The sequence below is a fragment of the Notamacropus eugenii genome, chromosome 5, assembly GCF_028372415.1.
Source record: "Notamacropus eugenii isolate mMacEug1 chromosome 5, mMacEug1.pri_v2, whole genome shotgun sequence".
Classification (NCBI taxonomy): domain Eukaryota; kingdom Metazoa; phylum Chordata; class Mammalia; order Diprotodontia; family Macropodidae; genus Notamacropus; species Notamacropus eugenii.
In genome coordinates, this window is record NC_092876.1 from 414547381 (window position 1) to 414785784 (window position 238404).

Below are 238404 nucleotides of genomic sequence, written 5' to 3' on the forward strand. Positions count from 1 at the left end.
CTGATATCTGGCGCTCAGCGGCTCTCACCGGCTCGGTTTGGCTTGTCTCCTGCTCCGATGGTTTCGCCCGCCACTCTCGGGCTTCTCAGGTCCCTTCCGCCCTGCTGCGCTGACCGTGCTGTGCTGTGCGCTGGGGGCTTACCCCCGCGGAACAGATCCTTCCCGTGGACCTTCCAGTCTAACCTGGGCTCCGAATCCGTCAAAGTCTGTCACCCACTGGATTCCACACCTCCAAAGTTTGGTCAGATTCTCCTTTCAGAGATATCCAGAGGAGTTTGTCCAGGAGCTTAGGTGAGTCGTTGCTTTCACTCGCATTCAAAGATCTAGACAAGCACACATTTGAATCTCAGCTTTGTGAAAAAAATGCTTCATTCCAGTTCTTGCTTTATGAGAGTGGTGTTCCCTAAGGCTCCACTTTAGGGCAAGATATGTGTCTGATAAATCTAACAACTATTTGCTCTTTCCCACCTTATTTTAGCCTTAGTGTAGAATTTTAACTCTTTGCTTTTTTAAAAAAAAAGTTTTTGATTTTTTTTTTTGTTTGTTTCTTATATCACCCTAGTATCCTCTAGTATTCTGTGGATAGAGGGAAAAAAAAAGGCAGTACAGCAGTCTGAAAACATGTGCAGTTTAAGTGCAGTGTATAAGACCTGTGGACCTCCCACTTCCACAAAGGGATAGGCTGGAGGGTATCTTCTAATATCTTTTCATTTGACCTTCATAATTTTGTTATATTTGCTTTTTAATTTTTTGCTGTGTCATTCTTTCCATTGGCATTGCTGTAGTTACATGTGTATATTGTTTTCTTAGCTCTGCTTATTTCACTCCACGTCAGTTCATACAGATCTTTCCATGCTTCTCTATATTCATCACACACACTCAGTCCTTTCTATTCCCCTACCTCTTTTCCCTTACCACCTTTTATGTTGTAATCCCCCAAAGAAAGCATTCATCCAGGGAAGGTATCTCCAGATTCCATGCATAATCTCCTCAGCCTCTTCACTTTTGCCTTTACAAAATTTCCACCTTTACTCTTTCTTCTTGTGTACATTTAGAAAGAAGTCTCTTACTGGTCTTTTTGTTGTCACTCTGTTGCATTTACCCTTTTCTTGCATTTCTGTTGTTTGGGGTGATGGAAGAAGCAGGTAATCTCTTCAGTGTTTTTTTTTTTCCAAAAAAATGTTTCAAACTCTTTATTGTTGAACATTCACTTTTTTTCTATGTGGTTAAGCTCACATTTTCAGGATAGGTCACCCTGGGCTGCATACATTCTGAGTTTCATTGCACTTTTGAAACACATTATTCCTTTTTCTGGCCGGTTCGGAATGGTCTTATGTTATTCAGATGTCCTTTCCTTTTGTTGAACTTACGAAGCTTCTACTGATGAACTTATTATTTCTGAATTGAACTGTTAAATTTAGCCACTATATGTCTTGGAGCTGGCAGCCTTGTTGATTTTTTTTCCTGGAGTAGATGTGGGAATTCTTTCCATTGGAATTTCATTTTCTATGTTTAAAAGTTCTAAGGAGTTGCGTTTTATAATGTCTTTCATTATGTTAAGTTTTTTGTCCTGTTATGTTCTTTGGGGAGATTTGTGATTCTTAGATTGATTCTGTACATCCTGTCTTTTGAGCTCAGTTTTAAAAAAGTCTTTTTTTTTTTTTTTTTTGCTTTTCCTAGGTTGTTCTTCACTTCTGTGTATTTGCATTCCTATCTATTGTTCTTTCTTTTGGTTCTTTGATGAAGCTTGGCAATGGAGGTTTCGGTTTTTCTATTCTGTTTATTATTTTTGCTGTGGAAGGCATAAATTTTGTTCTAATTCTCATTTCTCTTTTCAGTCACTCAGGAGCAACATTTTGTAATCCCATGTTCTGTGCCTCATTAAGTGGTGGGACATTTTCCTTTTTTTTCAGTATGTATTCAAAGCTGCCTGAGCTCATTTACTAGATCTGGAGGCAATATTTCCTTCTGTTCTTACTGTTTTTCCTGGCGAGTTATCTTTATGTTCAAGGTCTTTGAATTTTCTTCTTCCTGAAATCTTTGATATTTTCAGTCTTTTCCTCTCCTATACTACTTCACTTGGTGATTTCATCAAGCTCCCATCAATTTAATTACCATCTCTATGCTGGTGACTCAGATTTACTTGTTCTGCCACAAACTCTTTGCTGACTCTCAGGCTTACATCTCCAGCTGCTTTTTAGGCATCTCAAACTGTATGTCCAGTAGACGTCTTAAACTCAACATGGCCAAAATGGCACTCATTGTCTTTCACCCTGAATCCTCCCCTTCAACCCCCTACCTCCTACCTTTCTCTGATACTGTAGAGGGCAATACCATTCTCCCAGTCCTTCAGGCTCACAACCTAGGAATCATCTAGGTTTCCTATCTCTCACCTCCCATATCCAATCTGCTACCATGGCTTGTTGATTTCACCTTTACAACATCTCTATAAAATGTGGATTGAGTATAGAGAACATAGCATAGAATAAATATTATTTCACTATATGCTGGATTTTTCATGTACCTTGAAGGGTATTTGAACTAAAATATTTTCTGTTTTCTTTAAAAAAAAATGAACCTTCCTGTGATTTTGTCAGTGTAAGAACACCATACTGACTCTTCTATTAATAAAGAAGAAAATCCATTTTGGAACCATTTTCCTCTCAAAATATTCATGTTTGGTGAGTGTTTTTTGAAAACTAGTACTCAATTAATGATGCAAGATTATAAAATTCATATCTAGAAAGGTAAAATGACTATATGTGTGAAAAAATTTAGAACTATGGGTAATGAATTTACAAAATGATATTTTTTTGTGTGTGTAACGTGAGCCCCAGACTGTGTTAATATGAGACTCTTTTCATGGAATTCTTTGCCTCATCCCACCTTGAATGGAGTAGCCCCTTAAGGATTAAGAGGCTCTTTAGTCTCTTCTGGTTCTTTAGTCTCAAAGACCACTTGTAGCTTCCAGCATTAAGGGAGAAAATGCAGGGAATGCCAACCCTTTTTCAGGTTTTTGAAGGGAGAAAAAGACTCCTTGAAGAAGCTGAATGTTTAAATCTCAAACCTATTTTACCATCACATCTACATCCTTTCCAAAACAGATAGTTAGTTGCTACTTTAAAGGTGAGGTACATTTTGTTTTCTAGAGTTTGAAAGTTTCATTGTCCTGAAAGCGTACAGAGAACAAATTAAAATATTTTTGTGTATCTTATTAGTCATAAAGAACCTGCCTTCATGAGATACTTAATCTTTCCTTTCACAATATGCACAGTATGTTCTAAGTATGTTTGAAGGAATACACCCAGGACATTGTATTTTTAAACTTAAATTTATAGGTTGATTTTCCTAATAAAGGCCAGCATGCAGAGTTCTGAATTCAGTGGGTGTATAGTCATTGTTTGTTCACTGACATAGCTGGGAGTTTCTGTTATTCCAAATAAGTGAATGGCAAAACAGCTGAAAGAAACTAACCAAGTTTAGGCTAGGTAACTAGTGACAATGCTCTGATGATACCTGATTGGGAAAAAAATCCTTTTCTTTTTATTTTCACTTGTAAAAGCATGTGTAACAACATACGGCAAAAGAGAAGATTCACAAGACATGAACATACATTAATTTTTAAAACTTTTGGGAATGATTGGTATCTATATTAACCATTAGATATAAGCAGATATAAATATATATGAACCATTAAATGTGTGTACCTCATAACTTTATAATAAGGAGATGTAAATGTGCTGAAAGTAAGCATAAGAATTTTTGGAGAAAAATTTATTAAATTTTTATCTTATTAAAAATCATCTATTATTAAAAATTCCTTTGCCAGTAACTTGTAGACAATGATTTCATCTTTCTTCCTTAAATGATCTTGTTTTTCTTTATTCTCTTCTTTCTGGTGGCAAGTAAGGATACTTGTAAAGGATTATCTTCCCTTATTTCTTAACCTTTTCTGTAATGTGATGGTTGAGCACCAGTTCCATTTCCTTCATTATAGCTTTGAAATGGAGATACTAGAAGAACTGGAAAATGTCGAGTGTCATTTGATCTGGCAAATCTTCATCCTGCCCTTTATGAATCCGGTCTTGCTTGCAGTTAAGCCTCTTAATGTGTCTGAAGAGTTGATCACATTCTGATGGAAAGAAAAGAACCCGTTCTACTCTTTGCATTACTTCCTTTGACCACCCTGTCATTTCTGCCTAGGGAAACAACATGGCAAACAAGTTGCAAACACTTTGACTTCCATTACAAAATGAAATACATTTTAAATTTACTCACATTTGGAATCCACAAGGCTTCAAAAATGTAAAGCTGTTGCATTTCTAAAACTTTTTTTCTAAAACAAAACCTGATTGATATTTTTCCTTTCTGAAAAAAAAATTAAAATAGTATATTTCCTCAAAAAATATTTCTGGTTGCAGTAAGAAAGACAAGGTTGAAATAAAAATGAGATAATTAGACATACAGATCAGCATTGTGAAAGATGAATGAAATGATGTTTTAAACAGAAGTTAAATATTTTTTTAGGAAGTATAGTGTATGAATCTGAATCTAAGCTGCCATTTCTGTGATTCAAGCTATAAGTAATGAGTCCTATAATATAGTATTCTCTTTGGTGAGTCTACTTTTGTTCATCTCCTAACACAGTAAATGGCATGAATAAAGCAGATAGGAATGTGCCAACTAGTTATTTGTTCTTTGATCACAAAAATGAATATATTTTAAAATATACAAGGAAAACTTGAATGATTTTACAAGAATTCATCAGTAGGGATAGCATTATCTACTTTTGAATCTCCCTTTTCCATCCTCTGTTTTCAGGCCTATTCATTTATAGTGGTAGTCACATAGTAAGTACTCAATAAGTACCATTTTTTGGTTTATTTTGGAGTAGGAGACTTCAGCTTCAGTGTTTTGTTACTTTTATAAAGAAAACTCAGATAACACTTTATCTCTATTCTCATGTTAATGTAAATTGAATTCAAATTCTCCTGATAAATTGGATTGAATTGATACCATTTGGTGATAGTAATTGATTCTCATCAAGAAGTCTTCCCAAATACTAAGTTCCTTTGGCTTTTGAAATACAATTCCCAAACTTATTTCCTAGTGATGCCCTACACTACTATTTAAATCCTTTATTATTTATTTTTCTTCTGACTTGTTTCTCCCTCATTTCTCCAATTATATTGTAAGCTTACTTAGAGAGAGAGGATTTTCTTATATTTTTCTGCATCTCTTGCATTTAGTAAGCATGAAATTAATATTTATGAGCAGTGTGAAAACTACAAATAATTTCAGGGATCCAAATATAAATTATTGTCTTAGTCAGTATGCAGTTTTCTAAGCCAATAGAAAACTACCATCTTACTTAATTCTACCAACTATTTTAATACAGGAAGAAAAGAAGGCATGCCTTTTGGGATTCAGATTGAAAAAAGTGACAGCTTTCTGGAACCTTCTCCACTGAGCTTTAAAAATTTAATAAATCTCTGAATTTATGAAAAATAATAAGTTCTTTACACTGATATGAGAATGTGAGAATTACTATATTTCCTTTTGCCCCTTAGATCAAATAACAGGTTTGTAATTTTGTTGTGGTAAACTGAATATTATTTTGTTAATTAGTCAGTAATCTGCTCCCAAAAGATCATTCAATAGATGATTTTTACCTTATGCAAAAAACATAAAATTCTAAAGATGTCATCAAAACGTTGACATTGAAGTAGCCTATGTGTGGATTCTGAATTTTAAGTTTCCATCATCATTATGATAAATATTTCAAAGTTGTTTTTCCACCAGAGAAATGGTTATAACTCCCAACCTTATGATATGGCTTAGAACTTAAGATATTTCATCTTTCGTTAGTTCATCTGAAATAATTCCTCACCATATGCTTCCTCTGTGGGGAAAAAAACCAAAACTTGTAAAAGTTTGTATGGTTTTTTCAGTTTAAATGAGGCTATTAAAGGCTATTAAAGCTACAAGGGAAGCAAGAAATGTACACTGATTTTTTTTTTTCTGGGGGGTGGGTGGTGTAGCTGAGAAGGGCAGGAGAGCTGTAGGGTAATAGATGACAAGGATGGTAGCTTTTTATATGAGGATACGAACAAAAGGGTTGAAACAGCTGCTGTGTGCTACCTAAAGGGTAGCAACTATTAGCACAATTTTTGATACTGAGGGATAAGTTGAGATTAGATAAAGTAAAAATTTTCAGACCTAGTCAGAATAAGTTTGATGCTTCCTCTAGCACTGCTCAGCAGCATTTGTATAAGAACAGAGAAGGAGACTGGAAAGAATATGGACGCAAGAGACCGAAGATGAATGGGAAAATGTGGCACTCATTCTACTAAAAGAATAGTTGCAGGAGTGTGGATGTTCAAAATGAGTGAAGGCTGACAGGGAACACAAAGGGTGACAAAAGGGTTTTAAAGCTAAAAGGAGAAAATGGAGGATAGATTAAGGGAAAAAACTGCTGATTGGGGAAGATGGGAGAATGGTAATTGACAGCAGAAAGAAGCAGAAATCTTAAGTTACCATTTTGATTTTGTTTTCTCTGCCAAAAAGAGCAATTTTGGACTAAAAGAACCGAATACAAATAGGAAGTTTGTGCCTAAGATAAGAAAGCAGGATTTTAGCTGTTCTTAATATATTTAAGTCATCTGAGGCAGATCATCCATATTCTCCCATGCTGTAAGATCTGAAGCAGTGTAAATGACAATTGAATGTTAAGGAGAGTAGAAGTGGAATTGGAGGAAAGCAAAAGTTCCATTTTTCTGAAGAGGGGAAGAATGAAGTTTATGGATTCCAGCTACTGAGCTTGACAAAATATATTTTTAAAAGAGATGGTTAGTGGATATCTAGAAAAGGAAGCAGTAATCAAAGAACCAGGAGGAAAAGGATGCATTAATCAAAAAAACCAAGAAACATACCAATCTGATTTTCTTTTTTGACAGAACTATGAAGCTAGTTGATTAGGGGAATAATTTAGATATAGCTAGATTTTAGGAAAGCATTTGATGATAAAATTTGTCATAATATGAAATCCAGCTTCAATAGCCTGTACCACAGAGACATTAGACATTGTATATCTTTAGGAAGGTCACAGAAAATCAGGAGAAGAAAAGGGATCTTGGAATTGAGAATTAACTGCAATTGGAGAAAGCATCTGTGAGGTCCTTTGAACTACATTCTGAGGGAAAGGGTTCTGAAGAGATGTTGGTTGGATATTGACAACTGGCCAGTAGAGATGGAGATTTTCACTTGTTTTGGAGTAACACCAACTGGGACACTGGCACACACAAAAAAGTGGCAAGAATGGTCTGGAGTTGAGATCAGATCAAATTAACAGATATAGCAGTTGGGGCAGTTGGTAAAAGATTTTCAGTTTTCTGGTTTTCCCAGTGATAGAGAAGTTGTTTAGAGAAGTTGTTAACCAGAGTTTGAATCCTGTTTTTTTTTTCCTAACAACCCTCTTCAAAATGGATATAAAACTAATTAAAGGTGAGAGTGAGAGGAATTGACAGGATCAAGACAGCAAGTGATTAATTGTGGGAACTGACTGAACCACACTGACTCCATCTTGTGACTCAATTCTGGGGCTAGCTCAGTTCCCTTTCTGTTCAGTTATGGCTCTAGTCCATTGTCCATCTTGTGAGAAAATTTTATGCAATTGTAGGAATTGGGAGAAAACCTTATCGCATTATTTGAACCTAGTCTTGTGTGTCTGGGAAACTGGAACACCTTTTCCTTAACCAATGACCTGGGTTGTTAGGCCAACCAGAAATCCAGTCAGACCCAAAGATTGATGCAAGGTCTTTTCTCACAATTGCATATCTCAAGCTACTTACATGTCGTCTGAAAACTGGTCCCATACTGATCCATAAGTTATTGTTTCCATGTTCCCTTGATTGTTTACAGAAACTTTGAATTCAGGGAATCGCACCTATTCACTCTCCTCCTCCCAACTTGGAACATCCCTAATTTTTCCTCCAGTTAGGAATCAGATTACCTAACTGTTGCTTTGTTTCCTTTTAATTAATTGGCCTTATTTGATTACTTGTTTTTATTGTATAAAAAGTCTGTCTACTCCTGCATTTGGAATCCAGCCTTAAGCTGAGTCCTGATTTGTTAGGCAAATGGTATGTATGCAATATGCCTGGTTCTGATTTGTTAGGCAATTGAGATGGACTGCTTAATAAATCAATAACCTTGGGAAATCAAACATTTGTTTTCCTCAGTCATTATATCTTTCACCTCCCCCAAGAGAAAGAGGTAAGTTTGGCTGTAAATCCAGTATCAGTCTACTGTACCTCATTTGAACATCTATTTCCATTTCACGTTATTTGATAATGTTTAAGTATTCGGCCAATGGTAGTTGATTTTGTCTAAGCTTATAAATTTTGAGTTAAAGGGTGAGAGATGGAAAGTAGGTCCATGGGAGGAAATTACCCTAAGATTTATTTTTTTTAGGGTGAGGGCTGACTGATGAAAAGGAGAATTTTGTAATTTGGGAAATTAATGGGGTAACTTCAAATTATACTCATAGATTGCCTTTTGAACACAGAGTAACAATTAGATGATGAGCCAGTGTCTTTGTCTTAAGAGGACTTGAGAAGAATGGTTCATGTCTTATATGCCCTCGTTCTCACTAGGGTCATGAAATGGAGCGTGAAGAAATGTGGGCTAGATAAAATATGATCTCGGTTATGTTTCAGAACTGATTGAATTACTACACTCAAGGAGAAGTCATTAGTGGTTTTATGTCATTTCAGAAGGAGGTTATTGTTTAAGTGTTTAAAACAGTGGCCTGGTTAGGCAATGGTAACTTAGTGTTGATAGCGTCATAAGATTTAAAACTAGAGGGTACAAATAGTATGCGATAGTATAAAGATTTTAGCCTAGGTTCTCTGATACTAGATTCAGTATTTTTTTTTTATGCCGCATTTCAAATAGTGGTTTTTTTGTATTTTATTTCCTTAATTTATTTTTTGTTACATTTTAAGTTTTGAACTGTCGCCCTCTCTCCCTCCCTACTCCTCACTAGAAAAGACATAATTTGATGCAGATTTATAAATATATGTAAAACCATGCTATGTATACTTCTGTTTATCAGTTCTTTCTCTGCAGGTGGATAGCTTCTTCCTTCCTAGGTCCTCTGTAGTTGATTTGAATATAATACTAAATATCTTGGTTATTCATAATTATTCTTCAAACAATGTTGCTTTTGCTGTATACAATGCCCTCTTGCTTCTGCTCATTTCACTTTTTACTATCTTATGCAAGTCATTCTATGTTTTTCTAAAATCAACTAGTTCCATCGTTTCTTATAGCACAGTAGTATTCTATCACAATCTTATACCACAACTTGTTCAACCATTCCCCAAATGATGTGCATCCCCTCAATTTCCAGTTCTTTGCCACCAGAAAGAGGGCTGCTATAACATTTTAGAACATGTAGATTCTTTTCCTTTACCCCTAATCATTGCCTTGGTAAATGGTATAACATATTGACCTATACCCAATTTTTACTAGACTTCAGTTTTTCCAACAATATATATATATATATATTTACCAAATAGTATATTATTATTCCCATAGGTTAAATCTTTACATTTTTCAAACACAAGGTTACTATAATCATTTGCTAGAGTATTTTATGTCTACTCTGTTCTGCTGCTCCACTTTTCTATTTTTTAGCCAGTACTGGATAGTTATGATAATTACTGCCTTATAATATAGTATATGATCTGCTAAACCTACTTCCTTTACATTTTTTTCCATTAATTCCTTTGATATTCTTGACCTTTTGGTCTTCTAAATGTTATTATTATTGTTTTCTGGTTCAATAAATTTTTTTTTTTGATAATTTAATTGGGATGGCATTGAATAAGTCGATTAGTTTAGAATAAATAGAACTGTCAATTTGTTATATTGACTCTGCCTACCCATGAACAATGAATATTTCTCCAATTATTTAAATCTGACTTCATCTGTATAAAAAGTATTTTATAATTATGTTCCTATAGTTTCTGGATTTATGTTCATATAGTTCTGGATTATAAAAATGTTTTATAATTATGTTCATACAGTTTCTGGATTTGCCTTGGCACTTATATTCCTGAATATTTTATACTCTCTCTCTCTATATATATATAATATATATATTTTTATATATAAAAATAATATTTTTATACTATTAAAATCCAATATTTTAAATTGGATATCTCTTCTTGTAGGATTTTGTTGGTAATATATAGAAATGCTGATGATTTATGTAGGTTTATTTTATATCCTGCTACCTTGCTAAAATTATTCATTGTTTCCACTGACTTTTTAGTTGAATCTTTTTCAAGTATATCATCATATTATCTGCAAAATACTTATATCACCTCATTGCTCAGTCTGATTCCTTCAATTTATTTTTCTTATTGATATTGGTAGTATTTCTAATACAGTGTTGAATGATACACTCTTAATCTTATTGGAAAAGCTTCTAGTTAGTCCCCATTAAAAATAATGCTTGCTGATGGTTTTAGGTAGATGCTTCTTACCACTTTAAGCAAAAATCCATTTATACCTGCTTTTAAGTGTTTTTAATAGGAATGAATGTTGTATTTTGTCAAAAGTTTTTTCCTCCATCAATATAACCATATGATTTTGTTACCTTTGTTATTGATACAATCAATTGTTACTAGTGTTTCTTATGTTAAACTATCTCTACATTCCTGGTATAAATCCAACTTGGTCACTATGTATAACCTTTGTGATACATTATTGAGTCTCCTGGCTAGTATTTTATTTAGGATTTTCGCATCCATATTCATTAAAGGAATTTTTCTATAATATTCTCTCTCTGCTTTTGCTCTTCTTGGTTTAGGTATCAGGACCACATTTGTTTCATAAAAGGAGTTTTGTGGGACTCCTACTTTGCCCATTACTCCACATAATTTATTTAATATTGGAATGAGTTGGTCTTTAAATGTTTGGTAGAATTCACTTGTAAATCCATCTGGTCCTGTTGCTTTTTGTTTTCTTTTAGGAAGTGCATTTGTGGACTGTTTAATTTTCTTTTTTATTTAGATATTCTTTTTCCTCTCCTGTTAATCCAGGCAGTTTGTATTTTTGTTAACATTATTCCATTTCACATAAATTATTAAATTTGTTGATGCATGATTGGGCAAGATAAGTCTTAATAATCCCTTTGACTTTAACTTCATTAGTGGTATATTCATCTTTTTCATTTTTAATACTAGACATTTGGTTTTCTCTCTTTTAAAAAATCATATTAATCAAGTTTGTTTATTTTATTGGGTTTTTTTTTGTAAAACCAACTTCTAGTTTTATTTATTAATTCAATGGTTTTTTTACATTTGAGTTTATTAATCTCATCTTTAATTTTTAAGATTTCCAATGTGGTGTTTAACTAGGGATTTTTAATCTGTTCTTTTTCTAGTTTTTTAATTGCATACCCAATACAATGGTCTGCTCTTTCTCTACTTTATTGATGTAAGCATGTAGAAAAATAAATTTTCCTCTAATTACGGCTTTTGCTGCACTCATTGGTTTTGATGTGTCGTTCCATTATTATCATTCTCTTTGATAAAATTATTTTTTGTTTCTATGACTTGTTCTTTAACCCATCATTCTTAATATTAGGTTATTTAGTCTCCAATCAATTTTTAATCTTTGTTTCCATAATTCATTAGTAAATGTAATTTTATTGCATTCATGACCTGAAAAGGGAGCATTTAAAATTTCTGCTTTTCTGCATTTAATTATCAAGTTTTTATGCCCTAATGTATAGTCAGTTTTTGTAAAGGTACCATGTACTTTTCCTTTTCCATTGTTCCTTTCTATTCCCTTTCAATTCTCTCCAGTTATCTATCATATCTACCTTATCTAAGATTCTGTTATCTCTTTGACCTCTTTATTGTTTATTTTTTGGTTAGATTTATCTAGTTCAGAGAGGGGAAGGTTGAAATCTCCCATGATTATAGTTTTGTTGTCAATTTTTTCATTTTTAATTAATTAATTTTAATTAATTTACCTTTTTAAAAATAATTTGGATGTTATAGCGTTTGGTGCATATAGTTTAGTATTGATATTACTTCATTATCTATGGTACTTTTTACTAAATGTAGTTTCCCTGTATATTTCTTAATTAAATTTATTTTAGTTTTAACTTTGAGATCATGATTCTACTCCTGCTGTTATTTTTATCAGCTGAAGCATAATAAATTCTACTCTAGCTCTTATTTTTATTCTGGGTATATCTCTCATTTTTCAATTTGTTTCTTGTAAACAACATATTGTCATACTCTTGGTTTTAATCCATTCTGCTATCCATTTCTGTTTTATGAGTGAGTTCATCCCATTCCATTCAAAGTTATAAGTACTAGATGTGCATTTTCTTCCATCCCATTTTTGTTACTGTTTATCATTCTCTTGCTTTTTTCTACCTTTTCCTTCTTCAAACATCTAACTGACTTCTAACCATTGCCTCCTTAATCCACACCCTTTCTTGTACACCTGTTCCTTAATTTGTCTACCCTTCTTAGAGTCCCTCCCTTATCCTCTTCCCTTACTCTCCTATTTCTTCATCTATACACTCTTCTAACCAGCCCTCACCTATTCTATCCCCTTGTCCTCATATTTCTCTAAGTTAGGGAGCCTTTTATATTCTTCTGGATGTACATGTCATCCCCCCTTTGACTCAATTCTGATGAGAATGAGGTTTTAGCTCTACCAACCCTCTACCCCCTTCTTCATTCCTCTGTTCTTCTATTCATGCCTCATTTGTATGACAGAATTGTTCCATTTTACCTCTCCCTACCTATTTTATTTTGTAGCATCATCCCATCATACTCAACTCAATCCAAACCTATCAGTTTCTTTTAAACTGCCCAAGTACTGATATCATTCTTTTTTTTTTTTTTTTTTTTTATTAAATTTATTTATTTAACTTTTAACATTCATTTTCACAAAATTTTGGGTTACAAATTTTCTCCCCTTTTATCCCCTCCCCCCCCAAACACCAAGCATTCTAATTGCCCCTATGACCAATCTGCTCTCTCTTCTATCATCTCTCTCTGCCCTTGTCTCCATCTTCTCTTTTGTCCTGTAGGGGCAGATAGCTTTCTATACCCCTTTACCTGTTTTTCTTATTTCCTAGTGGCAAGCACATTACTCGACAGTTGATCCTAACACTTTGAGTTCCAACTTCTCTTCCTCCCTCCCTCCCCACCCCTTCCCTTTGGAAGGCAAGCAATTCAATATAGGCCATATCTGTGTAGTTTTGCAAATGACTTCCATAATAGTTGTGTTGTATAGGACTAACTATATTTCCCTCCATCCTATCCTGTCCCCCATTACTTCTATTCTCTTTTGATCCTATCCCTCCCCATGAGTGTCGACCTCGAATTGCACTCTCCTCCTCATGCCCTGCCTTCTATCATCCCCCCCACCCTGCTTGTCCCCTTATCCCCCACTTTCCTGTATTGTGAGATAGGTTTTTCTACCGAAATGAGTGTGCACTTTATTCTTTTCTTTAGTGGAATGTGATGAGAGTAGACTTCATGTTTTTCTCTCACCTCCCCTCTTTATCCCTCCACTAATGAGTCTTTTGAGTGCCTCTTTTATGAGAGATAATTTGCCCCATTCAATTTCTCCCTTTCTCTTCCCAATATATTTCTCTCTCACTGCTTGATTTCATTTTGTTTTAAAGATATGATCCCAACCTATTCAATTCACTCTGTGCACTCTGTCTCTATGTATGTGAGCGTGTGTGCATGTGTAATCCCACCCAGTACCCAGATACTGAAATGTTTCAAGAGTTACAAATATTGTCTTTCCATGTAGGAATGTAAACAGTTCAGCTTTAGTAAGTCCCTTATGACTTCACTTTGCTGTTCACCTTTTCATGGTTCTCTTCATTCTTGTGTTTGAAAGTCAAATTTTCTTTTCAGCTCTGGTCTTTTCATCAAGAATACTTGAAAATCCTCTATTTCATTGAAAGACCATTTTTTCCCCTGAAGTATTATAGTCAGTTTTGCTGGGTAGGTGATTCTTGGTTTTAGTCCTAGTTCCTTTGACTTCTGGAATATACTGCTCCATGCCCTTCGATCCCTTAATGTAGAGGCTGCTAGATCTTGTGTTATCCTGATTGTATTTCCACAATACTTGAATTGTTTCTTTCTAGCTGCCTGCAGTATTTTCTCCTTGACCTGGGAACTCTGGAATTTGGCCACAATGTTCCTAGGAGTTTCTCTTTTTGGATCTCTTTCAGGCGGTGTTCTGTGGATTCCTTGAATATTTATTTTGCCCTCTGGTTCTAGAATCTCAGGGCAGTTTTCCTTAATAATTTCATGAAGGATGATGTCTAGGCTCTTCTTTTGATCATGGCTTTCAGGTAGTCCCATAATTTTTAAATTGTCTCTCCTGGATCTATTTTCCAGGTCTGTTGTTTTTCCAATGAGATATTTCACATTATCTTCCATTTTTCCATTCTTCTCTCTTTGTTCTGTGATTTCTTGGTTTTGCATAAAGTCATTAGCCTCCATCTGTGCCATTCTAATTTTGAGAGAACTGTTTTCTTCAGTGAGCTTTTGAATCTCCTTTTCCATTTGGCTAATTCTGCTTTTGAAAGCATTCTTCTCCTCATTGGCTTTTTGAACCTCTTTTGCCAATTGAGTTAGGCTAGTTTTTAAGGTGGTAATTTCTTCAACATTTTTTTGGGTCTCCCTTAGCAGGGAGCTGATCTGCTGTTCATGCTTTGACTTCATGTCTCTCATTTCTCTTCCCAGCTTTTCCTCTACCTCTCTAACTTGATTTTCAAAATTCTTTTTGAGCTCTTCCATGGCCTGAGCCCATTGGGTGGGCTGGGACACAGAAGCCTTGATTTCTGTGTCTTTGCCTGATGGTAAGCATTGTTCTTCCTCATCAGAAAGGAAGGGAGGAAATGCCTGTTCGCCAAGAAAGTAACCTTCTATAGTCTTATTTCTTTTCCCTTTTCTGGGCATTTTCCCAGCCAGTGACTTGACCTCTGAATATTTTCCTCACACCCACCTCACCTCCTGATCCTCCCAGCCCGTGTTTGTGGTCTGAGATTCAAATGCTGCTTCCAGCCTCAGGGCTTTTGGCGGGGGCAGGGCTGCTATTCAGTATGAGATTATGATCTGGTGCTGAGATCGGGGCAGGGCCACCTCTCAGGCTCAGTTCCCTCAGGGGGTTCATGGGCAGACCTTCCGCAATGGATTCAGGCTCCCGCCCGCTTGGGGAGCCCCTGTCTGCAGCCGCCTCTCAGCTTCTACCTCCCGGGGGGGGGGCCTGAATTATGGGGGCACCCCACTCCCCTCTCGACCCGCCAAAGAGACTCTCTCACCCACCCCTGTCACCTGTGGGTGGAGGGACTTGTGCGGCCGCTGGAGATCCCGTCCCTGAAGCCTGCTCGGATCTGTTTCTCTCGGTGCCGCAGCCGTGGCCGCAGCAGGTCTCGGCTGATCTTTGTGTCTGCAGCGCGACGGACCTTTTGCGAGAGGTTTGCAGATCCCTCTGTGGGTGGAGGGACCCGTGTGGCCGCTGGAGATCCTGTCTGTGAAGCCTGCTCGGATCTTTTCCTCTCGGTGCCGCGGCCGCGGCAGGGCTGCGCTCAGCTCCCAGTCCCGGCGCCCAGTCCGCAGCGCGAAGGACCCCCCGGCGAGAGGTTTGCAGGTCTCTCTGGAACAGAAATCTCCCTCGCTCCAATATTCCGTGGCCTCTGGGTGCGGAATTCGCCGTGAGTTACTTCCCTGTAGCCATTCTATGGGTTGTGGGTTCAGAGCTATGTGTATGTGCGTCTTTCTACTCCGCCATCTTGGCTCCGCCCCCCTACTGATATCATTCTTAAGAGTTACAGGTAACATTTTCTCATATGAGATGAAAACATTTTGATTTTATTAAATCCTTTATAATTTGTCTTAAATTTTATCTTCTTATGTTTCTCCTGAATCTAGTAGGTCAAATTTTCCATTCAGTTTTGATCTTCACAAATACCCACAAGACCTTTTGTTCATTAAATAGCCTTTTTTTTTCTCATTCAGAATTACACTCAATTTTGCTGTGTTATTCTTGGTTGCAAACCCACCTCCTTTGCTCTTCAGAATATCATGTTCTGTGCCCTTTGGTCTTTCAATGTAGAAGATGCTAAATCTTATGTTATCCAGGCTGTAGCTCCACAGTATTTTTTTTTCTAGCTGCTTATAGTATTTTCTCCTTGACCTGGCAGCTTTGAAACTTAGCTGTGATGGTCCTGTGAGTTTTCCTCTTGGGATCTCTTTCAGGTGATGATTGATGGATTTTTTTTCTATTTTCATTTTACCCTCTCGTTCTACAACTTCAGAACAATTTTCCTTAATAATTTTCTTGAAGTATGGTGTCTAGGCTTTGTTTTTAAATCATTTTTCAGTCAATGCAACAATTCTTATATTGTCTGTCTTCAATCTGTTCTCCAGTCTGTTCTTTTTCTAATGAGATGTTTCATATTTAATTCTGTTTTTTTGTTTTTTCTTATTATTTCTTGTTGCCGACTGAAGTCATTGGCTTCCTCTTACCCAATTGTAATTTTAAAGAATTATCTTCTTCCATAAGTTTTTGAATCTCTTTTTCTCTTTGGTTAGTTTTCTTTTCATAATTTTCTTGATTTTCTTGCATTACTCTTATTTTTCCCCTAATTTGTCCTCAACCTCTCCAATTTGATTTTTAAAGTCCTTTTAAAGATTTTCCAAAAACTCTTTTTGGGCTTGTGACTATTTGTCTTTTTTTCTTTGAGGCAGAAGTTGCTGTTTTAACTTGACTATCTTTTTCTGAGTTTGAACCCAGATCTTCTCAATCACCAAAGTAGCTATCTATGGTTGGATTCTTTCTCTTTTGCTTACTCTTTTTTTTTTTTACCAGCTTATTTCTTGTCTGTTAACTATGTGTTACAGTCAGACTCTAGTCCTAAGGTGTAGGGGATAATATCTCAGACTTTAGGTTTTTTTGTGCTGTTTTTTTCTGAGCACTGAGAGTTTGAGCTCAGGTACTCCTCTCTGCCCCTGAGCCATGACCAGGGCCCCCTACAATGCCATCACTGCAAATATCCTTGTTCCTTGCTCTCCCTTCTGCAGCCCCAAGCTTTATCTGCCCTGGAACCAAAACCAGGGACTCTGCTGCCCTTCAAGTGCCTAGAGCCAGCAGTGTCCCTGCCCCTCTGCTACTGAAGTCACTTCTCACCCACAGCCATAACCTGGGACAGGTCTGGTCAGCACACCTGAGCCCACCATCCAGAGCCAGCAGAGGGCCCTGCAATCAGCTGTCCAACCCCCACACTATCCATGAGGGTAAAATTCCTGGAGCTGAGGTTGCCACCCTTCCCCCAGAGCTTGTTATTGGTTGATTCAGTGGTATCTGGAGGCATATGCACTTCTGTCAGGGCAAACTACCACTCCAAGAAGTCAGGTCTTTCCTAATGTTCTCTCAAATTATCTCTGGCAAACAAATGCTTTACCCCTATTTTTAATGTTTTCTGCTGCTCAGAGTTCATTTTGAGGTGTTATTTTACATCATTTGTGAGGGAATTTAGGAGAGCCAGGTAATTTCCTGCCTTATTCCACCATCTTCCCAGAATTCCCTCCAAAAAGGAGGACAGTGTTGTGTTGTTTGTTAGCTAGATGAGAATTCAAGTGCATTTAACCTTGCTTATTTCCTATTTTAAGAATTACAACATGGACACATTACCAGTAGATTTGACCAGTAACTAAAGTCTAATATTGATACTGGCTATTAAGAGCGCTCCATTCCAAAAGCTGGGAAAGTTAGAATTCTTCTTCCATACTTGTTTTCTCCCATAAAGCAAAGATTCAATAAATAGGCTAAAAGAAGATTCTATTTAAAGGATCGGCTTTTTTTGTTGTTGTTCTGGATCTGCAATTTCATGTTAGATGTTTTGTATTTTATAGTCTACATTGTCCTAGTGGTACAGTGCACATCTGGATAGAGGACAAATTAGATGAAATTAAGAAACAAATTAAGAAACTTAAGCTTTGAAAAGAAATACATTATCTTCCAGTCATAGTTGAAAGATTTCAATCATACAAAAGATGCTGAATCTCTCTCTCCTCTCTCTCCCTCTCTCTCTCTCTCTCTCTCTCTCTCTCTCTCTCTCTCTCTCTCTCTCTCTCTCTCTCTCTCTCTCTCCCTCTCAATTTCCTCTCTGTCTGTCTGTCTGTCTCTCTCCTCATCCCCCCAAATCAGGAAAGCCATAAAGCCATGACTTGTTGAAGTGATAATTTTATCATTCTAAAGACAGAGAAAACATGAGCATTACTCTTTTTACATCTGCTTTTGATTCAAGAAGGAAAAACTGGTTACTGAAGTAGATGCAATAGGAATCTCGGAGTCAAAAAACTACCACAAAATTGGATTAATGAGAGAGAAAGAGAAGAAAGCTGGTGAAAATTTAACATTTGTTCTGGATTTGTTTTTGTTCAGTCATTTCTGAATCTTGTGACCCCATTTGGGGTTTTCTTGGCAAAGATACTGGAATGTTTTGCCAGTTCCTTCTCCAGTGGATTAAGGCAAACAGAGGTTCTGACTTGCCCAGGGTCACACATCTTATATCTGAGGTTGGCTTTGAATTCAGATCTTCTTGACTCCAGGCTCCGCACTTTTATCCACTGAGCCATCTAGCTCCCTCTATAATCCTATATCCGTGCCTATACCCCTATACCAATATCTCTATCTCTATACCAATTTACTTATATCTGTGTGTGAGTGTGTGTGTGTTGTCAAAGCACTTCTCCTTTTGTAAATAAACAAAACCTCTCTATTCCATTGCAGGGACAACACTAGACACACATGCCAGAGCCTGCTCTGATACTCTCTGACCACAGCAAGACCAAGCCTTGATATACACACTAGACAAAGATTTTCTTACAGTATATACCTATACCTTTATCCATCTTTGATATCTGTGTCTTGAATTTTAGGCTTCTACAAGAACTGGCAGGGAGGACATTTATTTGATGTTCCAAAGAGCACCATAAATTAGATATACTATTTAATGCTTCTCCACCTCTATAATCTGTACCTCCCTTTTGATTGGTAGTTCTACAAGAAATAAGTTTATTTTCATGCAGAAAAACAGACACAACATAAATCCTCCCCCCCCCAAAATTTGTCCTAATGGAATGTTAAGAACATAATAATGCACATGTAGAGACATAAAATGCAGACATCTAGTGCACCACATTCAAAGCCTATTAAAGGTGAGTTTCTGCCATTTTAAGATGTTCCAAACAATGTTCCAAATCCTCTGCAGTTCAATCTTTTTTGTGGGATATGGAAATTACAGTTACTGTTACTTGGAAGAATTAAATACTCTTTGTAGTTTATAAGCCTTGCAACCAATTTTCATTTGACACACCTTTTGTTTTACTGACTACACAGTACGGACTGAGGACTGTGGTGCAATCCCTTGTTCCTCTTGAATCAGTTTGCCACAGTCCAGTTCCATAGTGAAAGTGGTTCCGGAGGTGGAGTTGGATGGTTGAGTTTGTTTACACTGTTGTCCATAAAAGAAACCAAAAGCCTTGAGAGCAAAAGAAACAGGGAAATATAATAAAAATAAGTAAGCTAAAATAAAAATTAAATAAAAACACAAGCCAAAGAAAGCTGAAAATTATAGGAAGACGGACCAAAATTATAAATATATGCAGAATTTTATTTTTTGAAATAAGTTGAATAAATTAAAGCACCTCAAGAAAAAATGAAAGGTGACAACAATGTAGCATATACTTCCTTTTCATTAAAAATTCCTATAATAATATTCTCATTTAAGTAATATTACTGTTGCTCTGTTATTTCTGATAAAAATTACATCTTGAAGAGATATCAGATTATAGTAAATCCATAATATTCAATGTTCAAGAAAGACTTGCACTTAAAATTAGCCCAGCTTTTTAACTATTTCTATTATAAAAATATAGCCTTTTAGTCAATTGGGTTAGTAGTAACCTGTAAAATATTAGCTTAAGTTTTTAAAAGGTGATGTTCTGTTCTGCTTTTGAATTAAGTACTTTAAGGTAAGATTGCAACAATTTTAAGACTTTGCTCATTATGTATTTGATTCAGGATGAAAAAACTAGTAGGTTATCAAAAGCATGATAAGATCTTAAAATTTTTTAATAAAATATTTTTCAATATTAAATGACCATTTAAATCGTCTTTCATATTTTTATTAAAATTTACTATTTTCTCTTTATGAATTACATTCTTAAAAAATATCAATACCAGATAATAAAATAATGCCTTTACTTAGCATAAGCTTTATTACAGACAAATCACTATTCCTGCTCAATCTTCCTTCAACTTCTTTTATCTTTTTCCAGTTTTAAAAATTTATTTCTTTTTAGGTCTATGTATTAAGACCAAACAATTATTTGATAAATTAATGTACTTGGAATTTCTTTACACTTACGCAACTGCTAATCAAATTTAGAGAACAGGGTTTTTCTTTTTCTTTTTAATTAATAAATTTAATTAATAATTATTTTTAATGAATAAATACAGTTGAAGTTCTAGCTCTGTCTGTACAGTTAAACAAAAGAAGAGTTCTACATTGATTTTCCCTCCCAAGGACTTTCGTGGACATTTTGTATTTTTTTCAATGAAAAATAGTGCATTTCTTTAGAAAAAAAAGAATGCACACTCAACTGTCAACTACCCCACCCCAAGCAATAAATGACTTACTTGTTCAACATCACTGTTTTTCCTTGATTTATATATAAACTCTCCAATGGCTACAAATACAGAAAGGACAAGTCCAGCAACCAGCACAATAAAGATGCCACCAATGTTTTCTACTCCCAAAGCACTGGCTTCTTTGCTGTCCTCCTCAGGGCAGCCATTTCCCCGCCACCATTTTTCTTTCATCATGTGCAGTTTTCCTTCCTCTTGTAGTTGAAGGATAGCAATAGTAATTTTATCCCGGTAAGGAGAACCTGGAAAGTAAAGTCATTTGGGTGATGTAGGGTAGACCTATATATAGGGAAATAACATCATGCTTACTGAAGGTAAATGGATAATAAGGAACCAAAATACACTGGCAAAGGATTAGAAAAGTTAAAGGTAGAGTTTTAAATCTAGAAAGAACTACAAAGGGTGAGATGATAATTTGGTATGTTTATATGGAATAAGAAGTATCCAACCAAGAATATTATGTCATACTCTTGCATTCTTTTTTTAAATGAATCTTTTCCCATCCTAAATGGTTCCAGAATTTGATTGTACCTCCTTTGGGCTTTCAATTATATCTTAAGTTGGTACATGAATTTAAGGATAATTTTCCAAATTCAGAGATAACCCTCCTCTCCCCCTTTCCCAATTCCATTTGACTTGCAAACTTTACATGCGTCCTATCTAACCTCTCTCCCCCAATCATCACAATGACCTTTGGAAGTGCTTCTAGGTTGCTAATGAGAAAGCACAAGATTATATCTGTAGCATATATATTCAGAATTATCAAACTCTCATTATATGCAAACCAAAGTATTTCTGGTATTCCAGCCTCTATTTCCAAGAGCAAGGTCAGCTACATTTCCCCAGGGGAAAGGAAGTATCACTGAGGGGTTGGCCTGTCTGTAATATCAACTCAATCTTCCCCCATCACCCCATTCTGGTGTGATTCTCCCCATATGTTTCAGTATCAGCACCCCAAATTTGTTTAACTAATTAACATTAATTAGTTTTTACAGAGTGACTTTTACTTCAATCAATCAACATTTATTAAGCATATAAAGGTGCCAGGCACTGTGATAGATGCTGGGGGTGCAAAAAGAGACAAAAGACAGTCCCTACCCTCAAGTAGCTTATAATCTAATGGCTGGAGAGAGACAAGATGTGAGCAAGGCAAGCTATATGTAAGATAAAGAAGAAGTAAAGAGGGAAAGGATTCAAATTAAGAGGAACTGGGAGAGGCCTTCTATAGAAGGTAGGAGTTCAATTGTAACTTGTTCATCCTTTGTTTTTGAAGAGGATTGGTGACATAGGGTGATGACTTGAATGTGATTGACTTGCACATGAACTGGATTTAAGTGAGGCAGAGGTGCGCCCCTCATTCTCTCCCATCTTGCAAGTCCAGTGGCAGGACAAAAATCAACATGACTTCTGACAACCTGGGATTTATGGGTGACCTTGGCATCTTCAATGTCTGACCAAGTTCTGAAAGACATGGTAAGAACAAAACTACAAACAAATATGTAGCACCAGCACCATGGGGATATCCTCTCCCCTATTCTATTTCAGTCTCTGGGGCGAGTGGACTCAGACAATATAGCTTCTTCAAAGCACTGGTCCCACCCAGTTCACATACAGATGTGGCATTGTTGTCAGATGAGCCCTTGTCCCAACTGCTTCTGGGCTGGGTTCTAAAGGTCATGACTCATTTCCCAGGGGCTAGCTGCAAAACTTGGCATGGACTTAATTCTTGTACATTTTGAAACTCACAATGTCATAGTCTCCAGTCTCTCTAAAACAAAACAAAACTGTATTTTATTTTTCCCCTAATTACATGTAAAAAACAATTTTTAACATTCATTTTTCTTAAAGTTCCAAATTTCTTCCTTCCTTCCCTCTCCTGCCCCTCCTTGAGATGGTAAGCAATCTGATATAGGTTATACATGTGCAATCATGTAAAACATTTCCATCTGAGTCATTTTGTGGAAGAAAATTTGAATGAAAGAAAATGAAAATAGTATACTCCTGTCTGTATTCAGACACCATCAGTTCTTTCTCTTGAGGTGGATAGCACTTTTCATCATGAATCTCTGGGGATTGTCTTGGATCATTGTAGGGAGAAGCTAAGTCATTTACAGTTGTTCATTGTACAATATTGCTGTACAATAAGTCTGTCCAGGTTTTTCTTAAATCATCCTGTTCATCATTTCTTATAGCATAATAATATTCCATTATAATCATATACCACAGCTTGTTGAGCCATTCCCAAACTGATGGACATCCCCTCAATCTCCAATTCTTTGCTACCACAAAAGAAACTTATATACATACACACATTTGTACATACATATATATATATATGAATATATATATATATTTGTACAAATAGATTCTTTCTCCTTTTTAAAAAATCTCTTTGGAATACAGACCTATTTGTGGTATTGTGGAATCATAGGGTATGCAATTTGATAGCCCTTTGGTCATAGTTCCAAACTGCTCTCTAGAATAGTTGGATCAATTCCCAACTCCATCATCAGTTTCCCATTTAATGTCCCATTAGCATTAGTGTTCCAGTTTTCCCACATTCCCTCCAACATTTATCACATTCCTTTTTTTCCAATCTTTCTTAAAATGGAAAAAAAATGCCAAGGCAAAAAAGCCTTGAGGCCTGCATTCATGGGCCACATATCCACTAACATCACTAGACTTCCCTTCTCATTTGAGTGCTACAACATAGGAAGAAATCAATGCAAGAGATTAAAATGATTAATACCTTTTGAAGGCACCACCACTTCTGGCTATATAGCCACAGCCAATCCAGTAGCTCCTTTTCATCATGTGGTAAGTAGACTGGGATCAGTTACAGAATATCTACACATAGTCCAAAGTTTATCTAGTACCTTTTAATTACTCATCAACACAGCTATCCCATAATCAGGGTCCCTATTGTCTTCCCATTGGGAAACTGGAAAAATGAGCAAAGTTTTATTGGTGGTATGCAAAATGTATACTACTAAATTAGTATACAGATTTTTGGGGAGGGAATAGGGAAAAAAGTCATTAGTTATTTTCTTAAACAATTGTAAGAATTGTTCAGTGTATAAATCATTGCCACAATTATATGTATTACTAAATAAGCCAAACACTACAACTTTTTTATAATGTATAAACATTTTAACCTCCTACTTGCTTGAATTTGAGCTAGATATTTAACTTCTCGGGGTCTCAGATTTCTTCTCTTTAAAATTATGGTTTATCATTAGATTGGCTAAATTGACAAAAAAAGAAAATGCATGCTGATGGAAGGGCTGTGGTAAAAACTGTTACTTTAATACACTCAGGGGAGCTGTGAACTGGGCCACCATTCTGGAAAGCAATTTGGGACTATGGTCAAAAAACTGTTCAACTGTAAAACTGTGTAAAACTGAATTTCATCTGCCTTCTTAATGAGCCAAGAATCCCGCATCTCTCTAAGTTTCACTTGCACTCTACTTTTGATGAAGTTAAATGCTGCCTTCTTAGAGACAGGCAAATAACCTGCTGGTAAACCCTGTGAATTTCTCATTTTTCATCTAGCAGCTTGCAAATTTCCCCCTAATTTTCATCACATCAGTCCTAAGGTCTGTGAGTGTTCTGACCCATATCATTCAATGTGGTGCTTTACACCAAATCTCTGAAAACTGCCCATTCCTTTTCTGCTCCACTGTTGCCAACCACGTGTTGGCTCAGCTTTCCCTCCAGGTTGACAACAAACTGTTTACCCCACAGTAAAGCACTCTAATCTGTTGACATTCAGTATTCTGGTAGTCTTTTCTGGGGACCAGTGGTTTTGTTGAATGTCACCCATCACCTGTATCACTTTGTCACTCTTCCTGTCCCTTCTCCTTACAATGAAAACTTGGTTCCACTAAGTGTTATTGTGTTTAGGTAAATGGAAGTCGGAGCTGGTGATGAGAAAGTTATGAGATGCACAAGTCTTCAGTAGTAAGTGACCATTGCTGTTGCTATTTCTGACACCATTCCTCCGAAGGATTCCCTGCCATGTCGGATAGCCTATTCTGGCATTAAAGCCACCCAGAATTACAAGCTTGTCCTCTTTTGACACATAGATGATGAGTGTCTCCAAGTCTTCATAAAATTTTTTTTTGACCTCATCAAATTTCATCCTGGTGGGAGCATATGCACTGAGGATGGTGGTATGGCATTTTCCTGCAAGTGGCAATCACATTGTTACGAGTCTGTCATTTATCAATTGGGGCATGGCTTGTATTCTTACTTGACCTGACTTAACATGATTCACTTCTCTCAGTATTTTAGAAATGAGACCTTTGACAGCGACAATTATTTCCCAGCTTTCTGATTTCCTTCTAATTTTGGTTGTGTAGGTTTTGTTTGTACAAAACTAGAAGTATTTCATTTCTGGTTTCATGAACTCCGAAGTGCCTTTATCTGATTATGATCTGTCATTCCACTTCTCCCTCTGCCTGGTAGCCCCAAATCTGTTCTTTTCCCTCATCATGACCTACAATACTTTATTCTCTTAGACCCTAGGAGAGTTAAATGACCCCTTGACCAGTTCAACTCTGCCTTGCCCTCTTCTCTTGAGTCCCTTACCCTTTTTTCCTACCAAAGGTTTTGTCCCTCCAAATTCTAGTCTTGGATTCCTCCCATCATCCCTTGCCTTCACATCTACCCACATGCACCTGAATAAAACTGCAGAAAATCACAAAAACATACTGCCTAGGTCCACTAAAAGTTTATGCTATTTAATCTTAACTAGGTCCCTTAAAAAACCAAAGTACTCCTTTTACACTTCCCTAGTCAATTCACTATCTGACTCACCATGGTAGCTTTTCCATACCTTTACAATCCCACTTCAAGTCTCCCAAACCCCTCCCCTACTGTATAAGGAGAGAACTCACATGTTACCTTTCACTCAAAATACTGGAGCCATTCACAGATAGTTTCTCATCCTGCATCACTCAGATGCCTTGTGCTACTTTCTCTTCCTTCATTCCTGTTTTACATGAAATGGTTGTGTTTTCTTTTGAGCTACCACAATTCTGCTTTGCAAAGCAGAGGTACAAAGCAGAATTGTGGTAGCTGCAAGGAAACATGAGATGCACTAATTTAGAGGCATCTCCCTCCCAAATGATCATATGGATTATTTGTGCCTGACCTATGGTAGAACCTTCTGAGCTCATATCAGTACAAATAACCACAGCTATACACACTGTATATTGACCCGGACATCATTGTGTCATTTTGTTCCTTTTCAAGCACGAAGGAAATACACAAAAACACAAGAAAAGGTGACTTTTCTTCTTCCTAAAAGAAGCCTTCTACCTGAACAAGTGATCACATTCTATCCTTTTTTTTTTTTTTTTAGATTTCCCCACTATCATCTCCCCTCTCATTTATCTTCAATTTCCCCTTGTCTACAGGCTGTACAACTATATCCATGTGTCCCCCATTCTCAAAACCCCCTTCCTTCATCCATCCATTACTGATAGCTATCCTTCCATGCCTCTCTTCCATTTTATCGCCAAACTCCTTGACAAGGCCATCTACAATAGGTAGATTTCTCCATTTTCTCTCCTCTCACTCTCTTGGCAGACTGGCTTTCACCAAATAAAACCGCTCTCTCAAAAATGACTAATGATCTCTTAATTGCCACATTTAACGACCATTTCTCAATCCCCATCCTTCTTGCCCTCTCTGCAGCCTTTGATATTGTTATCAGCCTCTTCTCCTTAACAATAACTTCTCTCTAGGGTTGGTGACTCCTCCCTCCAGGTTTTCTTCCCAGCTATCTGATCACTCCTCAGTTTCCTTAACTAGATCTTCATTCATGGGTCCCCCAATGCTCTTTCCTAGGCTTCATTCTCTTCTTCTATATCATTTTACTTGATGAATATATCAGCCCCTGTGGTTTCAATGACCATCTCTACTCAGATGACTCTTAGCTCTGTGCAGTCCTGATCTTTCTCCCAACTTCACATCTCCAACTGTCTATTGGATAAATCAAGCTGAACACTTTGCAGATACCTTAAACTTAACATGTCTAAGACTGAACTCATTATCCTTTTCCCACTCTCCATCCTTCCCCTCTTCCTTATTTCCTTATTGCTGTCAGTATTACCATCCTCTCCATCATACAAGCTCTCAACCTAGGTGTCATTTTGACTCATTCTCTTTTATTCTATATATCCAATCAATTGTCAAGTCCTACCATTTCTACCTTGATCACATTTCTCATGTCTTTCTCTCCTATGACACTACAGCTGCCTTCGTTCAGGGTCTTCTCACTTCACAGCTAGAATATTTCAATAGTCTGCTGATTGTTCCCTCTGCTCCGATACAGCTTGGATTCAGCTAACAAATTGTTCTTCTTAAAGCATGTATCTAATCATATTACCATATTAAATAAACTCTCAGAACTGCCTGTTATCTTGAGAATCAGATATAAAATCCTGTGGTTGGCTTTTTAAGTCCTTTATAACCTAGCGCCTTCCTACTCTTTCATAGACTGCCTAGACAGGGAGTCTACCACTTCCTTCTCATCACATTGACAGTCTTCTCAGATTTAATTTCCATCTCCAGCTAAACCCCTTTCCTGCCTAATCTCCAACCTTTGGAAAAAAGAGATATTGTGAAATAGTGCTTCCCAGCTGTCCATCTATGCCCCACCATCCCATCTCATTTGCCCATTTTCAACCTCTGTGGAGAGGTTCATCCCTCACTCAGGCATGAACATTTTCATACTTGGTCATACCTTTCACACCCCAGTGGCCTTAAGAGTCATTCAAACTCCATTCCCCATTTCCCACCACCCAGTTCTTCATTCCCATTCCTCTCATCCCTCCTACCCAAACCTCTAATCAAATTCCACAGATCCCTTCCACGGTGTCCTTTGAATATCTGTTACATAGACAACAAACTTCCATTCATCTTAAATCTGTTCCTCTTCCACTCCTTTCATCTACTAGCTATAACTAAAATATGATCCTCCCCTATAACACTGTCTACCTGGCCATTCTTTGCAGTAATGGAGTCATCTGTATTCTTCTTGACAGTGTCTGGATGGGGGAGCTGGAATACTTCTTGCTACCCACTGCCACTTCCAGGTTGTCTTCCATCATTCAGTAACCTCTTTTCCTTTGAGATTCATGTTATTCATATCTACAACCCAATCAAAATCCTGAGAGCTGTTGTCTACAGACCCGCATATCACTCTTCTTCCTTTCTCAATGATCTTAGTTCCCGGCTCACACATTTTCTGTCCTTTCCAAATCCTGCCCTTATTCTAGGAGACTTTCACATTACATATTGATGCTCTTCCTGGTCCCTCAGCCTATTCCCTTCCCAAGAGCTTTTCATACACCCCACCTCAGCCACATGCAAAGATTTTTTTTTGCTTTGTCATCATCCACAAATGTACCACCTTTATATTTAAGAATTCTGAAATCCCCCTTGTGGATCACAATCTATCAGCCCTTCACTGCTCCCTCTTCTTTCCCTTACAAAACTTTGTCCACACTGTGACCTCCAATCCTTGATTTCTCAATTCTCTCCCAGGCCATGCCCTATCCACTTTCTCCTTTTTGATTATCTTGACCACTTGATGAACTAATTCAACTCTACATAGTGGTCTTCTTTTGAATCCCTATCGCCCTTATCATATCACTGAATATGCCCAGCAAAACCTCAGCTTTGGATCACTTCCAGCATTTATCATCTTCATCCCTACCCATGTGCTGCTGCTGTCCTTCTCTCTAAGTAACTACCTGGAAAGGCCTTAGCCTAAAAAGACCAGGGTCTCCCATTGCATCCTGGGCCATCTCGAGCCATCCTGATGAATATCTGGTCACTCGATCCAGATGGCTCAGGAGATTTGCATAGCCCTCCTTCACTCAAAAAAAGTCATGACTCTGATGCCATGGTCTTCTTAGAAAATGATGGATGAACACAACAACAACCTGTCCTGCTACTGATAGAGAAAAATCACACAGCTGTTCTAACTGGGTCCACTACAACTTTATGTTACACAACCTCTACTGGTCCCTCACTGCTATGAGGCAATACTATTATAGCTGAGAACTTTATCTTAAACTTTATAGAAAAAATTTAGTCCCTTCACCATGGACTTCTTTTTTTCTATCTTCCTCACTTTCTATATCTCAGGGGCTTTCTGCCATTTTTCCCCTCTTCACCCTGTTCCACATAATGGAATGGATTTACTCCTTACCAAAGTTAATCCGTCAACCTCCAAAAGATTGCCCCCTCTGACACCCCTACTCTTTTACTTATTTTCAGTCTTCCCCTCTTTATTGACTCATTCATTATTGCCTACAAACCTGTCCATGTCTCCCCTATCCTGGAAAAAAAGCCCCTTTTACTTGATCCTTCCATTTCCCTTATCATCCAGTTTTTCTTCTGTCCCTTGTAGCTATGCTTCTCAAAAAGGCTGTCTACACTAGGTGCATCTACATTCTCTCCTACCATATGCTTCTTAATCTTTTACCATCCAGCTTCTGACTTCCAGTATTCCACTGAAACCACTCTCTTCAAAGTTATTAATGATCTCTTAGAAAAGGCCAAGAAAAGGCCTTTTTTCTAATCTCATTCTTCACTTCACTTAGTGTTCTCATCGACTTCCATGAATTTAATTAGCATTTAATTTAATTAGCATGGATTTAATTTGCATAACTTGATTTAAATATGCTGATGATTCTCAAATCTACCTATTCTGCCCCAGATTTTCTGCTGAGCTCTAATCCCATATTTATTTCCAACTGCCTTTCTGATGTCTCAAACTGGATATCCAGTAGACATATTAAAATCAACATGTCCAAAATAGAACTCAATATATTTCTTCCTAAACCCTTCCCACTTCCTATTTCCCTTTTACTGTAAAGGGCAATACCATGCTCCCAGTCCCTCAAGCTCGCAACCTCGGAAGGACTCCTCATTGTCCCCCATATTCAATCAGCAATCTGTAATTAGGGAAAAAATAAAATATTTTTAAAAATAAAAAAGTGGATGTTGTATTTTGTCAGAAGCTTTACCTCACATGTTAATATAATCATGTGGTTTTGACTGCTATCAATATTATCTATTATGTTTATTGTCTCCGATAATGAGTTTGCCTTGCTTTCCTGGTACAGATTCTACCTAATTATAAGATGTATTCTCTTGGATATGTTACTATAGCCTCTTTGCTAATATTTTGCCAGTTTTCTTTCTATACATCTGGAGTACTAGCTCTGATACTTCCTGTGTGGCCATGGGTAATTCTAACTTTTGTCTGCCTCAGTTTCCTCAACTGTAAAAGGGTATAATAATAGCACTAAGCTAACAGGGTAGTTGTAAGTATCAAATGAGATCATTTTTGTCAAGTGCATAGCTGATTGTCTGCCACACAGCAAATGTTTAATAAATGCTTGTTTCCTTCCATTTTACTTCGGATTTCTCTTTCCATGTTTTAGGGATGAAGAACACCATAAAAGAATTTAGTAGAATTCTTTTTTCTCCTATTTTTAAAAAAGAATTTTTATAATACTGTATTTAATTGTTCCTTAGATAGTTGATAGGATTCACTAGTAAATTAATTTGCCTACTAGATAGTCCACAATAAGGAAGATCTGAGTTCAAATCCAGCTTCATACACTAGTGTCAGTATAACCTTATACTAATGTACCAGTATAACCCTGGAAAAGTCACTAAACCTCTGTTTGCCTCAGTTTCCTTATATGTATAATGAGGATAACACCTACCTTTCAGGGTAATTTCGAGCATCAAATGAGAAAATTGTTGTAAAGCACTTCTTACTCTTTCAATTTCTTTTTTTTTTTGCTTTTAATTTTAAGTTTTTAGAACTTCTATTTTTAGGGTTTAATTGAGGTTTTTAAAATTGATTGTTTAAGTGTCCTTTTTAGGGTTCCACCCAGTGCTTTTATTTGTTCTTTCTCTTTTTCTTGATGAATGTTTTTAGAGATATTAAGTTCCCCCTCTGGTGCATCTCAAGAGTTTTGTTATGTAGTCATGTCATTGTCATTTTCATTTCTGAAATTTTCTATTATTTATTTTATCTATCTTTGGACTTATAACTGGTTTTTTAGGATTAAGTTATTTAGTCTCTGATTTTTAACACTCTAGTCAATGACATTTAGTTTGGCAGAGATACTGGAATGGTTTCCTTCTCTAGCTCATTTTACAGATGAGGACCTAAGCTACTGATCCCTTGCCCAAGATCACCTGACTAGTAAGTGTTGCCCTATTCTATTTTTTATCAAGTTGTTTTCTTCAGTTAACTTTTGCATATCCTTTTCCATGTGCCCAATTATTCCTTTTAAGGAGTTATTTTCACCGGTTAGGTTTTGTTCTTCCTTTTCCATTTGTCCAATTGTCCTTTAAATTCTTCTGTGATTTTTTTTCATATTTTTAAACTCATTGGTCAATTTTTCTTCTATTTTTCTAATTTGGGTTTTAACATCCTTCCTGAGCTCTTCCAAGAAAGCTCTTTGTGCTTCAGATCAGTTCATATTCCCTTCTGAAGTTTCAGATGGGAGTACAGTCTCAATGCTGACCTCTTTGGTATTTGTGTTTTGGTCCTTGTCCCCATAGAAAGATTCTATGGTCTTTTCTTTTCTCCTTTGCTTCTTACTCATGATAATAGACATTTTCCTGGCTTTTAAAGTAGATTTCTGCATCTGTGGCACAGGGAGCTCTGTCCCACAGTTCTTGTACCTAAAACTTGAGGCTTTGTGTGTTGTGGCCTCTGGTTCTTTCAGCTAGAAGCTAAAATGCTGCAGCTTACCTGGTACTGAGATGGCTGGTGTTAGAAAGCAGAGGCCAGGTGAGGTCTTTTTGGATTTCCCCGAAGTTACCCTAGAGCTAGCTCGTTAAGCGTGGGGGAGGGGTGGTCTGGACGCTGCAGGTCTCCTCTGCTGAGCTACAGCATAGGCAAGCTCAGCTCTCTGTGCTAGTGTCTTCCCAATTCCCCTGGGGTACTAAGGCATGCCTGGGGTCCTGGTGCTGGCAGTTGCTGGCTTCAGTTCCTGGGGCTCAGGATCTTCTCTCAATTTGTTGAGATGGGGCTGTCTGGGACAGCTCTAATCCTTCACTGGTCCCCTTCAGCCACAGCAAGAGGAACCTTCCTTAGCAATCTTTCTGGCCTCATGGGCTAAGAGTCTGTATACCCCTTCTGTTGCTCCCACTATTCCAGGTTTTTTCCCGGGGAGATATTTACTGGGTTCATCAAGGTCATCAAGGAGAGGGAGATAGCAATTACCAATCACTCCACCGTCTTGGCTCCCAGACCTAGTAAGTGTTTAAAGCCAGATTTTAACTCAGGTCTTCTTGACTCCAAGTGTAAGTATTCCTTTTCCATGTTGTATCCTCCAGCAGATTAGACACTCTCTAATCTTCAATTTCTCCCTGTCTCCTGGCTATTTCCCTTCTACCTACAAATATGTCCATGTGTCCTTCATCTGCAAAAATCCTCACTTGATCTAGCTGTCCATACTGTTGTCCCATATCTCTCTGACCTTTTGTAGCTAACCTCCTGGAGAAAGTCATATATAATGGCTGCTTCCACTTCCATTCCTCTCCCTCTCTTAACTCTCTTGAGTCTTGCTTCACACTTCATCATTTGACCAAAACTGTTTTCTTCATATACTAGTGATCTTTTAATTTCCAATTATGGTGACCTTTTCTCACTCCTCTTCCTTCTTGACTTCTCTGTAGCTTTTAACACTTTTTACCACCCTCTTGGTTCCTGTTCTATATCTTGCCTGTTTTACTGCTGCTCAGTCTCCTTCTCATCCAAGTCATACCTGCTAATGGAGTCTTCTACCAAGTTCCATATTCTGGATCTTCTCTTTTCCCTAGATAAAATACTATTTCACTTGCTAATCTCACAAGTTCCCATGTACTCAATGATCATCTCTGTGCTGATGATTTTCATCTACTTATCAAGCCTTAACCTCTTTGCTGACCTCTAGTCTTCCATCTCCAGCTTGCAGTATAGATTTAGAATGGGATAGCTTGTAGACATTTTTTTAACATCACATATATTAACCTGAAGTCATTATCTTTCCCCCTAAATTCTCCCCTATTCTTAACTTTATTACCACTGAATGTACCACCCTCCTCCTCCTAGTCACCCAGATCGACAACCTAGATTTCATCAGTTCCTAACTTTCTCATCCCCTACTTGTTGGACCAATCTATTACCAAGGCACATTGATTTTACTTTCATTAAATCTTTCATATATAACTTAGTGTCTTCTCCGAAACTGTCTGGGATAGCCCTTCATTACCTCATACTTGAACTATTGCTTTGCCTCCAGATAGTCTTTCTGCTTCAAGTATCTTCCCACTCTGTTACTTCTTGCACTCAGCTGTTAAAGTGATATTATTAAAGTGCAAGTCATATGTGTGTATATATGTATGTGTGTGTATATATGTATATATGTATACATATATGTGTGGGTGTGTATATATATATCCCTCTTTCCTCAGCCACTAAGCTTCACTAGGCCCCTAGCACCTCAATGACCAAATAGAAAATCTTATTTTTTTTTACATTCAAAACCTTGCATAACCAGCCCCTCATCCCCCACACTTTCATTCTATCTTCCCTTCTCCCACATGCTCCATGACCAGTAACAGTGACCTTTTTAGTATTCCATGAAAAAGACACTCCTTTTCCAAACTTGATATTTTTACTGACTGTTTCCCATGTCTGGATTACTCTCCTTCCTCAATTCTGAATCCAGATTTCCAGAAGGCTTCAGATCTTAGTTAAATCTCTCCCTCTACAGGAACTCTTTTTCTGATTCCCACTTAATTCTAGTGCTTTACTCTTTTGATTTTTTTTCTATTTGATCCTGTATAAAGCTTGTTTGTATGCTATTTCCCCATTAGATTGTGAACATCTTGAGAGCAGGGATTTTGTCTTTTGCCTTTATTCATGCACAGTGCTTCACACATAATAGGTATTTAATAAGTGTTTATTAACCGAATATTCTAATCTGTATAAATCCTTGACTTCTGTTTGCTTGGATAAATGGACTTATTTCTAGTAGTCTTTTGTGTAATTAGCATTTAATGGCAAGGAAATCGAGCCTTTGGATTTAAGCTTTACACCTTACTCTATAATGGATATATTTAAATGAAAGTAGATAGGTTTAATTCTAATCCCACACCACCTTTCTGAGGAGACCAGACTAGACAACTTGGTGATATATTCTCCTGTTCCCCTCTAGGTTGAAGTCTTTCTTGAAGAAAAGTAGGTGAGATTCCTGAGTTATTTATCAAAGCCTGACCAGAAGCCAGAGTTAGAAAAAAACAAAACCTATAAGAGCAGCAGGCACACTTTAAACAAGGAATACTGGTTGAAGCTAGGTTAAAATATAAGGTACTTAATAATTCAGTTATGTTGACTAATTAAATAAGAGAGGGCAAAGAGAACTTACTCCTAAGTCACTTCTAGCTCCCTAACCGGAATGATGGCATTCAGTGCCAAAGTCATGTATCTTTACCATCTTACCAATAGGGGTTCCCACTCCATAACCTTTGGAATCAATGAGTCCTCCAATCTGAGTAAGGTTGCAGTTTCTCTGAGTCACATATTCAATGCTAGTGGACTCCATCAGTAGAGCGTAGTCGGTGGTGAGCACACGCTGGATGCCTTCATCATTGTTTTTTACCAAGGCTGTCTGTTGCCTACTGCTCATGAAAGCCCACATTTTCTCATAAGTGGATATCTTTGATTTCTGTAAGAAGAGAAAGAATGTAGCAGTGGAAAGATAAGAGAGAAAATATTCTGTACTTTTTCAGACTTATTCAAATAACACATAGTAGTCTCATCCTTTGTAAATGGGGACCCTAGGTACAAGGTAATGATTTTCAAACAGAGGAGTTGAGTAAGTGAGATTTATTTTTATTATTCTTTTATTTATAATTTATATTATTACTTTAATCTCCTTTTTCTACTTTGATTAGACAGAAGAAAAGATTCTAGAATTAAAACAGCACGCACTTAAGTGAAAGTGAGATACCATGATCCTCTGCAACAGCCTACTAACTGTTTCTTGACCAAGGATTGAGGGAATCTAACAAGGTCTGTTAAAAAATGTATTTGGCTTAGCATCTGATCAAAAGGGTTTTTAAATGGAAAAGGAAATGGTAAGCATAAACTGGTAATGTGTAATCACCCAGCTATATATCCTGAAGAGCAGTTATAAGAATAACACGATGCTGTGAAATTCCAATAAGTATTGTTCAATAAGTATTGTTTTGGAGTATAATTTCTGGTGTTTCTCAATTGTGAAGAATTTCAAACTAAGGAATAATATTCTTCTGGTGAAACTGAACTTTTTGGTGTGTCAAGACCCTAGGTTTGGGAGGACTTATGTCTAAAAGGAACACTTTGTGTTTTTTTTTCTCTTGTGCTGTTAGGGAAACATCTTGAGAAGTGAGGAAGGAGTAAATGAAAATGCTTTGTAGGATTTTGAGAACTCAGTGCCCTCATGGCAAAAGCATTGTCATTTTTGCTTGTCACTGAAAGAGAGAGTCGGATAGAGAGACAGAGACAGAGAGACATACAAGGAATGGCATAGAGACAGTTAGATGGTGCAGCCACTTCTACTGGTCAGGACTGTAAGTAGGGGCATAACTGAGAGAGATAAGCATTTGGGTACTTTTCTCTTTGGGAGGGTCAATAAAGGAAAGTATTCTGCATTTCCCTTCCCAATTATCCAGCCTTATTGCTCTCCAAAATTGTTGCCCAATATTGTTTATTCTCAAATGTTCCTGTTCTTTAAAGTGTGTTTTGTATCTTTAATTTGGTATTATTGATGGTTCAGATAAAATCATAGCTTACTTGGTTTAAGAGCATCTCTATTTGTGAACAGATATTTTGTTATATTGTTCATCCTTTAAGAAGGGAATCAATGATAGATATCACAGCGATGTCTTGACATGTGCATGAATTGGATTTAAGTCAAGCGAAGTTGCACAAAGTCATCAGCCTCACTTTCTTCCAGAGTCATCAAAGTCCAATGTCAAGACAAAAGTCAAGATGACTAGCAATGGCCCAATGTGCAGTGGATGATGTTGGCATCTTCAATGCCTGACCAAGTTCTAAGTACTCCATAGTGCCTGCTTCATGGCAACTGGAAATAATTGTTCTCCTCTACCCATTCTGCCAGGGTAAGTCTTCATATGCTTGGGGTGGATTTCCTCCTAACTCACCAATGGGTTTGAGACCTATCAGTTATCCTCAAGTTACCGTTAGCCCATCTGCTGAGACAGTTTTATTGGAGTGTGGCCACTGCACATGTTTCAGCTTCTCGGAGCCATGGGTGAGAGCTAGGTGAGAGGTGGACACCAAAACCTGAAAAGGGCTTAAGGCTTTCACACCAGAGGTGCCAGTCCTCCATGAACACTCCTCACACCCCGGAGGTTCAAAAAGATGAAAGCATTGTGGTTACCAAAGTATGAAAGTGATATAAGGTCAGAGGTTTGTGCCCTTTTATGAAAGAATCTTATTAATATTGATCTCATTTTTTACAAACTTTCTAAGTTAGGACAAACCTGAATTTGGTTCTCTTCCTATTAAAGGTTAAAGGAAATTGTTGGTTGTCTGATGAGGTGGGCAGAGAAACTGGTGCTGTTAAATCATCTGTTCTCTTCATTATGTTATGTCCCCATCTAAACATGCACATAGAAATCTAAGGGCATGGAGTTGAGAACAGGGACCAAAGAGGTCTTGCCTCATAAATGGACACATGGAGTAGAGAGGTAGGATGGCCTTGTGTACATTACAAGGGGTGGGGACTTTCTCTTCACCTTAAAGAAACCTCTACATCCTCACTTAGACCAGCTATAGAAGGCTCCAACCTACTTGTTGACTTTGGACTTTATGTGGTATTGGCCCTGTTCACCTCTAGTAGAGTGGCCTGAACCTCTGTCTTCTTTGTCCTCTTCCTGCTTTCACAGCTCATTCTGAGTGCTTGCAAATTTTTGGTGCTTCCAAAATGGTATGATCCAGGGAAAGGTCAGTTCACTGATTTACACTCTGCAAATTTGTGACCTGGTTTAGTCTTTTGGGTCATGTGTGTCTGGGTTACTTTAGATTGCTGAGGCACTCCATCACTGTTGGCATACTGGAAATTTCTGCAGGTTCTGGGCAACTGAACTACTGGTTCCTGCTTGGTTTTGGTCTTTTACCCCAATTTATTCCGTTGTAGGCTGATGTGCAGTACTAAAGGTTAGAAAGGAGTTCCTAGTTTACTCTTGGGCTCAGAGTCACACAGTCATGTACTTGTTCTTTGTTTCTTATGCAGGTAGGTCCTCTGTTCCCTTGTGTCTGGGACCACAACCAGGACTATCCTCTCCGCCCTGGAAATCTGATGCAGAACTGGGTAATGGGTGACAGAGCTGCTTGACGGCAGTCATTCCTGTACCCAGTACGAGTATAGGGGTCCTTGAAATCTCTTTCTGCCCAGGTGTTCAGTGCCTTTATCATCTTTGGATGATGGGCTACTCCCTGCCACTGTTTCTACAGACACAGCCAAATGCCATTTCCACTTGCTGCTGCTCTACTATGCTGCACTTTTGACCAGCTCCCACCCCAGTGTCTGCAGACCTCTCTATTTCTGTCTTCTTAAGCTGCCCTGAGCTGGAGAAATGACTCACTGTGACTCTTTGCTTTCCTTATGAGAATTTGATTTGACACATTTTCCACATTGTTGTGGATTAGAACGTGTTGGGAGAAGAAGACAAAAAATTCTGGTTCTCACTCTACCATCTTAAAGCCATCTTCTGTTCTATTTTTAAAGAATCTTTTAGGTGCAGTTTTCCATCTTCTCCTCTAGCACTCTTATTTCAGTTCTAATTTCAATTTTATTTCTTGCCTTTGAGACTGCCGTTCTTGTAATCCCTATGACAAAGCCAATTTTCCACCCCAGAAATTCTAATTGTATTGTTATGAAGTTAATATCTTTGTTTATATTTACCTCTTGAGTTTCTTTTAACCTATTCTATTTCTTCATTGTCTTTGGGGTATTTATCTGATTGCTTATATTTTCCTTTTGTATTATCACAGAGCTTGCAAGCCTTAGGTCCATTTACCAGGTCTTGTACTGGTTTCCTTGGTATATATCCTTTCCCAATCTCCTCTTGTCTCTGACCATCTTTTTACGTAGTTCCAGAGTCTATGCAAGAATTTACCTCAATTTTTTCCTTAAATTTTAAAAATTAAATCTTATTTTTTTAATGAACAAAATTTTTTTTCTACCTTCTACCTCACCATTAGGAGTTAGGGGAGGGGTGGAGAAAATTCCTGAAAGAAATGTGCATTATCAAGTAAAACAAATTCCCAAATTGACCATGCACAAAAATATTTATTATTGCATAATTCTGTTATTCTTGAACCCATCATCTCTGCTTACCTCTATTTTGCTTCATTTTTCTTCTTTATTGTTTCATTTGGGATCTTTTAAAGATATTTGCTGCCATGTTTCTACACAACATTTCTTATTGATATCCTTTACAGATATGTGAAATGAATTCTGTTGCCAACTGGTTAATGTGGGACAAAGGCCAGGAACACTGAGGCTTGATCACCTGACTGCTCTTCTGGGATGGGTGGAGAAAGGGTAGTGTTTTGGGAGAAATGCAGAGAATAAAGAAGAGAGCTTACAGGACTTTTGTTGGTCTGCTTCCTTCCCCTATGGAGTGGGTTGGGAGTGCAAGATCATTAACAGGCTCCTAGCAGATAGCTTAGGGAAAGGATTGAGGACTGTAAGTGTGAGCCATACAGCTTCTCTAGGGTGGACTATTCCAGGCTGGGCACATGTGTGAATAGGGAAGCTGAAGCCCATTTTCTTCTATGAGGTTTTGGTGAAGATTTTTAACTATCTTAAGTGCTTCATCTTTTCTCTTTTGATGTTAGTTGCTCCTCAATTTCATCTCTTAGTTTAGAGATGAATTATTTCTTATGATTGCCCTGTATTGATTTATAATATATTTTTTGCAGTATTTGGAGGTGACAGTATAACATTGACAAAAGGCAATATAAGACCCTTGATTATATGTGATAAGTTCTATTTCCAGTTTTGTTATGATAGCACCTAATAAAACTATGTATGTCAATCCATTTAATGTACAATTATGATTTTTCTGTGTTAGTGCCAGCACAATTTGCATGGAAACACTTCTATCAAGTAGGCAATTGATATTTCTCATTTGGTTCCCTTTTGACCTTACCTTGATATACAGTGTAAGATGTTGGTCTATGTCTAGTTTCTGCCAAATTGTTTTCTAGTTTTCACAGCAGTTTTTGTCAAATAGTGAGTTCTTAACCCAGAATTTGGAGTCTTTGGGTTTGTCAAACACTGGGTTACTATGGTCATTTACTACTGTGGCTTGTGTACCTAATCTATTCCACTAATCCATCACTCTGTTTCTTAGCCAGTACCAGATTATTTGGATGATTACCACTTTGTAATACAGTTTGCATTTTTTCATTAATTCCCTTAATATTCTTGACCTTCTGTTCTCCTAGATGAATTTTGTTATGATTTATTTTTAGCTCTATAAAATGATTTTTTGGTAATTTGTTTGGTATGACACTGAATAAGTAAATTGATTTGGGTAGAATTGTCATTATTATTATTATACTGACTCAATCTACCCATGAGCAATTGATATTTTTCCAATTGCTTAAATCTGACTTGTGTGAAAAATGTTTTGTAACTGTGTTCATGTAGTTCTTGGGTTTGTCTTGGTTTATAGACTCCCAAGTATTTATATTACTTACAGTTATTTTAAATGGAATTTCTCTTTTACTTTCTGTTGGACTTTGTTGGTAATACATAGAAATGCTGAGGGTTTATGTGGGTTTATTTTATATCCTGCTAATTTGATGAAGCTGTTAATTATTTCACGTAGTTTTTTAGTTGATTTGCTGGGATTCTCTAAATATACCATCATATCATCTGCAAAGAGTGATAGTTTTGTTTCCTCATTGCCTATTCTAATCCCTTCAATTTCTTTTTCTTCTCATTGCTATAGTTCAAATTTATAACATAATACTGAATAATAGTGGTGATAATGAATGTCTTTGCTTTACTCTGATCTTATTTGGAAGGTTTCTAGCTTATCCCCATTATAGACAATGCTTACTGATGGTTTTAGATACATGCATCTTATCATTTTAAGGAAAGCCTCATTTATTCCTGTGCTCTTTTGTGTTTTAAGAGAAATGGGTGCTGTATTTTGTCAAAAGCTTTTTTCTGCATCTGTTGAGATAATCATATGATTTATGTTGGTTTTGTTATGGATATACTCAATTATGCTGATAGTTTTCCTAATATTGAACCAGTGCTGCATTTCTGGTATAAATCCCACAGGTCAAAGTGTAGGGTCCTTGTGATTATTGCTATAATTCCCTTGCTAGTATTTGATTTAAAATTTTTGTGTCAATATTCATTAGGGAAATTGGTCAATAGTTTTCTTTCTCTGTTTTAGCTCTTCCTGCTTTAAGTATCAGCACCATACTTGTGCTGTAAAAGGAATTTGGTAGGACTCCTTCTTCACCTATTTTCCCAAATAGTTTTATATAGTATTGGAATTAATTTTTCTTTAAATGTTTGGTAGAATTCACTTGTAAACTCATCTGACCCTGAGGATTTTTTCTTAGGTAGTTTATTGATTGCATGTTCAATTTCTTTGTCTGAAATGGGTTGTTAAGTATTATATTTCCTCTTCTGTTAATCTGGAGAATTTGTATTTTCATAAATATTCATGGATTTCTTTTAGATTGTCAAATTTATTGGCTTATAACTGGGTAAAGTAATTCCTAATAATTGCTTTAATTTTGTCTTCATTAGTGGTGAATTCACCCTTTTCTTTTTTAATATTGGTAATCTGGTTTTCTTCTTTATTTTTAAAATCAAATTAACCAATGGTTTATCTGTCTTATTGGGTTTTTTCTTCCTCTTGTCCAATTCTAATTTTTAAGGAGTTCTTTTCTTTAGTTAGTTTTTTTTACTGTCTTTTCCATTTTGCCAATACTACTTTTTAGGAAGTTGTTTTCTTCAATAACTTTTTGAACATCTGTTTATATTTTTTGTGTTTACTTTATCAAGCTGCTGGTGCTTCCCCTCCCCTCATTCTCTTGTATCACTCTCATTTACCAATTTTTCTTCTACCTCTCTTATTTTTTTTCAACTCCTTGGAGACCAATTCACATTTTTCTTTAAGGATTTTCATGTAGGCATTTTGATATTGTTGTCTTCTGAATTTGTGTCATGATCTTCCCTGTCATCATAACAACTTTCTATGATCTGGTTCTTTTATCATTTTGGGGTCCCTACTTGCTTATGCTGGGTCATAGAGAGGGGTGCGGTGGGGGTTGAGCTAACTGCATGCAACAGAGTCATGGGCCCTGATCTGCCCTGGGGCTCAGGACCTCCCACTGGCTTACTGAGGCAGGATCTGCTGCTGGCTTGCTGGGAAAATTCCTGCCCTGGACTGCATTAACCTTTTACCCTAGTGAGACAGATCTTTCCTGCCAACCTTCCAAGTTTTCTTATACTATAAAATGTTTCACCCTGTCCCTTTGTTTAGCCTGCCAGTCTAGAATTTGTTTTGAGGCACTATTTTATAGTTGTTTGGAGATGCTTACTCTGTCATCTTGGCTCCTGAAAGTGCAACTTGTATATATTTGAGGCAGGATTTGGACATTACTTTCTAACTCCAACTCTGAAATTCTTGAATATTCTAATTTAGATTCCATAGGAATCAATTTAATTCACAAAAATAGCGTACTATATGTTCATCATTAGGATAATGTCAGAAAATCATAACTGAGTTCCAACCCATGGGTCACAGCTAACAACTGATTTAAAAAAAAAGATTAAATATCACTTTGTGATTCAAGGGAATGAAAAAAATTTGGAGTGACAGAATTGCCTTGTTAAAAACATGTAGAATGTTTTATCTCCTAGTGTCTAATGTGTGTACATGCATGCGCGCATTAATGTGTTCATGCGTTTTTCTTGTAGATCTATCCTTCTACCCATTCTTTGGAGAAGAGGACATAGGATGTACTTTATTATAGTCTTACCTTAAAGAAGGTCATTGTTGATCCATCTCGCACTGCCCCATATTCTATCTTTGTTTGCTTTGCCAAATCATCTGCTGTATCTATGGGGGACTCCATTCTCTCTACTGTTAAGAAGGCAGCCAGATTTGCAGTGTAGGATGAAATGATGATTAAGGTGAAAAACCACCAAATTCCTCCTACTATTCTTGTAGAAAGAGCTTTAGGCATTAGCTCTGAGCCTGTTATCATCAAAGTAAGAATATTAAATGAGGTCAAAAGAAAAACAAAAATTTACATTGTATCCTATCCTTGGGAGATCATGCTTTCACTGTGGAGAATTTTCAATTATCATTTGTGTTTTTTCTATAAACCTGTATTGATGGTATTAAACAATCATTTATATTGAAATTCTCTGTCTGAAATCCAAAGATTTCTAATTGTTTTCTAAAGATACAGTTTCAGTTGAAATCCTATTCCTTTATAATTTCATTAAAATGAATTTTATTATAGAAAATGTTTTTTAAAGTCTAGATATAGAGCAATTCCTTTTAGGTTTTTGCATGGAAATACAGTATTAAAACATTAAATATCAATTTTTTCAAGATGGAAAGCATCTGAGGGATTTTGTGGAGATTTTGCAGACTTTATTGTTTTATTATATTTTACAGACTTTAAGCCATTGCTCAGACTGAGTCCTTACAGTCTTAATGGAATAATTGTCAGAGGCCAAAAGCATGAAATTTATCAAAATTTTACTCTTCATAGGTAGACTGGAATTGATCAGGTTTAATTTAAAGTCACCCTGAATCTGTTCTTAGAGTCATTGTACTGTCATTCACTATGTCCATTGATGACAGGCATGAGAAGTGATTGACAAATGAAAAAAATATCAATAAATATTTTGTCTACTGGATGTGAGCAAATATGTTTGACTGAATTTTCCACTGAATTAACTGGATGTCGTAAAGATATATGTAGCTGCAATTTAAAAGAGTAAAGGACGAAATAGTCTAATATTTTAGGCAAAGAGGTTTCTACTTAAGTTTCACCCAGAAATAAGCACTCATAATCACCATGAAGATCAATGGATGTTCAAGGACCTTGATAAATTGATCAGAGCTCAGGGTTAAAAGACCTCTCAGACTTAAATAGGAAATACATTTTCTTCATGTTAGCAAGTATCTGTGTGTTTTATTTCACTTTGGATGGGACAGATAAATTTTATAATAGCGATTACTATGTAATTGTTCTTATTCTAGATCCAGGTAGGTATTTTAATCCAAATATAGAAAAGATTATGAGACATTTCCTAGAATAAGAATTTTTCACTTCAATCTTTAATCTTTTGGTTTTTTCAGGATTTGTTTTTCAGGGAAAACTGAGTGGTTAGATCTTTATTTGCCTACAATGGACAAATATTTATTTCAGATAATAGCTATATAACTGGTCCGTATAATTTAGTAAACATACTGTTATGTTGGGAGATGGGTTTTTTTAACACTATATATTCATACCCATGTCTATGATTGAATTGAAAAATTTCAATTTAGTTTGGAACATAAGATAAGGTAAATAAATGGAGCGAATGAGTAGCTACTGAAACATAAAGAACTGGTTATGAGTAAGATTATGTGTTAAAGTAATATTTTTATGGTTATAGCTGAAAGTCTTCTGGAAATGGAAAAAATTTAATTAACTTTAATTGAATTAATGCCACATTTTAACAAGATACTGAGTTTTGAAATCAGGTTATTTAATTCTCATTATTTCTCATCACAGGAATTTTCGAATTTTTGTCTTTAACTGATCTGATGTAAGCGGCACCATGACTTAGTCAAGAGAGAGCCAGTCACAGCCAGGAAGACCTGAGTTTAAGTCCCACCATAAACATATACTGGCTGTGTGACTGAGAAAAAGTTACTTAACTTCTCAGTGTTCTAGTCAAGTTCTTAAGACTATAAATTGCAGAGGAGGTGCCAACTTTCATTAGTAGGAGCAATTTCCTTGCCTAGGATTTACCTGTACCAATTTCCCTATCCCTCGCAGTGATTTGCTTAAATAAGTTAGACATTAACCATGAGCTCAGAACTTTGGATGAAAGAGTGTGCTTTGAACTATTATTAAGTGGAATATTATTTGTAAAAATCAAGGTTAAAAACAATCATTGCAGAAGTGTCCAATTTGCTTTCTACGGGCAGACATGACAGCCAATCCTGATCCAGACTTTGCTCATACAACATAGAAAAGAGAAAGTCTGATCACTAATTAATAATCAATCCCCCAAATGGCTTCCAGTTGAGCACAGCAATAAATATCTGTTGATAAAGAAGACTCCAACAGTAGAAGCAGATGATTGCCACCATTCCTCTTCTATTCACTCTCCACAATAGTTATGACAGGTGCACTCAACATATCACATATCCCAAGACTCATACTTGAAAATAAGTACTTTTAAAAATACTTTTAATCTTCTTAAAAAATAAGCAGAGTCTGGCTGGGGCTCACTGTCATGTACCCAAGGTAGTGGTAACTAGGAGGCACCACATCCCATGGTTTGCTGTGAATGATGATAAACTCCAAACAGATTGAACATTAAATAGAACATACTATAGGTATGCAATACCTAAGGTAGTCATCGTTATGTGCACATAGCTACCTGCTGTTGTAAAATCTGTTTCCCTTTGGCATTTGTTAAAATCTCACCTCAGACTTTTTGAAAGTAATTACGCTGTAGATAAATTTCCTAAAAACAAGTACAATGCACTAAAAATATCATAGTTGGAATTTCCAGAAAGTCAGGCTTGGTGTCTGGAATTATGAAACACCCAAATAAACAATACCTAACTGCATGCAGAACAATTTGTATTCTTTATTCAAATACTTGGGTTTTCAGCATTAGTGTATTGCATATTGTATGTATTTCTACATAGGAACACTGAGTCTAATGTATCCGCCAGTATGTGCCTCAGAGAGATTATTATACCAAGGTGCCTCTTGTGAAGGTCAACTCCTCTGCTTGTACCTTTGAATTCATCATCTTTCATATTCTTTAACAGATCACCCATACTGTTTCCGCTGATGATCTTCAATTTCTCTCTACTGTTTTCCTTCTCTGATGTCTACAAACACACCAAGTTTCCCCCATCTATAAAATATTCTGACTGGATCCTATCATCCCTTTTGGCTATAGCTTTCCTACCCTTTGCAGCTAAGTTCCTTGGGAATATAAGTCTATGTATACTTGCTTCCTCCATTTCCTCTCCTCTCACTCATGAATTCCCTGCAATCTGACTCCTAACCTTATCATTCAATTGAAACTGCTTTCTCAGAAGTTATCAATGATAACTGCTAAAAATTAGTGAATCTTTCTTGACCTGGATCAATTAATTGGACATGTATCAATTTTTCTTCCTGAATGTTCTCTCTCATCTGGGTTTTTCTGACTCCACTTTCTTGGTTGTCCTCTGTCTGATTACTCCTTTTCCTTCCTGGATCATCATTTGTTGTGACCATTAAGTGTGGCTGTCCCCTAAAGTTCTGTCTTGGGACTTCTTTGCTTTCTATATTCTTACTTATTAATCTCAGTAACATATATGTCTCTAGCATGAGTCTCTCCCCTGAACTATAGTCCTGTATTACCAATTGTCATTTCAAACTGGATGTCCCCTCAAACTCATTATGTTCAACATAGAACTCATTATCTTTCTTCAAAATGTTCCCCTCTTCCCAACTTCCCTACATTTCTCTCAGTCACCTAAGATTACAACCTACATGTCACCTTCAACTCTTTACTCTCTTGTCATGTATCCAATCTATTTTGCCTTTTATTACATCTCTCAAATGTACCCACTTCTCTCCTCTGATACTGCCACCACCCTGGTACAGGCTCTCGGGGGCAGCTAGGTGGTACAGTGGATAGAGCACCAGTGCAGGAGTGAGGAGGACCTGAGTTCAAATCTCACCTTAGACACTTGACACTCACTAGCTGTGTGACCTTGGGCAAGTCACTTAACCCCTGGGTCATCTCCAGTCATCCTGATGAATATCTGGTCACTGGATTCAGATGGCTCTGAGGAGAAGTGAGGCTGGTGACCTGCACAGCCTTCCCTCACTCAAAACAAAGTCAAGTGCAAATCATGTCATCATTTCTCTGATGACATGGTCTTCTTCGGCAATGAAGGATGAACAAACACACACAGGCTCTCATCACTTCACACCTCTGGGCTGATCTCCCTACTTAAGTCTCTTCTTACTCTAGTCCATTCTCCACTCAACTGCCAAACTAATCTTCCTAAAGCATGAGTCTGACCATGTCACCTCCTACTCAATAAACTCCAATGGTTCTCTGTCATCTCTAGGATCAAATAGAAAATACTCTGTCATTCAAAGCCAATTATAGTCTGTGCCTCTTAGCACCATTCCAGTCTTCTTACGTTTTATTACCTCTTCCCCACACATACTCTGTAATCCAGTGACATTGACCTCCTTGCTGTTCCTTGAACAAGTAAGTCCATCTCCCAAATCTGGGTATTTTCACTGACTGTCTCTCATGTCTGCAATGATCTCCTTCCTCATCTCTGCCTCTGGTCTTCCCTGGCTTCCTCCAAGTCTCAGATAAAATCCAAGTATTTCTCCATCCCCCTAATTCTAGTGCCTTCCCTCCATTGATTATTTCCAATTTCTCTCCTGTATCTACATATCTTGTGTGAACATAGTTGTTTGTATGTTGTCACAGTCATTACACTTTGAGCTCCTTGAGAACAGGGACTGTATATTATCTTTCTTTGTATCTCCAACATTTAGCACAGTAGGCACTTAATAAGTACTAGTGTTCCCCTTTCTTCACTGAGACACCCTTAATCAGCTCTTGCTTGATCTATTCCCATAGCTTTCTGTTAGGTCCCTGCCTCAATTTTCTCTCCATTCCAGTTCAACCTCTACATATTTGTCAGATTGATTTCCCTAAAGCATAGTTCTTTCCATGTTACTTCTCTACTCAATGAACTTCACTGAGTCCCTTTTATTTCTGGGATAAAAACAATTAAAATCCTTAGGAATTTTATGCCTTTTTCATAACTTGGTGCCCTCCTAATTTTTTTTAGTGCTTCTAAAATTTACTACACCCCTCCCCACTACATTCCAGCCATATTGGCCTAGTAACTATTGCTTGCCCATCAAATTCCATCTTCTGTCTCTGTGTATTTTCTGTCTCTTTGTATTTTATTTGTGTTTTTGGTATGAATTTACTTATAATAAATGTTCTAGGTAGAGGTGATGGAGTTTACCAACATAGAAGCTACTGAGCAGACTATGGGATGTGTGCAAAAATAATGGGTAACCGTGATACCTTGCTGCATGAGAGCTCCAACTCCAAACCAGAAACTATTTAGTAAAGTAAAATTGTTTTCCACCACATCTGAATCAGGATTGCATGGGTAGGGGTTATACCATTCATAGGGTGTAAACCTGTGGTAATTAACAGAAATAGTCTGTAAATATCAAAGTTTATACCAACAAATCTGCTAAACGATGCAGAAAATCCAAAGATTAGTGGTAAAAATAAATTCAGAATTTCAAAGTCAACATTTCCAAACTATAGTTTTGCTTGGTTCTGCAAATATTTTCGTGATTGCCCATTTTAAGACAAAGATTCCAGAGTCTCTGAACTTGGATTCTTCAGACCCATGCCTACTAATCAGTTTCCACCTTCTCATCCATTTCTCTAACTGCACAACTTGAATTATAGAGAAGGATTTTTCATAGGAGAATTGTGCATACAAGGATGCTATAGGAGCCGCTTTAAAGGAACATAGGTAATTTAGCGTTTCTTTTTCATTTTACTAGCCAGAAAGATTGCTGGTGGAAGAAGAAGAAGACTGGATGTTTGGGGGTTGTTGCCTTTGGAGAGCACAAGGGAAAATCATAAATCTGATTGTGAGGTCTAAAAGAGAGAGGAAATTTAGGCTTAGAAATCACTGGGATTAAATAAGTTTGTATGACATTAATTCTAGGCACCCTAAGTATACTCTCAAAGGAAACATACATTTTTGGATATTTTTTGAGCTTCCCATGCTTGACATTTTTATTTATTTTAATATGGTTGTACTTGTGGCAATTAAGCATTATAATAAATGTTTATACTAAACTGATTATCAAGTCTAGTTGGGAAGAAAATTTGCAGATAGTTAAGTGATAGAATAACAGACTATTAGATCTGAAATTAGGAAAACCTGACCTCAGATCCTACTTCAGACAATTACTTGCTGCGTGACCCAAAGCAAATCATTGAACTTTTCAGCTTCAGATTCATCTGTAAAGTGGGTATAATAATAGCACTTACCTCATAAAGTTTTGGGAGGACCAAATGAGATAACATACATAAAATGCTCTGTAAAACTTAAAGCATTCCTTCTACTAGATAACTGTGTGAACTTGATCAAATAATATAATTTCTCTGGGCCCTAGTTTCTTCATAAAGTGAGAGAATTGGTTATTCATCTATAAGAACAATCAAGAGTTTAAATGTACGTTCCTCTACTCCTTATCAAATGTCTTCTTACCCATTATTTCCAAAATATTGGAAATATTATTTCTTTCCTAATTTTTTTCAGTGATATCTATATCTTACGTAGATATAGATAGATATAGATGTATCACAGAAAATAAGTGGCAATTTCTCTGAAAGCAACATTAACATGCTGAAATGATGTACCTCCTATTAGAAGACTTTTTTTCCATATGGAAAATCCTGTCTTTCCAGGTTAGGGTTGTATTGTGTATTGGAATAATATTGAACATCTATAAATAAAATGAAAACATACTGAAAGGTCTCTGGTGTCCATTAGCAGTTATTAGTAGCATAAAACAAAACCAAAAAAAACAAAAAATTTTTTTGATATCTCCAAGGGATTAAGGTGAATAATAAAAGTGTAGAGCTGCTAGTCTCAAGAATTGGGCAGGTTGTTTGTTTTAATTAGAGACTATATTTAAATTCCTGGTCTATTTTATACTGTATCCTTTTATTGTATGTAAAAGAGCTAGAATAAGAGTTTTCTAGTTTGTCCTAGAATAGCAGTTATAACTTGCCTCAGTTCCCAGTAATTGCATGACAAAATATGTTCCTTCAGATCTTTAATAGATGACCAGACATTTTGATACTGTTTCAGCAAGGGACTTCTGTAACCAAAAAAATACTCACTTTATCTTTCCCCTTCTTCCTCCCTTGTCTCCAGCCCTCTCCACCTCCTTCCTGTCAATCACCTAGACATGGAAAGACTAAGGCATGAGAACTACACTAATGCCTTGAAGTGTCAGAAGAAAGGAGGACATTCTCCAGATATACAAGTAGGCCACTTTGTGCACTGATTGTAGATAATGGTCAAAACTGCACCAGATAGGCAAGCACTAGCACGGATGGGTTATGTTGGAATGAATATTCAGATCAATGAAATAACAAATCTATTTGTATATTTTCAGGAAGGTTTACAAAATATTACATTATGTCATGGACTGGACTATAGACTTGCTTATGGTCAGTGATGGAGGTAATCTTCAAACTACCAAAGAAAATAGTATTGAAGTCTGAGTTGTGCTATAAATATTAAGAAATAGTATTATGACATTAATATTTTTAGTCTCACTTGACTCAAAGACATAATCATAATCAATCTTCCTCTAATGCAAAGCAAACAACTTCAAGTAGGAATCTTGGTTCCTATAAACTAAGAAAGTCTCAGTCTCACTGCTGGTGACAGAACTGAGCATGGAAACGTCTTTCTTTCAAATAAGAGAATTATCTCTTTGCTTTAACTAGATTGAAAAGGAAATAGTTAAAGAAGAAATTATTGGTTTCAGTGAGTTATTCAATAGGCATTTGTTAATGGTTTATTATATACCAGTGAGATATTTTCTCCAAGGGTACACCAACATTACTATTATCATTGTTCTATTTGATAAATAAAATAAAAAAACCCCACTAAACTTGAACTATATATTTTTGTCTTTGTTATGGAACTCCTTTTTTTGGTTTTGTATATGTATATATATATGTATGTATGTGTGTATGTATATATATATATATAGATATAGATATAGATAGATATAGATATAGATATATATGGAAATTTATTGAATAAGAAATTTTGACTGTTTGGATCTCTCTCGTTTCAGCAATACTCTCCCTAAAAACTTTAGCTAAACTGCAGAGTACAGAGTTGTTTTTTTCCCCCACAAATGCCAGGCTGCTGTACAGGTTTGATGCTGTGACAATGAATATTGGGTTTTTTTTCCCAATTTAATTCAACTTTATTCAACAGTGTTGCTATTTGAAAAGTACAATGCTACATATTTTTTCCATTAAAAGCTATAAAGAACTTAAAATAATTCCATATTTACTTTATATACATCACCATAATTTATTTTGTTCCATTGTGTGGCTAATCTTCAAGTCTTTTAAGAATTTTCCTGGCATTGATCCTTATCAAGATCTATCCCCATATTTATCAAACACAAGTATATATCACAGTATTGTCAAAGAAAAATATTTATTTTGTATTAGAAGTTTGCTATTTTTCCACCAGCAAATCTGTTTTTAAAACTTCACACAAAGTGTTTGGCACATTTCAGTGCTGAAAAGGAGGAAAACAACCAAAAAAGAACATTTTCAATTCATTATGTAAAGATATCCAATTTTTATGTAACACGAAGATAAAGTAGTGATATTTTAATATAGAATCAAATATATATATACGAAGAATGAACTCTATTATAAGCCTAAAAACCCTTTAAAGTCCAATGTGTAAAGCGGAGACCTTAAACATAGAGCAAAATCTGGGAAAAAAGTAAACAAAAATAAGTCTTTTCTTGATGATGGCATAAAGATTCCATGCGTCTAGGCTTGGTAAATAAAACTTTATTATCATCTAAAATCTTCCTTTTTTACTTTTTTTGTAAGGAAATTTAAATCTAATACTTTTTATTTTTGCTAAAAATTTAACAGATTTCCATTTATGCCACTATTTTCTACTCTGTTAGACAATTCTTAACCAACTCTTCCCAGTTTTGTTATACAAATTTTTCAAAAAAGACTAAAATATGTTGATATTCACTCAATTAAGAAAATTTAGGACTAAGCTGGAATTACAATAAAATAAAGAGCTAAACTGTATAAGTAAAGAGAAAATGAAAAATCTTTCCATATTTGGATATCTGATGAGACTCTGGTGCCACTTTAAAATCCTAAATTGTGTTTAGCTCCAGGACACATGATTAGTGAACAGCCAACACATAAGCATGTTTAAGTTAAGTCCATCCTTGTTCGACTTACCTTGCAATCACAAAGAGGACACAGCTGACCCCAAGGCAGGCTAAGAGAACATACATCCAAATATCAGGAGACAGAGGATTGAGGAAGGAGAAGACACCAGGATTTGTGCCATTGGGTTTCCTGTATAAAATGCTAATGCCCAGTGTCATGAAAGGTTTGGAAAAGTCAATGACCTTCTCTCTCACATAGGTAATTGTGAGAGGAGCAACAGCCAGATCAGCTTTCTGGAAAAATAAATCATAAAAGGGGTTCATTTTCTCTGACATGGCATCTGAAATATGTATCATGTTTAAAGTACTCTTCCTGCACCCTGCCCCTAATTCCTACAAGTTCTTGAATGGGAAATTTATCATGAGGATTAATTTTAAAAGAAAAGAACCCCATCAATTTGAACTATACATACACATATACAAGAATGTGTTTAAATTCATATATAGACATAGAACAATTTACTAATGACCTGCTATCAGTATTTCTGACCAAATATACTTCTTTTCAATGGCTAGCACTGACTGCAAATGACAGATGGGGCCTTTAAAAGCTTATAAAATTCATGGAGATGAAATGACCATCAACATCCATGAGACTTCATTATGTAGCTATAAAAACCAGCACTGCCTCATCCTACTTGTGTATTCCTTTGGTTATTTGAAGGCATAGTTAAGTCTCCTTATTTCCCCTATCTCTTCTATCATATAAAAATATGATAAAATAACATAATAAAAAATATGAAAAATTTAAAAATAGCTCATGCTTACATAGAACTTTAAGGCTTACAGAAGTCCTGTATGTGTGTGTATGAATACAAAAGTGATATTTAGTTTATCTTACATGATCTATAAGTTCTTTGACCATCCCATTCCATTCTCCTTTGTCATTCTGGGCTCCATATTTACCATCAGGAACTAGTTTGACATCATAAGTGAAACCCAGAATACTGGACAACTCTTTAAGCAAATCCAGGCAGTACCCTTCAAATCTATTATTTCCATACAGAGGCTTGTCAGACTTTTTGAACATTACATAGGGTTCTTCCTGTATGAAAGTAAACAAATCACAAATAATACTTGGTCATATTTATATAACATTTTAATATTTATAAGGAAGACAATGCACTTATCCAAGTTCTATAAGCTTACTAGACATATAAAAATTCTCAAGTTTAAAAATTATCCACAATACAGGGAAAAATTAGCCAATTACAGTATATACTCATGCTCAATCAGCCTTCTCATTCAAAGTGATCTGGCTGTCTGGACACCTGGGCGCAGAGAAGATGGAGAAATGGATCACTTGCACGTATCAAACTGCAGCTTGCCTAGGCTAGTAGTAAATGGGAATCTCAGAGTAGGGAAGGCTAAGGATACGCTGGTAAATGTTCACAACCAGGTTTCAGAAACAAACACTGACAGTTTAATTTTAATACTGAAGTTTAATTTGCATTACTATGTCTAGACAATTAACAGAACAGCAAATCATGCCCAGTTGATAGTGGCTGCCAATTTCTGAGGTGTAAGTAAATGCTCACAAAGAAAATTTAATAATTGGGTCTCACAAGCTAGTTCAAGTTGACTCCAGCATGCCCCAGATTAAGGCGGAGCTGGAGGACCCTAGAGTAACTGAATGAGTCAGGATTAAAGTGGATAGGGCTATCCAAAGTTGTGTATCAGTAAGCACACCAGCATACACAGGGGGGCCTGCTGTCACAGGTTCTTTGATCTGCTTCTCTAAAAGGAAAGGCAACTTTTGAGGGGTTGACAATTTCTTTAATAAAGAACATGTATCATTCCTTTAATCAAGCACATATATAATTCTCCTAATTCAGGGGAGTCAACACCCTGAACTTCAGAGAAAATGCAGAGAAATCAAAGTTCAACAGACATGGCTTCCTCTGTCTGACCATCAACAGACAGGTTCAACTATCTGACTAGTTACCAGAGAGAGAAGCACCAATATTTGGGTTTTCAAAGTCAGGAGGCTGCTTAGTGGCTTCCCAGACTCTCATCTGGCACACAAACCTTCTTCCGAAAACTAAGCCCCAAAGTAAAACTGCACCTCAGAGTCTTTATGTACTTTTTAGAGCCAGAGGGCATCACATCCCTTGAGGGCCTTCCTACAAATCTTCCCAGGCTCAGCAATGGGTAGGAAAGATCTTCCTTAAGCACATTATTCAGAGGGATTATACTTCTTGGTATAAACAAAAACAGCAGAAGGTCCTACTTTGCTTGTCCTCTCAAGTTGAGACTGCCATGAACTCCCATTCCCTTCCCTAGCTTCTAATGTTTTCATCTGAAGACACGTATGTGTGTATATACATGGATGCATACACACATAAACACATTTACCTTTTGTTCCCCCAAGGAGAATGAGGAAAGGGACTTTTTAGTTTGTTTTGTCATTGTATATTCTTGTACTAGCCAATGCCTGAGCACACAGTAACTTATTAATAATTATAATAATAATAATAATAATATATAATATATAATAATAATAATAATAATATAATAATAATAATATATAATATATAATAATAATAATAATAATCAAATAATAACTTATTTGATTGTATTGGAAACTAGTAGATGACCAAAAGAGAGAAAATCTTCCCCTCACTCCCTTGCATTGGCACCTCAGGTTCTCTAGCTCCCCCCGTGCATCTGGATGAGATCACCTTTCCTGCTTTCTTTCTCCAAGTACAAACCTCCCTAGTTACAACTCTGTTGAAATCAGTTGATTATATTTTTTGAGACTCATGTATTTGATGCATAGACACAAGTCTGGATGTCCTCATAAAAAAAAATTCCATCTTATATCTGTACTTGTTCTGTGTATTCAGTCCTTCCTTACTTCCACCCCTTAGAATCCTTTGCACTGTTAGGGGCTCACCACAGATGCTATCCTCTTTTGAATGTCTTTCCTGATTTCCCAGTTGTTAGTGTTCTCCCTTTTAAAATATATAATGTGTGTATGTATGTGGGTATGTATATGTATACATATACACATATACTTTCCAATAGAATAAAAAATCCATGAAGTTAGGAGTTGGTTTGCTTTCGTCTTGGTTTCCTAGCACAGTACATAGTAGGCATGTAATATGTGCTTGATGCATTAGATTGAAATTATTGTGATGCCAGAGAATTACTACAACATGAATTTCTTCAGTAAAAGTATCCATAAAGAACTGAGTCTTGAAGGAAGCTAAATATTCAAAGTGGAGATGAGGAGAGAGAATATTCCGGGCATGGAGAGGAGCTTGTGTGAAGGCATTGAGAAGGGATAGTTTACACTTAATGATATTTAAAGGCTAACCATGTCAAGGTATGAGGTTATGTAATTAATGTATTGGTTAACTTGATGCTGACATTTTTTTCAAATAAGTTTTCCTGAAGTGAAAATTTCAGAAAAGGTTAAAATCTTCTCCTTCCTAACTCTCCTCCCCAAATAATTCTGGAATCCACAGGAATATGGTAAGAAAATATTTGTATCCAAAAACGTGTTTATAAAAAATACTTTCTAGCATCCTACAGATAGAAGGTGTTTCTTAAAAGTGAAGTAAATGAAAAAATTACTTGGGTTTTATTAGGCAGATGATAGCAGATGAGAACATGATTTTAATAAAGCAGACTTACCAGAATGGTAGTAACTATGAGAGTTCGATTAGCTAGTGAGTCAGTGATGTTAGTGGACTTCTCTTTATTGCTGTCAGTCATGTTAAGACCACTGTTAGAATTCCAGATTCCAATCTGCACAGAAAAGAGGAAATCAGTAGATACCGGCTATACATACTACTTTCAATCTCATGTTACACCTATGTGTAGTAGTCATTGGAAACAAAAAACAAAGTCCACAATGGGAACAATTAAAATAATAGGAATATGAAATAGAGAAAGGAGCCAAAGAATTTTAAATAAGATAATATATCAAAATTATGTCAGATGGTTTTATTGAAGTAACTTTAATACATCATTTTCAGAAACAATAGGCTACCTTTTTTAAATTTTGTTTTTCTTGGAATTTTTTTTTTTGGTCTGTGTTTTCTTTGACAACATGACTAATAAGGAAATATCTTTTGCATGACTACACATGTATAGCATATCAAAATGCTTCCTTTCACAATGAGGGGAAAGGGAAGAGAGAATTTGCAACTTGAAGTTTAAAAAAAACCAATGGTTTAAAATTTTTATATGTAATTGGAAAAATATTTTTAAAAAATAGTTACTGAATGAATGCATGTATGAATGAGTAAGAAAATGCTTTTTTAGAAAAGCTAGATAAAGGTAACAATAAAAAATGATATACTATGGCATTATACGTATAATTCTGAAAGCAAGCAATTGCGTATTAGATTATAGACATTAAGATAAAAGCAATTTTTTTCTAATTTTTTTTAAATCTTAAGAGAAAATCTTCGAGGTATTAGCTATTTGTTATACTTGACAAATACTTAAGTTAGTGATAAGACAAATCTTTGCCTTTTTCAATATCAAATAATAATAATTATGAAATATCACCAAAAGTGTACAAAAGAAGTGAAGGTAGAAAAATTATTTTAGACAATGTTTAGCTTTGAAAATTTAGCAAATGCAAAATTAATTTCTCTATTAAGTTTCTGTTTTTTATCCATCTTTCTTCTATATATCTTGATTTCTAAATATAAGTGAAAAAAATATCTTGTTCTATTGGATACCATTCCATTTTAAAATTATACTTCTGTTATTTTGTGATTCCTTAAAGTCTCATTTAGTTTTTCAGACCAACACCATGTGAAGTTTTTATTTAATAAATCTCTGTCACTTGTGAAGACTGAGAGAAAAAAATTCGTAAAACGGTACAAGTGAATAACTTGGACTTGCAATTTAATAAAAATTCTTGAGAAAATATTGTACCAAGCGAATTACCTTTTTTGTCCCTTCCTCCTTGAGACTGATAATGTCCAAATCAAAATCCTTCCTCAAGCCATCTGTTTTATTGAAGGTGATGCGTCCAGTCAAACCATCCAACTCTGCCTACAAGTAAACACAGTAAAGCATTTCTTCTAAACAATTTGTAATTATAAGACCATCAAAAACTCCTAAAAGGGTATAATTCTGATTTATCATACTGTTACAAATTATTTCATTGATAGTGGTCTAAGTAAAAAAAAAAAAGGCATTTCACCATTTTATTAATGTACATTTTCGTGTACTTGTGCATATCCACCCATTTTACCAGGGGAAGTCTTTACATGTTCAGAGTAGACACCCTCCCTAACTCACAGACAGGTTTCAGTCTTGTCAGTTACCCTCAAGCTGGGTTAGCCCAGTTTTATCTGGGTGTGGTTGCTGAACATGCGTCAGTTTCTTGGAGCCCTAGCTGAGATTGAGTGCCAGGTGGAGGTGGATGAGCAGCTGTGAAAAGGGCTCAGCAAGCCCTCATGTCAGAGTAGCTCTTCTTGAACACCCCATACACCCCTGGCATACTGGTGCTGGTAGACTCTCCTGATGTCACAAGTATACAACAACGAGATCAGCACAATGGCTCTGTAGATTTTTAGTTTGCTAGGCAGCCTAATACCTCTTCTCTCGCACATCTCCCTTCAGAGCCTCTCAAATGCTGAGCTAGTGTCAGTGAGTGTGTCATCCTCATCATCTATATGGACATCTCTTGAAAGCATATTGCCAAGGTAAGTGAACTTAGCCACAGCATTCAAAATTTCTCCATTTGCTGTAACTGATGGTTCCACATATGGATAGTGGCTGGTGATGAACCTCTGTTTTCTTAGTGTTAACTATTGGGCCAAAAGTAGCAGAAGCTGCAGAGAATAGATCCATACTCTGTTCCATCTCAGCCTCAGAGGCTGCATTGAGTGCACAAATATCTGTACACAAAAAGCCACACACCAACTCTCCCTCCATTTTAGTGCTTGCTCTCATAACACAACCCTGCTTCACTCCACTTGTGACTGGTAAAGAGAAAGAGTATCATCCATTATCCAGAATCTGCACAAGCATGGCATCATGAAACTGGCATACAATACTGATGGACTTTTCTGTTCTGCTCCTAGCAGAACACTATATCAGCCATTCCTTGGCCCTTTCTTTTTTTAAAAATTTATTTATTTTAGTTTCCGTTTCCTTTTTCATTTAGTTTTCATTTCCTTTCATTTTCATTTCCACATTCATTCCCACAAGATTTTGAGTTCCAAATTTTCTCCCTGTGTCTTCCCTCCCCCCACCCAAGACATGGTACATTCTGAATACCCTTTCCCCCAATCTGCCCTCCCTTCTATCAACCCCTCCCTTCCCTTCTCCCCATTTTCTCTGTTTTCTTGTAGGACAAGATAGATTTTTATACTCCATTACCTGTATTTCTTACTTCCCAGTTGCATGTAAAAACAATTCTCAACATTCATTCCCAAAACTTTGAGTTCCAACTTCTCTCACTTCCTCCCTCCCCACCCATCCCCACTTTGAAGATAAGCAATTCAGTATAGGCTATACATGTGTAGTTATGCAAAAGACTTGCACAAAAGTCATGCTGTGAAAGACTAACTATATTTCCCTCCATCCTGTCTTGTCCCCCATTTATTCTATTCTCTTTTTTGACCTTGTCTCTCCCCAAAAGTGTTTACTTCTAATTACCCCCTCCTTCCATTTGCCCTCCCTTCTATCATCCCCCCTCACCCCACTTATCCACTTCTCCCCTACTTTCCTGTAGTGTAAGATAGATTTTCATACCAAATTGAGTGTGCATGTTATTCCCTCCTTAAGCCAAGTGTGATGAGAGTAAGCTTCACTTTTTCCATCTCACCTCCCCCCTTTTCTCTCCATTGAAAAAGCTTTTTCTTGCCTCTTTTATGAGAGATAATTTTCCCCATTCCATTTCTCCCTTTTTCCTCCCAAAATATTCCTCTCTCATCCCTTAATTTTATTTTTTAGATATCATTCCTTCCTGTTCAACTCACCCTGTGCCCTCTGTCTATATGTATATAATCCCTCCAACTACCCAAATACTGAGAAAAGTCTCCAGAGTTATAAATATTATCTTTGCATGTAGGAATGTAAACAGTTCAACTTTAGTAAGCCCCTTATCATTTCTCTTTCCTGTTTACCTTTTCATGCTTCTCTTGATTCTTGTGTTTGAAAGTCAGATTTTCTATTCAGCTCTGGTCTTTTCATCAAAAATGCTTGAAAGTCCTCTATTTCATTGAATTACCATTTTTCCCCCTGAAGTATTATACTCAGTTTTGCTGAGTAGGTAATTCTTGGTTTTAAACCTAGTTCCTTTGACTTCCTGAATATCATATTCCAAGCCCTTTGATCCCTTAATGTAGAAGCTACTAGATCTTGTGTTATCCTGATTGTATTTCCACAATACTCAAATTGTTTCTTTCTAGCTGCTTGCAATATTTTCTTCTTGACCTGGGAATTCTGGAATCTTGCTACAATATTTCTAGGAGTTTTTCTCTTTGGATCTCAGGAGGTGATTGATGAATTCTTTCAATATTTATTTTAACCTCTGGTTCTAGAATATCAGGACAGTTTTCCTTGATAATTTCATGAAAGATGATATCTAGGCTCTTTTTTCATTGTGGCTTTCAGGCAGCCCCATAACTTTTAAATTGTCTCTCCTAGATCCATTTTCCAGGTCAATTGTTTTTCCAATGAGATATTTGGCATTGTCTTCTATTTTCTCATTCTTTTGGTTTTGTTTTGTAATTTCTTGATTTCTCATAAAGTCATTAACTTCCATCTGCTCCATTCTAATTTTTAAAGAACTATTTTCTGTAGTGCTTTTGAACCTTCTTTTCCATTTGGCTAATTCTGCTTTTTAAAGCATTCTTCTCCTCATTAGCTTTTTGGACCTCTTTTGCCATTTAAGTTAGTGTATTTTTAAAGGTGTTATTTTCTTCAGCATTTTGGGGGTCTTCTTTAGCAAGTTGTTAACTCGCTTTTCATGATTTTCTTGCATCACTCTCATTCCTCTTCCCAATTTTTCTTCTACCTCTCTTACTTGATTTTCAAAATCTTTTTTGAGCTCTTCCATGGCCTGAGACCATTGCAAATTTATTTTGGAGGTTTTGGATGAAGAAGCCTTGACTTCGATGTCTTCCTCTCATAATATGCTTTGTTATTCCTCATCCTAAAGGATGGAGGAAAATGCCTGTTCACCAAGAAAGTAACCTCCTACAGTCTTATTTTTTCCCTTTTCTGGGCATTTTCCCAGCCAGTTACTTGACTTTTGATTCCTTTGTCAAGGGGAGGGTATACTCTAGGGACCTGTAAGTTCTCAGTTCCTCCAAGGTGGAACAATCATGGCCACCATGATTGTGCCACCAGACACAGGCACAGTTTACTCCTCTCCTGGCCTGTGCTCTGGTCTGTGAGCAACCACAAACTTTTCTGCCCAGGATCTGCAAGTAGAGTTCCCTCTCCACAAGTGCCTCCAGCTCCACTATGCCCACGCTCTTTCTCACCCCAGGGCTGTCACTCAGGGCTGAGATCCAGATCAGTGGCTCAATTCCCCCAGAGTCTTTAGGCTGAGGGCTCCAAAAATGAATGCTGCTATTGCCTGGGCCTGGAGTTAGACCACATTCCCTTCTCACTCAGGTGAAAGAGCTTTCTGACTGACCTTTGAAGCTGTCTTTGGCATTTGTGAGGTGAGAGATCTTGGAACCACAGCTGTTGCCTGGGATTCTGCCTGCTCCAGTCCTATCCCTGTTGCACCACAGCCAAGGCTGGGCTGTGCTCCACTCTACACCTGTTGCAACAGACCTTTCCTGTTGGCCTTCCAGGCTGCCTTGGGCTGGAAATCTCTTTCACTCTGTCGTTTTGTGGCTTCTGCTGCTCTAGAATTTGTTTAGAGTCATTTTTTTACAGGTATTTTATGGACTTTTGGGTTAGAACTAAGAGTAGGTCCATCCTTCTACTCTGTCATCTTGGCTTCACACCTCCTTGGCCCTTTCTGAAGTCACACTGTCTGTCAAGTAGAAGACCATCTTCCAGGTAAAGGATTAGCCTATTAATATTAAGGCGGACTCTTAGTAGCAATGAGTAAGAGAGAGGCCATCTGTGACTGTCATAGGACAATCTATTTTCTTTACTTTTAAAGAGATAGTCAGTGGAGGCATCCTTGAACTCCTGAGGGATAACCTTCCTCTCACCATATAACCCAGAAGATTTGATTTAGCTTCTGTATGAGCAATGAACTCCCTGCCTTTTAAATTTTAGCTGGAACAGAATCAGAACAATCTAGTACTGGGTGGGAAATAGAGTGATAGATCAGTGGAACAGATTAGGTACAAATTACATTATAATAAATGGCCATAGTAATTTAGTGTATGATAAACCCAAAGATCCAAGCTTTTGAAATAATAACTTATTATTTGACAAAAATTGATGGAAAAACTGGAAAACAGTTTGGCAGAAACAAGGTATAGACCAACATTTTGCACTATATACCAAGATAAGATCAAAATGGGTACGTGATTTACACACAAAGAGTAATACCATAAGCAAATTAGGATAGCATGGAATAGTTTATCTGTCAGATTTATGGAGAAGGGAAGAATTTAGGACCAAAGAAGAAATTAAGAGCATTAAAAATATAAAATAGACCATTTAATTATATAAAATTAATTTTTTTGCACAAACAAAACCAGTGCAACCAAAATTATAAGGAAAGAAGAAAACTGGGGGAAATCTTCTCAACAGTTATCTCTGATAAAGGCCTCATTTCTCAAATATATAGAGAACTGAGTCAAGTTTATAAAAAATACAAGTCATTCCCCAACTGATAAATAGTCAAAGGATATGAACAGGCAATATTCAGACAAAGAAATCAAAACTATCTATAGTTATATGAAAAAGTGTTCTAAGTCACTATTAGTCATAGAAATGCAAATTAAAACAACTCTAGGGTACCACCTTAGAGTGGCTTAAATGACAAACAAGGAAGATGTTAGATGTTGGAAGGGATGTAGGAAAACTAGGACACTTATGCACTGTTAGTGGAGTTGTGAACTGATCCAACCATTCTGGAGAGCAATTTGGAACTTACCCAAAGGGCTATAAAACTACATACCCTTTGATCCAGCAATTCCATTGCTAGGTCTATATCCCAAAGACATCCAAAAAAAGGCAAAAAGAACCTATTTGTACAAAAATATTTATAGCAGCTGTTTTTGTGGTGGCTAAGAATTGGAAAACAAAGAGATGTCCATCAATTGAGGAGTGGCTAAACAAGCTGTAGTATGTGATTGTTATGGAATATTATTGTGCTGTAAGAAATGAATGACAAGCAGGATGATTTCACAAAAACCTGGAAAGACTTACATGAATAGATGCATAGTGAAGTGAACTGAACCAGAACATTGTACATAGTAATAACAATGTTGTTCAATGAATAATTGTGAATGGCTTAGATATTCTTAGCAATGCAATAATCCAAGACAAGTATAAATTCCTTTTCCTGCTGTTTTATCTATTTTATCCAATTTTATTATGAATTTAACACACACTTTTCATTTGGGCTATTACTTCTCCCCAGGCTTCTTGCCTCTTGATTGTTTTGCCCCTTCAATATCTCCTACCATAATACAAAGTGAGAGAAAAAAAAGCCCTCTTGCCCTGAGGGGTTCAGGGAAGACTCAACATCCCTGTAGCCTGTGGATGTCAAACTGACCCCAACTCTCCCCACTTCTCTGCAATCACTTTGGTAGAGGAGGTAACAAAGTAGCTACTACAGATGTATTTCTCATTAACACATCAACCATTAATGTTCAGTTAATCTTAATAAAAATATTTTTTTTAAATGCAAAGCAAAACCACAGAATTTACATTATACTGCACCCATATACCCCAATGTGAAGAGGGAGTATGTGCTTACATTTTCAGGGTATACACATAAGGAATAAATAAAGCAAACTGCATGTGACACATGTAGGTTGGCAACTAAGTTCTGCAACTATAGACGTCAATATCTTCTCTCTTCCAGGAGCTGTCCATAAAAGCTTCTTGATAAAGTAGCTCTCGTGTTGAACAGATGCTTTCTTAGCCAAGCTAAGCCGATCCAAGGTTTGCTTGAATAACAGCCCACTAAGAGCCATGTCTCAGACAGACGAATTGATCTTCTGCACGGCTCCTCTGATTTTCCACTTCTATGCTGTTTCTCAGTTCAGCTGAACTTACTCTTTGACAGGAACTGGAGCTTATATATCACTTCTATTTTCAGACTTTGCTGAAGACTTCAGTTTAAGTAACATTATGCCCTTTTAGGAAGAGATATTGATCTTTATCCTAAGTTGGCAATAGCCCTTCTAATGTTACTCTTTTGCAGGAATTTTCTTTTTCTTTCTTAGCAACAAATGACAACACAGAGGAAGTTTCTTTTGTCTTCTAATTTCATTAGCAAACATATTAGATAGTAGAGTGTTTTCTCTCTAGTCCTTCATATTCATCTTGGTAGCACAGATGATAGAAGATGCTCCATACCATAACAGTCCAAAGAGAGAATTATAGTCTCTTTTTTTATACAGTTATCAGTTCTGTTTCTTCACCTTTTTCTCTATAACCTATCTTGATTCAGAATCTGGGCCCTCCCTGCAAAAGACCTCACCTTAGCCCCTGACTAGTAACCAAACTCTCATCTTCCATCTTTAGTCAGGTAAATAACACTTGACCCACAGTCAGAGTGGTTCTCTTTTCCATACTTTCCCAGTTAGTAATCCAAAAGTTGCTTCAATATATCAGTTCTTCAGTAATGGAAGAATATTTTGATATTTCAGTGATGGAAGAATTGAAGAATTGGAGCAACTTTTGGATTACTAACTGGGAAAGTATGGAAATGAGAACCATTCTGACTATTCTAATTGGGATAAATGTTATTTACCTATGTTCTCTATTTATCCAGTGTCCTACAGTTTGTCATATTGTTACCATGCACTGTGTCACATGTAACTCAATAACTATTTCTCATAGATCCCTGAGGAAGATCTATGCTTTTAACAAGTGAACTTGTCAAGAAAAACTTAATTTAGTAACTGATTTTTTTCAGAAGCATACTAGTGCTTAAGACAAATGACATCCTTCTTATACACAGAAAAACTTCCTATGTATTTCTCTGCTGAAAAGTTCCAAAATATATGGATTTCTGGATTGTTCACCTTGCCCTAACACCTAGACTTCAATGACATCTGGATCACCAGAAATGTCCATCTCACAACAAAAATTAGGTTGGAATCAGAGTGACCTTGAAGATCTGGATGAAGGTTTAGAGAGCCTTGTGAAGACCAGATCGATTTATAAATTATCCAGAATTTTAGATCAGCCCTGTAGAAGGGAGAGTAAGATCATCTGCATAGGAGCTGCTCCAGAAACAAACTCTGAGGAGCAATTCTAAACCTGTCCATTTGAGAGTCTTCATGTACTCTTTAGGTTCCGTAAACAGAACTTACAGGGTATCTATGAATATCATTGCAGCTGTTATATTATTATTACTATATATTATATTATTACAGTATTGCATCCTACTATATACAATCAACACATGAAATAGGAGTCCCAGGGAATTTGTAAGTACAATGCAGGATGCAGTATAACTAATGTATTACCCACTACCCACTGACATCCTCTACTTGACTAGGTAGGTTTTAAAATAATGGCAATAGTTGTGATCTTTTTTGTACCTAAAATGAAACAAGGTAGTGGGAAGGAGGAACAGAGATAAAGTCCCACTGGAAAATTATTGGCTGCTTGTTTAAACATGTTTCAATAAATGACTACAACTGAACTGTACTCAGACTAACTCGTTGCTGTCATTTAAGGGTTTGCCTTTATAGGCAACATGTAGATTCATAGTGGAACAGAGCCAATGAATTTATGCAGCACAAAGTGAAGGAAAGACTAAAAGAATGATAAAGCCTCAAGAATTACCTCTTTGATCAAATTAATAAATCTGTGTCCAAAGCGCCATGGTTTATGTCGGTGACACTGCAGGGAGCTGATCGTCATCTGAGAAGCGTGGTGAGAGGCAATCGCAACTGCATACACAGCGTCATACATCAAGGCAGCTTCAGTCTGGAGGGAGAAAACACATGTGCTTTCATTCCCATATTTACCTATCTTTGCCCTCCTTATTGCCTCAGCCTTTTGATTTTTGAAGGCTCTTGTCACCTTATTCTTATAATACTTATTTTCACTAGTGTTTTTTGAAAGCAATGACTTTTAAATTTTTTTTTATCTCCAATCACAATGCATACTCTAGTACTCCAGCAAGTATTTACTTAATAAATGCTTCTTGACTGTTGTTACTCTGATACTACAACATAGTGGCGGTGGGGACTGTGAAAGGTTATTCCAGGAAAGTATAAGTTCTGGCAGGTTATATCCAACTGGAAAGGTATCACATACTGACCAAGTCTGCTGCTTAAGGACTAGCCGAGTAAAATTAAGTATGAAAATTTCATCACCAATAGGTCATGAGTTCTTTGGCTATGAAAACCCATGAAACAAAGAAAAATACAAGTATAATAAAAATAAAAGCATAACCTTCAACTTTGTGTGATCTTCTGTGTCCTTTGTGATGATGATATAGGGTCAGAAAACAGTACAAAAGTGCACATGGGCTAGATCATCTATTAAAACCATAGGTATTCTAAATGTGAAATCTCTGTATCAACATTGATGTTCTCATGATAAAGGATGTTATCATTAAATGGAAAGGAAGACTTGCAGTTTTTCTTTAGAGACAAATAAGTTACTGATTTGCTCTATAATTGGTTCAAAGGCAATAAGAAATATTATTCATGGGAAAACTGATGGCTTCATTTTATAGTTCTAATAAATAGCTTAAACAAGAAGGCTACTATATTATTGCAGCTCATGCACCAGCATCTATTGTAGAGGATAAAGATCCTCTAACAATGTATTTTGATACTTAGTTATTTCAGTGTCAAGATGGACAACCGGAGATTAATCAATCAACAATTTATAATGTACCAAGCTATAAACTAAACACTCTACTAGGTACTGGTGTCATAAAGGCAAATATGACATAGGCTATAACCACAGGAAGCTTAATTTCTGACTTTCCAAAAAAAAAAGTGAATATTGAGCTCCAGTTTAAAAAACAAGGGATCTGCATAATCTCAAAAGTATTTGTAGATCACTTAAAAGATATGTCGATCATGGGAAACCACCATTAAAAATGAATATTAAAAATTGCCCTTACATGTAATTGCAAAAAATACTATTCAAAATTTAAAAGGCGGGGCTCATGGGAATAAAGGAGGTACAGGATTATCTCTTTGGCATCTCTGTTCAAAGGGAATATCAAGAATACAGCTCCTGTCCATATGATGTACAACCAGGTCAAGCAGTATTACTACCAGAGTCCTGGATATATAAAACTACACACATACACACACACACACACACACACACACATTATCCATCCATTTCATCCTCTGTCCTCCCCTTTTCCTTTTATATTCAATCTTTCCTTGGACTTTTGAATGTAAAGACAATTTTTAACATTCTTTTTTTAAAAATAAAATTTTGAATCCCAATTTGCTCTCTCCCCTTTCCACTCCTTAAGATTTTATATAGATTACATATGTACAATCATGTAAAACATATTTCCATATTAGTCATGTTGTGAAAGAGGAAACAGAACAAAAGGAAAAAACCACAAACAGAATAAAGTGAAAATAGTGTGCTCCAATTTGCACTCAGACTCTCTCAGTTCTTTCTCTGGATATATAGATAATGAGCTCCTTTTATACATATATGTATATATGATATAGATATGTATGCATATATATGTGCATGTGTGCATGTGTGTGTAAGTGTAAAAGTAGTCATTTTTTTCTCTGTTTCTGATGTCTTTCCAATATTAGCCTAGTAACAGTATATATTTGGGCAAGAGTATGTGTAATTGAGTGACTTTTAAAGGCATAGTTCTAAATTACTTTCCTGTACTTTCCTCCTGTCTAGACCAATTCACAGCTGTTTTCCCTCTGTCCCTTCAAAAATTGTCATTTTAAAAATTATTTTTGTAAATTATAGATTTGAAGTGAAATTTCAGAGTTACTATAATTTGAATTTTTAAATGATTTGTGATTTTCATAATTTTTCTATCAATTTGCTAATAGATTGGATTTCTTCTCTTGAAAACTTCCTGGTCATATCCTTTGACTATTTCTCTATTGAGAAATGGGTCTCATTCTTATAAATTTGAATCAGCACCTTATATATTTTAGAAATGAGACCTTTATCAGAAAAACTTATGGCAGAGAGTTTTTTCCAGTTACTTGTTTTCCTTCTAAATTCATTGGATTTTCTTTTGTTTTGTTTTTTTGCAAAAACTTGAACATTTTATATAAATTGTTCATTTGATCTCCTATGATCATCCCTAATTCTTCATCATAAAGTTATACCCTGTCTGTAGATCTGAAAGGTAATTTTTTCGTTGCCCCTCTTAGTTGCTTATGATGTCACTTTCTAAGTATAAATCATGTACTCAACTCACATGGTTGGAGATGTTGGTATATGCCTAAAGTTTATTAGACTAATTTCCAGTTTCCCCAACAATTTCTGTTGCATTTTGTTGCATAGTGGAAATGTTTGGTTTTATTGAACATTAGAGGATACTGTGTCCTTTTTAAAATGTCTTGTATATAATCTGTTCTACTGACTGACACCTCTATTTTTTAATTAGTGCCAAACAGTTTTAATGATTATTACTTTGTAATATAGTTTGAGATCTGGCACTGCTAAACTTCTTTCTTTACCACTTGTTTGTTCGTTAATTCCCTTAAGGTTCTTGATCTTTTCATCATCCAGATAAATTACATTTTCATTTTTCTCTCTATCTAATAATACTTTGTTAGTTTGATTAATATGGCATCCAATAAGTAATATAATTTAGATAATATTGCAATTAATTAGATCTGTCTTTATGTCTACACAATGTTTTATAATTGCATTCACTTAGTTCCAAGGGTGTCATGGTATTATAAAATTATTTTGAATGGATTTTCTCTATCTCTTCTTGCTGAGTTTTGTTGGTAAAGTACAGAAATGCTGATGATTTACTAATCTCTCATAGTTGGTATGTACAAGAAAAAAGTTATGAAAAATTGGAGTAATACATATATATTATGAATATTATCATCTGAATGAATAAAGAAGGGTTTAAGTGTAGATTAATTTTATATTCTGTAATTTTGCTGGGTTTTGTTTCAGTTTATTAGTTATTATAACTAATTATTATTATAACTAGTTATTAGTTATTATAACTCCTTAAGAGTTATCCAAATAGACTGTAATATCATCTGCAAAAAAGCAGTACAGTAGTTTAGGTTCTTCTCTGCCTATGCTTGTTCCTTTGCTTCCTTTTTCTTGTTTTATTGATTTAGGTACCATTTCTAGCTCCAAGTTAAATAATGGTGACTATGGACATCCATGTTTGGAAAGATCTCTAACCTTTCTCCATTATGTAAAACATTTGTTCTCGGTCTTAAACAACTTTTGCTTACCTGTACTTTCTCATTTTTATTAACATAAATAAATATTGGATTTTATCCAAAGGCTTTTTTGGGGCATCTATTGATACCATCATATGAGATTTTAAAATTATCTTTAACTTTTTTTAATATGACCTATTTTGTTTGTTTAGACTATCAATCCAACTAAGTTATTATACTACGTAATTTTAAAAATATGCCGTGGCCTATTTGACAATATTTTATTTAAATTATTTTAGTCAAAGTTTGTTAAAGATATTAGTTTATAGTGTTCTTTCTCTCCTTTCTCATTTTTTTAGGTATCAAGACCATATATGTATCAATGAAAGACTTCAGAGGGGAGGATTCTAGCAAGATAACAGAGTAGGACAAAAAATACTGAGCTCTCTGAATTTCTCCCACAAACAAGATAAAATATTGCCTCAAAATGAACTTTTAGTTACAGAAATAATTAAAAGTTGAGTTAAAGCAGTTCATCCTTCTAAGACAACTTGGGGGGACCTCAGGAAGAACCTGACCTCTAGGGGGGAAGGTTTGCCCCAGTTGAAGTACAAACAAACACTTCCAGACAGACCCCACTGAATTAACAAGCCATAGGGACAGCTGGGTCTGGCTTCAGAAACTTTCACCTCAAGTCCAGTATGGGGGTTGGACAGCTGAGTAGGCGGAAGATTGAAAAGCCTTCTCCTGTTTCCAGACACCAGACCCAGGTGTGCTGATCAGACACAGTCCCAAGTTGAAGCTGTGGACAAGGAGAAGAAAGCTCCCACCCAATGAATGTGGTAGCAGAGGGGCAGAGACCCTGATGGCTGCAGGCACTTGCAGGAGAGCAGAGTCTGGTTTGGGCTCTAGGGCAGAGGGGAGAACTGAAGTTTGCAGCCAAGGTATAGACTTCAGGGAGCAAAAGCATTTGTGGTGATAACTTGGCTGGGGGCTCTAGCTGTGGCTCAGGGGTGAAGAAGAGTGCTTGAAGTTAGGCCCACAGACAGAACTCAGAAAACAACAGTACAGAAAAACCAGAAGTCTGATGTAACATCTCCCACACCTCAGGACTATAACCTGACAATAATAATAAGCTGCTAAAAAATGAGAAAGCAAAAGAGAAAGAACCTTCACTACAGATAGCTACCCTGGGGAATATATATCTGGGTTCATATCCAGAAGAAGATAATGAAATTTTAAAAGCCACTCCTACTTCTATGAAAAATGTCAAATGGTCATGAGCCCAAAAAAGAGTTCTTGGAAGAGCTTTAAAAGGACTTTAAAATCAAATTTAAAAGGTCAAGGAAAAATTAAGGAGAAAAATAAAGAAAATCATGAAAATAAAGTCAACCAATTGAAAAAAAGAGATCCAAAAATTTAAGCAAGAAAATAACCCCTTAAAAACTAGAATTGAGCAAGGGGAAGCTATTGATGTTATAAAATACCAAGAAATAATAAAATAAAATCAAAAGAATGAAAAAATAGAATACAATATGAAGCTCATTAGGAAAACAGTTTACCTGGACAAGAGATTGAGGGGAGAAAAATATAAGAATTGTTGGGCTGCCTAAAAGTTATTATTGTTAAAAAGAGTCTAGATATTATATTACAAGAAATCAGTAATGAAAATTGCCCTGAAGTTCCAGTATGAGAGGGTAAAATGAAAATAGAAAAAAAATCCATCCATCACCACCTGAAAGAGATCCTAAGATGAAAACTCACAGGAACGCCATAGCCAAGTTTTGAAGCTACCAGGTTAAGAAAAAATACTACAAGCAACAAGAAGGAAAAAAATTTAAATGTTGTGGAGCTACAGTTAGGATAACGTAAGATCTAGAAGTTTCTTATACAACAAAGTGGAATATAATCCTGAGTGGAAAAAAATGGATATTTGATGAATTGAAAGATTTTCAGGTATTTGTAACAAAATGATTAGAACTCAATGGAAAATTTGACATAAGATCTAGGAGAAACATAAGGTAAACATTAAGGACCAATTATAAGTGATTCAATAAGTCAAGCTATTTACTTGTATGGAAAAATGTCATCATTTTTCATGTTAACATTAAAAATGTTATTATTACTTGAGTAGTTTGAAAGAGCATAAATAGACAGAAGGGTTGGGATTGAGATAAGTATGATGGGATAATTTTTAAAAATAAAATTGGTCAGGGAGAAGTAAAATGGAGAAACTATCTCATACAAATGAGGTGTGAATGGAAGAACTATTACAGTGGAAGAAGGTGGGGGTGGAGGGCTGGTAGTGCTGGAACCTTATTCTCATCGCAATTGGGTTAAAGGGGGAATAACATATACATTTAGAAGAGTATGAAAGGTCTTCTAAATTTGGAGGGTGAAGGGATAGGATAAGGGAGGGACTTTTAGAAGGGGTGTAGATCAAGAAGTAGGGGGAGTAAGAGGGGAGAAGATAAGGAAGGGATTCTTAGAGGTATGGGTTGATTAAAGAATAGGAGGGTAAGGGGAGAGGATAAGAGAGGGCTTCTTTTAAAAGGTGCAAATTAGGGAGGTAGTGGTTAGAAGTAAATCAGATCTGTGAGAAGGGATAAGGTAAAAAGAGGTGAGGATAATAGAGAGGAAAAATAGGATAGAGGGATTATAACAGCTATTAATTATAACTTTGTGGATGGAATGAATGCACAAATAAATTATAAATGGATAGCAGAATGGACTAAAAGAATAGAATCTGACAATATGTTTTTTATAGGAAACACATTTTAAAATGAGAGATACACAAAGTTAATTTATAATATAATAATTTCTAATACACAGTGTGGAATTTATTATACTTCAGCTTAGGTAAAAGAAAACAAAAAAAGCAGGGGTAGCAACCATGATCTCAAAGTTAAAGCCAAAATAGATTTAATTAAAAGAGATAAACAGGGAAACCACATTATGATAAAAGAAAAATGAAGCAGTATCAATACTAAACCTATATTCACCAAATGTTATAGTATCTAAAATTTTAAAGGAAAAATTAAATGAAAGATATAGTAATACTATTAGAGTATAACCATCATATAACATTTAACTTCAATCTTTCCCTCTCAGAAATAGATAAATCTAACTAAAAATAAATGAGAAAGAAGTCAAGGAGATGAATAGAATTTTAAATAAGCTGGATGTGATACCTATCTTGAGAGAAATGAATGGGAATAGAAAGGAATACATCTTTTTCTCAGCTACATATGGTACCTTTACAAAAATTGACCATATACTGGATCATAAAAACTTTGTAGTTAAATGCAGAAAAGCAGAAATATTAAATGCATCCTTTTCAGATTACAATGCAATAAAATTATATTCAAAAAGGACCATGTATGCTTGTTTCCATCTGTAAAAATCAAACACAACTAATTGGAGACTAAACAATCTAATAGTAAAGAATGAGTGGATTAAAGAACAAATTATAGAAACAATCAATAATTTCATCAAAGAGAATGACAGTAATGAGACAGCATATCACAACCTATGGGATGCAACATTTCTCCTATTATTTAGATCAGTCGTTGTGTGAAGTTTTAAAAATCATATATATATATGTATATATATATGAAAATAATTTGTAAAGAGACTCTAATCTATACACGTGTCTATAGATACAAAGATTTATTAGTATCCCTACATGTGTCATGTTATTAGTTACAAAGTAAAAGAAGGGAAATTGTATTAATCTGAAGATTGCTCTTTTTAACTTTCTTTTAAATATGCCCTTGCTTTGATTCTTACTTCATCTTCACTTGAGCAACACACTCTCACTCTTATAACACTAACAGAAAGTTAAACAGAAATTTTAGCTGGATATAAATAATGATCTTTAAATACAACTTTAAAAGATACTATACTACTTTATTTTGTAACAAATGTGGGAAAATTCTTTCTCCTACATGCTTTAAGAAATAATACAGAATCTGTGAATCATCCCCTTTTTCAAAAAAGAAAACCTCTGAATAAATCTCTTTTTTGAAATATAGTCTTTGAAGAATTTTTAAAAGTTAACTGTGGTACTTACTGTCATCATGCCATTCAGTAGACCCAACTCTGGCTTGGGTAGAGCTTGCAATCTTTCCATTGACCACTTTTCAATAATGGATGAAACTTGAGGATTATCAATGTTAAGTAGCCGAAATCCAGTCATATTCACTCCACTGTATCTGTAGAGTTCCAGATCTAGTGCAAAGAAATCCTGCAGTATTTGACAGAACAGATAATGTAACACATGCACTGAGGAGACTCTAAATAACAATGATTTTTTTTATCTATTTGATTTTTTTTGTAAAGGTAAATTTCCAATCTTTATTCTCATTCCTTTGACAAACTCCAGAGAAATAAGCAGTTTTGATTTTTTTCTGATACTTTTACAATTATGACAAATCTGGGGAATCTATCTACATTCAATATGCCCTGCAGACTGCACAAAGTAAATTCCAAGACTTTATAACTTATAATTTTATATTATAAATATACTTTAACAAATAAATATATTATAAATTTAATATAAATATAACACAGTTTATAAAATGTTTTGTTTATAGGCTCCATTCTTGTATTCCTAAAATATTAGAATTTGGAGTGCTCATTTGTTGTGTCATGTTGTTTCAGCCCGGCGCTGTGCCACATAGCTGCCTCAATCCTTAATTGACCCCCCATGATGCCTCTTGCACTGTTATTGAGGAGTCATTTTCAGTTGTATCCCAATCATCATGACTCCATTTGGGGGGTTTTCTTGGCAAAGATAGTAGAGTGATTTGCCATTTCCTTCTCCAACTCATTTTACAGTTGAGGGAACTAAGCCAAACAAAGTTAAACAACTTGCCCAGGGTCACACAGCTAGTAAGTGTCTGAGGCTGGATTTGAACTCATGAAAATGAGTCTTCCTAGTTCCAAGCCAAGTGCTCTTTCCACTGTACCACCTAGCTGCCTTGGAGTGTCCATAGAGATCATCTCTTCCAGCTTCATTATTTCAGAGAGGAGCACACTGAAATCTAGAAATATAAAGTGATTTTCCCAAGGTCATTCAACTAGAGGTAGTAGTAGAGATAAAACTAGAACCCAAGTCTCCAGACTTAGAATGCAGTCCTCCTAGTACAACACGTTGCTTTGTTAAGAAAACTATAGGATTAACTGTGCATGTAAGTGATTGAAAAATTGATGAGTCCATAACTGATCATCAAAACACAAGAAAATGTGGATCTTGTATGTTTAAACACTACAATATGAAATTAATTTATGAAAAATAACCTCTGCCTGTACACCCAGGATGAAGATTTTTGCAAGGAATAAAAGCATAAGGTTATGTAAGAATATACACTATCACAATATCTTTACTTCCTTCTGAAGCAACTTGGAGAGAAAACTTAATCTACATATACTTCAGTTTATGAAATTTAAAGTAGAAACTAGGTTTTTTGTAAATTCAGTAATTTTATATTGTTACTTTTTTATGACAATTATAATAGCTTATATTTATATGTAATTTGTTACAGGGTTCTATATATATTTGTATATGTATATATATGTATATTTTTTTTTCTTAAGATCATAGGTTGCTAGATCTAGAAGCAAGTTTAGAGATTATCTAGCCCAACCACATTTTTCTGGTGAGGAAATTGATGGTCAGAGAAATCAAATGTCTTACCACTCAAAAAAAGCAGGACCAAGACTTGAACCTCAGTCTTCTAAATTCAAATCCAATCTCCACCCCCATCCCACCTGCTCACCATAGAGCTCTAAGCCTATAGTCAAAATGACTTATTCTCATGACTTCAGATATGGCTTTCAGACACCTCGGGCAAGTCACTTAACCCTGTTTGCCTCAGTTCCTCATCTGTAAAATGAGCTGGAGAAGGAAATGGCAAACCACTTGAGAATCTTTGCCAGGAAAAGCCCAAATGGAGTCACAAAGAGTCTAAGAGACTGTCATTTTATACTCTTCATTCATAGTTAGCTTATAATCTTTGTTCCAAATAATATATACTTCCATATTCACTAATCTTATTAATATTATTAATTTAGTAAAATTGAGCTCCTGATAATTTTTATAGCTATAAATAATGATTTTGACTATTGGGGTCCCATAAAAATATGTAATATTTTTATCATGTATTGTAATGTAATATATAAAATATATTATACATAGCATGTTTTATTATTATATAAATAATATTATAAATATTATATTAATTATATAGAATAACATAATACATTTTATTATTATATAAATATTATATGTAATATGTAAAAATATAACAAATATAATGCCTCCTGGATGGTATCTAAAGATCCCAAATAATCAAATACCCAGAGGTAAATTTCAGTTTTGACAGGCAATTTGGTTATTGTTATTTGGCATTGTTGCTGTGTCTTCTTCTCATCCTTTTTACATGATATTCAGATAAATGGTCCAGGGAAAAGTTGCTATCTCTATTATTATTTTTTATGTTTCAATATTCTTTAAACATCTGCACATATGGATAAAAGACTTCATACAATTTTTTAAAAAAGCTATTGGGACATAGTCTTACCTTCTGACGGTTCAAAGAAAGCGTTTTTAAAAAACAACTAAAGTGGCAAAGTGACATGTACCTCATCCTGTTCTTACATAGTTTTAATTTCTTCTACTACTATGTTTATAAAGGATAATGAATTTACGGTGTATAATTCTTTCTACTTCATTCTTTCTAGATATTTGGTAGCTGCTAAAGTTTTGTAAGCAGCAGTGATATATTGCAGGTTACATTGTGTAATCTTCATTAATCCCTAAATCCAGCCTCCTTCAGGTGAAACCTTCCTGTAATTTCTGGTGATAATGACTTGAGCACTGTTTAGTTTCCACAAACAATTATGCATCACTCAGTCATGCGTTTGATGTTTTTTGGATGTCATATTGTTGCTTGAGTTCATGCAGATGTTATCCATGGAAGGTCTTTTAACTGGATCCCAGCTCTTTTATAGTCTCTATCTAGAGGTATAATATTCTCAGTTGTATCTGATTTAACTTCTTGATGAAATGATATCTGCTTGTTCCAAAAGTATTTCTTTCAGTTTTTAATCTGTTTATCATAAGTTCTTAGAACACATGCCAATCTGCCTCCATTTTTTTTTGGGACACTGTGCTGGTGAATAGAGTGAATAGAGCACAGGATATTTGGTCAAGATAAGCTGCATTAATATCATGCCTCAGACACTTGCAATGAGCAATTCATTTAACCTTTATCATCACCATCTGGAAAATGACAATAATAGCACCCACTTTATAGGGTTGTTGTGAGGATTAAATCTGTTAACAAATGCAAAATGCTTTGCAGACTTTAAAGAGTATGTAAATGCTAGCTATTATTATTGCCATTATTTCTATTATATTGCCTTGGGGGTGATGAGTCCTGGATTGCACTAATATTGTGTAGGGTTTTGGTTAAGATACTTTCCAAATTTACTGTTGTCCAGTTTCATGTTCAGTATTGCTTTCACTCATTGATTCCCTTTGACTTCTGGATTCAAGCTCAAAGTCTTCAATCTCTACCTTGGAGCACATTGAGAACTTTATATCTGTCAGGTACCAATGATGTTTAAAAATTATTGGAGAAAGATGGAATAGTTTAATGTAGAGTGCTTGTGAAGCCATATAAATCACATCTAAATGTGATCAATAATATTTTGGTGCGATCTTTAACTTGGAAGCTATACTCAGTTCCATCTAGGAAATAAAATAATGACTTTGAGAAGAAGCAAAATTATAAGAGGTTAAACTGTGGTTTTATATAATTAATTCCATGTGAACTTGAAATACGGTGGCATCTTCAATCTATTTGATTCTGTTTTACTTATTTGCAGTAAGGGGTTAATTCATGAATGCAGAACTAAGTCAACAACTTTCTGATAATAAATTAACACAATATAAATATTATATTCTCAAGTTTATTATGAATTTGTATCATTTTATGATGATTTGGCTAGTTGATAATGGATATCAAATTTCTGATGTATGATTCTAGGCATTTGATTATGCCTTTGTAAGTATCTGATAGATCTTTAATTTTTTCAAATTAAAGTTTTCAGACATGTAACCTATTGCTTAATTATGTAATCTTCATCAATTAAATGTCTATTGGCAATAACCTGGGAAATATAATGACTATTCTCTATGTCTCCTTTCTCTGCCATAACTCCTCAAAGGTGTGTTAGAAATAGTAGGCTTTGCTATACCTTCTTGAGTCCTGGCTCTGAGACAGCTAATTCCTTTCATAGAAATTCCTTAAGAAGTGATGCAGTGTTTCACGCTTTTAAAAAAGTTATGAATCTCTGTATTTCTATAAACAAATCTTATTGACTTGACATTGTTTGACCTTTTTATTAGCATACTGTTGGTCAAGTTCATGTGAAATCACCCATTATGGATTTTTAGCTGTTGTATAACATGTTTCCCTAGACTTCATGCAGAAATAGGACATTTTCAGTTACATTTGATAAGTCCAGTGGTGTCTACTTGTGTTAGTCTTTACTTGTACTCTATGAAGTGAGTTCTGCTCTTTCCAAAATGATTTCTGTAAACTTTAAACCTGTTTGTTGTGTGTTCTGACACTGTGGAAAATGCTAATTATTTTGTAGCTCCTTTGAGGTGATGATTTTGTTTGGATACCTTCTGTAATTTATTGTAATTAATTTGACCTTGCCAAAAGCATATGTTAAGTCTGGCATTGCTTAAATGTTAATTGCTGTAAATGTTCCCAGTAAACTTCGACTTCAGGATTCTATTCAATCTCTTAACTCAATTTCCCCCCAATGGCTTTTTTCTTGTTGTGTCTTGCTAGAGAAGACCAAGTTATTTATATTGCTTTCAACCATTAGTTCAATTTGAACTCTGGATTCAAACTCCAAGCTTCCAGTGTCTGTTTTTTCATGGTGCATATTAACAATTCTACATTTACCAAGTCTAGATTACAGGTTGATGTCACTGGAGAAAGTTTTCATGAGATGAAATCCTTTTATGTGGAGTGATATAACTTGATGCTGTCTATGTATATTAAGAGATTAATAAGATGCTTTGGAATGACTCTCTCTTTAACTTGAAAGTTCTATTTAATGATAAAGGAGTTAATACCAGGAAGGACCATGTCAATATCATCATCATCATTATTATCTTGATCTAGTACTATGATTTCATCTTAATTGAGAACTACTACTGTTAGAACTGTCTCTTATGTAGATTCATGTTATTTCTGGCAGTGAGAAACTACATAACTTGGTCATGGTCACATTGTGTTGTGTTGTTTTCAAAGAGGACCATGACATCAGGGAAATGATGACATGACTTGCAGTTGACTTTGATTTAGTGATGGAAGGCTGTGCAAAGTCATCAGCCTCACTTTCTCCTGTAGAGCCATCTGGGTCCAGTGACCAGATATTCATCAGAATGACTGGAGATGGCCCACAATGCAATGGGAAACCCTGTCCCTTTTTGGCTAAGGTCTTTTCAGGCTCTCATTTTGAGTGAGGTAAAGCCCATTCAGTGAATGGGCCTCTTTAAGAAGTGAGTCAAAGGATGACCCTTTTAATTAAAAAAAATAATAAAACTGGGAGGGGAAGACTCTCAAGAATGCTGATCACAAGAGAAATAGTTACTATTGACATTCACTGTAAAGCAGGAGGGCCCAAAATATAGCCATTAAATGCTATTTGGGCAGGGACCTATTGTGGACCAATCTATGAGCTCCAGCTAGTATATGTCAGAAAAAAGACTTGAATCCAAGTGGTCTGGACTTTAATACCTGTCCTCTGCTCACTGTGCCTCATTTCATTCTTAAGTAGATAGAAAAATGAATACAGAGATAATCATGTTAATGTGCATATGATAGAAACTTTTAAAATATTTGAAAAACAAAAAACAGGTATGAATTTTCAAATTTGAGTTATAGTCATGTGTCTTATTTGTGTGTGGGGGGGAGTCTTTGCTTTATGAAGAGGGAGAATTGATTAAATGAGCTATCAGGAAAATAATGGCAACTTAATTTCTATTAAATTAAATGACTAAAACCATGCCCCATCCAAAATTTAGCTTATATATTATGGGAGGCACATATATACACATACATGTGTATGAGCACACACACACACGTATGTAATATGTATTTAATTATGTATGAACTATATTTTTCCTAATGAGGCAAAAATTTGAAGGATAAAGCATCATCTAGTCTGAGGAGGTTCTAATTAACCTATGGCTACTGCATTTTCAACTGACTACAATCTATAAAACAGCATCACATCAATGCAGACATATTGGTTCATGTTCCAGTATATGATGCTTATACTTTTATGTTAATTAATTATTAATGAACAATACAAATGAATAAAAATTGATGAATAAAAATTAATATAATTTTCATTTTAATCCCTTTCCAGGTTATACACAATGATATTGGTTTTAACAAATACTATTCAGCCACTACCAGATTTGGAAGACTTGAAGGAAATTAAAGCAAGTATTCTTTTTCAGTTCCCTGTCCTTAGACGATGCTAAGTTTATACAGAAGTTACTCTCTTTCTCTCGTATTATTAAATCTTCATTTTCCTGAGACATTCTTACCAGTGTTGTGAAAAAGTAGTGATAATATTCAGTCATCATACCCATGAAAAGAATCTGTAAAACACAAAACAATGTCAACAATTATTGAACATGCTTGGAACTTTGTGTCTCAGTTTTACTTTAATTTCAATCATGACAACTGGCAATCATGAAGGGGTCTTGAGAAGAAGGCTATTCCTCAGAGCAACCTCTTAGGAGAAATTTTCTCTGGTGAAATTTTCACTCGTGGAATCTATCCACTGAGGACTGTACCAGAGACCTGACTCATCCCTTGATCTCAACTCTTTTCATCCAAGGTTGGGGAAGTTGCAACTTTGATTATTTAATTTTAATATAATGTACTGTTGGTTATTAGAACAATTGTTTGGTAATAATTGGCAGCTGAAAACCCAGAAAGTCCCCCTAAGGGACAATCCCCTTAGAGAATTTTTTTCTCCAAAGGAGACTCAGCTCAGGCTAAGGAATGTTCAGAAGGCATGCACCAGTGGCATCCACTTGGAGAAGTCCTTAATAAGTCTGGAAACAAAGATACTTCCCATTCAAAGGGGTTGGGAAAGTCCAGTCCTTTTATTTTGTGAGGGAACTCTCTTTACAGAAATTCTAAGTACAAAATGGGATGCAGGGAGCCAAGGTAAGCCCCTTATTAGAGCTGTACTCCTTTAAGTAAATTTTCCTTAAGGGATGTTGGTGGGATTGGTAGGTGATTCTAGTCTGATGAAGGGACCAGAACTGATGAAGTGAGATAGATAGAGTTAGTTAAGCCAGCAGACACCTCTTAGGAAACTTGTCTACTTCCATTCCAGGAAGGTGAAAGGATAACAAAAGAAAGAGCTCCTTAATATTTACAAAATCCATCTAGGAAATAAATAGGTTGCAAATTTGATCGAACAAAGGCACTTTCATTTTTAAACTGTACACACTAATTTTTATTACATGAATTAGAAACGTTGTAATATGTGGTTCTGTATGATTTTTCTGGTGTGTACTTTGGCAGAGAGCTTAGAAGGGTGGAGTTTTAAAACAACTCTTCTAGCTAACAGAGACTTAACCCTCATAAATCTCTAGTGAGGAATAAGGAGGAAGACTTTGCCAGTAAATGATTTTTCTGGGTCTATCTTTTCATTTTATTTATGTTTGCAAGTCAAAGTAGATTTTTCCTGGGGCCTTATTAGCCAAAGGAAAAAGAGTAAAAACTTTTTCTTGAGAAGGAAGTCCTTCTCTACCTTCCAGCTTTGACTCGATTGAAAGGCAGACTCTTTGTCCTCTAGTCTACAGAGATTTGTGGCATCATAAACTATTTAGAGACTAAATTTGTTTCTGAAATGTAATTTCTGTACTCTAAATTTTCAAAATGTGGTTGGTATGTTTTTATAAATGCTAAAATGTTTTGGTGAATTTTGGGTTAACACTAAACTTAAGAATAAAACTGTGGGTATTACTTGAAAACAACACTTAGATCTTTTATCATTCTATTCCCTGAAAGTGAAAGATTTACTGTTTTAGTGCAAGGTAGAAGGTAATTTCACTGATAAGAGCAAAGGGAACCAAAGCTAGTTTGTAAATAGTATCAGTGAAATTCGAAAGTGAAAAAAAAAGCACAGGTTTTCAGTTTAAATTTATCTGGTGTTTAAGAACTGCCTATTAACTTTTTCCTGGTTCACAAAAATGAGAAAAGCTGGTGCATATAGTTAGATACTTGGAAGTTATACATATTAAAATTAAGTACAGATCAATTGAGAAAGAAAATTTTAAATTGTTGTTTGTTTTGAAATTAGAAATCTGGCAGTAAAACTATATTAGATTCCCCAGTTCAAGTATGAATCTTAAATTGAAGTAGATTTGGAATGACTTGCGAAGAGATGATGAGGCTCCTACCCATTTTATAACAGAATTTTTATAATAGAAACACAAAGCAAGATTTGGGGTTAGATCCAATCATGATCTCAGACAAAGTTAAAGCTAAAACTGATTTAATTAAGAGATAAATAGGGAAACTACACTGTGATAAAAGGCACCATAGATAACGAAGTAATATTAATGCCAAACTTTATGCACCAAATGCTATAGCATCCAATTTTTTAAAAGAAAAGTTAAATGTTATTACAGGTGGAAATAGATAGCAAAACAGTGGGAGACTTTAGCCTTCCTATCTCAGAACCAGATAAATCTAACCAAAAAATAAATAAGAAGTCAAGGAGATGAATCAAATCTTAGAAAAGCTAGATATGATGGCTATCTGGAAAGAATTGAATGGAATAGAAAGGAATGAAAATACTCAGCAGGACATGGTACCTAAAATCTTGATAGTTAAATGCAGAAAAATAAATGCATCTTATTTTCAGATGATAATGCAGTAAAAATTAATAAAAGACAATGGAAACAGATTAAAATTTAATTTGAGACTAAAAAAACCTAATTTTAAAGAATTAGTGAGTTAAAGAACAAAGTCATAAAAACAATAAATGGTTTTATTAAAGAGAATGGTAAAAATGAGACAACACACCAAAACCTATGGGATGCAGCAAAAGTAGTAATCAGAGGAAAATTTATATTTCTAAATGTTTGTATTGATAAAATAAGAAAGAGGGGACCAATGAATTGGTTATTTAGTTAAAAAAACTAGAAAAAGAACAAATTGGAAACACTAAAAATTAAAGGTGAAATTTATTAAACTGAATATAAGAAAATCATTTAATTAATCAATAAAACCAAGAATTGTCTTTATAAAAAATAGATAAAACATTGGTTAATATGAATGTTTTTAAAAAGAGAAGCAAACCAAATCCCCATTACTAAAAATGAAATGGGTGAATATACTCATGATGAAGATGAAATCAAAGCAATTAATAGGAGTTATTTTGCCCAATTATATGCCAATAAATTTAACAATTTAAGTGAAATGCCAGAAAACTTGCAAAAATATAAACTGCTTACATTAACAAAAGAGGAAATAAAATACCTAAATATACCCGTATTAGGAAAAGAAATTGGACAGGTCATAAAGGAACTTGTTAAGAAAAAAAACCCAGCAAGATCAGGTGGATTTGCAAGTGAATTCTACCAAACATTTAAAGATTGGCTAATTCCAATATTAAATAAATTATTTGGAATAATAGGCAAAGGAGTCTTAACAAACTCCTTTTATGAAACAAATGTGCAAAAACAGAAAGAAATAATTATAGACTAATTTCACTAATGAATTTGTATGTAAAAATCTTAAATAAAATGCTAGGTAGGAGACTACAATAATATATCACAAAGATTACACATTCTGAGCAATTGGGATTTATATCATGAATGCAGAGATTGTTTAACATTAGGAAAACTATTAACGTAACTGATTATGTCATTAACAAATATAGATATAGACCAACATCTTACACTGTATTCCAAGACAAGGTCAAAATGTGCACATGATTTAGACATAAAGGGTAAAACCATAGACAAATTAGAGGTGTGCAGAATAATTTATCTGTCAGATCTATGGATAAGTGAAGAATTTATGACCAAACAAGAGATAGAGAGCACTATAAGATGTAAAATGGATAATTTTGATGATATAAAATTAAAAAGGTTTTACAAAAACAAAACCAATGCAACCAAAATTAGAAGGAAATCAGAAAGCTAGGAAAAATTTTTACAGCAAGTGTCTCTCATACATGTTTCATTTCAAGTGATCCAACCATTCTGGAGAGCAATCTAAAGGCCTATAAAATTGTGTATACCCTTTGATCCAGCAATATCACTGCTAAGTCTATGTTCCAAAGACATCAAAAAAAGGAAAAGGGAAAGGAACTATTTGTACAAAAATATTTGTAGTAGCTCTTTTTGTGGTGCTAAGAACTGGAAATTGAAGGATTGCCCATCAATTGAGTAAAGGCTAAACAGGCTGTGGTATATGATTATGGTGGAATATTATTATGCAGTAAGAAATGATAAGCAGGATGATTTCAGAAAAACCTTTTGTACAGGACATCTTTGCAAAACCCTTCTAATTCTAGGGCCTTCCCCCTGTTATTTATTTCCTATTTGTCCTGTATATAGCCTATTTGTATATGTTTGTTGTTTCCCCCATTACACTGAGAGCTCTTTGAGGGCAGAGACAATCTTTTGCTTTTTTTTGTATGCTATTACTTAGTGCCAGTGCACATAGTAGGCACTTAATAAAGGATTATTGACTGACTAGTACTTTTAATCTATTATTGAATAAATGTATATATGGTATGATCTTCAAAAGCAATGATAAAAAGTCTTAAAGCATAGCTAACATATTAGATAAATTTAGAAAGGATAAATGTGAAGTCAATAAATCATCCTCACCAGCACAGGATAGGGGCAGGACAGTTACACTCTAACTACTGTACTTCTATACTAACAGTACTTCAACTACTATTGAAAAAAATCTGAAGGATTTTAGTGGATTGTAAATTCAGTATGGATCAACAGTGTAATGTGACAGCAAAACAAAACAAAACAAGTGAAAACGCGGGAAATTCCATTTTAGATGGTCCAGACATGATCCTAATCCCATTACATTTGTAACAATAGACACATATTCAGACCTCAAAGAGCTAAAAAACCCAATGCATAACTTGATAGATGGTTATCACAATTTATTAGAATGCCCCAATCTAGCTAGTTTCCTGGGCTCTTTTATGAACTGTATGAAATTCGAATCCCACATCCTTTTTGTCCTATAGGATCATTAGAGTTTGAATAGCTGAAACGTAGGAAGACAGGCATGAATTAATGCCTTATAAAAATAAGTAAGAGAACAATATACTTGACTAAAATATAGCAGAACTCAAACTGATTGCAATGACAAATTTTAGTCATGAAGGACAGATATACTTCCTCTTTCTATAAAGGAAGGGGCCTGGGGATTGGGAATGTTGTACGCACTGTCAAACCTGGTTACTCTTTTCAAGAAGATTTGCTTAGTTCTTTTGCATGATTTTGAGGAAAGATTCACTGGGGAAAAGGCTATATATAGTCAAATTACTGTGGTGCACTTTTAGAAGTACTTTGACCCACTTTAAAAAATAAATACATATCTAAAGAAAAATTAATAAAATAATTCCTTATCAGTAGAATTCAGAAATTTGTAATTTCTTTGTCACTCAACCCTCTTTTTACAAATATAGCCCTCCATAAAAAGACTTAAGATTTGGGGATAAGAATTCTTACTTTAATAAAAAAAATTTGTTGGGAAAACTAGAGAGCAGTATGGCAGAAACTGGTCATAGAACAATTTCTTACATGATTTACCAAGATATAAAGAGCGATGTTTAGAACATGGAACATATTACTTATCAGACTTATGGGTAGGTGCAAACTGTATAAATAAACAGGAGACAGAAAGGAAAGTTAGGTGTAAGATGAATAATTTCAATTATGTAAAATTAAAAAGATTTTATATAAATAAAACAAATGTAGCCAAGATCAGAAGGAAAGTAGAAAAGGGGGGGGGGTGGGATTTTATAGACAGTTTCTCAGATACAAGTCTTATATCTCAAATATGTAAAGAACTTTGTCAAATCTATAAGACTGTTTTGATTTCTTCATTGGAATTCTCCAATTGATAAATGGTCAAAGGAAATATGTGCAGGCAGTTTTCCAATGAAGAAATCAAAGCAATTTATAATCATATGAAAAAGAGCTCTAAAATCATTATTGATTAGAGAAATACAAATTAAAATAACCTTCAGATATCATTTTACACCTACCAGATTGGTTAAAATGATTGACAGGGAAAGTGACAATTTGGAGAACAATTTGGAATAATACTGGAAAGAGTCATTAAACTATATATACCCTTTGGCCCAGCAATACCACTATTAGGTCTATTTCCAAAGATGACTAGGGAAAAAGGAAAAGAACCTATATGTTCTAAAGTGTTTATAGCAGCCCTCTTTGTGGTAACAAAGAACTGGAAATTGCAGAGATGCCTATCAATTGGGGAAAGGCTAAACAAGTGGTGGTATATGATTGTGAGGAATACTGCTATGCTAAAAGAAAAGATAAGCTCAATGATCTCCAAAAAACATGGAAAGACCTGCATGAAATAATAAAGAGTGAAATAAGCAGACCCAAGAGAACACTGTATACAGTGACAACAATATTGTTTTAAGAACAACTTTGAGTGAAAATTTTATTTTGACTATTTCAAATACTCAAATTATCTATAAAGGATATATGAAGAAAGACACTTAACAGTATCCAGAGAAAGAAGTGATAAATAGAAGTATGTATAGAACAATTTTATGCGTGTGTGTATGTATTTGTGTCTAATAGTAGCTATCTCTGGATTGGCAGAGGGGTGGAAAGAAAAAAGGTGATTTACATGATACTTTTGTATATTTGAAAGGAATAGTAAGTTATGTCTAGCAGATTTGCAGTTTTATGTGCAATCATCTTTTTTATGGTTCTATGTTATGGAAATGCTTATTTTATTTCACAAGTTAAAAATAAAATAATTTTTTAAAAACCATAGCCCCAAATATTCCCTACTACATGCACAATGTGACTTATCAATAGACATATAATTCAGTAGAAGTCTACTGAACTTCCTTAGTTTCATTCCTCTTCACAATGTCTCTAATAACTGATATCTTCGATCAAATCTGTGTATAATTGGTAATCAATTAAAACTAGATAGCCTCTTTGAGAATGAGAAATGAATATTTCCCTCAAATCTGTACTTCCTTCATGCCCACCTTACCTGCTTAAGTATTTCAGCTGCCATTTCAAATGAACAATCAAATATCACATAGAACTCCTTTCCTTTCTTCATTTCCTTCAGCAAAGACTTGGCATCTTTATTCCCAGAGGGTAGTTGGCGGATTTTTATTTTAATGTTGTATTTGGAAGGAGCCTTGATCAGCTCTTGCAGGCGAATTAGACCTAGATAATGACATATAATCAGGCAACCAAAATTTTTGTTGAATGTTTACTACAATTTCATCAGTTGTGTCATTCTCAATATATGTCAGGCTGCCACTATTCAGATCTTATACTTTATGCTGCTGATCTTGTCAACTCTTTCTCTGGTGCTTTATGCAGAAATTTATTAACATCTTAATATGCTTACCTTGGAAGTATTATACTATTATCCTCATTTTATAGATGGAAATTGAGATTCATGGCAGTGATTGGAGTTGTTACACAGCCAGTAAGTATTGCAAACAATGAATAATGATTACATCTGATAAAGAAATGTAAACAGACTATATTTATTACTAATTGTTCTTTCTATAAGGTTCTTAGATACATTTACATTTCTATCCATGGCATCTACCTCCTGAAAAATATGCTTCTGTAGGATTCTCATTTCTTTTAGTACATACAGAAAAAAGCTAATACAGGAGATTGAAGGCATTTTTAAAAAAAAATTCCTTTTATTTTAGAAGAACTAATTATACCAAAACAAATTTAACATCCCCTACTTAGTTATATTCAAATATAAAAGCATAGATGTCAAAAAAGAAAACAGAAAAGAATAGGAAAGAGGCATAGTAAGTCAGAGGAAAGGAAGAAAGGACAACGGATATTCTTTACTTAGTCCATTTGTAAATTGTAACTAATTAATAATTATAGAATCGATAGCTGGGAGGTTTAGTGACTTGAGCAAGACCACTTATGTAATAAATAATAAAGATGGGATTTAAACTCAAGTCATCTGACTTGGAATCTAGTGCTCCTTCCACCACAAGATGCTGCCCTTTCTGACAACAAACTATCATCCACAAGACAGCTGAGAAAATGTAACGAATACTTATTTTGGTTAGATGCCATCTACTCATGTGGCCCCAAAGATAGAACTCAGGCAGGTCACAATTTCAGATGATTTTTAGGAAAAAAAATTATCTCTAGATTATACCAGTCTTCAAACTGAACATTTTGTATTTCTTAGAACAACTGAATTTCAAACATTGCATATAAGAAACACATTTTGTCTTTCATTTGAGAAATAGTGGAGTAAACTTTGAAAGCTCAGTCCTCATTCTTGTCACAATGAAACCAGGATATGTTGTGTCTTGGAGCAATTGGTATCCAGGATACATTTCGTGCATATTCTCAACTTCCACTTGTATAACATTTAATAATTTAAAAATACTCTCTTACCTCTCCATCCTCGCCATCTACTCTGCTTAAGTCTGCCTATACTTATCTATTCTTCTCTATTTTCTGTATTCCTCATAGAGTCAGAATTTCTGTGGTCCCCATTCTGGATTCTTCTCTCTAAGCAGTTTCTTTCACTTACCACAAACATTCTACTTTGTCATTGTGTGCCAGTCCCAGAAAATGTTAATTTCTGGAGTTGACCAGGAGGACATTGCCCCATGGCAGGATGCCCTCCCTATATTCTTGAATATGCAAACCATCACCGACTTATACCTTCCCCTTCATCACCTTCCTTCAATATGTTCCTAAATATCTCTTTCCTGGGTGTATCTCCTTTCACTTTCCCAGGCTCCAGTTGCCTTTAGGAGCTCCCGCACTTCCCAAGGTATGACAAGTGGTCTCTTAAAGCACTAAAACCCCCAAATACAAGATCCCCCGCTCCCTTCACAGAACATCTCTCTTCACCCAAAGAAGCACTCATTAGAGTTATCCTCTCCCATCAGCAAAACAAGGACTCTCTCTTCTCCTCCTTTACCCTGCCCTCTCACCCACTCCTCTTCAGGCTTTTCTGTCCTTGAGATACCACAGGAATCACCTCATTGCTAGCTCTTGACTTGATTGAGGCACATTACATATTCCCTTCTGTGTACCTTGTCCCCTTCCCTTTTCCATATACCTTCACATTTTATAAGTCAAAGAAGTCAGGAGGTAGAGACAAGGAGGAGAGCATTCTGGGTATATGGGTTAGTGAAAAGGCAAAGTCAGAAGATGGTGTGTAGTATGCAAGGAACGGCAAAATCTTGTCGCTGGATTGTAGAGAACTTGGAGGGGAGTAACTAACAGGCTACTGCAGTTGTCCAAGGGCAACGGCTTTATAAGAGCAGTGGAAAGTACAAATGGAAAAAAAAGGAGGGTATATAAAAGATATTGCAAATGTAGAAACTATAGGACTTAGCAAATAGGATAAGTGGGGAGAACAAGTAAGAATTGACAATGAAATCAAGATCATGAGCTTGGGTGAGGGGAGGATGGTGGCACTTTTGAAGTAACAGGGAAATTCAGAAGAGGAAGGAATTTGGGAAGAACATAATGAATTCTGATTTAGACATGGTAAATTTTAAGTTGTCTTGGGGACATCCAGTTTGAGATGTCTAACAGGCAGTGGGAGATGTGAGATTGGAGCTCAACAGAGAGATTATGTAAAAAGTTGTGAGAATCATGTGCAGAGAGATAATAATTGAATCAATGGGAGGCAATGACATCACCAACCCATATATCATAGAGGAAGAAAAGAGTCCAGGACAAAGTCTTGGGTAATCCCTATAATTATGGAGTATGACCTGGATGAAGATACAGTAAAAGAAAATGAGGAGAGGTTGTGGTAGGAGGAGAGTAAAGGAAGAGTAAACTTAGAGTCAGGTCACAAAAACTTAGAGTCAAGAGAGTGTCAAAGAGAAAAGAGTTATTGACAGTGTAAAAAGTTGAAAAAGAGGCCAAGAAGGATGAAGATTAAGAAAAAGTCACTAGATTTCTTGATTAAGAGACCATTCATAACTTTGGAGAGAACAGTTTCAATTGGATGATGAGGTCAGAAGTCAGGCCATAGAGAATGTAAAAGATAGCAAGAAGGGAGGAAGTGGAAATATCAATTTTAAAAGGCTTTCTCAAGTAGTTTAGCACAAAAGGGAGGAGGATTAGAGGGAGATATCTAGCTAGTATAGTTAGATTGGATAAGGATTTTGAAAATATTTTTAAGGAAGCTCTTGGCAAATGGCTTCATTTATTTCGGGTAAAGTCTGAGTCAATTTCCCAACTAGAAGCCTGTGGAGAGACTTGAGAAGTGATGAAAATATCTGAAAAAAAATGCTGTGATGAGGGCAATAGTGAATAAATTAGGGAGATATAAAAGCATTGTTTTGCTTCAATGAGGGCTCAGTTTATATTAGGTAATATAAATTTGTTGCAGACCTTGTCAGCATTTTTATGATTTTTTTCCAGTTCTATTCAGCAGCAATAAAGTATGAGCAAATGCAGTGGATATTAGGAGTAATCCAAGGTTGGGGCTTAGCAAGGGTTAACATGTAATAGAATAAGAGGGTAAAGGACTCAAATTCAGAGTACAGTGTAGAGTTCAACTAGTTCATCAAGGAGTTGAGATAAGGATAGAAAGAGAATGCAGCAAATGTGGACGTGATGCCCTGGGAAGGAATTGAGGGGGTAGAAGGATTTGAAGAGATTGTGAGGATGAAGAGCTGGGCTAGGGATTGTAAAATAGCATGAAAGGTAGAATGATGAAAGATTATTTTCTAATAATGGAATTTCTCAGTTCATTAATATTAAAATGGAACATTAGTGTATTACAGTAAGATCAAGGATGTCACCCTTATGTGTGACTGAGGTGAAGTGGAAGGATAAGTGATAGGAAATAAGTTAGTTGAGGAACTGGGAAGGTAGAGTTTTTGAGGGAATATTGATATATATGTTGAATTTTTCTAGTATGAAGGCAGGAGCTCAAATGAAGAGAAATTATGAGACCCTTAAAGAAGGAAGGAGAGTGTCCCAAAGCTCAGTAGATAAGACCTACTATAATCTTGAATGGGCAATAAATATAGATTAAACAAACCTCAAGGGAGGAAGGACTACAGAGAGATGGTGTTAAAGGGAGGGACTGGAGCAATGAGCAAGGACCATTCTGACTCACTTGAGAAAACTAGTGAGTTAGAGGAAATGAGTGAAATTATGACCTGAGCAGAAAAGGATGGCCAGAGAAGCTGGCTCATCAGCCAGGTTTGTCAACCATGAAGCAGGCATTCCAAATAATAAAGTAGAAGGATTGGGTAGAACTGGAGTGGGACATTGCTGGTGAAGAATTGAAATGGATGCAATTAAGGGAGCAGGTTAAAGGGATGAAGAGGATGAAGGGAGAAAGTCATTGAAATTGGCAATGAGATTGGTTTATAGAAAGACAACCAGGTGTTCAGAATTACTAGGATAGGCAAAATATGATAGGACAGGAGTATGCTAACCATTGAGGAATGAGTCCTATCAAAATATTAATGACTAAAGAGAAATTCATTGAGGAAGAGAGGTGATGAAACTAGACTGTTCAAGGCCCTTCTTTGATGTCCAACCCTATGATCCATGATAATATTGTGTCCTTCTAGTCTCAGGAAAAAGAGAAAGTAGAATATGAGGAAGTCCAGGAGCTGAGAGACAGGAGCTGACAATTTGGGCTGGGTCTGATCCAGAAATGGCCTCTAGAGCACTGTAGAAGGCCCTGGGGCAAAGAAAGAAGTCAGATTTAGAAGTACTGATGGGGTTAGGATCTCTGGGAAGTCTCGGAGGCAGAGAATTTGGCTGAAAGTGTTAAATGGTCTAAACAAATTCACACTACTACATAAAAGAGTAGATTTAGTTTTCAATTTTAATGTTTAACTTTAAGATAAATTATTTAAGTAGTTCTTTCTTGAAGATCTCTCTTCTAAATTTAACCTAATCATTTAGGGAATGGAATCTTCAGTCATTGTTATGATAATAAGAAACAAACAACTCATTTCTATAAACCTTGAAATAAAAGTAAAATAACAGGTGTCACCCAGAGGATGTTTGTTAACATCTCCCTGAATTTCAATGAAAAAGCAAACATTCTGAGGAGAAATGGCTAAAAACGACTAGGAAATATAGGAAATAATTTAGAAAATGTACCATCAGGCATATGATTATTTTACTGAAACTTCAGAATTTTAATACCAGGGACTTTGATATTATGAAATTGCCAGATAACATCCTGGCTAAGTGCCATACCTGTGTTGTCTTCATATACCACAGTCACAATTTTCCAGTTATAGTAGAGTATCAAGTCCAGGACAGCTCTACTGAAGGCAGCATAATCCGGATAGAGATTGATATAAAACATATCATTTTTATCCATGGTAGGATGTTTCCAGTGGGTCTGTATGTGAGGAACTTCAAGGGCATTGCAAATAGACTGTACAGCACTGACTGAAGAGATGTGGGATGGGCCGAACAGTGCGGCCACCCCAAGTGCAAGCTGGTCACATGCTGAGTGGGAAAGTAGAAGAGAAGAGAAATAAAGGAAAAGATGAGAAGGAAAAAGGAAGGAAGAGAAAAAGAATGAGGGATAAAGACAGAAAATTGTGGCTTATTTTTCTATCAAATTTCCTTATACATATAATTGCTTGGAATTTTTTCCTACTATGCTCTATAAAAAAGAAGTATGGCTAGCTTAGAATATGGAATGCTAGAGTATTTTTTTTTATTAATTTATTTGTTTTCAGTGTTCTACAATCACTTCCTTATGCCTTAGATTTTTCCTCTCCTTACCCCCATTCCCTTTTACCTCCCCACTCCCTCCCTGAGACAACATACAGTTTTATATAGGTTCTACACTTAGAGTATTTTTAAATATGTAATTGATCATTATAAAATCAAAGGATTTCAAATATATGTTAGCTGACATACTTCATTAACTTAAGATGGAGATCCCCTGCTTAGTACACTTTTGTCACTTCTGACAAGCCATTTGTTAGATGGGTGTCATATGAATTAGTTCTTGTCATATGTGGAGGAATAATAAAAGCCTTCATTTAAACACAAAGAAGAAAGGCACTCTAGATAAGGTAGCAAACTCCTTTTCCCCACAAAGGAGTTAACACTGGCAGATTTTGAACTAGAAAAGATATAAAGCATTCATAAAAGGCACTCAAGTTTTTTATAGTAATTACTAAGCAAAATGAATGTTTCATAAATTCATATTTTAGTATCATTGACTTAATAGAATTATAGTTTTGTGAAATTCCAACATTTATACTTATTAAAATACATGCAATCTAAGGAAATTTAAAATCAGAAAGTACTTAGAACCACTTGTAAAATGATAACAAAATAAAAATTAAATGACAAAAAAAGGAATTGAAGTATGACAAGGGTGGATATTGTCACCTTATTTATTTAACATATGCAAATTACATCACACAAGATGGCAGACTGGATGAATCAAAAGCCAGAATTAAGGTTGCTGGGAGAAATACCAACAATCTCAGACATGCAAATGATCCCACTCTGATGGCAGAAGGTGAAGAAGAATTAAGAAGCCTCTTGATGAGGGTGAAAGAGGAGAGTGGAAAAGCTGGCAAAAAGCTTAACATCAAAAAAACCCAAGAACTGTTCCCCTCACTTCCTGGCAAACAGAGAGAGAAGAAATGGATACAGTATCAGATTTTATATTCTTGGACTCAAAGATCACTGCAGAAAGTGACTGCTGCCATGATATTAAAAGATGAAAGCTATGGTAAATATAGACAGCGTACTAACAAACAAGAGACATTACCTTGCCAACAAAGGTCCATGTAGTCAAAGCTATCTTTTTTCCAGTAGCACTGTATGCCTACAAAAGATGTATTATAAGGAAGGCAGAGTGCCATAGAATTGATGCTTTCTAATTGTGATGTTGGAGAAGACTTTTGAGAGTCCCTGGGACAGCAAGGAGATCAAAACAGTCTATACTTAAGAAATTAATTCAGATTGGAATTAATTCAAACTGAAAGGTTAAATACAGAAGCTGAAGCCTAAATACTTTGGCCACATAATAGGGAGGACTCATTGTAAAAGACCCTGATATTGGGAAAGATTGAAGGCAAAAGGAAAAAGGGAAAGCAGAGGATGGGATAGGTAGACAGTGTCATTGGAACATGAGCTTGGACAGACTTCAAGAGATAATGGAGGATAGAAGGGCTTGGGGTGGTATGATCCAGGGGATCACAAAGAGTTGGACCCAACTGAATGTCTGCAAAACAACAACAAAACACTGTTGGTGGAGTTCTGAACTGGTCCAACCACTTCGGAGAGCAATTTGGAACTATGCCCAAAGAACTATAAAACTGTGCCTATCTTTTGACCCAGTAATACGAATACTGGGTCTATATCCCAAAGAGATTTTAAAAAGGGAAAAGGGCATATGTGTACAAAAATATTTGTGTGATGGCAAAGAATTGGAAACTGAGGGGGTGCCCATCAATTGGGGAATGTCTGAACAAGATATGGTATATGAATGTAATGGAATACTATTTTGCTACAAGAAATAATGAGCAGGATGCTTTCAGAAAAACCTGAAGAGACTTACATGACCTAATGCAAAGTGATGTGAGCTGAACCAGGAAAACACCATACACAATAACAGCAGTATTGTATAATGATCAACTCTGAATGACTTAGCTATTCTCAGAAATACAATGATCCAAGAAAATTCTGAAGGACTTATGATGAGAAATACTTTCTATCTCCACAGAAAGAACTGATGGAGTCTGAAAGCAGATTGAAGCATACATTTTTTTTACTTTATTTGTCATTTGATTTCTTTTGCAACATGACTGATATGGAAATATGTTTTGCATGACTGCACATGTAGAACTCATATCAAATTGCTTGCCTTCGCAATGAGGGAGAAGGGAAGGAAGGGAAAGAATATGGAACTCAAACTTAGAAAAAATGAATGTTAAAAATTGTTTTACATGTAATTGGGAAAATTTTTCAAGTAAGAAAGTGATGAAGAAAAAGTTAATAATAAAGGTTAAACTAATAATGCATGTGTGTATAATATTTGCCCATTTCCAAAGTGTAAATGTTCGCTCTGAAAAATTTCACAATTGGCTGACTCTCAGAGCTGATAGGAATCCCCCTAGTGAAGACCTATCCTTTTTAAGACTTGAGGAAATATGTTCCCTATGAAAAGAAGACTTTATAGTTTTTAAACACACACACACACACACACACACACACACACACACACGAGCCCATTGGTATGGGTCTTTCCTCTGGGTGGAGATGAAGATCTTGCCCTATGCTAAGTGTGGGGAGAAGTCTACATGGAAATTTCCTCTTGAGTGAGAGATCTAGAACATTCTCTTGGTTGAACTGAGTTGCCTCACTCCCAATGGGATTGTTCCTTCACTCTGTATTATTTGGTATAAGTTGGGCATATTGTCTCCTATGTATACCTTCGCTGATTTCTGTTTGGCCATGATTTGGATAAATGAGTTTCTTTGCCATTGCATGTGTGTTCAATGTGGAACGCGTATTTAGTAGGAAACAGGTGAAACCTTGAATATAGAGCTTGGGTTCTTCATTCCCTTCAAGGATACACAAAGATCAGAAACTATATTAAACATGATCATACCCCATAGCCTAATAATATTTAAGGGAGATGACAGATATAATTCTAGACCAGTGGTCCCTCTCTCAGAGGAAAGCAGAATGACCTCCAGCTCCAACTTCCTACTTTCCTTCTGGAAGGAATTAGTTTCCTTTGGAGAAAGCTGGGGGAGAAGAGGCTAGAGATGTCTATTTTGCCTCCTTTCAAGCCGTACAACACCATCCTCATGCTAAAGGGAGAGAAGGTGGGAGAAAAGAGACAGACCTTACCCTGCATCAGTCCTCACTATACAAGTAGCAATTGTTACATTTATTTTATATGTAAATGTATGTATGTGTGTGTATATGTAATATACACACATACATATATATGTACACATATATTTGAAATATATATTGACCTTATACTACCAAATATGCATTATCAAATATATTGGAAAGGCAGTTGTTAAGAATGTAACAGCTCCTTGCAGAGTGCAACCATATTATTGCCTTGGAGTGTCATAGTTTAGCTAACTAACGTCCTATGTACATATTCATATTTTTAAGCGCACTTGACAAGTCCAAAGGAATTAAGTAAATTAGATAAATCAGATACTTAAAATCTGCCTGGCTGGGGGCGGGGGGGGAGTGGCAGTGTTTAACACACTGAATTCAAAAATTTTCCTGATATTTAGGGAGAGAGAAAAAATTGAGGAGGCATCATTTGACCTGATATTTTCACAGCTTTAAAAAGTTATATCATGTGAACCATGTCGAGATTTGAGCATATGAGGATAATCATAACCTTTCACAAAGTTTTATTTGACTGCACTATAGAATTTTATCTTTATCCTCTGTGTGTACTTGTGAATAGTATTTATTCATTTCCAAATGATCACCCTGAAAATTTCACAATTGGCTGGCTGTCAATTAGAAATGACAGGAGTCCTTTTTCAAGAAATAGTTCAACACCTCAGGTCTGATATTTTTTATTTGCAATTGAGCTAATTAATTAGAAAGCTGTGGCAAGCAGAAATAGGAAGCATCAATTAGTTTAATAAATTCATCTATAATATGAAAAACTGAATTTTCTTGCAAAATATTCATATAGCACTATACTTTAAAATAGTGTATATACCAAGCAGACATACTACTAAATGAGGAACTTTAACGCACAAAAATATTTACCTCTTCTTGAGGCTTCAAAGCTATCAAAAAGATTAATTCTCTGGATATCATAAGTTAATGTGTTATTAAGTATAAGTGTTCGGTTTCTGTTAATATTGGTTACTGCAAACTTGAAAGCTAATTCTTCAACGTTAACTGGTTCATTTTCTGCAGTTTCAAAAATTCCTCCTGTAGAAGCAAAAGATAAATGAGAGACATTATTCACATTCTTTTGTTTGGGGGAGTTGTGAGACAGACATGAGAAAATAAAACTGAAAATCATAAGCAGTCAACTCACCAAAGGGTTAAAATTTGTTTTCTACGTCTTTTGGCAAGCAAGAATAAATAGTTCAATTTCTAAAATGCAGAAAGATATAGTATTTTGACAATGGAAAATGACAAGTTGCTTTTTTCCCCCACAAATAACATGCTTTATAGCTATTAAGTGACGATACAAGTTGAGGGGTGATGTCTCGTTTTTTTCATAGTGGCAATGAATAAAATATGACAAATAAAAACTAAGATTCAGAAAATCTCAATCACTACTTTAACTGTAAATGATGTCTTAAGATTTTTTTCCCCTCCTTTATTTTGAAATAGTCTATCAACAATTTGTGTTGAAGATTTTTCTTTTTTTTTATTTGATTCAAATAGAAATAATTTTTTCCTCTAACCCTTATGAGGGAGGGGGACTGAAAGGCCTAATAACCTTTTCCTGCTCTATAGTGAGAACCATATAAGGGCCTTGCCATCTGTTGTAGTAAGGTTATCAAGTAGTCAACACTGAAGAAATGTGCTCAGTTATTGCAATGTAGTAGACAAAAGCTGGATGCATTGTAAACTTGCTACCATAATTAAATAGAGCTGCTGGACAGTACAGCAGATAGAATAGCAGGCCTGGAGTCGGAGACCTGAGTTCAAATCTTGCTCCAGGCACTTACTAACTGTGTGGTCCTAGGCAAGTCACTTAACTCTGTTTGCCTTCAGTTCCTCTTCTGTAAAATGATCTGGAGAAGGAAATGGCAAATCACTCCAGAGAAAAGCAAATCACTGCCAAGAAAACCCCAAATGTGGTCACAAAAAGTCAAATATGAATGAAATGACTCAAGAAAAACAACAAAATAAATGGTGAACATTATTTAGTTTAATCTCAAACTGGAATATAGTATAAATACATCTGTGGAATACTCCAATGGGGGAAAATGACTGATAATATATCAAAAGTGATTTTTATACTGGGATTGGAGTGTATGTATAGTTACATTTATCTGTAGTTATTAGTTTTCCCAATTTTATAAGTGTGCCCTTTGTTTAATCCCCATTATTCTGTTTCTTAACTCAGAGAATTCAATTGTAAAAATTAAGTACCCACTTTATAAAGCAAAATTCAGCTCCATAAAAGTCTTATTCTCATGCATTATTGTAATATGAACATGAGTCGATCTCAAAAGCTATCAGAGCAGAGCACAAGGTTCTGTTAAAATGGAAAGATGTCAAGTATCATCCCTGTGACAAGCTGTGTTAGGCAGTTTGGAGAGACTAAGGACCAGTTGGCTGCCCATTAAGCGATGAAGTCTTTGGCCATGGTGATCCACGGAACAAAGACAAATACAAAATAACCTCCACTCCTGTATAGCCACCCCTCTGCTTCTACAGTGACAGTAGAAAAAAAAAAAAAAGATTGGGGGAAGCAGGTAGACTAAGAATCCTCCAAAAACAAAACAAAAAATTGTTTTGTTTTTACCTTATTTTTGCCATTATATTAATTGTTCTTGTGATTCTGTACACTTCACTCTACTCTGCATCATTTTATATAAATTTTCCTAGGTCTCCCTGAAACATCCCTTTTTTTCTACAGTACAGTAGTATTCCATCACATTTATATACAATAACTTCTCCAATTTATAGGCACCCATTCACAATTCACATTCTTGGCCACCTCAAAAAGAGCTATAAATATTTTTGTACAGTTTTGGTTAGAGTATGTTTTTTAGGATTGAGCATTCCTTTACTCTACCTCCCTCTAATTCCTTCTCCCCCTTTCCCCTTACTTCCTTGTTGAGTGAAATGTATTTCTATACTCACATATGTGTGGTCTTCTCTCCTTAGACAGGTTCATACGAGAGTGAGGTTCAAGCGTTAGCTGCTCCCTGCCCCCACCCAATCCTCCTTATTTGTATACTTGTATACACTTGCCCACCCTGATAATGTGAGGTAACTTTTCCTAACTTTCCTTCCCCCCCTCCACTTACTCCCCATTGTATTCCCTTTTTTCCCAGTGTACTCCCCTTTCTTTCCATTCTTCTCTTAGGATCATCAAAAGATAGCAGAACCACTCCCAGGACTTGTCTAATTAGACTCCTCAAATGACCCTTACTGATGATAGAATTTAGAGCAGATACATGTATCACCTCACTATATTTGAATTTAAGTAGTTTATCCTCATTTCCCTATGCTTGATATCCCAGATTTCTCCCTATTCTTATTTACGTATCTTTACTGCTTTATGTTTGTTTTAACTGCTATGTTTGAGCTTCAGACTTTCTACACAAACATGGTCTTTGCCCTCTGGTTCTTGGAGATCTAGGCAATTTTCTTTTTACTATTTTTTGAAATAGAATGTCTGAGTTTTTCTGTGAGCAATGAACCCCTCTGTCTTGTAAATCTCTGCTGGAATGGAATCAGTGCTTTGTCACATAAAAAAAGATTAATAGCATTCAAAACCTTTCCTTCAGTTGAATGTTTGGCTAGAGAAGGATTAACTTCAACATGAGATATATAGTCAATGACTTCAGGAATGGATGATGACAGTCTGTTGAGAACACTATGGAAGTGCTAAGTCCATCTCTCCAGGATCATATCCTTATCACGGATCAGTGTGGCTCCATCAGCACTGAGTAGTTGAGATGTACCATAGGTCTTTGACCCATACGTAACCTTCAGAGCATCACAGAAGTGCTTTGGGTTGTTCCTATCAGTTTAAGATAAAGTTTTAACTGCATTCTTACTGAGTCAAAAGTACTGCAACTCTCTAAACTTTTCTTGCACTTTACTTTTTATGGAATTGAATATAGCCTACTTAGAGTTGGAAGAACTATCCTGTTGGTAAACCCTTTGGAGTTCTCATTTTTCATTTAGTAGTTTCTGAATTTCTTCATCATTTTCATCAAACCAATTCTGATATTTGCATGTGTTCTGGCCCGAAACTCTGAATGCTGCTGATTCCTTTTCTACTGCACTGTTGCCAGTCATGGGTTGGCTCAGTTTTCCCTTCCAGTCAGCAATAAACTGTTCAGAATGGGAAAATCCTCTAATCTGTTGACATTGTCTTCTGGGAATCATTTTGCATTGGGACCATTGTTTCTCTTGAATGTGAATGTTTAACTTGGAGAGGATGTCTATGAGCAGTCCAGCACTCCACACCACACCACCTTTGTCACATACTGTCTCTTTTCCTCACAATGACATAGTCTGTTAAACCCAAACACAATAACATAGTCTATTAAACATCAGTGTTTGCTGTGAAGGCATATCCATGAAGTTTTATTGTTTAGGTAAATATTTGGAAGACAGTGTAGGTGATGGGGTCATGAAATGCCCAAGTCTTCAATAGCTGCTGTTGCTGTTTCTAATCCATTCCTTCCAAGGACTCCCTACCATGTCTGATAGTCTATGCCTACTCTAGCATTAAGGTCACCCAGAATTACAAACTTGTCCTCTTTCAGCACATCGATGATAAGGGTTTTTCTTATACCTCATCAGGGTTCATCATGGTGGGAGCATATGCAGTGATGATGGTAGTGTGGTACTTTCCTGCAAATGGTAATCTTATTGTTATGAGTGTAGTGTTTACTCCTTGTGGGAGAAAAGCTTCTTGAATAGATTAGACTTAACTGTGGAAGCTATGCCAGCTCCACCGCTCTCCACATCATGGAGCCCACTCTAGAAAAGTGTGTGCCCAGCTCTGACCTTGGCAAATCAGCATTCATTTATCAGTCTTGTTTCACTCAGTCCTGCTTTTTGAATATGATACTTTAGTTCTCTTACAACAAGAGCTTTTTGTCTTTCAGGTCTACTCGATTTTATGTTGTCTATAAGCATGAATACATGTACCAATGGCGAGTGGAATCATCTTTGCAAAGTTTTGTGCATTATTTTAAGTTTTGACCATAGGTTAGAATCTCTGTCTGCCACAGTAAGCAGACCATAGTTAGGCTGAGTGAAGCTGACAATTTTTAGGGTATGTTTTCTAGCCCTTTCCTTATGCCAAGAGGTGAACAGTACAGTCCTTTCCAATGGAGCAGCTGAATCCCATTGCTTCTTCAGTTCAGTGAGAAAACAACCTTATTGATTGTGTGCAGGGTTGTGACTACAGCTCTGCACCTGGTACTGCATCACTTGCTTGTTATCACAGGACTTTGAGGTAGGAGTAAAATAATGAAACAGTAAAATATAAAATGGTAAAATTGTCTTTTGATTCATGCATAAATTGGATATATGAGGCAGAGGTACATGAAGTCATGTCTTACTCTCTCTTCCAGAACCATCGAAGTCCAGTGGCAAGAAAATAGTCAAGCGGACTGACAATGGTCTGGGATGCATGGCATCTTTGATATCCAACCAAACTTTAAGTGTTCCACAGTATCTGCTTCAGCCACCTTCATGACCATTGTTCTCCTCACATTCCACTGGGGGAAGTGTGTACAACCTTGGAGTTGACACCCTCCATAACTCACCAATGGGTTTGAGGCCTGTCAGTTACCCTCAACCTCATTATGCCTGACCATTGCACATACTGAAGTTGTGGCTTCTAGGAGCCACCAGTGATAGTTGAGTGGCAGGTGGACACTAAAAGTGGAAAGCAGCCCTGAAAAAAGGGCTCAGCAGCCCTTAAAACAGCAGTACCAATCTTCCCTGAATTCCCTGTACTCCCCCATGTACAGTTAGTGTGACATACTAGAATAACATTGAGACACAAATTTATATTGTGAAACAGAGTACATATACAATCTATCAAGTTCCACCAAAAAAATGCAGACTGGCACCTATAAATACAGGTCACATCCACACCTACAAGTGGTTAAAGAGCATGATTCCTTTTGTGAAAGTATTATCAGTTATGTACTTCTCTGAAGCTGTGGAAAAATCCTTTTTTAGCCACCTATACAAACAAGCTGAAATTAAATATTTCAAAATTGCATCTCATTTGCACATATATTGAAATAAGATGCGCAATATGTACCTATAGATAGAGATAAAAACATTTGGAGAAGAAAACACTGTAGATCTTTTTCATCTTTCTAATAGCTAGAGATGAGAGAGAATAGAAGCTGACATAAGATAATCAATGTTTAAGCTCAATCATAAAGTTATAACTGTAGTCTACATTAACCAAAGTTCTTTCCAACCTAATTACTCCAAGCCTCATTGCTAGAACCAGATGTAATTTGGTAAAATTTACCAAAAAAGGTAAATTAAAATGTAATTTGGAAATATTTAATCAAATGTATGAAAATACAATAGAACATAGATAATAGCAATGTATGGTTATCTAAGTCAATATGCATCCTCAGGAATCTTTAGGTGTGGCTTAGAGGCTCCTGTTTCAGTTTGAGTTTGACATCATTGTTCTACAGGATGCTCTCCTTTTCTCAGTGACTTTAGTGAATGACTCATAATCTCTTCCCACATAAATTTCTGCCTCCTAATAGGAGATTTCAACATACATATTAATACTTTCTCAAACAACCTGCCCTCCCAGTCCCAAAACTAACTCATATTCCATATCCTACTCCACACTACCTCAGCTATACACAAGGGTAACAACCTTGATTTTACTATCATTCACTAGTGTTTCACTTAAATGTTCTTAAACTCAGGAATTCCATTATTAGATAATAATCTTTCATCAGTCTTTCACTCTGCCTTACAATCACTAACCTAGTTCTTCGTTACAGTGGCCTCCAGTCCTTCTATACCTCAATTTTTTCCCAAGGCATCATCCCTACATTGTCTATACCCTCCTTCCTTCCTATCTTGACCCCTTGGTGAACTAGTTCAACTTTGCAATTCACTCTACATTTGAATCCCTTGTCTTATCCCATTACCAATCATGCTTTGTCAAGCCTCTACCTTGGATTATTCTCAATATCCACTGCCTTTGTTCTTATTCTAATGTTGTCGAATAGAGCTGGAGAAAAACCACAAAACTGGGTGGACAAGGTCTACGATAAATTTAAATTACCTATTTTACACGGAGCCTTTACTTCAGAGAGACAATAGGTATACCTCCTTAATCTACTCACTACCACCCTAACTACAGCATCTTTTCCAGACATTTTAATTCCTTCTTCCATGGGACTCTGTGCCTTTCCTCACAACTGAGAATTTGACTGATGCTTCACTCAAAAAAATAAAGGCAATATTTTTTAAAAATCAAGGCTATTTGCCATGAGTCCTTCAAATATACTTTTTAAACTCAACTTGGCATAACCATCCTAGTTAGATATCTTCCTATATATCTCCTCCCTTTTGTGGCTAAACTCCTTAAGAAAGTCATTTTAAATGGATTTCTTCATTTCCTCCCATTTCTGCACTCTCTATAGCCTGGCTTCTGTCCTCATCATCCAAATGAAACTGCTCTTTCCAAAGTTACTAAGGGTCACTTAAGCCAACAAATTTAAAGACTTTTTTCTCAGTCTTTTTTTAAAACCCATTTTCAACCTTCTACACTGTTGATCCCCCTTTTGTGACTACTCTCCCTTGGTTCTCCTATCAGAACCTCTTCTTCTCATTCTCCTTTGCTGTATTTTCATCCAGGTCATACCCCATAAGTGTGGGGGCTCCCCAAGCCTTTGTCCTGGACTCTCTTCCCTTCTTTCTCTATGATATCCAGCTTGATGATCTCCTTAACTCCCATAGATTTAAATTTCTTCCCATTCCAGTCTATCCTCCACTTGGCTAGCACACTGATCTTTTACCTAGGATGGGGAACCTGCAGCCTCAAGACCACATGTGGTCTTCTAGGTCCTCAAGTGCAGCCCTTTGACTAAATCCAAACTTCACAGAACAAATCCCCTTAATAAAAGGATTTGTTCTATAAAACTTGGACTCGGTCAAAAGGTCTCACCCAAGGACCTAGAAGGCCACAGCTTCCTCACTCCTGTAAAAATATATGACCATATCACTGCATAAACTGCAGCGGCTCCCTATTACCTCCAGAATACAAATAGAAACTGCCTAGTCTGCCTGTTAATGGCCTTTACAGTCTTTTCTACATTTCTCTTCTACTCTGTAATCAAGCAACACTAACCTTCTTGCAGTTCCTTGCACACATCAATCCATCTCTTGAATCTATATCCCTTCACTGGCTGTCTCCTGTGCCTATAATTTTCTCCCTTCTCTTCTCCAAATCCGAGGTCCCCTTGGGTCTTTTAAATATTGGGTTAAATCTTACTTTGTGCAAAAGACTTTTTCAGATTCCTCTTAATGCTATTTCTTCCTCTCTGTGACTGCTTCCAATTTACCCTTTACAGTTTTCCAACAGAACATGAGCTCTATTAGGGCAGGTACTGTTCTTACCTTTCTTTGTACCCACAGTACTCAGTACAGTGCCTAGCAATTAAGTAATAAATGCTTCCTGACCTGTTAACTTTTCCCTCTCCTAAGGCAGCAATAGGTTCTTCCAGAAGACCCTTAAAGGGCCTCCTGCTCTGTGTTCTGCAATCAATCACTCAATCATTTGACCAGTGTTTATCAAGCACTTACCATGTTGGAGGCAGTTCTAAATGCTAGGGATAAGAAGAAAAAACAAAAACAGTCCCTACTTCCTTTCCCACAAAGAGATAACAAGAGAAATACAGAGTATGTAGAAGGTCACCTTAGAAAGATGGTACTAGTAACTGGAGTGGGGATGAGAGCACCAGGAAAGGCTTCCCAGAAGAAATGGAGTTTGAGCTTCATCTTACATGAAGCAAGGAACTCTAAGATTTGGAGACTAGGAGTTTGGGCATGGGGAATAAAAAGTCGTTGCAAAGACATGGCAACAGGAGCTGCAATACTGTGTTGGAAGAATGGATAAAAGTCAATATAGCTAGATCATAGAATGCATGGAATTGAATAGAAAGCAAGAAGATTGGAAACACAGGGATGTTTTAGGTTGAGAAGAGTGTTAAATATCAAATTAAAAAAGCTATATTTGATTGTGGAGCTAACAGGGAGACACTGGAACACATTGAGATAGTGCATGTTTGTGTGTGTGTGTGTGTGTGTGTGTGTGTGTGTGTTGGTCTGACCTACACTTTAGGAAGAATATTTTGACAGCTGAATATAAAAAAGATTGATTGAATTAGGGAGAGATTTGAGCTGGGAAGATCAATTATAAGAATACAACAACAGTTTAGGTGAGAATGATGAGGTCCTGATCCAGGGAGTTAGTTATATAAGTGGAAGGAAGACAATAGTTGAGAAACATGTTACAGAGAAAGAAATCACAAGATCTGACAAGTGATTAGATATTTGTGATGAGGAAGAGGGAGAATTTAAAGGGGGCACTGAAGTTGTAAGCCCCCAACAGTAATTGGGACATTCAGAAGAATGGAACTTGTGTGTGTCTGTGTGTGTGCATGCACATGTGCATGTATGTGTGTGTATATGTATGTATGTGTGTGTAACTGTAAATAATGGGTTCTGATGTGGAAATCTTCTGAGATGATAATACCTAGCATTTTTATAGAATTTCAACAGTTATAGTGCTCTCCAAATGTTATGTCATTTGATCTTTACACTACCCCCCACCCAAGGCAGATACTATTACTTTCCCTGTTTTGTCAATGAGGAAACTGAGGCTGAAAGAGTTCTAAGTGACTTGCCCAGGTCATGCAACTAGTCTGAGGAAGCATATGAAGTCAGTACTTCCTGAATCTAAGTCCAGCATTCTATTTGCTGTCAGCTAGCTCGAGGCATCAAATTTGAATTGTTAATCAGGCAGTTGGTGATGTAGCTCTGGAAAGAGACGAGGATGGAATAAAAAGCCTGAGAACCATCTGTATAGAGATAATAACTACTAAGATTTCCAAGTAAGAGACTATAGAGAAAAGGAAAGGGGATAAGGGACAGAGTCTTGGAAGACACCCAGAGTTGTTGGGGCTATCATGGATGAATACTGAGCAAAAGAGATTAAGAAAGGCTGTACAGACACATAGGAAGAGAAAAGAAACAGAAAAGAGTCATAAAACCACAGAGAGGAAAAAGTATGAGTTTCAAATGCTATCAGTAAGAATAATGAAAATAAAGAAGAGGCAATTAAATGTGGTAACTGAGATTACTGAAGATAACAATTTCAGTTGAATCACAAGGTTAGGAACTATATTACAAGCAAAAATGCTTGCTGTGTGACAGGCAACTATGCTAAATTTTGAGGATATACATACAAGCAAAAGAAAGATAATCTCTACCTGGAGGGAGCAGATTCCTTTTTCTCTTCTAGGTTATAATACACAATGAACACAGATAACCATTATGCAAATCCACGTATGATAAATAACAAGGAGAATTTCAGGCAAAGTATTATGAGAAACTGGAGGTCAATTTCACCTGATGGGTTGGTGGTCAGGCAAAGTGTGATGTAGGAAATAGTATTTGATTTGGTTCTGGAAATAATAAAGTACATCAACAGATTAGAAGGAAAATGGGAAGGAATATATTTGAGGGGCAGTAGGTTAGCAGAAGGAAAAAAAGTGTGGAGATGTAATTAAGGAGAAAAAGACTAGAGGACAGAAATTAGTCCAATTTGGCTGGAATATGGACTATATAAAGGAGAATTTTGTGACATAGAGTTGGGCAGTTTGGTTGTATCCAGGTTAGAAGAGATCTTGAATTTCAGGGTCAGGAGTTATGTTCTATTTAGTAGGCAAATGAGGACTTTCTAATCTAGAGGATTTTTAGTAGAGTTTTGACATAGTCTTGATATTTCCATCAGGGCAGCTAGGTGGTGCAGTGAATAGAGCACCAGTGCAGGAGTCAGGAGGACCTGAGTTCAAATCTCACCTCAGACATTTGACACTCACTAGCTGTGTGACCTTGGGCAAGTCACTTAACCCCAATTGCCTCTCATCCTGGGTCATCTCCAGTCATCCTGATGAATATCTGGTCACTGGATTCAGATGGCTCTGGAGGAGAAGTGAGACTGGTGACCTGCACAGCCCTCCCTCACTCAAAACAAAGTGCAAGTCATGTCATTATTTCTCTGATGGCATGGTCTTCTTCAGCAATGAAGGATGAACACACGATATTTCCGTTACCCACAGTTGTACCACTTCCACATCCATGAACTCTGAAATTCTTTTATCTTATCACAATCTATTGTTGTTCCACCTCCCTCTGAACCAGAAACCCTATTCTTCACCCACACACAATGCCTCCTTAATTAACTCATTATCCCACTCACCACAGAAGCTCTTCCAAATCTTTTCATCCCTCCTAAAATCTTCCATTGCCCAAGGAAACTATTGATAGGAACAGAATCTTCATATACACCAAAATATTTATGGCAGCACTTTTCTGGGTTTGCAAAGTAGAAACAAATTAGCTTGAGAAATGGCTGAACAAAAAGTAGTGCATAAATGTAATGCAATATTACTGTGCTGTAAAAAATAATGAATGGAATGGATTTAGAGATGTATAGAAAGTCTGTATAAACTGATGCAGAATGAAATAAGCAGAACCAAGAAGCTACATATTATAACCACAACAATATAAATTGAAAGAGTCATACACACACAAAAATCCAAAGTGAATGACTCAGAAAAATAATGTGAGAGGATAGCCCCAATCTCCCCTTTCATGAAGTTGGGAGGTCCAAAGGTGTTGCACATTGCATGTGTTTTTAGACTATTAAAATGTATTGGGCAGATTCTGGGAAGATGGTGGAGTAGGTTAGAAAATTCCAAGCTTTATCTTCCCCACAAATGAGATAATAATAGTTCACTCAGAGTGAACGTAGAATGGTAAAAATAAATAAGAGTAGGGGTAGAACAGTGATCCTCCTGGGACAATCAGAGAAGACCTGAAGAAAAATTCCAGAATGAGGTCTGGTCCCTGTGAAGAGTAAATACATCTAGGCTAGTCCACTTAAGCTACAAGTGGCAAGCTGCAGGATTAGCTGGGTTGGGAGGCTGCCTAGGTCCCAGTCACAGGAACTTTTACCCCCAGAACAGTGAGTAGAGTTGGGCATCTGATCCAGGGAACATCAAGGGAACCCCTACTGACAAGGAATGCCAGACCCACCTGTGCTATGGAGATACAGTGAGCAGCGAGAAGGAACCAGCACATGTCTAGTGAGTGCAAACACAGTGAGACAGGGACACCACAGGCACTTACAGGAGACTGGAGGTTTTGGTTTTGGCTCCAGGACAGAGAGGAGAACTGAAGGAGGATCTGAAGCCAAAGGTACTATTCCCCCATACCTCAGGGCTAGAGATGATTCAAAAATTAAGCTGCTACAAATAAAAAAAAATGAACAGGCAATGGAGAAAGAATCCAACCACAAAGAATTACTATGGGGATAGAGAAGACTAGAGTTCATCTTCAGAGGAGGATACTGAAGCAAAGAAACTCTCTTCTACTCCAAAGAATAATGTCAAAAGATCAACTACCTAAAAAAGAATTCATAAAAGAACTTTTAAAAGATTTTAAAGATCAAATGGGAGAGATTGAGAAAAAACTAGAAACAAAAAAAAAACCAATCCAAGAAAAACAAGAAGATTATGAAAAGAAAGTCAACCAATTAGAAAAGGAGATCCAGAATTTTAAAGAACAAAATGACTCCTTGAAAATCAGAATTGGGCAAGGGGAAGCTAGGGAAATTACAGGAGATCAAGAAATAATAAAACAAAATATAAAGAATGAAAAATGGAAGAGAATGTGAAGAAAAGCATTAAAAAAACTCACCTGATGTGGAGAATGTCAAGAAGAGAACGCATAAGAATATTCAGACTACTCAAAGACTATGATCAAAAAAAGAATCTTGATGCAATAATATAAGAAATAATTAAAGAAAATTCCCTGAGGCATTAGAACAAGAGGGGAAAGCAGAAATAGAAAAATTCACTAATCACCACCTGAAAGAGATCCTATAAGGAAAACCCACAGGAATATTATAGTCAAATTCCAAATTCCCCCAGCTCAAGGATAAAATATTACAAACAACAAGAAAAAAACAATTCAAATATGGTGGTGTCACAATTAGAATCACACAAGACCTAGCAGCAGTAACACTAAAAGACTGCAGGTCTTGGAACAATATATATTGAAGAGCAAAAGAACTTCAGTTCCAGATGAGAATATCATACCCAGCAAAGCTAAGCTTAATCCTGAATGAAAAAAAAATGGATTTAATGAATTGTAAGACTTTCAGGATTTTGTTAAAAAAAAAAAACCCACAGCAACCTAAATTTAATAGAAGATTTGACATACAGAGTCAAGAGGAAAATAAGGTACATATCAAAGACTAACTACAAGGAACACAATAAGGAAAGATTGTTTACCTTTTATATATGTAAAATGTATGGCTAAGCTTGTTATTAGTATTTGGGTAGTTCAGAAGAAAGATTGAAGTAGACCTGAGAATGATATGATTTTGAAAAGTAAAACCATTTAGGGACAACTAAAAAGAGTAATTATCTTATACAAATGAAGTCTGAGAGGAAGAACCAACACAGAGAAATTAGATGGAAGAGGAGAGCTTTTAGTTCTGGAAACCTACTTTCATTGGGAATTGGTTCAAGAAGAAACAATACATATACATCGAGAAGAGTATAAAAGTCTTCTAAATTCAGAAAGAAATAAAACACTAAGGGGACAGGAAGAAGGGAGAGGATAAGGGAATGATCTTCAGAGGGAGGATGAGGGAATAGGTTAAAAGGGAGTGTTTAAATTAATTGGAATGGGAGGATAAATGAGGGATCCTGGAAGGGGGAAGTGTTAGGTCAAGTAATAGAAGGGCAAGGTAGTGAGAAGAAATAAAGTAGAGGAGTCAGGAGGGATAGGAAATAAGAGATATACACAAATATAAAATAAAGATCAGGCATAGAATTTGTTAGGGAAAAAGGAGCAGTGCTGGTAATAATGATCTTGGACAAAGTTAAAGCTAAAATAGATTTAAACAAAAGAGAAAAATAGGGAAGCCTACACTGCATCAGCCATATTTATCAACATTGTTTTGGATTATTTAAAACAACTGGACAGTACGAGGTGGGAATATTGTTGTGGTATAGGAAATGATGAGTTGGTGGGCTTGGAAAAATATAGAAATGATGGAATCCTAATGAAGCTGCCCCCAGCCCCAATATTCTAATTTCCTTGTGGGTCCCACTGAACAGTGGGTATGTCCAGATTTAACCACAACAATCTGACTTTAACCACACCACAGGCTCCCAAACTCACAGCCACTTCCCCTACCTAGCCACTGTCACCCTCCAGCCTAATGCAATATCCTAACTTCCTCATATATGTCTCACTAGAACACAGATGTGTCCGTGAAGTCACATTTCTCACAGAAACAGCAGGCATGTCCATGTGATGGGATCCCAGCCATTGTCTCTACTTAGCCACTACCCCATACCCGTTTCTCATGTTTCCCACAGAATCAGCAGTTGGGTCCATGCACTCAACCACAACCACAACCATCTAGTCTCAGACAGGACCACAGTAGTCAGTCAATCAGAAAGCAGATCCACCAGGATGCTCAAGCAGGATGCAGACCCTAAAATAATAGAAAGGACTTTCTCTAAGTGGCACCTGTGGCCGTAATAGCAAAAGCTGTCCTTTAAGTGAACTTAAGACATAGATAGAGAGGCTTATTATGATATCATTATCATACATACATACCCCCCAAATGGGTTTTTCTGTATGCATTGTGGGTATCACATGCATAGTTCCAATGAGGCTGGGACCCCTCCCTCATTACCTAATCTTTTAACAAACCCCTCCTGCCTTTTTCATGTTCATAATTTCTGTTATATAATTGCATCCTTACCCTATAAAAATCCATCTTGCTTTCACTAAAATTACTGGTTCCTCTTGGAACCTAGCCCATTTCTGAGGGATATCAATCCTCAATAAGTGCCTATATTTGGAGTAGAGATGGTCTGACTCTGAATTCTTTGAGACAGTCCCACCATAACACGCAAATGAAACTGCAACAGAAAGACTCAGGCTTACGAAGCAAGAGGTTGTCCACCCTCAGAGAAATAGTATAAATAAGTATTGTATGGTCTTACATAGGTGCATATATGTGTTAAGTATATGTACGTACAGGTATATGTGTGTTTATATATGTATATCTTTGTGTGTATATGTCTGTATATGTAGGCATGCATATGTATGTGGTATGTGTATAGATCCACATATTCACACCTGCATATATACATATATATGTGTGTGTATGTATGTATGTATGTGTGTATATATATATATATACACACACACATTTAATTGTAGCCTTAGGGATGGAAGGGAGAAAAAAGAACAAAGTGAAAAGTGCGCAGCAGAGAACAAAAGAAAACTTACAAGGAAGCAGAGATGCACAGCTCTCACAGCTCTCACCGCAGCACGCAGTTTTATTACACAGGCTTTCTTGAAATGGAAGTTATTGCTGTGCTTTTGGAATCCTCTCTCACACTCTGCTGTGCACATGGCAATGCTGTTTTTCTTTTCTTCTTTTGTATTATTTTAGTTGTAGTATTTAAGCTTGTTTCTTTTTTCTGTTCTTTTGTACTTAAATTTAAAATTTAAAAATTACAAGTAAAAACGTATTGATTGAATGTGCTGATTTTGGGGCTCTTTTTTATCTTTTTTGTGTCTTTTAAAATATTCTGTTATATCAAATTGCTCTCTGAAAGAGAAGAGGGGGGATATTCAGTAAACTCTGGTGATATAACACATCAACAAAAACTTGTTTTTTAAGTTAAATGCTTATTGACTAACAACACAACAATACATGAGATTTTTTTTGTGAAGCAGTGCATTTTGTAGTACAGTTATTTTTTCTTTTTTTTTGGTCTCTTCTCCCTTTATTATAAGCTATTTGAGGGCAAGAATTGTGTCTTTTTCATTTTGGTGCCCAGAGTGCCTAGTACAGTATCTTGAATATAATAGATGCTTAACAATTGTTTGCTGAATTGATGTTTGTATAACTGAATTTTCTCCTCTTGTATCATAATACATTTCTCTGAGTCAAAAAACAAAATCTACTTCAGTAGTCCAGTCTATGTTCTAAGAGAAATATAGTTGGGGTGCTTATAATTTTAATTTTCCTGACAATTTTGAAACTGATACAATTCAATTCTTATTCATCTGTGGACTTCTAAATCTGGAAATATCTAATTCAAATCTTCTTTATTGAATCTTAAAGCTACAAGTGAAAACAGTCTGTTCTAACTTGTTCTCGGTTTTTTGGCAAGTGTTAAAATAAGTGCAAAGAGCTGTCTAAAGGTGAACTAAGCTGATTCTCCAACAGCATATGGGAGAAGTCTTTTTAAAGCACATATTAGTATATTCAGAAGACCACATTTTCACAGCAGTGTTATAAAAATACTTGATGAATTACTTTTGCTGTGTTGTGGAATCAGATGATGCAAAACCATACACTAATTCCTGTGCAAAATGGGGCTAGAATTAAAGAAGTTTCAGGAGGCTTTCCTAAGATTTGCCTCCTATTCTTGATTAAAGAGGGTATAATATTATGTTCATATATTTTTCTTTTTGTTTTCTTAAAGTCCATTTAGAGTGGAAATTCAACACATTCATTACATTTTCACATTGTTATATTTTTATCGGCTTAAACTAACTTCATTTCACAGACACTAAAACTGTCATTTCTTTCCATTCAAGTCAGAAAGCACAGTATATACAGTGCTAGACTGGGTTTGAATCACACCTCAGTCATTATCTGTGTGGTCCAGTATAAATCACTTAATCTTTCTAGCCTTAGTTTCTTCATGTATAAAATGGACACAATAGCCAATTTCACAGATTCATTATGAGGATCAAATGAGGCAGTACATGCTTTCAAAATGTTAGAACAATATATACGTTAGGTGTTAATTCCAGTAGCAAAGGTGTAGTATAGCAGAAGATACTTTGAATCCCATCACCCCTTTCTCCTCCTCACCTTCAGAATCCTTGGCAAGCCAGGGAGAAAAGGGCCTGGGAGGAATAACCAATAGTGACTAGCATTGGTGGTTTCATTCTCAAAGAGGACCAAAATGACATCACTATGCTAGGGTCAAGTTTCAGTGTGTCCAACTGTGACTGATCAGACCAACTAGCTCAGAATGCTCTACCACAGTTTGGGTACAAATAGTATGTGTGAACATTTGGAGTGGATTCTCTAAATCCACTTAAATTCTCTAAAAGCATTCTGTGTTTCCTTTGAACTGTTTCAATTTTGCTTTGCTCATAAAGCACAGCACCTTCTCTGATGTGGGCACACCATACTGAGCTGTCCTGTGCCAGTGTCTCCTATGTCACACGATCAATTCCAAAGTTCTTAAGAGAGACCTTGTCATTTTATCACTTTCTCTGACCACCATGTGAATGTTTCTCCTGTGTGAGTTCTCCATAAAATAGTCAGAAAGAATGTTTTTGATGTTGGGAACCCTGTCTGTTGATCTGTGTTAATTCCTCAGTCAGAAGCCTGTTTGTCTTTATGAAGGAATTGAGATGATGGCGCTGGTAATGTGTATAAATGTTGTTATGGCTCTGTTAAGCGTTGTTTTCCCAGAAACAGAAGCTACAGGCAGGAGCCCCTGGAGCCTGCTGTCAGGTAGAAGCAGGAAGAGTTTGGAGTGGAACAGTCCACGTGAGCTGAGACAAGGAGCAGACACAGAGAGCTTCTGCCCACCTGTGAACCCAGGGAAGAATTGGGAGTGGTCAGCCCACAGAGGAGGAACTGTGGGTTTGAAAGTCAGCCTCAAGTCAAGATGAGAGAGGGCTTCACTTGGACACTGTTATTGACCAAAGAGATTGTTCTTATGGTGACCTAGGGGTGGATGGTGTGGTATTTTCTGCTACCCCTTAAGGATGCATCATGCTAGGGAAGACCCTCACCTGGGACCCCCTGATTTGAGAATATAACAACATATACTATGTGCCATATGACATACTGAATGTTATGAGATACATACATATATTAGATGGTATGTTTCGCTTAAGGATGTTGTTATGAATGTTATGCTCTACTTTATTGAATAATAAACTTTAGTTTATTGCTGAATAAAGAGAGTTCATTATACCATGTGATCAGATCCTTAAAATCATTCACAGCAGCAGTCCTCAGGTGTGCTGCCGTGATCATTGTTACACATGTGAGCACCTGAGAGAAATGAACAAAATGGCAAATGTTGTTTTTAAGTACCAAGCACTAAGGGAAAATGTTTCTGTACTTTATTTATTTAACCACTGGTATGGCTTGCCCAGAGTCACACAGCTAGTAAGTGTTTGAAACTGGATTTGAACTCAGGTGCTGGGGAATTTTCTCTACTGTGAGGAATAGGATGTCTTGAAAGAGGTGCCTTGTGAAATTGAAAACAGATACCCAGTTTTGTTTTGTTTTATTAATTATTGGTGGAGAATTGTGTCTAATCAGAGTATCAGTATTTGTGGATCAAATTTGTACTTGATTGTATAGGCATCAGTGACAGAATTCTTAAGGGTTTTAACTTCCCTGTAGGCTGCAGCCTGACCTCCATGCCCACCTTCTGTGATCTTTTGCTAATGATGGCCGTGTTGGAGGTTGGGGATGAGTCAACCTTGCCATAGAATTCTTGCCCACCATATGACTTTCTAGAGGATGTTAACCAACTCTTTATTTTTCCCTGGCCATGGGTTTTGGAAACCCCCTTCTCTGAATCAAGCCAAATGTGGTCACCCCTGATCTTTGTGTTAAACTACTTACAGCCCTTTAGTCTGCATCTCTGGACCTTATATAACCAACTATAAAATAGTTTCTTTGCCTATCAAAGGGGTCTTTGGCTACTGAGAAGCCATTGACCTCAGTTATTGGCAATTGCTAGCCTTGCCAATAAATTAATCATGCTTGGAATTTGTGCCTCAGTTTCTCTTTATCACAGCAACCTGTCAGTGGGGATCCAGTGACCGTGGGTCAAAGATAGGAAGTCAAACTGAAAATAAAAACATGTTAAGGCATGCTAAGGAAAGTGCTGATAGCAACTATAACTTCCTAGGGTACAGATTTCCACAACATTCTGTGGCAACTTAGGATAAATAAAAAATACCATTCACAGGAGAGGGGAATCATTTAAGGGAGAAACAGGGATAGGGGGAGCAGTTTATAGCATAATATTTCCCATGCAACTTTCAGAGGTTATTATTGAAATGAAAAGACATTTAAGGGCAGAAGACACGGGGAAGAGACCGAATACTTTTACACTCATAAAATGGGTCCCTTTAGACAAAATTGAGGTAACCATTTAGACCAGACTGTAGCAGGCATCTTGTCAAAGATTTTTAATTGCTCAAATATTTTATTGTTGTTGTTTATTTCATAAAACAAAGTCACAGTTTTATTTATTAGTTCAATAACTTTTGATTTCAGTTTTATTAATCTTTGCTTTGATTATTAGGATTTCTATTTTAGGTTTTAGTTTGCAATTTTTCACTTGTTTCTCCAGATCATTTTAGTTGTGTGCCCAATTTGTTGATTTGTCCTTTCTCTCTTTTATGAAGGTAATCATTTAGAGATATACATTTTCTCGTAAGTAATACTTTGACTTCATCAGACAGATTTTGTTATGGTGTCTCATTATTTTTATCATTTTTAATGAAATTATTGATTGTATCTATAATCTGTCATTTGACTCTCATTCTTTTTTCTTTTTTAATTTAGTTTTATTTGTTTTTAGCTTTCAACACTCATTTCTATAATATTTTGAGTTCTAAATTTTCTTACAGGCAGTTTTTATGACAGTAGATCAAAATATCTGCTTTAACTGTGTCCTTACACAGTTTAATATACTATGTTTCTTTTTCAATAGAAGTTTAGGACTTTCTATTATGGACCACCAGATATTTGGGAAGAGGATCTCAATATTATTAGTCCATCAAAATGCTACAAAATTATTGAAGTCCCTATTATGAAGACAAAAATCTTCATAATTTCAGGTCCAGCACTCTACTCACTGCACCAGATCAGTGTGTGTAAGGCAAAGGGAAAGAAAGTACCAAAAAAAAGGTGCTAAAAATGGCGTATGCTTCAAAGAGGTTAAAATGAATGGAGACTGGAAAACAAAAGGCCCTTGGATTTATTGATGGAAGGTTTATATGGGAAGATTGGAGCCCTCATGGAAGGATTCTAAGGAAATGTGTGTTTCCCTTGGTAAACTGGATGGGGGAGGGATGGCAGGCAAGAACAGGGTTAGGAATTCTTCTTTTCCACACTCAACTCAATTTTGTCTCAAGGGTTTTTAGAACTAGATACACACACACTTGTATATATTGTATACATACACTATACATAATTTTGTGATTTAGTTGTTTTCAACCATATCTGACTCTTCATGACCCCATTTGAGGTTTTCTTGATAAAGGTCCTAGAGTGATTTGCCATATCTTTATCCAGCACATTTAACAGATGAGGAAACTGCAAATAGGGTGACTTGTCCAGGGTCACACAGCTGTAGGTGTCTGAGGCCAGATTTAAACTCAGGAAGATAAGTCGGTCAGATTCCAGGTCTGGCACTCTATCCACTGTGCAACTTTATGTTTCTAAAATAGTCCTTTATGACATCTCTTTTATTGTTTTCTTTCCAGTTCTTATATTGTTAATACTTCACATGTGCATGCATTATATATTCTATTATTATGTTTTATGTATATATAAAATTGTGAAGGGAAGAAACTATGTTTTATATTTCTCTGTATTCTGTGTAGCAACTAGCATATAGTTAACACTTAAGAAATATTTGTAGAATGAATATATTTCCATTGAAGTAACTGTGCATAGGCCACAGGTTATCCATAGAGAAGAGACATTTTCTAATGCATTTTATCATGGAAACAAGGAAGAACTGAGAGTTCTTAGGCATGACAAGAATTTTAAAAGTAGATTATGTTAGCTTTTGTACTGCTGGAGTAACCATTCACCAAAGAGAGAACTTGTAGCCACCAGATATTTGTACTATCTATTCTAGAAAAGAAATCTAAATTTTATAAGTTCACTTTATAACTTCTTCCCTCTCAACCCTGAACCTGATAAACAAAGTATATTTTTAAAGCATTTTTGCATTTTTAATTTGGACAATAAATTCAGACAGACAAATTAGCTGAATTTCTGAGCATTCCATAGTTGAAGAAAATTAAAATCCTCTCTGCTCAAACCTGAAGCAAAACTATTTTTATATAATGCTGCCAACTTAATTGGTATGTGGGATTGGCCAAGAGGGAATTAGTGGCACTAAGAGGTAAAATAATTAGCAAATATGGCTGTACCAGGACATTTCTAATTGTGTGTGTGTGTGTGTGTGTGTGTGTGTGTACTTTACTACTGTTTCAATATGCGTGACTGGTATGTGAGAGAACAGGACTAGTATATACTTTTGGGATCAGGGTCAAGGAGGAATTTTGTCAATGCCTCCCACTGCATACAGGATTTAATGGGACATGTGAGCATCCATCAGAGACATCATATACTAAACAGCCAGATTAGAGTCATTACAAGAACAGCAGAGGTTGGGAAGTGGGTCCATTGCCAATCTGGATATCACTATGGTGATGGCACATTGTACTGGGCATTAGACCATACTATTTCCCAGTTAAGGCAAAGCCCAACTGAGCTGCAAGCAACAGAGCACTCCGTCAACTGCCCCAGAGCATGTCTAGAGAACCCACCTCAAAACAAGTAACCACCCTCAAATGGCAAAATGGCTCTATCCCATCTCAGAGCGAGAAGTTTGCTAACCAAAAGCTGCTACATCACATATCTGACTGCGCAGGTCATATGTCTTCCGGAAACTATCTCAGGGACAAATCTATGACATCTTGGGAAAACAGACTCTCCGATCCAGTGATTTCTTGCATTCAGTCTGTAGATATACGATAGCGTAATAAGGGACTGCTTTTGGACAATTGTTCTGGCTGACTCTCTCCAGTCTTTGCATATTCCTTCACCAGTGCAGAGTCAGTGGTGCCTTGAGGTCTTTTACCCCTCTGAGGGATCTGTACATCCTGAAAAAATAGCACAGGCCCTCCTCCATTGGCAGGCTTCTTTTCCTGTGGGATGGTCTAGACAGTTTCCTGCCTGAGAGACTCTAGGGATCAAGGCATTGTATTGTTGGAAAATTCTTTGCTTTCTAACAGCACAAGGGAGATGAAATGGTCACTACCTAACTATGCTGAATTTGTATTTGTTTGAAAGAAAGATGAATTTGTTGTAATTCTGAGTTTCTTAACAAGGGTGAGGGAGAATCCTTATTTAGCCCCTGTGGGAAAGGCAAACATTTGATATAATTTGCATGGTGCACTTCTCAAGGAGGAGGAAGATGTTTTAGTGGGTGAATAGATGGTGGTATTGGGAGAGTCTTTGTATCAATTTAGACTACAGGACAAGTAGCATAGTAACGGCTTTTGACTCGTAGTCACTTTACTACAGATACAGAGTTGCTGCCTGTACTAAAAGTATCATCTGTGTTTGTGGTGATGTTCTTGGAGCTGTTCCTGATTGATGTAACCCTTTCTATCAGAAGAAGAATCTTTGCCTCTGCTGGAGGTATTGTCCCTGCTGGGCACCTCATGTTTGTTCCTGGTGTTGCTTGTTCATCATCACCCTCTGGTGTGAACTGCAAAGATCTGGTATCACCATGTGGACCAGATTGTAGAGTAAGAAGACTTGGTTCTTCTGTAGGAAGTAGGAAAAGACTGTCTTTTGTTCTTTTTCTCAGTTTTCACAATTTGGCCCCCCATCCATTTTTTTAACTTGTGCCTCCTTCACAATGAGTGGAGCTGTACTTTTTTTGTTGTTTTAACTTTTCCTTTTAATTCCTTCTATGTGAAGAGAATTGTCCAGAGAATGCCCTGTAAGTATTTATATGAGGTTTCAAACTCATGGTCCATGGACCACAAATGGACTGCAAAACTCCTAAATGCACCTCTAACCAGAGTAAAATGTAACCTGGAAATGTTTAACAAAATACATAAATATACAATTATTGTTCAGTCATTTTGGTTGTGTCCAACTCATTATGACTCCATTTGAGACTTTCTTGGCAAAGATACTGGAGCCATTTGCTTCTCCAGATCATTTGACAGATGAGGAAACTGAGGAAGACAGAGTTAAGTGACTTGCTTAAGGTTACACAACCAGGAAGTGTCTGAGGCCAGATTTGACTCAGGTCTTCCTGACTCCAAGTCTGGTACTCTATCCACTGTGCCACCTAGATGCCTCAAAATAGAATAAAAGATAGATACTGTTAATTTGTGATTTTCTAAGGCAATACTTGTCTCACAGGGCTCTGCTTCTATTTGCATTTGACATTTGAGATGAGTCCATTTGATACTAGAAGATCTGTAGGACCTTGCCACTGATTTTTAATAGGACCAATACCTAATAGCAGCCACCCCTTCCATAAAAGCCTCCTCTGTGACCCACAAAAACTCCCAATGCATGAATTAGCTTGCTATTTTTGCCTAAAATGCCACAAAGCCAGGACAAAATTGGTCTGGGGAAAGGGCACAGGGTGGCAAGGCCCAAGCTGTGTGTCACTGGATGTCGCTTCCTTGTAGTCTTTTGGTTGTATTGATATGGTAGCCAATGGACAGAGTTCTGAACCTGGACTGAAGAAAACCTGAGTTTAAATTCAGTCTTAGGGGGCAGAGCCAAGATAATAGAGTAGAAAGATGCATATACTCTAGCACTTCCCCCATAGGCCACAAAATACCTGTAAAAAATGACTCTCAATGAATTCTAGAGCAGCAGAGGCACAGAACAACAGAATGAAAGAGGTTTCCAGTCAATGGTAACCTGGAAGGCTCACAAGAAAGGTCTATCTCACAGGATGCTGAGTGAAGCCCAGCCCTGGCCATGTGGCACTGGGAGGGTCAGGACCTGAACAGACTTCCTGGGCAGAATTCCCAGCAGGGAGGGTCCCAGATCCCTCAACCCACAAGTGACAAAGAAAGCTCCAAAGGTCATTGTGAGAGGGCTTTCCCAGCTGGGCAAGAAGGGAATGGGGTTCCCCCAGCACTAGCCCCAGGGGGTGGCAGCAGCAAGAGGCAGGCAGCTATGTTGGCTGAGGAAGCAGCCTAGGTCCATTGTCCAGGCAGCTCAGCTTAAAGCCTCTGGGGGAACTGAGCAGATGATCTGAACCTCAGCCTTCAGAGGCAGCCCTGCCCCTACCCAAAACCCTGGGGACATTGAGAAGCTGATTTGAATATTAGCTTTGAGCAGGGTTGTGGGGAGAAGAGGAGCACTAGGACCCTCCTCTTGACAAAGGATTCAAAAGTCAAATAACTGGCTGGGAAAATGCCAAAAAAAGGGGGAAAAATGAGACCTTAGAAGGCTACTTTCTTGGTGAACAGGTGTCTCTTTCCATCCTTTCAGATGAGGAAGAACAAGGTATACTGTCATAGGAAGTCAAGGCCTCTGCCTCCAGTACCCCAAAATGAATATGAAATGGGTTCAGGCCATAGAAGAGCTTGAAAAGCAAGTCAACAGCCTGCTAAAAGAGAACCAAAAAAAATGCTGAGGAAAATAACGCCTTCAAAAAGAGGCTAACTCAATTGGAAAAAGAGGTCCAAAAAGCCAAGGAGAAGGAGGCTTTAAAAAGTAGAATTAGCCAAATGGAAAACAAGGTTCAAAAGCTTGCTGAACAAAATGGTTCTTTAAAAGAGAGAACTGAGTTCAGGGAAGCTAATGACTATGAGATAAACCAAGAAGTCAGAAAACAAAACCAAAAGTTTGAAAAAATAGAAGATAATGTAAAACATCTCACTAGAAAAGCAACTGACCTGGAAAATAGATCCAGGAGAGTCAATTTAAAAATTATGGGACTACCTGAAAGCCATATAAAAAAAAAGAACCTAGACATTATCTTACATGAAATTATTAAGGAAAACTGCCCTGATATTCTAGAACCAGAGGGCAAAATCAATGTTGAAAGAATCCACTGATCACCTCCTGAGATACTAAAAGGAAAACTTCTAGGAGAATTGTAGCCAAATTCCAGAGTTCGCATATCAAGGAGAAAATACTGCAAGCAGTTAGAAAGAAAGAATTCAAGTATTGTGGAAATACAATCAGGATAACAGAGGATCTGGCAGCTTCTACATTAAGGGACTGAAGGGCCTGGAATAGGATATTCCAGAAGTCAAAGGAACTGGGATTAAAACCAAGAATCACCTACCCAGTAAAACTGATTATTCAAGGGAATAAATAGTCATTCAATGATATAGAGGACTTTCAAGCATTCATGATGAAAAGACATGAACTGAATAGAAAATTTAACTTTCAAACACAAGAATCAAGAGAAGCATGAAAAAGTAAACAGGAAAGAGAAATCATAAAAGACTTTCTAAAGCTGAACTGTTTACATTTCTACATGGACAGATAATATTTGTAACTCTTGAGACTTTTCTTAGTATTTGGGTAGGTGGAGGGATCATACACACACACACACACACACACACACAGAGACAAAGAGTATAGGTTGAGTTGAATCAGAAGAGACGATATCCATAAAAAAATATAGATAATAAAATAAAAATTAAGGGGTGAGGAAGGAAAATACTGGGAGGAGAAAGGGAGAAATAGAATGGGGCAGGCTATAACTTATAAAAGAGATAAGAAAAATCCTATTCAATGGAGGAGAAAAGGTAGGAGGTGAGAGGGGAAAAGTGAAACTTACTCTCTTCACATGTGGCTTAAGGAGGGAATAACATGCTCACTAAATTTGATATGAACATCTGTCTTACCCTACAGGAAAGCAGAGGAGGAGGAATAGGGGTGAGGGGGATGATAGAAAGGAGGGCAAATGGGAGAAGGGAGTAGCTAGAGGTAAACACTTTTGGGAAAGGACAAGGTCAAATGAGAGAATAAAAAAAGCGGGGGGACAGGGTAGGATAGAGGACAATATAGTTAGTCTTACACAATATGGTGGTTATGGAAGTCTTTTGCAAAACGACACATATATAGCCGGTATTGAATTGCTTGCATTCTCAGTGGGGATGGGTAGGGAGAGAAGTTGGAACTCAAAGATTTAAGAACAGATGTTGAGAATTATTATTGCATATAACTGGGAAATAAAAAACACAGGTAATAGGGTATAGAAATTTGTCTTGCCCCACAAGAAAAGAGAGAAGATGGGGATAAGGGAAGGGTGGGGTGTGATAGAAGGGAGGGTACATTGAAGGAAGGGATAATCAGAACATAAGGTATTATGGGGAGGGGGGAGAGGAGAGATGGGCAGAAAAAGTGGAACTCAAAACTTTGTGGAAATGAATGTTGGAATCCAAAAATAAGTAAGTAAATAAATAAATTGATAAAAAAAAATCAGTCTTAGATATTTACCCTGTAACCCTAGATACTTAACTTGTTTGTCTCAGTTTCCTCTTCTAAAAAATATCCCAAGCTTGGGACAAAATGAGAAAATATTTGTAAAGTGCTTTGTAAACCTTAAAATGATATACAAATCCTAGCTATTTTTATTCCTAGTAACCTAATAGGGAATAAAACAACCAACTGGCCTATATGGGAATGGGTCCTTTCAGATTCAGTTGTGTAAGGCCAAGCAAAGTAGAATCTTTTGCTGTTTTTGTTTTACTAAAAGTGCCTCTAATTGAATAATGTGAATAAAGAAGATCTTCCCCACACATTGATGGGCCTGCCCATTGAGGGAAACTTGGTTAAGGGAGTTGTTTTATAGGAGGGTCCCAAGGACCCTTTGTTTTTTCTGTTGAGGCACAGGGTCCGAGGGTCATGCTGTCTGGCTCTGAAAAGTGTATAAATACTCTGAGGGTGAGGTTTTATTATGGGGCTTAATTTTTTGGAAGAAGGTTGGTGTGCCAGATGAGAGACTTTGGGAGCATCCTGTCCCCCCTTAGAAAACCCAGATGTCGGTGCTTCCTTCTCTGGTAACTATGGTCAGACAGTTGGACCTGTCTGTTGAATTGTGATGTATGTATTGATTATGGTCAGACAGAGGAAGCCATGTCTGTTGATCTTTGATTTCTCTGTATTTTTTGTGAAGTTCAGGGTTCTGACTTTTTCCCCTGAACTAACTGAATGATACATGTACTTGATTAAAATGATTATTAACCCTTCAAAAGTTGTCTTTCCTTTTAAAGAAGCAGATCAAAGAACCTGTCATGGCAGGCCTCCCATGTATGTTGGGGTGCTTACTGTGACAGGTGGGTGTTCCAAAATAATATGAGCAGATATATTTCAGTCTGAAGCTAAAGAGCTACATCTTCTTGAGCTACATGTTACTATATTCTTGTTGAATATCCTTTCTATGTTAAGTCTGGTAAACCATTTTTGTGAACCCTTCAATGATCTCTGAGTGCCTCATCTTATCCCAGCATCAAACTTGAAGTAATGGGATGCCAGCCCAAGTTAGGTCTACCCTCAATACCTGGCAGAAAGTCCTAAACCAGGAGCCTCAGTTAGAAAAATTAAATCATAAACTAAAAAGAGCTTTGGGAGAAAAAAATTACAAAGACAATAAATCGCTCTAAACACATCACATAAAACCTCACACAAGTAGCAAACATGCTGAAAAATTAGATGTTACAGATATAACTCAGTGACTCTAGTCCACAAAAAGAAATAGTAGAACAAAATCAAAAAAGGAAAGAAGATGGAAATTATCCATCAAAAAAATCTTACCTAAAAAAGCAGAAGGAAGAAAAATATTTTCAGCGTATCCAAGCTATAATATGGCCAGACTCCTACTTACTTTCCCTGGATTGGTTTGCTCACACTAACCTACATTCCCATGGGCAGGTCTGGGAATTACAGAAAACAAGCACCATTACATGGTTACAACTCAGGGCTCTGTCTCAAGAGCCCAGGTGTAACTACTTTGTGAGAGGGGTACAATGGTGCTATTTACCTCTTTAGGTCCTGAGCCCCCACAAGGACGCCTCCCATATACCACAAATCAGTGACTCTTTAATATAAAAGATTTGTTAAATGATAAAACAACAATAAGCATAACATTTATTCACCAGAGAGCAGTCGTACAACCAAGAATAATCAAAATAATAAAACAGCAGTAGGAATAAGCAGACCTCACAGTTGCTTTATAGGAGACAAAAACAAGAATAATCAAAATATCACAATTCAATAGTAAATCTGTACCATAATCTCCCATAAATCAATAAATCTTTATTAAGTGCCTACTGTGTGCCAGGTGCTGTGCTAAGGGCTAGAAATAGAAAAAGAGGCAAAAGGCATTCTCTACCACAAGGAATGTATTATCTAATAAGGGAGACAAGCTACAAATATATACAAAGCAAACTATATGTCAGTTAAATAGAAAATAATTAAGAAACTGAAGGCACTAGAGTTAATGGGATTGGAAAAGGCTTCCTGGAAAATAAGATTTTAGTTTGCACCTAAAGGAAGCAAAGGAAGTCAGTAGGCAGAGTTTAGGAAGGAGAGCATTCCAAACATTTACTGGGACAGCTAGTAAAAATGTCCAGACCCAAACAATAGAGTTTTTTGTTCGCAGAATAGGCAGGAGGCCAATATCACTGAATCGAAGAGTACATGGTAGGGAGTAAGGTATAAGAATACTGGAAAGCTATGAGCAAATACGGAATTATAAAAACCAGACAGAGAGGCACATGAATGGGGAAATATATGTGCTTGGGGCAACTCACAACTCTGTACTTAAGGGCTTGATGTTTTGGGTCCATACAGGAACAATCAACATCACATAGAACTCTGTTCACCCCTCTCTTGCTGAGCAAAGCTGCTTCTCTTCTGTCAAAACTAAAAACTCTCAAGAATGCCATAGCTGAAATCCAGAGCTCCCAGGTTGATGATGCCAGAATGCTACCGGAACTAAGGAGTTTAAATACCAAGGAACTCTAGTCAGGATCATATAAATCTTCAAAGCATCTACACTAAAGAAGAGAAAAACTTGAAATAAGATATTCCAAATGACAGAAGAATATTTTACCCTGTAAGTTTGAATATAATCCTACAATGCACAAACATACACAGAGTTTGGACCAGAAATGTATTACTCTCAATAATGAAACTGATGATGGTAGGTAACTATTAAAGAAAGAGGGTACAGTTTGGAAGCAAATTAAATGGTCACATCTAAAATAAACTTCAACTCTAAAGAGTAGGTCATAAAGAGACCCTCAAATGGAAATAAATGCTTGTTGACTGAAGAAAGCCAGTGAAAGAACTGATGTCTAAAGATGTAGAAAATGTGAAAAAAGAATGGATAGTGGAACAGAAGACAGTGGAGACTTCACTGTTTAGTGATGATCACATTCATCTTCCTTTGCACCTCCTTTCTTTGGTGAGAGGCAAATAAGGAGGACAACATAGGAAGAGAGATGGAGGAAAATTCACAATTTATAATCATATTTATGAATACAGATGGGATGAACTAACTGACAAAATGGAAATTATTCACAGATATCAATAAGTTGTTTATAAGAAACACCCTTGAGACATAAAGATTTACAAAGTGTTCAAGTGAAAAGCTTCAGTAAAATTTATTATGCATCAGGCATGTGGCAGGAATAGCAATCAGCACCTCAGAAACATCAAAAATAAAGACATGACCAAAAGAGATAAAGGGTGAAAACATATTGGATATAATATATCCTTTTAAAAGCATAGTAGGCAATCATGATTTCAGACAGGGCTACAGTAAAAAGATGTCAAAATACTATTAGGAGATACCCTGTTTTCCAGAGCAAAGGCTCAGTAAGAACTCAGCCACAGAAAAATCCCAGAATTGTTTCAAATCTTTATTGTAATTCTTTGACTAGCACAAGGTGTTCTCTGAGCTCAGACAAGCACTGGCTGTATCCATGTTCTGGCCACAAAACCCTGCTATGAATCAAACTTGTCTCATTGTTACTGTTGCTCCTCATGGTCAGGGCTACACTGTGTAGCCATTGGTATAAGCAATTGAGATATGCCCTGATTACCCTAGGTTCCCCCCGGGGGGTTGGGGGGGCACATGTGTCTGCTTCCCTCCCTGTTTGCAAGCCATTTTCCTCATTAACATTAAACTTCTGTTTGATTCCTCACTCTCCTGTCTGTAGGTTGTTTTGTTCAGCTCCAACCATTGACAGGTTAGAAGCTGGTTTGGTCTAGTTGCCAAAGACATGATTAAAACAGATAAACAGGAGATTACATTATAGCTCAAAGCACCATATATAATGAACTATTATCAGTATTTAACATGTGCAAAGCAGCATTGCATGTAAGTACTTAAAGGAAAGGTTAGATAAATTGCAGAGACAGATGGAAAAGTATAATAGTGAGGGACTTCAGTGTAATCCTTTTCAGACCTAGGCAAAACTAACAAAATGATATGCAAGAAGGAAGATAATGGTCCAAATAGAACTTTAGAAAAATTAGATGTGATAGAGCACTGGAAATGGGAACAGAAAGAATCTTAAATATTTCTCGGCTGTGTATGGCATCTTTACCTCCCAAAAAAGACCATGTATGGTAGCATGAAAACAGCAAAAATTGCAAAAAGAACTATAAAACTCATTGCTTACTTACTTACTCATCGCTTACTGACTATAATATGATAAAAACAAAATTAGAAAAGGATTAAAATTAATTATAGCATTGATGAATAAAAAAATAGAAAATTTCAGCAAGTAAAATGAAAATAGTGAAATAACCAAAAACAACTTATGGGATGAAGCAATCCTTAGGGGGAAATTAATATCTTTAAATTATTTAATCAAAGACAGAAATGACAAATCAATAATTTAGCCATAATTTTTTAAAAACTATAAAAGCAATAAATCTAAATTTCCTACAAAATGCTAAAGTAGAAATTCTGAAAATCAAAGAAGAAATTAAAATAACTGAAAGAAAAAAAGCAATTAAATTGAAAAAAAATAAAATGAAGGAACTATTATTTTATAAAAAGCTAATGAAATAGTTACCCAGTCTGATTTTGAAGAGAGATGAAGTAACTAGGTTTTTTTTTTTATATCAAGAGTTAAAAGGAAAAAGGGACAATTTAAGATAAAGGAAATTATCAAAAATTATTTTCCCCAATTATGTCAATAAAATTGAAACTTAGATGAAATGAATAAATATTTACAAAAAAAATGTGAAATACCCAGATTAACAGACAAGAATAAATTTAAATGACCTAATATCAGAAAAAGACATTGAAGAAGTCATAAAGAATCCACCTCCACTGGGCAGAGCCCAGATGAAAGAGAAAAGGCTCACTAGAACTCTCCTCAAAACCCCTCCAAACAATTTTAAATGCCTCAAGACAAGTTCTGGAGCAGCAGAACCCACAAAAAGATAGAGTGAAACAATTTTCCAATCCAAAACAACTTAAAAGGGTAGCAGGAAAGATCTTTTGCTTCTGGGTGAGGGTGGAGCACAGTCTAGTACAGGCTGCCTCCTAGCAAACCAGCAGTAGGCTTTGGGGGCTAACAAATCAGTGGCAGTGTTGGTAGTTTCTGGACCTCTCAGCCCACAGAAGGTAAGCTGGTCAGACAACTGGTCAGAAGGAGATTACAAGTATCACTTTGCTGCACTAGGAGCAGGATTATGTTGGGTTGCCCATACTTTGTTCTGGGTTGCAGTATTGGGATTCAGCACTAGCACAGCAGAGCTTGCAACTGCAAAGGAGCTGGGACTCAGTAAAGACTGAGTTTGGTCACTCGCAGACCAGAACACAGATCAGGATTTTCCTAGATCAGGGATGGGGAACCTGTGGCCTCAAGGCTACATGTGGCTCTCCAGATCCTCAAGTATGACTCTTTGACTGAATCCAGCTGCAGGTTCTCTGCCCCTGCCTAAATCATACCACTTTAGAAGAACTGAAAACTTACAGGTCCTCAGAATAATCTCTGAAAGCTGTTGCACAAAAAACCTGAAGCTTGAGACAGTTCCTCCTTCACTCTGGAAGCTGAGCCACATTTTAGCATAGAGTTAAAAGTCAAGAAATAGATGGGAAAATGAGCAAACAGCAGGAAAAGATCCTGACTATAGAAAGTTACTATGGTGACAAGGAAAATCAAAATACAAACTCAAGATAACAAACACAGTAAAGTAAAAATGCTATATCAAAAGTTTCAAAGAAAAATATGAATTGGTCTCAGGCCACGGAAGAGTTCAAAAAGGATTTTAAAAGTCAAATAAGAGAAGTGAAGAAAAACTGAGAAAAGAAATGAGAGTGATGCAAAAAAAAATTTGAAAAAAGAAGGCACAAATAATACTGACAAAAATAACGATTTAAAAAACAAAACAGGACAACTGGTAACAAAGGCACAAAAATCCAATGAAGAGAAGAATGCCTTGAAAAGAAGAATTGGCCAAATAGAAAAAGATACACAAAAATTCACTAAAGAGAAGACCTCCTTAAAAAGGGGGTGGAGGAATTCACTAAAGAAAATAATTTCTTAAAAATTAGAATTGAGCAAGTGGAACCTAATAACTTTATGAGATATCAAGAAACAAACAAAATCAAAAGAATGAAAAAAAGAAGACAATGTGAACTATCTCATTGGAAAAACAACTGGTCTAGAAAATAGATCCATGAGGGATGATTATTGGACTACTTCAAAGCCATGATCAAAAAAAGAGCCTAGACATCATCATCCAAGAATGCCCTGATATTCTAGAACCAGAGGTAAATTGAAAGAATCTAGCAATCATCTCCTAAAAGAGGAAATGAGAACTCCCAGGAATATTATAGCCAAATTCTAGAGCTCTTAGATCAAGGAAAAAGTATTGCAAGCAGCCAAAAAGAAACAATTTGAAGCCTAAAGTCACAGTTAGGATAACACAAGATTTAACAGTTTCTACATTGAAAGATCAGAGGGCTTGGAACATGATATTCCAGAAGGCAAAAGAGCTAGGATTAAAACCAAGAATCCCATACTCAGCAAAACTGAGCATAATCCTTCAGGGAGAAAAATTGATATTGAATGAAATAGAGGACTTTCAAGCATTCCTGATGAAAAAGACTAGAGCTGAATAGAAAATTTGACTTTCGAACACAAGACTCAAGAGAAGCATGAAAAGGTAAACAGGAAAGAGAAATCATGATGAATTTAATAAGGTTAAACTGTGTACATTCTTTTATAGGAAAATGATACTTGTAGCTCCTAAAAGCTTTCTCATTATAAGGGCAGTTAGAAGTATGCATAGACAGAGGGTACAAGTGTGAGTTGAATATGATAGGATAATTATCTCAAAAACTAAAATCAAGGTGTGAGAAAAAGGAATGCACCAGGAGAAAGGGAAAAGGAGAGGATAAATTATCTCACATAAGAGGCTCAAAAGAGCTTTTAGAGTAGAGAAGAGGATGAGGGAAGTGGGAGGGAAGCCAATAAACCTTATTCTCATCAGAATTGGCTCAAAAAGGGAATAATATTCCCACTGAGTTGGGTATAGAAATCTATCTTACCATACTGGAAAGTAAGAGGGGAAAGGGATAAGAGAAGGGGAGGGCTGACAGAAAGGAGGACAGATTGGTAGTCAGAAGCAAAACACTTTTGAGAATAGATAGGGTGAAAGAAAAGAGTGTACGATACACAGGGCAAAAACAGAATGAAGAAAGACACAGTAATTATAACTGTGAAAAAAGTTTTACAACAAGTTTCTCTGATAAAGACCTCATTTTTCAAATATATAGAGAACTGAGTCAAATTTATAGAAGTAAGAACAATTCCTCAATGGATAAATGGTCAAAGCATATGAACAGGCAGTTTTCAGACAAAGTAAAGTTATCCATATTCATATAAAATACTTTAACTCACTATTGATTAGAGGAATGCAAATGAAAACAGCTCTGAGGTACCACCCCACACCTACCAAATTGGATAATACGACAAGAAAGAAAAATTACAATTGTTGGAAGGGATGGGGGAAAATTAAGACACTAAAGCACTGTTGGTGACATCATATGCTGAATCAACCATTCTGTAGAGTAATTTGGAACTATACCAAAGAGCTATAAAACCCTGCATACCCTGTGACCAAGCAATACCACTACTGGGTCTGTATCCCAAAGAGATTTAAAAAAACAAAAAGAAAAAAGACCAATATGTACAAAAATATTTATAGCAACTCTTTTAGCAGTGGCAAAGAATTTGAATTGAGGGGATGTCCATCAATTGGGGACTGGCTGAACAAATTGTTGTATATTACTGTTATGAGATGTTATTGTGCTTTGAGAAATGATGAGCAGGTTGCTCTCAAAAAAAACCTGGAAAGACTTATATGAATTGATGCAAAGGGCAATGAGAAGAACCTGGAGAACATTGTACACAGTAACAGCAATGTTGTATGATGATAAACTATCAGTGACTTGGCTATTCTCAGCAATACAATGACCCAAGACAATTCTGAAGAATTTATGATGAAAAATTCTATCCATCTCCAGAGAAAGAACTGATGGAGTCTGAATGCAGATTGAAGCATGCTTTTTTGTTGGTTTCTTTCTGTCTTTGTGTTTATCTGTGTTTTCTTTCACAACATGACTAACATGGAAATATGTCTTGCATAACTGCACATGGATAAGCTATATCAAAATGTTTGCCTTCTCAATGAAGTGGGAAAGGGAAGGGAGAAAATTCAGAACTCAAAACAATTTTAAAACAAATGTTAAAAATTATTTTTATTTGGTTTTTTTTTTAGGATGTGTCTTTTATTTTTTTTAATTTTTTTTAATTTAATTTTTAACATTCATTTTCACAAAATTTTGGGTTACAAATTTTCTCCCCTTTTATCCCCTCCCCCCCAACCCAAGCATTCTAATTGCCCCTGTGACCAATCTACTCTTTCTTCTATCATCCCTCCCTGCCGTTATCTCCGTCTTCTCTTTTGCCCTGTAGGGCCAGATAGCTTTCTTTACCCCTTTACCTGTATTTCTTATTTCCTAGTGGTAAGAACATTACAGTTGATCCTAACACTTTGAGTTCCAACTTCTTTACCTCCCTCCCTCCCCACCCCTTCCCTTTGGAAGGCAAGCAATTCAATATAGGCCAAATCTGTGTAGTTTTGCAAATGACTTCCATACTAGTTGTGTTGTATAGGACTAACTATATTTCCCTCCATCCTATCCTGTCCCCCATTACTTCTATTCTCTTTTGATCCTATCCCTCCCCATGAGTGTCGACCTCGGATTGCATTGTCCTCCCCATGCCCTCCCTTCTATCATCCCCCCCACCCTGCTTATCCCCTTCTCCCCCACTTTCCTGTATTGTGAGATAGGTTTTCCTACCAAAATGAGTGTGCATTTTATTCTTTCCTTTAGTGGAATGTGATGAGAGTAGACTTCATGTTTTTCTCTCACCTCCCCTCTTTATCCCTCCACTAATGAGTCTTTTGCTTGCCTCTTTTATGAGAGATAATTTGCCGCATTCAATTTCTCCCTTTCTCCTCTCAATATATTTCTCTCTCACTGCTTGATTTCATTTTTTTTTTAAGATATGATCCCATCCTCTTCAATTCACTCTGTGCACTCTGTCTCTATGTATGTGTGCTTGTGTGCGTGTGTGCGTGTGTATGTGTGTACTCCCACCCAGTTCCCAGATACTGAAATGTTTCAAGAGTTACAAATATTGCCTTTCCATGTAGGAATGTAAACAGTTCAACTTTAGTAAGTCCCTTATGACTTCTCTTTGCTGTTCACCTTTTCATGGTTCTCTTCATTCTTGTGTTTGAAAGTCAAATTTTCTTTTCAGCTCTGGTCTTTTCATCAAGAAAATTTGAAAATCCTCTATTTCATTGAAAGACCATTTTTTTCCCCTCAAGTATTATACTCAGTTTTGCTGGGTAGGTGATTCTTGGTTTTAGTCCTAGTTCCTTTGACTTCTGAAATATCCTATTCCATGCCCTTCGATCCCTTAATGTAGAGGCTGCTAGATCTTGTGTTATCCTGATTGTATTTCCACAATACTTGAATTGTTTCTTTCTAGCTGCTTGCAATATTTTCTCCTTGACCTGGGAACTCTGGAATTTGGCCACAATGTTCCTAGGAGTTTCTCTTTTTGGATCTCTTTCATGCGGTGTTCTGTGGATTCCTTGAATACTTATTTTGCCCTCTGGTTCTAGAATCTCAGGGCAGTTTTCCTTGATAATTTCATGAAAGATGATGTCTAGGCTCTTCTTTTGATCATGGCTTTCAGGTAGTCCCAAAATTTTTAAATTGTCTCTCCTGAATCTATTTTCCAGGTCAGTTGTTTTTCCAATGAGATATTTCACATTATCTTCCATTTTTCCATTCTTCTCTCTTTGTTCTGTGATATCATGCTTTCTCGCAAAGTCCTTAGCCTCCATCTGTGCCATTCTAGTTTTGAAAGAACTATTTTCTTCAGTGAGCTTTTGAGTCTCCTTTTCCATTTGGCTAATTCTGCTTTTGAAAGCATTCTTCTCCTCATTGGCCTTTTGAACCTCTTTTGCCAATTGAGTTAGGCTAGTTTTCAAGGTGTTAATTTCTTCAACATTTTTTTGGTTCTCCTTTAGCAGGGAGCTGATCTGCTTTTCATGCTTTTCTTTCATCTCTCTCATTTCTCTTCCCAGTTTTTCCTCCACCTCTCTAACTTGATTTTCAAAATTCCTTTTGAGCTCTTCCATGGCCTGAGCCCATTGGGTGGGCTGGGACACAGAAGCCTTGATTTCTGTGTCTTTGCCTGATGGTAAGCATTGTACTTCCTCATCAGAAAGGAAGGGAGGAAATGTCTGTTCTCCAAGAAAGTAGCCTTCAATAGTCTTATTTCTTTTCCCTTTTCTGGGCATTTTTCCAGCCAGTGACTTGACCTCTGAATATTCTCCTCATATCCACCTCGCCTCCTGGTCCTCCCAGCCAGTGTTTGGGGTCTGAGGTTCAAATGCTGCTTCCCGCCTTAGGGCTTTTGGCGGGGGCAGGGCTGCTATTCAGTGTGAGAATTAAGTTCAGGTGGTCAGGTCGGGGCAGGGCCGCCTCTCAGGCTCAGTTCCCTCAGGGGGTTTATGCACAGACCTTCCACAATGGATCCAGGCTCCCGCCCGCTTGGGGAGCCCCTGTCTGCAGCTGCCTCTCAGCTTCTACCTCCCAGGGGGGCCCGAATCATGGGGGCACCCCACTCCCGTCTCGACCCGCCAAAGAGACTCTCTCACCGACCCCCGTCACCTGTGGGTGGACGGACTTGTGCGGCCGCTGGAGATCCCGTCCCTGAAGCCTGCTCGGGTCTGTTTCTCTTGGTGCCGTGGCCGCAGCAGGTCTGGGCTGGGCTGGGCTCCGCGTCTGCAGCGCGACGGACCTTTTGCGAGAGGTTTGCAGGTCCCTCTGTGGGTGGAGGGACCCGCGTGGCCGCTGGAGATCCCGTCCCCGCAGCCCGCTCGGATCTTTTCCTCTTGGTGCCGCGGCCACTGCAGGGCTGCCCTCAGCTCCCAGTCCCGGCGCCCAGTCTGCAGCGGGAAGGACCCCCCACGAGAGGTTTGCAGGTCCCTCTGGAACAGAAATCTCCCTCACTCCAATATTCTGTGGCCTCTGGGTGCAGAATTCGCCGTGAGTTTCTCCCCTGTAGCCGTTCTGTGGGTTGTGGGTTCGGAGCTATGTGTATGTGCGTCTTTCTATTCCGCCATCTTGGCTCCGCCCCCCTAAAAATTATTTTTAAAAAAGAAACCACTGACAAAAGGGGGGAAACACCCAGGACCACATAGATTTATAAGTGAATTCTCTCAGTAAAAAATAATTACCATATTACAGAAGCTATTTGCACATATGAGCATAGAAGGGACCTTTTGGAATTCTTTCCTCTCTACAAACAGCGGGTAAAAAATGACCAACAGGAAGAAATATAAAGAGAATATTCATTCAAAATAAATACAGAATGTATAAAATATTTAGGAGTCTATCTACCAAAGCACAAAGGACCTATATGGGAGATAAGAGAGAAGGAGGCATTACTGTGTGTACTCAGCAAATAGTCAATTATGTTCTGTAGTGTAAATGCAAAAATGAAATAGTCCCTTCCTTCAAAGAACTTACATTTTAATGGGAGAAATAACAGTCACATATAAGTGTAACTAAGATATAGACAAAATAAATTCAAGGTAAAATTTTGGGGAAGGGGAGGCACTAACAACTGGAGGGAAGAAAAATGTCCTCATGTAGTGGGTAGTATCTGAACTGAGCTTTAAAGCAGAGATACTTAGAGATATCTTAAACCCCACAAATGGGTCAAAAATTCAGTGTGGACCGGAGAGGATCTGTTCCTAGAAGTGGCCTACTTGTGCCTCTGTCAGAGAGGGTAGGTGTCATGCCAGAGACATGCCATGTCTACACTTAGCAAGAAGCAGGAAGGGAAAGAAGCAGCAATTCTGTGGTTCAGACCATGAAGCAGAGATTCTTATTCAATCCCCAGCCTAGTAAGTGGCTTAGAAGTAAGTAATCAGGGAGTCAGGTCGGAACAAGGAGTTCTGTCCATTTGAACTAGCAGAGTTAATTGACAGAGGCTAGGACCTACAATTGTGTTGCCCAGATCTAATCCAAGGTCTTCCATCTAGAAAGCTCAGACCAGCAGGGTGGCTATCAGACTTCACCCTAGATCGGACCACTTTGAACACATTGAAAGCTTGCAAGTCTCAGGACTGAGCTACCCACGAAGTCCTTGAGGAGTAAAACAATACCCAGAGAAAGTAGAAGCAGGACTTCACAGAATACAAAATAGGAACAAATAAGGCCCAGAAGTTCTCTCAAGAAGAGGAGAGAGCCTGGCCTTAAACCAAAGTCCAAATTCATGAAATAAGCATCCATTACTGTTGTTCAGTTGTTTTAGTCACGTCTGACTCTGTGATGCCATTAGAGTTTCTCTTTGCAGAAATACTGAAGTGGTTTGCCATTTCCTTCTCCAGCCCATTTACAAATGAAGATACAGAAGCAAATAGGGTTAAGTGACTTGCCCAAAGTCACAGTCAGTAAGTATCTGGAGCCAGACTTGAACTCAGGAAAATGAGTCTTCCTGACTCTAGACCTGGCACTCTGTGCCATCTAGCTTCCCTGAAGTAAGACTAGAAGAATGATTAACTGCTTCCTCCCCACAAAAAAAAAAAAAAAATCTCATAATAAAGAGTTATTATGGTGAGAGGAACACCCAAGAAATTAATTCAGAAGTGCAAAACTCCAAAACATCTACAACCAAATTATTAAAGAAAAACATAGCTTTGATAAGGGTTTAATGGCATCTGAATACAGATAGAAGCATATTATTTTTCTCTTTCATTTTAAAAAATGTTTTACTTAATTGCCCATGTATAACCTATAACAGATCACTTCTCATCTCAGGGAGAGGGAAGGAAAAGAGGGAAAGGTAAAATTCAGAACTGAAAGATTAAAAAAACCCAAAAGTATATATACTTTGACTTAGATGGATGGATTGACTTAGAAGGAAAAAAGAAGCAAAAAACTCCAAAACACCTACAACCAAAATATTAAAGAAAAATTTTTGTTAAGGTCCTTGAAGAAATAAAGGAAGTGGTTTCTTTTTAAAAGAATGATTTTATAAATGAAAAGAGAATGCTAAATTAGAGACTTGAAGGAAAGACTTGGAAGAATTTACAGCTTACTACAAGAAAAACAAAATTGTACCCAAGGGATAGACACTCCTTAAAAATTAGAATGGACCAAAAAGAAAGTAATGATTCAATGAGATAACAAGAATATGTTAAAACAAAGTCAAAAGATCAAAATGTTACAATAAAGTGTAAGGTACAAATTTTTATAAAACTGATGTGGAAAATAGGTAAAAGAGATCATTTCAGCATCACTGGACTATCTGAAATGATATTCAAACAAGAAACATGGACATTATGTTTTAAGCTGTCATGAAAGAAAAACACTCAAATCTGTTAGCACTATAAGGCAAAGCAAAAATTCACCAATCACCTCATTAAAAAAACTCATGATGAAAATTCTCAGAAAATTCATAGCTTCTGGGTCAAAGTAAAAAACACTGCAAGCACCCAGATAAGAGAATTCAAGTAATGAGATGTTACAGTCACACAAGATTAAGCAGCTATGATTTAATGGAGTAAAAATCTTGGAATATAATATTCTAGAAGCACTATTTATAAAACTGCTTAATTATGTTAATTACATTCACTCAAAATGTGCCCCTTACTTCGCTTTTTTATTTCTGTGTAAGAATAAACTACCTGTCCAATGCCCATTTCATATTGCACAATGAATCTCATTTTTACTTCTTTTTTGGAAGAGAAATCCTAATCATTTAAACCATAAATATAATAATTCCTGGTGTAGGTGGGGCAGGGAAATAAATGAGCCAATGAATGTGAAAATGGAGAGCCTAATTCTAACTAGAGGTTGGGCTTCCCCAGGACTGAACTCAGTCTACAGACCACATAGCAACGTACCAAGCAGGGAGAGGTACAGAGCGGTCTCTCAATCTCCCATTTCTAGGATTTATATATACCTCTTTGTTTGTTTTCCTAACAGAATTTAAGCAGCCTGAGGGCAGGGAATATTCCATTTTTGTTTTTGTATCCCCCAAAACTTGACACATAACAGGCACTTAACTCAAGCTTGTTAACTGACTAATCTTCTCTCCTTATCCCTTTCTTATTTTAGGGAATTGTGGGGTATAATAGATAGTTGAGGCTTGTTTCCCACCTTTCATTATGCCATATTTCTGGAATTCCTCAATTTTTAATAAGAAAAGTAGGTCATATATGTTTATACCTACTTAGACGCAGATGTATACGCAAGATTCATTGTTTAATAAACCACCAGTCACTATGTGTACTCGATACTTATTGTCCTATCACAACAGGAAAGAGCTTTATCCCAAATACACAGAATAAACCTGTTTAATTGAAAATGTTTAATTTTCCAATGGCTTTAGCAGGAAGAGCCTCAGTTTATCTTTTTATTCTCAGCCTGTGATTTCAACTATTTTTTAACTCACAATGTTATAGAATTCCTTGCGAGCACTGAGAGATTAAATGACTTGCCCCAAGTCCCAAAGACAGAATATGTCACAAGCAAGAATAGATCCGAGTTCTTCCTGACTCTAAAACCAGCTCTCTTTACTTTATGCCATGCAATGTTTAATTTTAAAAAATTAGTTATGATAAATAATATTCATTTGGTTTTCAAATGTAGGTACAATATCAATTTGAAATAATGTATAGCTGAAAATATGTTCCAACTCAAAATGAATTCCTATCTGTTAGCAGTCTTTTACATGATGTAAATAAAAAACAAAGAAATGACAATAGTAATAATAGTAATTGCATTTGTATAGTGCTATAAAGATTGCAAATCATCTGATCCTCACAACAAATAAGTGAGGTAAATGCTATTATTATCTCTCTAAGTGAAAAGGACATAGAGACTTATATAAGAATGAGTGTCCGAGGTAGGATTTGAACTCAGTACAATCCACGATCCACTATGCCATGCAAAAATAGATACTTCAATAAGTTAGAGGGTTTGTGATTGCAATGATACAGCTATTCATTGTCACCAAACTGCATTTATATCAGGGTTTCATTGATGGTTCGACATTTTTAAAAATTAACATAATCACATAAGAATTTTTAAAATCTAAAACCACAATATCTTAACAGATGCCTCAAAAAAGGCTTTGACAAAATACAACACTCAGTTTTGCTTTCAAAAACCCGTACAGAATGTAGACATAAAGATATCTTTTTAATATCATAAAAAGTGTGCAACTAAAGCCAAAAGCAAGTATAATAAGCAATGCAATGCAGATACACTGGAAACTTTCCAAATAAATATAAAGGGAAAACAATGGTGCCTCCTTTCTCTCTTTAATTTCCCACTTTAATAGCATTCAAGAAGTACCAGTAATAAGAATTTCTTCTCTTTGCTATAATAAAAATATCTCTATTTGTTAATGACACGATAGTTTCTCTAGAAAACCCCAGGGAATCCTCAGAAAAACTTATTGAGAAATGAACAGCTTCAGCAAAGTATAGGCTACAAAATAAACCCACAAAAAATCAAATGCATTTCCATGTAACAATTATATAATAATAAAAAAGAAATTGTCATTCAAAATAACCATGAAATGCTTAAAAATGTGAGATTTAATCTATCAAGGCACATTTGATACTTGCATAGATTAAATTACAAAGTGTTCCTTAAAGAAATATAAACTTAAATAGCTGGAGGAACATCTAATTTATTTGGGCTTTGCCAATATGATTGTTTTTGTTTGTCCTTTGTTCTAGAGGAAGAACATGCTGTCAGGCAGGTGATACCATGATTTGCAAGTGAATTGGATTTAAGTGAGGGAGGGCTTGCAAAGTCACCAGGCTCACTTTTTCCCCCAGAGCCATCTGGGCCCAATGGCAAGATGTAGATTAGGATGACTGAAGATGGCCCTGGATACAGTGGGAGACCTTGGTCTTTTTAAGTTAAGGTTTGTCCCAGGTCTCAGTTTGACTGAGGCAACACCCATTCAGTGATCAGACTAGGTAAGACATGAAGCAGAGAATGACTTCTTTTACCTAATTAAAAAAAAGAAATCTGGAAGAGGAAAAACCTCAGGATTTCTGCCCAAAAGAGAAACAATTGCTATTTACAGTCACTCTGAGCCATCGGGGCCCAAACAATGACCAAGTGAGGCTTGGACTGGGACCTATTGTTGACCAATCAGTGATAGCCAGAGTGATCTGGGTTTAAGGCATGGTCCTTAAGAAAGAAATCTAGCCTGTAAACCCCAAAATATCTTACAAGGTTTATGACCAAAATCTATATTCCTTTGGGCAGAGCACTCATAGGTTCACGTATGTGAATAGAAGGACAGAAGGGAAGGAAAGGAGGGATAGAGAGAAGGACCAAGGAAAGAAAGAAAGATGGAAGGAAGGAAGGAAGGAAGGAAGGAAGGAAGGAAGGAAGGAAGGAAGGAAGGAAGGAAGGAAGGAAGCTGCATTGCCCAACTGGCACTAGCCTGTTGGGTCCCCAGAGGGGCAGCTACTACACTCACAGGCTGTTGTTTGTCTTTCATTCTCCAAGAGGACCATTATGCTAGGAAGTTGATGCCAAGACTTGAAAGTGATTTGGATTTAAATGAGGGAGGGCTGTGCAAAGTTACCAGTCTAACTCTTTCCTCTGGAGCTGTCTGGGTCTAGTAGCAAGATATAAAGCATGACAACTGGAGATAACCCCCTGTCAATATGATAAAAATGACCATATGACCAAAGTCATAGTTTTAAATGTTCTCTAAACTGATTAAAATATCAAAAGGAAACTCTACAGCACTTATTGATATTATTGAAAAAATACGAACAGATTCATTTGGATGAATAAAAGACCTAGAACAGCAAGGGACACAATGAAGAAGAAAAAGGTAGGAATGGAGGGGAAATAGCATTTAGGCCTCAAAATAAAAAGTAGTAGTTTTCAATATCCAAAGTCCTTAGTATCTGGTTAGAAATAGAGAAGTAGGTAAATGGAACAGACTAGATAAGAGAAAATCAGAAACAACAGAAATCAGTTGCTCAACTGAGTTTGCTAAACTTGAAAACAATTTACTGCCACTGGGCAGAAATTAGACCGAAAACCTTACACCTTATCCCACAATAAATTAAAAATGGATATGTGACCTGAACAATAAAGATCATAAAGAAATTAGATGACCAGGTCAGATAACTTTCCCAAGGCAAAACAACAAACTTCTTTCAGATTCTGTCTCCTCATATGTAAAAGAGCATCTACGTCACAGGATTACTGGATCAAATGAGATAACATATTTGCAGTGTTTTGCCCTTAGCACACTATATAAATATTATTATTCTGAGTAATAATAATAACCAAAAAGGAACAGAAGTTTTCTCACAAAAAAATTGATGTATATATAATCAGAAGAAAGTAGTTGAATAGAAAAAGGTTTTGTAACAAAATTCTTAGATAAGAGTTTCATATTCAATAGATATAATGAATATATGTATGTATAAAACCAAAAGCCAAAAAAAATTTTTTTTAATTTAAAAAAACCCAAAAGCCAATAGATACTCATTTAAACAAAAAGTTCTCAAAAGAATTGCAAACTGCTAACAATCAAATGAAAGAATGCTCCAAAACACTAATAGTAAGAAATACAAATGACATTTTCTTTATTGTCATTCTCCTTGATCATTCACTACTCCTTAATATTCTTCTCTCTAGGTTTTTTGGGGGGTTTTTTTGTTTGTTTTTTTCTTCTCTCCTGTTTTTTCCTCTCCCTATACATTTCCTCCTATACTCTTCTGTCTCCTTTGCTGGATCCTTTTCCAGATCACGCCCTTTAACTTGCATGTTTGCCTGAAGGTTCTGTCTTGGGTCTTCTTTTCTCTCTCTATAGTACTTCACCTGGTGATCTCATCAGCTCTCATAGAATAATTACTATCTCTAAAGCAATAATTCTAAAATCTACCTATTCTGCCCCAAACTCTCTTCTGACTTCCAATCTCACATCTCCAATTTCCTTTGACAAGAAAATGACAGGAAGCCACATGAGTTTATTTAGTTGGCTCTTCTCTGACATTGTCACCACTCTAACAGAGACCCTCATCACCTCAAGCCTTGATTATTGAAATAGCCCACTGGTGGAGCTGCCTACCTCAAGTCTCTCCCCACTCTAATCCATCCTTCATTCAACCACTAAAGTGATTTTCCTAAAGCACAGGTTGGATCATATCATCCTCCTACTCAATAAACTCAAGAGACTTCCTTTCATCTCCAGAATCAAGTGCAATACGCTTTGGCCCTTCGTAACCTAGGACCCCTCCTACACTTTGATATTACATTTTACTCCTCAACACATACTATTCTATTGAGTGACACATGACTGTTCCATGAACAAGACACTCCATCTCTCAGCTCTGGGCATTTTCTCTCATGTCTGAAATACTTTCCCCCTTGGCTCTGACTATTGACTTCTTTTAAGTCCCAACTAAAACTCCACCTTCTACAGGAAGCAGCCCTTCTTAGTTCCACACCTTCTTTCCATTGATTATCTCCTATTTATCCTTTACCAAGAGATTCCACTACTAAGCATATACTCCATAAGTAATAAAAATAATAAATGATAAAAAATAAAGTCCTTATACACACACACACACACACACACACACACACACACACACATACTTTATAGTAGCACTTATATGGTAGCAAAGACTTAGAAACAAAGTGGATGCTCATAAATTGTGAAAGGTCAAAACAAATTCTGGTACGCGAATGGAATGGAATATTACTGTGCTATAGAACAATGATGACTTTGATGACTCCAGAATGCATAGGAAGATCTATAAACTGATGCAAAGCTAAGTAAGCGGAGCCAAGCAAACAATTTACACAGTGACTACAAATGAACAACCACCATAAAATGAATGTTGCCAAATACATTTGCTAATTTACATATACATATATTTATATTGTTACATATTATATTGTTATGTATTACATATAATATTATATATATATATTATATTATAAAGGATAAGCTTTATCCCAAAGAAGGCACAGGAGAAGACATTTCCTTGCAGAAGATTTCTGCAAGATTCTCTTGCAGAAGAGAGACTTGTGTGGGTATATAACATTAATTATATTTTCAATTTTTTAGCATATTGACTGCTTTTGCTGATTTTCTTATTCTTTTTCCCTTTTAAAAATTGCTAGTCATATGTAATGGCTTTGAGGGGGACAGGGGAAGGGGAATTTAGACAATGGAACAGGAAAGAGAGGGTTACAAGGGCAAATTTAGTCTAAAACCATATAAAGATTATTTTAAAATAAATAGTTACTTTATTAATGTTAAGAATTAATTTAAAGTAAAATAAGATAAAACTAATTGAGGCTACTGGCTCATAAACCTTGGGGATACCAGTAGGGATTCATGATGGATAATACTGGAAACTCCAGCCCTTTGAAGTTTCCCTGAATAGTGTGGGTAGTAGCGGTCAGCTGCTCTCTTGGGAACCAATCAATGTGAATAGAGGTTGAGAATTAGTCCACGCAGGTACTACATTTAGTTCTGAATCTTTAGGGAGAGCTCCTTACTACAGGAAGGTCTGTTGTACTGGGCAACAATCAACAAGCATTTATTAAATACCAGCTATGTGCTAGGCCTAATGCTAAGTGATGGGGATGCAGAGACAAAAGTGAAACAGTCCCAGCCCCGAAGGAGCTTACGCACACGCACACGTGCACACACATCCATGTATACATACATATATATGACTACCCCACATACATGAAGAAGGCAACATACACATATACAATTACATACAAACTATACACTAGCTAATAGCAATACAATTCCTAGCATTTATACAGAACTTTAAGGTTTGCAAAATGCTTTACATAAGTTATCTCACTTGATTTTCACAATAACCTCAATAATGTGAGGTTGGTGTTTTGTTATGCCCATTTTACAGAGGAGGAAACAGACTGTGGGGGGCTAAATGATGCTCAGGGTCACACAGCCAATATGTTTTCGAGGCAGGATTGGAAATTAGATCTTCCTGACTCCAAGTCCAACAGTTTATACCAAATAAATATAAGGTAGGTTTGTGAGGGAAAGTGCTAGCAGTAGGAGGACCTGAATGGTCAGTTATGTTCTATATACATTTTAGTTTGGTTTCCTTTTCAAAGTACCAAGAAAAGTATGAGAAAAAGTAGGTAAAAATAAATGAAGAAATGGTAGGTATATGAAATGGTGACAATAACGTTAACACAGTCTCCATAACTCACTTTGACACAACATAGAAAATATTTTATGCATTGCCAAGATTCTTATTTGTTCTTGAGCATAACAATAGAGGTTGGGCTCAAAATGTAGCCTAGAGCCTAGAAGTTAAACTTGAGGTATGGCTGTTTGGCCGACAAATATCACAAGTGAGGCCCAAAAGATTAAAACTGTGATCCTGAAATGTTTAACAAGAAAAAATACAACACAATGTTAATTTCTAGTTTTCTAAGTCAATATGTGGTCTGCAGGGATTCATTTCTATTTGAGTTTGACAGCATCAACATAGAGTTTTATTGATTCGAAAAATAAAGAGGTCTCCTTTCCCACCCCATCAACCAAAATATAATTTTAAATTTTGTTGGGTTTTACAAAGAAAGAAGATCAAAAATATGTTCAACAAAATCTGAATGCAGTTTTTCTAGTTATTTGTTAGTTTGTTGCTGGGGTAGGGAGGATGGGGGAGGGGAAGGGGGGATGGAATAAGGAGGGAGAGGGAGAAGAGAAGGGATGAATTAAAATACTCCAAAAACTCCAAATATAAAGTAGGTCAAATTGGGCTTGAAAATCATGCCTTAAAATTGTCCAGAAAATTAATCTTTGTCCCCACGTCCCATAGCTGTTTTTCCAAGAACAGAAGATTAGAAAGAAAGATTTTGAAAACTCATAGGGGAAGGAAAGGTTTAAATTTCATCACTGTCCAGGATATACAAAATAGTCCTTAATAAAAAACCCATTATGGGGAATATCAATTAAGTAAATGGAAAATGTAAAGTCTAAGTAGAGCCATATGGAACAAAACAGGAAGCTTTGGTAAGATAAATATCCTGAGCAGGTGAAATGAAAGATGATATTTAATTATGAGAAAAATACTTTTATAATTTAATATTGCAAGTATTATTTTGCCAGTGAAGCTAATTGCCTCAACAGCACTTCTACAATTTAGTACATAGGTTTTCTAAAATTTTTACTTTTGACAGTCAATAAATACTTATTAAGTGACTACTATGTGGCAGGCACTGAGATGTACACAGATATAGAAATATAGATATGTGTATTTTATACACACATGTATATACTCCTACACACAAGCACTGGGAGGTGTGTGTTTGTGTGTGTGGGTGTGTGTGTGTAGGGCAAGGGTAGGGGACATCATAGTCAATACTCAAGTCCTTTCTAGATTTAAAGATCTGGCCAGAGTTTGCTCTGTAATAGCATATCCATCAAACACTGAGGGTCACCTCCTTATCATGCTGCCAGGTTGGAGGAAGATGTCTAAGGGGAGAAAGTCCTTTTCTTCACACAAGCAGCCAAACCACTACCACCTATTATCTGGACCATTTCAGTAGTCTTCTAACTGTTCTCTCTACCTCAAGTTCCTCCTTACTCCCATCCATTTTCCCCTTAGCTAATAAGCCTTTATAAAGCATATGCCTAACGTTATCTCACCACCTCCACCCACCCCAAAACCCCATGAACTACCCCCCAACACCTCTAGGAACAAATATAAAGTCATCTGTCCTTTTTTTCTAGTCTTCACTTTTAATCCTTTGCATCAGCTCTATGATCAAATGACATTAATGTACTTCAAGTTCCTACAACTTGACACAGCATTGCCCAGTTTGGTACCTTTGTACTGGCTATTCCCACAGCTTGAAGACTCTGCTTCCTTCATCTCCACCTCTAAGCTTCCCTGGTTTTCAGTATTTAGCTCAAATCTCACTTTTTTTGCAAGAGATCATTTTCCAGGGGGCAGAACCAAGATGGCTGAGTAGAAAGAAGCATATACTCTAGCTCTTCCCTCACAGCCCACAAAGTACCTGTAAAAAATGACTCTCAACAAAATCTAGAACAGCAGAAGCCACAGAACAACAGAGTGAAAGAGGTTTCCAGCCAATGGTAACCTGGAAGGCTGACAGGAAAGGTCTATCTCACAGGACTCTGAGTGGAGCGAAGCCCAGCCCTGGCCATGTGGCACTGGGAGGATCAGAACCTGAATAGACTTCCTGGGCAGAATTCCCAGCAGGGAGGGTCCCAGATCCCTCAACCCACAAGCAACAAAGAAAGCTCCAAAGGTCAGTATGGGAGGGCTTTCCCAGCTGGACAAGAGGGGAATGGGGTTCCCCCAGCACTAGCTCCAGGTGGCAGCAGCAACAGGAGGCAGGCAGCTATGTTGGCTGAGGAAGCAGTCTAGGTCCATTGTCCAGGCAGCTCACCTTAAAGCCTCTGAGAGAACTGAACCTCAGCCCTCAGTGGCAGCCCCACCCTCACCCAAAGCCCTGGGGACATTGAGCAGCTGATTTGAATATCAGCCTTGAACTGAGGAGAGGAGGAGCACTAGGACCCTCCTCTTGACAAAACATTCAGAAATCAAGTAACTGGCTGGGAAAATATTCAAAAAAGGAAAAAAAAATAAGACCATAGAAGGTTACTTTCTTGGTGAACAGGTATCTCCTTCCACCCTTTCAGATGAGAAAGAACAAGGCATACTGTCAGAGGAAGTCAAGGCCTCTGCCTCCAGTATCCCAAAATGAATATGAAATGGGTTCAGGCCATAGAAGAGCCTGAAAAGCGGGACCGCAGCTTGCTAAAGGAGAACCAAAAAATGCTGAGAAAAATAATACCTTTAAAAAGAGGCTAACTCAATTGGAAAAAGCCAAGGAGGAGAAGGAGGCTTTAAAAAGCACAATTAGTCAAATGGAAAACAAGGTTCAAAAGCTCACTGAACAAAACAGTTAAAAGAGAGAATTGAGTTCAGGTAAACTAATGACTATGAGATAAATCAAGAAGTTACAAAACAAAACCAAAGACTGAAAAAATAGAAGATAATGTGAAACATCTCATTGGAAAACAACTGACCTGGAAAATAGATCCAGGAGAGACAATCTAAAAATTATGGGACTACCTGAAAGTTATGATCAAAAAAAGAGCCTAGACATTATCTTTCATTTAATTATCAAGGAAAACTGCCCTGATATTCTAGAACCAGAGGGCAAAATAAATATTGAAAGAATCCACCAATCACCTCCTGAAAGAGACCCAAAAAGAGAAACTCCTAGGAATATTGTGGCCAAATTTCAGAGTTCCCATGTCAAAATACTGCAAGCAGCTAGAAAGAAAGAATTCCAGTATTGTGGAAATACAATCAGGATAACACAGGATCTGGCAGCTTCAAAATTAAGGGACTGAAGGGCCTGGAATAGGATATTCCAGAAGTCAAAGGAACTGGGATTAAAACCAAGAATCACCTACCCAGCAAAACTGGGTATAATACGTCAAGAGAATAAATAGTCATTCAATGATATAGAGGACTTTCAAGCATTCATGATGAAAAGACCTGAACTGAATAGAAAATTTAACTCAAACACAAGAATCAAGAGAAGCATGAAAAGATAAACAAGAAAGAGAAATCATAAAGGACTTTCTAAAGCTGAACTGTTTACATTCCTACATGGAAAGATAATATTTTTAACTCTTGAGACTTTTCTTAGTATTTGGGTAGGTGGAGGAATTATACACACACATATACACACACACACAGTACAGGTTGTGTTGAATCAGAAGAGATGATATTCACAAAAAAAATACAATGAAAATTAAGGAGTGAGAGAGGAAAATACTGGGAGAAGAAAGGGAGAAATAGAATGGGGCAGACTACCACTCATAAAAGAGAAAAGAAAAATCTTGTTCAATGGAGGAGAAAAGGTAGGAGGTAAGAGGGGACAAGTGAAGCTTACTCTCTTCACATATGGCTTAAGGAGGGAATAACATGCTCACTAAATTTGGTATGAAAATCGGTCTTACACTACAAGAAAGTAGGGGAGAAAGGGACAAGTGGAGTGAGGGAGATGATAGAAGGGAGGGCAAATAGGAGGTCAAGTAACTAGAAATAAACACTTTTGGGAAGGGACAAGGTTAAATGAGAGAATAGAAAAAGAAAGGAGGGACAGGGTAGGCAATATAGTTATTATTACACAACATGACTATTATGGAAGTCTTTTGCAAAACAACACATATATAGCCTGTATTGATTTGCTTGCCTTCTCAGTGGGGATGGGTAGGGAGGGAGGGAGAGAAGTTGGAATTCAAAGTATTAGAAACGAATGTTGAGAATTATTATAGCATATAATTGGGAAATAAGCAATACAGGTAATGGGGTATAGAAACTTATTTTGCCCTACAAGAAAAGAGAGAAGGGGATAAGGGAAGGGTAGGGTGGAGTGTGATAGAAGGGAGGGTACATTGAGGGAAGGGGTAATCAGAATGCAAAGTATTATGGGGTGGAGGGGAGAGGAGAGATGGGGAGAAAAATTGGAACTCCAAATTTTGTGGAAATGAATGTCGAAATCTAAAAATAAATAAATTTTTTAAAAAAAGAGAACATTTTCCAGTCACTCTCGTGTAATACCTTTCCCTTTCTCATTCATTATCTTTAATCCCTTTCTCTAGTTTTAAAATGTGTTTTGAACTTATAATATAGTTGTTTTAAAAAGCAGTATGAAATTGAGATTGACAGTCTCATATTCAATGCTCTTTTTGTATTTGAAATGCATACATGGAAATGTTCATAGGATTGGGTTTTTTTGTTTTTTCTGCTTTTTCTTCTTTTGGTGTCTGAGTCAAAAAAAAAGACAAAATAAAAGAAAGTGTATAATCAATCACTGTAGTTAAGAATGTGAAGTAGTTAAGAATATTAATATCTATAAGAGTTTCTTAGTGTAGTACTTTTCATTTTCTTTAAATCACATTCAAAAGTTTACTCTGGTATCATGAATATTTCTCTTGTACATTTAAGTACAAAATTTCAAAATTGATCATTAAATTCATATCATTGAAAACATAACAGGAGTTCTAAATAATCAATTTTAATATTTTTCCTAAGAAGAGGAAGGAAAGAGGGAAGCAGCACTAAGTATTTACTAAAATTAGATTGAGCATTTACATATAAAATTGTATTAATAATTGTAAAGAATTTTAAATCATTTTTCCCATTTTAAAATATCTGTGTGATAATATTAGCAGATAGAAGGGTTCAATTTTCCAGCCAGGCCTTCATTGATTTTTTAAAAAATATTCTTCCTTCAGCCTACTGATAGCATTGTCTATATCAGATATAGGGGTTTGGGTAAAGACAGAAAAGGCAAATACTATGTAAAACTGAAATTATCCAAAGTTCAAGTGAATTATGGGCTTCTAATTTGTTGTTTTTCTTATAGCTCTGTTGTCAATAGAGTTAGTTAGATACATAAGGTTTGAATGGATTTTCACCAGATGAACTAGTTACTGGAAAAACAAATTTAGGAGGTTGTATTGAGTCTCATTAGTGGAAGATTTTAGCAGAATTACCTAGGAATCTCTTTAGTGACTCAACCAGAGAAGCAGACCTTCTAGGAGGAGCCCCCTTCAGAACTACCCTTTGAATTCTATTACAGAATGTCCAAGTGAAGATATTTTCAGGAACCAGAGGACTACAAAGGACATCTGGAACCCAAGAAGAAATGTGCTAAATATACAGACACTGGGAGTAGATCACCATGTAAATACTAGGATAGATAGTCTCTGCCTTCAGGGCATTCTAATAGAGAAGGACAACACCCAAAAAGGAGCTGAAAAGCTCGGTGGTAGTGGGTGGGGTGGGGTTAACATGGCTTTGAAGTCAGGAACATGGCTGGGATGGGAATGACGGCAGCCTTCAGTTGCTTCACAAAATGAAGGTCAATATAATTAAAGTTTTTAGAAATTATGTCTAAAAGGTTTTGCCATTAATAAAGTCAGTACAGGAGGACTGGATCATCAAGTCTAAAGGCAGGTTCATTCCCCTGTGACCTCTATTCCTGATTCCCTGAATTTCTTCTCTACCATATCCTAGTAAACTATCCACTCTGGGAAAATGCCTCCCTCTGATTGATCAGTTCCTCCAGGACTCTCCATTAAAAAGAAGGGCCTATGGAAGCCAAATTCATCTTCCATTCTCTAGCTTTCACTCTTGACTCTTTGGGCTTCTTCCTCCAACATGCCCCTGAGTGGATACCTCCTTTCTTTCCCCTCCACCCTTTACAGCTCTTTTTTATGTGCTCTCTTCCTCCATTAGAATATCAGAATATACTTTCTTTTTGCTTCACTGTATTCCCAGAACTCAACATAGTGCTTGGCACACATGTAAGTACTTAATAAATGCTTGTTGACTTGAACTGATGAGATTAGCATGAAAGGCAGCCTGGGAAGAAGACTATATAAGAAATCAAGAATTCTGAATATATCATTACACTCAGTTTGAGTACTAAGGTAAGGTACTGAAACACTCTACTCATCTTAGAGAGCTGAACTAAATGATTTGCCATAATCTTATTCTAATATTCCCCTATTATACATAAAAGATAGTTTTCTCCATTTCTCAGAGGATACCTATATTTCCTATTTCTTTGGTATCCAGCTTAGCATCCTATAATAATAGTTTAAGAATTTATTTAGCTAACAAGCTACTCTCTTCATCAAGAACAGTGGAACCAGTATATCTGGTCTTTCAGCATCACAGTCTCCAATGTGTGGAGGTAAAAGTGGCACTAAAGGAAGTTAAAAAATAGGAAGATCATCTGGAAAGGAAAAGCTATACAAAAAATATTGGAATTAACACAATACATATTGGAATTAACAGAATCATACTTGATATACCCCTGAATTCATTCAACCCTTCTGGAAAGCAATTTAAATTATATTGAGAAACTGACTAACACACGAGTACTCTTTTATGGAGAGACAACTGTTAGCTATGTTCTTTACCAAAGAGGTCATACATTTAGTACTGTATACCACAAAATATTTAGCCCCTTTTATCTTACCTGATTCAGAAATAAGTAGATGCCTATTAATTGTTGAGTTGCTACAAAAATTGTGGAACAGGAATGTGAGTGGTGACTATTGGGATTACAGAAAAGCATAGAACTGCCTACATGATGGAATGGCAAGTGCCAAGAAAACAATATCGTTGTTGTTGAGTTGTTTCGGTCATGTCCAACTCTTCACGATCCCATTTGGGAATTTCTTGGCAAAGATACTAGAGTCATTTGCCATTTCCTTCTCCAGCTCATTTTGCAAATGAGGAAACTGTGACAAACAAGGTTAAGTGACTTGTCCAGGGTAATACAGCTAGTAAGGGTTTGAGGGCTTCCTGACCTCAGGCCTGGTGCTGAAAAAATATGCCCAGTGACTAAAACAATGTGATTTTTGAAGCAGCAGTGACAAGTGATCAAACTTAATGTCACAGAATGATTTATTCTGTGTTACAAATAATTGCTCCCTTGCTGGTACATTAAGTAGATATATGTTGGAAAATAAAAGTGACATAAAAACAAAAGTTATCAAAATATTTCAAAAATATTTTGCAATATATTTTGTCTATGTGTTGTCCTCTTTACAGTTCTATCCCTAAGTATTCTCCAAGGTGTCACCTGTGTATACTGTAATATCATACAAGATTGTTTGATAAAGAGTTTGTTCAACAAACCCCAATTATTACTATCAAGAAAGGCATAAAATAGGGAGATACATTTGCCAAAGGTGTTTGACATGACTTGCACTTGACTTTGTTTTGAGTAAGGGAGGACTGTGCAGGTCACCAGCCTCACTTCTCCTCCAGAGCCATCTGAATCCAGTGACCAGATATTCATCAGGATGACTGGAGATGACCCAGGATGAGGCAATTGGGGTTAAGTGACTTGCCCAAGGTCACACAGCTAGTGAGTGTCAAGTGTCTGAGATGAGATTTGAACTCAGGTCCTCCTGACTCCTACACTGGTGTTCTATCCACTGTACCACTCGGCTGCCCCCAAAGGTGTTTAGGACTGTCATGAAAAGTGTTCATTGTACAGGTTAAAGGGAAGTGAGCTCTTCCAAATGTTCCTCTTTACAGATGATATTTTTTGCTTCAGGCATCAAGCCCCAGAACATTGAAAAGATTGTCAAAGGAAACTTAAGATCAATAAAGAGAAGCCAGAAAGCTAGCCACCAGGTAATGGTTCTTTTTTGGCCATAGCAACATGAAAAATAATCTACGAAGGCACTGAAGAACAGTGGATTTTATCAGCACAGGGAAAAGACACTCCAGTGATATCACAGACCATTTAAGGTATTGAAACCACTACTAGCCATAATAACAGTGCCAGGAGGAGCTCTTCCCCTAAACTGTTCCAAACAGATCTAGGAAATGCATTTCCTGGACTAATTCCTGATGAGGAAATTCAAGAAAAAGTTACAGTGAGTCATTTTTTTCAGCCTAGGTCTACATAGGGAGACAGAGAGGTCTGCAGATACTAGGAACTGTGAAGCAGAACAAAAAGTGCTAGAGTCATACTGGGTGACCCTCGGACCGATGCTGGGTTACTAGGATGGAAACAGATATGAACTGGCAGTTTCATTGCCCATTCAGACTGAGAAAGAGATCTTTGCTCTCACCTTGCTTCCTCCCCCTACTTGTCCTCCCCCAGCAGTCTTAGGCTCTAGGCAATATACTTAGAGAGGAACAAGTTCAGAAGCAAGCAGTAATGATGTGGCTCAGATTCTGAGATCAGAGCAGGGTAACAATTCAAGCCTCTGACCTAGTCTAAGGGAGAAAAATCATCAAGGCAGAAAAACCAAAGAGGAGCCAACAGTTCTGTCACTCCAAATCACCATAGCTTCCCAAGCTGAATGACAGAGGCTGAGTTCAGCAACTGCTCAGACCCAAACCCAGGTTAGAAATAGGTGGAGCTCAGACCACGAAAGGGGGGACAGATATCAGACTTTGGCCTCAATCAGACCATTTTGGGAGCACTGAAAGCTTTAAAGTTCTTAGCATGACCTCTCTGATGTACTGGAATAACACAAGACAATACCCCAAGAAAACATCAACTGAACCAGCCCAAATATCTCCTTCTGATATGCACAAAGCCTGATCCTAACATCAAGTCAGAAGTCAGAAAACAGGCTGGAAGGATGAGCAAACAGCAACAACAAGAAAATCTTGTGTAAAAAAGCTATTACGGTAACAAGTATGCTTTAAAAAAAAAAGTGACTCCAAAACATCTACAAGCAAAACCTCAGGGAAAAACCCAGGTTGGGCACAAATTCAACACAAAGACCTAGAACAGATGAAACAAGAGTTTAACAGTATAATAATATTATGTATTAATAATAATATTATAATAATATCTAATAAATTAATAATAAAAGTTAAATAATGTTTCTGCCAATGTAATGACAGTGCTAGAGGAAAAAATTTGGCAGAATAGGTACAGAACTTCTCACAAGCAGCAAACTACCTGAAAATTAAAATGTATCAAAAAGAAGTAAATAACTTCAGAAACCAATAAGAATATTAAATCATCAAAAGACTTCAAAAATCGTAAAGGAGCTAAGATTACAACCAAGAATCATCTACTCAGTAAAATCAGTCTCAGTCCCTCCATCAGGGGAAAAATGGATATTGAATGAAATAGAGGACTTTCAAGCATTCTTGATGAAGATGGGAACATGAGAAGATGATACTTGTAATTCATAAGAACTTTCTCATTATTATGATAGTTAGAAAATGTATATATGTAGACAGGATACAGGTGTGATTGAATATGAAAGCATGTTATCAAAAATAAAATTAAGAGGTGAGAAAGAGGAATGCACTGGGAAATGGGAAAGGGAAAAGTAGAATGGGATAAATTATTTCACATAAAAGAGGCAAGAAAAAGTTTTTAAAGTGGAGGGGAAGGTGAGTGAGGTGGAGGGTGGTGCATGAACCTTACTCATTGGAATTGGATCAAAGAGGGAATAATATACACACTCAGTTGGATATAGAAATCTATCTTACCCTACAGGAAAGCAGGAGGGGAAGGAGACAAGAGAAGGGGAGTAATGGTGATAGAAGGGAGGGCAGACTGGGGGAGGGAATAGTCAGAAGCAAAACACTTTTGAGGAGGGACAGGGTGAAAGGAGATAGAGAATAGAATAAATGAGGAATACAATGAAGGGAAATGGAGTTAACTATCTCAAATATGATAAAGGTCTCAGTTCTCCAATATATAGAGAACTAAATCAAAATTTTAAAGATAAAATTCATTCCCCATTTGATGAAGGAACAAAAGATATGAATGGTAAGTTTTCAGATGAAGTCATCAAAGCTATCTATACCCATGTGAAAAAATGCTCTAAATCACTATTGACTGTAGAAATGCAAATTAAGACAATTCACACCTATTAGATTGGCTAATAGGACAGAAAAGGAAAATGACAAATGTTTGAAGGGATGTGGGAAAATTGAGACACTGATGCATTGTTGGTGGAGAAGGTGAACTGATTCAACTATTCCGTAGAGAAATTTGAAACTATGCCTGACTGGCTATAAAACTATGCATATCGTTTGACTTAGGGATATCACTACTCAGTCTGTATCCCAAAAGAGACAAAAAGCAAAAAGGAAAAGGACTTACATGTACCAAAATATTTATAGCAGTTCTTTCCTGGTGGCAAAGAATTGGAAACTGAGGGAATACCCACCACTTGGGCAATGGCTGAATGAGTTTTAGTATATAATTGTGATGGAATACTATTGTGCTATAAAAAATAATGAGCTAGATGCTCTCAGAAAAACCTGGAAAGACTTACATGAACTGTTACAAAATGAAATGAGTAGAACCAGGAGAACATTGTACATAGTAACACCAATATTGTAAGATGATTAGCTGTGAATGACTTAACTATTCTCAGAAATATAAGGATTCAAGACAAATCTGAAGGACTTATGAACGATGCTATCTAACCCCAGAGAAATAACTGATGGTGTTTGAATACAGATTGAAGCATATTTTTTACTTTATTTTTCTTGTTTTTTTTTCTGGTCTATTTTTTCTTTTACAATATGACTAATATGGAAATGTGCTTTGCATGACTACACATGTATAATCTATATCAAATTGTTTGCCTCCTCAAGGAGGGAGGAGGAGAAAGAATTTGGAACTCAAAATTTTAAAAGCAAACGTTAAAATTGTTTTTACATGTAATTGGGTAAAAATGAAATGCTAAGTAAATGATTTTTTAAAAAGAAAACTTCTGAGATTTCTTAGAAGCAGAAGGAAAAATAGGAGTTGAAGGAATCCACTGACCATGTCCTGAACAAGACTCCCAAAAGAAAACTCCTACGAACATCAGAGCCAAAATCCTGAGCTTCCAAGTCAAAGAAAAATATTGTAAGCAGCAAGAAAGAAAAAAATTCAAATATTCAGGAACCACAGTCATAATCATATTTTCATAGTAGAGCAGAGAGCTTGGAATATGATATTCCAAAAAGCAAAGGATATAGGTTTAAGCAAAGAATAACTTATCCAGCAAAATAATGTTATCATACTACATGGATTTTTAAGGAAGTGGAGGATTTCCAAGCATTCCTAACTAAAAGACTAGAGCTACATAGAAATTTTGAGAAACATAAAAAGATAAACATAATAATTAAAAATATATGTATATAAATAATGATATAAAGTGTTATAGGATAATTTTACATATATACCTATTTGTGTTTAATGGTAGCCATTTCTGTGGGAGGAAGGTAGAATAAAGAGGGAGGAAATTTAGATAACTTTGTTGTATATTTAAAAGGAATAACAAGTTGTACTTTGTGAATTTGCATTTCATATGCAATCATCTTTATTACTGTACCATGCTATGGAAATGCTTGTTTTATTCCATAAATTTAAATATAAATTTAAATTTAGAAAAACAATGACAAAAGAGTAAACAATGATAAATTGCTTCCATTCTCATATGGGAATACATATATAAATATATGTCCTCTGAACACTATCATCATCAGATATCATATAGGAAATCAGAAGGCTGGGAGTGGTTCTATTATATCTTGATAATCTTAGAAAAAAGAATGGAAAGGGATGGGGAAAGAGTTTTGGTTTTTCTTCATTCTTAAGGTAGAAGGGAAGAAGAAAAGGTGATTTTTTTCTGATTGAAAAAATATATAGAATTTTTTTAAAAAACATCCCCAACAGGCAAAAATACTGTCCTCTGCCTTATGTGGTTGTATTGGGTGGATATCAAAGGAGCAATTATGGGAGAAAGAATACACCTTTTTTAATCTTTCATTTATGTCAAAGCAATATCAATGACTTTTAAAGTCAGTGAACCATTTTGGTTTTCTTCATATTGAAAGGTACTTCTAAGTAAAAATTTTCCATTGCTTGGGACTTGCCTAAGTCCTCTGTCTACTTAAAACACTCTTGATGATTTTTCTGAGTCTATTTATATATGATGCTAAATAAAATTTTGTATAAGACAGGAGAAGGAAAAGATGAATGCTAGATGATGGTACCTTTCTACCATGAGATACTTGCTTCAAGTATCTGGAGCACTGAAATTGTATACATGTAATGAATTAACATCTGAGAGTCTGCATTATGTAAACTATTCTTTCCATTAAAGTTTATCTTTTATTGTACTCTAAAAATTTTAATGTAATTGTGTTTTTAAATGATATGATACTAGAACTAAGCATGAAACAGGGTACCTTTGTATTTTCTACTTTTAAATGAATCCAGATGTGGGACATTTTAATGACTGATATTGCAGGTGACTTCTTAAGAGTCATTAGCTGACTCTTTAAAATGTCAGTGCAAAACTCGTCTATAACATATACTTTTTCCTCCTTTTAATCTTGTAATCCTACTAAAGTTGGCATAGTATAGCTCAAACTAAGTATTAAAGGAAAACGAAATGTTAACTGTGATAAACATTTATTTTCTGGAAATGGAAAAAGTCTATGAAGCATAACTAGCTGCTGAATCATTCCAGGTACTGAGGGTCAGGATTAGAGTGAGAATCATAAAAATTTCCATTCTGTAGTTTAAATCTTCCTTCAGTTTGTTACCTGTGCTATTATATCTGCATAAGAATTTCTATTCTATGGAGTAACTACCTAAGTAGAGTTTCCTTTGATAGTTAGTCAATTTCTGGAAAGGGCAAAAAGCCGAAGTGTGAAGAGGCCAGCAGAACATTAATTTTATCTCATAGATGAAATCTTTTGCTGATACTTTGCTGGTTTATGAAAGGACAAGATGAAAGTACCAGTTTCTCTTTTTAGCTGGGACTTTTCATATGCCAGATTTTGATGTTAGTACTACATACATGCCTAACAGGCAAACAAAAAAATGTTTATTTGGTGGAGTGAGAACAGTACAACCTTGCTTCTTAGGGAAAGAGAAGCTGCTGCTGCTGATTAAGGGGAGCAGTTGCTAAGATTGGTTAAGAAGGGAAGTCAATAAGGGAAAATAAGTCCCTTATTTACTTATGAAAACCAGTAAATTCTGTGACTGCCTAAATTTTGCCTTTTGTGTTATGCAACTGAGATGCTTGAGTCCACATGCTAGCATGTTGAGGAAATCTCCTCCAGCCCCTGTCATTATTCCTTCTTGATTCTTTAGCCCGCTGATTCAGTTCACAGTATTTTCTGCACCCTCCCCTTTCATTCAAACCCGTAATAGTGGTATCCAGTAAAAATTCCAGGGATTTGTACACACAGATTTGGGGGAACAAATGGGAAACTCTTAGCAATTGATATTTCTTAATTTCAGTCAGTTCTCTAAGTCTACTGCCAAGGGTAAAAAGGACATAGTAAAGGTTCATACGCAATTTGATATCCCCAGTAAACTCATTTTCCACATTACAGAACCCAACCTGGAAATCAAAACTAGGCAGTCAGGGTTGTACCTCATTTCAAGATCTCTAATGGTATCACTCTGACTGGGCAAGCAAAAGCCTGGATATTCCCAAGGCAGAGAGCTCTGGAAGGTGAGTAAGCATTGGCATTTTAATCAGCGGCTGTTGCTACAGGCAAAGCTTCTCCATGGTCTGCCACTTTAACTTCTCTGACCCTGGGGGCACATGCATCTTGGGAGAAAGAAAAACCCAGAATTGTGTGTGCCAGGTCACCCATCGCCCAGACAAAAAAATCCCTTCCCTGCATACCTCCCCTGCAACAATTAAATTTCTCTGTGAAGGAAGGTTGCTACATGGATAACTCTTTTATCAGGAGTTCTAAGACTTTTTCCTCCACGTTACACACACTTAGTCGTGCGAACTCTCTGTTCCACACACCTTCCCACATCCCATTCTGAGACCTCATATGCCAAGGCGTCCAGGGGCGCTTTCTTCTCCGCCTCCACTTACCAAACCTGATTACTTGCTGGGAAGTCCTGGGGATGCATACGTCTAGCGAGCAAACGAAACAGAAGAGTCCCCAGCAGACAAACCTGCTTCTGAGCCTGGAGCGGACAAGAAGTGTGACGTTCTCCATCTTTTTCTCTTCTTAATGTATCCCCAAATGTTGCCCCTTCCCAGCGCTCAGAAGCTGGTCGTTACTCCCACTGGATCCCTCCTCATCCTTCTAGGGGGTTTCCTTCACCGTGTCCTGCTTATCTGTCTCCATAACAGGAAAGAGAGTGATAAATATAGAATTGCAGGTGAGAAAGTGGCAGGCAGTTGCAGCTGTGTCACTTTTCTTTATGCCGTCACCACCTTTTCCATCAGGAGCAAATTTAGAAGAATCGGAGCTCTTTCTGAACCTGCGGGTAAGGGAATTTGGGTGGTGAAAGTTTCTGCCCTAAATCACTGAAATGGCTCCGTCACCTGTTCTTTGGTCAAATGCAAAAATGGGAAAGGTGGAGAGAGAAAGGGAATAAAGCAGGGTAGAGAAGACAGAAAAGGCAAGGGAATAGACAAAGTGTATGAATTTTTGTAGAGGTTCTGAGCAGTTAAACGGTAGGATTTCCAGTAGATTAAATGGGATTAGTGCTACCCTTGCCACACTCTCATTCCTTCTCCCTGCCTCATCCTTTCTTTACTCTGTGCTATTCCTGCACTCAAAACACACTCTACGCCCACCGTATAGGATGGAAATCTAATTAGATCTCTGCATCCTAATGATAAAAGCAAATCTGATCGCGGCAGTCCCCAAAGTGGAGGCAGCTCATATAGATCGAAAAGAAGAACCTCCTTGGAAATGCCCCCAGTGCACCTTCAAGAAAGTCTCAAGGACTTCTCACTTGTCCTTTCCCATCCTTCCTCCTCTTCCTTCTTTCCTCTTCCTTCTTTCCTCTTCTGATCTCCTTTCTCTCCTCTCCTTCTTCTTCCTCATCTTCCTCTCTCCCTGCTGCTCTTCCTGCTCCTGCTGCTCCAGTAAACTAATTTATGAGGGTTTTTTGAGAGGTTTTCTGTATTGCCACCAATATAACTAAGAATCTTGAGCCAGAGTATAACTTTAACAAATATTCCCACAGTCTAAATCTCCCTTTCAGAGAGAGACAAATTCACTTAAATGGGGAGTTTGGTTTGGCTCCTGGGGCTATTGCAGCTGTTGGTGGTCACAAAATGTCTTCTAGCACACTCCTTGGTTTAGTCTCACCTGCCCATTTGCAGGGCTGGTGGTTTGAATTTTATATGTATGTGTGTATATACGTTTGCATAAATGAAGTTTTAGTGATATGTTGTATTATATTACATATACAAATTACTCCCACTTGCAAGATAGTTAGCAACATAAGACAGTTAAGTAAATAATAGTGACCTTATCTGAAAGTGCATTCAACATTTCCTATCAGGGACACCCCCAACTCTACTCTTTTTAATTAACAGAAACATATTTTCTCTCACACCCCACAAATCCTATTGATAAAAAGAAAAAAGAAAAGAAAAAGCAATGTCTTATAGCCAATATGCATAATGAAATAAAACAAATTCAAAACACTGGTTGTATATAAAAAATAGGTCTCATTCTGAACCCTAAATCCATCTACCAATCATCTCTCTGTCATGGATTACATATTTCATCATCAGTCTTCTGGAATCATAAATGGTCAATACATTGATCAGAGTTTTTGCAGCTTGCAAAGTTGTTTGTTTTTACAGTGTTGCATTCTGGTTCAATCCAATTCATTCTCCATCAGTTTATAAAAGTGCTTTAAACTGATCGTTGTTATTATATTTGCATTGTAGTATAAATTGTTCTTCTGGTTCAGCTTACTTAACTCAGCATCAGTTTGTCAAAGTGTTTCCATGTTTTATTGAAATCATTTATTTCTTGATTTCTTATAGCACAAGAGTGCTATTACATTAATATACCACATTTTATTTAGCCACTCATCAACGGATGGGCATCTTCTTAGTTTCCAGTTATTTTTCTAGCACAAGAAGAACTGTTATAAACATTCATGTACATGAAGGACATTTTCCTTTCTCTTTGATCTCTTTTGGAGATAGGCTTAGCTGTGATACAGCTGGCTTGTTTATGGTTTAGTAAACTTTTGTGTATAATTCCAAGTTATTTTCCAGAATGGTGGTACCCATTCATAGGTCCACCAATAGTATATTAATGTACCTATTTTCCTTTTGTCTCCTTTGCCACTTTGATGGATATGAAGTGAAATCTTGAATTTGCATTATTTTGCATTTCTCTAGTGAGCAGTGATTTGAAGCAGATTTTTTTCGCTATAAATAACCTGAATTTCTTCCCTTTTCGTATCTACTCATCCTTAGACTATTTATCAATTGAGAAATGATTCTTTTTCTTATAAATGTGAAAGTTACTTGCATCTTCAGAGTGAGATCTTTATCAGAGAAACTTGCTGCTAAATGTTTTCCCAGCTGTTTCCCTTTTAATCTTAGTTTTACTATAGTCATACAAAAACTTTATTTTTATGTAGCAAATTTTTTATTTTATCTTTTGTAATCTCCACTATTTCTTATTTGGTCATAACTTTTCTCCTTTTCATGGATCTGATATATAAATTTTTCTCATATTTCTGTCCCTGATGTGCTGTTTTATATATAAATTATATATCCATTTGGACATTATCTTTGTATAAAGTGTGAGGTGTTGATCTAAACTTAATTTCTTCTATACTATTGTCTAATTTTCCTAACAGTTTTTGTCAAATAGTGAGTCCTTATCACAATAGTTGAATGTTTGTGTTTATCAAATACGAGAATATTACATATATTTGCTTCTGTATGTTGCATACCTAATCTGTTCCAGAAAGCAATTTCTCTATTTTTTAACCATTACCTAATTGTTTTAGTGGTTACTACTTTGTAGTATAGTTTGAAATCTAGCAATGCTAGCCCCCCTCCATTCTGATTCTTTTCATTCTTCTTTTGAGATTCTTGACCTTTTCTCCTCCTCCACATACATTTTACTTTTTTTCCAATTCTGAAAAGTAATCCATTGATAGTTTACTTTTTACATTTACATTGAATAAGTAAAATTTATATAGAATTACCATTTTATCATATTGGCTTATCCTACCCATAAGTAGTTAATATTTTAAAATTATTTAGATCTTTTATTTCTGCAATCAGTTGTTTGTAGATATATTTATATACTTCTGGTGTATAACTTGTTAGACTCCCAGGTATTTTATAAATTCTGTAGTAATTTTAAATGACGTTTCTCTTTCTATCTCTTTCTGCTGAATTTTATTGATATGGTAAAGAAATACTACTAATATTAATTATTAGTTATCTTTTAAGGGTTAAGTATTCTATTATATAATCTGCAAAAAATGATAAATTTGTATCTCCTTTACCTATGGTTGTTACTCCCTCACATACTTTTCCTTGTCTTATTTTTATAGCCACAATGTGTAGAATTATATCAAATAGAAATGTCAGAAATGGGCATTCTTGTTACAAATCTGAATTTATTGCAAAATATTTGAGTTTATCTCCATCACAAATGATGGTAGCTCTTGATTTTAGACATATATTACATATCATTTGAAGAAAAAAGCTACCTATTCATATTTTTCTAGTGTATTTTTTTAAAAAAAACAACTTGTATTTTAGCAAAAGCTTTTTTGGGTATCTATTGATATAATAATTTTTGGTTAATATTGCTATTAATACATGGCACAGTGGATAGTGTGGACATTAGGAATACCTGAATTCAAATCAAGCCTCAGATGCTTACTGTGTGACCCTGGATAAGTGACAACTTCTGTTTGCCTCTATTTCCTCAACTATAAAATGAGGATAATAATAGCACCTTCTTCACAGGGTTGTTGTGAAGATCAAATGATATAATATCATAAAACACTATGCAAACCTTAAAGCACAGATACTGCTGATGCTGTTATTACTACCAGTACTATCTACCATAATCCCACTACTGCAATTACTACAAGTTTATAATTTTCCTAACATTAAACAAATCTTGCATTCTTCTTATGAATCCAGAGTTAAGGGGAATAAAAGAGGAAAAGTAGATTCAGAGGCATTAGTCATATCTAAAGTTTGGAAAGTGGATATTAAAGAAAAGATTAAAAGGAAAAAAGGCTAACTTGAAATGAGAGAAGAGTTTATTAAAGAAAAAGTATAAAGCAGAATAAAGAGAAATTTGAAAAGTTTTCTATCATAACTGTGAATGTGAATGAGATAAACTCACCCATAAAATGGAAGAGCTTAGCAGAATTAATTAGAAAGCAAAATCTAACAACATATGATTTAAAAGAAACACATAGAAAACAAAATCTCATGCAGAATTAAAATAAGGAGTTGAACCAAAATCTATTATATTTCAACTGAATACAAGAAACAGGGATAGCAATTATGACTTCAGATGAGGCAACAGGAAACATCTTCATTTTAAAAAGAAAGAGTGGAAATACATTTTCTGAAAGGTTAACTAGACAATGAATTGATTATAGCATTCAACCTATAGGAATTCAATGGCATACCTTCTAGTACTTAAAAGAAAAATTAAATTATAAGGAGAAACAGGCAATATGATTATAATAATGAGTGACTTCAATTTACCTCCTATCAGCCCTAGATGATTCTCATTGAAGAATAAGCAAAAAAGAATTTAAGGACCTGAATAGAATTTTAGAAGAATAAGATATGATAGGCCTCAGGTGATTGTTGAATGGAAATAGAAATTTGGGTGCATATTTCCCAGCTGTGCATGCCATCTTTATGAAAAACAATCATATGTTGGAACATAAAAACCTCACAAACACACGAAGAAATATAATATACATCCTTTACTCATCACAATATAATAAAATTATGATACAAAAAGGTCAGTGACAAAAGTTTTAAAAATCAGTTTCTTAATTTTAAAGAATTGTTAGGGTAAAGAACCAAATATGAAAATGATAAATATTTTAATTAAAGATGACAAGAGACAACAACATAAATTTTTAGAATGAAGCCAAAGTAGTCCTTATGAGAAAATTTGTGTCTCTAAACTGTTTAATTAACAAATGAGAAAAAACAGATAAAAATGGAAAATGCTACTAAAAATATCAGAAGACCAGCAAATTATAAGTCCCAATTAAACACTAAAACAAAAATCCTGAAATTAAAGAAGAATTTGACAATACCGAAAACAAAAAATTGAATAAACTTTAGCATTTTTCCAAAAGCCAATAAAATAGATAAGCCACTAAAGTTGATTAAAAAGAATAAAAAGGAAAACTAAATTACCAGTGTCAAAAAATGGAAAGAAAAAAAAGGAGAATTCACAAAAAGTGAAGAGATAAAAGATATTATGAGAAACTATTTTGGCCAGCAAAATCAATAATTTAAATGAAATAAATGAGTATTTATAAAAATATAAAATGTATAAATTAACAGAACAAAAAATAAAGAACTTAGCCCATTTTCAGAGGTAGAAATTAAATAAGCCTTACGTGAACAATCTAAAGAAAAAACTCCAGGATCAAGTTCACAAGTAAATTCTATCAAACGTTCCAAGAACAATTAGTTCAAATATCACACAAACTATTTGCATAAAGATCAAAAGAAGAGATCCTTCTATGCATAGATATAGCCTTAATATATAAGCCAAGTGAGTTTGTGCTCGTGCTTTGTTTTTATTTGAGATTCTGCTTGTGGATGTTTTGGAGTCATTTTCATCTTCAAAATTTGGGTCATGAGCATCCTTTTCACCATAATAGTTTTCACTAGAGTGATTCTTTTTTGTTTGCTTAATCTGCTAGCCTACTTCTTGATTCCAGGCTTCATGTGAGGGTTAGGCTCTGTACATTTCTGGAGGAAATGTTTGGGCTTACCCTGATGCTGCTTTCTTATGTTATTGAGTGTTCCAGGAGCTCATGGCCAGCTCAGGTTGGGAATCTGCAAGCTTTCCATGTTTGGATTGTGGTCTGATCTGGAGCAAAGTCTGATCTCTACCCTCCTCATCTGAGCTCTTCAAATTCCTAAGCCAGATTTGGGTCTGAACAACATGACTGTACACTTGCCCCATCTGGAGTGCCAGTAGACTACAGCAGGGTTTGGCCACTATCATCAACAAGCTCAAAATCCACTGATGCAGTGTGTCAGAACTGATTTGGTGCACATGGCCTGGTTATTCCTTTGAAAACTTTAACCTGATCTGGAGACTGAAACTGAGACCTTGGTTTATTTCTGTTGTTAGCAGCATGTAAGTACTGCTTCTGAACTTGCTCTTTTTTTGGTATGCAACATAGGGCCTATGACAGCTACTCACCCTGAATACCAGCCACTCCTAGGTACACATTCCCTCCTCAGTCTGCCCTGGACCTGTGTCCCAGGACCAGAAGGAAGTGCGTAAAAAAGCTGCAAAATGGCATCTGTCCCTACACCTTCCACAAGTTAGGCCCCTCTGGGCTGAATCTTGTTGCCCTGGTGCATGGCCTCTCTCCGTGCTGGAACACAAGAAGAGTATCCCTTCTTCAGTGTTTACAGACTTCTCTGTCTTATGCAAAGTTGGCTAGAAAAGTAATTCACTGCGATTTTTCCCTTAGATTTTCCAATCAGAATTTGGTCTCGTACATTTTCTAGATATTTGGAGGAGTTGGGGACAGAAGTGGTGCTCACTGCATTTGTTCTTACTTAGGCTTTTCAAAGAATTATTTTTTTATTTTATCACTTTTATAGTCTTTTTGGTTTCCAATTTATCTTTCATTTTTATTACCTTCTTTTTTGTGAGCATTGTGGGATTGTCAATTTATTGGGTTTCTAATTTTTAAAATGAATATTCAATTTGTTACTTGTCTCATTTTCTATTTTGTTAATATGTGCTTTAGGAAAATGATTTTTTTACCCCTGAGGACTGTTTCAGGTATATCCCCTAAATTTGGGGGGTTTTATTATTATGATGTTCTTTCACTTAATTATTGTTTCTATTTTTGTGTTTTGACCCATTATTATTTAGGATTTCATTATTAAATCTCAATTTGGGTCTGATGTATTTTTTTGTTTGTGCTTCCTGAAGTCATTGTTGATTTTATTATGGTTACAGTCTGAAAATGATTTATTGTTGCTGATTCTTTGAATATATTTGCAATATTTCTGCATTTAATATATGGTTTTCAATTCTCAGTTCCATATAGTGCTGAGAAATAAATTATTTAGCAGTCCTATTTAAATAAGTTGCCATGAATTATTTTTAGCTTTAATTTCTCTAACAAATTGTTCAGTGTTATATTTTTCCCTTTTGCTGATCTTTCTCTTATATTTGGCTAAAATTGAGAGAAATACTTTACATTGTCAATACTATTGAGTTACTCTCTTTATCTTCTTATAATTCAGGGTCTTTTTCCTTCGTTAATTTAGATGCCAAACATTGGATGTATATAAGAATATTGATTTGTTGTCTATGACTCCTTTTGGCATAAAATGATTTCCTTTTTTATCTCTGCATTGAGAATTTTTATCTTTGCTTTGTGTGATAGAATGATTGCAGCTCCAGATTTTTCAAATTCACTTGATATGTAGTAAATTTTTTTCCAGCCTCCCAGTTTTACTCTGCTTATGTTTTCATTATTAAAATGTGTAAGCAATAGAATGTGGGGTTTTGATTTCTTATCCAGTTTATCATTCTTTCTCATTTTAATAGATAGTTTAATCTATTCACATTTACAAGAATTAGGTCTATATTTTCCTCTATCTGTAATGTTGCTTTTTCATAAATTAGAATTTTTTTGTTACTCTTTGAGAATAGTACTGTATCTCTTCTGTTATTTTTGCTTAATCTACTTTAGGTAAGTAAACCCTATCCCAACAGGCTCTTTCCTTCACCCAAAAGACCCCTTCCCATATGTCATTTCTTTCTCTAACTTTGGAATATAGTTTATCATTTCATTTTATTTAGTTTTTTCCTCATTAAGTAGTTAATTTTTAAAAAACCCTTTCCTCTCCTCATCTTCAAATCATTTTATTAGTTTATTTCTATGCCTTTTTCTTTCAAAAATGTATTTAATCCATTCTCCTTATCAATTATCTTTCCCTTCTGTCTATATTCTAAACTTCTTTTAGAATAAAGAATTTGCCCTTTCCTTCGATTCTAAAGTACCTATTTGAATTTATTCTTCTAAAAAATTTCTAATGCCTTGTGGAGATATTGCCCTCGCCTTCTTTTGTCTGTTGTGCTTCAGTCTTAAAAGTAAGCATTCCTGCAGGAGATAGAGGAGATAGCAGCATTTCCTTCACAATAGATATTTTTCTAGTATGTCCTGATCAGGATCAGGATCCTGACTGAAAGTGGGAGATTTAGGATAGTAGGAAAGTAGGATACTGGCTTCATCCTAAAATTTTGACCAGGAAGAACTGAGTTCAGATAAAGCCTCGATCACTTACTAACTCTATGACTTTGGATAATCCACTTAAACTGTTTGTCTCCTTTTCTTCAAGTATAAAATGGGGATAATAATAACATCTACCTCCCTGGTTATCCCATTTGTTGGCTCATTGCCTTTGGTTTTACATATTGTTCTTTTTCTTTCTTAGCTTTTTCTGGTTATTTAATTCTTCTCTCTTCTCTCTTAGATAGTCAGAGTGGAATACCCTTTTGTCTCCTTCCCTTCAAATGGTTTTGTTAGTTTTGAAAATTCAATTTTCTGCATCTTTTTCTAGAAAATATGTTTTCCTCATACTTTTCATTGCTTAGCTTCCCCTTTTTGTGTGTTCTAGATTTGTATTGTTTGGTTCACAACCTTTATACTTCAGTCTTTCTCTATTCTCTGTATTCCTCATGGAATTAAAACTTTCAAGGTACCTATTTGGGGGTTCTCCCTTCTAAACAGTTTCTAGTATTGCCTTGTAGAGTTTGCCTCCTGGTCTCCTTTTTTTCTGATATGCTTCACTCATAGAAACATGAAATCTTGTAGGTTATAGAGGGAATATTGTCATGTAGTAGTAATGTACCTACCTCTGTGATTATGCAGGTCATTATCAATTTTTGCCCTCCCTCTCACCACTTTGTCCCTGTTTGCCTCAAAATATCTTCCCAGAGTTGATGCCTTTCCACTCTTCTGGGTGTCATTTACTCCCAGGAGTTACGGTGCCTTTTTCCTAAGGCAGGGTAAGTGTGCCAAAACCCTTCAGTTATATAGTCATTGTAAGGACTCCATCTCCCTTTATAGAATATTTCTCTTCTGTAACAGAATCCATCAGACATATTCACTTTCATCATTGAAATTAAGACTTCCCTTTCTCCTTTTTTTCAATCCCCCTTTTTGTCTTGTCATCCATTCTTCTATAGGATTCCTTCTCCCTAACAGAGTACAGGAGTTATTTTTCCCATCATTGTTAGCCTTCGACTTGATTAAGGGTTACATCAATCAATAAATGTTCATTAAGTGCATACTATAGGCCAGGCACTGTGCTAAGCATTGAAGATACAAAAAGAGGCAAAAAACATTCCCTTTCCTTGGTGAGGAAAGGAAAAATCTAATGATGACAACATGTAAATAAATATAAACAGGATACTTAGGAAATAATTTAAAAAGGGAAAGGACTGGAATTAAGAGGGCTTCCTATAGAAAGTGAGATTTAATTTGGGACTTACAGGAAGTCAGGGAGGTCAGTAATTGAGGTCAAGGGAAAGTGTTCCAGGCATGGGGGACAGCCAGAGATGAGTATCGTTTCTGGAAGAGTAAGACAGCCAGTGTTACTGGATGGAAGAGTGTAAGAAGACTGCAAAGGCAGTCTGGGTTATGAAGGCTCTGAATGCCAAATAAAGCATTTTATATTTGATCCTGGAGGCAATAGGAAGTTACCAGAATTTATTGAGTAAGAAGTGACATGATTGGACCTGCACTTTAGGAAAATCATGTTAGTGACTAATGGAGGATTTATAGCAACTCTTTTTGAGATAGCAAAGAACTGGAAACAAAGCAGTTGCCTATTTATTGGGAAATGGCTAAATAAGTTTTGGTATGTAAATGTAACATTATATTACTGTGCTTTAAGAAATTATGAATGTGATTAACACATAGACATGGAGAAATATCTATATGAACTGATGAAGAGTAAAGTGGGCAAAGCCAAGAGGGTAACATATCTGTTGACTACATTATACATAACTACAGTCATGTGAATGGAAAGCATACATAAAAAAGTGAAAAGTGAATGTTGCCAAATACTAAAGAACAAGCCTGGCTCAAAAAAAGCAATGGGAGAGGATGCTCTCAACACTAACCCTTATGTATTGTATATTGCACACGTTTTGAGATGTTTCTCACTGATTGTGCTGATTTGGGGTTGGTTTTTTTAAATACTTGTTTACAAGGAATGGCTCTCAGAGGGGAAAGGAAAAGAATTTGGAGGGAAACCATGATGATATAAAATACAAAATATATCAATAAAAAAGTATTTTTTAAAAATGGAAGGGGTAGGTCTTAGGATTTGAAAAACTTTATTTCTCCTTCAGGCTGTTGTTATTGGCTTAGATGTATTTGTGCTACTCAAGGGGAGATGTGGAGAGCTGTGTTCTTAATAGCTTTACTATCTGATACTTTTTTATTATTAAATTTTATTTTTAATTTATGGAATAAAATAAGCATTTCCATTACATAGTACAATGAAAAGGATGATGGCACATGAAACTGCAAATCTGCTATGCACAACTTATTATTTCTTTCAAATATACAACAAAATTATCGTGTAAATTTCTTTTCTTTCTTCCCCCCTGCCCTAGGGATGGCCATCATGAGACACAAATAGCTATGTGCCTGTGTGTGTGTGTGTGTGAAATTATTCTATACAAACTTCTATACTCTTTGATAATTTAAACAGATTTTAATTATCATTATTATAATTTTAAAATACCATTTAAAATATTATCATTATTGCCATAATGATTTAATATTTCCAGATCATGAACTTGCATAGAGAGTTTAATCCTGGCCTAAAGTATTTATGGAAAACAGAAAGATCTGGTAAGATTGACTTTTGGTTTGTGACTTACAAGGGATGACAGTAATGAAGGAAGGATGAAGTATTTTCATTGAGTAGGTGGTCTGACATTTATCCTTATTATTTGCTGACATAGGAAATATGGTCTCTGGGTGATAAATTCTATCCTTGAGATAAGTCAAGAGTCTCCACAAACTGAGGGGTAAGGCCCGCTTGCTTTGGTGAGAGAGAGAGAGCTAGGGGTAGAAATTCTTCATTGTCCCCTGGTTGTTGGTAATAGTTATTGTTGAATGTGAAATTAAGCGAAGTCATGCATTTTTGCGATATCTCATTTGAAAGTGGGTAGCACTTCATTCTCCTCTAGCACTGGGACTAGGCAACATCTGACAGTGGTGCTAAACTCACCTTGTTGTTCTAGGAAACCATATCTATAGATTAGAGATGAAATTTGGAAGAAGGGTTAGAACTGGAGTCATGAATATTTCCCCTGGTCTTTTTCCTCTAGACCATTTTTATCTTGCCCCAGCTTTCTCCAAAGATTGGTATTCTGTGGATATATCTAATCATCAGCCCAAGGCTATTCTCATGGGACATATTAAATTGGAAAAGATTAAGTGTTCAGAGAAGGAGATAAGCAGCTTGAAGACTAAGTATTGCCAGAAAGAGGCTTTAGAGGTTTGGCTGGTTCATTTATGGGTACTGGAAGCAGATGCCGATTTATTTACTGAGGTTGAATTTCTGAAGTTGGAAGAATTAACCAAAAACTCCTTATTGTAAAGCAATTTTGGCCAGTATCTCTCAAGTGGGCTCAGGTGGAAATCAGACAGGCTCTATAAAGCCAAATGCAGGTTTTTCCTATTCCACTCTAGAGATAGGCTAGATAGGGTACTTGCTCATTGTATGAAAGAACTAGAGTTCTTGATTGGCTATGTATTACTGATCAGCTGAACAAACCTCAGTGCCCTTATGAACCACCTGCTTCAAAAACCATTACAGCTAAGCTCTTGGAGAGTGTTACTCCTGTCTAGAGTTGTAGCTTGCTGTGAAACTTACCCCACTGGACCACCTCCAGTCATCTTGATCAGTATCTGGCCATTGGATCCAGATGGTATAACAGTAACCACAATAGCATACTCAGGATGGCTGCTAGCACAGGTTCTTAGATCTGCTTTACTAGGAAAGACAGCTGTTTATGGGTCAACAATCTTTTTAAATTATATTCACTAGCTCAGGGGAAAAGTCAGCACCCAGAGCTTCAGAGAAAATATGAACAGAGAAAATATAAGCAGAGAGATAAAGACCAACAGACAAGGCTCTACTGCCTGAATCAAAGCAATATTGCTATACACTTTACATACATCCCTGGATCCAGAGAGCCTTTACATCTGAGCGGTAGGGAATCACAAGATCCTTCTCATAAGGGAACCCCTAAAGCAAAATATCAACTCAGAGTATATATACCCTTCTCAGAGCCAGAGAGCATCACAACCCTCATGACTCAGTGCCTAGTTAGAAATTAGAAAAGGTATGAAAGCCTTCCTATAAGCAAGCCTCCCCTAAGTAAGCATCTCTTAATGGGCTTCACATGAGGCCTATCAATGGGTGAAGATCTCACAATTCATTAACATTACAGATGGCTCTGGAGGAGAAAGTGAAGCTGGTGACTTTGTACAGCAATCCCTCTTGCAAATCAAAGTCTTGTCGTCATTTCCCTGGTGTCATGGTCCTCCTCAAGAATGAAGGACAAACCCCACAACCCAATTTGATACTATTTAAGATTAGTTGGGATATATTTTTGAGGCATAAGTATAGGTTGAACCTCCCTGATATACCTGAGTGGTATAACTTCTACAAAGGCTCCCTCTAAATTCGATAGCAGTTCTTAACCTGAGATTAGTAAATATAGATAGATAGATAGATAGATAGATAGATAGATAGATAGATAGATAGATAGATAGACAGATAGACAGATAAACAGACAGATAGAGTATATTGTAATATAATTGATTTCCTTTGTAATCGTATGTTTCATTTTAAGATTTAAAAGTATGATTATGAAAAGAGATGTGTTGGCTTCACCAGACTGCCAAAGGAATCCAAGACACAAAAAAGGTTAGAAATTCTGCTCTAAAAAAAATGAGACAAGAGGTCTTGTGAAGGCAGAGTTATGGATCTGGCTATTAAAACTTGAGTTTGACAAAAATGGTTAACAATCAGTCTTTCAGTGTCCTGGTGAGGAAATCAGGAAGAATGGTAAAGCTGTTGTATTCCTAGGCAGCAGCCCCAGAACCTGCTTTGCCTCCATTGTCAGGGGTGGGGCTAAATTTCCCATACTTAATTCAGTTTTATTTCTCTTCTAAGCTAGGTTCAACTTAATCCAGCCCCCTGATAGTGTAGGTTAGACACTGAAACAAAATGAAATATTCATAGATTTTTCAACAGATTACTTACCTGTCAGAAGAATATTCAACAAGGATAGGCACTGAGGACATCTCAGACTGATCCAGCTAAGCGTCCCTTGCTCGAGTTGCCCATTGTGATACACCAACCAAGAGAATTCACAGAGCTTCTTATGGTGGCTTTGAACTTAGCTGACTAGGGACTGATGTGAATAGCCTGAGGAGTTCATCCCCTGCACCACCAAGATTCCAGCACAGTCTTACTATCTTTTTAGAAAAAATTACTTTAACTTGCATAGGGGGAAAGATTAAGTTATTGTTCCTACCACACCATCAAACCAGAAAGGGACCAGAAACCCTCTGCCTGGATGATAGTTTAGCAGGGTTCAGATCTTTGAATGTCTGTTGGATACTGGAAGTCAAAAGACTCCACTTAGACATGGAATCCCAGTGAAGGTGAAAAGTGTTAAGATAGTCACCACGTGAGGTAACCGTTCTCTGGATAAAGGCGTATTAATATGGGGAGACAATCAGTAGTATGTGTTCCTTTTATAGTTATAAAAAGCCTGAACATATAAAGGGACAAAATTTGTTGGGTTTGGGGAGTTGGTCCCAATTCAGGCAACTGTATCATTGGGTTAGCTCATTACAGTGAAGAAACCTTCTAGGATACTAACATTCAGTAGTGTTTTATAGGAGGGGGTAGGGGAAAGGAGAAATGATTCCTGAGATCTGTAGATATGAATGTTGATAGGGTAGGCAGCACCCAGGAAAGTGCCTGCTGCTGGGCCTGGGCCCACTGCTATTAACACCATCCACGTACAGATCATTGACATTCTGAGTGTGATATTCTCAGTTCTCTGCCATTGCCAACTACATGGGTCTCCTTGTGAGAATCTGGACAGTACAGCCTGTTTGGAGATTTGGTTTGTAGATGGCTTTTCCTGGAATCCATTATTGGTTCTCTATGGAACTCAATTCTGTCTTTGGAGAGTCCTTGAGGGTAGACAACGTGGATACTCTTTTTATGGGACTTTTGCTATGGATCTCACTAAACAATCAATAGTTAAGAACATTAACAGGCAGTATCTCTGGTGGAACTCTGCTCATATGTATTTAGGTGAGCCATGTCAGCAGGCCTGAAATAGCAGCACCCGGACCAAAACTAAGCAATGTAATATGTGGGGTTTTATTTGTTTTGCCCAGACCTTGAGCTCTAAAGGGCTCATGAAGCTGTATGGTGTTAATGACTTTGAGCGCATGAGTTTTATGATTCAGGAAGAATATAAGTTAAATTTTTTTTACACTCATGTCAATAAGAATCAAGAAGGGAAAGTGGTTCTTTGAATTTCAGTTTATTTCCACATGAATTGTTGCTATTGACCTACCATACAGCAAGGATGTGGGATTTGTACCCATAATACACACGTATCTTTATTGTTGGTTTATATTTAGTTAAAGGGTTTTGTAAATTATCTGATGACCTAATACTGGGGGCCAGTCTGCCCCTAATCTATCTTACTAATTCTAACTTTATTGCTCTTTTGGTGGGTAAAAGCTTTTAAATTTTATGTAATCAAAATACATCTATTTAATCTTCTGTAATCACTTAAATCCCTTATTTCATCAAGAACTTCTTCCTATTCATAGTTGTAAAACCGATCTCTTTCCCTGCTCTTCTAAGTTTTTTTTTTTAATATTTGTTTTGCTTGGCTATTTATATTTATTACTAGGATGTTGTTTTTATTTAGGGGTGAGGGACAGGAAGGAGAAAAAGTAGATGTTTGACCGTTGTTTACAATACGACCTTTTATATTTAGTTCATGTATACATGTGGATACATGACATTTACGAATGTTTTATTCAATATTGTTGTGCCATATGGTATGAAAAGTTGGTCTAGACTCTAGCCTCATTTCTCCCAAACTACTTTCCTATTTCCTCAACAGTTTTTATGTGAAATTCTATTCCTTAGACTTACTGAACACTTTTATTATCCTCAATTGCTTCTGGATCTTCAGTACCTAATATGTTCCACTGATTAACCATTCCTCTTTTTAACACTACTAGTTTTGATGATTACTGTTTTATAGCATTTTTTAAGATCAGCCCCCTTCCTACCCACTCATTTTCCATTCTTTTCTTTAAGATTTTTGACCTTTTGTTCTTCTGGGTGAATTTTATTTTATTTTTTTAGTCCTACAAAGTATGATTGCTATGGAACTGAATCTGTAAATTGATTTAGACAATATCATAATTTTTGTTGTATTAGCACAGTACAAACTTGAGTAATTGATTTCTCCCAAATTAGTTGTTTTCCTTTATATCCGTAAATAATGCCTGGTATCTCTCTATCCATTTATGCATGTGTGTGTATGTGTAATGAGTATCTTGGTAGCAATCAATCAACATGTATTTATTAAGCACCTATTATGTACTAAGCATTATGTTGGGTACTGTGAATACAATTACAAAAATTGAATCAATTCTTACAATGAACTTATATGCCAATGTATGAGACAAGAAATATATATAAAATGTATATGGAATAAATATTAAGTTAACAAATACATATGCACATGAAGTGGTTAAATGCAAGATAGTTTATGAAAGAGGGCCCTAGCTATTGGACAAAGCAGAAAGGCTACATGTAGAATATAGTGTCTGATCTGCATTTTAAAGCAAGACAGGGATTCTATGAGGTAAAGGTAAGGAGGGAGTTGTATTCTAGGTATGGAGAGTACAAAGGCATAGCAATTGGAGATGGAGTTATAAGTGAGGAACAGAGAGAAAGCTAGTTTGAGTGGATAACAGTGTGCAGGAAGGGGTCACAGGAAGCAGGATGGGTGAGTGAATAATATCCAATATGGTTCAAAATGTAGGTTGGTGCCAAGCTATATATGGCTTTAAAAGCTAAATGGGGCAGTTTGTATTTTTCCTAGAGGAAACAGGAAGTCACTAGAGTTGGTTAAGTAAGAATTACATGATCAGGTCTGTGCTTAAGAAAAATAACTATGGGAGCAGTGTGTAAGATGGACTGGAATGGTGAGACACAAGGAAGGGAGACCAATTGAAAGGCTGTTACAATAACCTAGGCAAAAGGTAATGAGAGCCTGAACTAAGGTGGTAGTTGTGTGAGTGAAGAGAAAGGTTAGGATACAAGATATACTATGAATTAGAATTGGCAAGATTTGGCAACTGATGTTGGCAAATATGTGGGGGTAAGAGCTCAGGATACTGCGGATAATTCCAAAACAGAAGTCTGGAGATACATTCAACATGTCATTAATATACACTGGTGCTGGCCAAATCTCCCCATTGAGGAGGTAACACCTGAGGGGTTCAGCCCCTCTAGCTATTAGAGGGTCTCTTCTCTACTGCTATCATCTCAAGCCCCATTCTGTTATGTCCCCCCATCACCCATTAGCCTCTAGAGACTAGCATTTAATTAACAACAAATAGCTTTTATAATAGGGATATTACTTCAAAGATAAGTAAGCCCAAAACTACAAACATGAAACTGAGGAGACCCAGGTATAAAGCCAATCAGGAGAGATCAGGGCCATAAAAATCTAAAGAGAAGGGAGAACATCTAGTAGAAAAGAGTGATCACCAGTGTCAAAGGTTATAGAGAGGCCAAGAAGAATGAGGATTGAGACTTGGATTTGGCTTAATCTTTGGTAGGAGTGAGCAGTTGCAGTTAAATGATGAAGCTGGAAGTCAGTCTGCAGAGAGTGAAGAAAATGGGAGGAGAGTAACCGAAGGCATCAGTTGTAGATGTATTGCTCAAAGAGGTCAGCCACAAGTGTGAGGACAGATAGAGAATCACAACTAATGAAAATGGATAATTCAGTGAGGGCTTTTTGAAGGGGTTGGGGGGAAAGACACTTGCAAATGTTTGTAGGCAGGAGGGAAGAATCCAAGAATTGGGAAGAGATTAAAGATTAGTGAGAAAGTGGGGATTGACAGAAGGGCAATATGCTAAAGAAGACAGAACAAACTGAAATCTACAATGGATGTAGAGGGGTTTGCTTTAGCAAGGAGAGATACCTTTTCATGTGAAATAGGGGTGAAAGAGGAGACAGTGGGAGAAGGGAGAATAGAAGGTGGGTCATAGGAGATCTGAAGAGGGAAGAAAATATTTGGAAAAGCTTTTGTGGGATAAGGAACTGGTTAAGAAGGAATAAAAGGATTGTCTTGCTGTAGTGAGTGCCCACTAGAGATTATGTGCCATACAGTTGTAGAGAACCCAGTCAATATGATTTCATTATATCTCTAGCATTGTATAGCACACAGGAATAGGAGTAAAGATAGGGGGGATGGTAGAAGTAGTCCAGGGCTGAGGCTTAGCAGAGCAAAGACCAAAATGGGATAAGGGGGAAAATGACTCAAGAAAAAGACAATATAGAGTTGAACTGATTCTCTAAGTAATCAAGATGGGAAAAGTAGGAAAGTATAGCTAGTGCATAGAGTGGTGACTTGTGAAAGAAAAGAGGGATGGAAGGATTGGAAATCATGGTAAGGATGAAAAATATGATTATGTAAGGGATGCACGGCAGAAGGAAAGATAGAATGACAACAGATTGTGATTAGATAAAGGAATTTCTGAGTTCATGAATAAGGAAGTTGGTGATGGCATGATCAATGATGTTTCTTATATTTTCTGTTTTAATCTTTGATTTCATTTTAATAGCTCTTGTCTTACTGAGTCATTGATTTCTGTCAGGCCCATTCTAATTTTCTGGGCATTTGGAGGGGGTTTCCCACCATCTGTTCTAAGGTATTAATTTCACAGCTATTCTTTCCACACTAGCTTTTTCATTCTAAATTTTTTGTTTCATTTCTTTCAGGCTCTCTATCAGTAGTTGTAGTAGTTTTTCTCTGAGGCCTTGCCTGGACTTCTTATGGGATCCCTGTCTGTTTCAGGGCTTAATCCTTGGGTTTCTCTGAAAACCAGGAATTTCTTCATAGTGGTTTGGGTTTTCCTTTGATTTGCTCGTCTCATCCATGTTAGTATCTATTTAAGGAGTCCTCACTTGGGGTGGTCCCCAAAACTGAATGGTATAAGCAGGGCCTGCTTAGTCCTAATTATGATAGCCCAGACCAGATATGGACTAGGCTACTCCAGAACTTCTCTAGAACTTGGTTCTGATTGGAGCAGGGGGAGTGGTCCCTACTTGCCACAAGGCTGTAGAAAATGTAGGCTAGAATAGAATAATGCATTCTGAAGAGCAGCTGATCTCAGCATGCAGCCCAGGGTGACCTTACCTGAAAATCTGAGATAAACCACACATGAAAAATGATTGATATTCAATAAGGAAGAATTTGAAACATATTTAGAAAGAAAACCAGAACTGAAGAGTTTATTTGCTTCTCAATCTCTTGACTGACTTTTAAATTCAAGACTCAAGAGAAGCATAAAAAGGTAAACAAGAAAGAAAAACCATAAAGGATTCAATAAGGCTTCCAAGATGGGAAAATGATACTTGTAACTCTTAAGAAGTTTATCATTATTAGGACAGTTATAAGGAGTGTACGCAGACAGGGGCCATGTGACTGAGTTGACTATGATGTAATGATTTAAAAAAAATAAAAGAATGTACTAGGAAAGAGGGAAGGAAGAGGTAGAATTAGATAAATTATGTCATATAAAAGAGGTGTGAAAGGAAGAGCTTTTACAGGGGAGGGGAAAATTGGAGGGGGGGGTGATAGTAAAGTGGAAACTTATTGTAATAGTAATTTAAATGGAAAGATCTTTCTCATTAATTAATAGGCCCATATGATCTGCTTAAATCACCTGGAAGCCTAAGTCACCTGTGGTAGGAGGAGTTTGCTGTAGAGGCAGAACAGGAAGAGTGGAGGGAAACCAAGAGGACATGTGAGTGGGGTCAGGACAGAGGGGATAGAACACAGTCCAACTGACACAGGTCCAACTGACACAGTGTGATAGTTGATAGTGAGAGGGCCTGGCTGGGGGAGGGGAGGTTTGAGAATGGTTTTGCCTTCTGCTCTGATGATATTTATTAACTTCTTGGTCATCATGACAGATTTTACTTTCTGGTTCTAGGATTTGGCTTTATGGTGTTTAAATAAATGTTTTTCTTCTGCCTTCTATATGGAGAGTCTTTTATACTTGGCAATTGAGCACATTCATAGTCACCACCAGTGCTGGGAATATTGCCTTGGCAATACATTTGGCATCACGAACAGGATTGCAAGGTATAAAATCTCTGTTTGGAGGCAGAAATGATTTAGAGAAAGACATTAATATCCCAGGATGGGAGAATTTACCAAATCCCTTGCTAGCAAGGGAGTGGGTTAAAAGCACTGGACCCTGTGAAAACCGGGAAGTGAGGTTACAGGAGGGGGAACCTGGAGATTTGGAAAGGTGTTTTCAAGGAATACCAATAAGACCAGGGAAGGAGCTGGCAGGAGTAAGTAGGAGAGGCTGGATTTTACTAACGGCTTACCGTAGTATGTGTAGAAATAGAGATGAGCTGCTTAAGGAAAAAAATCAAATAGAAAAAGAGTACAAGAGAAGTCTGGGGGGGTCTCAGGTGGAAGGAAAGGCTGTTCATTTAGCTCAAAAGAAGCTGAAGGCTAACAAAAGAAATGCACATCTGACCTTTGTACAGATCCAACCTAGTTGCCACAGTGACAAAGGATGTGAAATAATTTTAGAGGAAGAAGTTTCTCAGTCAGAATCATGCCCAATAACGAGGCAGAAACAGGAGAACCAAGGAGGCAACTCAACATTTAGGAAATTATTGAGGATTTTACTCAGCAGGAGGTCACAGAAATTTTAAGTAAATTCACCCAAAGGATGGGAGAAACATTAATATCTTGAATGGTGAGAATCAGTGTTGATGGAGCTGGAGGAATAGCTATTGATCCTGTCAACTGCCTGAAATTTATAAGTATTAGTCAGAGTCCTTTTGTACAGCAAACTTTTAGAGATTACAATACACAAGGAGTTAATAATACAAGTAATCTATTACCTTTGGCTGCAGAAGGCTGCAGTAGGCAGTATCCTAGTGACTCTATGTGGCCTAGGGGAGACAGGCCCTGGCATTCACTTAGGGACCATATAAGAAAGTTAAAAGAGGAGGTAATAAAGACTGCCATAATGATTGGAAATGCAGATGCATACTATGATACTCCCTTTGCAGTTTACCATAGGAATATAATAGTGAAGATGGCTCCTCCTACTTACAAGCACAAGATTTTGACTCTAATAATTGGGGAAATAAGGCACCCTCTTTCAGAGGTGCTGGACAAGATTTCACAGTTAGGTGACTTAGAAGACTGGGGAAAGACAAGATTGCTAGAGAGAGAAGAGTAAATACCCAGCAGATCAAAATCAGAATAAACTGATGAGGAGAGAATTGCTTACTACTCTGTTGAGATTAGGAGTAGATTTTAGAAACATAGATGGTATTCCAATTAATGAACTATACAGAATGTACCGAGAAAAGGGGCTTGATACTAGACAAAAGAGAGAAGAACTTCCCCTACAGATCCTGCTGGACCCTTATATCCAAGTTTGTCACACCTTCAGGAAGAATAGGAAGTTGACCAAACCCCAGCTCAGATTAGGATTAGCAGCTTGAAGAATACATGTATTGGCTGGAGTTATAGATTCTAATTTTCAAGGAGAAATTATTGTAACATTCCAAATTTTAGGTGATGGACCCATACAGTTTTGTAAAAATGATAGTATAGTTCAAGTGATTATTATTCCTTGTGAAACAAGACCATTTGTGAAAACTTACCCTCCTGAAATAACTAAGAGGAACTGAAGGATTGGGTTCTGTTGATAAAATGAAATCAGGAGCTAAAGTATGGGTAAAACAGAAACCAGACAACATTCCAAAGGCTGCGAAAATTATAGCACATGAGAAAGATAATACCGTAACTGTTATTTATTCAAGAGAGGATGATTACAAAATTGTACCCTTAACTCATATATTCTACTGTGAATGAGGCTGGGATAGTGGGTTATGGACTCCAGAACCACAGCTGACCCTATATCTACCCTGCTTCTGGTTATCATTTCCTTTTTTTGTTTGTTTGTTTTTTGACTTTTCATCTGTTAAACTTGTTTGCTAGATTTGTTTCTGTAGGCTTAGTACCCTCCAACTACAGATGCCTGATTGCTTAAACTGGATGTCATCTCCTATCCATGATGGTGATGTGTCATCTCTGGACCTGAAGTTGACCAAACTCCAGATGCCAGTTAAAGAATAGATCTCTCAAATGGGACCTCTTGGGTCAGGGACAGCTTTATGTCCAATCTCAGCAGGAAGTAGTTGTGGAAGAAGAGACCTTCACCCCTTACCCCAAGATTTTGGGCCCCATTTGTTGATGGGGAATGATGGGGTGCTTGTAATATTGCCCCACCAACCTATGTAAGGAATATGAAAGATCTTGGAGCCGAATAGTAATTTAAATGGAAAGATCTTTCTCATTAATTAATAGGCCAATATGATCTGCTTAAATCACCTGGAAACCCAAGGAGGAGCTTGCTGAAGAGGCAGAACACGAAGGGTGGAGCAAAACTAGGAGGAAGTGTGAGTGGAATCAGGTCAGAGAGGATAGAACGCAGGCCAACTGACATAGGCCAACTGACATAGACACACATCGTGACAGTTGATAGTGAGAAGGCCCTGGCTGAGGGAGAGGAGGTTTGAGAATGACTTTGCCCTCTGCTGTGATGATGCTTATTAACTTCTTGGTCACCATGATGGATTTTGCTTTCTGGTTCTGGGATTTGGCTTTCTGGTATTCAAATAAATGTTTTTCTTCTGCCTTCTATATGGGGAGTCTTTTATACTTGGTGATTGAGAACTACACTGGCACATTCATAGTCACCACCAGTGCTGGGAATATTGCCTTGGTGATACACTTAGTCTCATGGGAATTGGCTCAAAGAGGGAACAGCATCCATATTCACTTGTGTACAGAAATCTCTCTTGGTCTACAGGGAAACAGGAGGAAAAGGATATAAAAAAGGCAGAGGTGATAGAAAGGAGTCCAATTAAGGGAGGCAGTGGTCAGAAGCAAAACAGACTTTTGAGGAGGGATAGAGTAAAAAGAAAGAGACAAGAATAAACAGGGAAAAAATGGGATGGAGGGAATTACACAATTAATAATTATAACTGTGAATGTGAATGGGATAAACACCTATAAAAGCAGAATGGATTAAAAACCTGAATCCAACAATGTTGTTTTAAGAAACACACTTGAAACAGAGATACACACACACAGTCAAAATAAAGGGTTGGGACAGAATCTATTAAGCTTCAACTGAAGTAAAAATAAAAAAGCAGGGGTATCAATCATGATCCCAGACAAAGAAGAGGCAAAAACAGATCTAACTAAAAGATGTAAGCAAAGAAACTACATTTTGCTAAAAGGCACTATAGATAATGAAGTAAAATAAATATCTCATGTGGATTATTTGAACCTGAAATATGGTATGGCCTTCTGAGGTCCTATTGGTCTGATCTGCCACAGTCGGACACATTGTACAATAACTCCAACATGGTGATGTTATTTTGGTCCTCCTTGAGTATGAAGGACAATGACTATCAGTATTAAGCATGTATGCACCAAATGGTATAACATCCAAATTCCTAAAGGAAAAGTTAAATGAGTTATAGAAGGAAATAAACAACAAAAGTATACTAGTAGGGGACCTCAACTTTCCCCTCTCAGAATTACATAAATCTAACAAAAAATAAATAAGAAAAAAGTTAAAGAGATGAATAGCATTTTTAAAAAGTTAGATATGATAGACCTATGGAGAAAGGTAAATAGGAATAGAAAGGAATACACCTTTTCTCAGTAGTACATGGTACCTAGACAAAAACTGACCATGTATTAGGACATAAAATCCTCACAACCAAATGCAGAAAGGCAAAAATACTAAACGCATCCTCTTCAGATAATAATGCAATAAAAATTTCATTCCATAAAGGGCCATGGACACATAGGTAAAAAATTAATTGGAAATTAAATAACCTAATCCTTAATAATAAGTGGGTCAAAGAACAAATCATAGAACAATTAATGATTTTATTAAAAGATAATGAGAACAATGAGACAACATATCAAAATTTATTAGATGTAGCCAATTTCCCCCAATGAATATTGATGCAAAAATTTTAAATAAAATATAAGCAAGAAGATTACAATATATTTTAAAGATCATACACTACAACCAGGTGGAATTTATATCAGGAAAGTAGGGTTGGTTCAATATTAGGAAAACTATCAGCATAAGTGATCACATCAATGACAAAACAAAAATCATATGATTATTTTAAAATATGCAGAAAAAGCTTTTGACAAAATACAACACCCATTCTTATTTTTTAAAAAATTAATGTATTTATTTAATGTCATCCCAATAAAATTACAAAAAGAATTATCTGATTTGGGAAAAATAATAACAGGTCATTTGGGAGAACAGAAAGTCAAGAACTTCAAAGAAACTAGGGGGGAAAGATATAAAGGAAGCAGATTCAGCAGTATCATACCTTAAACTATATTATAAAATGAGAGCATTGTTGAAGTATAAAACAGATAATTTTCAATTATTTTAAATTAAACTTTTCTTGTATAAATAAAACCTATGTAGCCAAGAATAGAAGGAATGCAAAAAATTGGTGGTGGGGGTGGGAGTAACTCTCAAAGACAATCTCTTAAATAGGATGTGACTGGATTGGACTATTGCTGTGGTGTAGGAAATGATGAGCTGGTTGATTTAGAAAAACATGGAAAGAACTGGACTTAAGAAAGAAGATGCTATCCACTTTTCAGACAAACATGACAAGTGGAAATAAGCATAGTACAGTTTCACATACGTGTGTCTTTATAAATATCTATGTATATGTGTGTATATATGTATATTTTTATATATGTATGTGTGTGTCCACACTTAATTATAAGCTTTTAGGTGGGGAGGGGAAAATAAAGTAAAAAGAAAAGTACATAGCAGAGAACAAAAGAAAACCTACAAGGAAGCAAGGAAAAGCTGGGCAGCTTTGAAAACAATATGTAGTATTTATTATACAGGTTTTCTTGAATGGAAATTTACTGTTTTATATTGAATCCTCTCATATGTTCTCCAGTGTACATGGCAATGATTTTTTTCTCATTTTGTATTTCAGTTTAAAATAATTTTTTAAAATTTAAAAAACAGTAGAAAGCATAGAAATAAATGGGAGTGTTCCTTAAAATAAGTAGTATATGTCTAAAACTATCAGCAAGTAGTTTCTGTAAAGGGAATAAGCAAGAAGCCTTCCCATTACAATCCGAGGTGAAATAAGGATGTCTACTATCAATACTATTATTTAATATTGTACTGGAAATGCTAACTATAGCAATAAGAGAAAAAAAGAAATTGAAGGAATTAGAGTAGGAAATGAGGAAACAAAACTATGGTATATGTAGGAGAGTCCTAGAGAACTGGCTAAAAAGCTAGTTGAAATAATAACTTCAACAAAGTTGCAGGATATAAAATAAACCCAAATAAATCATCAGCATTCCTACATACTACCAAAAAAAGTCTGGCAGCAAAATATAGAGAAATTCCATTTAAAATAACTGTAGACAATACAAAATGCTTGGGAGTCTCCTCAAAAAGACAAACCCAACAACTATATGAACAGAATTACAAAACACTTTTCACACAAATGAAGTCAGAAATGATTGGAAAAATATTAATTGCTCATTGAACCGATATAATAAAATGACAATTCTACCTAAATTACTATATTTTTTCAGTACAATACTAATGAAACTACTAAAAAAATTATTTGAAAAAGAGCTAGGAAAAAATCATAACAAAATTAATCTGGAACAACAAAAGTTCAAGAATATCAAGGCAATCATGAAAAAGGAATTTGAAGGGAGGTGGTCTGGCATATTCAAACTGTATTATAAGCACTAGCTATCAAAACAATCTGGTGCTGGCTAAGAAATAAGAGTGATGGATCAGTGGAATAGATTAGGCATACCATACATTGGAGTAAATGACCATAGAAATCTAATCTTGATAAACCCAAAGATTCAAGCTTTTGGGACAAGAACTCACTATCACACAAAAATTTCTGGAAAAACTAGAAAGCAATTTGGCAGAAACTAGGTATAAAGTAACATCTTATACCCTGGTCAAAATGGGTATGTGATTTAGTAAAAAAAAGAGCAAATTAAGAGAAAATGGAATATCTTACCTGTCAAATCTATGAATAAGGGAAGAATCTGTGAAAAAAGAAATTAAGAAATAGCAATATGGGAATAATTATGATGACACTAAATGAGAAAAGCAGAAAATTGGGGGGGGGGGAATCATATAGACAGTTTCTCAGATTAAGGTCTCATATCTCAAATATATAGAGAACTGAGTCAAATCTATAAAAACCTGAGTCATTCCCCAACTGATAATTGGTTAAAGGATATGAACAGGCAATTATCAGAAAAAGAAATCAAAGCTATATATAGTCACATAAAAAAATTCTCTACATCATTATTAATTAGAGAAATGCAAATTAAAACAACTCTGAATTACCACCTCACAACTATCAGATTGGCTAATAAGACAAAAAAAGAAAATGAGAAATGTTGTAGGGAATGTGGGAATATTGGGACACTAAAGCACTGTTGGTGGAGTTATGAATTAATCCAAACATTCTGGGGGACAACTTGGAACTATGCACAAAGGATTATAAAATCAACATACCTTTGATCCAGCAATACCACTACTATATCCTAAAGAGATCAAAAAAGAAGGAAAAAAGGAAAAAGACCTATTTGTACAAAAATATTTACAGCAGCTGTTTTTGTGGTGACAAAGAATTGGAAATAGAAGGAAAGCCCATTATTTCAGGAATGGCTGAACAAATTGTGGTATATGAGTGTGATGCTACACTACTGTGCTATAAAAAAGACAAGCAGGATGGTTTCAGAAAAACTTGGAAAAACTTAAACGAACTGATGCAAAGTTCAGTGAGCAGAACCCTGGAACATTGTATAACATAGTAACAGCAATATTATACAGCGATTAACTATAAATGACTTAGCTATTCTAAGCAACACTGATCCAAGATAATTCCAAAGGACTTATGATTTAAAATTCTATTCATCTCCAGTGAAAACACTGATGAAGTCTGAATGCAGTTCAAAGCATACTTTTTTTTATCTTCCTTTATTTTTCCTTTTTTTATCTGTGTTTTCTTTCACAAAATGGCTAATTTGGAAATATGTTTTTCATGACTCTGCATGTATAATCTTTATCAAATTGCTTGCCTCCTTAAGGAGGGGAAAAGGGAAGGAAGAAGAGAATTTGGAACTCAAAATTTTTTTTAATGTTAAAAATTGTTATTATATGTAATTAGAAAAAATATAAAAATTTAGAATAAAAAAAAGAAACACTCAATGTGATTCAAAATACACATAGATTATTTTAAAAGGAAAATGCTGAACAAAATGTGTTTGGCTTTACTTAATGTTGGAAAAGCCTTGCAAGGCACACACTAGGCAAGATTTACCAATTCTAATTTTAAACATCCAATCTCTCAAGAAGTAATCAGGCTTTAATTTTGTGTATCTCCAGATGTTTTTGTCAAAATCAATCTGCATACACTGTAGAAGGGAAGCTGACCTAATACTGAAGAACCCAACATTCTTTTAATTAATTTTTGTTTTTCTGATAATTCCTGTTTGAATATACTTAGTAGAAAAGAAAAAGAAAACTGTACACTCAAATATAGGTCTCTATTAAATACAGCTTGCTTTTCTTTTTTAGCCTTCTAATTAAATCAACCTGTAGATTTTCAAGCAATCCTGTTTGTTTTTCTCAAACTCATACTCTTTCTCCTCAAACCTTGCCCTTCTTTCAACGTTGTTATTACTATAGAGTATATTACTATCCTCCCTGTCACCTAGCCTCTTAACTTCAGTGCCATCCTCAGTTCCTCACTCTCTCTCTCTTATTCCACATAACCTATCTGTGAGTTCCAGCTTCATAACAATTCCCATACATCCTTTTTGTTCCCCACTCATACTGGCTCAATCTCAGGTTGGGACTTAGCAAGGCACAACTGGAGAAAGAACAAGGGGGCAAGGGAATAAAGAAGAGTATAAAGTCAGACATTTGAGCTGCCTCACCAGGGGTTGATAGGAAAGGGAAGAAAGTGTAACCAGTTGTAGGGATGAGGGTCTGGGGAAAAAACGAGGAGAGGAGGGAATGGAAATCACAGTAAAGAACAGGGTTATGAGTCATATAACATAAGGGAAGATGAAACTATAAAAGATTATAATCAGATAAAGGAATTTCAGAATTTTTAAATAAGAAAGTGGAAGATTTGTAGGTGATGGCAAGATCAACTTTATGAATATCTCTGTGGAACGGAAGGATAGGTTCTAGACCTGCTCCATGAGTGGAATAAAGTACTGGGAAATGAGGGTTTTTGAGGCAGCATCAGAATGTATGGGGAAGTTCCCCGATATGAGAAAAACTGTTGAATCAAGATCCAAATATCCTGGGAGTTGACTGATAATATACCGGTACAAGAGTATGCATTGGGTGATAAAAGTTGGGAAACATAAACCTCAAAGGAAATGCTGCTTAGAGAAGGGAGAGTCTGGCAGTGGCAATGCAGAGCATAGAGCATTCCAACTTCCCGACCAGTGATTTGGGAGTAAGGAATATGTCCAGTACTGCAAAAAGTGTCAAGAGAAGTGGTAATCAGGAAGGAGTCAGGTCCTAGTGAGAGTTAAGGGATGGAAAAAATACGAAAGGAAAAGTTTTAAGATGAAAGGGAGTTTTCTCATTATGAAACAGGACACAATGGAAAAAGCACATAGACATGAGTAGAACCTAGAGAGGAGTATGGTTGAAATGGATAGGTGAGTTGGTGATGGACAACAGGGTTTGTAATCAGTGGTTCAATGTAATCAGTGGTTTGTAATCACTATGGGTTTAAAATTACTAAGATAGAGTAAATATGGGGACAGGACTTTGCTAATCATTGAGTCCAGTTTGCTAACCAATGAGCATATCAGATTCAAAAAAAAATTCACTAAGGAAGGCATGGAATCTAGAGGTGGGAACCTGTGGCCTCGAGGCCACCTGTGGCCTTCTAAGTCCTTGGGTGCAGCCTTTTGACTGAGTCCAAGTTTTACAGAACAAATCCTTTTATTAAGGGAATTTGTTCTGTAGCCCTCTAGGTCCTCAAGTGACTGAATCCAATTTGACTGAATTTGACTGAATCCAAACTTCACAAAACAAGGACTTAGAAGGCCACAGGTTCCCTACCAGTGGATTAGATTGTACAAGTCCTTTCTGAGGTTCAATCTGGTGACAGGTGACAATATTTTGTCCTCTGAGGCTCCCTGGAAGCATGCCTTAAAGCAGGTAGTAGCAGAAAGATGTATGGGAGCCAAGTCTAATCATAGGAAGTCAATGTGTTCTGCTTGCCCTGTAATAAGGCCTTGGGGGGAGGCAGAAGGAGGAAAAGGTCTCACTCTTAGAGGATGTCAGGCTGAGTGCTTTGATAAATATTTGACAAGCTCTCAAAAAAAAATGTATATATGACATACTTCAGTTAAATTTGCATTATTAATATCTTCTCCAGGATTTTTTGAAGTCTAAACAATCCACAAAACTATCAACCAACCTCTGGTTTGTAGTATTTCCTGATTTGCAAGATATAAGTGTTCACACTGAAAATTTAATAGCTGGTTCTTATGAGCTGACAAAGCTGCCTCCAGCATACCTGAGAAGGGCCCTAGAGAGGGTATTGGGGCACCGAAGTAAGATGGAGGAATTGAGACTCTTCATGATGTACTAGAAATAAGTCTAATTGGAAGCCAGCAGGTACTTAGGCATCAGGAATCTTATACCTGTTAGGGAGAGGAAAGGAACCGATTACCTTAGTTTCTCTATATTTAAGTATGTAATTGTATGAAAATTCATGAAGCCTTTTAATATGTTAATCTGAAACTTTAAACTAATTTTCTTATTTTAATGGTCAATGTTCTCAGGTGAAAAATCTATAAAAGCTTTTTGTTTTCATACATATTCCTCCCAAAAAGCTAATAAATATTTATTTTCCTTTCAAGGCTACTTATTTTTCAATTTAAAATGTCAGCTGAAGCACCACAAAAATAACATTTGAGATTCTCCTCCTCCCCAAACCATATATTCTCACAGTTAGAGAGGAAAAAAAAACCCACTTCACACAAGTTCATATATATTTTACCAAACAGACTGTGGTCACAGAACCTGACACATAGTAGGTGTTTAATACATGCTAGTTGATTAACTAGTCAAAAGGAAGGGGGTTAACTTAATATCTCCTAGATCTAGCTAATTAATCATCTTATTTAGCCTTGTAAACAATAAAAAGTAAATAGGAGAACTCCTCCCTTTCAAAATTGTCTACAATCAAGTTAATAGCTACTTATCACTTTCTCTCAACTATCATAAGTTGGTGCTTTTAAAGACATCAGTACAGACACTTATTTCAAACTCCTTCATGCAGAATATACTTCTCTCCTGAGAGTTATGCCAAGTTTTGAGACTTTCCTTTTATTCCACTCCAGTAATGATTCTATTAATCCTTTCCCTTCTCCCATCTCCCATCTCCACTGCTTTTCTTTTTCAGATCCTGTTATAAATTGGCAAGAAAAAGTTTTCCCTTGGGATGGAGATTAGAGCTTGCTTTATTTACCTTCCAAGGAGGAACTAAGTGGCACATTGGATAGAATGCCACGTTTAAAGTGCCTGGAATCAGGAAGACCTAAGTTCAAATCCAGCTTCAGATACTTAATAGCTGGGTGTGAGGGGAAGCAAAATAGGATCTTTTCCTGTTTTTATTTATACCAAGAAGCATAATGGCTCTGAATAATGTGATTAAGAGGATCTTTCCCACCCATTGTGGGGCCTGGGAAGATTTGTAGGAAGGTCCACACCTTTTCTTAATGAGGGACTGGTTCTCAAGAGATGTGATGCTCTCTGGCTCTAAAAAGTGTATAAAGATTCTGAGGTGCTGTTTTACTTTGGAGCTTAATTTTTGGAAGGTTTGTATGCCAGATGAGAGACTCTGGGAAGCCACTAAGAAGGCTCCCTGCCCAAACCCAGATGTTAGGGCTTCCCTCTCTGGTAACTATGGTCAAACAGTTGGACCTGTCTGTTGAATTTTGATGTATGTATCTATTATGGTCAGACAGAGGAAACCGTGTCTGTTGATTTGATTCCTCTGTATTTTCTCTGAAGTTTGGGATGCTGACTTTTTCCTCTGAACTAACTGTATGATACATATGCTTGTTTAAAGTGATTGTTAACCCCTCAAAAGTTGCCTTTCCTTTTAGAGAAGCAGATCAAGGAATCTGTGATAGCAAGCCCCACTGTGTATGTTGGGGTGCTTACTGATACACCTGAGCAAGTAATTTAATCCTGTTTGCCTCAGTTTCCTCATCTGTAAAATGAGCTGGAGAAGGAAATGGCAAACTACTCTAGTATCTTTTCCAAGAAAACCCCAAATGGGGTCATGAAGAGTCAAACATGATTGAACAACAACAAAAAAGGATTAAAAAGTTGTGTGTTAATTTGGGAAGAAACTAATTTTTCTCTTGCATTTCTCAATTTGAAGATTTTCTCTCTTTCTTTGAATTTTTAATGGTATTTGACCAAGAATTTATTTTTACTTCATACAAGTTTCTTCATACAATTTCCACTTATCTGGAAAAATTTCAGTCCTACAAGAATACATAAAAATAAAACGTTCCCCTTATGAGAAACTGGTATTTATTTAAATGAACAGCTAAATTTTGTTACCTTTTGCTTCTGAGGTTCTTCTAAGGTGAACTTCTTTCAGAACAAAGGTGGTGGTTAGGAAAACTCCAATTTAAAATCACCCCTGTATAAAAATTCCACTTTCTAGAACCTGCAAATCTGAGTCATACATAAAATAAACCAGCATGCCTGTAGAGCAAATGGATGGTCCTGGACTACTGACTTTCCACGTTGCTCTGTTATGTGGGCCCTAAATCCTGAGTCCTACTAAATCCTTAAATCCCCAAATCCTTCTCTAGATACCAATTTTAAATTCAGGCTATATTTCCTGCACTTCCACAAGTCTGAAATTTATGAAATCCCTCTTGGTCAGAGGATGGCCACTTATTTGCTTGCATGGAATTTGTCTACTTGAAGAGACATGAGAGAAGAAGGGAAGGAGGAAACAAGTATGTATACTAAGTGTCCATGATGTATTAGGTGAGCAGCTAGATAGATAGAACACCAGCCCTGGAGTCAAAAGGACCTGAGTTCAAATCTAGCCTCTGACCCTAACTGTATGACCCTGGGCAAGTCACTTAACTCCATTTGCCTTAGTTCCTCATCTGTAAAATGAGCTGGAGAAGGAAATGGCCAACTACTCCAGTATCTTTGACAAGAAAACACCAAATGGGGTAATGGAGAGTCAGATACAACTGAAATGACTTCAATTAACAACAGCAGCAATAAATGTATTAGGCACTGTGTTAAATACTTTACAAATATCATCTCATTTGACCCTGACAACTTTGAGGTAGGTACTATAATAATCCCTGTTTTGCGTTTAAGGAAACTGAGGCAGAGGTTGTGATTTGTCTAGGGTCACACAGCTAGTAAATGTCTGAGATCAAATTTTAATTTAGGTTCTCCTTACTCCAAATCTAGCATGAGCCAACTAGCTGCTAAGGGGTTCTGTGCTAGGGCACCACTGAATCATGTGTTGACTGATCACCTAGCTCTATTTACTAGGAAAAAAAAAAAGAAGTCTATACTCACTGGATCACAGGATTCCCTGAATACTCTTTGCTACTTCCAATTTTGTCCATGGAAAATTGTTCCTGGAGAGAAAGGTTGGCTAGCACATAACCATGGCTAGACCCAGTTGGGGAAGCCACAGGTATTTTAAAGATTAGTTTCAAGTATGGCTTGAAGGTAGGACAGACAAGGGGAGGGAGGTGCAGTTTTCTCATCATGCCCAGAAAAACAGCAAGGAAATGTAGGCTAAGCCCCACAGTTTCTATGACCTAATCAGGGCTTAGAGATCCTGTGCCTTAAAATTAGTAAAAATCTTCATTAAAGTCAAAAACCTCTTGAACAAATTAACAAAATCCCTTTGAATTGGAATGCAAAGCAGTGCCAGCTTTACTCCAGTTTCTGATGAACAGATGGCCATTCTTGCCAAAGTCAATCCTTTTACATGTACTCTTGATCCTACTGATTCCATCTTCTCTGGCAGATTGTCCCCACAATCATCTTCTCCTCTAATCTTCTCCCTTTCCCTGGTCCTTGTATAATGCCTGCCTCTAATTCTTAGCTTAATTCTACCATCCCTGCAAACTATCGTCCTCTATCTCCTTCCTTTGAAAAAGCTGTCTCCATTAACTTCACTTCCTGTCCTCTCACACTTCTCCTAAATCCTCTGTGTTCTGGTTTCTCACCTTAAATTGTCATTTTCAAAGTCATTAATTAATCCTAAATCAATGAATCTCTTGGCCTTTTCTCCTTGTTAACTTCTCTTCTCTGTAGCATTTAATGAAATTGACCATGTTTCTGGATACTTTTTCCTCCAGGGGTTTTCAGTATTCTGCTCCTTCTTGGCTGTCTTCCAACCTGTCTGACCATTCCTTTTCAGCCTCCTTTGCTGGATCATCATCCATAACATGCCTCGGAATTGTGGATGTATCCCAAATGATCGGATTGATTCTGTCTTTTTTTTTTAAATTGATCCTATTTACAATTTATTTTGTCTGGCTACTGCCAAAGTGATGGTTCTTTGTCTCTGAATTTAGTTCAGACATTCTGAAGCTAGCCTGTAATGAGTTGTTTAGAATCACTAATTACTGCTCTATTTTTGCCTCAAGGAAATGTTATCCTTCAGGGATGCAGGTAGAAACTGAGGAGTCTGCTACATCACCAAGCTATCCTTCAAGCATGTCTGATTTGTTAACCGAAGAAGTCTGGTCCATTTCTAAGCTTGCAGGTGAACTCAAACAATGACATTTCTTAGTCACAGAAGGGAAGGATGGGGTTGTTGTTAGCTCCTCATCCCCAATTTACAATCAATCATTTTGTCCCCCACACCTCAGATCTGTAACCAATCACATTTTTTAATTTAATATTTCATTTCCCCCAATTATATGTAAAAAATAATTTTTAACATTTTTTAGAAAGTCTGAGTTCCACATTCTCTCTTCCTTCTTCCCCTCCCCTTCCCCACATTGAGAAAACAAGCAATTTGACATAGGTTATACATATTAGTCACATAAAACACATTTCCATATGTAAACAATCATATCGATTTCACCATTCATGATGTCAAATTCATGTTCCCTGATGTTAAAGGAAGACCTAGGGCCCAAATGAAACAGTCTCATCACAGATTACAAAACATTTATTGTCTGAGAAGAAATTTTTAAGGCGGGGGAGGGGAGGGGGTAGGGGAAGGGGAGGGGAGGGGGGAGGGGGGAGAGAGAGAAAGAGAGGGAGAGTTCTCAGCTGCTCAAAGAGGATATAGAAAACGGTGAGATACTAATAGTTTCTAGGGGCTTTCAGGTGGGGAGTAGGGGTGTTAAGGCAGAGATCTGTAGAAACAATAAGCTAAGAGCAGGATGTTTAGAAAGTCCAAGTCCTGAGCAAGGTCTCAAGTCTGCAGCTTCTGTTCACAGTTGCCCTTGAGCTGATCAAAGCTGCTTCTGTGGTTTCTGGCAACTACAGGCATCTCCAAATTCAGAAAGAGTTCACTCACAAAGGATCACTATTATGTCAAGCAGTTTTGGGCTTCAAAAATCCCAATTGGCCGGTTGTTGTGTAATTCCATTGTCCTGCTTCCCTAGGAAGAAGGGGAAGTTCTATGAAGTCACGTTCTTTGTTCTGTACCCCCAAAAAAACTTTAAAAAAGGAGCTATTCCATTCATTCAGGGTCTTATTTTTGTGGAGGAAGCTCAGATTCTATTTATTGGTAAATCTGTGCTTTAACTAATAAATTGACTATGTTTGAAACGTTGTGCCTCAGTTTACCTTATTTCAGCTGTAACAGGTGGTGACCCATGAAGGGAAAGAAAAGAAAACTGTCTCTGAAACAGCACTGCAGAGAAAACCCCAAAGAGCTCAATAGTGGAATTTGCCACCTGAGGCTTTTTCCATGAAGGATTAGAACCATGAACCGGATCCTCCTGGCCCCAAATCTCTTCTGAGCCAGATAAGCCCCAACTCTGTTGGGGAAGCTGCAGCTGTGTTTGTTTGTTTTCCTATCTGTGTTTAAGTGTGACTGACTGGCAATAAGTGGTAACAGAAAATCCAGGAAATCCCCCTTAGGGATTGACGCCTTTTCAGGCAATACTGAACCCTTAAAGAATTTATATAAGTGCCTGGAACATAGTAGGTGCTTAAACAATATTTACTGACTCTCCAGGCTTTAGCTTACAGATCTACACGACCAGATTATAGATTCAGATCTAAAAGAATTGGAAATTGAAGGAAAGTAATCAATCGAGGAATGGCTGAACAAGTTATTGTATATAATTGCAATGGAATAGTATTGTGCTATAAAAAAAAATGACGAGCGGGATGCTCTTAGAAAAGCCTGGAACTGATACAACTCATGAACCACTGACTATGAACTGATGCAAAGTGAAACGAGCAGACCCAGGAGAACACAGTATATATGTATGTGTATATATATATATATGCATATATATATACACATACATATATATACACTAACAGCATTATTATATATTATATATATTTATATATAACATATATACATTAACAGCATTATTATATATTATTACATATAACAGCATATATTATATCCACTGTGAATGACCCAAGGCAATTCTGAAGGGCGTATGATGAAAACTGCTCTCCACCTCCAGAGAAAGAACGGATGGAGTCTGAACGCAGGTCAAAGACTACTTCTTTTTTGTCTGTTTTCGTTCGCAGCATGAATAACACGGAAATGTGTTCTGCGTGACCACACATGGATAACCTGGGTCAAATGAAGTGGGAGAGGAGAAAGAGAATTTGGACCTCAAAATTTAAAGAAGAAACAAATGTTTAAAAAAGTTGTTTTTATACGTAACTGGGGAAGAAATGAAATACTAAATTAAAAAACCGCATTCTGCCTTCCAGACCAGGAGGGTGCTGGGGCAGGGGGCGCAGGACCCTTCGAGGTAATTCAATATCAGGCCGCACGTGCACTCGGCAGCTTATACGCTACAATGTGGTAACTGACTCAGGAGCAGCCGGGAAGGACAGGTCTAGAAGAGGCGGGCCGAGGCAAAGCTCTTCCGGGCTGGGAGGGAGGGGCGCCTGCGCGCGCCTGCGCAGTTCGCGCGACGGCCCAGCCTGGGCGGGGCAGCGCTTCAGCTTCTCGAGCCGGAGTCTCTCGGCGTCGCTGGGGGAGGAGTCTTGGCGATGCCGAGGTTAGCGCTCCCTGGTCTCCGCGCACGGCGGGGCGTGGCTTGAGCTTTTTGCGTGGGGGGGCGGGGTGCCGGAGGGCAGCGGGCGAGATGGCGGCCACCTTCTTCGGGGAGGTGGTGAAGGTGCGGTCCCGAGCGGTGACTGAGGAGGAAGAGGAGGAGGAGGAGGAGCCCTGGACGCCCGATAACCTCGAGGACAGAGAAGTCCGGCGCGAGCTCGAGAGGAAGAGGTGAGGCCCCCTTGGGCCCCCCCGGAGCCCGCGAGCGCGGGGCCTCCACGTGCGCCCGGGCGGGGATTTCCCTCGGGGGATGCCGGCGGTGGGAGAAGCGGGGGGACAGGTGGGAAACCCTGCCAGGGCCAAGAACCCCTGGGGTGCGCGGCGTTGGTACAGAGCTGGCGGGTGCCGCTGCGCGTGTCTGTGCGTGCGCTTGTGCGCACGCGTGGGCTGCGCGTGTTTTCAAGCCACTTCACCTCTGTGTGCCTTAATCCACCCGAGAAGGAAGGGGCAAACCTCTCCGGCGTCTTTGCCCTGAAACCTCCCCGGACAGGGTCGGGGTGCTGTGATTCACGGGGTTCGCTTTAACCCCAGAAGAGCCAGGCCCCTGAGATGCAAACGTTTTATTGTAACCCCACTCGGAAATAAACATTTTCTTTCTGACTCTATTTTTTGCCTTAAGGATAAAAAAAAAAAAAAGATTCCTTGAGACGTTCTTAAATCTCAGTCCTTGAGGTTTGCAGACAGCTTTGCAAATAACCCGTTTTGCCCTCAGGTGAACCCTGAGAAGGTAGTGTCTGTATTTTACAGGTGAGCTAAGTGTCTGCGGGTGGATTTGAACTCAGATCCTACAGACTTCACCTGTGCCAGTAGAATTAGGGGGTCCATAACGAGACGTTATTAGGTACACAGCCCTGTTAGATCATATCTGATGTCTTTTTCCAGCTTTGCTGCCACATTTAAAAGATATTCACAGCCAGGGATGTGTCCAAAGTATGAGGAGAGACATAAAAAAAGGATTATTGGGAACTGATAGATAAAAATGCCCAGAAAAGATTATCGATAAAACATTTTTTTAAAATGTTAAGAAGAAAGCAAATACATGGATAGAGGAATTTGCTTGCTACATTGTTAGATGTAATGTATCTCTTTTCAAAGGAAACATTGTGACAAGTTCTGTTTTTTAAGAGTCTGATTTCTTGACCGCTGTATATTGAAATGTCTGTTGGTTTTTAATCTCACTATAAAAAAAAGAATTTATGAGAAATGAAAAAGGAATTAAAGTTGACTTCTTAAACTTTAACCATGCAACAAACATTAAGCACTTACTGTGTGAAGAATGATGTGCTAGGGTTAGAGCATGTTCAGAACTTGATAAATACAGACCTTTGCTCTCAGTTTACAGACTTATGAGGATGTCACAAACTCAAACATCTATAACGGGAAAGGAATAAGCATTTATGTGGGCCTGCTATATGCCAGGTACTGTGCAAGTCCTTTCTGCACGTAGTATCTTGGATGTGTTAGGTGTAGAGCAAAGTACTTGGTGAGGGTTGCTGGGGGAAATTTCTGCCTCAGTTGGGCTTGAATTGGGGGGGAGGGCAGGGCGTGAGTAATTTGGAAAGGGGGCAGTTAAATTGTACAGAACCTCTAAGTGCCAAACTAAGGAGTTTGAGCTTCACAGCCAGCAGGAAGCTATTGGAGATTTTTGATCAGAGGAGTGATGTTATCAGATTTGTTAGGTTTTTGCCCGTGTATGTGACTGGATATATTGGAAGGTAGAAAGAGTAAAAGCAGGAAACTCTCTGATCCAGAACAGCTCCCAGACTGAATCCCATCGGAGTTCCTTCCTTTTTTGTAGCTTCTAAACTCATCTGAATTGACTCCTTTTTTTCTATTTTAAGGTGGAGATTCTTAAACATTGTTGTATCATGGATCATTTTGGCAGGTCGGTGAAGCCTATGAACTCCTGCTCAGAATACTGTGTGTAAATGGGTGAAATAAATGCATAGAATTACAAAGGAAATACAGTTATCAAAATAGTTTTAAAAATAATTTCACAATCCCCAAGAGATCATAAAAGTGGGAAAAGGGTCCCACATGTACAAAAATATTTATAGCAGCTCTCTTTGTAGTGGCCAAAAACTGGAAATCAAGGGGATGCCCATCAGTTGGGGAATGGCTGAACAAGCTGTGGTATGTGAATGCAATGGAATACTATTGTGCTATAAGAAATGATGAACAGGAAAACTTCAGAGAGGCCTGGAAAGACTTATATGAACTGATGCTGAGCGAAAGGAGCAGAACCAGGAGAACTTTGTGCACAGCAACAACCACAGTGTGCGAGTTTTTTGTGGTAGACTTGGAACATCGAAATAACGCAAGAACTTAAAAAAATAATAATAATAATAATTCCCAATGGTTTTCTAAGGCAAAACACCTTCCACACTCAGAGAAAGAACTATGGAATTCATTTGCAGAATGTAGCAGATCGTGTGTGTGTGTGTGTGTGTGTGTGTGTGTGTGTGTGTGTGTGTGTGTATTGTGTTTTGATTTGTTATATGATTTCTTCCTTTTATTTTAGTTTGCCTATACGGCATTACTATAATGAAAACGTATTCAATAGAAAGGTATATGTAGATCATATATAGAATTGTATGGTGTCTTGGGGAGGGAGGGGGTGGTGTGGGGTAGGCGGGGGGGGGGGAGAAATATAAGCCTTTTGGTAGTGATTGTAGAACATTAAAATAAATAAATAAATAAAATAATTTCACATACTGCAGTTTTAAGAACTGTTTTCAGCTCTTCCCCCCCCTCCCCTCCCCAGCCAGCCTTTGTATTCTGTGGAGCAAATGAGGCTACCAAGTCATATGAACTTAAAACATTATATTACAGGAAAGGGGCGGCTCTGTGTACTACTGTCTATATTGAGACTCCCTGCTTTTTTCTGTGCAGTTCAGGTCACCATCCTTATAGAAGACTGATAACACCAGTAGCCATTATCCTGAATTCCTTACTGTCTTGTGTACCAGGGCCAGTGAGCTCCTTTTATCACAGTTCAGCCTTTTCAGCTGCCTCATCTGAGAGTTGTCTCATTTATTTCTTTGCCTTGAAGATGTCTGAATGGAAGTAAACATCAATCGCTTTGTATTACCTCCGAGATCAAATATAAAATACTGTTTGACTTTTAAAGCCCTTTACAACTTGACACTCTCTCCTTTCCAATATTCTTATAAAGGCTCTGTTCTAGCTATGCTGGCATATTTGCTTTTCTTCGCATATGACACTCATATCCTGATTGTGCCTTTTCGCTGACTGTTTTGGCATTTGCTCTACAGCTCTCTTTTGTCCATGTAGGTCCTACATCTTATTGTAGGACAGGCATGGATTCTCCTCCACTTCCTAGCTCCCCCTTCCAGGTAGAAATCATTGATATAATCAAGGCAGTTCTGGAATCTCTCAGATGTTAGCCCCTTCAAATCATAGTTGTCCAAGGTATCATTGGAAAACTGTTGCCCCTAGATTTCATTACCAGTAAGCCCAGATTAAGATCAACATATGCTACAGAGCTGAGTAGTTGAGACAGACCTATATCTAAGTTAAGACCACATATATAGGTCACAGCTTACGTGACCAGAGTTTGGTTGCAGCGCTGCCATTTCACACTGCTGCTAGTTTCACCTCAAATCTCATCATCATTTATAACTTGTGTTTCAAATGCCAGATACATTCTGTGCCTTGACACTTAATTCATTTATTTATTTTTAGTACTAATGCATACCCATTATGTCAGATCTAGAAAGGAAGGATAAAAAGGACTAAGATTGAACAAAAACTACTCTCAATCATTACTATCAAATACTGAATAACTTTGGAAGTTAGCTTTTGCTATAGACGATGGTTCTTATTGAATTTAGTGTAAAATTACAGGCGAAACAGTATCTGTGTGAGAAACTTAAACTGTAATAATCTTAATTCACTTAATGTTATTTGAATTACAAATTGTCATGTTGTTTTATACATGTCTTAGTGCTATCAAAAGTTAAAACAAAATAGATTTTCCATTCCCACATAAATTGTCAACAGATAAATTTTCCAAGTTCAAGCTGTAGTTCTAGAAGGATGTTTTGGACCTTGATCAAGTGCAAAAGAAGTTTCCATGTTTCAAAATCCATTTAACTGTGAAATTAAGAAGCTTCCATCTAACCTTCAATTAGAAATTAGAATGTAGTAGAATTCTAAAATGCCTTCTAAGTAATAAATATATTCAATTAAAATTATAAACATTAATTGCAGTATTTTGTCAGTACCTATCTGTAAAATGATATTTTCAGAGATTTAAGTATGTAAAATTTTATTACAGATCAGCTTTAATAGATGAATATTTGCAATCAGTTTTGATTATAGGGAATAGTAACTTTATTTTGGGGGGGTTTTTATTTTTAATATTTCATTTTTTCCCAATTACATGTGGAAATTTTAACATTCTTTCTTTTAGAATTTTGAGTTCCAGATTTTCTCCCTCCCATACTTCTTCCCCTTTCCCTGAGACAGTAATTTGATATAGGTGCAGTCATTCAAAACCTGTTTCCATATTGGTTGGTTGGTTGTTGTCCTTTGTCTTCAGAGAGGACCAAAATGATATCACCATGATAAAGTGAAATTTCAGTGTGTCTGACTGGCTGATCAGACCAATACGAGCTTGGAATGCTCTACTTCAGGTTGGGCACAGATAGTCCATGTGAATATCCCAAATTTGTGCATCCTACTTTACTTTGTGCTCTCTCAATTCTGCTTTGCTCAAAGAGCACAGCACCCTTTCTGAAGTGGGCGGTCCTGTGCCAGTGTCTCCCATGTTGCACAGTCAAATCCAAAGTTCTTGAGAAAGACTTTGAGAGTGCCCTTGTATCCCTTCTTCTGGCCACCATGTGATTGCCTGCCTCATGCAAGTTCTCCATAAAATAGTCATTTTGGCAAGCATACATTGTGCATTCTAACAACGTGGCCAGCCCGTTGGAGTTGCACTCTCTGAAGCATAGTTTGAATACTTGGCAGTTCAGCTTAAGCAAGGACTTTCAGTGTCTGGTACCTTATCCTGCCAGGTGATCCTCAGAATCTTCCTAAGACAGTTCAAGTAGAAGTGATTCAGTTTCCTGGCATGGCACTGGTAGACTGTCCATGTTTCACAGGCATACACAATGAGGTCAACACAGTGGCTCTGTAGACCTTCAGTTTAGTAGTCAGTCTAATACGTCTTCTCTCTCAAACTGTTCTTTGGAGTCTTCCAAACACTAGCCCTGGCAATGCATGCATCAACCTCATTGTCAATGTGTACATCCCTGGAAAGTACACTACCAAGGCAAATGAACTTATCCACAGCATTCAGAACTTCTCCATTTGTTGTAACTGATGGTTCCATGTACAGATGGTGTGGTGGTGGCTGATGGAACACCTGAATTTAATTATTAGGCCCAAATTATTACAGGCAGCAGAGAACTGAACCATACTTTGTTGCATCTCAGCTTCAGAGGCTGCATTGAGTGCACAATCATCTGCAAACAGAAAATCATGCACCAACACTCCCTCCATTTTGGTCTTAGCTTGTAGCCTTTTCAAATTGAAGAACTTATCATCAGTACAGTAGTTGACCTTGATGCTGTATTCATTCTCATTGAAAGCATTTGTCAACATGGCTGAAAACATGCTATAAAAAACATGGATGCTCGTAAAAGAAGACACAAATCAAAACAAAAAACAAACACACAAAAAACCACAAACCACCAAATAAAGTGAAAAATCATATGCTTTGATCTGCATTGAGACTCCCATCAGTTCTTTCTCTGGATGTGGATAATATTTTTCATCACATGTCCTTTGGAATTGTCTTGGGTGATTGTCTTGCTGAGAATAGCTAAATTATTCATAGTTGATCATTGTACAATATTGCTGTTAGTGCGTACAATGTTCTCCTGGTTCTGCTCACTTCATATGGCATCATTTTGTACAAGTCTTTCAAGGTTTTCTAATCATCCTACTTTTCATTTCTTATAGCACAATAATATTCCTTTACAATCATTGTAATTACAGTCATTCCTTTAAAATCATTGTTCAACCATTCTCCAATTGATGGACTTCTCAGTTTTCAGTTCTTTGCCACCAAAAAAAAAAAAGAACTGCTATAAATATATTTGTACAAATAAGCCCTTTCCCCTGTTTTTTATCTCTTTGGGACATAGTACTAGTAGTAGTGTTGCTGAATGAAAGAATATGTGATGTGGTCAGTACTCTTCTGGCCTGTGCTATGGGTCTGTGGGCAAGTGTTCTTCTCTGCCCTGAAACTGTGACTGGGGTCCCTGCTCCCCTGCAGCCACATGCTGCTGGGTTGCTGGACTGCACTCCACTCTCACCCCAGTGAAACAGACCTTTCCTGCCAACCTTCCAAGTTGTCTTGGGCTGCAAAATGTTTCACCCCATCCGTTTTTTGGTTCTGCCCCTCCAGAATTTGTTTTGAGTTGTCATTTTAGGAGAACTCAGGAGCATCTCTGCCTTTACTCTCTTGGCTTTGCCATCTCCATTGCCTCTACAGCCACAACCATTTTTTTTTTTTACTCTGCGCAAATTATTTAAAGTCTCATTGATCCACATAACTTTTGAAGACAGTAGTTTTTGATCTTAGAATCCCCTTACATTCAAAAATTATTAAGGACCCCAAAAAGCTTTTCTTTGTAGGGGAAATACATACATACATACATACATACATACATACATACATACATATGTGTATATATGTATGCACATACACTTTTTTCCTTATTAGAAATAAAACTGATAAATATTTATCAAACAATAACAAACCCATTACATGTTAAAGTAACACATTTTTATGAAAAATAACTTTTCCAAAACAAAATGTGAGGAGAGTGTCATTATTTCACTTTTTCTTTCTCTTTTTTATTTTGAAATCTGGATTTTCAGCTGCTGCTGTGTCCAACCTGTTGCAATATGTTGCTTTCATTGAAATATATGAGGAAAATCCAGCCTCACTAAGCTATGTAGTTGGAAAAGGGATATATATTTTTTGTGTGTGCTAAAAAGAACCAAATTGTTTATTTGAGGTCATTCGAATGGCTTAGTTCAATTTTGTTCATCAGTGTCAAATCATGGTTTCTATCTCATGCTTGGTTTTTTCTTCATGCAAAATATAATTCTATATTAGCCATACTTAAAACACAACAGTGGTAAAAAGCTGAAAACATAAAGAAAGTAGAAAAAAGTATCTTTAATCTGCATTCGGAGTTCATCAGTTCTCTCTCAGGAGATGGGTGAATCTCAAAGGTAATTTCTTCTGTAATCCTTTTTTTTGGTTGTTCATGCTATAACCTTTTATATCTAAGTAATGTGTCCTTTGAAGTTTATTTTTATATATAGTGTGATGTGTTGGTTTGTACCTAAGGTACAGACTACCTTCTACCAGACTACCTTCCATATTTCCCAGCAGTTTTTTGTCAGATAGTGAGTCCTTCACCATACTAGTTGGGGTTCTTAGGATATTAGTTTGTGGTATTCACTTCTCCTGGATCTTGTGCATTAATATGTTCTGCTGATCAACATCTCTTTAAAAAAAAAAAAACAACTTGTACCAGATTGTTTTAATGGTTACTGCTTTGTGGCAGTAGAGATCTGGTACTGATAAGCACTCTTCTTAACCTTTTTTTTCCCTATTCTTTCTCTTAAAATTCTTTGACCTTTTTTTCCTGTTGAATTTCATTATTCTCTTTTTTGTGCTCTATGAAGTAATCCTTTTGGTAGTTTGATTGGAATAAACCTGGATAAATAAAATTATTTAGTCAGTATTGTTTTTATCATATTAGCTTGCCATGAACAATTAGTTCTCTAATTACTTAGGTCTTTACTTCTCTAAAAAAGTGTTCTGTGGTTGTATTTATATAGTTCTAGAATGTCTTGATAAGTAGATTCCCTAACATTTTTAACATTCTGTAGTTATTCTTCTCACCAGGTTTTGTTGGTAATACACAGAAATGATGATTTGTGTGTTGTTATTTTGTAGCCTATAATGTTGCTGGTTATTGTTTCAGTGAAGTTGACTGTAAAGTGTTCTAAATGTCAAATTCATTTGGAGCCCTAACCCAGATTAAAATATAATTGGGAAATATTTAACAAAATAAAAACACAGTACAACATAGATAATGTTAATTTGTGGTTTTCTAAGTCCGTATGCATCCTGTCAGGCGCTGTTTCTTTTTGAGTTTGACATCACCGCTCTAAACCATTATTATCATCTGGGGAAAAAATCCTTTTTGTTTCTCTCTTAATTTCTTTTGCTTATCTTACCGTCATAGCTAACATTTTAACAATATTGCAAAGAACAGTGTTAATATGGACATCATTACTTTACCCCTTATCTTACTTGAAAGGCATCTAGCTTCTCCATATTAGATAAAATGCTAGATTTTGATCTAGTTATATTTTCTTTAGTGAGGAAAGCTCTGTGTTATATAATTTTCTTTCTTTGGTTTGGATCTTCCTGTGTTAGGTATCAGGACCATATTTGTATCATAGAAGAATTTGATAGGATGCCTTCTTTTTCATTTTTTCCCCAGTTTGTGTAATATCAGAATTAACCGTTCTTTAAATGTTTGATAGAAGTAATTTGGTAATTAATCTGATCCTGGAGTCTTTTCCTTTGGGGACTCTTTGAATATAAATTTCTAGGACTGGATTTTAAATTCTCTATTTCTTACTTTGTTAATCTGGAAATTTTAGATTTGCATAAATTTTCCTTCATTTCACTTAAGTTGTTGGCTTTATTGGTAAATAACAAGACAAAATAATTTCTAATATTCTTTTTCTGAATACTCCTTTTTATTAAATTATTTGGTTTTCAAAACTTTTAAAAATTAGATTTGGTCATGATTTATGTATTTTATTGTTTGGCTACCATCCTCGCTAACCCACCCCCATAAAACCAACTAGTCCTAGTTATATTTATTAATTCTCTGGAATTATTTCACTTTAAATTTTGTTAAACTCGAGTTTATTTTCCATTTTTATTTTTAATATTTTTTGTAGTTGCATGCTCTATTTATTGATCTCTTTCTCTCTTTTGGTCATGACTGTTTAGAAGTAAATTTTCCTCTAAGGACTGCTGTGGCTATATACTCCATATTTTGTTATTTTCTGTCACTGTCTTAATGGAATTTTCCATTATTTCTGTGATTTGTTAGGATTAGGTTATTTCATCTCCAATTTATTTTTAATCCTTTCTTCAGTGGACTTTTATTGAATATAATTTGTAATGCCTTTTAGTCAATAAAGGATGTACTTTATATTTCTCCTTTTCTGCATTTGTTTTTAGTTTTATGAAAATACTGTGCAATGCTAAAAAATATGTATACTTTTATCTCCAGAGATCTGTGATTTCTAAATTTTCTAAAATCCTATCTAGTTCATTAACTTCCATATTTTTTAAAATTAAATTAAGATCTGTAATTTTACTACTCCTTTGACTTGGATTTTCTTTAAGTATTTATTATCCATGCCATTCTCTGAATTTATAGTAATTAATTGTCTACCACTATCAGTACCATCACCACCATTTAACTGAGAGAAAGGAAAAATAAAATTACAAATAATCCTAAATCAAGAAAAATCCACAGGGGCTGTGTTCAGAAATGTATGTATGTCTATATAGCTTATATCCATTACTTCTCTGTTAGGAAATGGGTATCATGCTTCATTATATGTCCTCTGGAGTTTTGTTTGGTGTAGCCATGATGAGAGTTCTTAAGTCTTTCAAAAGAATTTTTTTTATGATGCTATTTTCTTTGTTAAATGTTCTGTTTCTCACTTTATGTAGGATTCTCTGAAATCATCTTTTCTCATATCCTTTTTTGAAACTGTTTTTTAAAATTAATTTTGTTAAAGGACAAACACCTTACCCCCCCCTCCCCACCACCACCAGGAGAAGGCAAGAAAACCAAAATGGATTTCAAATACATAGGCAGGACAAGCATAGAATTAGCCATGTCCTCCCCTCGCCCTCTCAGTTCACCTCCCAAAAAAAGGCAAGGAAAAGAAAAAAATGCTTGCTTCAATCTATATGTCCATAACTTCCGTATCTGGAGGTGGATAGCATGTTTCATCGTGACTCTGTTGGAATTGTGGTGAGTTAACTGTTTTGTTGATCAGAGTTACAAAATCTTTCTAAGGTGATTATCTTTACATTATTATAACTGTGTACAGCATTCTCCAGGTTCTGTTCACTTCACTTCGCATAAGTCTGAAACCATCCCCTTGATCACTTCTTAGAGCATTGAAGTATTCAGTCATGTTCATATACCATAACTTGTCCAGCCATTCCCCAATTGATGAGCATTCCATCAGTTTCCAATTATTTGGCCCCACGAGAAGAGCTGCTAGAAATAATTTTGTATGTATTTCCTACTTGATATCTTTGGGAAATAACCTTTTAGTGCCGAATTATTCTCCAAAGTGGTTAAAGAAGCTCATGCTCCACCATGGTGTGCTTGTCCCACACCGGCATTTGCCATTTTCCTTTTAGTCATCTTAACCAGTTCGATGAGGATGAGGTGATTCCTTGAAGGTGTTTTGCTTTCTATTTCTCCAGTTATTATTGATATAGATAATTTTTTAATATGGCAGGTCATAGCTTCCATTCCTTCCTCGGAAAACTGCCTCTTTTTATCTTTTTATTGTTTGTTTAGATTTTCAATTATGACCTATCTTCTTCATGACCTTTTTGTAGTTTTCTAGGCAAAAGTACTGGGTGGTTTGCCATTTCCTTCTCCAGCTCATTTTACAGATGAGGAAACTGAGGCACTAGGGGAAAAATATGTATGGTATTCTTTCTCTTGATTTTCCCTGGTTTAGTCTCAAGACCATAATTGTGATAGGAAATTTTGTAGAACTCACCTGTTTTTTTTCCAAATAGTTTGTGTGATATTGGAATTTGTTATTCCTTAAATATTTGTTCAAATTTATTTGTAATCTGTCTGGTCCTGCAGTGTTTTTGGTTTCTGTAGGGATCTCATTTATGACATGTTTGGTTTCTTTTTCTAAAATATGGTTATTTAATATTTAAGTATGCTCTTTTCTGTTCTCTTTGTTTCCCTCTTCTGAGAAAATTATGTTTTTGTAAATAAATATTCATCTGTTTAACTTAGATTGTCAATTTTATTGACACATAGTTGGGCAACATGCATTTATTTGCACTTTATTGTTTTTGAATTCACCTTCTTGATTTTTTGATACTGATAATTTGGTTTGCTTACTTTTTACAAAAATCAAATTAGCCAGTGGTTTACTTTATTGTCCCCCCTCCCCAAAAAAGCTCCTAGCTTTTTTAAATTTATTAGCTTATTGTTGCTGTTTTTTAAATTTTCAGTTTTCTTAATCTCTTTGGTTTTCAGAGGTCCCTTTTTTGGTGTTCAGTTGGGAGGTTTTTATTGTTCTTATTCTGTTGGTTTTTAGTTGCCTTGTATAATGCAAAAGGTTAGGTGATATCTGGTTTAATTACTGTCCCGAATGCTTTGCCAGCTTTGTCCCTGTGAGCAAGGCACATAGCCCCGCAGAGCTTCAAGCTGTGTATATTATGGGGACAATGTTAGTTATTGTGCCTTCTTAACCAGTGTTGTGAGGAAAGTCCTTTGTGAATGTGCTGTGTAAATGTTGCTTTTATTATGGCATACTATTTGTTGAAAATGATAAAGCTGCCTTAGTATCACTTCTTTCTTATTAACAGAGAAATAGAGGTCCTTCGGACGCAGACAAAAGTATGTTTGGAAATTCCCCTGCTAGAGCAGTATCCATGTTCAAAGTTTATAATGGCCATAGGACATAATGCAGTAGGTAAGTGAAAGTGCAAGAAATTAGGTATTTTGAAAATTAAAAAATATATATGCATGTGTGTAGAAAATTACTGTGCATTCATAATAACATTTTTATTTTATTCTCCATCTCATACATAGAAGTTCTTTTTCTATCATTACACATCCCATTACTTTGTCAGTATGTGTATTTCTCAACTCTGTCCTTTCCATAAATCTTCTGATAAGAATTCACTCTCTACATGCTGGAGATTTTCCTTGTGTTTCTTAATTTCTCATTAGCTAAAGATGCATCCATTAGGCCAGGGTTCCTTAAGCTTTTTTTACCATGGATCCCTTTGGCAATCTGGTAAAATAGGCTTTTCTTGGTTAAATAATTGAAGGAAATACTAAATTTAAATTAGAGGTTAATGAAAATAAGGATAATTTTTTTCTTTCCAAGTTCACAGAACCCCCTGAATTTATTAGTTCCAGTAGCATGCCAGGTCCTATGCTAAATGCTGAGGTTATGGATTAGAAAAAGAAAGAAGTCTTTTTTGTTAAGGAGCTTACAGTCTAATAGGAGAAGACAGTACACAAAAGGAAACTGAAATGAGAGGGGGACGTAGGGTCTCCAGAATGAGAGCATGATGGTGATGGTAGAGTTGAAACCAAGCAAAATAACTTGGAGCAAATGAAGAAATAAGTAGGATTTTGAAGGGAGGCTGTGGGGAAAATTGTTTTTTTTTTGTTGTTTTGTCTTTGATGATGGGTGGTGGTGGTGGTGGTGGTCCTGGTGGTCCTCCTTTATTAATGAATGACCAATTATAAGTGAGGTATGAATACCAAAGCTGAAGCAGTGTTACGTCAAGAATTTCTTCATTAGGCTATCCATGTGTGGTACCTTGTTCTGCATGTTAGACTGACTCATTTCCTTTCCTTTTTCCCTTTGTTCACAGAGTTTTTGTTTGCTAATGTTACCCCTCCTTACGTCTGCCGTGTGTCTTTCTATTGTGTTTTGGAGTGCCTGCAGTTTGGATTCCTTTGAAATCATGGCATTCTGTAATTAGGGCAACGTTCACCAAGTCTATTGCTGTTTCCAGTGTTTAATCCTATTTTTCATATATTTCTCTTATACTAAATAAATCATTCAAATATTTAAAAATCATTTTCATAGTATAGTAAAATACAACAAAGTTGTTAAAAGTAGTAATGTATGTTAACTTTTTTCTTCCTAGCATTTTTGTCTTCATTTGTTCTGAATTCCAAAACTTGGGAAGAAATTGGATCTACTAAGCTATGGAATGAATGGTGCAGAACAACAGATACAACAAATCTTTCCCCAACAGATGCTTTTTGTGTATTCTACCGTCTAAAGTCAGACCCTACAGTAAGTGAGATGTGTTGAAATGAAAATTTAGGTGCAGTTTAATAGAAGCATAGACTGAGTTTGTATAAGAAATCTAGCTTAGCATTTTTTGTTTTCTAACCAATAAGGAAACTGAAATTCAGAGATATTTAGTAACTTACTAATAGTCCCACATCTAGTAGTAGAGTTTACACTTCATATGTTTGGATTCTGAACGTGTATATGTGCATACCAAGATTGTAATTTATCATAAGATAAGGTTTTTGGTTGTCGTTCATTTTTTATATCAGGCAACTCAGGATCATGGATGCCTCCCATGCACACGTACACATCAGAATCATTCAGGATCATGGATGCCTCCCATGCACACGTACACATCAGAATCATTCAGGATCATGGATGCCTCCCATGCACACATACGTCAGAATCGTTCAGGATCATGGGTGCCTCCCATGCACACATACATCAGAATCATTCAGGATCATGGGTGCCTCCCATGCACACATACATCAGAATCATTCAGGATCATGGGTGCCTCCCATGCACACGTACATCAGAATCATTCAGGATCATGGATGCCTCCCATGCACACATACGTCAGAATCGTTCAGGATTATGGGTGCCTCCCATGCACACGTACGTCAGAATCATTCAGGATCATGGGTGCCTCCCATGCACACATACGTCAGAATCATTCAGGATTATGGGTGCCTCCCATGCACACATACGTCAGAATCATTCAGGATCATGGGTGCCTCCCATGCACACATACGTCAGAATCATTCAGGATCATGGGTGCCTCCCATGCACACATACGTCAGAATCATTCAGGATCATGGGTGCCTCCCATGCACACATACGTCAGAATCATTCAGGATTCCTTGAAAATGGTAACAGCAACACAGCAACAATCACAGTGTGTGAGGAGTTTTTCTGGTAGACTTAGGACTTCATTGAAATGCAAGGACTTGAATAATTCCCAAAGGTCTCTTAAAGCAAAATGCCTTCCACATCCAGAGAAAGAACTATGGAATTGGATCACAGATAGAAAGACCATTGTCTTTTGTATTATGTTTTGTTTTATTTTGTGGTTTCTCCCATTCATTTTAATTCTTCTATGCAACATGCATTTAATAGGAATGTACATGTAGAACCGATACAAGATTGTATGCCCTTTCAGGGAGGGAGTGGGGAAGGAGAGGGGAATGAGGGGAAGGGAGTGGAAAAAAATCTAAGATATATGGAAGTGATTGTCAAACACTGAAAACAAATAAAATAATTCAATTAAAAAAAAACAACAATAGGAATAACCTTAATCAGTGAACTTCTGGTCATAAACATTAGGCAAGGTAAAAAAAAAAACAGGAGAACGGATGTTTGACAGAGGTGTTTGTTGAAGTAGAAGAGTCTAGTGCAGAGTCCTAGTCGAAGAGAATCTTTGTGAATGCAGCCTCCCGTTGCATCAGACGTAGATGACATTGTGCTAATTGCATAAAGCCCCAGTATGTTACATAGTCTCCTGGAAAAGATATGTAATGACTCAAAGGATTAAAATAGGAAGGATTCTATTGAATTACCTTTGGGCTCCTGCAGAGGTCCTTTTTTGACTCCATACTACCCATGAAAGCAAAGTCTTTTCTCTAAAATTACAGCATCATGCCAGTGTCTAATGTGGTGGTAAAACATCGAGAACAAATCTCCAAATAAAATTAACATCACCTGGAGAACAGAGGTGTTTGGGGGGTGTGAGGAGGCCGCAACATAGAACTGATGAGGAATTACAAGAACAGTAAGAGTATAAGATGCTAGCAAGGATTTATATGATAGAGAAAATGAGCTTCTTGTGGGCTGGGGCAAAAGGAATGACAGGTGGACAGCCAGAGCAGCAGCTCTGCTACTGTCTCAGAATAAGGGAAAAGTGAAGAAGATGGAAGACATGAAAACTCATCTCATGGGATGGACAACCATCTTTTGGTTCCTATCCTTGTCTTTGTCATGAGCTCCCAAATTGTTGAGATTCCGGATCCATTTGATGAATCATCCAATTTCAAGATGCTTCTTGTTTTTCCTCCCCTGTTCTGCTTTGGGTCATTTCATTGTTGGACCTTAGGGGGATCAAGACAAGGATCCTGTGACGACTGAATCCGCTGTCTTTAGTTAACATTTCTGGTACATTTTTGATGATGATAATAATTATATATTACTTTCTATATGCTGAGCACTTTACATTTGTTGTGTCATTTGATTCTCACAACAACCTGGGAGGAAGCTGCTGTTATTATTTCCATCTTATAAATGAGGACACTGTGGCAGAGGTTAAGTGACTTGTCCAGGATCTCGTAGCTAGTGATGTCTGAAGCCATTTTGAAGATGAACCTTAATCATAGGATTATAGCTTTATGCCTGCAAGGGACAAAGAGATAATCTAGTCTAGACAAGTGATGTGACTTGCCAGGCTTGTCCAGTGGCAGAGTTGGAATTTAAACCTAGGTCCTCTCACTCCAAATGCACCAATTTTTTTACTCCCCAGTAACTGATGTTAGCTCTAGTTTCATTCATATTACAGATTTCATTCCTCCACTAACATTGATAATAAACAAGGGTTGACAATATAAGAAACAGAATGTAACAATCAGTCAGCATCCTTTGCAGGGGAAAGGGTGAGGGGATATGGTTAATCAGTGCACAGGCATATCGAGAGCTTTGTTTCTACAGTGAGGCCATCTGCAGCAGGCATCATTAGCTTGTTTTAGTTGCCATTGCAGCTGAACAGTGCATGTTGTTTTGGCATCGGTCATAATTTGGAATTTAAAGTGTATACCTCTGTTGATTTTTTCTTGATTCCTTAATGTTCATTTAAAGCAAAAAAAAAAATAATCCCAATAGCATACTTGAGAACAAATATAAAAGGTGTACATATATTTGGCAACTGGGTGTGTTGTAGTCATATGTTCATAAGATCACATGATATAAATAAATGGCTTGACAAAATACTTTGAATTTGCTTAGGTTCTCGTGTGCCAGTGCAGTTGCTATGTTGCTGAAGATCAACAGTATCAGTGGCTTGAAAAGGTAAAATTATAGGAAAAATAATATATGTATACACACACACACACACACACACACACACACACACATTTTTTACACATCTTCTGTTTGCTCAGCATTATGCCAGGGCCAGTGGAAATAAAGAAATATACGCCATGGTCTCTGGCCTTAAAGAGTTTATGATCTTTCATTATGAAAACAAGACCAATAATTCTAAAATAATTGGATTTCTGTTACATATCATAAGATAGTAGGGAGAATTACCTACAGGAGTAGTGTTGGATTTCCTAATTGAGAGCTTGCTGAAAGTATTTTTGTGTTAATTGTACTTTTGTTTTTATTGCAAGACTGTGATAGGATAAAGATATTAGTATTTGCAAATCATTTGTATAATAATTTTTAAAATCCTTAAATTTGATATTAATTTTAATCATAATTTGCAAATAGCTATGTGCTTTGTGATCTGTGTCAAAGAATGTTAGAAATTTAAGAGTCTGTAGAAATCACTTGTTTGAACTCACTCATCTTCCAGATGGAATAATTGAGATGCCCAGGGTAGTTAAATGACATGTCCAAAATGATAGTACCAAAAGTACAGGCCTCTAATAGGTTGTATTATCTTTAAGAAAAAGAAAATTAATACACAACAAGAACCGTACTTTTTATAGTGAAAGAGAAGAAACATATTGGTATGTAAACAAACATAGCACATACAACCAGGTACATAATAAATACATTTCTCAGTTTTGTGACAAAATATTATAGTTATGCTTGTATTACTAAAATTAATTTTCTATGCCAGGTTTTTGGTTCTTCCCCGAAGAGAAATTTACAGATAACTATTCTTACATCTCGTCATGTGACTGACTATAAAACTCCAGAATCCAGTTCCAACCTTCCTTCTCCCTTCCTGAAAGCCCTAAAAACACAGAGTTTCCAAGACGCTGCCTGCTGTACGCTCTTAGAACAGCCAAATATCGTACATGATCTTCCTGCAGCAGGTGATTTTTAAGTACAATTCTTAATGTTTTTTCTTGTTATTTCTGGTTTAATAGCCCAGGAATGTTCTGCTGTTTGTGATCTCTTGAGGTATATTGAGTAATGGAAAGTTATTGATTATTAAATCTTAGTATCTTATATGCAAACTGATCTTATGGTCTAGTTAGGATAAAATTATCTGTGATATTCACTTCTGAGAATTTAGATTTGACAAAAGCAAGCTTTATGATAGTAAAATTTACTCATCTCTACATCTTAGCTTTTCCTGATACTTTCAATTACTAGTGCTTCCTTTCCCAAAAAATATTTTGTGTCTTTTATTTAGTTGCCTATACATGTTTTTCCCTAATAAAATATAACATGCTCTTTGAGGGAAAGACTGCTTCATTTTTGTTCTTTTTAATCCCCTGACCTGGAATTCATGGAAATACTTTAAAAAAGTGGTTATTGGCTAATTTTTTAATTTGTTATTTTGAGTAAAGTATTTAATTTTTATATTTTGAATAAAGTAGCCTGTTTTCTTTACTTAAACAGTTTTTTAATGGATAAAAATTGTTTCAGGCTTAATGTTTCTTAAATTTCTAGAGTCATATTATGTTCTTTTGATTTACTATGCACAGTAGAGACTTGACATGTATTGGCTTTTAAGTCATGATAACAATTTGAATTTCGATAACCTCTAAAGACTACTAAAATGGTGCTAGTTACAGTTTTTGTGAAATATTTGTCTGCTAGCACCTATGCTGGTGAGGTTGATATGTTTTAATTAGCTTATTAGTTGCTGTCAGGTGTTGAATTTTGGTTTTAGCTTTGAATTTTAGAGTACCTTATTTGTTGTTGTTGAGTTGTTTTCAATCATGTCCAACTCCTCATGACCCCATTTTGGGGTTTTCTTGGCAAAGATTCAGGACTGGTTTTGCCATTTCCTTCTCCAGCTCATTTTACATATGAGGAAATTGAGGCAAACAGGGTTAAGTGACTTGCCCCAGGATCACACAGCTAGTAAGTGCCTGAGGCCAGATATGAACTCAGGAAGATGAGTCTTCCTTGACTGCAGGTCCAGTACTCTATCCACTATGCCACCTACTGCCCCCATATTACATCATAACTGTTGGTAATTATGTCAGAATTTTACTGTAGCAAATAATCACCATTGCTATTCACTGAAGCTGTCATTTAAATCTGTAGTTGAAGTAATTAATTGTTAATGAACAGAATTTTTAAAAGAGGATCTTAAAAGTCATCTACTCATATAATTATTTTACAGAGCATAAAAATTTTTAGTAGCTTCTTCTTGCCACTGTGTTTGTATTAGCCGTCAGTCAGTGAAGGCCATGGAAATGTAACCTACTTTTAATACTTATTTCCACAAAGAAACTGAAGAAGATAAATGTGCTGAGGGGGAAGGTATGTCTTCTCAAGTAAACTGAAATTATTTCAGTTGTGGTATATAGATACCACAGAAGTAGCTGATATTTCACTGACTTGCCTTTAATATCTATAAAGTTTACTTTTAATTGACTTTTTTAATTTCATTCTTTTTCATTCTTGTTGTTTGCTCTTAGTTCTGAGTTACTGTCAGGTGTGGAAAATTCCAGCAATTCTATACCTGTGTTATACTGATATAATGAAACTAGACCTAGTTACAGTTGAAGCTTTCAGACCAATACTTGGTTCAACAAGCCTGAAAGGATTAGTTAAGGTAAGTTATTTGCTTGTTTATTTGATAAAAATGTATCTTAATATTATTTCAGTCTGCTATTAAACGCAAGCAGCCAAGTTAAGTCACTTCATTGTTAAAGAAAATCTTCCTCTTCCAAATATTTTAATTTATTCTTTCTATATTTTTCTGTGCATCTTATTTTTCTTTTCTTTTTTTTTTTTTATTTTTTTTTATTTTGTAATGTTTAACAGTCACTGCCATACAATTGTGATTTTATCCCCCCCACCTACCCCCCACTCCCCCCCTCCCTCCCCACGACTGCATACAATTCTGTATAGATTCTACATATACTTTCCTATTGAGTATATTTTCACTATAGTCATGCTATGTAGTCAGACTAAGATAAATGAAAGAAATCGCATAACAAATCAGAACATGATACACAAACACATACACATACACAAACATGATCTGCTACAATATGTGAGTGACTTCCATATTTCTCTCTCTGAGTGTGGCAGGCATTTTGCCTTGAGATCCTCCATTGGGATTTTTTTTTTTTTTTTTTTTTGGTAAGAAGTTCTTGTGTTATTACAAAAATCTAAGTCTACCAGAAAAAACTCTCACACACTGTGGTTGTTGCTGTGCATAAAGTTCTCCTGGTTCTGCTCCTTTCACTCAGCATCAGGTCATATAAGTCCTTCCAGGCCTCTCTGAAGTTTTCTTGTTCATCATTTCTTATGGCACAATAGTACTCCATTACATTCATATACCATAATTTATTCAGCCATTCCCCAATTGATGGACATCCCCTTGACTTCCAGTTTTTGGCAACTACATAGAGTGCTGCTATAAATATTTTTGTACATGTGGGACCCTTTCCCATTTTTATGATCTCTTGGGGATATAGTCCTAGTAGCGATATTGCTGGGTCAAAGGGTATGCACATTTTTGTAGCCCTTTGGGCATAGTTCCAAATTGCTCTCCAGAATGGTTGGATGCGCTCGCAGCTCCACCAACAATGAATTAGTGTTCCAACTTTCCCACATCCTCTCCAGCATTTATCATTTTCTTGTTCTGTCATGTTTGCCAATCTTATAGGTGTGATGTGGTACCTCAGAGTTGTTTTGATTTGCATCTCTCTAACCAATAGTGATTTAGAGCATTTTTTCATATGATTATAGATAGCTTTAATTTCTTCCTCTGAAAATTGCCTGTTCATATCCTTTGACCATTTATCAATTGAGGCTTATTTTTCTTAATATCAGTTTAACACACACATACACATATCAATGGGCGTGTGTGTGTGTGTGTGTGTGTGTGTGTGTGTGTGTGTGTAATGGACAGTTAGTCCACAGGCACGCTCTCTCTTTCTTCTGACGTGCACTTTCTAGTTTACTTGTGTTAAAAGTAACTTACTCCACAATGTTTGTTTGACTATTGACTATTTTCTTAATCCAGTATAATCTTCTAAAAACACACTTTTAAAAATCAGCTCAGCAGCCAATAGTGTACGCAGCTAATCTTGTCTTCATCAAAAAGCATGTAATGTGTATGGGCCTGTGCTTTGACTCTTTCCTACTTTTGAAAGCAAAGAAGAAAGAGGCAGCATGGTACAGCTGAAAGCATGCTAGAGTTAGAGTCAAAGGACCTGAGTTCAAATCCCAGCTTTGCTACTTCCTTACCTCTGTGACCTTGGACAAGTCACTTAACGTCTCTGGGACTTAGTTTCATCATCTAGGAGGGAATTGGTAGGACAGGGTGCCAAATGAGGTTCCTTCAGATGCTGAGTCTATGTTCCTATAATTAACGTAATATATGGTCCCACATGAACAGGGCACACATAAAGGGAATAAAACAAGCAATATGTGAACGACCAAGATAAGGGAATCTTATGTTATATCAAACTAGGAAATGTTGTTACGTTTCTCTGAAGAGGAAGTTAAAAGAGGATTAGGATTGAGTAACTGTTTCTGAAGTTTATTACTGTTATCTTTCTCCATTTTCCTCAAATGGATTATTCTATTGTTTTACCTGCTATAATCTGGCTGGATGCTTAGGGTAAGAAAGACTTAGCTCTTTTCCTTTCCCTTTAGTTGACTTTTCTATCAGTGCCCTTTAAGTATTTGAAGGGTAACCTATCCAGTGGAGCTTTACTCCCTTGCTTTTTGTCTTATAAAGTTTTGCTGATGCCTTATGATTTTTATGTCTCATTTATTTGCAAATATACTCTTACCCTGTCCCCTACTCAGTGACTCTTCCTAGAAGCTAAAATTAAGAAAAATAAATAAGACAGTTCACCAAAGCATTGATAACATACAGCATTGTATCCCATTAGCCTCCCAGTCTCTTCAAACATATGGGACCCAAGCCCCTACAATTTCTTTTGTTCTGTTTTGTTCTGTTTGTTTACATCGTCAAAATCACTTTGTATATGGTGTTCCTGGTTTTGCTTTATTTCGTTCTGTATTACTTCATTTAAGTTTTTCATGTTTTTCTGAATGTCGTAGTCACCATTTATTATGGTATAATATTGCTTTTTATTTCTTTTTTTGTTTTTAATAAATTTTTATTGATGTCTTCAGTTTCTTAAATCATCATGCTTACCTCAAATTCTACTTACCCTCCTAGAGAGCTGTCCCATGTAACAATATTTTTTGATACGTTGAAAAAGTCTGAAAACATGTTCCTTCCATGAAGGAAGTACATTAGGAGTGTCTTTTTATATTTTTTCATTCTTCCAACATCTTAAGTAACATTCTTTTCTGGAAACTTTTCCAAGCAGTGTTAAATTTATTTTGTCCTGTCCTCATTTCTTTTTAAAAAAAAATTTGGCTAGTTTTAAAGTAGCAAGCATTTTCAAAATTAATCTAACCCTTCCCCATTAAACAGATTTTTTTTAAAAAAGAAAACAGATCCCTCAATACATTTACACATAGTACAGAATAATAAATTCCCACACAAGCCATGTCAAAAAATTGATAATTTTGATTATATAAAATTATAAAGGCTTTCCACAAACAAAACAGTGCAATGAAGGAAAGCAGAAACAGAAAATTTTTTTTATATCAGGTATCTCTTGTAAAAGCCTCATTTCTCAGATATACAGAGAATAGACTCAAATTTGCAAAAATACAAGTCATTCCCCGGTTGATAAATGATCAAAGGATATGAACAAGCAGTTTTAGATGGGGAAATCAAAACTAGCTATACTCATGAAAGAATACTCTAAATCCCTATAGATTAGAAAAATGCAAATTGTGAAAACAGTACTGAGGTACCACCTCACATCTATAACAGTGGCTAATATGACAAAAAAGAAAAATGATCGATGCTAGAAGGGAAGTGGGAAAACTGGAACCCTCAATGTTGTGGAGTTGTGAACTCATCCAGCCTTTCTACCAAGCAGTTTGGAGCTATTACCAAAGGGCCCTGCTTCCACTGCTGGGTATTTCTCCCAGAGCGAGAGACAGAGAGAGAAAAGGAAGAACCTGTATGTACAAAAATACTTATACTTTTTATGGTGGCAAAGAAGTGGAAATTGAGGGAATGCCTATCAGTTGGGGAACAGCTGAACAAGTTGTGGTATATGATTGTAGTGGAATATTATTGTGCTACAAAAAATGACAAGCAGGATGATTTCAGAAAAATATGGAAAGACTTAGATGAACTGATACAAAGTGAAATGAGCAGAACCAGGAGGACATTGTACACAGAACAGCAATCTTGTAGGACAAGGAACAGTGAATGACTTAGCTGTTTTCAGCCATGCAGTGATCTATGATAGTCCCAAAGGACTCATGATGAATAATACTGTCTACCCCCCAGAGAAAGAACTGATATAAAGAAACTAGGTATCTTCAATGTCCACAAGTTGGTGGACTTCCTACCCAGCATAAACTCTTTAGGAAAAAGACTGACCCCCTTCTCAGTTTTAGTGCCCTTTCCCTCACTGCTTCTCCTCTAGGTGGCTCTGAAGTACTGTCATCTCCTCTCTCCCCTTCCTTCTTACGCTAGCTACATTCTTCAGGTGCTGGGAAGATTCTCTGTCCTGCTGCTATTTTTGGCTAAGGGAAGGAAGAAGGATGCTCAGACCAAGTTGCTGCAGTAGGGATCCTGGGTAGGGGCCTTAGCTGCCAAAATCCTGAAGCACAAGCCTGTAAGATCATTTGTGTGGGTTGTACTTCATGGGTTTAGGTGTAGAAAGACTGAGTGGGAGCTCTTAAGTGTTTCAGTTACTGAATATTATTTCATGAGATTTTGACTTTGTTAAATGTTTCTGGCTTATATTTCCTGTTCTAATTTTTCCAAATTTGGCACATATTTTGAAATTGGTAGGTTGGAGTGGAATGTAGAAAACAACCACTACCATCTTGCTGAACAAAGTGACTCACTTTTTCTTCCATTAGGTCAGAGATAATGCATTACATGAAGCTTTCCTTTGCTAGGCCAGAACCAGAAGTTCTCTTATGTTTTTCTAGAGCTCTAATACAACTAAGGTGTTCCAAGTAGCTGTTTCATTTTTTTGGATCTACCTGTTTTCAGTTGCTATTTTTAGTTTTAGTTTTATTGATGTTTTTGTTTTTGTGTTATTTTACATATTATTCCCTCTTCATGAGAGCTCTGTTGAAACAAAATAAAGCAGTCATGTAAAACTTACAGCAACCTCTCTGAAAGTTCATGTAACCCTTCACATCTATAGCATCCCATCTATATCTTTTAAAACATCTATTTTTTCTTCTATCCACCCTCCTGTTCCACTGAGAATAAGACAAAAAATATCACATTTTTTGTAACAAATAGTCCAGCAAAAGAATTCCCCAGTGACTGTACACAAAAATATATATGCTTCATACCTGACCCTGAACCTTTCACTTCTCTTTTATGAATAGCATGTTTCATCATTGTTCTTCTCATCATTGTATTAATTATAGTTGTTACAATTTTTAAAATTGTTTGTTTCTTGCCATATGGAAAAATTGCTCCAAATTGCTACTAACCAGAGAAATTGAAATTAAAGTATGTTTTATATTCTGCCTCATCAGGGGGGCAAAGAGGGCAGAAAGGAAAGTGATAAATGTTAGAGATATAAGGTGCTGTAAGAAAAGAAGGCGTATTGATGCACCTGTGAATGGGCACGACCATTCTGTAAAGCAATTTAGAATTGTACATAAAAAGTTGTTAAACATTTTTTACCTAGTTTTATACCATTGTTGGGTATATACCCAAATGAAATCAAAGAGAGAAGGTTTAAGAAGAAAGCAAGTTTGTTAGCTATGGAATATGTATTCAAGAGAGCATGGTTAAATGGGGTGGGTGGATCTTAAGAGGAACCTAGGAGGTTGAGAAGGAGCAAAGGAATAAGCAGTGGGGAGCTAAGAGCAGGATTTTTACAGCCAGAGTTTCAGAATCATTGGAATGGAGAGGAAGAATTTTCCTTGCCTTGGGAAGAAGGGCCTCGCCTAGATCAACCATTTGATTAGTTTTCAAGGCGCCTTCCCTCTTCTAAGCTTTCCACATACACATCACTACCAGAGGCCTGCGATGACTTGACCTTGAAGCTGGGTCAATGAACCTTGAAGTCCCATCTGCACCTTCCAAATTTTGAGAAAGCCCAGACTCACTCACTCCTTACTCTCCACCACTGGCTCACCCTCTGGCTGGCCCATTTTCATATCAGCTGCTTGGTTGTCTGGAAACAGTGATGACATACCTGAACTAATTCTTTAATGCTTACTAATCAAGGTTCATTGATTTGGCTTCTCAAAGCAAGGCAACTAGAATGGAATTATAGCAGTGTGCTGTGAAGGCCAATGCAGATGAGGAAACAGAGGCTAAGAAAAGTTAAGTGATTTGTCCAGGATTACTTGCAAGCATCTTACAGCAAAATTCAAACTTGGATCTTCCTGACTCCAAGTCTTCTCTATTGTGTTTTAAGACAACTGCTAGAATTTTTTTTAACTGCACTTTGTGTTTGTATTTCTTTTTTATTTCTTTTTAATTTTTCCATCCCATGATTTATTTGAATAAGGTAAACTTGGCTATCTTAAAAAGTTTTCTTATTTGCTGATTGTTTTCTTTTGTTGGGTACTTTTATATCTGATCCACTGATTCATCAGGTTGCTTGAGAGAGAGAGGTCCGTAGTTAGCTATAAAATGGCATTAAAGATTGATTCTTGATCAGTATCATTTAAAGAGATTGGGAGTATTATTTGTTTAATGGTATTTAAACCATAATATTCCTATCCTTAGAAATTTATATTAGCCTCCTTTATCTCAGTTGTTAGCACAATTGTTAACTCATTTGCTAAATGTGGGGATTTGTTTTGTTTGGCTGTACTTAGTCATTACAAGAATCCTTTTTTTTTCCCCAATCATGATGAGAGAGGAAAAAAATAGATTTTTATTCATTATGAAAAACTAAATGAAAAAATATCCACAGCTGGTAGGCAGTTGAAACACTACCAGAGAGAAGAAAGTTTATCAAATTATGATATATAATTTTATTCTTAACTTTTTCTCTTTCCAGAATGTTTCCCATGGTACAGAGATACTGAAGAAACTGGTGACAACAAATGAAATTCAGAGTAACATTTATACATGATTTTGTATTGCTTTTGAAAGTCTTGGGGGTGGGGTGGATGGAGGGACAGAAAGAGAAATGTTCTGTAGTTCTAACTAATTTGTCTAGTAGAAGAGAGCAAAATAAAGAGTTTATTTTAAAGTAACCTGAGTTTATTTCATTACTTCAACGTGGAGTTAGATTTATGATTAAAACAAGTTTTTCTTTCTGACTCTAGGTGGAAGTATTATTAATAGCTTACCTTGAAATTATTTTAAATTTTATAACAAATGTAATTATTATAAAAATGTTATAAGAAATACAGTATAAAATTCTTGGCTTTCAACAAAGTAAAACTGAGCATTAATAGCAAACCAATAAAATAAAATGCATTTCCTTTATGTTCCTTCATCTGTTTTTCTGTTAAATTTAACTTCAAACAAATAGCAAAAAGATTTGTAAATACCACTGCCTCTGACAAACATAAAAAGATAGGTACCATACAGAAGGCAGCGGGCAGACACGTGTTAGGTGTGAGCAGGCTGCAACACAGAAACAGTAACTCTCAAGAAGGGTAGTATTGATAGAGAAGATAGGATGGTGATATGGCAAGAACAAAGGATGATGGATAGCCATCTATCCACTCTTATCCTTGTTCTGTTCTTATCCTCACGATGGCGTGAAGAAGTGAAAAGGGCCTCCTGTTCACTGTGGCAAACGTAGGGCCCGCAAGAGGAGTTGTGATCTGCCTCACTGGAGGGAGCTCCTGAATTAAGATCACAGAATCATTTGAGTATTTAAGGATATACATGTAAATAGTTTTCTGATATATGATTATAATCATTCACTTACCTCATTTTTAAAATGCCATTTCTAATAGGTCTTTTCATATTGTTTCCTTTTTATACGATCATAAAAAATTATTATGTAAACGTACTACAATTACTCAGCTTTTTCCAGTCATTGAACAGAGGTTGTTTTGAATCTTATGAATAAAACAGCTGCGAGTATTTTTGTACAGATAAGGCCCTTTTATCCTTTCATGATAGGCTTAGCATTGAATCTTGGCAGTGGAATTCTTGGGGCAAATGGCATGACCAATTTGTGATTAGAATATTGTCATGTTTTTCTTCAACAATTTTGTACCAGAAGTGGAAACAAAAGGTCAAGGAAGAGCTCAGCTTTCTCATAAGTACTCCAGCAAAGATCCTCAAAAGGGGGCCCGATCAAATAACGATCAAGAAATGCAACAAGGAACAACATTAAGGGCCTTCATCCCAGAACTGCACAAAAGCCTCCTGAGCTTTGGGAAGGGTCTTACCAGCGAAGCCAGTATGATTACAGGAAGACTGGCAGAAAGCCTAACAATGTTTTGACCACTAACATGCCAAGGGCACCTGATGCTTACTACACATGGAATGTTGGGGAGGGGGGAGGGAGGAGAAAAAAAGGAGGAAGCAGAAACCTGTGGCTCTCTGACAAGAAAGCTCCAGGGGTATTAGAAACTTGCAGCACTGACTAAGCATGTTGGGGGTGGGGGTCTTTTGACCCATGATAACCCAGAGGAAGATGAAATCTGATAGTGCTCTTAGTTTGAACAGACCAGGGGAGGTGGAAACCTAGGAAGTTGAGGTCAGAACCAGAATCCCATCTAAAAGTGCCTCACCTTGAATAAAGTCCCAAACCAGGAACTGTGACTGGAGTTAGGAGCGAACAAAAGAAAACATCCAACAATGAAGAAATAAGGGTGGAGGCATTCAAGAAGTAAATCCAGAATAGAGTGAACTCCAAAAGTGTAAGAAATTACTTTCACCAAAGGGCTCCAAAAATGGCTGGAAGAAATGAAGCAAGAAATTAAAAATGAAATAATTTTTTTTTTAAATTGTAGAGAAAAGAATTGGAAAGAGACCCTAAAACAGTTTTGCAGAAAACCTTACACAAATAGTATTTCCAAATAGGAAATACTTCCTGAAATTTAGAATGTGGCAAAAACTAAGTCCAGAAGACAGCAAGTCAAAGTCAAAAGATGGAGGGGGAAATAGAAGAAAATGTCAGGGAGCTACTATGAGAAATAGATGATCTGTTTTTAAAAATCTAGATAATTTAAAGAATCACCACATTTCTTGAAAACCATGACTAAACAACCAAAACAAAAATTATATGCAATTTCAGAATAACATTAATTTTGCTAAAACACTCACATCTTTTAGAACTTGAAGGCAAAGTGAAAGCAGGGACAGGGAATGGGAAATCTACCAGTGACGTCAAGAAAGATAATGTCATAAAATCCAAAACTTAAAAAAGAAAAAAATACTGCAAACAACTCAAAAAAAACCCCAGTGGAACCACAATTAGGATGATAAGGTCTATGGTAGCAACTACTTATGAATCTTAATAAGCATTTGGCACCTACTGTGTGCTAGGCTTGAGGGCTGGGGATAAAAATGCAAAGATTAAAACTAAAACTCTACAATCTAAAAGGAGAGAATAGTTTGGGAGGGAGAACCAGTCAATTAGAAGGATCAGGAAAAGCAGCTGCTTAGTCTCACCTCTGAAGGAAGAGGGGAGTGCTACAAAATGAAGGTGATGTGTGAATTCCAAGCATGGGGGATAGCCAATGTCGAACAAAAAATGGGAGATGAAGTGTCTATCAGCAACTGAGAAAAGGCCAGGGTTGGATAATTCACAGAGTGCAAGAGGGAGAATAGTGTAAAATGAAACTAAAAAGGTAAATTGGAGTCAGACATAAGGTATATTAGATCTGTGTGTGTGTGTGTGTGTGTGTGTGTGTGTGTGTGTGTGTGTGTGTTACGTTATATTGTACAAATAACAGTAGTGGATGTAAAATAGGGTAAATGGTATTGGAAAATTCTTAGAAAATATTGTGCCTAATAGTGTGCCAACAAAGTATTGCTTAAGTAGGATAATGTTAACAAGAATTTTAAATACCCAGAGTAGCAGAATAAGAAGTAGAAATAGAAAATTTTAAGTAACCTACTCTCAGAAAAAGAAATTGAATGTGTCATTTGTTGTTCAATGTATTTCAGTCATGTTCGACTTTTCATGACCCCATTTAGGTTTTCATTTTGTTTTGTTTTTTTGCAAAGACACTGGAGTGATTTGCACTTTCCTTCTGTTCATTTTACAGATGAGGAACTGAGGCAGACAGCTTTAAGGAAATTTAAATTTAAGTGAACTGGGCTAGCTCAGTGTTGCAAAGCTAGTGTCAGAGGCCAGATTTAAACTCAAGATGCCCCTGTACCTGCCATATCATAAATGAAGTGGGGGCAGAGTAAAGGACCAGATAGATTTATGGTGAATTCAGATATTTGAAGAATGAATAATGCCAGTGTTACATAAACTTTGTGAAACTCTATCTTAATACCTGAACCGGGGAGAGACAAAGGAGAGAAAAAAAATATAGACCAATATCTCCTAACAAATATCAACAGGAAAGCATGTAACAATATTTTAAATACAGCAGAATGTTAAACATATTACGAGAAGAAAACATAGCTAAGTTGGATTTTTGCCACAAAGCAAGGTTGGTTGAATATTCTGAAAATGATAAATGTAATAGATAATAAGTCAATATTTATTAACTACCTACTATGTGCCAGGCATTGTGCCAAGCTCTGGGGATACAAAAAGGCAAAATAAAGTCCCTGCCCTCAAGAAATCTACAATCTAAAAGAGGAGACAAGCAAAGATGTACAAACCAGCAGCCACATGCAGGATAAATAAGTGGAAATAATTTAAGAGGTAAGGCATTAGAATTATGAGAGATTAGGAAAAGCTTCCTATAGAATAAGGAACTTTAGTTAGAACTTAAAGCAAGCTAGAGAAACCAACAAGAAAAGATGAGGTGGGAGAGCATTCCAAGTATATGTGAACACCCAGAGAAATGCCCCAAACCAAGAAGTGAAATGTCTTGTTCATGGAACAGCCAGAAGATCAGTGTCATTAGACTGAAGAATATATAGCAGAGAATAAAATGTGAGAAGCCTGGAGAGGTAAAAGAAAGTTAGGTTATGAAGGACTTTGAATGCTAGAGAATTTTTGTATTTGATCCTGGGGATCATAGGAACCCCCTGGAGTTTATTGGGGATGGAGGGTGTGTATGAAATGGTTGCACTTGCACTTTGGAAAAATCATTTTAGTGACTGAATGGAGGACAGATTTGAGTGGGTTGAGAGACTTGAGGCAGGCTGACTTACCAGCATGCTATTGCCATAATTGGCATGAATTGTTGAGAACCTGCACCAGAGTGGTAGCAGTGTTAGAGGAGACAATGGTGCATATTGGAGAGATGCTACAAAGGTAAAGTTGGCAGGCCTTGACAACAAATTGGAAATGTGTGTGATGGGGGTAGTGAGAGACAATGAGAAGTCAAGAACAACCACTGGGATGTAAGTCTGAGGGAGTGGGAAAAGAGTGTTGTCCTCCACAGTAATGGGGAAAGTAGCAAGGGGCAGGGAATGTTGAGAGTGAAAGAAAATCAGTTCAGTTTGGATATGTTGAGTTAACTGACTATCCTGTTCAATACATCAGAGATTCAAGATTGGAGGTCAATACAGAAACTGGAGCAGGATAGTTAGATTTAAGAATCATCAGAATGAAATCCGTGGGAGCTAATGAGATGACCAAATGAAGTAATATGGAGGGAGCAGAGAAGAGGGCTCAGGACAGGACCCTCTGGGACACCTATTATTAATGAGCATGATCTAGATGAGGATTTGGCAAAAGAGATTGAGAAAGAAGTGTCTGATAGGTAGGAGAACCAGGAGAAGATGGTGTCCCAAAAACCTAGAAAGAAGAGGTTTGAGAATATAAGGTAGTCAACAGTCAGAGGCTGAAGAAAGGTTGAGAATGAAAATTGAGAAGGCCTTTGGATCTGGCAAATAAAAGAAGACTTAATTTCAGTAGGATGATGTTGTCAGAAGTCACATTTTAAGGGATAAAGAACAAAATGAGAGGAGAAAAAGTAGAGGCACCTATTTTAGATGACCTTTGCAAGTTTAGTCACAAAGGGAAGATGAGATATAGGATAGGTCAGGGGAGTGGAAGGATCAGTGAAGGGTTTTTTAGGATGTTAGACATAGGCATATTTGAGGGTATGGGGCACTGCAAAGAATGAACTAGTAGAAAGATATTGAAGATAATTGATAAAATGGGGAGAGAGGGGACAGTCTTTTGAAAGAAGGCACGGGATAGAATGGGAAGCCCTTGACCAAATAGAGGAGTTAGCCTTGGTAAGGAGTCCACTTGATCATACAAGATAGGAGTGAAGGAGGAGATAGTAGCAGGAAGCATATGAGTGATGGATGAGAAAGAGGGGAAGAGAGGGAGCTCAACGTGAGTGGGCTCAATTTTTTTTCTGTAGTATATGAGGCAAGATTTTCAGCTGCGAAGAGGGGAGGAAGTGTCACAAAAAGTTTGAGTAGGAAGGGAGGGTCTGGATAGTGGGACAGTAAGTGATAAAGCAGATATAAAAAGATAACCTAGCAGTAATGAGGACTCAGGTGAGGTTGTATAAGGCCATTTAATGGTAGATTCAATCAAGGGAAGCTAAGTAGAGGCATCATGTCCCAAAGTATAATAGACTCTCTCTATAGAAGGCAGAAGAAAAATATTTATTCAGATACCAGAGAGCCAAATTCTAACACCAGAAAACCAAATCCAGCATAGCAACAAAGAAATCCATCATAGTAACCAAGAAGTCTATACACATTATCAGACCTTCCCACAAATAGGCTCCCCTAAGTAAAATACTCTTCTCTCACTCAAAGCCAGCTGTCTGCTTCCTCTGTCTTTCCCAGCTCTGACTAATCTAACCAACTTCCTCTCAGCTCTGCTGTAGCGCTGTTTTTACCTGTTCCACCTTTCCTGCTCTATTTTTCTTGTTCCCACCCATTCAGCAAGCTCTTCCCACCATAGACTCCTGTGACTCGGGCTTCCATGATTTAAGCAAGTCACATGGGTCTATTAATGGGTGGAAAAGATCTTCAAATTAAGCAAAAAATACATTAACAATACAGTGGCACAGTGGATAGAGCACTGGGCTTGGAGTCAGAAAGACATGAGTTCAAATATGACCTCAGACTTTTTTTAGCTGTATGGCTAGTCATATAACTGCCTCAGTTTCCTCATCTGTAAAATGAGCCAGAGAAGGAAATGGCAAATTGCTTCAGAATCTCTACCAAGAAAATTTCAAATGGGGTCACAAAGATTCAGACAAGACTGAAAGGACTGAACAACAAACAACAAAAATTGTATTTGCAAGGGTAGCTAGGTCATACAGCGAATAGAGTGCTAGACCTGGAGTCAAAAAGACTCACTTTCCTAAGTTCAAATCTGGCCTCAGAAACTTACTAGCTTTTTGACCCTGGGCAAGTCACTTAACCCTGTTTGCCTCAATTTCCTCATCTGTTAAAATTATCTGGAGAAAGATATGGCAAACCACTCTAGTATCTCTACCAATAAAACCCCAAATGGTATCATGAAGAGTCAGACATGAACCACCATCATCACCACAACAATAACTACAAGGGCAACAAGAACCAGAAAAGTTGTATTTTTCCATCATCATTGCATGTGTGTGGGGAGCAAAGACAATGGATAGTGCAAGTCATCCAAAGCTGACGAAGCTGAGGCAGGACGTGATTGATGAAATTGTAAGGGGGTTAAGGATTCAAGAGATAAGGACAGTATAGAGTTGGCTTGGTTCATCAAGGGGTCAAGATGGGGAGAAGAGTAGCAAATTAGATACAGGGATTTTGGAATTCTTGAATGTGGTGGTGGTTCATTTGTGGTTGATGGCAAGTTCAAGGGTATGACTATCTTTGGAGAGTAGATCAAGGAAAGTGAATAGATTGAAGAACTGAGTGGTTAGGGTATTGGAGGGAGAGTCAATATGTATGTTGAAGTCCCCTAGTATGAGGGCAGGAAGCTGGTAAAAGGAAAGAAATTGTGAGCCATGCACTAAATTCATTGAGAAACGAAGGGGACAGTCCTAGAGGTCAGTAGACAATAGCTACCAGACTTTTGCTTAGGTAGTAGACATGAAAAGCATGAACCTCAAAAGAAGATAGATTACTGAGGAATGATGGTAGAAGACGAATTTGGAAGTTGCAGTGGAGAACAAGGAGTATTGCAACCTGCCAGTCTCAACAAGTAAACAGCAGAAAATGAATGAAAACTGTAAAGGGTGGCTAACCTGGGTACTCCATTGTTAGTATCCTTCACCAAGAGTTTTGATTATGATAAAGACTGTCTCCATTCTTTCAAAAGAATTTGTCAAAAAGACCTCTTAAGGAAGCAAATCACATTGTATAGTATAAGCAATGGGACTACCTTGTAACTCTAGGCACCATTAAGAGGAAACAAGAAAAATCAATTCCTGACCAACACTGGACCTCCTGCTGAGTTCTCAAGACGATCTACTTAAGAGGGCATTCTCATATCAGATTATACTGAGCAGAAGAATTTCAAAAGTCCAGTGAGTACCAAATGGACATTTTCACAAAGGAAGTTGTTTTTCTCCCATGGAAATTGTCATCCAGTCTGCCTGTGGAGTTTCAAATCAACTCTAAATTTCAATTTAGTTATCAGCTCAGGAAAGCTCCTAGAGCCAGGGGTGGGGAACCTGCAGCCTCGAGTGCACATGTGGCCCTCTAGATCCTCAAGTGTGGTCCTTTAAATCCAAACCTCACAGAACAAATCCCCTTAACAAAAGGATATGTTCTGTAAACCTCAGACTCAGTCAAAAGGCTGCACCCAAGGACCTAAAGGTCTTGAGACGTGGTCTTGAGGCCACAGGTTCCCCATCTCTGTACTATAGCAATCAAATTAATTTTTAAATACTACAATTGTTTCAAAGTCTAGTGAAAAAAGATCACAATTGACTAAGTGTTTGTTTGTGAGAGGCTTGTCTGAAGAGGGTCCCAGAATGATTCAAGGCAGTAGAAAGACTCAAAGAGAAAAGGAATCATCCAACTTTAAATGAAAAATGAGATCCTATTGGGTTTATAAATATAAAGGGCTGCTAAGTGACTAGAAAATAGCACACTGGGTTTGGAATCTGGAAAGCTCATGTTCATGAGTTCAAATCCTCCCTCAGACAATTACTAACTGTGTGTCCCTGAGCAAGTCAGTTTACACTTTCAGCCTTAAGTTTCTTCATCTGTAAAATGAGTTGGAGGAGGAAATGGAAAACAACTGCAGCAATTTTGCCATGAAAACCCCAAATGGGTTGGTCATGACTGAAATAAATGAACATGAATAGTCAATATAGAGTGACCACCATTTCTGTGCATCTCATCTCTCTTCTTTCACTACTTTTTCCAGAACTCTCAAAGGTAGAGAGGATTAGACCTAGCAGGAAGAAAACTGGAAGCAAAAGTAGTGTCATTCTGGTAATCAAAGTAAACAGGTTACTCCTGTCACACATATGAGAATAAGTACTTATATTTGTCTTATTTGTCAAAGAAGGTCAGTTAAAGTCGTAATAAATTCGGCTCTTAGCTGAAATGGAGCCTTCATCTGACCCCTCCAAAAAAATGTTTTAAGAAGAAGCTTTATGGGCTTGAATGGAGATATACCTAAAATGCACCTGATAATTGTCAAAACCCTTCATGGAGCAGAAATGATTACCTAATAATCAAGGATTCTCAGGTCTATAGACATGAAGAGTTGGCTGGTAAATAGAGCACTCAACTTGGAATCAGGAAAACTCATTACCATGATTTCAAATATAACTTCAGGAATATACTAGCTGTGTGACCCTGGGCACATCCCTGAACCCCCTTTGCCTCAGTTTCCTCATCTGTAAAATGAATTCTAGAAGGAAATGACAAACCACTCCAGTACCATTGCCATGAAAACTCCAAATGGATCACAAAGAGTTGGTCATGACTGAAAGGAATGAACAACAATAGACATGAGGTACATGGCCATTCCTGTACATCTTATCTCTCTTGTTTCACCAATCTTTCCAGAACTCTCAAAGATAAAAGGATTACATCTAGCAGAAAGAGAGTTGGAGGCAACATGTCATGTCATGCCAGTACTCAGTGTAAACAGGCTGCTTCTGTCACTTATAAATATGAAAATGAGTACTTGCATCCATCTTTATTGGTCAAGGAAGGCCAATGGGGAAACTGTCAGTAAAAACAATAAATAGCAATAATAATAATATAATTCAATATCAATAAAAATCAATAAATTCAGCTCTCGGCTGAAATGGAGACCTCCTCTGACCCCTCCTCCTCTCAAAGAAATGTTCTAAGTCTTACCTGAAACAATGGAGATATACCTCAAATGCACAAGATCAAACACTCCCACCTGAGAATTGTCATAACTCTTGTTGGAGCAAAAACAATGATCTAAGAATCAATGATTCTTGGGTCTATAGACATGAAGGCAAGCTAGCTAACTGGTAAATAGCACTTGGTTTGGAATCAGGAAAACTCCTCTTCATTGACTTTAAATCTGATCCCAGATAATTACTAGCTATTTAACCCTAGGCAAGTCCCTGAACCCTTTTTCTCTCAGTTTCCTCATCTGTGAAGGAAATGGCAAAGCACTTCAGTACCATTGGTAGGAGAACTCCAAATGGGTCACAAAAAGTTGGTCATGGCTGAAACAGATGAACAACAACAATTTAGCATGAAGTATGTTAAGTGTGGCTGAACCATGAAAACATAGCCCTAAAAATTCCTCAGTCATCCTATTTCCAAAAAAAAAAATCCCTGTAATTTCACAGGAACCCACCCACTCAATTTGTTCCCCCTTACTTTGTCCCATGTTTTGTAGCCATTGATAAAAAATCTAGTTCATCAAGGAAGTGGAAGACTGGAAAAGCAAAAGGGAAAAGAAATGGAAAAGTGGACAGTAAAGACTAGAATGTCTCTTACAAGTAACATTCACATATCAAGCTTTCTATAATATTTAAGTGCACAAACATTTATTAAGGCAATGGGAATATAAAGAAAGGCAAAAACAATCCCTGTCCTCAAGGAACTCATAGTCTAATGTTTCCTTGGCAATAAAGCCTCGGTTTTCTTGACATTAAAATGAGCATAATAGTAGCATCTTACCTTGCAAGGTTACGGTGAAGGTCAAATGAAAAATATAGGTGAAGCACCTGACATACAGTAAACATTTTTAGAAAGCCAAACAGAGAATGTTCTATTTGATACTGGAGGGAATAGGGAGCCACTGGAGTTTATTGAATTTGACATCCAAGTGGAGGATAGACTGAGTATTAGAGAAGCTGGAGGCAAGGAAACAAACCAGCAAGCAAGTACAGTAGTCCAGGCGATGAGGACCTGTGCCCAAGTGATGGCACTTGCAGAGGAGAGAAAAGGGTGTAAATGAAAGATGTTGTAAAAGTAAATCTAGTAGGACTTGACAACAGATTTGATATGAAGGGAGAAAGAGAGTGGGAAGTTAAGGATAACTCCTCAGTTTTGAGCCAGGTTGAGTTGGAAGATGGTGGAATCCTTTAGTCCTAAGAAGTTCAATTTCTGAGGAAATGACAGAATATACCCTTTGATTTCCTTTGAATCCAAAAAGAGAATATTATGAGTCAGTAGCAGGCTGGGGGTCCAGAAGGGTGGGGGGCGAGTACCATGACTACCTCATACTCCATTGACTTGTTATGTGTGTCTAGATAAGGCAAAACTCTGTTACTGATGGAGTTGTGTCTTTATTGCAAGTGAGGTTACAGGAGTAAAATGGGAAAATAAAATATATCTGCCACTATATATGGCTATTGTTTCATCTTTGTGATATCTGTCATGTACAGAGGAAGCTCCCTTATACCTTCAGAATTAAATACAAAATTCTGTCTTACTTTTAAAGCTCTTCATAACCTGGCCCCTTCCTACTTTTCTAGTTTTCTTATACCTTAAATCCTCCCTCATATTCTTTGTTCCAGTGTCACCAGCCTCTTCACTTTTCCTTAAATAAGACACACCATCTCCTGACTCCAGATGTTTTTACTGGCAGTTTCCCCATACCTGGAGTTTTATATATCCTCATCTCTGCCTCCTGGATTCCCTGACTCCTTCAAATTTCAGTTTGGAAAGGTAGGAAAGGATCAAGTTATGAAGGGTTTTAAAAGCCAGAGAGATGGCTAGTTGGCACAGTGGCTAGAGTGGTGGGCTTGGAGTCAGGAAGACATGAATTCAAAGGCAGCCTCAGATACTTATTAATTTATGACCTTGAGCAGGTCACTTGACAAGATATTTTCCTTAATTTTAGTGTATTCTGTTTGAGATTATCTCTAATTTATCTTTGTATATGTCTTGTTTGTGGCAGCTAGGTGGCACAGTGGATAGTGTCTGGCCTGAAGTCAGGAAGACTTATCTTCATGAGTTCAAATCTAGCCTCAAATACCAGCTGTGTGACCCTGGGCAAGTCATTTAACCCTGTTTGCCTCAGTTCCATAATTGTAAAATGAACTGGAGAAGAAATGGCAAACACCACCAGTATTTTTGCTAAGAAAACCCCAAATGGGGCCACAAAGAGTCAGATATAACTGAACAGTAGCAACAAATATCTTGTTTGTACATTGTTCTTTGCATATTACCTCCCCCCATTAGACTGAGCTACTTGAAAGAAGGGACTGTTTTTTGCCTTTCTTAGCACAATGCCTGACACATAGTAGGTGCTTAATAAATACTCGACTTGGTTGACTTGGTGAAAGAGTTGGCAAGTAGGAAAGACTAAAGAAGGAAGAAAAGATGTGTTTGCAGCAACCAGAGGAAAGGACTCTGCAAAGAGGTGGCATTTAGATGAAAAAGGTGAAAACCTTGCCTGAGAAACTGATGAACTAGCTGACAATGGTATGTAACTAGAAATGCCTTAAGGAGGAGTTAGAGTAGTTGGAGACAGAATAAGAACGCTACCTTCAACTTTTAAAAAATGGGAAGCACTGGGTCAAGATCATACTCTTGGTCTATCTAAAAGGAAGATGAGACCACCTATCTCCCACAGCCTTGCCCCAACAAAAAACTAAAATTTACACCAGGGCAAATAATGACGAGGCAGCTAGGTGGCCCAGTGAATAGAGTGCCAGGCCCCGAATCAAAAAGACCTAAGTGCAAACCTAACCTCAAACACTTCCTAGCTGTGTGACCCTGGGCAAGTCACTTTACCCTGTTTGCCTCAGTTTCTTCATCTGTAAAATGAGCTGGAGAAAGAAATGGCAAACCACTCCAGTATCTTTGCTAAGAAAGCCCCAAATACAAGAGTTGATCATGAGTAAAAGGACTGAACAAAAATAATCACCAAGAAATCCAATGAAAAGCTACAGTAAATTAATTCTTTCTCCTCAGAACCACACAAAAAATCAGCCAGAGCCTGCAGTTAGTATGAAAAGGGTTAGCTAATAAAACCAGCACAAATGGTCCCAGAAAGCTCCCCAAAAATAGGGAGTTCAGAAGCCCAAGTGTGGTCAAAAAGTCCAAAGGTTATGACCTTGGAAGCCCTGGAGGGCTAACACCGTCCAGCACTCAGACCAGGACAGTCCAGACTCAAGGGTTCCAAGGTTCCTTGAACTCCAAAATTCAGTGCTCTATACCTTGAACATTCAGTGGGGCCTAAGCCCAGGAGGTAAAGTCTAGCACAGGAATCTAGGGATACAGGCTGATCATACCAACAAAGTCCAGTATGAGGTAGAGCCTAGCTCTGGAACAAAGCCCTAATTCAGGAACTAAAAATGGAAAAAAGCCCTAGAAACCAAAATAGGTCACACAAACCAATGATTCTACAAGAAAGCAAGACATATTAGAAAAAAAAAATTAGAAAAAAATTTTAAAACGTAAACTCTCTGGTAAAGAAAACCCACTGAACTAGAAAATAGGTTAATAGATCATTTTAGAATCACCTGACTTCCTGAAAATGTATCAATATGTATATGTATATATATTATATATGTACATGCATTTATATATGTATATATACATATATAGTATTGTACATATATGTATGTGTGTATACATATATACAAATATACACCTGACAATTCAAGAAATCACAAATGAAACTGCCCAGCACTATTAGATTGTTGTTTAATCATTTTTCTGGTAGACTTAGTCTTTCATTGAAATGCATGGACTTAAAAAATTTCCAATGGACTCTCAAGGAAAAATGCCTTCCACATCCAGAGAAAGAACTATGGAATTAGATCACAGATAGAAACAGACCATTTTCTTTTGCGTTATATTTTGTTTTGTTTTATGGTTTCTCCCATTCATTTCTGACTCCTTTAGGGGTTTTCTTGGCACTGGAGTGGTTTGCCATTTTTTTCTCTAGCTCATTTTACAGATGAGGAAACCAAGGTAAATAGGGTTGAGTGACTTGCCCAGAGTCACACAGCTAGTAAGTGTCTGAGGCTGGATTTGAATTCAGGCTTCCTGACTACAGGCCTGGCACTCTTTCCACTATACCACCTAGCTACCCCCTGAATTATTAGAACCAGAAGAGAAAGTAAAGTAGAAAAAAACCACTATTCAACCTCCTGAAAAGAAAAATTCCATAGCCAAAATTTAAAGTTCCTATATCAAAGAAAAATTATTATAAGTATGAAGAAAGAAGCCAGTCAAGTATCTAGTAACCACTGTCAGATTCATGAAAGACCTGTCAGCTTCAGCTATAAATGAAAGGAAATCTCAGAATACAACATTTTTAAGGGTAAAAGATACAAGATTACAATCAAGAATAATGTGCTATGCAAAGTTGAATATAATCTTTTTTTTTTTTGCATTTTTTTTATTTTGTAATGTTTAACAATCACTGCCATACAATTGCGATTTTATCCCTCCCCACCTACTCCCCACCACCCCCCTCCCTCCCCACGACTGCATACAATTCTGTATAGATTCTACATATACTTTCCTATTGAGTATATTTTCACTATAGTCATGCTATGTAGTCAGACTAAGATAAATGAAAGAAATCGCATAACAAATCAGAACATGATACACAAATACACATACACAAACATGATCTGCTACAATATGTGAGTGACTTCCATATTTCTCTCTCTGAGTGTGGCAGGCATTTTGCCTTGAGATCCTCCATTGGGATTTTTTTTTTTTTTTTGGTAAGAAGTTCTTGTGTTATTACAAAAATCTAAGTCTACCAGAAAAAACTCTCACACACTGTGGTTGTTGCTGTGCACAAAGTTCTCCTGGTTCTGCTCCTTTCACTCAGCATCAGGTCATATAAGTCCTTCCAGGCCTCTCTGAAGTCTTCTTGTTCATCATTTCTTATGGCACAATAGTACTCCATTACATTCATATACCATAATTTATTCAGCCATTCCCCAATTGATGGACATCCCCTTGACTTCCAGTTTTTGGCAACTACATAGAGTGCTGCTATAAATATTTTTGTACATGTGGGACCCTTTCCCATTTTTATGATCTCTTGGGGATATAGTCCTAGTAGCGATATTGCTGGGTCAAAGGGTATGCACATTTTTGTAGCCCTTTGGGCATAGTTCCTAATTGCCCTCCAGAATGGTTGGATGCGCTCGCAGCTCCACCAACAATGAATTAGTGTTCCAACTTTCCCACATCCTCTCCAGCATTTATCATTTTCTTGTTCTGTCATGTTTGCCAATCTTATAGGTGTGATGTGGTACCTCAGAGTTGTTTTGATTTGCATCTATCTAACCAATAGTGATTTAGAGCATTTTTTCATTTGATTATAGATAGCTTTAATTTCTTCCTCTGAAAATTGCCTGTTCATATCCTTTGACCATTTATCAATTGGGGTGAATATAATCTTACAGGATGTGGGGGTGGAGTGGGAAAGATGATTCTTTAATGGAATAGATGATTTTCAAACACTTCTGATGAAAAGGCCATGACTGAGTAGGAATTTGGCAGTGCAAACACAAGAGTAGACAGGTAAATATATTTGAATAACTGGGAAGATTTATATGATGGTGTAGTGCTAACAATCTACTGAGGAGAAGAAATAAGTATCCCTTCAGAAATGTCATGTCTTCTAACGGTATTGAGGGATTTAGAACTAAGGACTTGGTGGGAATTGGGGAGTATTGACTGAATCTGTTCTGAGGGTTTGAAAAACGAAAGAGAAGCAGAATACAAGGAATAAATTATGTGAAAAGGAGGCATAAGGAAGTAGAATTCACTACTTCTCATATTTGGTGTGAATTAAAATAGTACACAAAAATGGAGGAAGTATACATGCATGGAGAGAAGTAGTCAACAAATGAACCTTATCTCAATGAGGCAAAGGAGGATTAATTCTCTCTCTCTCTCTCTCTCTCTCTCTCTCTCTCTCTCTCTCTCTCTCTCTCTCTCTCTCTCACACACACACACACACACACACACACACACACACACACACACACAGAGATGGAGAAATGTATCAAATTTGGCAGTCAACCAATTAATATTTATTAATTTAATATTTATTAAGTTCCTAATATGTGCCACACATTGTGCAACAACTGGGAATTGAGAGGGAACAGATTAAGCATGAGGGTACTTCTGAGGGAATACTTGAAAGCAAAACAAACTTCCTTAGCAAGAGCTAAGGGTGAGCTAGAATCTTAGGTGACCTCAGGCAATTGGGAAATGGCCGAAAAAATTGAGTATATGAATGGAATCAAATAATATTATGCCATAAGAAATAACACAAGAGATAATTTTTAGAGAATTAGAGAATTTGGGGTGGTATGAAAGGATGATGAGTGAAGTGAACTGAAACAAGAGAATAATTCATGCAAGGTTAGCAATGTTGTAAAAACAAACACTCTGAAAGATTAAAGGTACCCTGAACATTACAATGACAGGCATCTCCAGAGAACCTAGAGAGAACCTGTGATAAAACATTGCACTCATCTCATGATGGAGAAGTGATGGACAAAAGATGCAGAAAGAGGCACACATTGTTGGACCTGCCATTCTATGGATTTGTTTTACTTGACTAAGCTTATTTGCATAAGCAAATAAACTTTTCTGTCTCTTTTCCGTCTCTCAATCTTTCAGCTTCAGTGAACTTCATGAGAACACCTGAGTAAGAAGGGACAACAAGGTCCTACAATTTCAGAGCTGTGAATTGCTGTGACTTGCTGTGGCCACATGGACCCTATAAACAAGTCACCTTATGAATACTGATACACTTTAAATCTATGTCCACTCTTTCCCTCCACCCCATAGACTCTGCATATATTTTTGTGAAAGCGTATGCCAGTGGGGGTGGGGGTGGAGGTGGGGGTGGATGGAGGGAAGGAAGGGCAATAGTTATGCCCAAAAAATGATCACTGAAACATTTTTAAATGCACAGAAGAGAACAGGTGGAAACTCAAAAGGAAGCACAGACAAGCACAAAGATTTATTAAGTACTGTGGAATTTATTAAATCTTTTTTTAAAAAAGTAAGCAATATGAATTTCTACAGCATAATATAGAATCCTCTTTCATGTTCTATGCATGTGGAAATGCTCTCTCATTTTTGGTATTTGAGTTCAGATCAATTCTTTTTAAAAGACCACAGTTTTGCCTGTGAGAAAGGAACCCTTTTCCTTGGAATTATGAGATGATTTGCATATATCTTTAAAACTAATGGTTACCTTTCCTTTTGCCCCACTCTATACTACCAGTTATGCTAAGGTTGGTATCATTCAGTTCCTTCAATCGTGTGTCCACTTATTTGACAGGGAGCTCACATTTAGTGTGCCAATAGTCAAATTAAAGTTAATAGATAGGCTAAACTGATGCCATTCTTATTACTCCCTACCACCTTTTCCACTACTATACCACTAGAATCTGTGGATTCTACCACCAGGGGAAGTCTTCACAGGTAGGCATTCCTTTAACTCTCCAGTGGGTTTAAGGCCTGTCAGTTACCCTCTACCTAGTATAGCACATCTTCTGACACAATTTTACTGGGATATGGCTTTTGCACATGCTAGAGTTTGTTGGAGCCACAGGCAAGAGTTGGGTGGCAGAATGAGAACAATTTGTTCCAATGGTCATGAAGTCTGAAGTAGGCACTGTGGAGCCTACTTCAGACATTGATCATGACATTGATGATGTCAAGGCTATCCACTGCATCTTGGACCTGCCACTGGACATGGATGACTCTGGGAGAGTAAGGCTGACAGCTCTGCAGATCTCTGCCTCACTTAAATCCAATTCACATGCAAGTCATCTCCCACTCTTTTACTCCAGGATCATGATGTCATTGCTCCTCTTTCAGTTTTTTAGCTTTTATTTAGTATTTTTTCCCCAGTTCATTAGTCACCCTCTTTGAAAAGGAAGAACAAACAATATTAATCTCTTCAGAAGTGGAAGAGTACCCCCACAAGACTGATAGCAAATTTTTCATGGATTTTTATGGCCAAAGAATTCATCATCAAGTATGTAGCTCACTAGTAAGGAGCCTCTCCCACTTAGGTTGTTCCTTGGAAGAACTCCTGGATCAAGTCTCCTAGAGAGAAGAATTCCTCTTGAGTTCCTGAACTAAGACTCTTAGAAGAACAGGACTTACTTGTTCACAGCAGCTGAAGAAACAACAAGGGGCAGAGGAACAACCTGAACCTTTTCCTCCACTACTACAATGATAGTAGTTGTGGCAGACTGCAATTGTGATGGAAAAAAAGGATGACTCTGGAGCAATCCCAAGTACATTTCTCTTCCAGGGGAGTCTCAACGGCAAGGCAGCATTGGGGTGCCTGAGCTGTATGTAGGTGGTAGCTACTGGAGGGAGACAAGCATTTCCATGATCACTCATGGGCTTCTCTGAGTCTTTTATATTTTGCAAATAAAATAAACACTATCCAAATGTACAAAAATACAAGTCATTCCCCAATTGATAAATGGTCAAAGGATATGAACAGGCAGTTTTCAGAGGAAGAAATCAAAACTATCTATAGTCATATGAAAAAATGCATTAAATCACCATTAGAGAGATGCAAATCAAAACAGCTCTGATATATCACATCACACCTATCAGACTGGCTAACGTGACAGAACAGGAAGATGATAAATGTTGGAGAAGATGTGGGAGAGTTGGAACACTAATTCATTGTTGGTGGAGCTGTGAGCTGATCCAACCATTCTGGAGAGCAATTTGGAACTATGCCCAAAGAGCTACAAAATTATGTATACCCTTTGACCCAGTAATATCGCATCTAGGATGATGAGATCATAAAGATCTTGCAAGAGATCATAAAAATGGGAAAGGGTTCCACATGTACAAAAATATTTATAGCAGCACTCTTTGTGGTGTCCAAAAACTGGAAATCAAGGGGATGGCCATCAATTGGGGAATAGCTGAATAAATTGTGGTATATGAATGTAATGGAATACTATTGTGCTACAAGAAATGATGAACAGAAAGACTTCAGAGAGAGGCCTGGAAAGACTTATATGAACTGATGCTGAGTGAAAGGAGAAGAACCAGGAGAACTTTGTAACAGCAACAACTGCAGTGTGCAAGGATTTTTTCTGGTAGACTTAGAACTTCATTGCAATGCAAGGACTTAAAAAATTCCCAGTGGTCTCTTAAGGCAAAATGCCCTCCACATCCAGAGAAAGAACTATGAAATTTGATCACAGAATGTAGCAGATCATTTTTTTTTATTACTTTTTGGTTTGTTTTATGATTTCTTCCATTCATTTGAATTCTTCTATGAAACATGACTAAGATGAAAATACATTTAATGTAAATGTATGTGTAGAACCTATATAAAACTGTATGCCGTCTTGGGGAGGGAGGGAGGATGTGGGGGGAAGCAAGGGAAAAAAAATCTAAGTTATGTGGAAGTGATTGTAGAACACTGAAAACAAATAAAATAATAAACTGCCAAAAAAAATAAAGACTATCCTGTATTTTATACACATATATACATATGTATGTATGTATACATACACACATACACATTTGTGTATGTGTGTGTTTAATTGCACAGGAACTGAAGGTCCTTTTATCCACAAGAGTAGAGCTATATTCTGATCTTCCTAGGTGTAACACTAACCCAATATTCACAGCACCTACAGTGGCCATGAGTATCCCAGTGTAATTCTGAATCTTGAAATACCACAGATTCTGCACATGGAAAACAGAACCAAAACATTTATTCAAATACCAGGAAGCCAAATCCATCATAGTAACAAAAATCTATACACAATAACAATGCACAGGACAACACCATCCCCAAGTCTTTCCCCTGCTGAGCTTCCCACAAACCAGGTCCATTAAACAAAATCACAAACAAGCTCTTTCCATCACACAAGCCAGCTGCCTGCATCCTTCCTAGCTCTGACTGCTCTCTAACTTCCTCTCAACTCAGCTCTAGCTCTGCCCCTTGCTGCTCCACCCATTCAACAAACTCCTCCCATCACAGACTCATGTGACTCAGACCTTTATGTGACTCGGGCAGATCACATGGGCCTATTTATGAATGGGAAAGATCTTCCCATTTAAATTACCATTACATTAGGGGAGATATTGTGTGAGTAAAATGAGCCAGATTCTGAGGTTCCTACAGAAACTCTGTGTAGGATCATGAGCCAAAGTGACATTAAAAAAAATATCCCTAAGATTGAACCTAGACTGTATAAACTCTTTGACTGGGCCACAGCTTAAACCACCTATCTCACAAGATTCTTAGTAAAGATTAAACAAGAATGTATGTAAGGTTTGCTGTTTTTTTAATTGAAGAATGCTATATAAATGTGATTTGCTTGTTTTTAAGTAATTTAATGAATAAACAGTTCTAAACATATTGTTCCCTTACTCAAAATCTTTAGTAGCTGACTTTTGCCTCTTCTAGAAAATTTAGACTCTCTAACCTGTCATTCAAACCCTTCCAGAGTCTGGTTCCAATCTACCTTTCCAGATACATTTTACACAAGTCATACATTCTACATTCTAGTCAAACTGGAGTATTCATGATTCTTTTCTTGGCTTCAATCATACCTGAATTTCTGCAGGTTGTTCTCTGTGGATGGAATACATTTTTGGTTACCATCTTTGACTATTTAACCTTCTTTGACCCACCCTCCATGAATCTCTCCTTCTCTCTTGTAATCTCCTTTATACTTAATCATACCATACCGTATATTGTAGATATTTGTGTATATATTTGGGCCTCTCACCCACCCAAGGGAAGAGTTTGTACCTTGGCTCATTTTTGGATCCCTAACTCTTATCATAATAAATACAAGAGGTTTTGTTTTTTCTTCCATTTTCTACACTCCTCTTGTTTTCTCTGCTCATACCTGATCAAACGTACACTAGGTCAGCCAATGCACTATTTGAAGCTAGAGTGAGGAGCTATGTAGAACACAGAGAGGGATCATATATTTATAGTTGGAAGGGAACTCAGAGGCTTCTAGTCCAATTTCCTCATTTTAAAGATGAGAAAACTGAGACCCAGAAAAGTTAAATGACTTGCCCAAGATTATAAAAGTAGCAAATGTTGGACTTAAGAATTGAATTCAGATCAGTTGATACCAAATCCAAAATATTTTGCATAACGCCACCATTGCATGATTACACATTGATTATAATTATCATTGTAAATCCTCAAAAAAACTTAGGAAGTTTTCCTTGCCATTTGTAATTTTAAAATGAATACAATTCAGACAGCTTAGCATTTCTCCCCATTTTGTTATGAGGCCTTGATTCCTTGGGCAGGGGGTGATTGATGAGAGAAGATGAGCATAACTGAGGACTCCAACATGAGTTGGATTGGAACTCTAATGGAAGTAGGAGGCTCCCTTCATCTTCACACTCTCTAATTATAGAAGATGAGGCAAAGTTCTTGCCACTTTTTTTCACCAATGGGCCAGAGAACTGAGACTTTTTGTCTCTACTTTTTGTCACTCTTTCTTTCTGGGGGATAATGAAGGAGAAGATTTTCATTCTTTAGGTGGGTAGAGCAAATAGTATTCTCTCTTTCTCTCTCCTCTAATCAATAATGATTTAGAGCATTTTTTCATATGACTATAGATACTATTTCTTCATCTGAAAACTGCTTGTTCACATGCTTTGACCATTTCTCAATTGGGAAATGACTTGTATTCTTATAAATGTGACTCAGTTCTCTCTCTGTCTCTCTCTGTCTCTCTTTTTCTCTCTCTCCAATATATATATCTAAGAAAATAGGGCTTTATCACTGATACTGCAGATTTTTCCCCAGTTTTTCCTTTCCTCCTTATTTTGGTTGCATTAATTTTGTTTGTACAAAAAAAACCTTTAAAAATTTTATATAATCAAAGTTATCAATTGTACATTTTGTCATGCTGTCTATATCTTGTTTAGTCCTAAATTCTTACCTCATTCATAGATCTGACAGGCAAACTATTTCTTGCTCTCCTAATTTGTTAATGGTATCATTTTTTACGTGTAAATCATTTAGTTATTTTGACCTTATCTTGTGAGATGTTGGTCTATACCTACTTTCTGCCATACTACATTCCAGTTTTCCCAGCAATTTTTGTCAAATGTTGAGCTCTTGTATTCCACTGATCCACCACTCTGTTTCTTATCCAGTATCAGATTGTTTCGACAACTAAGTATACCATCATATCATCTGCAAAGAGTGATAGTCCTGTTTCCTCATTGCCTATTCTAATTCCTTCAATTGTTTTCTTCTCTTAATGCTTTACCTGCCATTTCCAGTATAATATTGAATGATAATAGACATCCTTACTTCAACCCTTCTTTTTTGAAGGCTTCTAGCTTGTCTCCATTAGAGATAATGCTTGCTGATGATTTTAGATAAATATTACTTATCATTTTAAGCTAAGTTCCATTTATTCTTACGCTCTCTAGTGTTTTTAACAGGAATCTACCACTATTTTTCAACCTTTCCCATTGCAAGCTTCTTCATTAATTAGTCTTTGCCTGGTAATGTCACTATGCTTTAGGCTCACAATAGCCTTGTGAGTTAAGTAGTTCCAAGAACTGGCATTGATTTATTTTTAGATCTTCACACATTACTCCCTTTTCCCCACACACAAATAAGAAAGAAAATGCCTTCATCTCATGTGTAAGCACTCAAGATATATCTATCTTGCACATTATGTATCTATATATGTGTGTGTACATATATACATATACATACATATATATGTATGTGTATATATA

At 36.6% G+C, this 238404-nt stretch overlaps 2 protein-coding genes across 3 annotated transcripts; one reads left to right on the forward strand and one right to left on the reverse strand.

Annotated features, from left to right (window-relative positions):
- Positions 1-18338: 18338 nt before the first annotated feature.
- On the reverse strand, positions 18339-159936 carry GRIK1 (glutamate ionotropic receptor kainate type subunit 1). The gene is made up of 16 exons (XM_072614811.1): positions 154889-159936; positions 94751-94918; positions 90215-90472; positions 85008-85189; positions 78287-78340; positions 71714-71887; positions 64109-64252; positions 56096-56203; positions 54827-54940; positions 52029-52232; positions 51198-51421; positions 47220-47338; positions 41894-42111; positions 34307-34532; positions 20767-21017; positions 18339-19606 (listed from the first exon to the last, which is right to left on the reverse strand). The coding sequence occupies exons 1-16, from the start codon at positions 155013-155015 to the stop codon at positions 19457-19459; spliced, it is 2721 nt and encodes a 906-aa protein (XP_072470912.1). The 5' UTR covers positions 155016-159936; the 3' UTR covers positions 18339-19456.
- A 30774-nt stretch (positions 159937-190710) lies between these two features.
- PSMG1 (proteasome assembly chaperone 1) lies at positions 190711-216428 on the forward strand. 2 transcript variants are annotated; one of them, XM_072614812.1, is made up of 8 exons: positions 190733-191009; positions 192680-192723; positions 202558-202664; positions 203860-204011; positions 207000-207062; positions 207841-208039; positions 209603-209739; positions 216230-216428. In XM_072614812.1, exons 2-8 carry the CDS (start codon positions 192707-192709, stop codon positions 216302-216304), a joined length of 750 nt encoding a protein of 249 aa, XP_072470913.1. In that variant the 5' UTR covers positions 190733-191009; positions 192680-192706; the 3' UTR covers positions 216305-216428. The 2 variants fall into 2 exon arrangements, with proteins under 2 accessions (XP_072470914.1, XP_072470913.1); XM_072614813.1 differs by lacking the exon at positions 192680-192723 and having other exon boundaries at positions 190711-191009.
- The last annotated feature ends 21976 nt before the right edge of the window (positions 216429-238404 follow it).

Bases quoted from the DNA above. Each gene is read 5' to 3' on its own strand.
- GRIK1 (XM_072614811.1), bottom strand. From the start codon at position 155,015: ATGGAGAACGTCACACTTCTTGTCCGCTCCAGGCTCAGAAGCAGGTTT. The intron at 71,888-78,286 runs GTAAGAATGTCT...CAAATACTGCAG, and splicing joins ACTACTTTTTCACAACACTG to GATTTCTTTGCACTAGATCT. The intron at 51,422-52,028 runs GTAAGATAAACT...TTATTTTTCCAG, and splicing joins TCAAAGAACTTATAGATCAT to AAAGCTGATCTGGCTGTTGC.
- PSMG1 (XM_072614813.1), top strand. From the start codon at position 190,870: ATGGCGGCCACCTTCTTCGGGGAGGTGGTGAAGGTGCGGTCCCGAGCG. The intron at 191,010-202,557 runs GTGAGGCCCCCT...TCTTATTAACAG, and splicing joins CGCGAGCTCGAGAGGAAGAG to AGAAATAGAGGTCCTTCGGA. The intron at 207,063-207,840 runs GTAAAATTATAG...TTTCTATGCCAG, and splicing joins AGTATCAGTGGCTTGAAAAG to GTTTTTGGTTCTTCCCCGAA.